Source organism: Hyperolius riggenbachi, chromosome 4 (assembly GCF_040937935.1).
Source record: "Hyperolius riggenbachi isolate aHypRig1 chromosome 4, aHypRig1.pri, whole genome shotgun sequence".
NCBI classification, from domain to species: domain Eukaryota; kingdom Metazoa; phylum Chordata; class Amphibia; order Anura; family Hyperoliidae; genus Hyperolius; species Hyperolius riggenbachi.
Genome location: NC_090649.1, coordinates 475,141,819 through 475,430,176, shown reverse-complemented (window position 1 = coordinate 475,430,176; position 288,358 = coordinate 475,141,819). Strand labels below are relative to the sequence as shown.

At 45.0% G+C, this 288,358-nt stretch overlaps 1 protein-coding gene and 1 long non-coding RNA gene across 2 annotated transcripts; both read right to left on the bottom strand.

Moving 5' to 3' along the window:
• Window positions 1–43,109: 43,109 nt before the first annotated feature.
• Window positions 43,110–44,837, bottom strand: LOC137571000 (uncharacterized). Its single transcript, XR_011031274.1, has 2 exons — window positions 44,759–44,837; window positions 43,110–43,302 (listed from the first exon to the last, which is right to left on the bottom strand). It is a non-coding gene; the product is annotated as an uncharacterized lncRNA (long non-coding RNA).
• A 38,002-nt stretch (window positions 44,838–82,839) lies between these two features.
• On the bottom strand, window positions 82,840–256,898 carry PPP2R5A (protein phosphatase 2 regulatory subunit B'alpha). The gene is made up of 13 exons (XM_068232937.1): window positions 256,530–256,898; window positions 166,181–166,377; window positions 139,066–139,167; window positions 116,490–116,582; window positions 114,721–114,851; window positions 111,767–111,826; window positions 107,980–108,088; window positions 104,491–104,544; window positions 97,089–97,139; window positions 93,976–94,095; window positions 91,658–91,785; window positions 86,718–86,819; window positions 82,840–83,755 (listed from the first exon to the last, which is right to left on the bottom strand). Exons 1-13 carry the CDS (start codon window positions 256,675–256,677, stop codon window positions 83,632–83,634), a joined length of 1,419 nt encoding a protein of 472 aa, XP_068089038.1. The 5' UTR covers window positions 256,678–256,898; the 3' UTR covers window positions 82,840–83,631.
• Between the last annotated feature and the right edge of the window lie 31,460 nt (window positions 256,899–288,358).

The following is a 288,358-nucleotide window of genomic DNA, read 5'->3' as shown; positions in this document are numbered from 1 at the left end:
AGAATTGACTTAATCGGAGGACAACGCAGAGTAAGCCTTTGTACATTAAAAAAACAACATTGCTCTTTGATGTATGTTTGCAAATGAACGACTACACCAGGGGTCCCCAAACTTTTTAGGCCAAGAGCAGGGTCTATACAATTCAGACAGCGGGGTGGCCATAAGATACATACATACATACATACATACATACATACGATGATGTTGCAAAACATTGCAATGAATAGAGCAATTGATTTCCCCCAATCATGCACAGGGGAGAACTCCCACCAGCAGCGATTCAGTTAAACGGTGTACGAAGATAGTCTTTGTGCACCAGACAGTGAAGCATACCTAGGTGACAACCTGGTGTCCAGTTGGACAGCAGTGTCCCATGATGCAGAATTTGATTGGAAGCCAGCAAATGACTGCTCGTTGTCTTCTACAGTATGTGGATGGGTGGTGATAGCGCTGCTAATCTGTATGTGGGCCACCAGTGGGACGCATGTACAAGTTATAGATTTTGTGTTTGTGAGCCAGTGAAAAAGCCTTGGGGGGCTGCATTATTACTGCCTTAGTTTTAGGACACCTGGCCTATACGTTCGACATTTTTTCAGTATATAAAGTACTGTATGTAAAGTGTACCACACCAGTTTTAGATACTGTTACGATAAACAAAAATCTTGTTGTAGATAAACGGCCACATCCACGCAGCAAATCGATTGGTGTATACCCCCCAAATCCCAGGGAACCTTCAACCACTTTTGCGGTCATTGATTTCATTGCCAGGGGAGGTAGATCTTTAAACTGTAGCTTTGCCTCAACTGACGTCACACAATGTGTCGATCTCCTCCTTTCCCTGTCTTCTGTGATGGAAAAAGAGAGGGATGTGGAGAGGATGAGATCCACGCCTACTAACTTCATTAGAATATGAGCAATATCAGAAATCTCTTCCTCTTTCAGGAATCACTGACCGGAATGTCCCCCGGGGATTTGGGTGTTGTAAAGCCCTTGTTTACCCTAGGAGCAATCTATGTGCTAAAAATAGCAATTATCGTTTGCGTCATTATATTTTCAATGGACAATTGTATACATATTGCGGATAAATTCTTAACTAAAAATTATTAGTAATAGGTAGTCATTGTTTGAGCATTTAATGGAAAAGTCCAAATCGAAAATGTCTTTTTTCCAATAATTCTTCCACATCAGGTCATGGAACACTAGCAATGTTCTTTGGCAAGCTTGAGGATCTGGTTGACCAATCTGAAATCTGGCTTCCAACACTCAGCTGTAACGTGTCTTCCAAAATTGGCTGAAGTAAATCAAATTCCCTTTTCTCGTAAATGTTTTTAGAAACCCAAGTATTCTTTCCTTTTGGAGCACAGAATCGGTATCGTTTGCTGCCAAGTTGTCGGCTGTTTTTATTCTCCTTGGTAACGACATTGAAATTATTTGTCAAGGCTGCCAACTTTGTTCGACTTTCCATCCCATCCATGTTGTAGTGCATTCGTTTCGATCGATATTTCAAAACTGTACTATGATACACCTCCAACGGTCTGGTGTGACAAGACCATTTCAGATTTTCAAAGTTTGCTTTCGACTTAGGATTGTTCACAATAGAGCTCAGTCTCTCATAAGCTGGTGTATTGTCATTTAGCCAGATGCCTTCTTCATTTTCTTTCTCTTTTATGGAATCATGACTGCAGCTGTATTTGGTTCCATCTTCAATCCAACTATGCTCATTCAGAACATGATGTAACAGTGTGAGCCAGTTTCTCTCAAGTGCATCCACGTCGTTGTCACAGTTCTTGATTGCCCACCAGAAATGTTTTTTTATTTTATCCACCCATGGTGCCAAAGATTTGAACGATTTGTTTTTGCTGGCATCCCTGATTTTTTTGGATATATTTTTGGGCGTAGTGCCAATTGTCAAATTGAAGTAAGATGTCTGAGTAGGTTGTTTTCCTTATCCCGACATGTCAATCAGAGACAAACACAAAAATGTCCACTCCTCTATCCACAATCCTGGGCATGCAAAGTTCGAATGCGTGTTTCTCCACTGCCACTGAGGATTTGCATTGAGTTGACTGAACAATCTCAAAGTCTAAGATCTTAGTTGACACTAAATCCATCATGGTGTAGACGCAATATTTAGCATTGTGGCCAGGGCTATCGCATTGCAAAAGTAGTACAGAGGCGCCAACAGGGTAAAAACAATATTTCTTTAAAATGGATAAAATGAAGTAGGTAGCGGTGGACTTACCCCTCCAAAACAGACACAAAAACTTACTGTTTTAAGCAAAAACACTCCGAACAAGGTGCAACGCGTTTCGCGAGTATATCCCACTTCCTCAGGCAATAAATAGGAGCATCTTACCAATGCGGTCCGGTACACAGCCTGGCGCCTCATAGGGCTATCGCATTGCCCATCTCCGGCAATACTTATAGTTTCGCGTTGTAAAGTTTGAAAAGTTTGGTCTTGTTCATCCTTCCATGCCTGGCCCACTGCAGGATAAATTCATCTTTTTTGATATTTATGGAATGTCTTTTCACTAAATAGTTGTAATCCAAAAAATGTTGAAAGAATTGGAAATTTGGGTATATCCAAGGCCGGCGCACACTATAGATGAAGCAATTAAGATGTTTCCTGAGAAATGATGCCTCATTTTGGGTTGGGTCTCCACAATTTTGCCTCGATATCCATCCCCACAAACCCCTCTAATAATAAGAGCAGAGCCAACACTTTCCTTGCTTACTTTTTAAGTTCTTTTATTACAGTCAGGGAAAAATTGACAACTAATTTGTAATAAAAGTTGATCTAAACACTGTTCATAAATAATACATTTTCTAATTTTGACTACTTTAGAGCTGTAGTCTGCAGTTTCATCCAATACTTCATGCACCATCGTTTGCTCGTCGACAAAGACTTGACTGCAATCGGAATCGGTAATTGTGACATTGTTAGGATCGAAGTCCTCATCCATTTTGTTTTTGTCTGTTATGGTAGAGGCGGTCAGGTTTGGATCTTCCAAATCTTTCCAATTTCTTGCTCATTACTTGAACAGAATCCTGTACTTTGTACAGCACAACTCCCAATTTCTTCATCTTGCATCGGATCAAATTCAAATGTAACTTCGGGTATTACAGTCACAGGCGATGGAAGTGGTTGACTTGCAAGGGAGACCGGTTCATTATCCTTGACCGGAGTAGAAATTAGCATACTGTAAGGATGCTCAAAGTGAACCTCTGGGTCTGCATCAAAGTGAACCTCTGGGTCTTCTGTCTGCGTTGATGAATTAGACATGGGGCTTGATTCACAAAGCGGTGCTAACCTAGTTAGCACGCCTAAAGACTTTTGGGCGTGATAAGCATTGCACTAAGTAGGTTAGCAATGCTTTGAGGGAAAAACTCGCACGCAAAGTTTTACGCGCAAAACTTTGCAGGCGTAAAGTCCGGTGCGCGCGAAACGTCACATTTAATGGCATTGCGCGCGTAACACTTTATGCGTGTAAAACTTTATTTTATCATGCCTAAACTCATGGGCTTTTCACCAGCCTGCAAACAGTTAGCACGGCTTTGTGAATCAAGCCCATGGAATTTTTTTGTGTCCTATTAGAAGTAGGACATGTATTACATGGCTGTCCCGGTTCTGCTGCCACATCGGATATTTTTCTTTTTTTCTAGAATAATTTATAATAGCCTCCTCATTGATTAGAATGTTATGTTTGTTTATTGGAAATAGTGTGGGTATGGAACTTTTTAGTAAAATTGTCCTCTTCAGCTTTGGGTTGTAGCACTCTGGTTTAAAATGTTCTGAACAAACACGGAACAAGTTATTGTATGGAACTTTTTAGTAAAATTGTCCTCTTCAGCTTTGGGTTGTAGCACTCTGGTTTAAAATGTTCTGAACAAACACGGAACAAGTTATTGTCATTTCCCTCAAATATTTTTCCTGCTAGTAATTCAATATCGGTAAATTCTTGACCAGTACATTCTAGCCATCTTTGTGTTTGTGGTAAAGCGTTAGGGAAACTATGCAGGATGACATTGTGCTGTGTAAAATGTTTCGTTTTTCTGTTTGGACAACCCTCAATAATGCATTTTCTTTTATTCTGGTGCTACGAAATACAAAAATATTAAAATTAAGTGTATTACATTATCACTTTTGATAACATTAAATGCCATTTTTTTTTAGTTGCTGCATTATGGATAGCCATGTACAGGTGGTGCTTCAGTAAAGTTAGCAAGCTGTATATGCATCGGTATAGATATTGGGGTACAGGTAATGCTTCAGTACAGTTAGTGAGCTGTATATGCATCGGTATAGATATTGGGGTACAGGTAATGCTTCAGTACAGTTAGTGAGCTGTATATGCTTCGGTATAGATAGTGGGGTACAGGTAATGCTTCAGTACAGTTAGTGATCTGTATATGCTTCAGTATAGATAGTGGGGTACAGGTAATGCTTAAGTACAGTTAGTGAGCTGTATATGCTTCAGTATAGATAGTGGGGTACAGGTAATGCTTCAGTACAGTTAGTGAGCTGTATAGGCTTCGGTATAGATATTGGGGTACAGGTAATGCTTCAGTACAGTTAGTGAGCTGTATATGCTTCGGTATAGATATTGGGGTACAGGTAATGCTTCAGTACAGTTAGTGAGCTGTATATGCTTCGGTATAGATAGTGGGGTACAGGTAATGCTTCAGTACAGTTAGTGAGCTGTATATGCTTCGGTATAGATAGTGGGGTACAGGTAATGCTTCAGTACAGTTAGTGAGCTGTATAGGCTTCGGTATAGATATTGGGGTACAGGTAATGCTTCAGTACAGTTAGTGAGCTGTATATGCTTCGGTATAGATATTGGGGTACAGGTAATGCTTCAGTACAGTTAGTGAGCTGTATATGCTTCGGTATAGATAGTGGGGTACAGGTAATGCTTCAGTACAGTTAGTGAGCTGTATATGCTTCGGTATAGATAGTGGGGTACAGGTAATGCTTCAGTACAGTTAGTGAGACCAGGAACAGCACTTCTTCTTCCTGGGTTGAAATCTGAGACTTTAAAGTCGGAGATTTCAGAGCAGCATACCGAGGCAACCGGGAGCGCCATCACATGGACTAACTGGCGAAAAGGTACGTCTCAAGACAGCAAACATACCCCAGTAGTCCATATTGATTGAAAAAAAAAGGCTTACAGTATCCCTTTAAGCATAAAATAATACGTACTCACCCTTTCTGCCACATTTCTCTTTTTCTTTCCATATGTTCTTGGTTCTTGTCAGGCTTGATCAAAAATTTTAAATCTTGGCAAAACGTATTTGCATAGCAGGACATTCTCTGCATAACTGAATTTTGGTGCTGGTTTTTTGCCATTGTCACTGGATTGCTCATCTTTCTCCTCATTATATCCTTTTTTATCAAGTGTAGTAGGCATGTCGTCGTTGTAGACCTGTGCATCCTGGTTTGTGTGTGCATCACCCTGGTTTTCACTGTCTTCATTATTTGAGGTTTAAAATTCAGCCAGATCCTCGTCTGAATATTGAATGATGTTTATCATGTCCTTATCGATAAACATGTCCCCCGTGCACCAGACAGTGAAGCATACCTAGGTGACAACCTGGTGTCCAGTTGGACAGCAGTGTCCCATGATGCAGAATTTTACTGGAAGCCAGCAAATGACTGCTCGCTGTCTTCTACAGTATGTGGATGGGTGGTGATAGCGCTGCTAATCTGTATGTGGGCCACCAGTGGGACGCATGTACAAGTTATAGATTTTGTGTTTGTGGGCCAGTGAAAAAGCCTTGGGGGGACGCATTATTACTGCGGGCCTTAGTTTGAGGACACCTGGCCTATACGTTCAACATCTTTTCAGTATATAAAGTACTGTTTGTAAAGTGTACCACACCAGTTTTAGATACTGTTACGATAAACAAAAATCTTGTTGTAGATACGGCCACATCCACGCAGCAAATCGATTGGTGTATACCCCCAAATCCCAGGGAACCTTCAACCACTTTTGCGGTCGTTGATTTCACTGCCAGGGGAGGTAGATTTTTAAACTGTAGCTTTGCCTCAACTGACGTCACTCAATGTGTGGATCTCCTCCTTTCCCTGTCTTCTGTGAAGGAAAAAAGAGAGGGACGGGGAGAGGATGAGATCCACGCCTACTAACTTCATTCGAATATGAGCAATATTAGAAATCTCTTCCTCTTTCAGGAATCGCTGACCGGAATGTCCCCCGGTGATTTGGGTGTTGTAATGCCCTCATTTTGATGCGCGGCTGTGGTGGTTTTCCTCTACTCTGACCCTAGGAGCAAACTATGTGCTAAAAATAGCAATTATCGTTTGCGTCATATTTTCAATGGACAATTGAATACATATTGCAGAGAAATTATTAACTTGAAATTATTAATAATAGGTAGTCATTGTTTGAGCATTTAATGGGAAAGTCCAAATCGAAAATGTATTTTTTCATATAATTCTTCCACATCAGGTCGTAGAACACTAGCAATGTTCTTTGGCAAGCTTTAGGATCTGGTTGACCAATCTGAAATCTGGATTCCAACACTCAGCTGTAAAGTATCCTCCAAAAATGGCTGAAGAAAATTAAATTCCCTTTTCTCGTAAATGTTTTTAGAAACTCAAGTATTCTTTCCTTTAGGAGCACAGAATCGGTATCGTTTGATGCCAAGTTGTCGGCTGTTTTTATTCTCCTTGGTAACGACTGCCTGAGACCTTCCAGCATTGAAATTATTTGTCAAGGCTGCCAACTTTGTTCGGCATTCCATCCCATCCATGCTGTAGTGCATTCGTTTCGATCGATATTTCAAAACTGCACTATGATACACCTCCAACGGTCTGGTGTGACAAGACCATTTCAGATTTTCAAAGTCTGCTTTCAACTTAGGATCGTTCACAATAGAGCTTAGTCTCTCATAAGCTGGTGTATTGTCATTTAGCCAGATGCCTTCTTCATTTTTTTTTTCTTTTATGGGATCATGACTGCAGCTGTATTTGATTCCATCTTCAATCCAACTATGCTCATTCAGAACATGGTGTAACAGTGTGAGCCAGTTTCTCTCAATTTTATCCACGTCGTTGTCACAGTTCTTGATTGCCCACCAGAAATGGTTTCTTATTTTATCCACCCATGGTGCCAAAGTTTTGAACGATTTGTTTTTGCTGGCATCCCTGATTTTTTTGATTATATTTTTGGCGTAGTGCCAAACGTCAAATTGAAGTAAGATGTCTGAGTAGGTTGTATTCATGGTTTTCCTTATCCCGACATGTCAATCAGAGACAAACACAAAAATGTCCACTCCTCTATCCACAATCCTGGGCATGCAAAGTTCGAATGTGTGTTTCTCCACTGCCACTGAGGATTTGCATTGAGTTGACTGAACAATCTCAAAGTCTAAGATCTTAGTTGACACTAAATCAATCATGGTGTAGACGCCATATTTAGCATTGTGGCCAGGGCTATCGCATTGCAAAAGAAGTACAGAGGCGCCAACAGGGTAAAAACAATATTTCTTTAAAATGGATAAAATGAAGTAGGTAGCGGTGGACTTACCCCTCCAAAACAGACACAAAAATTTGCTGTTTTAAGCAAAAACACTCCGAACAAGGTGCAACGCGTTTTGCGGGTATATCCCACTTCCTCGGGCAATAAATAGGAGCATCTCACCAATGCGGTCCGGTACATAGCCTGGCGCCTCATAGGGCTATCGCATTGCCCATCTCAGGCAATACTTATAGTTTTGCCTTGTAAAGTTTGAAAAGTTTGGTCTTGTTCATCCTTCCATGCCCGGTCCACTGCAGGATAAATTAATCTTTTTTGATATTTATGGAATGTCTTTTCACTAAATAGTTGTAATCCAAAAATGTTGAAAGAATTGGAAATTTTGTATATCCAAGGCCGGCGCGCACTATAGAAGAAGCAATTAAGATGTTTCCTGAGAAATGATGCCTCATTTTGGGTTGGGTCTCCACAATTTTGCCTCGATATCCATCCCCACAAACCCCTCTAATAATAAGAGCAGAGCCAACACTTTCCTTGCTTACTTTTTTAGTTCTTTTATTACAGTCAGGGAAAAATTGACAACTAATTTGCAATAAAAGTTGATCTAAACACTGTTCAAAAATAATACATTTTCTCATTTTGACTACTTTAGAGATTTAGTCGTCATTTTCAACCAATACTTCATGCACCATCGTTTGCTCGTCGACAAAGACTTGACTACAATCGGAGTTGGTAATTGTGACATTGTTAGGATCGAAGTCCTCATCCATTTTGTTTTTGTCTGTTATGGTAGAGGCGGTCAGGTTTGGATCTTCCAAATCTTTCCAATTTCTTGCTCATTACTTGAACTGAATCCTGTACTTTGTACAGCACAACTCCCAATTTCTTCATCTTGCATCGGATCAATTTCAAATGTAACTTCGGGTATTACAGTCACAGGCGATGGAAGTGGTTGACTTGCAAGGGAGACCGGTTCATTATCTTTGACCGGAGTAGAAATTAGCATACTGTAAGGATGCTCAAAGTGAACCTCTGGGTCTTTATCAAAGTAAACCTCTGTGTCTTCAGTCTGCGTTGATGAATTAGACATGGGGCTTGATTCACAAAGCGGTGCTAACCTAGTTAGCACGCCTAAAGACTTTTGGGCGTGATAAGCATTGCACTAAGTAGGTTAGCAACGCTTTGAGGGAAAAACTCGCACGCAAAGTTTTACGCGCAAAACTTTGCAGGCGTAAAGTCCGGTGCGCGCGAAACGTCACATTTAATGGCATTGCGCGCGTAACACTTTATGCATGTAAAACTTTATTTTATCATGCCTAAACTCATGGGCTTTTCACCAGCCTGCAAACAGTTAGCACGGCTTTGTGAATCAAGCCCATGGAATTTTTTTGTGTCCTATTAGAAGTAGGACATGTATTACATGGCTGTCCCGGTTCTGCTGCCACATCGGATATTTTTCTTTTTTTCTAGAATAATTTATAATAGCCTCCTCATTGATTAGAATGTTATGTTTGTTTATTGGAAATAATGTGGGTACGGAACTTTTTAGTAAAATTGTCCTCTTCAGCTTTGGGTTGTAGCACTCTGGTTTAAAATGTTCTGAGCAAACACGGAACAAGTTATTGTCATTTCCCTCAAATATTTTTCCTGCTAGTAATTCAATATCGGTAAATTCTTGACCAGTACATTCTAGCCATCTTTGTGTTTGTGGTAAAGCGTTAGGGAAACTATGCAGGATGACATTGTGTTGTGTAAAATGTTTAGTTTTTCCGTTTGGACAACCCTCAATAATGCAGTTAGGCATTTTCTTTTATTCTGGTGCTACGAAATGCAAAAATATTAAAATTAAGTGTACTACATTATTACTTTTGATAATATTAAATGCCATTTTTTTAGTTGCTGCATTATGGATAGCCATGTACAGGTGGTGCTTCAGTGAAGTTAGCAAGCTGTATATGCTTTGGTATAGATAGTGGGGTACAGGTAATGCTTCAGTACAGTTAGTGAGCTGTATATGCTTCGGTATAGATAGTGGGGTACAGGTAATGCTTCAGTACAGTTAGTGAGCTGTATATGCTTCGGTATAGATAGTGGGGTACAGGTAATGCTTCAGTACAGTTAGTGAGCTGTATATGCTTCGGTATAGATAGTGGGGTACAGGTAATGCTTCAGTACAGTTAGTGAGCTGTATATGCTTCGGTATAGATAGTGGGGTACAGGTGGTGCTTCAGTACAGTTAGTGAGCTGTATATGCTTCGGTATAGATAGTGGGGTACAGGTAATGCTTCAGTACAGTTAGTGAGCTGTATATGCTTCGGTATAAATAGTGGGGTACAGGTAATGCTTCAGTACAGTGAGCTGTATATGCTTCGGTATAGATAGTGGGGTACAGGTAATGCTTCAGTACAGTTAGTGAGCTGTATATGCTTCGGTATAGATAGTGGGGTACAGGTAATGCTTCAGTACAGTTAGTGAGCTGTATATGCTTCGGTATAGATAGTGGGGTACAGGTAATGCTTCAGTACAGTTAGTGAGCTGTATATGCTTCGGTATAGATAGTGGGGTACAGGTAATGCTTCAGTACAGTTAGTGAGCTGTATATGCTTCGGTATAGATAGTGGGGTACAGGTAATGCTTCAGTACAGTGAGCTGTATATGCTTCGGTATAGATAGTGGGGTACAGGTAATGCTTCAGTACAGTTAGTGAGACCAGGAACAGCACTTCTTTTTACTGGGTTGAAATCTGAGACTTTAAAGTCGGAGATTTCAGAGCAGCATACCGAGGCAACCGGGACCGCCATCACATGGACCGCCATCACATGGAACATACCCCAGTAGTCCATATTGATTGAAAAAAAAGGCTTACAGTATCCCTTTAAGCATAAAATAATACGTACTCACCCTTTCTGCCACATTTCTCTTTTTCTTACCATATGTTCTTGGTTCTTGTCAGGCTTGATCAAAAACTTGAAATCTTGGCAAACGTATTTGCATAGCAGGACATTCTCTGCATAACTGAATTTTGGTGCTCGTTTTCTGCCATTGTCACTGGATTGCTCATCTTTCTCCTCATTATATCCTTTTTTTATCAAGTGTAGTAGGCATGTCGTCGTTGTAGACCTGTGCATCCTGGTTTGTGTCTGCATCACCCTGGTTTTCACTGTTTTCATTATTTGAGGTTTAAAATTCAGCCAGATCCTCGTCTGAATATTGAATGATGTTTATCATGTCCTTATCGATAAACATGTCCTCCATGCTTTTAGCATCTTCTTCCGTCACACCATCGTGATTCTCATCACTTTCCAGTAGGCCCTGCTTCTCTTCTTCCAATCCTTCTGTCTTGTAATCCATCTGAATGGAGTCCTGGTGCTCTTCTTGTGCATCCGGAATCTTCATTTTTATGTCTTCTGCATTAAGCTGCTCCTCAGCTTCTTTATTTGCCTCTTTTGGTGGATTCTCTTTGGTGACTTTACCTTCAAGCTTCTTGTGGTCATCGTCACATATATAGTGTAGTATGTATAATAAAGAGTATTGGAAAGTAATTAAAACAATACTCACAAACCAGGGTCACCGTGTAGGTAACCACTGTAAATGCAGGTGGGGAGATTAAGACCTGTCCCCACTCAGGATTAAGATGTCGCTCTCTGTAGGTCGGAAAGGTAAGGGTATATCACCCCTCCACCAAGGGTGGACACAGGTATCGCAGAAGAGAACAGAGGCGCCAACAGGATAAAATATGCTAAAAACTTTAAAATTGCTAGGGAAGCAGATATGAAACTGTCGATTTTCAAAACAAATTCAATTTATTCATATACTCCAGAATACAAAGCAACGCGTTTCGCAGGTATATTTCCGCTTCCTCAGGCAATAACAAGGAGGAGTACACAACAGTATAGTCTTTGGACCAGCTAGGCGCCTGTCGGGTTGCTTTGTATCCTGTTGGCACCTCTGTTCTCTTCTGCGATACATTTTCTTGGATGCTTGCCCCTAGTGGTTCTTGCTTTCCTTGTCAGCGCCATTCCCGCTTCTTTCGCATGCAACACTGCACTCCTGGTGGAGACTGGCATGTAAGCGGGCGTTGCCACTCCTATGTAGGCCAGATTCAGGGGCTGTGCAGAAGCTCGGGAATCAGTCCACACCCACGTGACCTCTCAAGAGTGGGAATCAGACTGCCCATCGAAATGTAGCAATTTTGGACTGAGAAAAACAATTTTTTAGTAAAAAGTTAGTTGTATTTGGCTCCGCCCACTATTTTTAACCGTGACATACAGTGACTCAATGACCAAGTTTATGAGCTTTGGGGTCTTTGGCATCAATAAGTTACATTTTCCCATTAAAATTAAACAAATCTGATTGGCTGCTTGTGGCCCGCCCCCTTTTCAGAATTTAATGGTCTCTGCCATTAAGAGTGTGTCACGGACGGTTGCGGGGCCGCAGACGCGTCCTGGAACCGCCCATGAAGAAAAAGAGATCGCACTCGATTCTATGCATCGATTGCGCTTCAGATCAATAGAATCTGGATTGATTGTGTAGGAGCATCTGTCTTTCCTCAGCAGAGAGAAGACATCAGCTTAACTGCAGGATGGCTCTTTTGATATGCTAATGAGCAGGAACAAACCCTTAAGTTCGGGAAGCTAATTTACACAGGGGGCCATAGAAAGCCAGCCGAAGCGGCTCCGACCAGGCCAGATATGAATGCATGTGGGGTATGGTTTCTTGACGATTATATGGCAACCATACCTCGCACAGCTATAAAATTCATATCGTCTTGTTCGGTAAAATCTGGCCATCGTGCTGATATGAAATTCATTGTGATAGTCCGTCCGGTTATTGAGGTATGACCCTTCTCAACAACTGGACCCGCTGCCCTAGCCATGTCTGATGTCATATTAATCTGTATTTTCTGACAAGTATGAATCTGTTATCCACATGAATATGACGTATATCGTTTGTGGGTTACGGCAGTTTGTAAGTTTAAAACCTAAAATCTCTCAGAGTAAATGAACTGCCATTGGTTGGTAATTCAGAGGGGCCGGCATTGCCACACCCCCAAACCAGCTTCATCAAAAGCATATGCGAGGGGCTCTTGCCTCATTCCTCCAATTTTCCACCTTCATGAACACACAGCCACCGTGAGGAACAAGTGGTGGCCATTTTGCTTGAACTTAGCTGAAACAAAGAACTCTGCGGAACTTGAAACCAAGGACTTGATGATTTTCCCACAAAAGGACATTTTCCATGAAACTAAGTATTTTTTCTCCCTTTCTTTTATTTTTCATACTGGCTATTACTGTTTTAATAATTGTTGATTTTAATAATTGTCTGTATATATTATTTATATTGCCGTGAATAAACGACTTTATCCAAGTCATTCACTGTTCCGCTACCCTGTTTCGCAGCCGCACAAACTGAACCAGACTTCTGAAGAGACGCTACTATTGTATTGTTGCTAGCTAGACAGAATACAGCGTGTTTTAACCGTTTTTATTTGTAGATCTAGGTTCAGACAGTCAACAGGCTCCTATGTCCCATGGTAACAGAGGTGGTGGCAGTTATACCCTGAACTAGTGTGTAAAGTGTATTTTCGTAACCCACAGGCTCCCTTCTGGTCGGGCTGCTGCCCAAATTTCTGTCGGTTTCTGCGCAAAGATCGCGACCAAAGCTTGCAGGGTCTGTGTGCTGAAACCGATTGGAAGGCAATGTGCGGACTGACCACTAGGGCTCCTGTGACAGAGTGTAAGAATGACAGAAATGTAAATATTCCCCTTGAAAATTAATAGGTAAATTTTGATTATCTGTTGTAGGCTCCACCCACTTTCCTGAATATTAATCCCAGTCATCCAGGGAACCCTGCCGAAAACAGAATGGCTGAAATCAATCTAGCAAATCTGATTGGCTGTTTGTGACTCCACCCCCTTTAGTGAATGTGGACCCCAGTCACCAAGTGACTGACTGTATCAGGTTTAAGGCCTCTGCCATTAACAGTGTAAGAATAGCAGCAATGTAAATAATCCACTTGAAAATCAATAGGTGAATTTTGATTGGCTGTTATAGGCTCCACCCACATTTCCTGAATATTAATCCCAGTCACCTAGAGGCCAACTGTGTCAAGTTTGGAAACACTGCCACTAACAGTGTAAGAATGGTTGGAGTTTATATTTTCCCATGTAAGAAATTTAGTTTATTTATTAATTTATTTATGAGCTTTGGGGTCCTTAGTATCAATAATTTATATGTTTTCATCGAAATTAAACAAATCTAATTGACTGTGGCTCTGCCCCCTTTCTGAATTTGAATCCCAGTGACCAACTGTACCAGGTTTGAGGCGTCTGCTATTAACAGTGTAAGAATGGCAGCAATCTAAATATTCCCCTTTGAAAATCAACAGGTGAATTTTGATTGGCTGTTGTAGGCTCCACCCATTTTTCTGAACATTAATCCTAGTCACCCAGTGACCACATGTGCAAAGTTTGAGAACCCTGCCATTACAAGTGTAATGGCTGCAGTTTATATTTTCCCAGTGAAATTTGTCTTTGGCTCTGCCCACTTTTTGTAACCTGGACACACAGTCACTCAATGACCAAGTTTGTGAACTTTCAGGTTCCTGGCATCAAAAATGTGTGAATGGGAGCAGTTTATCCACCAAGGAAATCTGCTTGGCTGTTTGTGGCCCCGCCCCTTCAGTGAATTTTCGACCCCAGTCACCCAATGACCGACTGTAGCAAGTTTGAAGCCTCTGCCATAAACAGTGTAAAAATGGCAGCAGTTTAAATATTCCCCTTGAAAATCAATAGGTGAATTTTGATTGGCTGTTGTAGGCTCCACCCACTTTCCTGAATCCTAATCTCATTCACCCAGTGACCAACTGTGGCAAGTTTGAAAACCCTGCGATTAACAGTGTAAGAATGGCTGCAGTTTACATTTTCCCATTTAAAATGAATGGCTTAAATTTGATTGGCTGTTATATGCTCCGCCCACTTTTCCTGGATTTGTAACCTCAGTCACAAAGTGACCAACTGTGCAAAGTGTGGGGACTGTGGCTTGATGACTGTAAGAATAGCAGCCTTTTCCATTTTTTCCATTGACATGAATGGGGGAAATCTGATTGGCTGCTTGTATCTCCGCCCAGGTGTGCAGGGGGGACCCGAGACCCCCAGAACATATCATCCCAGGTAGTAAGGGATCTGTATACCAAGTTTCGTTCAAATCGGTCAAGCTGTTTTCGAGTGATATCGGCACATACACACACACATACACACACACTCACATACATACATACATACATACATACATACCGTATATACGGTACTCGCATATAAGCCGACCCGCATATAAGCCGACCCCCCAACTTTTACCTGAAAAACCAGGGGAAAATAATTGACCCCCATATAAGCCGGGGGTAGGAAATGCTGGCCGCCTTATTCCCCTAGTGTGTCCCAGTATAGCTAGTAAAGTGCCCAGTATAGGTAGGTAGTGCCCCAGTATAGCTAGTATAGTGCCCAGTATAGCTATTATAGTGCTCAGTATAGCTAGTAAAGTGCCCCAGTATAGCTAGTATAGTGCCCCAGTATAGCTAGTATAGTGCCCAGTATAGCTAGTATAGTGCTCAGTCTAGCTAGTATAGTGCCCAGTATAGCTAGTATAGTGCTCAGTCTAGCTAGTAATGTGCCCCAGTTTAGCTAGTATAGTGCTCAGTCTAGCTAGTAATGTGCCCCAGTTTAGCTAGTATAGTGCTCAGTATAGCTAGTAATGTGCCCCAGTTTAGCTAGTATCAGGGCAGTTTCTAGGCTAAATTGCACCCAGGGCAAGGGTGTTAACATTGCTTCCCCTTCCCCCCACCCCGTGGACTCGCAAACCCATTCTCTTTAGGGACAGTCACACAACCACAGGTCACAAGAAGATCTGCCTACTTACTAGTGACCAGCCACTCATCCAGGAGGAAGCAGGGAACAGGAAATCACACAGGCGAAGAGAGCCCAGAAAGCCGACTCCTCCATGGGCGCCGCGCACTGAAAGCCTGCAGTACCGCTACAAGACATCAGGAACCATCACGTGGTGGTGACGTGATGATGACTTGACGTCTGACGCAGGCAGCCCAGGAGGAGTCAAGGAAGGTGATTGCGCTGGTAATCTTCTTTCTTCATCCATTTGGTTGCACCATGCGTCACCAGCTCCCTAGTGGTTATGTCCTTCTTTCTGCGCCCCCCTTCTTCTACTTGCCAGTCTGCGCCCAGGGCGGTTGCCCTGCCTGCACTGCTCAAGAAACTGCCCTGGCTAGTATAGTGCTCAGTATAGCTAGTAATGGGCCCCAGTTTAGCTAGTATAGTGCTCAGTATAGCTAGTAATGTGCCCCAGTTTAGCTAGTATAGTGCTCAGTATAGCTAGTAATGTGCCCCAGTTTAGTTAGTATAGTGCTCAGTATAGCTAGTAATGTGCCCTAGTTTAGCTAGTATAGTGCTCAGTATAGCTAGTAATGTGCCCCAGTTTAGCTAGTATAATGCTCAATATAGCTAGCATAGTGCTCAGTCTAGCTAGTAATGTGCCCCAGTTTAGCTAGTATAGTGCTCAGTATAGCTGGTCCGCCGGTCCCCCCACGGCCGCCTCCGCTGCTATTACCTTTCCGCATCTTCTATTCCCCTCTCCGTGCTTGTAAACATTCAGAGCAGCGCGCCCGGCGCTGCTACTGTGACGAGTGGCGAGCCAGGAAAGAGCGGTTCCCATAGTAACAGGAAGCCGCGCTCTTTCCTGCCTCGTCACAGTAGCAGCGCCGGGCGCACTGCTCTGAATGTTTACAAGCACGGAGAGGGGAATAGAAGATGCGGAAAGGTAATAGCAGCGGCGGCCTTGGGGGGAGCGGGGGACCCGCGGACCAGTGGAGGGGGGGACCCGCGGACCAACATGACTCGCATACAAGCCGACCCCCCAACTTTTTTGGGGGGTCAAAAATTCGGCTTGTATGCAAGTATATACGGTACATACATACACACATACACATACATACATCCGAATATATATATATATATATATATATATATATATATATATATATATATATATATATATATATATCTGACATTTTTTATCGTAACAACCAATGATTTATACAGGAAAATCATGATGATTAACAAGGTTGCCCAAACTTTCGCATTCCCACTGTATATATAAAGCAGGCTGCACGTGAAGCTACTAAAAAACACACAACTGCACATATACCAGTATATTGCTGCACACTGTTGATTTAAAGAAGCAATTATTGAAACTGCAAAATCCTTTCCAAAATTAGCAAAAATTCTTTATTATATAGATAAATATAGTCAATCATTTTGACAAAGCCAGCGATTGCTGTCATCAATCAAAACCCCATTTATATCCCCCAAAATATTACAATCAACAATTAGTTTGTCACATTGCTGTGTATATATCCCTCCAGTCAAAAACGTGAGGTATCCTAGCCTTTTAGCCTGATAGGAAAAAACGGCTGCCAGGTTATGTCAATCAGATGAATTTAGAAAAAAATATTTACACTCACAGAGGTAATAATACAAAAATACGACCAATATAAGCAACTTCTGGGTGAACGCCAATTGCCTTACCAATCATATAAGTAGAGCAGGGCCATTAAAGTTATACTCGTAGATATCACTCCCATAAATACAGGGAGTGCAGAATTATATTAGGCAAGTTGTATTTTTGAGGAATAATTTTATTATTGAACAACAACCATGTTCTCAATGAACCCAAAAAACTCATTAATATCAAAGCTGAATATTTTTGAAAGTAGTTTTTAGTTTTTTAGTTTTAGTTATTTTAGGGGGATATCTGTGTGTGCAGATGACTATCACTGTGCATAATTATTAGGCAACTTAACAAAAAACAAATATATACGCATTTCAATTATTTATTTTTACCAGTGAAACCAATATAACATCTCAACATTCACAAATATACATTTCTGACATTCAAAAACAAAACAAAAACAAATCAGTGACCAATATAGCCATCAATCTTTGCAATGACACTCAAAATCTGAATGTTTGATCTGTTCACTATCAACATTGCGTGCAGCAGCAACCACAGCCTCCCAGACACTGTTCAGAGTGGTGTACTGTTTTCCCTCCTTGTAAATCTCACATTTTATGATGGACCACAGGTTCTCAATGGGGTTCAGATCTGGTGAACAAGGAGGCCATGTCATTAGTTTTTCTTCTTTTATACCCTTTCTTGCCAGCCACGCTGTGGAGTACTTGGACGCGTGTGATGGAGCATTGTCCTGCATGAAAATCATGTTTTTCTTGAAGGATGCAGACTTCTTCCTGTACCACTGCTTGAAGAAGGTGTCTTCCAGAAACCGGCAGTTGGACTGGGAGTTGAGCTTGACTCCATCCTCAACCCAAAAAGGCCCCACAAGCTCATCTTTGATGATACCAGAACAAATCAGTACTCCACCTCCACCTTACTGGCGTCTGAGTCGGACTGGAGCTCTCTGCCCTTTACCAATCCAGCCACGGGCCCATCCATCTGGCCCATCAAGACTCTCATTTCATCAGTCCATAAAACCTTAGAAAAATCAGTCTTGAGATATTTCTTGGCCCAGTCTTGACGTTTCAGCTTGTGTGTCTTGTTCAGTGGTGGTCGTCTTTCAGCCTTTCTTACCTTGGTCATGTCTCTGAGTATTGCACACCTTGTGCTTTTGGGCACTCCAGTGATGTTGCAGCTCTGAAATATGGCCAAACTGGTGGCAAGTGGCATCTTGGCAGCTGCACGCTTGACTTTTCTCAGTTCATGGGAAGTTATTTTGCGCCTTGGTTTTTCCACACGCTTCTTGCAACCCTGTTGACTATTTTGAATGAAACGCTTGATTGTTTGATGATCACGCTTCAGAAGCTTTGCAATTTTAACCTCTTGACGACCAGCTAACGCCGATTGGCGTAAACTGGTCGTCTGCGGGTTACCATGGAAACGGCCGCTCGATCGAGCGGCCTTTCCATGTCAGTTCACGGAGGGTGTCTCCGTGAACAGCCGGAGAGCCGCCGATGGCGGCTCGCCGGCAAAATGTAAACAGGCGGGGAAGAAATCCCTGCTGTTTACATCATACGGCGCTGCTGCGCAGCAGCGCCGTAAGTCAGATCGGCGATCCCCGGCCTCTGATTGGCCGGGGATCGCCGGCATATGATAGGCTGAAGCCTATCCTTCAATGCGCAGGACGGAAATCCGTCCTGCGCAGCACACAGGGGAAGGGAGAGGGAGGGAGCTGGCGAGAGGGCTGAAAGCGCTGCGGAGGGGGGCTTTGAAGAGCCCCCCCCGCTAAGCAACTGCAGCCGGCGGCGATCAGACCCCCCCAGCAGGACATCCCCCTAGTGGGGAAAAAAGGGGGGTAGTCTGATCGCCCTGCTGCACTCCTGATCGGTGCTGCGGGCTGTAGAGCCCACGCAGCACCGATCAGTGTAAAATCCCCTGGTCGGCAAGTGGTTAAGAGTGCTGCATCCCTCTGCAAGATATCTCACTATTTTTGACTTTTCTGAGCCTGTCAAGTCCTTCTTTTGACCCATTTTGCCAAAGGAAAGGAAGTTGCCTAATAATTATGCACACCTGATATAGGGTGTTGATGTCATTAGACCACACCCCTTCTCATTACAGAGATGCACATCACCTAATATGCTTAAAGAAAACCTGTACTGAAAATAAAATTCAAAATAGGCATACACAAGTCATACTTACCTTCCATGTAGTCTACTCCTCAGTGTCTTTCTCCTGTCCTGCGTCCTATTTGTTCACTATGATCAAGGGAATTTTCCGTCCTCCATTTTGAAAATAGCCATTACCCATAACAGCTTTCTGGTCAGCACACAGTTAAACTGTAACATCGCCCACTTGAGCCATAGGGAAACATGGACATTGCCTGGTACATCAGTTTTCCTCTCAGCTATAACTGACAGCAACTGATATTTTACTGACAGCAACTGATATATTTCAGATCTGACAAAATATTGTCAGAACTGGAAGGGATTATTGTCAGAAGAAAATGGTGAGCTTCTGAGAGGAACTGATGACAAGGTAACTCTGTAATTTTCATTTGAAGTTACCTCATGTGTTTATTTTAAATATTTTTACTCAGTACAGGTTCTCTTTAAAGCGGAATATAACCCTGCATTTCAACTTTGCTCTAAAACATGATTTACAGCATAGTATATGCAAAAAGCATTTTATTTTACTAGACCAGCATTGGAAGGGTTAAACACAGAGGTTTAAAGTTCGGTGGAGAGATATGCAGAAGTTCAGATTGTTACATTCTATGTAGTTAAATGTATCTATTGAGAAATGTTACACACTCTTTGACTGTCCTCCAGCTCCTTCTCAGAGAGAGTGAGTCACATTCAACACTTAGATACATTTATGTAAACAAAATGTATCTATGTTAGCTTCGGATGCGTCTGCAGAAATCTCCAGGAACTTTAAAGCACTGTGTAACCCTTCCAATGCTGGTCTAGTAAAAAATAAATGCTGGTTGCATATAATATACTGTAAATAATGTTTTAGAGCAAAGTTGAAATGCAGGGTTATATTCCGCTTTAATTAGTAGTAGGTTTTCGAGCCTATACAGCTTGGAGTAAGACAACATGCATAAAGGATAATGTGGTCAAAATACTTATTTGCCTAATAATTCTGCACTCCCTGTAGTGCTATACTACAACTAATATCAGACCACAGGGAATAGATGACTGTCCTATAGCCAGACTTCCAAAGCTATATAAAGGAAAAAGCAGAGGTTGTAGAAAAAAACGTGCGCACAAAAGAGCGTGGTACCACCTTAAATATCATGCATTTGATCACACAGTATTGTCTTGCACATTTCCACTTGAATAATGTCCACTTTTTATGTCCAAAGTATATACTATAATCTCCTCATTGGAATCACCTATGGATATAATATAGTCACTATTCTACCAGGTAAACAAGCATCCGTCCTCCATTGAGCATATTGCGTATAGTTCAACTCATTAAAATTTCTGTTAGTCCTTCAATATTGCAGGAAGATGAAACTGTCTTTTTGCATAGCTTGCAACTTAAAGAGAATCTGTATTGTTAAAATCGCACAAAAGTAAACATACCAATGCGTTAGGGGACATCTCCTATTACCCTCTGTCACAATTTCGCAGCTCCCCGCCGCATTAAAAGTGGTTAAAAACAGTTTTAAAAAGTTTGTTTGTAAACAAACAAAATGGCCACCAAAACAGGAAGTAGGTTGATGTACACATAGAAAATACATCCATACACAAGCAGGCTGTATACAGCCTTCCTTTTTAATCTCAAGAGATCATTTGTGTGTTTCTTTCCCCCTGCAGCTATCTTCCACTGAAGTGTCAGGCTGTTTCTTCATGCAGAGTGCAGACAGCTCTGCCTATATGTAATTCTTCAGTATGTGAAAGCCCAGCCAGCTCAGGGGAGGATTTATCCAGCTTGTAAAAGATAATAGAGCAGAGAGAAGCTGCACTAATCTAAATAACACACAGGCAGTGTGCAGAGAGGGGCCTGGAGGGGGGAGATGCATCACAGAACCACAACACTGAAGAACTTGGCAGCCTTCCAGACACAGGCTGACAAGTCTGACAAGAGAGAGATAAGTTGATTTATTACAGAGATGGTGATAGTAGAACCTGCTGCAGTAAGCCAGAACACATTAGAATAGATTTTGGAACTTGTAGGATGGAAGAAAACCGGATGAAATTTTTGTTACAGAGTCTCTTTAAGTGACACGAACCAAACAGCCACCAAGATTATTTCACTGTCCAATAGCGCGGCAATAACCAGTAAACAGCTTGTCGTTTTGGTTAGAAGTTCCTCTGACTATGCTGTCAAAACAACACCAATACTGCAATGAAAATGCGCTCTAGGATGGTTATTTTCCGTAAAGAGTCTTCCTTCTAGGTTTCCCAAGTGTAGCTTTCTAGGTGTGCCTGGGCCTAGGATCCTGTGTTTGTCTACGGTACCGTTAACACGATGGCATGGCAGCTCCGGCATTCAGCAAAGCACGTGACCTGCGTTGATGTATTTTGCCCCGCCCCTGGAGCTTTGTCAGAACATTGTCACGTATTTACGTAAAAGCTGCGTATCGTATGATGTTGTTTATATACAGTGGTGTGAAAAACTATTTGCCCCCTTCCTGATTTCGTATTCTTTTGCATGTTTGTCACACTTAAATGTTTCTGCTCATCAAAAACCGTTAACTATTAGTCAAAGATAACATAATTGAACACAAAATGCAGTTTTAAATGATGGTTTTTATTATTTACTAGCTGATTGCCCGACGTTGCCCGGGTATGTATTTGGCTGGTGTTGGCTCCACCTACTTTTTCTAACCCTAACACACAATTACTCACTGACCAAGTTTGTGAGCTTTGCGGTCTTTGGTATCAATCTATCAATCTGCATTGAAATGAAACAAATCTGATTGGCTGTGTGTGGCTCCACCCCCTTTTCTGAATTTGAACCCCAGTCACCCAATAACCAACTGTACCAGGTTTGAGGCCTGTGCCATTAACAGTTCAAGAATGGTAGCAATTAAATATTCCCCTTGAAAAGCAATAGGTGAAGTTTGATTCACTTTTGTAGGCTCCTCCCACTTTTCTGAATATTAATCACAGTCACCCAGTGACCAACTGTGCAAAGTTTAAAAACCCTGCCATTAACAGAATAGATGCAGTTTACACTTTCCCAGTGAAATTTGTATTTGTCTCCACCCACTGTAGACTCGGCGTTGCCCGGGTATGTATTTGACTGGTGTTGGCTCCGCCCACTTTCTAACCCTAACACACAAACACTCAATGACCAAGTTTGTGAGCTTTGGGGTCCTTGGCATCAATAATTTGTATATTCCCATAGAAATTAAACAAATCAGATAGGCTGTTTGTGGCTCCACCCCTCTCCAGCATTTGAACCCCAGTCACCCAATGACCAACTGTAGCAGGTTTGAGGCATCTGCTATTAACAGTGTAAAAATGGCAGCAATTTAAATATTCCACTTGAAAATCAACAGGTGAATTTTGATTGGCTATTATAGGCTCCACCCACTTCCCTGAATATTAATCTCAGTCACTCAGTGACCATCTGGGCAAAGATTGGGAACCCTGAAATAAACAGTGTAAGAAGGGTTGCAGTTTGTTTACACTTTCCCAGTGAAATTTGTTTTTGGCTCCGCCCACTTTTTGTAACCTGGTCACAAAGTCACTACTCAATGCCCAAGTTAGTGAGTTTTGGGGTCCTTGGCATCAATAATTTGTATTTTCCCATGAAATGAGACATTTCTGATTCACTGTTTGAGGCTCTGTCCCCTTTTCTGAATTTGAACCTCAGTGACCCAATGACCAACTGTACCAGGTTTGAGGCTTGTGCCATTAACAGTGCAAGAATGGCAGCAATTTTAATATTCTCCTTGAAAAGTGACATGTGATTTTTGATTGGCATTTTTAGGCTCCACCCACTTTTCTGAATATTAATCCCAGTCACCCAGTAACCAGCTATGCTAAGTTTGAGAACCCTGCCATTAACAGTGAAGAAGGGCTGCGGTTTACAATTTCCCAGAAAAATCTGTTTTTAACTCAACCCACTTTTTGTAACATTGACACACAGTCACTACTCAATGACCAAGTTTGTGAGCTTTTGGGTTCCTGGCATCAAAATTCTGCTAATGGAAGCAGTTTATCCAGCAAAGAAATCTGGCTGTTTTTGGCTCCGCCCCTTTACTGAATTTGAACCCCAAACACTTAACGACCGACTGTAGGAGGTTTGAGGCCTCTGCTATTAACAGTGTGAGAATGGCTGCAGTTTCAATATTCCCCTTGAAAATCAATAGGTGAATTTTGATTGGCTCTTGTAGGCTCCACCTACTTTTCCGAATATTAATCCTAGTCACCCAGTGACCAACTGTGTGAAGTTTGAGAACCCTGCCATTAACAGTGTAAGAAAAGCTGCAGTTTACATTTCCCCATGTAAAAAAAGTTTTTTTTTGCTCCGCCCACTATTTCTAATCTTGACATACAGTCACTTAATGACCAAGTTTATGAGCTTTGGGGTCTTTGGCATCACTAAGTTGCATTTTACCATTGAAATTAAACAAATCTGATTGGCTGTTTTTGGCCAGCTCCCTTCAGAATTTAAACCCCAGTCTCCCAGTGACTGACTGTAGCAGATGTTAGGCCTCTGCCATTAAGGGTGCATGAATGGCAGCAATGTAAATATTCCCCTTGAAAATCAAAAGGTGAATTTTGATTGGCTGCTGTAGGCTCCACCCACTTTTCTGAATATTAGTCCCAATCACCCAGTGGCCAACTGTGTCACGTTTGAGAACCCTGCCTATAACAGAATGGCTGAAATCAATCTAACAAATCTGATTGGCTGTTTGTGGCTCCACCCCTTTAGTGAATTTGGACCCCAGTCACCCAATGACTGACTGTATCAGGTTTGAGACCTCTGCCACTAACAGTGTAAGAATGGTAGCAATGTGAATATTCCTCTTGAAAATCAATAGGTACATTTTGATTGGCTGTTGTAGGCTCCACCCACATTTTTGAATATTCATCCCAGTCACCCAGTGGCCAATTGTGTAAAGTTTGGGAACCCTGCAATGTAAAAAATGAAGTTGTTGGCACCGCCCACTTTTTCTAACCTTGACATACAGTCACTCAATTATCAAGTTTATCAGCTTTGGGGTCCTTGGTATCAATACTTTGTATATTCCCATTGAAAAATAAACAAATCTGGCTGTCGTGGCTCTGCCCCCTTCCTGAATTTGGACCCTAGTCACCCAGTGACCAACTGTACCAGGTTTGAGGCATCTGCTTTTACCAGTATAAGAGAATGGTAGAAGATGAAATATTCCCTTTGAAAATCAAAAGGTGAATTTTTATTGGCTGTTGTATGCTCCACCCACCTTCCAAAATCTTAATCTGTCACCCAATGACCAACTGTGCAAAGTTTGAGAACACTGCCATTAACGGTGTAAGAATGGCTGCAGTTTATATTTTCCCAGTAAAAGTTGTTTTGGCTCCGCCCACTTTTTGTAACCTTGACACACAGTCACTTAATGACCAAGTTTGAGAGCTTTCAGGTTCCTAGCATCAAAAATGTGTGAATGGAAGCAGTTTATCCACCAAGGAAATCTGATTGGCTGTTTATGGCCCCGCCCCTTTAGTGAATTTGAACCCCAGTCACCCAATGACCGACTGTAGCAAGTTTGAAGCCTCTGCCATTAAAAGTGTAAGAATAGCAGCAGTTTAAATATTCCCCTTGAAAATCAATTGGTGAATTTTGATTAGCTGTTGTAGGCTCCACCCATTTTCTTGAATCTTAATCACATTCACCCAGTGACCAAGTGTGGCAAGTTTGAGAACCCTGCGATTAACAGTCTAAGAATGGCTGCAGTTTACATTTTCCCATTTAAAATGAACGGCTGAAATTTGATTGGCTGTTTTATGCTCCGCCCACTTTTCCTGGATTTGTAACCTCGGTCTCCAAGTGACCAACTGTGCCATGTGTGGGGACTCTGGCTTGATTACTGTGAGAATGGCAGCCTTTTACATTTTTGTCCATTGACTTGAATGGGTGAAATCTGATTTGCTGTTTGTAGCTCCGCCCACGTGTGCAGGGGGGCCGCGAGACCCCCAGAACATATCATCCCAGGTAGTAAGGGATCTGTGTACCAAGTTTCGTTCAAATCGGTCAAGCCGTTTTCGCGTGATCGCGGCACATACACACACACACACACACACATACATCCGATTTTATATATATAGATTGAGAAAAATAAACTCAAAACCTACATGGCCCTGTGTGAAAAAGTGATTGCCCCCCTTGTTAAAAAATAACTTAACTGTGGTTTATCACACCTGAGTTCAATTTCTGTAGTCACCCCCAGGCCTGATTACTGCCACGCCTGTTTCAATCAAGAAATCACTTAAATAGGAGCTATCTGACACAGAGAAGTAGACCAAAAGCACCTCAAAAGGTAGACATCATGCCAAGATCCAAAGAAATTCAGGAACAAATGAGAACAAAAGTACTGTAATTGAGATCTATCAGTCTGGTAAAGGTTATAAAGCCATTTCTAAAGCTTTGGGACTCCAGTGAACCACAGTGAGAGCCATTATCCACAAATGGCAAAAACATGGAACAGTGATGAACCTTCCCAGGAGTGGCTGGCCAACCAAAATTACCCCAAGAGCGCAGAGAAAACTCATCCGAGAGGCCACAAAAGACCCCAGGACAACATCTAAAGAACTGCAGGCCTCACTTGCCTCAATTAACAACCCCACCATAAGAAAGAGACTGGGCAAAAACGGTTTGCATGGCAGATATCCAAGGCGCAAACCACTTTTAAGCAAAAAGAACATTAAGGCTCGTCTCAATTTTGCTAAAAAAACATCTCAATGATTGCCAAGACTTGTGGGAAAATACCTTGTGGACCGCCGAGACAAAAGTTGAACTTTTTGGAAAGTGCGTGTCCTGTTAAATCTGTCGTAGAAGTAACACAGCATTTCAGCAAAAGAACATCATACCAGCAGTAAAATATGATGGTGGTAGTGTGATGGTCTGGGGTTGTTTTGCTGCTTCAAGACCTGGAAGGCTTGCTGTGATAGATGGAACCATGAATTCTACTGTCTACCAAAAAATCCAGAAGGAGAATGTCCGGCCATCTGTTCGTCAACTCAAGCTGAAGCGATCTTGGGTGCTGCAGCAGGACAATGACCCAAAAGACACCAGCAAATCCACCTCTGAATGGCTGAAGAAAAACAAAATGAAGACTTTGGAGTGGCCTAGTCAAAGCCCTGACCTGAATCCTATTGAGATGTTGTGGCATGACCTTAAAAAGGCAGTTCATGCTAGAAAACCCTCAAATAAAGCTGAATTACAACAATTCTGCAAAGATGAGTGGGCCAAAATTCCTCCAGAGCGCTGTAAAAGACTTGTTGCAAGTTATCGCAAATGCTTGATTGCAGTTATTGCTGCTAAGGGTGGCCCAACCAGTTAATAGGTTCAGGGGGCAATTTCTTTTTCACACAGGGCCATGTAGGTTTTGAGTTTTTTTTCTCACTAAATAATAAAAAACATCATTTAAAACTGCATTTTGTGTTCAATTATGTTATCTTTAACTAATGGTTAACGGTTTTTGATGAGCAGAAACATTTAAGTGTGACAAACATGCAAAAGAATAAGAAATCAGGAAGGGGACAAATAGTTTTTCACACCACTGTAGCTGATGTGGGCAGTGCGGGGTTTCACTAAGAGTGTTGCCATCTTGTGGCTAAAGTTCAAATTGCTCCTTTAATCCATTGGAAGCACTGACCAGTGGCTTGCAAAAGTATTCGGCCCTCTTGAAGTTTTCCACATTTTGTCATATTACTGCCACAAACATGCATCAGTTTTATTGGAATTCCACATGAAAGACCAATACAAAGTGGTGTACACGTGAGAAGTGGAACGAAAATCATACATGATTCCAAACATTTTTTACAAATAACTGCAAAGTGGAGTGTGCGTAATTATTCGGTGCAGTCAGTTGCCCATAGACACTGCCTGTGTGTAATCTAATGTCAGTACAAATACAGCTGCTCTGTGTCGGCCTCAGAGGTTGTCTAAGAGAATCTTGGGCAATTAGTCGTGCACTGCACAAAGTTGGCCTTTATGGAAGAGTGGCAAGAAGAAAGCCATTGTTAACAGAAAGCATAAGAAGTCCCGTTTGCAGTTTGCCACAAGCCATGTGTGGGACACAGCAAACATGTAGAAGAAGGTGCTCTGATCAGATGAGACCAAAATGGAACTTTTTTGCCAAAATGCAAAACGCTATGTGTGGCGGAAAACTAACACTGCACATAACTCTGAACACACCATCCCCACTGTCAAATATGGTGGTGGCAGCATGATGCTCTGGGGGTGCTTCTCTTCAGCAGGGACAGAGAAGCTGGTCAGAGTTGATGGGAAGATGGATGGAGCCAAATACAGGGCAATCTTGGAAGAAAACCTCTTGGAGTCTGCAAAAGACTTGAGACTGGGGCGGAGGTTCACCTTCCAGCCGGACAACGACCCTAAACATAAATCCAGGGCAACAATGGAATGGTTTAAAGAGACACTGAAGCGAAAAAAAAATTATGATATTATGATTTGTATGTGTAGTACAGCTAAGAAATAAAACATTAAGATCAGATACATCAGTCTAATTGTTTCCAGTACAGGAAGAGTTGAGAAACTCCAGTTGTTATCTCTATGCAAACAAGCCATTAAGCTCTCCGACTAAGTTAGTCGTGGAGAAGGCTGTTATCTGACTTTTATTATCGCAAGTGTTATTGGACTATTTACTTTTCCTCTGGCAGAGGAGAGGTCATTAGTTGACAGACAGCTCTGAAAGAATCATTTTGAATGCTGAGTGTTGTGTAATCTGCACATATTATAGAATGATGCAATGTTAGAAAAAACACTATATACCTGAAAATAAAAATATGAGAATATTTTCTTTGCTGCTAATCTTCGAGTAATTATTCATAGTACACGACCAATAATCCTAATATCATATTTTTTTTTTCGCTTCAGTGTCTCTTTAAAACAAAACGTATCTATGTGTTAGAATGGCCCAGTCAAAGTCCAGATCTAAATCCAATCGAGAATCTGTGGCAAGATCTGAAAACTGCTGTTCACAAACGCTGTCTATCTAATCTGACTGAGCTGGAGCTGTTTTGCAAAGAAGAATAGGCAAGGATTTCAGTCTCTAGATCAGGGGTCTCTAACTCAATTTACCTGGGGGCCGCAGGAGGCAAAGTCAGGATGAGGTTGGGCCGCATAAGGAATTTCACAATCGCGGCGCATCGCCGCCTCTGCCCGCCCCTCTCACTCTTCCTTCACAGAGAGGGGTGGGGAGAGGCAGCGATCTGTGAGGCGACTGACGTCAGGAGGGGCAGAGCTGAAGCTGAAAGCTCTGCCCCTTCCAGGAAATGCCGGCGGATTGCCCCCGGGCGATTTGGGGGCTCTGCAGCCCTCGTTTAGCGGCGGGAATGCAGCGGATTACTTGGGAGCACTGAAGCGAACTATAAGGAAGCTTTTGCCAGCGAGGGCCACAAAATATTGTATCGAGGGCTGCAAATGGCCCGCGGGCCGCGAGTTTGAGACCCCTGCTCTAGATATACAAAGCTGGTAGAGACATACCCTAAAAGACTGGCAGCAGTAATTGCAGCAAAAGGTGGTTCTGCAAAGTATTGACTCAGGGGGCTGAATAATTATGCACACTCCACTTTGCAGTTATTTATTTGTAAAAAATGTTTGCAATCATGTATGATTTTCGTTCCACTTCTCATGTGTACACCACTTGGTGTGTTGGTCTTTCATGTGGAATTGCAATAAAATTGATTCATGTTTGTGGCAGTAATGTGACAAAATGTGGAAAACTTCAAGGGGGTTGAATACTTTTGCAAACCGCTGTATATCAATCCAACTAGCTGTACTACATTGCACGTAAAGCGCTATATATATATATATATATATATATATATATATATATATAATGTGTATTATATTATTATGTTACATTATAACATGTTTATTATAAGTAATTTCCAAAAACATACGGATAAGTTAATTGGCTCTCCCTAAAAAAAAAAAAAAAAAAATTGGCCCTAGTCTACAGTACTTACACTACATAATATAGACATATGGCAATGGTAGGGATTAGATTGTGAGCTCCTTGAGGGACAGTTAGTGACAAGATATATATATATATATATATATATATATATATATATATATATATATATACACTGTACAGCGCTGCGTAATATGTCGGCGCTATATAAATACTAAATAATAATAATAATAAAGTAAATGAGATTACTATCGAATATCTAATATCCTTATTACTCAACTAGCACTTTGAAAAATGTATAGTATTATTCATTTAACTTCTGTCAATTATTGGTCTGTGTCACTATCACTATACAGTATTGCACTGTTATACACTGAAAAGAAGCACCTTCTTGCATTGCAGCACATCATTTTTAATGGATGCCAAGATGAAAAAAGTCCTTTTCCACTATAACAATATGTTAATGTTTAATATTAATGTTAAATCAACGGTTTTAAGGCAGATACCGCAGTGATTTTAATCATCACAAAGATATGTATTCCTTATGAGTTGCTTTCTATATAGGCTAATTTTTTACGTATGTTCCTGGAATTGCATTGACCATGATGCAGCGCTTTGTCCTCAAATAGCCGTTATATAGAGGAGCGAACACTGATGCGCATGCGTAGTGTCATTAACCATGATCACTGCGGAATAGGATCTGCGCAAAATTTGATCAGCGTAGAAATATGATCAGCGCGGACATTTGCTTGCAGCACAGACATGACTGTATGCAAGGAAGTGACTAATGATTTCAGGTTTTTCAAGCAATATTCTTTAATTGTACAACATCTTTTAGAAAAATGTTCCTTGAGGGGTCTCTTCATAAACTAGCCATGTATTTTTATTGACAGCTATAAAGTAACGGAGTTATGACGCCTCTGCAAAAATGTTGACAGCATCCTACTACAGCGCATAGAAGCTGTCCACCTGTATGACTTTGCATCCACATGTGTAATCTATAATTAACTGCTCTTGAATGATTGTCATGACAGCGTTTATTCTCAGTAGCTGCTCTTTGATGTGTACTGCTAGCTTTCCATCACATACCTGCTGTGGCTCGTAAACGCTGCCATAATTTTCCTTCGGAAATAGAAGTATTCTGATGGAACAATGTAGATGCGTGCAGAAGCAGGGACATGCTCCGTCATTTGGAAGATGTTTGCAAAAATAATTGCAGTGCGTAGCAATCCTGAAACTTATTATTTTTTTAGTATATATGTGCAATTAATTGGTTTGCCTGTATTGTAGAGGAAAAGAGTACTAGGCCCTTTGAGAAACAGCACCACACATATATAGTATTGTCATTATGTGCAAAATGTATTTAACAATAATATGACATCACTATAGAACCATTAAAAACAATTAAAACAATCATACCACCTGTAGCATCAAAAAAGTAGTATAGAAATATTACATTGAGCACCCAATAATAAGCAATAGTAAATAGTGAAAATCACCCCGAGGTGCTCAGGAAAGAGCTACCTACAGGGTTCAGTATATGGCTACAAAAAGTGATTATAGTGGTAAACGTACCTAGTGACAGGTGTTATAATAACCAAAGTGAATACAAACAATTAATACCATCAATACGATGCAAAAAAGATAATATGATTAAATATGATCAACCAAAATGTGCAAAGCAAGAACCTGTGAGGCTGAAACATTCAAAGGTAAGACCGTGACTATGATACTGCATACTACACTGGTGAAAAAATAGGGAAGAGGCAATATACTTATCCGGATCAGGGCGCAGGTAGAAGGAGAGAGGGGACCCCAGGCGGATGTCTCCACCGGTTCCGCGGCGATTAAGCTGCTTTAACAAGAGCAGGGGGATCTCCTTGGTCTGCATGGCAAAAAACGCCAAGTCTTATAGTGAAGGGGTCGGTGGTCACATGTCCGCATGACGCGCACGCGTCAACATGTCCGCATGACGCGTACGCGGCACGTGACCCACCCATCCGGTTGCACCGCGGACGGCCAAACGGAGAGAAAGGAAGAGGCCAGGAGAGACCACTCTGGAACGCAAACAGGAAATAAGTATATGTATACATAAAGTACATAGATCGCCAGCTTACTGAGTATAATAATTACGCAAAAACATTAATATTTAACGTTTCAGCCTCACTTGAGTCTATAAGGAGGAAAAAAGACAGTGTTTCGTTATTTTTACATTCAATATACTTCCATACAATAATTCTCTATGCCTAAAAATAGGGACACAGGGGGAACAGAGCAGTCCTGCCACAGGACAGGGGGCCAGGCCAAAGTCCAGGGAGTCCACAATGAGTACAGTTCCTGCTACAAACAGATAATGTCCATTCCGACAAGTTACAAGAAAATCCTCCAGTAAGTCCACAGATATAAAATTCCTGGTTAGTCCTGAGTCCACAAAAGGCGAGGTCCATTAGTCCCAGGATATACCACAGATACGACACAGAGTCCATTGAATGAGTCCCATAGTTCACAACAACCATGTTAATTTTACAAATTACATGTTTCCAAAGTGTAGTTTATCGTGCCCTAAAAGCTGTCATTGCATTTTTATTCAAACTGCTTTTTATTATATATTAACATCTTCCAATTAGCTGTTCTGAGCTGTTTGTGTGCTTGACGCGCAGAGATCATCTCAGAGAGCTCCTTTTCACTTTTTACACTGTGTTTACACACATGTAACAACATTGGATGCAAACAAAGATATTATTATTATAATTATTATTATTTATATAGCGCCGACATATTACGCAGTGCTGTACAGTGTGTGTGTGTATATATATATATATATATATATATATATATATATATATATATATATCTTGTCACTAACTGTCCCTCAAAGGAGCTCACAATCTAATCCCTACCATTGCCATATGTCTATATTATGTAGTGTAAGTACTGTAGTCTAGGGCCAATTTTAGGGGGAGCCAATTATCTTATCTGTATGTTTTTGGAATGTGGGAGGAAAACGGAGTGCCCGGAGGAAACCCACACAGACACAGAGAGAGCATACAAACTCTTTGCAGATAGTGCCCTGGGACCCAGTGCTGCAAGGCGAGAGAGCTAACCACTACGCCACCGAGCTGCCAGTTTGGATGCAGATTTGAAGCTGAATAACAGGACAAAGTGCTTTGTTTAACCATTTCAGTGATGTTCTGCTAAAATGAAATTCTGGGATAGTATCTTTTAAGCTGTTAGGAATCTTTTAGAGCAAAGTAGAAATGCTGACTTTCAGACCACTTTAAAGGAATGTTGAGTCTATAAAATTGTGTCACACTTACTGCTCCGGGGATCCAGCGCCGTCTCTTGAAGCTTCAGTCCACACTGTCCCAGCAGACATCCAATACCGGCATGCTTAGTTACAAACAGTGTGGTCACATCTCACTTGACATGCATGCTCGTAACCTTTTTAAATGTTGGGGGCGCGGCTTCAGCAGTGGCGCAGGGTATTTAAACCCTGACCAATCAAGAGCACAGTGCTTGTGTATCTCATCAGCCGCAGTGTGTGTTCACACCGTTCTTCAGGCCTGTCTAGCCAGCCAGGATCATATCCATTCAGTCAAATCAATACACACATATATATATATATATATATATATATATATATATATATATATATATACACATATATGTACATATAAATACGATGGCAGAAGAGAGGGAGGTCCGCACTTATCCGTAAGGCTTCTTTATTACTGGACGTATCCAAGCTTAAAACTCCACAAGCATCAACACAGCTAACATGTTTCAGACAAGTCTAGTCCTTAGTCATAGCTGGTAACAAAATGACACCAGGAGCACTTATATAGGCCCCAAGTCCTGGACACCACCCATCAGCAGCCCCTGAGAGAGGCGGGAAAAATGTGAATGATCCAGAAAGGGAGTGGGTTCTTTATCATTCACATTTTTTCAACCCCTCTCAGGGGCTGTTGCTGGTGTGGGAGCCCCTTAAAGAGACACTGAAACGGAAAAAAAAATGATATAATGATTTATATGTGTAGTGCAGCTAAGAAATAAAACATTAGGCGCAGAGACATAAGTCTAATATTGTTTCCAGTACAGGAAGAGTTAAACTCCAGTTATTATCTGTGCAAAAGAGCCATTGAGCTCCACGACTTTCAAGACTTTCAAAGTAAGTCTTCTAAAGTTTATTTTTTCAACTGTCAGTCATTGTAATGTTTTTTCTTCAGCAGAAGACAGGTCAATAGTTCGCAAGACTGCTCTGTAAAAACATTTAGAATGCTGAATAGTGTGTAAACTGCAAATAGTAGAGAATGATGCAATGTTATAAAAAACACTATGTAACTGAAAATAGAAATATGAGAATATTTTCATTGCTACTAAGCCACTAGTAATTATCCGTACTACACAACCAATTCATTATATCATAATTTTTTTTTTCCGCTTTAGTGTCTCTTTAACTAACGGTTATAGGTATAAATCTATGTACTTCCCTACCCTTTGACTAACAGAATTTATGCCGCTTACTTATCAGCCATCCTGGTGGCTTTAACCACTTGAGGAATCCCCTAATGACCAGGCCATTTTTTTACAAAATAGGCTACTGCAGCTTTAAGGGCTCGCTGCAGGGCCGCATAACACAGCACACTAGTGATCCCCCCCCTTTTCTGCCCACCAACAGAGCTTTCTGTTGGTGGGGTCTTATCGCTTCCCAGATGTGTGTGTTTTTAATAAATATTTCCTTTTTTTTTTAAATACATTTTACTATTTTTTATTTTGCTTTATTATCCCCCCCCCCCCCCCCCCCCCCGCCAGTCAATGACAGCAACTGGCTGTGATAGGAAGCCTATCACAGCGGATCGCTTTAGTGCCTCCCAGGGCGACAGCCGTGTCACACGGCTGTCCCCAGTACATTGCTGCCTTAGATCGTAGCGCTGTACAGTGTTATTAGATGGCGGTTTTGCCATCTAACAGTCTCCTAGTGATCGCCGCTGGGAGGAAGCGCGTCCACGCCGCCGTCCTCTGATGTCTGCAGCTACGAGAACCGGGTCCCGTCACTGACGTCATTGGAGCCAGCCTACGCAGCAGAAGTGCGCCCTCTACGTATCTCTCCAGCGGCTGCTGGAGATACGCAAACAGCACACTTCTCTTACGCTAGACTGGCTCCGACTGACAGTGGCAGTGTGGGGACCCAGTTCTCGTAGCTGCAGACATCGGAGGACGGTGACATGGGAGCGATCCAGGCGGATGGGGCTGGAGGAAGCCCCAGGTATGTGTAATTTTTTTTTCCTTCTCATCTCTGGTTCACTTTAAAAAGGAGTCTGTAATGTTTCATCAGCAGGTGGACAGACTAACAATACTGCCACCTTGTGGTGCATATAGGTATCTACAGAAAAGAAGAATATGTTTTAGATAGCTTTTACTTACAGATGCAGATTTTCAGGAAGGTATAAATAACTTCCCTTTCTTTGTTTCTCTGGGGCTGGTTTATAAATAAATGTTTAATTTCAGCTGAAAGCTTGTATCTACAGTGGAGGAAATAATTATTTGACCCCTCACTGATTTTGTAAGTTTGTCCAATGACAAGAAATGAAAAGTCTCAGAACAGTATAATTTCAATGGTAGGTTTATTTTAACAGTTAAAAATAACCTTAAATAAAAGATAGCTTTAAAGGAAAGAACACAGAGACCGAGAGCCAAATATGGTGTAGTATGTCAACAATCAGATGGAGAAAGATGAAAATAAATGATGGATCTACTCACAAGTCTGGGTTACCTCAAAGGCAACCACTGTAACTGCAGGTGGGGACGATTAGAACCTGACCCCACTCAGGTGTTTAAAAATGTCGCTCTCTGTAGACGGAAAAATGGGGAAAACCCCCTCCACCTGGGGTGGACTGTTCAGTGATAAAACAAGGGTGACAGAGGCGCCAACAAGTATAAAATGGTTAAAACCCGCTTAAAAGGAGGGGTGCAGGTGGATACACCACTCAGGTAAAAATAGACCAGCCAATAAGCCGTTAATAAATAACAGTAAAATTTATTGGGGATTCTCCAAAAATGCAACGCGTTTCACGGGCAAAACTCCCGCTTCTTCAGGCAATCAGATAGGAGAAACACTGAGGGAAAAAGAACACAAAGGAAAAGGTGTGCTAGAGGACGCCTAATATACAGAAATGACAATATATGCAAATATATGTAAAGCTAAAATTCCTTATTAGTGTTTGTTATGTAATACAAATACTAGGGGTGCATAACATTTTTGTATATACCTAAAACAAAAACAAAAGAGAGAAAGAAACAGAAAAATCGGTACATATTGATAATTATACATCAATATAGGCCTCTGTCGTCTAAGCAATATGTTGAATGGAATTGCACTTGCTGCTCTATAGGCCATAGTGATCTCCATGTGACATGTTATAAGAAAGTCTCCGTGCTAGCATACCACAAATTAAATATGCAATAAACCAGACTAATGCTGCAGACCCAGCTCTTAATGTATGTAACAGCATGCTATAATTCATATATGTGGGAGTATATAAAGGAAGATGGCTTACCAGTAGTTGATCTCTTTCTGGATCAAGCGCCTCAATAGGAGTCCATGTCGATCTCTCCGTGGTATATAACCTCTCCTATTGGCGCCAGACTGAATTCTAATTGTGGGCGGTGGTATCTGTCAGAAGCGTCGCAATGACGACTTCCGTTCTAGCAGTGGGGCGAGTAGCACAATAAGTTATTTGGTCGCATCCTCTGGCTGTTAGGGTAGGCGGATGCGGAAGTGAAGTCGCCTCCGTTCTGACGGAGGCAGTGTGATTGGTGAGCAGGCGCATGCGTAGTAGATGTAGGAGGCAGCGAGCGCCATATTTACTGATGGCAATGGTCCGTGATGTAAATGGGGGTAATACTGTTACCCCTAAGTGCGTATCCAGAAAGCCTACAGTATTCTATCAAATAAACTAACAAGGCACACTGTGACTAATATGTCTAAATGTTATAATAGATTGAGAATATACGCTGGATGGTTAGCAGTGGTTTTTACTGACCACTGCTGCCATCTACTGGCGTTTTCTAAAATGACATGACACTGCATAAAAAGAGATGTGATCAAATCATTCACAATCCAAACATCTCTTTGTGAGTGCTATGATCCTCTCATGTCATTTTAGAAAACGCCAGTAGATGGCAGCAGTGGTCAGTAAAAACCACTGCTAACCATCCAGCGTATATTCTCAATCTATTATAACATTTAGACATATTAGTCACAGTGTGCCTTGTTAGTTTATTTGATAGAATACTGTAGGCTTTCTGGATACGCACTTAGGGGTAACAGTATTACCCCCATTTACATCACGGACCATTGCCATCAGTAAATATGGCGCTCGCTGCCTCCTACATCTACTACGCATGCGCCTGCTCACCAATCACACTGCCTCCGTCAGAACGGAGGCGACTTCACTTCCGCATCCGCCTACCCTAACAGCCAGAGGATGCGACCAAATAACTTATTGTGCTACTCGCCCCACTGCTAGAACGGAAGTCGTCATTGCGACGCTTCTGACAGATACCACCGCCCACAATTAGAATTCAGTCTGGCGCCAATAGGAGAGGTTATATACCACGGAGAGATCGACATGGACTCCTATTGAGGCGCTTGATCCAGAAAGAGATCAACTACTGGTAAGCCATCTTCCTTTATATACTCCCACATATATGAATTATAGCATGCTGTTACATACATTAAGAGCTGGGTCTGCAGCATTAGTCTGGTTTATTGCATATTTAATTTGTGGTATGCTAGCACGGAGACTTTCTTATAACATGTCACATGGAGATCACTATGGCCTATAGAGCAGCAAGTGCAATTCCATTCAACATATTGCTTAGACGACAGAGGCCTATATTGATGTATAATTATCAATATGTACCGATTTTTCTGTTTCTTTCTCTCTTTTGTTTTTGTTTTAGGTATATACAAAAATGTTATGCACCCCTAGTATTTGTATTACATAACAAACACTAATAAGGAATTTTAGCTTTACATATATTTGCATATATTGTCATTTCTGTATATTAAGCGTCCTCTAGCACACCTTTTCCTTTGTGTTCTTTTTCCCTCAGTGTTTCTCCTATCTGATTGCCTGAAGAAGCGGGAGTTTTGCCCGTGAAACGCGTTGCATTTTTGGAGAATCCCCAATAAATTTTACTGTTATTTATTAACGGCTTATTGGCTGGTCTATTTTTACCTGAGTGGTGTATCCACCTGCACCCCTCCTTTTAAGCGGGTTTTAACCATTTTATACTTGTTGGCGCCTCTGTCACCCTTGTTTTATCATTAAATAAAAGATAGCAACTGATTTGCATTTCATTGAGTGAAATAAGTTTTTGAACCCCTACCAACCATTAAGAGTTCTGGCTCCCACAGAGTGGTTAGACACTTCTACTCAATTAGTCACCCTCATTAAGGACACCTGTCTTAACTAGTCGCCTGTATAAAAGACACCTGTCTACAGAATCAATCAATCAAGCAGACTCCAAACTCTCCAACATGGGAAAGACCAAAGAGCTGTCCAAGGATGTCAGAGACAAAATTGTAGACCTGCACAAGGCTGGAATGGGCTACAAAACCATTAGCAAGAAGCTGGGAGAGAAGGTGACAACTGTTGGTGCGATTGTTCGAAAATGGAAGGAGCACAAAATGACCATCAATCGACCTCGCTCTGGGGCTCCATGCAAGATCTCACCTCGTGGGGTGTCAATGGTTCTGAGAAAGGTGAAAAAGCATCCTAGAACTACACGGGAGGAGTTAGTAAATGACCTCAAATTAGCAGGGACCACAGTCACCAAGAAAACCATTGGAAACACATTACACCGCAATGGATTAAAATCCTGCAGGGCTCGCAAGGTCCCCCTGCTCAAGAAGGCACATGTGCAGGCCCGTCTGAAGTTTGCCAATGAATACCTGAATGATTCTGTGAGTGACTGGGAGAAGGTGCTGTGGTCTGATGAGACCAAAATAGAGCTCTTTGGCATTAACTCAACTCGCTGTGTTTGGAGGAAGAAAAATGCTGCCTATGACCCCCAAAACACCGGCCCCACCGTCAAGCATGGGGGTGGAAACATTTTGCTTTGGGGGTGTTTTTCTGCTAAGATCACAGGACAACTTAATAGCATTAACAGGAAAATGGACGGAGCCATGTATCGTGAAATCCTGAACGACAACCTCCTTCCCTCTGCCAGGAAACTGAAAATGGGTCGTGGATGGGTGTTCCAGCACGACAATGACCCAAAACATACAGCAAAGGCAACAAAGGAGTGGCTCAAGAAGAAGCACATTAAGGTCATGGAGTGGCCTAGTCAGTCTCCGGACCTTAATCCAATAGAAAACCTATGGAGGGAGCTCAAGCTCAGAGTTGCACACAGACAGCCTCGAAACCTTAGGGATTTAGAGATGATCTGCAAAGAGGAGTGGACCAACATTCCTCCTAAAATGTGTGCAAACTTGGTCATCAATTACAAGAAACGTTTGACCTCTGTGCTTGCAAACAAGGGTTTTTCCACTAAGTATTAAGTCTTTTATTGTTAGAGGGTTCAAAAACTTATTTCACTCAATGAAATGCAAATCAGTTGCTATCTTTTATTTAAGGTTATTTTTTCGATTTTCCTTTTGATGTGCTATCTGCCACTGTTAAAATAAACCTACCATTGAAATGATACTGTTCTGAGACTTTTCATTTCTTTGTCATTGGACAAACTTACAAAATCAGTGAGGGGTCAAATAATTTTTTCCTCCACTGTATAAATGTATACAGTATAGTCATCCAGTAAAAGGCATCACCTGATAAATTATCCTCCTCACTGCTGTCATCACATGATACCGCATACAGCTCAATGTAAATCTGCAATAACACTTATTAAATCATATTCATCTGGGAAGGCTCTCATACCCAATATACAAGCAGCCTGGAACCTCCCCATCATGCTTTCCATGAAGACCATTTCTGAATCCAGGTGTAAAACTGCAGCACCTTCTATCACTTACATGCAGCAACTGCAAAGGACCTCTAGTGTCGGTACAAAAGCCACTTCCTGCTCTCTGGCGCCACCCTGCAGGATTTACTGAGGGTAACCACATAATCAGATGTTGTTTCACTCTTTAGCAAAACTTTGGTGGAGCCCTCTTATGTTTGTTCACACCCTCTTTCCCTATGGTTACCCCACTTTGTTAGTGGATTGGTATAAGGAGTGCAACAACTTCCATCACTCCAGCCAACAACCCCTTCTGTGGGGAGGGGGGGGCGTCAGAGGAAAGGTCAGTAAGAAGTTGGGGTAACAGTCTTCCTTGCAGCTGCAGGGTGACTTAAAGTGGTCACACAAATGATCCGATTTTACGGCAATTCGATGAAAACGATCGTATCTCCCGAAAAAATCAAAAGCTTTTTTTTTTCATTCGACTGGAAAATCCTATCGGATTTCCTGTTTTCTTCGATTTTTATCGATCCGGAATGCCAGATATTTTTCTTCAATCTTTCTAATGATTGTATGGTGTGTGTTTGGATTGTCAATTTATTAATATACACACTCTAGCAATTTTGTCAGAGTTTCCAATCATTTTTATCATAATTGGGAAAAAATTGAACATATGTGTGTAGTACATTGGTCAGATTTTTGAAATGTTACAATCAGTCAGAAAAATGTATTGCAGTTCTTAAATTGAACAGATATTAAAAAAATTGTATGGTGTGTGGCCACCTTAAAGAGTAACTGTCAGGCTGCAGAAGCTAATTTAAACCTCTATTCTCCTGTGTTAAACAGTTTAGAAGGAAGCTCAAAAGCCATTAGTGAAGATAAACATTTCAGTTACCTTTGATGTGTGCTTATCTTAAAGTCTGTTATAGACCCATAAAGACGCAAGCCGCAGCTAAACTGCAAAGCATTCTGGGGCCCTCCCCTCGGCTGCTAATGAGACGGTACAGGAGCTTCTAATCAGTCCAGTGCGAAGCACTGATAAATCTCGGGGCAGAGTATACTGCAGGAGTCAGCTATTGTTCCTAGCCACATGGCTCATTAATATTCACTGCACACCGTGTTGTTCAAGAACGAGCTTATCTGTGATCAGAAGCAGGCAGGACATGACGACACATTTGGCTTCACAAACATGGAGCCTGCCATGAGCTGTCAGGAGCATCTATCTCTGCATATACTATATACAAATTCTGTGAAATCCAAACGTGGACAGTGAAATGCATATGTAATGTAAGTACAGCCAATCTTTAGCTACTGATATATGTGTTTATTTTCTCTGAGACCCTATACCTAACAGCTCCTCTTTAAGTCATTATGCCTCTGAGGGCTTGTTCACATTTAGGGCGTTTTCGGCCTTTTTTCAAGCGCAGGTGCTTTTCAAAATCGCCCACAAAACGTATGTGCAATGATTCTCTATGAGAAGGTTCACATCAGTGCGTTTCGTCGGTGCCTGTACCATTTTTGGGGCGATTTTGCTCTAATGGAAGGTATAGGAAGAGCGCTAAACGCTCACAAAATCACTTTGTGCAGCGACAGAGTTCACGTTTTTAAGAATAAATACATTGTATTTATTCTTTTCCCGGGTCAAAGAGTTCCCTTCCTGACTGACGCCAGGAAGTGAAAAAACAGAATCACTCTACAAAAGCGCTTTGCACAAAATCGTAGCGCACAGTGGAGCGCCGGGAGGGGAAAAAACGCTCAAAAAACGAAAATCAATGCCGTCGACGATTTCGATTTTAGACGTGAACAGAGCCTGAATGTCTATTAAAAATGAGGGCTCTCTCTATTGATTTTTTTAATCGATGTATTGATTGATCAGTAATGTCCATTTCTTCCTGGCATGCTGGGTGTCAGTTTTGTACTACATCAGGCTAGCAGCAGCAGTATTCTGATCTGATCAATAGTCAGTCAGATTTTAGGTGAAAGCTGATTATCTAGTAGTGCCAGGTGGAATACAGGTGAACAGTCTAAATCCCGGAGATATTCGTTGTCCAGTCTTGCAAAAATGGTATGGTGTATGGTCAGATTTAGATTGTTTGCTCTTCAGATTAATCATGCATTCATCTTCTCAGTGCTCCGCTACATCCTTCCATTCTGCCTTCCAAGATTTTAAAACTGAGCTCTAACCGGTGGTTGGGCTTGTGGAAGCTGCACCTTCGTCCTTCCTTCTAGGGTCACTACCGCAGAACCAGTTAAAGTCTTCCGCCCGCTTTCGTGCATCTCCTGCCCTGTGTGGGCACACAGCAGGCTGTTCATGTCCCGCTGCACTGTGGGGGAGATTTATCACAGCACTACCAACAGTTTTTACTTCTTAAACTGTTCTAACGAGAAGGGGGAACTGTTCTGCATAACAATAAGAAACTTCTAAAATCCTACGTAATAGCTGAAATTTAGCATAGATTTCTAGAGTTGCTCTTCAGTTAAGAAAAGTGCAAATCCATTCCAGGATTCCTGCAGATTAATAAGTGCTTAATAGCAGTTCTACAGATAGTGCAGTAGTGCAGGCTAGACATGTTTTGTGAAGGGCTTCTCCCTCCCCCCCCCCTGCTGCTAGGTGTCCTGTGCAGCTGTTCTGTGCTTAACCCTTCCAGTGCTGGGCATTGATGCAATACAGCAGAAGTATTGGGTACCTCAGCAACAGCAATTTACCTCACACACTGCACTGTCTGAGAAACCTTCCTAACTCCTCCTATTCCTAACAGTTTAAAGGGACTCTGAGCAGTGCAGAAACTATGGAAAGATGCATATCATTTTAAAGCTCTCTTTCTCCTCTTTCCAATGATATATAAATTGCCACCCTACGCCTTTTAGTTTTCGCTATTTTCGCGATTGAAATTTCCGCGGCCGCAAATTCAATCGCGAAAATAGAGAAAACTAAAAGGCGTAGGGTGGTGATTTAGGGGTCGCCAGAAAGAGGAGAAAGAGAGCTTTAAAATGATAGCCATCTTTCCATAGTTACTTGTATTACACAGGACGACACTTTCCCCAGTGTCAGCAGTTCCATTCAGCAGAATGGAACTGCTGATTTTAGGAAAAAGTCGCCCTGTGTAATACAATGTAACTATGGAAAGATGGATATCATTTTAAAGCTCTCTTTCTCCTCTTTCTGGCGACCCCTAAATCACCACCCTACGCCTTTTAGTTTTCTCTATTTTCGCGATTGAATTTGCGGCCGCAATTTCAATCGCGAAAATAGCGAAAACTAAAAGGCGTAGGGTGGCGATTTATATATCATTGGAAAGAGGAGAAAGAGAGCTTTAAAATGATATGCATCTTTCCATAGTTTCTGCACTGCTCGGAGTCCCTTTAAAGGGGAACTGTAAGTGGTATGGTGGCTGCCATATGTATCTCCTTTTAAACAATACCAGTTGCCTAGCAGCCCTGCTGATCTATTTGGCTACAATAGTGTCTAAATCACACCAGAAACAAGCATGCAGCTAATCTTGTCAGATCTGACAATAATGTCAGAAAAACCTGATCTGCTACATGCTTGTTCAGGGTCTATGGCTAAAAGTATGAGAGGCAGAGGATCAGCAGGATAGCCAGGCAACTGGTATTGCCTAAAAGTAAATAAGTATGGCAGCCTCCACATCTCTCTCATCTCAGTTGCCCTTTAAGAAGGAATCTGCACTATTTAGTGATGTCTTAGGATGTCTGTTTCTAAACACCTACCAAAATTTTCTCTCGGACACTCTTGATAAATGTTGCCCTGTGACTCTATACTAGGCATGGGCCAACGTGGCCCTCCAGCTGCTGAGGAACTACAAGTCCCACAATGCATTGCAGGAGTCTGACAGCCACAGTCATGACTCATAAAGGCAAATGCATTGTGGGATTTGTAGTTCCTTAACAGCTGGAGGGCCACGTTTGCCCATGCCTGCTCTATACTCACTTCACAGGCAGCTGGGCTGTAGTAGGTAAAGGTAGCTGGTGGGATGCATGTAGGTAAATAATGGCAAATACCGTGTTACCAATAAGGTTTATTGTGAGATCACTCTTCGTCCGTCTGGCCAATGGTTCCTTCTGTACCTTTGACTGCGCTCTTTTCTTTTTGTCTTTTGCCAGACCCTTCAGATGTGGACCTTCAAACTCGACATCACATTTTAGTCAGCCTTCCATGGTCTCCAGAAGCACAACCCAACAGCAATGTGAAGTTTCCTGTTTCACAGCAAACATTTTAAACAATCCTATACTAAACTACGAGATGTTTTACTGTAAATATTTGAGACGTTTGCATCACTATTTTGGAAAAGAAACCTGTTAAACCATGTAAAGGTCACTTTGATAATGACTGTGTTCCTGTTATGACCAGTAGGTGCCGCCACTAATCCCATTGCTGCATAAAGTGGATTTGCCTGCCCCATTTATTGCTTTTCAAAATCAGGATGGAGATCTTGGTAAATGATGTCACTGCGTGTCTGAACCTTCCTAAATTTAAAGGACAGCAGAGGTAAAAATAAACTGATGAGATAAACAATTGTATCTGTTCTCCTACTCTCAAATTTTACCCCCTTTTTTTAGACATCTTATGATTTTATTTTAAGTTTTAACATTTACAAAGAAGATTTAGTGTTCATTGTCTGCTCAATGGCAGTCTATAAAGTGTCCCAGAACTAAAATACATGAACTATTGACCTTTTTTTTTAATCTATCCCCTGCACTGGAATAGTTTTTTTTGCAGGAAAAGGCTTTAGAGCTGCAATTCCTTATCAGTGAGGATTAGGCTATTGTCAGAGAAGGTTCCACAAGAGGGAAGCTGTCATTTGCATACATGAAGGTTAAAGCGAACCCGTGCGTTACTAGGGAGAGAAATATAAATACTTACCTCGGTAGATGGAAGCCTCTGGGTCCTCTAGAGGCCTCACCATCCCCTCCAGCGGGAGGCCTCCAAGGTTTGCGGCCCTGCTCCCGGCCTGCTTGGGGTAAAAAGTGGACCTTTTCGGCTCTTTGCTACTGCGCAGGCTGTCTGCACCTGCCCAGTGCAGCCACACGTTGGCGACAAGCACTTGTCAGTGGGCTTCAGAAGGTCCCAGCGCTGGAACAGCAAGAAGGAGGGGGGCATCTTCCCACGTAAGTACTCATTTGCAAAGCAGTTTGTTTAGGTGCCGGCTGCGTGGCGCCTAAGTTGAGCATCGCTAATCCAGTAACGCTGTAGTGCCTGCCCCACGCTATGGTAAATCGAGATTCTGGCACTCGCTGGGCCCCAAATTACTTCTCCCTCCAAGTTACTACGACTCAGAGGGGGAATTTTTAGCGGCAGCAGGATGAGCTGCCCTGCGCCCAACTGACTAGCGGCCTAACCATGAGTATGGCCTTCTCACTACAGGTGCACGTTAACTCTTTCAAGCAGAAAAAGGAACACAGCCTGGTTGTTAATACATTTTGCACTGTACATACACACGTTTAACCCATCATGTCGCCTCAGGTACATTTTAAAAGTCTGAGTCCAGGCAAATAAGAGTTACATCTATATCAGTGGCATTTTATAAATGGGAAGGCCGGGCTTCTTCCACTCCTAGGGCTCCATTCTGTGTTTCCTCAATAGCCACCCAGCCCCCCCCCCCTCCCTCCCCTCAGGAGAGTATCGGAAATAGCAGCAGAGCTGGAACCTCACCTGTTCCAGCGCCGGGTCTGATCCATCCTCCGCTGCAGTCACCACCTCTCACTTCCTCCCTGTCCTGGTGTTTGCTTGTTGTATGGCATCACACAACATGCAGAAAACCTGAAAACAAGGAATGGAATTTACCACAGAGGACTTCTATAACCGCAGCAGTGAACTCCATCCCTATTAGCCAGCTGACTTCAGGTCAGAGGTCATACTGAGCATCATGGGATGGAAGGTCACCGTTGGCATACCCGTGCCATGCAAATTACAGATGTAAGAGGAACTGAAAGTAAAATGAGCCTAGCTCTCAAAGTAACCTTGTAGCAGATCCATGAATCCATTGTTGTATCTCAAAACAGAGGCGTTTAATAAAAGCAAAGATGATGTTGATCAAACCTGAGAATGTTTTTACTGTGTTTTCCAGCTACAAGAATATATCCCACAGCTCACTCAAATCTGCTTATACTGACTTCTGTGTGTTCTCATCACCTCCCTTCTGATGACCCATGCTCAGGCCCGGCCCTAGACTTTTTGCCGCCTGAGGCAAAATTCAAAAAAATCGCCGCCCCTCCCCCCCCCCAAGCCGTGTGTGTGTGGGGGGCCGCCCGAGCTGGAGGGGATAGCGGGCAGGAAGGGGGTATTGGGCCTAGCGGCGGGGAGGGGGGTCGGACCCCCCCCTCCCTCGCCTGGGTCCCCCGTCCTCCGCTCCCCTCCAGCTTTAGAAGTGAGGTCGCTGGCTGCAGCTATATTGTAAGAGGCAACGGGCGGGGATCACTCACCTCTTCCTCGTTCCAGCCCGAGCCTGCGCTCCACTGACATCACTTCCTGCGGCGTAGCAGGAAGTGACGTCAGTGGAGCGCAGGCTCGGGCTGGAACGAGGAAGAGGTGAGTCCTCCCCGCCCGTTGCCTCTTACAATATAGCTGCAGCCAGCGACCTCACTTCTAAAGCTGGAGGGGAGCGGAGGACGGGGGACCCAGGCGAGGGAGGGGGGGGTCCGACCCCCCTCCCCGCCGCTAGGCCCAATACCCCCTTCCTGCCCGCTATCCCCTCCAGCTCAGGCGGCCCCCCACACACACAGACGGGCGGCTGCCGCCCCTCCAGAAGTGCCGCCTGAGGCAAAAGTTTCACCCCGCCTCATGGGCGGGCCGGCCCTGCCCATGCTGACTTCTCTCCTGAGTTCAGAAACCTGACAGCATGAGTCATCGGAAAGGAGAGGGGAGGAGCAATCAAATGGGAGTCAGCAAATGAAGATGCAGATTCAACTAAGCAGATTTCTTCTAGCTGAATGAAATGGAAGTAGTGATGCTCAGAAACAGAATCTATACTTCCATTAAACATTTCTGTGTAACGATTGGTGTAGCAACACAGACGTCTGATTATATGTGATCTGCAAAATCACGGATAATACAGACGCTATACCTGATTATGTAGTGATCTGCAGAATCACCAATAATGCAAGTATAGCTAGCAAGGTGTATAGTGCTTGGTGCAACAGTAACTGAATAGTTTAGCTAGACCTCACCAGAGGAGCTGGTGGGCACTATTGGTACACAGTAAGGGCCCTTTTCCACCTGCAATCGCTAGCGTTCACGCTGAACGCTAGCGATTGCTGAATTGCAAAACCGGCGATTCCCCCGACGTTTGCGGCCGCGATTTTGCTATGCTATGCACTGCATAGCAAAATCGCGGCAATTATCGCTCCGCCGCGCGTTCGCGTTCCCGACAAAAGCGAATCGCGGTAGTGGAAATGACCTACCGCGATTCCTATGTTAAAAAGCAAACCGTAGCGATTGTAAAATCGCTAGCGGTTTGCGGTTTTGCGATTCAGCCAGCGCAAACGCGCTGGTGGAAAAAGGCCCTGAATCGCAAAACCGCAAACCGCTAGCGATTTTACAATCGCTACGGTTTGCTTTTTAACATAGGAATCGCGGTAGGTCATTTCCACTACCGCGATTCGCTTTTGTCGGGAACGCGAACGCGCGGCGGAGCGATAATTGCCGCGATTTTGCTATGCAGTGCATAGCATAGCAAAATCGAGGCCGCAAACGTCGGGGGAATCGCCGGTTTTGCGATTCAGCAATCGCTAGCGTTCAGCATGAACGCTAGCGATTGCAGGTGGAAAAGGGCCCTTACTGAATAGTTTTGCTAAACCTCACCAGAGGAGCTGGTGGGTACTATTAAAGTGCACCTCACCAGTGACAGGGCTCACTGGTGAGTAGAATGGTCAGACAGGCTAGGATCAGTAACAGGCGGGCAGGTACAGTACAAAATCGACAGGCAAGAGAGTAGTGAGATATCAGGCAGAGTTCAGCAACAGAGTCAGATGGGCAAAAAGACAGAATCGATTAGCAAGAGCAGGGTCAGAGGGTAGCCAGAGTCATGCACAGAATATCAATATACAATAATACAATAATCCTAGTCTTGTGTTAAATTCCTGGTTTCCTCCCAGATCAAAACACACCGGATACTATCTAAGATCTGAGCGCTAACACATCAGTATTCGCAACAGCAGACAGGTTGCGAGTGAAGACCGAAGGCTTTTGAAGCAGAGGAGACCCCAGGGCCGCGCCCACCACCAATCATCCAATCCGGAGCACTGTGAGTCTCCTCTGACGTCAGCCGCCTGGCTGGTCAGCTGACGCGCCGCCTCCCGCATAAAGGTCCCGTCTCCGCGTGCGCCCGCGCGATACAGCAACCCTATGAGCAATGGACAACCCGTCCTCGGCGTACTAGACACCAGAGGAACGGGCGAAGTCCCAGGGCAGGGAAACGATGCGGCGACACCCTGCGTGCCCGCAGCCGCTGCTTCCATGGATGTTACATTCTGTTTCAAAATATAACATGGACACTTCTAGCTTCCCTGTTAGTCAATGAAGCCATCCATTATATTAACCTCCTCCTGACCACGTAACGCCGATGGGCAGTGGGAGGGTGGCGCCAACAAAACCGCCTAACGCTGATTGGCCTAAAGTCCTGGGGTGGGGATTAGCAGGGAATACGTTCCCTGCCGTGATGCAGACGGGGCCACCGCGATAAGCCTGCCAGCCGCGATCGGAGCTGGCAGGCTGTTAGAGAGAAAAAAAGCAATTATTATTGTGTACAGAGCTGCGATCTAGCACAGCGCTTTAACAGGGACACTTAACTGTCCCTCTGATGGGCTCACAAGCACATACTGTACATAGGCTGATGCCTATGTATGTGTAGTGTATTGTGTAGATCGCAGTGTAGGTGGGGCAGCGAGTGGGAATACAACAACAACAAAAAAAAATTACTTTTTTTCTATTACAAAAAAAAAACCTGACAGTAGCAGCAGCAATCAGAGACCTCCGAAAGACTGCTCTACTAGTGAGAAGAAAAGGAGGTAAGATTCACATGGCTGCTAAGTAGTATGGCCAAGCAATAAAGCTGCAGAATGCTGAATTGTAGAAATTGGCCTGGTCAGTAGGGGGTATAAACCTGTGGTCCTCAAGCGGTTAAATAATCAATAAGGAGGCTCCTAAGGGGAAGAACTTTATCCTAAGGGGAGGAACTTTATCATGAGTAATAATCTTCTTCTTATCCCTGAAAAGTACCAAAATCCATTTTTTATCTACGGTAAATAAGTAAAAGGTATTTGTATGTTCTCAGAAGCATGAGTAGCTGCATACCTTTACTTTGTCTTTGTGAAGCCCTGTTTATTAAATCTCGCCACTTCCTGCCTCCTGGGCTAGAGTGTAGGAAAAAGTGTATCTGAAAAATGGGACTTCAGAGAGACAAAGTAAGGGTATGCAGCTAAACATGCCTCAGAGAAGAACATATAAGAACTTTAACCACTTCCCCACCACCACATCGTGTATCTACACTCCTCTGGATGTCACGTGAAAAACGGGCGTAGATACACGTATCATAGGTTTATAGGCTCCTCCCTAAGCTAGCACAAGCACCCAGACATAATTTAAACATTGCAATAACCGGGACAAATGGGCAAATAAAACGTGTGGGTTTTATCTACCGCAGCAGGGTTTATTTAACCACTTTATCCACCACTGCAGTATATCTACGTCCTCTGTGACTTCATCTAAGCCACAAGTCAGTAGATATACGTCTTGTAGCAGAAGAAGTGCTGTGCAGGATTGGGCTGCTCCTGTGCACATTTCTGGCACTATCTGATGCAGCACTAATTGGTGAACGGGAATAAATGTTTCCTGAGCAAATGAGATTGATTTTTAGCATTAAAAACACTTTTATTTTCTCATTTCATGGTGAAAAATACACTCTGTAGCATTATTTCAGAATCAAATATCTTCACCATAAATTGTGACAGGAAATAAAGTTTTGTGATAAGCGGTAAGAATAGCCAAACAAAATTTGTGTTTTTTATCTACAGTAGCACTTTTTATTTTGAAACTGGAATTGGTAAAACTGAGAAATAATGCTTTTTTTCTATTTTTTTCCTTGTTTTCCCATTAAAATTCATAGAAAACAAAATTGTTGGAGGGAAAACATGGCATACAATGAAAGCCTAGTTTGTCTTGAAAAAATAAATAAATTTCATTTCTGTGTCATATAAGTAGGGATAACGTTATTTCTGATTAAAAAAGGACATAGCTAAACTGTAAAAACTGCTCTGGTCCATAAGTGGGAAACAAGGTATGGATGGGAAGTGGTTAAAAACGATAATACAGTAGCTGAAAAGTAAGACATTATAATTTTTACAATTTTTTTTTCTTATTCTTTCCTTTAAAATGCATGTAACTAAAAATAATTAGCAAAAAGTACCAATCAAAGAAAGCCTAATTTGTGGTGAAATAAAACAATATGTAGATCATTTAGCTGTGATAAGTAGCGATAAAGTTATTGGCAAATGAATGGGAGGAACATGAAATGTGAAAATTACTCTGGTTTTTAAGGGGAAAAAAACCCTTAGTGGGGAAATGGTTAAATCTAACAAGCATCTTGCTGTGGATTAAGGGTACATCCCCCTCCCCCATTTGTCTATGGAATGAGGTGTACAGAATGTATGTTTGCATGGTAATGCAATGTGTTAATATTTTATAGAGTACAATTCCTGTTACACTGTGACAGATCTAAATGAAAATTGCACAATGCTCTGGTGAAAAGAAGATGACTGCACTTTGTATTATTTACATATGGACATTCTTGGCTCAGTCCTGTCATATTAGAATTGTGTGTACAAACCCGCCCACGTGACAATGACAGAGCTGCACCCCGCAGAATACTCTGCAATGACAAAAACAATGGCATACTTGTTCCAGTGTCCCTCTATGTGCTGTCCTGTGCCAAGCCCCTCCTGTGCCTGCTGTACTGGCATCAGTGTAATTCAGATACAGCCAGCCTATAGCATTATTACACAGGCCTGTGCTGGGAGTTGCCTGAAATCGTCAGGAATCAGTTGCTTAGCACCCTGTGTGACTAATGTTTCATTAAAGGTATATTTGGAACTAAGAAACGATAATGGGGGGGGGGGGGGGGAGTTGTTTGCGATCCATTCGCACTGTTTGCATTGTTAAAACCGATTTATAAAATATTGCAGTGATCACAATTTTACCGTGATTTTAATTCAAGGCAATTGGAGTGCGATTTTAAACACAAAAACGCAGCGTGGGCGGAGCCCTTAGAAGTGTGGCTCAGCCCTATTGGAGGCAGAACAGGGACACTGGAATTGTTTATTAGAGCATGAAGATGGCAGCCTGTGTATTTCTCTCACTTCCAAGCTCCCTTTAACTACCTAACAACCGCATCACGCCTAACGCCGATTGGCGTCATGTCCTGGAGCTGCAGTTTGGCAGGGGACACGTGCGCACATGCGCGATCGTTCAATGCCGGTTCATGGAGCGAAGTTCCGTGATCAGCCTGCTACCCGCGATTGCAGCTAGCAGGCCGTTTTCCGCCGAAAGGGGAAGTAATTCCCCTTTGGCCTCAATTCACTAAGCTTATCTCCTGTCTTTAATAACGTTTCTAGAGTTATCACCATGGTGATAAGGCATGTAGTATTCAGGAAACATTTTACCTCAGGCAAACCTAAAGGTGGCCATACACTGGCCCAATTCGCGGCCGTTTCGACAGCAGATTCGATCCTGGGATCGAATCTGCTGCCAATCGTTCGCGCTAAACGCACCCGCCGATCCGATTTCCTCCCAAAATCGGATCGGTCCGTCGATCGCGCCGTGCGGGAAATAACCCTCGATCGCCCGCGGGTAGGGAGCGCGTCGCTAGCGGCGGCCGATCCGATCAGGTATACATTGCCTGACGCTGGCTCCCGGGCGTCTTCTCCGCGCTGCACCCGCTCCATCCCGGCGCTTCCTGTCACTGCAGTGACCAGGAAGTTCAAATAGAGGGCGCTCTATTTGAACTTCCTGGTCACGGAGTGACACAGGAAGCGCCAGGATGGAGCGGGTGCAGCGTGGAGAAGATGCGGAGAAGATGCCCGGCAGCTCCACAGATTGTGATCGGTTTCAGGCTGAAATCGATTCACAATCTGTTTGCAGTAAAGGCAGCCATACGATCCCTCTCTGATCAGATTCGATCAGATAGGGATCTGTCAGCTGGTCGATCTAATGGCAAATCGACCAGTGTATGGCTACCTTAACTCTTCTGTCTTTAAGTTAACTCTTCAATCCTTAAAATAACTCCAGAATTCTAAAGTTAAAGACAGACTGTTAATTAACTGTGTGTGAAAATAACTACAGAGGAGGTAACTTAAGGAATGAAGAGATAAGATAACTCTCTTACTGTGTGGTGGTATGTTCTCTCTTGCCTTATCTCCAGCAGGATCTCAGTGAATTGAGGCCAATGTTTACCTTTGTACAGCGCTGCGATCTCCTGCAGCGCTGTACGGCTGACATTGGAGCCCTCTCATAGGCTGATGTCTATGAGAGGCGGGGATAAGTGCCGATCGCCTCCCTATGGCAATAAGGACAGCACAGAGGGGAGGGAGAGGGAGGAAGGAGAGGGGAAAAAGCCTCCCCTTTCTTATTAAAAAAAAATAAAAAATTTGCAGCAGCGATCAGATACCTCCTGCAGAGTGTCCTTAACACTAAAAGGAGGTAAAAATCATGTGTGTGCTTTGGTGCAGCGCTGTGCAGCACCCTGACTAAGCTGCACAGCCCTGTATTGTGAAAAATAGCCTTGTCTTTAGGAGGGTGTAAGCCTGAGGTCATCAAGTGGTTAAGAGCAGGTTGTCATCTTCAGTGATGTGTTTTCACACAATAAGGGAATATCTGATCACTGCAAATACTGAACTATGAGGCCTCGTTCACACTGGTGTGATGCGGTGTGGCTTAATAGCCACTTTGTAACACGGCTTGCTGTGCAGCAATGCTCACATTGTGACTGGTGCGATGTGGTACAATGGTGTGCGGTGTGGTAACACCTTGCATGCAGTGCCTTACCACAAAACATGCATGTAGTGGCTGCATAGTGTACTGGTTAAAGGGAACCTGAAGCGAGTAAAATTATTGAAAACAAACACATGACGTAGCTGCAAATGAATATTACGTACTAACCTTGCCGTCAGTTCCTCTCAGAAGCTCACTATTTTCTTCTTACAGTGATCCCTTCCAGTTCTGACAATATTTTGTCAGAACTGAAACATACCAGTTGCTGTCAGTTATATTCCAGCAGCTGCCAGTTACAACTGAATGTGCAATGTAATGTCCATGTTTCCCTATGGCTCAAGTGGATGATATTACAGTTTAACTGTGTGATGACCAGGAAGCTGTTATGGGGTAATGGCTATTTTTAAAATGGAGGACAGAGAATTCCATTGATCACAGTGGACAAATGGGACGTTGGAGAGGAAAAAAAGATTGAGGAGTAGACTACACAGGAGGTAAGTATGACGTGTGTGTTTATTTTGACTTTTTATTTTCAGTTCAGGTTCTCTTTAAGGCCTCTGACACAGGAGACCAGGGTTCGAATCTTGGCTTCTTCCTGTTCAGTAAGTCAGAATCTATTCAGTAAGGAGACCTTGGGCAAGACTCCCTAACACTGCTACTGCCTATAGAGGGCGCCCTAGTGGCTGCAGCTCTGGCGCTTTGAGTCCACCAGGAAAAAAGTGCAATATAAATGTTGTCTTGTCTTTTGTCTTCTTATCGGGTACAGCGAAGCATGCTTTTCATCGACTGTATTCTTCTCTGTATGCAATGCAACGCGGCCATATCGTGCAGTACGACTTTTTCCTTCTGTTATGTTGCGTTCCTGCTATACATCCCACTGTGAATGTGGCCTAACGCTGGGAATACACAATGCGTTTTTTTCAGTCAATTTTCCGTCCAATCGATTTTCGATTTGTTTTTCCACTCGATTCTCTCTTCTTATCTAGTTCCATTAATTTCTATGAGAAATCGAGCAGAAAAACGATCGAAAGTAAGGTCAAACATGTTGGAAATTATCTATCGCCTAGGTTCTCAACGTGTGGTACGCGTACCCCAGGGGGTACTTCTGAGGGTTCCAGGGGGTACTCAGGCTTGATATACTTAACCAAGAATAACAAATTTAGAGTTTTAGAAAAGGAAAAATCTAATTTAAACAACACCAAATTAGTATTTTATCCAACTAAAAGCAATAATAAATGCTTGGAAATTGTTTAGAATCAATTATCATTTACTTTGATTACATATATATTTGTCAAGGGGTACTTGTGATAATTTTTACTATGCTCTAGGGTACTTGGTGAGTATAGGGTTTTACAAGGGGTACATACCAATAAAATGTTGAGAAACACTGATCTATCGAACCATCCATCTGCCAAAATGTATGGTGTATTCCCAGCATTAGAAGGTATTTTTAAAACCTTGTCCAGGGTTAGACTTGTGAGGCCTTTAGAAATATTGATACCAAAAGGTAGCGCTCTGCCTGTAATAACAAGGCCAAATTCATAATACATTTCCCCCTCCAGCTTTCTTGTGGCTCTTGCTCTGTGTGTATCTTACCTGTTCCATGTGTTCCACCTCAACTCCAGCCTCCATTTCCATATGTAGTAGCCCCTCTACCTTGGGCAGCAGAAGGGAAAGGGAGCGCTTCCAAACAGACGCTGCACCTGAATTGACTACCTGCACAAGTATGCAGAGCTCGAATAACGGGAAGATTACACACCTTGTATTCAAAACAGGTACAGTAAAAGGAGGGCGTTAGCTTCAGCATAAGTTGTGCACAAATTATCCCTAATAGACTCTCCCAAGACGATGACGGGCCCCCATGGAAGAGACCTAACCACTAGTCTAGCTTCACTGTTAGACTAGTGGTTAGGTCTCTCCTGTGGGGGCCCATCATCATCGTGGGAGAATATTAGGGATAATTTGTGCACAACTTATGCTGAAGCTAACACCCTCCTTTTACTGTACCTGTTTTGAATGCAAGGTGTGTAATCTTCCCTTATTCCAGCTCTGCATACTTGTGCTGGTAGTCAATTCAGGTGCAGCGTCTGTTTGGAAGCGCTGCCTTTCCCTTCTGCTGTACAAAAAATGTAAGTATACTTCAGGCTTGCTGCCTCCATGGGCGTCAGTTTGCATTCAAATTTTAGAATAGTGTTCAGCACATAATTTGCATTTTATTTGTATTCAAGGTGTGTATTTAGCCTCAGGGGGGCTGTGCACATCTCTGGAGATTTCACTTCACTTGCAGCCTGTGAGCGCTGCTCATTGCTTGCTTCAGCCACCATAGACCTGGGCGTGAGTGTAGAGCCGTTTCTATGTACAATGGGGCTTCTGCGCAAAATTACCCCCTCCACCCAAACCCTTCTTCCCTCCTCGATACACTGCCAAAAACTCTGTGGGGGCCCCGGGACCAAAATAAAGCTGGGGGGAGACCTGTGGGGGCCTTTCCAGGAATTCAGCGCTGAGGTTGAGCAGCAGAGTTCCTTGGTGCAGAAACCATTTGATCCACTCCTCTGTGTGTAGTCTACAGTTGTGTTATGAAGAGAAGAAACCCACGATCAGGGTTGGAGGCTGAGGAGCAATGCAGCTCGGCACAGCCGTCACGCCTCATCGTCTGCACTCGAGTTTCTTGTTTTCTGCTTGTCATAGCTCATCGACATGGGGAATCTGATTCTGAGGAACGCTGATCGCTCCACTTAGCAGCTAATCATCCCTCACAGCTCTTCCCGTTTGCCCGCCGACCACAAGCTTGTTTTTTTCGTACAGCTCGCTTGGAACACGATGATTATAATCCATAATTCAGAAGACATTTCAAGGCTCATTGGTAATTGCGTGGTAAAAATATGCGTTCCAGGTACTTTTTTTTTTCTGCTTGCTTGAATAATGAATAATCTGGCTAGACGGGAATGAGGTGAGAGCAGACAGAAAACAGACGATTAGAGGAGACAGAAATACTCCTACAGAAAAAAGCTGTGTCTGCCTCACAGTGTCACCGAGAGCTGCAGCGTATACGTGCGCGGGTCCAACGGAGCGAGCACTTTTATATTACAATATTCACATGTAATGCGTGTTGTTTTTTGCGCATTTCTGGGTTGCACATTTTTGGCTGCCTTCTTTACAGAGAATCTGTACTGTCCAATTTGTACAATAAAAAAAACATACCAATCAAGTCACTGTGATCTCCTGGATCCCTCTTTGCCGTTTCCGCTGCTCTCCGCCGTGATCCTGGCTTTTAATTGCCAGTGTTAGGCAGTGTTTACAAACAAAACATGGCCGCTAACCAGGAAGTGATGTATGTATATGTATTTGTATGTACATATGTATATATATATATATCATGTTACAGTATACTACAAGTTTTTATTACATAGTGAATTTTCTGCACTCCGGTCTGGGATTCTCACAGTTTCTCAGCATGTGACAGGCAGCTCCCTCCCCCTCAGACAACTGAAATTGAGAGCAGAGACCAGTCTGTGAGGGATAAACAAAACACACACACAGAGCCTGGAGGGGGCGTACATTATTTCTCCCTATCAAAGCAGAGGAAGTGCATTCCTCTCTGGGTGGACAAAGCTCGACAAAGAAAAGATTAGATATATTACAGAGACAGTGCAACTAGGAAAGGCTGCAGCATCCCAGAGCACATTAGAACAGGTATAGGAACTTATAGGATAGAAGAAAAAAGGCTGAACATTTCGTTACAGAGTCTCTTTAACACTGAAACGCGTTTTTTGACCCCATGCATTTCTGTACATATCTGTGGCCACAGTCGTCGAGGCCTGGTTCACACTACACGAAACATCATTCAATTTACCACATTGGACAGCAGAGAATCAACAAACATGCTGATAGATCCTATGTTAACCCTCAAGTTAGTCACACACCATACAATTTTTTTTTTAATTTTATTTTGATTCGATTCGAGCATTCCGATCCAATTTTCTGATTGATCGGAAGTTTCGATCAGAATCTTCGAGGTACCACACACGTATTTTCGAGATTGCCGCAATTTCGGGATAAAAGACCGTAAACTCTGAAAAAATTGGTGGGTTATCGAACACACGTAACATACGACCGTAATTTACGCTTTAATGTGATATACCTACGTTTTTGCTTCTATTGTCGTGTGTGTGTGTGTGTGTCTATTCAATTTTTTCTGGTTGAATATAATTTCACAATCCAAGCTTTCGATTTTCCAGGACAAAGGACAACTGATCGTATTTATCAACTTGATGTAAATTTGGATCTTTTAATTGTATGGTGTGTTGCCACCTTTAGGCCTCTTTTACACTATGCTTAAAAAAACGGATGCGTTTTAATCTTCCATAGCAGTGCATTGTGAAAAAGCTTTCAGTTAAATTGCATATAGTGGAAATTGAGCCATAGGGAAACATGGGCATTACTTTGAAAATCATTTGTCCTTTCAGTTATAATTGAGAGCAGCAGGGCAGGTCATATTTATTTGAATCGCATGCATGTTAGAAAACGCATGCAAACAGGCACATAATGATAGTCTATGAGTGTCATTAAAAATGCATGGAAAATGTATACCAATGCGTTTTTTTATAATTCCTTATTTTGTATAGCGCTTTTCTCGGACTCAAAGCGCTTATGAGGCAGCCACTAGAGCGCACTCAGTAGGCAGTAGCAGTGTTAGGGAGTCTCGCCCAAAGAACTCCTTACTGAATAGGTGCAGCTTACTGAACAGGCAGAGCCGAGATTCGAACCCAGGTCTCCTGTGTCAGAGGCAGAGCCCTTAACCATTACACTATCCAGCCACCATTTTTAACAAGTAAACCTCTAAGGGATTTTCCCCCTTATGGACCAGAGCAATTTTCACATTTCAGCACTCCGCCCTTTCATTCGCCAATAACGTTATCACTACTTATCACAACAAAATTATCTACATCTTGTTTATTTTTGCCACCAGCTAGGCTTTCTTTGGGTGGTACGTTTTGTTAAAGAGGAGCTGTTAGGTATAAGGTCTCAGAGAAAATAAACACATATATCAGTAGCTAAAGATTGGCTGTACTTACATTACATATGCATTTCACTGTCCACGTTTGTACTTCACAGAATTTGTATATAGTATATGCAGAGATTGATGCTCCTGACAGCTATGGCAGGTTCCATGTTTGTCTGTCTCCTATGAAGCCAAATGTGTCGTCATGTCCTCCCTGCTTCCTGATCACAGAAAAGCTCGTACTGAATAACACTAGTGTGCAGTGAATATTAATTAGCCATGTGGCTAGGAACAATAGCGGACTCCTGCAGTGTACTATGCCCAAGATTTATTAGTGCTGTGAGCTAGACTGAGTTACAAGCTGCTGAAACTTGATCCTGTAACTTCTCCTTAGCAGCCGAGGGGAGGGCCCCAGAATGCTTTGCAGTATGGTATGCGGCTTGCGTCCTCTTGGGTCTAACAGCTTTGCTGATAAGCACACATCAAATGTAAGAGAGATTTTTATCTTCACTATTGCCTTTTTGGCTTCCGTCTAAACTGTTTAACACAGGAGAATAGAGGTTTAAATTAGCTTCTGCAGCCTGACAGTTACTCTTTAAGAATGATTTTATTCTAAATGCATTTTAACAGGAATAATAAGAAGAAAAAATGGAAAAAAAATCATTTCTCAGTTTTCAGCCATTATAGTTTTAAAATAAAGCGTGCTGTGGATAAAAGCCACACATTTTATTTGCCCATTTGTCCCGTTTATTACGACGTTTAAATTATGTCCCTAGTACAATGTATGTATTATTTGGAAAGGTGTATTTTTTTGTTTTATGTCAGTCACTAAATACATGCCCCTACTTGTAAAAATAACAGTAATATACCCTCTTGACATACTGTACATATTAAAAAGGTTAAGTCCCTAAGGTAACTGTACATTTTTTTTTTAAATGTCTTTTTATATACATATACAAATGTTTTATTTTGGTAATTATAGCAGAGTGGGGAAGGTAAAGGGTTAATTTTAAAGCACCAGATCCATAATATGCCAGGAAAAACAAACAAACACATATATAAGTAGATAACTACTTGTTCTACTTACATAACACATGTATTGCACAGTTCAAGTTTTGCTTTGTGAATTTTATATAGTAAATAAAGTGAATTCTGTTCCTGGCACTTTCCATCATGATTTCCTCTGATTGAAGCCATTACTGATGTCATTTCCTTCCTTACTTTTCTTTCTCCTAGAAACTGCACTGTCATAGCTAGCTTGCTTTGTAAACACATGAGCACACCATAGATCAGATTTCAGCAGCTCACTGAACTGCCTTCAGCCAATCAGTGAGGAGCAGGAACGTGGGATGGGTGAGGATAAGCTTCCTTCACATTGGAAATTGCAAAAAAAGAGCCAGGCTGACTGAGATAAGATTTCTTACAGCAGAAACATTTCTGAATGGTTTGGAGTTTTTGTAATGCTGGTTGTTGGCTGCATATTACACACGGATCAGTGGGTAAATGGAATTTGATTTTGTGGCTGACAATCCTTCTTTAAGGGGATGTATGTATTTTATTGAATTTAATGCGTTTGGGTGTAATTTACTATTTGGCCACTAGATGCCCTCCCCCCAGTTTATTCCTCCTGTGTAGACTGTGTACACAGAGGAAGTGAGGCCAGTATGTTTTACGTTCACTTTTGACAGTGACCACTGGCATCTTATTGATGTTGGTGATCATCGATCACGGGCACTTAGATCGGGGAATAGGAACTCATCACTGATCGGTATACTAACGGGCGACGATGTTTGCGGGAGCGTGCACAGGAGCGATTGCAGCAGGAGACAATTCTCTACATCCCTGGGACTTCAGGGTAGAAATAGACTTGAAATGATGTAATTTGTTTGACAGGCTGTAAAGGGCTGCAGGAAATGTCAGTGCTGTATAAATCCCTAATGATACCTGGCAGTTCAGGAAACCAGTACAGCTGCTCTCAGTGGATATTTTCATGCATAATTCCTTGTAGGAATGGGGCAGGTTTGTGGAAGCACATCCCGCTTACTAAAAAGCAGTAGACATGGCCAATGAGACACGAATAATTCTGCGCTGATGCAAATTACTTGCAAATGTATGCGGTTTGGGAAGGAACCCATTGAATCCTGCTGCGGCATTTGATCAATTAAATTTTAAGCTGCATACATTTGCATAAAATTAGCATAAATATTCACATCAACTCAATTATTTGGCTCTTATGGACCACCCCTAATAAGCTGGAAATGTCTATATGAGTAGGCAAGGCTGTATTTCTGGAAGGCCACAGGGGTCTGGGCCTAGGGCATGGAAAAGGAATCTGTAAATGGGGGCAACACATGAAAGAGGGGAGTTATACATAAACAAGAAGGGCTGTTGTACATGTATGGTACACATGGAAGGAATGGGAGGGAGCTGCTGTGCATGGATGTGACACATGGAATGGGAGGGAGCTGCTGTGCATGGATGTTACACATGGAATGGGAGGGAGCTGCTGTGCATGGATGTTACACATGGAATGGGAGGGAGCTGCTGTGCATGGATGTTACACATGGAATGGGAGGGAGCTGCTGTGCATGGATGTTACACATGGAATGGGATGGAGCTGCTGTGCATGGATGTGACACATGGAATGGGAGGGAGCTGCTGTGCATGGTTGTTACACATGTAATGGGAGGGAGCTGCTGTGCATGGTTGTTACACATGGAATGGGAGGGAGCTGCTGTGCATGGATGTGACACATGGAATGGGAGGGAGCTGCTGTGCATGGATGTGACACATGGAATGGGAGGGAGCTGCTGTGCATGGTTGTTACACATGGAATGGGAGGGAGCTGCTGTGCATGGTTGTTACACATGGAATGGGAGGGAGCTGCTGTGCATGGATGTTACACATGGAATGGGAGGGAGCTGCTGTGCATGGTTGTTACACATGGAATGGGAGGGAGCTGCTGTGCATGGTTGTTACACATGTAATGGGAGGGAGCTGCTGTGCATGGTTGTTACACATGTAATGGGAGGGAGCTGCTGTGCATGGATGTTACACATGGAATGGGAGGGAGCTGCTGTGCATGGATGTTACACATGGAATGGGAGGGAGCTGCTGTGCATGGATGTTACACATGGAATGGGAGGGAGCTGCTGTGCATGGATGTTACACATGGAATGGGAGGGAGCTGCTGTGCATGGTTGTTACACATGGAATGGGAGGGAGCTGCTGTGCATGGATGTTACACATGGAATGGGATGGAGCTGCTGTGCATGGATGTTACACATGGAATGGTAGGGAGCTGCTGTGCATGGATGTTACACATGGAATGGGAGGGAGCTGCTGTGCATGGTTGTTACACATGGAATGGGAGGGAGCTGCTGTGCATGGATGTTACACATGGAATGGGATGGAGCTGCTGTGCATGGATGTTACACATGGAATGGAATGGAGCTGCTGTGCATGGATGTTACACATGGAATGGGAGGGAGCTGCTGTTTATGGTTGTTACACATGGAATGGGAGGGAGCTGCTGTGCATGGTTGTTACACATGGAATGGGAGGGAGCTGCTGTGCATGGTTGTTACACATGGAATGGGAGGGAGCTGCTGTGCATGGATGTTACACATGGAATGGGAGGGAGCTGCTGTGCATGGATGTTACACATGGAATGGGAGGGAACTGCTGCCACGCTCAAATGTGACTCTATGGGGGGACCACCTGTCTAGCGTTGGTACTGAGTGCTAAGAAGCACTCTGCTGGTGCAGGAGAGAAGCTAACAGGCTGTAAAATCACCACCTATCAGCTGCGCATTTGAAAGAGGCCTTAGGCCCACTAGAATAAATCCTGGTTTTTCATAATTTAACTGGGTATCTGGGAATGAATATAATATAAGCAGACGCTTACCTGTGTCTGGGGATTATTGTTTAGCATAAGGGATAATTATTCACTTCAGGGAAGAGGGAAATGGAGAAACAGGTCTGTAAATATTCCAGAGGGAGACTAAACAGCATATTTACATGAGAACAACTCTCTTTCTTCGCAGCACTTCTCAGTCCAAAAATTCATTCTTCAGGTTTGAAACTCAAAATGCCTCTCTGCTTCACAAAAAGCTAGAGTTCAGCATCTAAGGCAGGGAGCACACATGTTCGAATTGGGCGTGTTTTGTCACACACTGTGAAACGTGCAATTCCCCTTTTCTAGCACTACGCATGTGTTTCCGATTGCAATGCACTTTGCCGCAACCCCAAAACTTATGAACAATCATGGAAAATCATGTGCGGAAAATGTAAAGAACCACTTACTGTAAAGAACCACTTTTAGCTGTTTACTGTAAAGAACCACTTCCTGAATAAGTGACAGATACATTTTTCCTCCATACGCAGGCCATGCGTCCTTGTCCTTTGCAGAAGCCTAGGTACAAAAAGCTCACCTGCCAAGCATTTATATTGCCCTCTGATGGATTTATATACAGTATGTTAGTTAGATCTCCTCTAAGGCGTCTTTTCTCCAGGCTAAATAAGCCCAGTTTACCTAACCTTTCCTGGTGAGATCCCTCTAATTATGTGGCTCCTCTCAGCACCTGCTATAAAACTGCAATGTCCCTCCTACTAGCATCCTGAGTTTTTAGTTGTTTTTTGATGCATCCCAAAATGATCTTTTCTTTCACGGCATAGCTCTGAATATGATTATTTAATTTGTTGTCAATGAGTACTCCTAAGTCCCTCTCAAGTTTGATGTCCCCATCTGTATCCCATTTATTTTGTATGGTGCTAGACCACTAGTACGACTTTACATTTTTCAACAATTTCATCTGCCATTTATGAGCCCATGTGACCATCGTTTGAAGATCTTACTGCAATATGTTACCATTTCCCCCCCAAAGCTCTTGTGTGAGTCCACAATCATGCTTCTCTGCAAGCATGAGCACAGCTGCACCTGTACAGTAAGCTAGAGCCACTCATGCATGAGTTTTGTATGGAGAGGAGCATGGTCGCAATGTGCAGGAGGGTCCCGGGCAGCAGTGGACGATGGTGTGGTGTTGGTAATTGATCTGAGATTCACCTAGGTTCTCTCTAAAGGGCATTCAAGGTGATAACCTTGGGCTTCTTCCAGCCCCTAGGAGTCTCTGTGTCCCTTGCTGCAGCTCTGGTCTTCTCCTGGTTCCCGCTGTCAGTACCGGCCAGTGGCTTCTGTGCATGCCTTTCATGATCCCACTACCTGGAGTGTTCTTGGTTAGCACTCCACTACAACGACAGCGGTACCCAGGATAAGGCCAGAGCTGCAGGGAGGGACACAGACTTCTAGGGCTGGAAGAAGCCCCAGGCAAGAAAAGCTGTAAACTCTGTTATTACCTTGAATATCCTTTAGGCCTTAAAAGCATTCCTTTTTATCTCTAACCTTTCTATTCATCCATAGAGGCCTTTTGTAGTCCTAGACATTTTGTTTCCATATTTTTAATACAATACTGATTGAGAATATTAATTTTTTTTTTTTGCCATTTCCCTTAAAGCGGACCCAAACCAAACATTTTTTTTATTCTAAATATTTAGTTGCACTACTCTAACACATACAAAGATAAACACTCCTTCAAGCCTATGAGCATTTCAGTGCATGCTTTTCACCCTTCTCTTTTCATAACTAGGGTTATACTGGGCGCAGCCATTAGCAATTCCTCCTTTGCTGGACACCTCCTACTCCACCAGTCTGCCGGATTCTGTCCCGGCAATATGAAAGGAAGGGAGGGGTTCCTTCAATAAATGTAAAATATTTTATATTTGTCATCATGCAGCTGAAAAAAGGCTGCTATTTATTATTATAATTTAGAAAATAGATTTTATTTCTGAAATCTTGTATTTTTAATTTGGGTCCACTTTAAGTGTCCTTCCCTTGTAGTATATTATTCCAGTCCACCAAACTTAGTGTATCCTGAGTTGATTGAACTTTTGTTTTCTAAAATTCATAGTTTTAATTGTTCTGCTGGTCTATGACCCATCAGTCACCAGATAAAACATTGTGTTGTGATCATTATTCCCCAAATGTTCCTGAACCCGCCCATTTGATACATTATCTGGTCTATTTGAAATGACCAAATCCAGTAGCCCATTGCCTCTAGTTGGTTCCATTAGTCAAGTAACTGTCCTGTAGTGTCGCAAGAAATCTGCCATACAAACAAGTTTCTCTCTAGTCGACAGACTATAGCATAACCCTTACTGAGAACGAATTAATAATTAATTATAAAACTCTAGTCTGGAAAAGAACAGCTTCTGAGTGCAGGGAATAAAAAAGGTCCACTGTGTAAAACTGTATGCAAGAGTGTGTCATTCAGCTGAGACAATAAAAAAATTAAACTTACTTTTTTAGCTTTTAAACAGAAAATAAAACTTTTTTTGAAGTCATTTTTAGAAGGCTAGAGACAATGGTTTATCTCTTGGGTTATAGTTAGTTTAGATTCACTTTAAAATGTACCCGAGATGGGGCTAAAGGAAACATTTATACATACCTGGTGCTTCCTCCAGCCTGATCGCTCCCTCGTCATCCTCCGCTGCCTGGATCCTCCGCAATTGGCCCTGGAAATCCTCCAGTTAGCGCAGGCTGGTCGTGCTCCCGTAGCTGGGGGTGTTTTGCTGCGCAGGCACAGCAAGGGGGGCATGTGTGGCCAGGCCACGCATGTGCTGTACACCCCTGACTGGAGGACTTTCCAGGGCTATTGGGCAGCATACAGGCGGCGCAGGACAGAGAGGGGCCAATCAGCCTGGAGGAAGTATTATTTTTTCTTTTGCCCCATCTCAGGTTTACTTTAAGGCACAGATGTTGAACTCCAGCCCTCAAGGGCCATATCTGTGGCAGTGTTGAGGATGTTCTGAGAAATGGAGACGTGCTGGAGGAACCACACCTTTCCTAAAATAATACCCATTCATTTGTGCCGAGACAAAAATGTGAGGCCCTCGGCCCTTGAGAACTGGAGTTAGATATCAGATTTAAAGGACACCCGAGGCGAAAATAAACGATTGTATCTATCCTTCTCCTAAAAATTACTTAAGATATTCCACAGTTTTATTTTATGTTTATATCTACTTTTTACGTTTTTACAGATTTATTGTTTTTACCAAACAACAAATTCATTGAAGTATGCCAGAGCTAAAATCTATGAACTATTGATCCTTTTTTATCTCTTTCCTGCTCTCGGAAGCCATTTTCTGCTAGGAAAGTGTTTTATAGCTGGAATTTCTCATCAGTACACTGTAGTCACTTCTGATATTTAACTCTTTCAGGCAGAGAAAGAAAAGAAAGAACACAGCATAGCGATTGGTGTGCTCAGCACTGTACATACCCATGTCTATCATCATGTCACCTCGGGTACACTTTAAGGATATGCAGCCCAGCAACAGTAACGGGACATATCCTGCGTTTACATACAAGACAGCAACACACCAGGACCATATACAAACAAAAAGAGTTTATTAAATGCTGTTCCCCCATGACTGCCTTTAATTACAAAAACAGGGTTATCACATTGACCGCAAATGATTGGAATGGTGCATCCAGAGATAGACCCAAAAATACTTCATCAAGTAGATGGCAAAGACTCTCATAACTCGTTTCATATTTAAGAAATACTGCATTTTTTCCATTACATAAAACAAGGCATTTCTCAACTAAAAGCCTACAAGATGGAATAAAAAGACAGTAATAAATTTACAGCAGAATAAATCATGTATTCACATTCCGATTTTCCCGATATTACAATTCATCCTCTTCCGTACGTCGGGCTCTTTGTCTCGAGGCTGGAGCGAAACGCGTCGGCCACCCTTGAAGCAAAGAGGCGGCGACACGTGCGTGATTTTGCTGCCATCATGTAAGAATTCACACTATACAATAATATAGACTCTAGTTTAACTAATATAAACTCTGCTTTTAAGGAACATGAAATTTTAAAAAATATATATATTTCTCATTGAATATAGCACTCTGGTACGAAAATAGTAAATTGAGACACAAACCCTGCAGGTTGGGGGGAGACTGATGGAATCCTTCATTTCGGGGTTTTTTTTAAATTATTTTCCTAAGAGGAAACAGACTGAACACAGATTCCCATTCTCGGTGTTGCAAACCCTCGCTTTGCGGCTTCAGCCTTACAATAGCTGGATGGATCGTAAGTTAAAATTTCCCTGAAAAAAAAAGTCCCTGATTTAAATAAAGATATTATTGCAGGTCCCTGTATAACAGATAGGGTGGGGGGAGGATGGGGGATGTAGGACAGACAGTGGTTTACCTATCAAAGACCTCATCAATGAAAATCTAAAAGGTACAGAGCCTGATTTGCTAAGTAAAGCATAGATTGATTTTTTTATTAGATGGTAAAAGTATGCAACTTGTATTGCTCAGATTAGATGATAGTGAGGATTGCTGAAAGGTGACTTAGCAGTACTGCGATTGCTGCAGTGTACACACAACTTAGAGTTGCAATCCTTTACAATTAAAACCAGACTGTTGGGTGTAGTAACTGTAGTAATGGCCATCAATCAATCATTCGATAAGACTATTACAGCCACCAATTCGCTAAAAACATTTAGAATGCCCACTACGGTCTTCTATGACCCACTTGAGAGCTGCAACTTGTACTGTCTAATAGCACTCCAGATTCAAGTGAACTCCTGCTCCAAAGAAAGTTAAAAAAAATAAGACCAAAGTGTCTAATACAACTGGTTCCTTCCTCCTGATGAGATCTGTGCAATCAAAACATTTAGGGGGAGGGTTGTTTAAAGAGACTCTGAAAAGAGTCTAAATCCACGTTTTTAACTTTTATTAATGTTAAGCACTATAGCTAGTGCTAAACTGCCGATTCCCCGCGGCAAAACAAGGGGTTTATACCCCCAAACCCCCTCTGCTAAGTCTGCTTGAGGCAGAGCTTAGGGCTGTAGCTCTGCCTCTTCGCGCGTCAATCTCCGCCTCTCCCCCGCCCCTCTCAATCTTCCTTCACTGAGAGGGGCGGGGAGAGGTGGAGATCAGTGGGCAGATTGACGCGCATGGAGGCAGAGATATTGCACAGGGGATTTGGGGGTTATAAACACCTCGTTTTGCCGCGGGGATGCGGCGTTTTAGCACTAGCTATAGTGCTTAACAAAAGTAATAACGTTGATTTAGACTCGCTTCAGAGTCTCTTTAAAATAAGCAAGCATTGCTGCTTGCCTGTAGCAAAAAGCTTGTAATTAATTTTATCAGTTGGTAGATTTGTGAAATTCTGATTTGATTGCTTCCTGCTTTAGCATCATGTCCAGCAAATCAGAAGCTTACAAAGCCATCAGTTGATTAAACTAAGTTCTGCTATACTTGGGAAATTATAATAAGCAGATCAGAAGACAGATTCAGTTAAAGGACATTCGATTTAAAAATAAACTGATGGGAAAAACAATTGTATCTACCCTCCTCCTAAAAATGACTTTTTTTTTTTTTTTTTTAGCTATCCCAGTTTTATTTTACATTTAAATCTAGTTTTTACTGTATCACTGTCTCTGCTCAGTGAAACCTTCATTGAAGTATGCCAGAGCTCAAATCTAAGAATTATTAGCCATTTTTATATCTTTTCTACTTTCAGAAGTCAGTTACTGACAGAAAATGTTTTATGGCTGTAATTACTTATCAGTGAGGGTAAAGCTATAGTCTGATCAAGTCCTAACCCGTCCCGACTCGGGCAGAAACTGTCACTTGCATACCTGATATTTAACTCTTTCAGGAAGAGAAAGAAAAAAAGGAACACAGACATGTGTATGTACAGTGCCAAGCACACAAATAACTATGATATCTCATGTCACCTCGGTTGTTCTTTAAAACCAGAGACCTCTTTGGTTGATTTACCGTCTGCATTCTCTGTTTAGAAAAAGATCTAGAGTCATCCAAACATTAGAGGGAGTACAAGGTAAGTACAAGGAAACTCTCCATCCACTATGGCGGAGTAGCAGTTGTTTTCCAGAATAGAGAATATGGACCAAGTAGGTCAGCAAAATTATTCAATTTAATAATTACTGACCCACAAGAATGCAGATTAGCTGATATGATTAATATACTTATCAGGATGTAGGGGTCATTCAGAGGCCTTCCATGCTGTCGTCCTCTCCTCTTCCAATGCCAGGGAGCCTCTGGAAATTCAAGGCCGCACCCCTCCTCTGGCAGGGGCGTGGCCATGTCGCAGCCACGCGAGCAGCTTCAGCTTACTGCACAGAAACAGTATGGCCAAGCTCATGCTTGAAGAGAGCAACCTCAATTTTCTGGAGGGTCCCAATGGAAGCCTTGTTGTAATCTTTAGGAGGTACATGAGAGGTAATGGTGGCCAGAGGACGCTGTAGGAAGCTTCTATAGGATCCAGAGGCTTCCTTCTTAGGCAAGTATGTGCTTTTGTGCCTGAGCTTAGGCTCAAGTACACTTTACGATGTCCCTTTACTGAGAGCGATATTGAGGCTGCCATATTTTAAAGCAATACCAGTTGCCTGGCTGTCCTGCTGATCCTCTGCCTCTAATACTTTCAGCCACTGGCCCAGAACAAGTAGGCAGATCAGGATCAGGTACGCCACACTAACCACATCCTCATTTCAGGTGTGACAGATGCTACTGAAGCTAAAAAAAAAAGATCAATAGGACAACCAGGCAACCGGCATTATTTTAAAGGAAACAGAAAAAGTTATACTTACCTACGGTAACTTTCTTTTTCTTAGTGCCACTCCATGTCGGCATACTTATGGGTTAAGCTCTGTCCCCTAACCCCTATAGGACCCTAAAGTGATAAAGGAAGGAGAAGACACAGCCTGAGACATTCTAGTAAATAGGACTATGCTGATGTGGAATTGCACCAGGAAAGGAAATTATGTTAAGTATAAATGTTCCTGATTCCTTGATGCCTCCATGTCAGCATACTCTATGGCAGGCTGTCTCAACCAGAGTTCCTTGTGTACTCGGCAGGGGTTCCTTGGCATCCTTGGGGATTGTTTTGGGGGATGGAGGAGAATGTCTCAGACTGGGTCTTGTCCTTCCTTTATAACTTAAGGGTCCCATAGGGGTTAGGGGGGCAGGGCTAACCCATTGAGTATGCTGATATGGAGGCAGAAGCCTCTGTATTCCTCCTACATGTCACTGCAATGTGTGAAGCCTGCGAGCTTGCTGTTAGGTTAGTGAAGCACTTCAGCTTCCTCCAACCACTGGAGGTCACTGTTGGACGTCGGCCTCTTTGTTTCTCAGTGGGGGAGGGGCTGCCTTTTTTAAGAACCAAAATATTTTGATTGCACTATTCTCTTTTACTAGCCTAGGTTCTAGAAGCCCTCTGATGGGGTTTTCTAGTTCCTACAAGCAGCTGACACAGTTCTTTACATTTGAGCATATGGTCCATCAGGATATAGATCTGTAAAAACTAACACTGCACTGCATGCACCTATATAAAGAAAGCAGACTAATGCGCCCTGCAAGCTCTCCATGTTTTTGAATTAGGCTGGAGAGCCACAGGCTGCCTAACTTTGGCATAAAAGTTTCAATACCGACGAGATCAGCCACCATAATACAGGCATCAGCACGACTCTTCTACGCTAGATAGGTAGTAATGTTTTGCTGGCCCCGAGTTGACTACAGCAGGATAAAAAGGTTTAACCGAAAACTATAGATAATACATCACAGACAGATGATCACTTGTTTTTGTCATCACATTCTAAGATTATGGAATGTTTTCACTTGCATTTAGCCCATCAGTCTCTTTGGGACAATAAATACAAGTTTCTGGGCAGGACTTGTGCTATATAAAATCATCAATAGCAATTTAATTTCCACTAGCACCCAATCACAGATCAGAAGTCAAGTTGTGCTGCAATCACAGAGGCGCTCGGTTCTTGTACTGACGCTATATCCTATTACTCAGTTGTTATTGCCTGAAGAAGTGGGATTAAACCTGCGAAACGTGTTGCACTTGAAGCATCAAGAAAATAAAAAAAATTCAATACATTCACAGGCTTTACTTTGAACTTATACTGAGTACTTAGTTTATGCATTTTGAGGGCACAAAGTGCGCTGGGTGTCAGTTTAGTTTCTGGGATGCTCTAGGAATTCCTAAGAAGCCAACTCTGAGCGTTTTTTTTCCTCAGAATTTTATTTGCCGCTGACAGAGAAGCAACGTTTGCGGGGATGAACCACTGATCAGCTGATTAATTCACATCAGACAAGAATTTACAAACTAGTCACATTTTAGCTCAATACAAGGTGATGAGTACCAGCACCGAGAAACTTCTTACATGCCAGTTACTGTACTTTTAGCGGTAACAATAACATACACTTCATGTGGCATCACTCTGGTCTTGGAAATAAATTGGGTATCTCTACCCATCAACATAATAGGTTAAATGAATCAGCCCCCAGATGCAATTTAATAATGTAACAGAAATTACCACTGCCTGGACACCATGAAAGACACCAGGACAGGAAGTGATCATTTCCATAACTAATGCCTAGACACCAGGACAGGAAGTGAGCAGCTCCATTTCTAATGCCTACCTGGACACCAGGACAGGAAGTAAGCAGTTCCATTACTAATGCCTGGACATCAGGACAGCAAACAAGCAGTTCCTTTACTAATGCCTGGACACCAGGACAGGAAGTAAGCAGTTCCATTACTAATGCATGGACACCAGAACAGGAAGCAAGCAGTTCCATTACTAATGCCTGGACACCAGGACAGGAAGTGATCGATTCCATTACTACTGCCTAGACACCAGAACAGGAAGGGAGCACGATCCCATTTTTAATTTTTTTTAAAAGGGGGCGGGGGTTAAACAGCAATAACAGCCAGTACATTGAAAACTCTTCCCTACTCTACTAAAAATGGTATTTATTGCTATTTGTATGACAGGAACAATCTCGTTCCAGACAGGAAGAGGGGAAACTGATAAAAAAACCAAGAAAACAGTAACAATGTGATAGATCCCGAGCCCTCAGTCTAGTAAAAAGAAGAAAAACTAAAAATTTGGAGAGGAATCGGCAAACTTCCAATTGGGTACTGCAGAAATGCATTAGGCAGAACACCGAGAAAGCATACATAACGTTCTCCTAGGGAAAAACGAAGGTGAGTAGTCGTGGCTTTGAGAAATAATGGCTTATATTTAAAACACTGAGCAAAACTGCGACAATATTTTACACAAACACAGCAACAACCCATAGATTGGATTTACAGCCAGGGTTTTTATAACAATACAGTAAATCACCTCCCTCGTTCATGCATTACTAGTAAATATAGGCAGTTTATTCAAGTCCTATTCATGGCCACGTAACCATTTCACTTCTTTCTCTCCTCCCCCCCCCCCCCCCCCCATCCACTGCCTGGTGGTGGGCACAGTATTCAAGAGCAATAGCACATCCTGTTATGGCAGTGGGCGTGTCCTGGACCACACAGCTCCCTGATTTTGAACGGAAGTCCAGGGCAACAGGAAGGTGGACTGGTCATGTGACGATGGAGACTAAAGCAAGAGATTTTCAATGAAAACATCCTACATTTACTAGTGACACTCACAAGTGGCTGCTCAACAGGGCTAACAATGTTTGTACAGTCTTGCAAAACACAGCAGTCTCCACATTTACAGAAGCACTACTAACAAGCAGTCCCACACCACGTTCTGCACACATTTTCAGTGATTATGGGATAATAGGTATTTTTTTATTTTGTTTTTTTATAAAACTGATGACATCTACAATATCCAGGTAACACAAAATGCCTGCAAGTAGCTCTGTCATCTTCCATCTTTCCTTGTGCAATCAGGGCACAAACCAAGCCCGAATGCAGACAAATCGCCATCTGACCCGAATTGGTCACGAGATAATTTCTAACAATAAGGACGGTGGGTGAATATAAATCGTGTGAAGACGCAAAATACTGGACAGAATACATTTTTTTCACTGCAAATGAGCTTGAAGCTGAACTACAGCTCACTCTCTCTCCCCTCTGTACTCAGCTGCTGGGCAGGTCAATCGGGTGTGACCATGTGACACTCAGAGTAGGAAGAACAATGCTTACCAGACTACGTTTCCCAGCATTCCTTCATTACACGAGAACTCAAGTGTCTACAGGAGGAGGTGGGACTTTGCAGTTTACAGGAAGTAGGTGGCAAACTAATGTCAGATTTCAACTGCTAACCGGAAGCAATAAATCTACACCGGACCTAAATCTATATCGATATCGATGGGAACATGGTTACAAGGTAAGTAACACTACACATTATAATTTATACCAATAAACATGATTTATTTACGCATATGTGTTATTCAGTTTTGGGCTTTATAGCACAACTGAACTCAGACGGATATAGAGGTTGATATATCCATTTCCTTTTAAATAATGCAGATTGCCTGGCTGAACTGCTGATCCTCTGCCTCTAATGATTTTAGCCATAGTGCCATAGACCCTGAACAAGCAGGCATAACAAATGTCTCTGACTGAATTGTCCCCATGTTTCAGACACTGCTGATACCAAAGAGACAAGCAGGACAGCCAAGCAACTGGTATTGTTTAAAAGGAAATAAATATGGCAGCCTCCATATCCCCCTCGCTTCAGTTGTCCTTCAAGTTGTAACGGTTTTGCTGTATGAAAACCAGTAACCTTTGTACTATCTAGAATTCCATTAAAGATAATGTGACTTGCCAAATGTCTGGTTCTGCTAGGTGACAGGTACTATTCAAAGAAGTTCTTAGCAGGGGGTTATCTACAGTCAGGCAAAAGGAAAAAAAAAATGGCGCTGGAAATTTGGGTGCACTAGGTGCTGCCATAGGCTGTTATTAAAAATTTGGCTATAAAGTGGCGCTCTGGCAGTAACAAATTATGATAAAAACAGGGAATTCAGCTGCCAGCAATAGTCAAATTACATCTTACCCCACAGTCCATGGCGGCCTGTAAGGGGAATAGTAATTAATGCCAACTGAACTTTTTGCAGGAGCAGGGTGAGCCATTTTTTAGCTTCACCCTGTGCCCAAATTTCTCGGTGCCTTAATCACATGTACACGTTATGTACACCCCTCGAGAGCCAGATGACGAAGCTATAGGACTGAGTGTCTGACAATTAGTCGCTGATAAGGAATGCAGCATGCAAGGCTGTTAGCCAGTCAATGATCAGAGCACGGACAGCCTCCCGTTCCCCAGTATCGCCACTTGATATGTCAGAATATTGGCTGGCTATTGAGTTCTGCTGTAAGCAGATCACAGCGCTCCCTGGCCTGCCGATGACGGGAATGAATTGGTTCCCTTCACAACTACTTATCTACATGAAACAGAATTCTCTGCATTGCTGAATCTGAAAGCAAAGCATAGAAATGGAACTGATGTGGCGGGTGACATGCGAGTAACAGCTGGAACTTCAGTGCACGCTTTGGTTGCAAAAAACAGATATTAACTGCAAAGCATTACCTAGCTTATGTATTGCAATTTGCCATTTTATGTAAATATGGTACATTTTCATATCCTTGAGTCAGTGATGGGAAAGAACTTGAGAGCTTCCTCCAGCTCCTAGAAGTCTCAGTGTCAATCCGGACTTCACCGGGGTCCTGCTGTAGTTCCGTAATGGATCATCGACCCGCAGGATCGGCAGCCAATGAGTGCGCTGCACGCAATCCCGTCGTCCGGAGCGTTCTGTGCATGCGCAGTGCTGTGCCTCACAAGACTGGCAGCGGGGACACAGGAGAAGGCTGGAGCTGTGGCAAAGTACACAGAGACTTCTAGGGGCTGGGAAAAGCCCCAAGTAAAGCTGTATATCTATTGTTCAGTTTGAAATAACTTTAACCTCTGGCGGTTTGATTATTTCCGGATTTTTTGCACGCTTTCAGACCCAAAAACCAGGAAAAAATCATGCTGCGATCTGCAGCAGCCCAGCACTTGCCTCCCTTGGATCCAGCGCTGCAATTCTCCCTCCATCCTCCATGTGGCGCTGTAACCCTGCAGCGAGATTGCCGCCTGTCATGACCACAGATGGCGTTCTCACCAGAGGGATGCAGAGCCTCCGAGGACAGGAAGGAGAATGGCTGCCGCCAGGGAGGTTAAGGCTGGTTTCACACCAGGACGTTGCGTTTTAGGGGACGTTATGGTCGCATAACGTGCCCCTAACGCAACGCCTGGTGCTCTCTGCTGTGGATGTCAGAGTAAGCCGCGTTGTGCAGCTCCCTCTGGCGTCCGTGATGCATACTCTTGGACGCTTGCTGCATCATGTGGTCCCGCCCGGCCAATCGCCGCACAGAGCGTCCGCTCCAGGAACTAAGCACTGCACGTCACTGAGTGCAGTGAATATTAATTAGCCATGTGCCCGGCCGCTCTCCGCTCCTCCCCAACATTACAGCGCATGTGCAAGCAGTCTAACGCGGCTCTGCCGCTTATAAAGTACTGCATCCAGTACGTTCTGTTATGGCGCAGCGTTACTGAGTAACGCAACGTGGGCACTGTGAACAGCCCATTGATTTTTCATTGCTGTGCGGTGGGGTGCGTTACAGGCTGCTCTAACGTGCGCCTGTAACGTCCCACTGTGAAAGCAGCCTAAAGGATGTCTCAGCCTAGTCAGTATTCCTACAAGACAAAAATGCAGACAAGTCAGTTTAAAGCTATGACGATACACCCGCAGTGGCCCAGTGACAGGAAACATTGCTATAGGCTGCTCCTCTGCGAGACTAGGGATGGACAGTGAGACGCACAGCACTCTCATAGTTTGCCTGCAAGGCATATTGTATGAAGCTTGGAATCGAGCCAATCAGAATCTACAGGAAGTTCGTTTTATTGGTCCAATTCTAAGCTGCTCACAATCTGCATGCAAGACTGCAAATATTTGCATCCCATTGCCCCATCTAGTGGTAGGAACACCACAAGGTAATACATAACACAAACAGAGACGCTGATATTCCACCCCGGTCCCTCCAAGTTGCTTATATATAGTCAGGGTGGATTGCATAGCATGATGCTACAGTGTAAAAAGAAGGTCATAGCCTCCAAAATCAGCACATTCGTAATTTATTCACCTGCCTAAACCTAGTCTACCTCCCACAACAACAAATAAAAGTCTCATCTCTGTATTACAGTGGAACCTTGGTTTGCCAGCAGATTTCATTCCAGAGACATGCTTGTATTCCAAAGCGAATTTCCCCATAAGGATTAACCACTTAAGGACCATGGGATTTTTGGATGATCTGTGCTGCGTGGGCTCTCCAGCCCGCAGCACAGATCGATTAAAAGGCAGGGCGATCAGACTCATCCCCCCCCCCTTTTTTTCCTGGGGGCTCCTCAAAGCCCCCCTCCGCAGCGATTTTCCTCCCTCCCTCTCGTTCAGGCTATGGGCGGCACAGGACGGCGATCCGTCCTGCGCCGCCTCTAATAGGCTTTAGCCTATCAGATGCTGGCGATCCCCGGGCCAACCAGAGGCCGGGGATCGCCGATCTCCTGTACGGCGCTGCTGCGCAGCAGCGCCGTATTGATGTAAACAGCTGGGACTTCTTCCCCGCTTGTTTACATTTCGCCTGCGAGCCGCGATCGGAGGCTCGCAGGCAGTTCACGGAGACACCCTCCGTGAACTGACATGGAAAAGCTGCGTTTCCATGTAAAACCACTTAACACCTAGGTCCGCTGATCGGCTGACCATGGTCGTTAAGTGGTTAATGGAAACTCCGATGATTCGTTACAGAATCCAAAATTATAGAAAAATATTTCATACAAAGTACTGTACAGTATAAAGTAAAAATGTATGAGACTTTTACTATAGTTAACAATGTCTATCCATTGGCTCACCCCAACCTTTTTTTCCCCCTTTAATAAGGAAAGGGGTTGCTTTTGCCTACTTTTGAGGATTTTCCTTCACAGAAATGTGACATTGTTCAGTATCTACACTCAGAATAAGTAAAATTAAAAGGACCACTATCATGAAAATTGTTAAATTGAATATACATGTAAACACATAAGTATGTTTCTTCCAGAGTAAAATGAGCCATAAATTACTTTTCTCCTATGTTTCTGTCATTTACAGTAGGTAGTAGAAATCTGACAGAAGTGACAGGTTTTAGATTAGCCCATCTCTTCGTGGGGATTCTCCGGGTTTTCTTTATTTTCAAAAGCACTTAGTGTATGGCCGTTGCTCCGTACAACTGCCAAAAAAAGTGTGCGGCGAACACGAAGGCTCGCCGGTATCTTTATATAAAATTATTTTCATAATATAAAGAATAAAGGCCATACTGAGAATCCCCCATGAAAAGATAGACTAGCCCAAAACCTGTCGCTTCTGTCAGATTTCTACTACCTACTGTAAGTGACAGCAACATAGGAGAAAAGTCATTCATGGCTCATTTTACTCTGGAAGAAACATACTTCTTATTTCTATTTGTTTCCATGTACTTAAAATTTTACATTTTTTTCGATAGTGGTCCTTTAAGTACAATCCTGCAGCGTCAAAGGGAGCAGAACCGTCAGCTCAGTTGTGATGATGTGACGCACATGCGATCTGTGCTTGTATAGCAAGACCTTGCTTGCTTATCAAGTCAAAATTTCCTAAAAATGTTTGCTTGCCGTGCAAAGCGCTCTTAAACCAATTACTTGCAATCCAAGGTTTCGCTGTAATTTTTGTGGTATCTGCCTGTGTGTTGCTCCACCTGCTGGGAAGCTTAGCTGCCTCTGCAATTTTACCTTACAGACAACAGACCCGATTTACCAAATTGATCCCAGATAGCATCTCTTGCCAGAGTCAGATCAGGCCAAACAAAGCAGAAAGCAGTACATTTTCAATGAATAAGCGTGTGAAAAATCAGTGGGAGACACCCAGGGTTCTCCCCAGGCTTTTGGGGAGCACCTGGCTCTTATTGGCTCGCCTCCTCATCCTCCTCCCCCTATGCTGTAACCAGATTCATGCCGACCCCTTATTCCCCCCTCGCACCCCACCCACCTACTTTTTCATGCCACCCAGCTGGGAAAAAATTCTGGGGAGAACAATGGACACTGATTAACAATACAGCTCTACAGACAAATCCGAGCTTTGGTACAGACTTTGAGCAATCTGAGAACAGCGGATAACTAATAGAGAGAAGTAGTCTGATTCAGTAGGCGTGACTGAAGCCTTAATGACAGTATGCACCTGCAACTTTGGTTGCCTGAAACAAACTATTAGTGACCATTTCAGGCTACTCATACATACACTGGTCAGCTCTCTTCCTCACAGCCAGTCCTGCCATATGGAGAGGGGAGGATAAGAGGGAACGAGCTGCGGTGAGAAATTATTGTTTTCTAGCCAGCCCAAATGCCAATGACTGTGTATGGAACACACTAAACATCCACCTAAACAGGTCTATGACTTCAGACCTGCAAGCCGATGCTTGACCCCTGCAGTTACACCACTCCTGCTATTCACCAATGCAATCCAAACAATTGGAGACGGCACACAGAAGGCTCTTTCAAGTAAGCTGCATTAGCAACATACAGTTACAAAGGGGGAGATTTATCAACGCATTATCAGCAGTTTTTTCTTCTTAATCTGTTCTAACCAGCAGGGAGAACAGTTCTGCATGATAAGAACCTTCATAAATCCTAGGTAATAGAGGCAATTTAGCATGAATTTCTAGAGCTGCACTACAGTTGCGAAAAGTGCAAATCCATCCCTAAACTGGTGCAGATTAAGAAGTGCTTGATAGCAGTTCTACAGATGTAGAACTGCAGGCTAGACATGATTGCAGAGTGCAGGCTAGGCATGATTTGTGATGTGCTCCTCCCACCTGCTGAATTCCTCCTCAGAGCCTGCTGCTATCAATACAGCAGATGTATTGGTTACCTCAGCAACAGGAATTCCCCTCACACACTGCACTGTCTGAGAGACCTTCCTAGCGCCTCCTATTTTACAACAGTTTTAGAAGGAGACTGCACTATCTAATAATTTCTTAGGATGTCTGAGACAGTTCTGCACGGATTACTAAAAACCTACCAATACTGTCACAGACACTGTTGATAAATCTGGCCCAGAGTATGCAGAACACACGGCATGTTTCAGGCATTGCCCTTCCTCACATGACATGTTTCCGGCGTTGCCCTTCCTCACACGCCCAAAACATCTTGTGTGTTCTGCATACTCTGTAACTGTATGTTGCTAATACAGCTTACTCGAAAGAGCCTTCTTGTGTGCAGTCTCCAATGGTTTGGATTCCAAATGCCAATGAACAAGTACCCGGACTAATTAAAAAGGACTATTTTGGGTGACTAAAGTTGCAGATGTGGACGACCGTTCAGTACGTAAATGTGCTCAAAGGAAATAGAACTGCCGCAAGTTCCTCTGATTTTAGAAGGGAGGGGGCGATACTCGTCACTATAACTGCCGCAGGAACTAAGACTATGTGCTGGAATATCTGCATTTAATAACGGTTATGATACCGGCAGACAGGAAGTACCTTTTGCTTATCTTAAGACAGGAACAGTAGTGCCAAGAGCCATATATATTTTTCAGGGGGGAGGTTTGATGGACACGTAGAAAAGGGGGCTGACTAGGCAATCAACTGCCCAGAAACAGGCTGCATATTAACTGAACAACTGCTGAAACCAGATACGCTTCAACGACAGTAGAAACGGAAAAGAACACACACAGATAAACGCAATGTAGAAGGCCAAAAACGAAAAGAGGGGGGGGGGAAGAGAGAACAAAAACAAAATGTACATAGCAGACTAATACACCTATGTGCAACACAATAAAAAATATATAATATTAAAGAATTCAAGTCATATTCCTCACCACTCCCAGAATGATCTCACTCGTATTACAGGTTATAAAAATGGTATTGGGTGCCCCGACCCCACAGGTATTATTGGGTAGGGCACAGTACAAACACTATGCAGATGCGTGAAGGCGGAGGGGTATTAAAGAGCACCGGTCCTGGAAACACAGAGGTGGTTGAACCCAGCAACTGCTGACTAGTGACGATCAAGGAGATGCAAATACTTCAGAGTTTGTTCAAAATTTGTATGCAAATGTATTCAGCTTAAAAATGGACCAATCAACTTAAACCTTGGTGGGATTTGATTGGTCCATTTTCAAGCTGTATATATTTGCATAAATTTGCATTAACTCAAATATTTGCATCTCATTGATCATCACTACTGCTAACGCCACTGCGGTATAAACTGAATTAAATTCAGTGATAGTCCGTGAGATGCACATATTTACATGTTCCAAGCAGCTTGGATATGGATCAAATGCAGCAGTCCATTTCCAAGGGATACAAATTTAGCATAACGTTTGCACTAACTTGGAATTAATAACATCTCGTTGACCAAATAACACCCCCTCCTGAATGACCAATATTCTTTGATAGGTTTTTGGTGCAGGCAACGGAATTTTCCATTAAGTTTTATCTGCAAAAATGTACTGCAATCAAAGCCACCGCTTTCTACATAGCAATCATTGGGCTTGGACACTCCCGCTCCCCAACAGGGCATATGAATGACTTCGCTATTAGAGAATAAACTACAGGAGAGCAGGAACAGTGAAGTATCTGAACTAAGTTGAGAAGGCTCTGGGTCCTATAGAGCAGAGTTCACCAACCCAGTCCTCAAGGCCCACCAACAGTACATGTTTTGCAGGAAACACATGCACAGGTGAGGTAATTAGTGTCTCAGCAGAGCTGATTAGCTACCTCTGAATCTATACAAAACATGCAGTGTTGGTGGGCCTAGGACAGGGTTGGGGAACACTGCAGAGGTCCTCTCTAAGTCTTCTCATTTCCCCGCTACATTTCCTGCGGGGGGGTAGTACCGAGCCGCTCATCTTCCGAAGTACTCCAAGGCTGTGTTGGGGAATAAATGTCGGACCACAGCAATGGGGGACAGCGGTGGAACGGAGGAACCCAGAGAGGGCAAGAAAGGCTCTCAGAGATCCAAACACTTCCGTCTACGTTTTTTAGAAAGAGACACGACGAGACACGATGTATCCTTCAATGCAAATCTGAAGCGAAAATAAACTTGATAATAAATTGTATGTGTAATATGGATAACAAAGAGCATTAGCAGCAAAGAGAAGAGTTAAAAAATCTTCAGTCACCTGTGCAGGAAAGTTCAAAGGGTCATTATTTCTGCTTTGTTTTATAGCTTAAAGTGGACCCAAATTAAAAATACAAGATTTCAGAAATAAAATCTATTTTCTAAATTATAATAATAAATAGCAGCCTTATTTCAGCTGCATGATGACAAATATAAAATATTTTACATTTATTGGAGAAACCCCTCCCTTCCTTTCAAATTGCCGGGATTTTTCCGGCAAACTGGTGGAGTAGATAGTGTCCAGCAATGGAGGAATTGCTAATGGCTGCCCCCAGTATAACCCTAGCTATGAAAAGAGAAGGGTGAAAAGCATGCACTGAAATGCTCATAGGTTTGAAGGAGTGTTTATTTCTTTGTATGTGTCAGAGTGGTGCAACTAAATATTTTTAATTAAAAAAAATGTTTGGTTTGGGTCCGCTTTAAAATACAGAGTGTGGTTTCTAAACTACAAATATAACAGAATGTATTTTTTTTTTTTTAAAAAGCTGTGTAACTGAAAAATATGAGACTTTTCCTTGCTACTAATGTTCTATTTGTTATCCGTACTACACATACAATTCGTTATATATTAAGTATATTTTTGCTTCCGGTTTGCTGAAAAGAGAACCTGTACTAAAAAAAAACCCTCTGGGGGATACTTACCTTGGGAGGGAGAAGCTTCAGGGTCCCAATGAGGCTTCCCTGTCCCTTGTAGCTGCGGGGAATCCAGCGCTGGCTCCCCCTAACCCAAGACAAGCTTGACAATCAAGGATGTAGTCTTACATCTCCGGGATCCAGCGCAGGCGCTCTTCATTCGGGTGAGGCAGAAATAGCCGAACCCGATCATATCCGTACTACTGCACAGGCTCAAAGGACTCGTGGATCGGCTATTTCCACCTTAACCCGAACAGAGAGCCGCTAGTGCGCCTGCGCAGGATCGCGTTAGGTAAATATTTACCTCGCCGCGGTTCGGGGGCTGCAGCGCTGGATTACCGGGGCACCGGAGGATGGGGAAGCCTCTTCAGGATCCAGAGGCTTCCCCCTCCCGAGGTAAGAATCCCCCAGAGGGTTTTTTAACATTACAGATTTTCTTGAAGTGACCCTGGTAGACACCTGCACATTAGATGCTCAATCGAAAACAGTACAAGGCTTAAAAGTATCACTGAAGTGGCACTAAAGATGTATAACAAAATCAGAAGAAGACGTTAGATCCAAGCTATATGAAAACCAAACAACGATTTTTGACACCCTTTTCCAAAATTATACACCAATGTGCATGTAGGTTCTGACGACCCAATACACCATAATACATTAAATTTATCATAAATTAATTGTGCATCATCTCTTCGGACAAGGTAAAAGATATCCACATAATAAAACATACCAGTCTAGATCTTAAATAGACTCTGTAACCTCAAAAACATCCCTTGGGGGGTACTCACCTCGGGTGGGGGAAGCCTCTGGATCCTAATGAGGCTTCCCACGCCGTCCTCTGTCCCACGGGGGTCTTGCTGCAGCCCTCCGAACAGCCGGCGACAGACCCGACTGTAAAATCAATATTTACCTTTGCTGGCTCCAGCGGGGGCGCTGTGGCTGCTTTCCGCTCCGAACTACACGGAAATACCCAATCTCAGTCGGGTCCGCTCTACTGCGCAGGCGCCGGAAACTTGCGCCTGCGCAGTAGAGCAGACCCGACGGCGATCGGGTATTTCCGTGTAGTTCGGAGCTGACAGCCGTCAGAGCGCCTGCGCAGGAGCCGGGAAGGTAAATAATGACGTCATCTTGTACAGAGGGCTGCAGCGAGACCCCCGTGGGACAGAGGACAGCGTGGGAAGCCTCATTAGGATCCGGAGGCTTCCCCCACCCGAGGTGAGTACCCCCCAGGGGATCTTTTGATGTTACAGATCCTCTTTAACACAATCCATTAAAGTGAACCAGCAGTATAAGGAAGTGAGAATAACATTACACAGACAATAAACACCTTTCTGCAAAGTTGACAGTAAACTTCCTGATTCCTTGGCCTCATTTGAACTGAAGAAGGTGCTGGTTTACTTGTTCTGAAAGACCTTTTACAGACTATACGGGGTTCAGGGGTTACTAGAACTTTATGCAATTAATTCATTAAAGTGAGTGTCAATCAATTCATTATAGATTGCAAACACTGCAAATAATCGTACAAGGGAAATTAAGCAAAAACTGGGGTCCCTTTGGAAAAGCCCTTAATTGTGCAAGGATAAAAGATTATTATTATAGCTAAAAATATGTTGTTGGGTGATCTTCTTTGACTTGGGCTAATATGTTGCTGGGGGACATTGTATTTTGATGTGGTGGGGGGATTGTACAGGTGAAACTCGAAAAATTTGAATATTGTGCAAAAGTCCATTTATTTTAGTAACTCAACTTAAAGTGGACCCAAACTAAAAATACAAGATTTCAGAAATAAAATCTATTTTCTAAATTATAATAATAAATAGCAGCCTTTTTTCAGCTGCATGATGACAAATATAAAATATTTTACATTTATTGGAGAAACTCCTCCCTTCCTTTCATATTGCCGGCAAATAATCCGGCAAACTGGTGGAGTAGATGGTGTCCAGCAAAGGAGGAATTGATAATGGCTGCCACCTGTATAACCCAAGTTATGCAAAGAGGAGGGTGAAAAGCATGCACTGAAATGCTCATAGGCTTGAAGTAGTGTTTATTTATATTTGTATGTGTCAGAGTGGTGCAACTAAATATTTTGAATTAAAAAAATGTTTGCTTTGGGTCCGCTTTAAAAGATGAAACTAATATATGAAATAGACTCATTACATGCAAAGCGAAATAGTTCAAGCCTTTGTTATGATTTTGAGGATTAGGATTTACAGCTTATGAGAACAACAAAATCAAAATCTCAGACCGTTACAATATTGTGAAAATGTTCCATTTTCTAGGCGCAAAGTGTCAGACTCTGATAAGCTAATTAATCCAAAACACCTGGTTTCCTATTTCATATATTAGTTTCACTTTTTAAGTTGAATTACTGAAATAAATGGACTTTTGCACAGTATTAAGATTTTTTGAGTTTCACCTCTAAATACTTTACTGCACTATGATCAAGCGCTCCTGACAACGCCCTTTGGGGTGAAACATGTTGAGTTAGTTTGTTAGTAGCACTGTATTATAGGAACACCCTTATGTTTCAAAAGACGGCTCCCCCTGCTGCAGGCAAACTCCTGTGTGCTACGCTGTCTCCAAGTTGTCACAACTCAGGTGGAAATAAGTAATTTAGGCACCAGCATCTGCCAGCGGCTGAACTACCTTTTTCCCCCTAATTTTGGGGTGCTATCAAATTACTGACTAAGCACCACAACTCTCATTAAGGCCTACGGCGGTGCCCAAAAGGCTGCAACAAAATTAGCCGATTCGCCCTTAGCAGGTCTGGGGAATAGTGACCCCCCCCCCCCCAGTTTCTAACAGGGGTGATGGGGAATCAATAAGGACCCCCTACATCCTGCACAGGTTTTGTGACCCACCTAGCCAACAGGCAGGGAGTGTGCAGCATATTTGCATATATTCACATCACAGAATGACGTATTTTTAGCTATAATAATAAAGTTATATCTTTTATCCTTCTACAATTAACAGCCTGTACAAAAGGACCCATGAATTCAGTAAGTTTTGAGATTTAAAACCTGATTACGTTTTTTTTAAGTCCATGAAAACACAAGGGCATGTTTAAAAAGCATTCAGACACATTTATTATGTACTTCTAACACATACGATGCTTGAGATAACGGAATTAACAATAGGGAGTAGTTGGTAAAAAATAGCCGACATAAAAGAGAGCGTTCTATAATAATGTACAGAAACACCGCTCCGCAACCCCACTCTGAAGACAATCTGACAGGGAGGTTTTACCTGCCTGGATCTGCTCTTTGTCCTGTTATTTTGGTGTACTAATCTGTCACTAAGGACCCCTACACAGCTGTCTATTGTACTGCCTGTTGGTGACTGCCAATTAATTGAAAAAAAAAACCCTAAAGCATTAATTTGTTTAGTTAAAACTTTTACGGTATTCTGTAAAGTAGAATAAAGACTGCAAGTGGTGAAATAGGAGGCGTGTCCTAAAATGGACACCGTAGCCTAAACTCTCAGACCCACCAAACTGTGTCTATGGATAGAGATAGCTTTGAAATCAGACTTTTTTTTTTGCCATAAAAACTAAATAAGAAAATTTCATAAAACCCATCAAACTGATCTGTGATGATTTTTGGGAGACCCTTTAAGTCCATGTAAAATGGCTGCCTCTAATGTGCATAAAGAACAGGTGCACTTTAATATTCGGCTGTGAGGGAGGTCGGCAGTAAGTTGCCCTGCAATTATTGCTGGCCTCTGCCACAGCCCAGCAGGTGGCGTGTTTTCCCCCCCTGGGTAAATCAGCTGTTTATATTTTACAAGGATAAGTCGGTTTCATTTTATTTTACAATGTACAAAAGTTTGTGAAGCAGAGGTGGTTGTCATGTGGGTTATTTGGCACTTGTATTGTTCTGTACATTTAAAGCACATTGCTGCTCAGCCAATGCCTTCTTCAGCTGCAGATCGTCCAGCTTCCTCCACAGCTCCTCACGCTCCAGCTCCTTCTTTTTCTCTCTGCAGGGAGGACAGACGTGTGTGAGGCTCCGGGCATAACATCAAGATGCACAGAACGTACATGGGAAGACCTGAGATTACCACGTGCACCGCTTCCTCCTACTCCGCCTAGTCATACCACGTGCACCAATCCCTCCTACTCCGCCTAGTCATACCACGTGCACAATTCCTTCCTACTCTGTCTAGTCATACCACGTGCACCGCTTCCTCCTACTCCCTCTAGTCATACCACGTGCACCGTTCCTTCCTACTCTGTCTAGTCATACCACGTGCACCGTTCCCTCATACTCCGTCTATTCATAGATTACCATGTGCACCATTCCCTCCCACTCTCTCTAGTCATATTACCATGTGCACCATTCCCTCCCACTCTCCGTAATCACAGAATACCACTTGCACCATTCCCTCCCACTCTCTCTAGTTATAAATTACCACATGCACCATTCCCTCCCACTCTCTCTAGTCATATTACCATGTGCACCATTCCCTCCCACTCTCTCTAGTCATAGATTACCATGTGCACCATTCCCTCCCACTCTCCGTAATCACAGAATACCACTTGCACCATTCCCTCCCACTCTCTCTAGTTATAAATTACCACATGCACCATTCCCTCCCATGCTCTCTAGTCATAGATTACCACGTGCACCATTCCCTCCCACTCTCTCTAGTCACAGATTACCACGTGCACCATTCCCTCCCACTCTCTCTAGTCACAGATTACCACGTGCACCATTCCCTCCCACTCTCTCTAGTCATATTACCATGTGCACCATTCCCTCCCACTCTCTGTAATCACAGAATACCACTTGCACCATTCCCTCCCACTCTCTCTAGTTATAGATTACCACGTGCACCATTCCCTCCTACTCTCTCTGGTTATATATTACCACTTGCACCATTCCCTTCCACTCTCTCTAGTCAGATGACCACGTGCACCATTCCCTCCCACGCTCTCTAGTCATATTACCATGTGCACCATTCCCTCCCACTCTCTGTAATCACAGAATACCACTTGCACCATTCCCTCTCACACTCTCTAGTCATTACCATGTGCACCATTCCCTCCCACTCTCTTTAGTCATATTACCATGTGCACCATTCCCTCCCACTCTCTGTAATCACAGAATACCACTTGCACCATTCCCTCCCACTCTCTCTAGTCATAAGCTACCATGTGCACCATTCCCTCCCACTCTCTCTAGTCATATTACCATGTGCACCATTCCCTCCCACTCTCTGTAAACAGAGACTACCACTTGCACCATTCCCTCCTTCTCTAATCACAGAATTCACTTGCACCATTCCCTCCCACTCTCTCTAGTCATATTACCATGTGCACCATTCCCTCCCACTATAGTCATATTACCATGTGCACCATTCCCTCCCACTCTCTGTAATCACAGAATACCACTTGCACCATTATCTCCCACTCTTTAGTTATAGATTACTATGTGTACCATTCCCTCCCACTCTCTCTAGTCATCGATTACCACGTGCACCATTCCCTCCCACTCTCTCTAGTCAGAGATTACCATGTGCACCATTCCCTCCCACTCTCTCTAGTTATAGATTACCACTTGCACCATTCCCTCCCACTCTCGCTAGTCAGATTACCACGTGCACCATTCCCTCCCACTCTCTGTAATCACAGAATACCACGTGCACCATTCCCTCCCACTCTCTCTAGTCATAGATTACCACGTGCACCATTCCCTCCCACTCCCTCTAGTCATAGATTACCACTTGCACCATTCCCTCCCACTCTCTTCTAGTCATAGATTACCATGTGCACTATTCACTCCCACTCTCTCTAGTTATAGATTACCACGTGCACCATTCCCTCCCATGAAAATAGTGGGGGTAAAGTTGCTGCTCCATCCTATCCTTATTTCTAAGTCCTGACAAATCATGATATCTTTTGGGAGGTGTGGCTGAGCTGCTCTCCACACCAGGAAACAAGGGTTAATTGGCGTGTGTGGGCCACTTTTTCAATTGACACCTTGGCACCAGGTACTGATAAAGTGTCTTAATTCGTTCTTCTGCCCTTGGTAGTTGGGGAGCATTTGTTGTGCAGCAGGGCCATTGAGGGGACAGCCCTCTCAGCCACTCACACCAATTGGCCCCATAAGACCAAACAGATAATCTGGTTTCTCCAGGAATAGCAGCAAAGGATTATGAGATCTAGTTTTGATTACTATATACAGTATGTAACTAATGTGTTTCGCCGAAAATAAGACAGTTTCATATTAATTTTTGCTACTAAAGATATGCTAGGGCTTTTTTTTCTGGGGATGTCTTATATTCTTCTCGCCTTCCCCACTGTGCTGCCTCTTCCTCTACTGGATCCACCTGTCCCGTGTCCTCTATTTTTTGTCCTCCTGTGTCCCGTGTCCCCCCATGTCCTCTGCTGTCCCCCATGTCCTCCAATCTCTGTGTCCTCCTCTGTCTTCCTACCGGTACGTCATCCATTTTGCTGTGCTGTCCCGTGTCCTCCGCTGACCCCAGCTCCGTGCCACCCGTGTCCCAAGTGAAGCATCGGCCTATGGGGAAGATGTTCGGCAACTTGGTCTCACGTGTGGAAACATGGCTCCGTTATTGGGCCAATAACTGAGTAACGGAGCCATGGTCCTACCCACGAGACCATCGGAGGTCACGGGACAGCTGCAGATACAGGAGACACCAGAAGGACATGGATATCGGAAGACAGAACACAAGTTGCCCCCACCGTAATGCCGCTAGGGCTTACTTTCGCGGTAGGGCTTACATTTTGAGCATGCTTGAAATTTAACCTAGGCCTTATTTTCGGGTGAGGGCTTATTTTCAGGGAAACACGTTATGGTTGAAGAGGCTTCTGATATCTGTAATTCAGCATCATCTCTGCAGGACATTCACATTTTTGTTTTAACCCATCCATCTCGGATAAGATGCCACAGAAATCATGAAACCTTTATGCACATACTTTTGCCGCTCGGCTTTGTAGGACCCTGTAAGTTCATCGAAGAGCTTCCCGTTCATTTCCATTAATGTTTTGAGCACGTTGTACACAAGAGCTACAATGGTCCTAGACAGAATAAAAGGACAACATCAGTAGAGTGCAAGCCTTATGGAAACCACAGACATCAGTAGAGTGCAAGCCTTATGGAAACCACAGACATCAGTAGAGTGCATGCCTTATGGAAACCACCTTCTTCAGTAGAGTGCATGCCTTATATAAACCACAGATACATTAGAGCAAGGGTCCCCAAACGTTTTGGGTCGAGGGCCGGGTCAACATACATCAGACTGCTGGGGGGCCGGAGTGTATACATAGAAGTCTTTAGGGGCCAGACAGTGATGCATACTAAGGTGACAACCTTCAGTCCAATTGGACAACAGTGTCACCTGATGTAGAATTTGATTGGAAACCAGCGAATTACTGCTTTCTGGCTTCATTCCATATGCGGACCACCAATATTTAAAGATGTAGCTGACCGCATCTATAATACATTTTGTGTGTGGGGGGGCCGGTAAAAAAGCCTCCGGGGGCCACATTCGGCCTGTAGGCCTTAGTTTGAGGACCACTGCATTAGATATTTCTCTGCATCTGGAAGAGGAACATTGCAGTTTGGGAATCTTTGCATCACAACCTGTTTGTTGTGTCATTCATTTGGTACTCCAGCGTATCACACCAGGCACCGAGACAGGTCACTACAGCCAGGGCTATTGAGTCAGAGTCGAGGAGTCAGAGCAATTTTGGGTAACGAGTCGGAGGTTTCAATAAATTGAGGCGTCTGGGTCTGATGATTTTTGAACCAAATCCATAGCCATTGCAAACATTAGACTAAGGAGTTGGAGTCAAGGAGTTGGAGCAATTTTGGGTACCTGGAGTCAGTGATTTCATAAACTGAAGAGTCGGAGTCGGATGATTTTTGTAACACACTCCACAGCCTTGACTAGAGCTACCCACGACTGGATGGTCCTTAGATTTACCAACTATATTGCTCATTTGAGACACTGGCTCAATACCCGCCCAGTGACCAACTTTGGACCAGGACAAAACTGTCCACCTCTCTGGTCAGATGAAAAGGATACTTTGTACAGATCTAACTTGGATATACAGTACTAGGTTTTTATTAATGTGTTGTCACAACTATTGAAAGTTCCAATGCTCTGCCTCTGAAGAAGCAACTGGTTTTAAGGCCCGCAAAACGCATGTCACACACACTCTTGAATATTAAATATGTTGACACATGGATTTTTATGATATTTGTTATTCACTGACTTATTTTAAGCTTACAATTAAAAGGTAAATCGCACTGTGCTGGATTTAACATTGACCTGTAAAACCCTCATGGTATGGAGGGGTGGTCTATACATTACTCAAACTAATTGTATACCGTTAATTTGGTGAGGATCATTTTCCAGACAGAAGTATGGAGGATGCCCACCCAGTCCAGTGTCCGTCTGTGTGTTAAAGAGAAACTCCGACCAAGAATTTAACTTTATCCCAATCAGTAGCTGATACCCCCTTTTACATGACAAATCTATTGCATTTCACAAACAGACCATCAGGGGGCGCTGTATGACTGATATTGTGGTAAAACCCCTGAGTACCGTGGTACTCTGGGCAAACTGCCACAATGTAACAATGTTCACAGACAGGAAATGGCTGTTTACAGCTGTCTGTAACAGCCAGAACAGCTAGAAACAGCTACATAACCTGCCCACAGTAACAATGTCACCATGTAATAAATGTCAGAATGTGAATCTGGGAGAGGAAAGATTTTACAATGAGCAAACACTGACTAAATCATTTATACATAATTATGGTAAAAATATAGCACTTTTTTATTACATTTTCACTGGAGTTCCTCTTTAAAGAGAACCTAAAGTGCGGATATGGAGGCTGCCATATTTATTTCCTTTTAAACAATACCAGTTGCCTGGCAGTTCTGTTGATCTCCTTGGCTTCAGTACTGTCTGAATCACGCACCTGAAATAAGCCTGCAGCTAATTTTGCCAGATTTTTGTCAAACTTCTGATCTGCATGCTTGTTCAGGGTCTGTAGCTAGAAGTATTAGATACAGAGGATCAACAGGACAGCCAGGCAACTGATATTGCTTAAAGAGACACTGAAGCGAGACTAAATCTCGCTTCAGGTCTTATATATAGCAGGGGCACATGTGCCCCTGCTAAAACGCCGCTATCCCGCGGCTTAACGGGGGTCCCTTCACCCCCAACCCACCCCCCGCAAAAGTTGGTCGTAAAATGGTCGCTGGTAATCTTCCTGGAGGCAGGGCTAACGGCTGCAGCCCTGCCTCCCAGCGCGTCTATCAGACGCGCATCGCCGCCTCTCCCCCGCCCCTCTCAGTGAAGGAAGACTGAGAGGGGCGGGGGAGAGGCGGAGATACGCGTCTGACAGACGCGCATGGGGCAGGGCTGCGGCGGTTAGCCCTGCCCCAACCAGGAAGTGCTCCCCCGCTGCACGGAGGGGGTTTGGGGGGACAGGGACCCCCGTTAAGCCCCGCTATAGCGGCGTTTTAGCAGGGGCACACATGCCCCTGCTAACTCTGAGGTCTGAAGCGAGATCTATTCTCGCTTCAGACTCTCTTTAAAAGGAAATGAATGTGACAGCCTCCATTACCCTCTCCCTTCAGTTGTCCTTTAAAGGACCACTATCACAAAAAAAACTGTACTATGTAAAATACCATACATTTATAAAAAAAAAAAAAAAATTTCTTCCTCGAGTCAAATGCGCTCGTAAATTACCGTACTTTTCTCCTATGTTGCTTTCAAATAAAGCAAGCAGTACAAATCTGACAGGTTTCAGATTAGTCCATCTCCTCATGAGGGATTCTCAGCATAATCTTTAGAAAAGCACTCTCCGAACAGGTTCTATACCAAACCCCAGTCATCCTCCCTACTCTCTTCCATACTAATTTGGCAGGTGCTGTTTAAGAAGTGCTTTAAAAAGTAAAGAAAACCTTGAGAATCCCCTTCAGGAGATGGACTAGTCCAAAACCTGTCAGATTTTACCAAGGCTGTGGAATCTGAGTCATTTTGGGTAGCTGGAGTCGGTTGTGTCAAACTGAGGAATCAGAGTCGGATGATTTTTGTACCGACTCCACAGCCCTGCCTACTGTAAGTGAAAACTGTTGGAGTGAGTATCAACATGATTATCTAAACTGCAGTATAGTGTAAAACAAAAAAAAACACACAAAAAAAGTCACTGTAAAACGTGAAAGTAATCTTTATGGGATTGTCAGTTCCTGTATTCACTCCATATTCTCTCTGTTCTAAGCAAGCTGCATTGCTGGATGCTAGTGTATGATTTATATCTGCACGTTTTCCTTCAGTAAAGAGTTCTAACCTGTTATACTGGGTGCCTACCTGCGTGTAAACAACACTAAACTCCAACAAAAGCAACAGGAGAAACGGAATTTATGGTGCATTTTACTCTTGGGAGAAATGTACTTTTCATAAATGTGTATTTTAAAGAGACTCTGAAGTCTAAAAAACAAATAAAAAAAAGTTTTTACTTCCTATTCCTCTTTGAACGCTCACTTAAAGAGAATCTGTATTGTTAAAATCGCACAAAAGTAAACATACCAGTGCGTTAGGGGACATCTCCTATTACCCTCTGTCACAATTTCGCCGCTCCCCGCCGCATTAGAAGTGGTTAAAAACAGTTTTAAAAAGTTTGTTTATAAACAAACAAAATGGCCACCAAAACAGGAAGTAGGTTTATGTACAGTATGTCCACACATAGAAAATACATCCATACACAAGCAGGCTGTATACAGCATTCCTTTTGAATCTCAAGAGATCATTTGTGTGTTTCTTTCCCCCCTGAGGGGGGAGTTCATAGCAGAACCACAACACTGAAGAACTTGGCAGCCTTCCAGACACAGGCTGACAAGTCTGACAGGGGAAAGATACATTGATTTATTACAGAGACTGTGATAGTATAAAGTGCTGCAGTAAGCCAGAACACATTAGAATAGCTTTTGGAACTTGTAGGATGATAAAAAACAGGATGCAATTTTTGTTACGGAGTCTCTTTAAACCCCCGAAATCCCTGGGCAAAACTCAACGACTTTCAAAGTCGTGGATTTTGCTTCCTGAAGGAGGCAGAGCTTTGGGCTGTAGCTCTGCCTCCATTCGCCTCAATCTGCGCTGATCACCGCCTCTACCCGCCCCTCTCAGTGAAGACAGAGGGGCGGGGAGCAGGGCTGTGGAGTCAGAGTCGAGGAGTCGGAGCAATTTGGGGCACCCGGAGTTGGAGGTTTCATAAACTGAGTCGGATGATTTTTGTACCAAATCCACAGCCCTAGTAAGTATTAGACTAAGGAGTCGGAGCCATTTTGAGTACCTGGAGTCGGAGTTGGGTCGGAGGTTTCATAAACTGAGGAGTTGGATGATATTTGTACTGACTACACAGCCCTGGCGGGGAGAGGAGGCGATCAGCGCAGATTGACAGGAGTAGAGGCAGAGCTACAGCCCAAAGCTCTGCCTCTACACGGAAGTGCTGCCCAAATCTTCCCCGGGGGATTTCGGGGGGATTAAGTGAGCGTTCGGCCTCAGGTACGCAGCGTTTCAGGTGGTACATTAATACTTAAGAGGAATAGGAAGTAAAAACTGGGTTTTTATGAGACTTCAGAGTCTCTGATTTTTTTTTTACAATGGTGGGTCTTTATTCACTCTCTGAGTCACTCTGGTGGGGGGGGGGGGGGGGGAAACCTAATCAGGTCTGAAACTCTGACCCTTCCTGGTCTGCATGCTGGTTCCAGAGGAGTGACTCAAAGGTTTATAGTCATCAGATCAGCAGGACGGCCCTGTCACAATTTTCAGAAAGTGATACAGGCCACACCAACATTTTTCTCGTCGGGTGAAGCGTTCCATTTGAGGCAATGTACTTACGGGTTCCAGTGTTCTTTGGAGATTTTGTACAAGCTACCAAACATGATTGGTAGAACTTTGTCAATGTTCTCCTCGATCAGGCTGAGAATGTACTCGTTGTTCCAGAAGTACAAGGCCCTCTCTGCAACCTGCAACAGATACATCACAAAGCTCAGTCTGATGCATCAACAAACACCAGATTATTGCCTCGCCATATTTCACAGTAGGGTTAAACTGGAAGCCACTTCTCTAATCCCAGACACGGACAATGGCAGCATTGTACCGGCTCAATAAGTGACTGTGGGCGATTTCCGAGTGGAAACTCCCACTGCAGAATTCGAGCCAACCACCAGCAAAGTGGCTATTTTGGGTTATGCAGCGTTACACAAAGGACATCATAATGTGATAGGCAGCCCTGCAGAAATGGGCATTTTATGGTGTGTTTTTATGTTCAGAGGTATGATCTTCATATGAACTGTCTAAATATAAAATGTACCATTTAAAGCCATTGTTCATATTCCATGACAGAGTGCGCCGACAGGAAAACATGCATAGCGCTGCCCCCTCCCCCCCTTAGTAACTTACTCCCCCGCTGGACAGGAAGTATGTCACTGGATCACTATTGCTCTGTGCATGCTCCTCACTTACCACGATGCCAGAGACTTGCATTGCTGCATAATTCATGCGGTAGGCATGGATCATGCGGCAACGCACTGTGGAAATTGCCCCCTCTTGCAACTAATAGGGCACCTCCAGGCACTGAAAATTACCCCTTCATGGCCTCATATCATGGCTTTGCAGAAGAGGGGGGTTTAGTTTAGAAGGGGGATTTAGGGTTGGGAGGGGGGGGGGTCTTTGGGTTAGGCACCACCATGGGTGTCTTAGGGTTAGGCACCATCCAGGGGGGACTTAGGGTTAGGCACCATCCAGGGGGGACTTAGGGTTAGGCACCATCCAGGGGGGGGACTTAGGGTTTGGCACCATCCAGGGGGGGACTTAGGGTTTGGCACCATCCAGGGGGGGACTTAGGGTTTGGCACCATCCAGGGGGGGACTTAGGGTTAGGCACCATCCGGGGAGGACTTAGGGTTAGGCACCACTAGGGAAGGGTTCTGTGTGAGAGTAGAGTAATAAAATCCAGAAGGTCCGCACACTCACAGAATAAACGTCCAAGTTTTTATTCAGACCATGTGACAATGTTCCATTCCAACGACCAACGATTCGTTTTGGGGCCCCGTGGGGTCCCCTTTGTCAAGGCAACTCATTCTATTTGTGTTACCTTGACAAAGGGGACCCCACGGGGCCCCGAAACTAATCGTTGGTCGTTGGAATGGAACATTGTCACATGGTCTGAATAAAAACTTGGACGTTTATTCTGTGAGTGTGCGGACCTTCTGGATTTGATTACTTTACTTATATGGGTCCTAGCACCTCAATCAAGTGGTGTGCAATCTTTCATCGATCTGTGTGAGAGTAGGGTTAGGTTTAGCCATCGTAAAATATAGTTACATATTACCAATATTATACTAACAAAATGCAGTAGTAGAATATCGCTAAGTTTAGCGATATTTTACTAGCGGCAATGCCCTGCTCCCTTTTTTACATGTATGCAGGGTCCTACCCCCAGTGCTTTTTTCCTCCGTGGAAGTATCAAAAGTCTCTCCCTTCCGGATGTTATCCCACCACCCCATGCGTGTACGACACCCCGGGGGTGCTGTAACATGCATGTACCGTGTTTCCTCTCGATTAAGACCTCCCCCGAAAATAAGCCCTAGCTAAGGAGGGGCTTCGGGAGGGGTGGACGCTATGTGTATTGGGAGATGTGCAGTCTCTTACTGCACCTCCCATGTGGCTGCATCCCCCTCCATTCACGTATAATTGCTCCGGTATTTGGCATGTAAGCGCAGATTGATTGTGACATAGGGGAGCGCGGTCACGTTCCTTTGCAGAGGTGTCTGCGCCTACATGCTAAATACCGGAGCAATTATATGTGAACGAAGGGGAACGCAGTCACATGGGAGGTGCGGTAAGAGACTGTACACCTCCCCATACACATAGCGACCCTCCCGGTATCACATTATGTATCTAAGGTCCCCATTACTGTATGTACATATGTACTGTGTACAGCGCCACAGGAGATGGTAGAGCAAAATAAATAAGATGTTTTGGATAGATTTATCAATGGATTGGAAAAAAACATTACATTTAATGAAAAACATATGAAAACTGGGACACATCCATTTACAAGCAATGACTGAATACCGATTGGACGTGCCCGTTTTTCACCCTTGGTGAGCTGTAAAACGCCATCATGGCCGCAGTCTCGTTATCTCCACCCACCTGAAAGTGAGAACTCGACACGCACTTTGATATTTGCTTAAACAGAGGTTCTTGAATCTTTTTAAACTGGGTTGGTTCAATGACGTCCAAAATCTCTTCTATTTCACCTAAAAACATCACCTGCGGCAAAAAGAGAATAGTAAACTTGGTAATGTAAGTTAAAGGACATCCGAGGTGAAAATAAACTGATGAGAAAAGCAATTGTATCTATCCTCCTCCTAAAAATGACGTTTTTCAAGCTATGCCACAGTTTTGTTTTACATTTAAATCTAGTTTTTAAAGGTAACCAGAGACGAAGCACCCTCATGTATTTTACCATATATATCAGTGGGAACATTAGAGAAAACACCTACCCTTCTCTCCGTTTCATTCTTCACTGCTCAGCCTGCTTGTTACCAGCCCTGATAAAATCCCCGACTGAGCATTCAGTCTGGCTTTGCTATAATGACTCAGCTATAATGATTCCTGAGCAGAGGAGAAGGGGGCAGACTTGGGCTTGAAAAGACATCAGAGAAGACAGACTCAGCTATAATGATTCCTGGACAAAGCCAGACTGAATGCTCAGTGGGGGATTTAATCAGGGCTGATAACAAACAGGTTGAGCAGTAAAGAATGAAACAGAGAGCAGGGTAGGTGTTTTCTCTAATGTTCCCATTGATGCATATGATAAAATACATGAGGTAGCTTCGTCTCTGGTTCACTTCAAGTTTTTACTGTTTCATTGTCTCTGCTCAATGACACATTCATTGAAGTACGCCAGAGCTAAAATCTATGAATTATTGACCCCTTTTATCTTTTTTCTGCTTTCAGAACAAAAGCCCAATGCTGTAGTTGTTGCAAGTAGTGAGCTGGGAAACATATACGAATATGCCTTCTACATGGGAATCGCCCTCCCACTGCTTTGCCTTGTCTTGCTGGTAATAGAGAACTGTCGCCCATTTTTTTACTCTAAGGACCAGAGCCCACTACCGCAGTTGTATCTGCATGTTAGTTAAACATCAATGTTACAGATGCTGAAAATCAGACACCTGCATTAGTGGGCTCAGGCCCTTAAAGGACTTCCGAGACCAAAAACAAGAAAATGACACTATACCTTTTTAATATCAGAATCCACGGAGGACGTCCAGCGCGTCCCCCGCACCGTTCCGCCGTCATTGCAGCCCTTTTTGTTCCCCCATGGCTCGGCCCGACCCCACTGAACGGGTCGCATGTATGCCACAAGTAAGATGGCCGCTGCCTTGAGCCGCGGCTGCGCAGTACGCTTTGCCGCGAGTGCGACTGCGCAGCCTTGGGCAGCATTACGGGACTCTGTACGCGCCGGGAGGCGGGCTAAAGGCTGCGCAGTCGCACTCGCGGCAAAGCGTACTGCGCAGCCGCGGCTCAAGGCGGCCATCTTACTTGTGGCATACATGCGACCCGTTCAGTGGGGTCAGGCCGAGCCATGGGGGAACGAAAAGGGCTGCAATGACGGCGGAACGGTGCGGGGGACGCGCTGGACGTCCTCCGTGGATTCTGATATTAAAAAGGTATAGTGTCATTTTCTTGTTTTTGGCCTCGGAAGTCCTTTAAGGTGGCCATACACTGGTCGATTTGCCATCAAATTCGACCAACAGATAGATCCCTCTCTGATTGAATCTGATCAGAGAGGGATCGTATGGCTGCCTTTACTGCAAACAGATTGTGAATCGATTTCAGCATGAAACCGATCACAATCTGTTGAGCTGCCGCCGTCCCCCCCTGCTCCGGCCGGCACGTATCCTCACTGTCACCGATGTCTTCTTCTCCGCTGGGTTCCGCATTCTGGTCCGGCTGGCTTCACTTCTTTCTGTCCGGGGAAGTTTAAACAGTAGAGGGCGGTCTACTGTTTAAACGTTCTGTCAGGACAGGAAGTGAAACCAGCTGGACCGGAACGCGGAACCCAGCGGAGAAGACGACGACATCGGTGACAGTGGTGATACCCGCCGGCCGGAGCAGGTAATGTATTGGCGCTGTATTGCGTCGGTCGTCGGGCATTCGAACGCCGTTATCGACGCACTCCCGACCCGCCAGCGATCGAGAAAAATCTTCAGCGCGGAGGGTTCGACGGGAAAGATTGATTTCGGACTGAAATCAATAGTTTGCGTTTGCGCAACGATTTCACAGCAGATTCGATCACAGTGATCGAATCTCCTGTATATCGGCAGGAAAATCGTTAGGTGTATGGGCCCCCTTAGACTGCTGCGACCATCTTTAGGCGTTGTGTTTTTGCATCCATACGCTACGGACGACTAAAGGCATTTTTATTTCCCCATATTCCTGGGCCAAGCATGTCTAAAAGACGTTTAGTACACAGTTCAGGCTCAGTGCCAACCTTCTACTTCACTAGAAATATGCAAACAATTCTAAGATGATGCAGAATTATGCAAATGTTGCAGCAAATCTATGCCGCTTGAAAATGGACCAATCAAATGCTTTCGCTGCAACATTTGATTAGTCCATTTTACAGCAGATTTTCATAATAATTAGCATAATGCTCAATCATCTCAAATTGATCTGCACCCCAATGACAATCCCAACTGAATAACATGGTAGGCATAGATTTAGGCAAGACATTTAAAGGGCAACTGAAGTAAGAGGTATGTGGAGGCTGCCATATTTATTTCCATTTAAATAATACCAGTTGCCTGGCAGCCCTGCTGATCTATTTGGCTGCAGCAATGTCTGAATAACACCAGAAAAAAAAAAGCATGCAGCTAATCTTGTCAGATAATAATGTCAGAAACACCAGATCTGCTGCATGCTTGTTCAGGGTCCTAAAGGTATTGGAGGCAGAGGATCAGCAGGACAGCCAGAGGTGTGTGTGTGTGTGTGTGTGTGTGTGTGTGTGTGTGTGTGTGTGTGTGTGTGTGTGTGTGTGTGTGTGTGTGTGTGTGTGTGTGTGTGTGTGTGTGTGTGTGTGTGTGTGTGTGGTGCGTGTGGTGCGTGTGGTGCGTGTGGTGCGTGCGTGTGTGTGTGTGTGTGTGTGTGTGTGTGTGTGTGTGTGTGTGTGTGTTATACAGTTGGCAGTCTTAAGGTTAATATTATATTTCTACAAATGCATATAAAGTCGTGGAGATTGTAAGCCAGTTACCTACCTCTTTCTGGCTACACGTTTTGGGCCAGAATTTTAACAATCCTCTAATAACCTACAAGTAAAACAAACAGTGTTTAAAAAAAATTTATTACTATAATTTTAGGTGATAAAGTGTTCCGTTAGTCTAAATTCACTCTCAGAGAAAAACAGCCCTGAAATCATATGGCACAAATACAGGAATGACAATCAGCATAGATATTAAACCTGAGGTCTGGGCATTAATTGGGCACCTGTACCTTCCATTTGCGGTTCATTTGCATCTGAACAGGCACGTCATTTGCATTTGAATAGTGTAGGTGTAATTATATGCTCCAGACATACTCTTCACAGGCAAGTTCAGGCCGGCAGCAGGCCTTGGCTGAGGATAATGTTGAATAGTGTTTGCTCACAGACACCTACAGAATTCAAAACAATCATGAAAGGGCTTCAAATACAAGGGAATAGGACAGGCTGTATTTGGAAAAGCAAAGACTTTAAAGAGGAGCTGTCAGCCATACTATTTCAGAAAAAAAACCACATACATAAGTAGATAAATACTTGCTCTACTTACATAAGATATGTATTGCACTGTCCACGTTTTGATTTTAGTAATTTTTCTACAGTAAAAAAAGAGAAAATCCTTCTTCGCATTTCCCATTTTCAGTGTAGCTATTTTGAAGCCAATCCTAATGTCATTTCCTCCCTTACCTCCTCTACCTGATTGTGTATGCATTGTCCGCCCTCCACTATAGAAAGTGCATTGTCTCAACATGAGAAATATTGGCCAATCAGAGAGGAACAGAGGTGTGGGAGCGGAAACCAGGAGGGGAAGAGGCTTCAACCAATCAGGCTGCAGTAGTTAAGTCTGAGGGGAAATAGAGAAGCAAAAAGGACAACCCAGCATGCCCTGCAACTTCCTTTGGCATACCAAATTTTGTATGTACCAAATAAGAGAGTCAGGAAAACTTGGGAATAATTATTTATCAACAAGAAAAGTAATAGTGATTTTAACTTTGGGATTGCCTGGTTAGCATCCTTATTACTTATTACCAGATAAAAATAAAGAATTTCTTTTTGATTTTATGCCCAACAGTTGCACTTAAATTCCAGCACAGGTTTGAACGAATTCAAAATTCAACTCTGCATTTAAGATCTGTCCAGAATGTTTCAGAATAACTTATGAAATACAGAAAATAAACATCTATGTATACAAGCTCTTAGGACCAGTTTCCAGTATGCAAATTATGTTGAATTTTGACGTAACGCTTAACCTCCCTGGCGGTTTATTTCCAGATTTTAGGGTCTAAAAGAGGTGCAATTTTTCTGTATGCTTTTAGACCCTAAAACCACAAAACAATCATGCTGCCAGAAAGCCTGCAGCAGCCACTGCCCGTTACTCCCCTCCCTGGAATTCAGCGCTTTAGTTCTCCCTCCGTCCTCCGGGTGGCACTGTAACCCTGTAGTGAGATCGCCGGATATCAGCATGACGACACGTGATCTCACCAGAGGGATCCAGAGCCTCCGAGGACAGGAAGGAGAACGGCTGCCAGTGTCTGGATCCTGGTGGAGGTGAAATGAAACGCCCGCTGCGCGCTATGGTGCGCTAAGCTTTGTAATAGACCTGCATGAGTCATATGCTCCTCCTATAGCCTGATGAAGCGGGATATACCTGCAAAACGCGTTGCACCTTTTTGGAGTATGTAAATAAACGATTTTTGTTGAATAATACCAACAGCATCTTGTGTCTACTTTGAGGAGGGAAGCCCACCACTGCCTCCTCCATTTTAATGAGGTTAGAGACTTTTATCCTTCTGGCGGCTCTGTCTGTGAACGTTATTTAAGTCCACCCCTGATGGAGGAGAGTTGGTCCCCTTCTTTCCGATCTACAGAGAGCGACGACTTAATCCTGAGTGAGGAGAGTTCTAATTCTCCCCACCTGCCTACATAGTGGTTGTGCCTGGATGGTAACCCTGGTTTATAAGTATTAACTTATACTTACCTAATCACACCCACAATTCCAGTACATACTACACTATACTGGACTCTCAGTGTCTCCCTCTTTATACGCAGAAAACTGAAAGACGAGTGTACCCCCTGCCTGAGAAAACTGATAAAATAAGCAGAATTTTCCTGCAGGATGTCAGGTTTTTTTCTGCATTCGAAAAACACATGAATCTCCCTGGCGATATGATTATTTCCAGATTTTATGGTCTAAAAGAAGTGTAACGTTTTTTCATGGTATTAGACCCTAAAACCGGAAAACAAAATCATGCTACTAGAGAGATCTGCAGCAGCCCAGTACTGCAGTTTTCCCTCAGTCCTCCAGGTGGCACTATAAACCTGTCATGACAGTCTGCGATCTCGCCAGGGGGATGCAGAGCCTCAGAGGAAAGGAAGGAGAATGGTTGCCGGCATCTGGATCCCAGGGGAGGAGAGTTAAAATGCCCACTACGTGCTATACTCTAACAAGCTTACCGGTGGCTACCCAGAGTCCGGCTCGGGTGTATCAGCTCCTCTTCTTTTTTTCTACCCAGAGTCTGATTAAGGGTTGCCGCTAGGGAAGCTAAGTGTGTACTAGCCCATTGGGTGAACCCAGTTTTTAGGCTCGTTTCCACTTATGCAATGCAGAGCTGTGCACATGACTCCCGGGGGGGGGGATATAATAGCGGGCGCAATCGCCAGGGAGATGCAGAGCCTCAGAGGACGGGAAGGAGAATGGCTGCCGGCATCTGGATCCTACGTGCTATAATCTAACAAGCCTCCCGGCGGCTACCCAGAGTCAGGCTCGGGAGATACAGCTCCTGTCTCTCCACCCAGAGTCTGATTAAGGGTTACCGCTAGGGAAGCTAAGTGTGTACTAGCCCATTGGGTGAACCCAGTTTCAAGGCTCGTTTCCACTTGTGCAATTCAGAGCTGTGCGCTCAGCGCAGCACTGTGTTGCACGTGACTCCCCCGGGGGGGGGGGGGGGGGGGGGTTGCAGCGCTTGCGATCCCATTCATTATAATGTATGGGATAGCGGACACAATCGCCCCGAAATGCAGGCAACCATCCACTGCAATTCACTGGTGAATCGCAGCTCATTTATGGAAACAGCAGAGAGTGTAGTCTATGCACATGTCTGATGTCCCTGCAGTCAAGTTTCCATAAGCGCGACTAAAAGCGTGCATATGGAAACGAGCCCTCAATCAGTTTTTCTGTGCAGTAAACTAAAACAGTCAAGTGTGTCCCCTTCCTAAAGCCGCAGTTTATCACAGCTTTATAAATAAGCTCATCGGTCTACGAACAATAACACAGCATACAACACGTGACTGTGCCAAGAATTGCCCTGCAGTGTAATTGTGGCTTGGTTGCAGAGTGCGCTGCTCTCTGTGTTCCTACAGATAACGATCACCCGGGTCATTGTGTTCCATAAAGCATACGGCCCCCGTCCTGCCTCTCACGTTTCTGGTATTTGGCAGCAGAGAATAGCGTGTGCAGATGCATGCTGCACTCCCACATACATGTCCCGGGCTATTATTAGCACAGCTACTTTCCAATCTCAGCCCGTCGTGCATCTCCGCTGCCGCCCACTCAATAGGAAGACGTTCGTTTACTACATGAGCCGGCAGTTCTGCGTGACATTTATCTGTTGCACAAGGTGAACTTTTGCTGCTTCGTGGGAATAAGATATCTAAGCATTTATCTCGGTGTGGACCGATTTATCACAACTGCTACTGTGAGGTTAGAAACCTGTCTGTGCAGAGTCAACAAATTCCACAACTCTGAACTGCAAAAATAAATAAAAAGGTAAACAGGCTGCAAGTGCCTTCCTAGATCTATGCGGGTACTCCATGGCCCAGCGTGGGACGGAGCAGCATACGGCAGGAGAGGAACAACAGGCTCAGCCACTGATGTCGCTTAATAAAGGACAACTGTAACAAGAGGAGTATAGATATGGAGGCTGCCATATTTATTTCCTTTTAAACAATACAAGTTGCCTGGCTGTCCTGCTGATCCTTTGCCTCAAATACCTTTAGCCATAGACCCTGAACAAGCATACAGATCAGGTGCTCTGACTGAATCAGTCAGAGATCAGGACTGCCAGGCAACTGGTATAGTTTAAAAGGAAATAAATATGGCAGCCTCCGTATCCCTCGTTACAATTTTCCTCTAAAGTGTAACTGTCGGACATTAAATAAAAAATCAATTATTTTTATTTGGTAAACAAGTAATAAGGATGCTAAGCAAGTAATCCAAAAGTTAAAATCACTATTACTTTTCTTGTTGATAAATGGTCATTACCCAGTTTACCCGACTCTTATTTGGTACACACAGAATTTGGTACGCACAAAGGAAGTTGCAGGGCATGTTGGGTTGTCCTTTTTTGCTTCTCTACTTCCCCTCAGACTTAACTACTGCAGCCTGATTGGCTGAAGCCTCTTTCCCTCCTGTTTTCCCCTCCCACACCTCTGTTTCTCTCTGATTGGCCAATATTTCTCATGCTGAGACAATGCACTTTCTATAGTGGACGGCGGGCAATGCATACACAATCAGGCAGAGGAGAATAAGGGAGGAAATGACATCAGGATTGGCTTCAAAATAGCCACAGTTAAAATGGGAAATGCTAAGAAAGATTTTCTCTTTTTTTACTGTAGAAAAATTACTAAAATAAAAACGTGAACAGTACAATACATATGTTATGTAAGTAGAGCAAGTATTTATGTACTTATGTTTTGTTTTTTTCTGAGATAGTATGACTGACAGCTTCTCTTTAAAGACTCCGCATGCCACATGATTAGAAGGCCTCATCTGATCCCTGCACACATGCTAGATTCTAGGCCCAGACAGCCCCGGCACATTCTACAGTGCTTAACAGAGCGTGTGGTTATGTCCCTCCCTTAGAGAAACTCATATTCTCATCCGTACCGTAGTCATAGTTTCAAGAGTCACTCACATATAGTAGAACGCAGTACGTTATTAAAGAGAATAAAAGACGAAGTGTAGTTGAAAAATGAAAAAAAGAGTTTATACATACCTGGGGCTTCCTCCAGCCCCATAAACCTGGATCGCTCCCACGCCGCCGTCCTCCGCTGCCTGTGGCCGGTACAGGGTCCCGTCACTTCTGCCGGATGCAACCAGTTGTACGCATGCGCAGAGGCTCCCTCCGGGTCTGTACGCATGCGCCTGCGCAGCATGGAGGGAGCGCACTGCGCTTGCGTTGATTGTCTCGACTGGCCGAAATTACGAGACCCGGTACCGGCGGAAAGAGACAGCATGGGAGCGATCCAAGCTAATGGGGCTGGAGGAAGCACCAGGAATGTATAAATGTTGTATCATCTTTATCTCTGGGTGTCTTTAAGGATACCCAATTTTACATTGTTTTTTGTCCATGGTTTCGGCATCAGAAACACCTCCTATATCTATATGTTGCTGTATGTAATGAGGCCCGGCCCTACCAGAGATGCTCAGCCTAGAACAGGGATGTCTAACTCCAGATGTCAAGGCCTGAGGTCCTGACACATTTTTGATACAGCTGAAATTAATTGAGGGGACTGAATCAGGAAAGGTGTGGCCCATCAGGTAGAACACATTCCACTATTTCTCAGTCCATCCTAAACAGTGGCATGGATATGGTCCTTGAGGACTGCAGTTCAACGCCTGCAGCCTAGGCTGTTTGGCTATGCAAAATTCTACTCCCACAACTCTCTTTTCAGTAAAATGAAATCATTCTCAATAGATTCCAGCAAATGATCTATTGAAAATTGATGAAGCGGCAGTGCTGCACTGTTCGATGCCGTGCTATGGGCCGTTCCATCTACTGCCGCTCCTGTCCCCAATCAACTTAGATCTTCCGTCTTTTTCCAATCGATCCACACAATATATTTTTAGACAAAATAGACTGAAAGTCGATCAGTTGGACATTTGCTTGGGGGAGAATGATGTGAATTTTGTGGGTTGCAGGTTATCACTGCACTTTATCCTATGTACTCCTGATGAAGCCCTTCAGGACAAAACATGTGGGCGAGTTGTGGTGACACTGTACATATGAGCACACTTGTTTTATTTTGAAACCAGCATTTGGGTGCTGCCGCCATTATTGGTGTGTGGACTGATGAAAGGTGGTGTTGCTTTCCTTATCAGTCAGCAGCCACAGATTTGCACGAACTCCCCACAATATCACACACCAGAGCTGTCATTCACTGGGGATTCGGGGACTAGCAACACCACCACCCCGGTAAAGTATTTACGGGGTGGTGGGGGATCGACCATGAACTCCCTGCAACATTCCCCATCTATTGTTTAGTGCTACAGTCTCAGTACTTACATGGCGTGCACCCCTTGTCGATACTCTCGGAACGAACAGCTCCTTTTAATTATATTCTAATAAACGTATAACTTTTAAACCTGTACAATAGGTCTTGTCCGTTAGGACCCAGCAGACCGATTGAATCCAGGAAACGAATGGGAAAATCGTAAAATCAGTCGCGAAAATCTTAACATTTAAAATACATGTAAACATATACAAATAAGCAGTACATTTCTTCCAGAGTAAAATGAGCCATAAATTACTTTACTCCTATGTTGCTGTCACTTACAGTAAGTAGTATAAATCTGACACTACCAACAGATTTTAGACTAGCCCATCTCCTCATGGGGGGTTCTCAGGGTTTTCATTAGTTTTAAAACCACTTTGTGAATGGCAGTTGCTCCGTCCAACTGCCCAAAAAGTGTGCAGGGAGGCTGGCCAGCATCTTTGTATAAATCTTTTGTATTTATAAAAAAACAAAGGCCATGCTGAGAATCCCCCATGAAGAGGTGGACTAACCCAAAACCTGTTATGACAGATTTCTACTACCTGTTGTGACAGCAACATAGGAAAAAGTAATGCTCATTTTACTCTGGAAGAAATGTACTTTTGTATTTTAAATTTTAAGATTTTCGCAACAGTTCCTCTTTAAGAGGTGCCAAACAATAGTAACAGTTTGTGCTGGTCGCTAAAACGATAATGTGCGATGCCTGTACTGACACTAAGCTTTTGCCCAAGATGATCGTTCATGATTCCCCCGGGCATGTCTCTAGCATCCATACAGGTGACAAAACCCAGCGAATGTACCCGTCCTGACTGTAGCACCACCGGGAGTCGGCAGATTATGATTGGTGCCCGGTGGTGTCCCCTGATTTTTATGGGGCAGATCATGTTGCGTTCCCAGGTAATCGATGCCCTGGTATCACTGGAAGGACAATGAACTGCGAATGGAAAATCCCCATGCAGTGCAATGTCAGTTTGCCCAGGGTTGCAGCTGTAGCATCGGGTGGCACGGGCCCAGTTCCTGTCTGGCTTCGTACACATTAAGGCTACATTCTTTCGTTTTTACAAGCCGGTGTTTCTCGGATAGAGGGGAGCCGGCCAAAGTACACAAGGAAGGAACAGCAGAAGACTTACAGGTTCTGTCAGTGTGGCGTCCTTCTCCAGAAACTGCACCACGCAGTACGCTAGCTGCAAACACAGGAAAGAAAAAGATCCGTCATGAGGAGAGTGGCTGGGTCACAACACACAGGTAGCTGGACAGTCTGTATTACTTCACATTATACGGCAAGGTTATCTCTTAGTGAGTCTGAAGCTAAAATAATAATAAAAAAAATAAAAAAATACTTACCTAAGGAGGGGAAAGGCTCTGGGTCCAATACAGCCATGCCGTTCCTCCTACAGTCCCTTCGTTCTAGTGCCGTGAGCCTTCCCTCTCCTTAGGCGAGTATGTTTTTTGTTTTTTCTAGCTTTAGACTCACTTTAATAATGTGAACAAGACAGAAAGCATCAACTTTTGTAACTGCTCAACAAAGTCTTCTACTAGATAGATAGATATTTTTCTGTAAAACTACTAAATGCCTCAAAAGTCTCTGAGGACGCAACCAGCATCATCAATTTTGCCCTGTGCCAGGCATGGCCGGATTTCAGGCATGGCCTCGTAGGCCATTGCCTAGGGCGCCAGGAAAGCAAGGGAAGGCTGTGGGAAGCAGGGCGGCAGTAGCAGTTAGCCTGCCGAATATTTATCCTGCTATACAGAGTTTGCACATAGTGGTGAGTGGCTACTAACAGCTGATTTTTGCACTGGAGGGGGTGAAGGGGCAGCAATCAGGCACTTAACGTGATTGTCACTCACCAAATGTGATGCTCGCCAAGAAGCTTACAATATCATTCCTGCCATCATGTCACTAACATGTCACTAACTGTCCTCAGAGAAGCCTACAATCTAATCCCTGCCGTGTTGGAGGGGGGGGGGGGATTAAGATGCTATCAGTCGGGGGGGCAGCTGATGATAGTGGGCCTTGGGCAGTGAAAAGTACAAATCCGGGTAAGATAAGGTGGCCAAACATCATTTCATCCACCATTAGATGGATCCTTTTTGATTGAATCAGAGAGGGATCTATTGCCTGACTACACAACAACTTCCAATACATTTCGGTGGAGACTCCGGCCCGGGGTCCATGGGTCGTTGGGAAATTTAACAGTTACTGCTACGCACCTGATGGAGCCCATGCGACCCAAGATTTTCCAGCCAGCTCCACTTATTGGGAGTTGAAGCACGGTGTCTCCTCCGATCCAATATAATTATCGGAATGGAAGGTTGATCGCCCGAAAAATCGAGGAATGTATGGGCAACCCATTCCTCAGGGGTTACAGGCAGCACTGTAGTGCTGGGCCCAGAGGGTGGAAGGTCTAGCATTACACCTTGCAGGGGAGGCCCTTAAATCAGTGCATTTGTTTGCTGCACCATTTCAGCTGGGAGCCAACAGAGACCAACAGACTGCTGGTAAAGCGTGGATACCGATATTTTACCATCAACTTTCTCCATCTCGATTGGCTATGCCTAAACAACACCCATCTCCTTCCGAACGCCTAGTCCTGACCTACCCTCCTAATGTAAACCCCTTCCTGATGTTTAACCCCAACCTTCCCCTTTAACCACTTAAGGACCACGGGGATTTTTAATGATCGGTGCTGCGCGGGCTCTCCAGCCCACAGCACCGATCAGGATTGTGGCCGGGCGATCAGACTTCCCCCCCCCCCCCCCCTTTTTTTTCCCCCACTAGGGGGATGTCCTGCAGGGGGGGTCTGATTGCCGCTGGCTGCCTGTGATTTGCGGGGGGGCTCCTCAAAGCCCCCTTCCGCAGCGATATTGTGCGCTCCCTCCCCTTACCTCTCTCTGTCTTCCCCTATGTGAGGCGCAGGACGGATATCCGTCCTGCGCCGGATAGGATAGGCTTCAGCCTATCAAATGACGGCGATCCCCGGCTCGAACGAGCGGCCGTTTCCATGCAAAACCACAAACGACCAGGCGCCGCCTATCGGCGTTAGCTGGTCGTTAAGTGGTTAAAGGATCCCTAAACTGAGGGGGATATGGAGGCTAACATATTTGCTTTTAAACAATGCAGATTGCCGAGTTGTCCTGCTGATTCTCTGCCTTTAAAGGGAACCTAAACTGAGGATATGTATTTTTCCTTTTAAAATAATACCAGTTGCCTGACTCTCCTGCTGATCCTGTGTCTCTAATACTTTTATCCACAGCCCCTCAACAAGCATGCAGATCAGATGCTCTGGCTGAAGTCATACTGGATTAGCTGCATGCTTGTTTCAGGTGTGTGATTCAGCCACTACTGCAGCAAATAGATCAGCAGGACTGCCAGGCAACTGGTATTGTTTAAAAGGAAAACATCCACATTCCTCTAAGTTTAGGTTCCCTTTAAGCCACAGTCCCTGAACAAGCGTGCAGACCAGATGCCCTGACTGAAGTCTGAGTGGATTAGCTGCATAGTTGTTTCAGGTGTGCGATTCCAACCCTACTGCAGCCAGAGAGATCGGCAGAACAGCCAGGCAACTGGTATTGTTTAAGAGAAAATAAATAAGGCAGCCACCATATCCTACTCAGTTCAGGCATGCTTTAATATACCGTAAACGTCTTTCATGCCTAGACCAGCAAGAATGACATCACTACGGTATCGTATTTCCCAAAATATGGCAAGTTTACCCTTTTGTAGGGGTGATAATGAGATGCAAATATTTCAGAGTTCATGCAGGATTATGTAAATGTGTGTGCTAATTTATGCAGCTTAAAAATAGACCAATCAAGTTCCAGACAGGTTTAAATTGGTTGGTCCATTTTCAAGCTGCAAAAATGTATATGTTACGGCCAGAACCCGAAGTTTGGCCACTTCGGGTTCTGGCCGGCCAGTGTGAGAAATGGAATAATTCCTGTAACATTAATGTATCTTCTGGCCGCAGCGCAGCGGCCAAATTTATCACAACTTAGTTAATTTCACGAAATGAAGCCGGCTGGCTTTTTCTCTGCCTCTCTCTCTCTCCTATGAGCAGCCGGCGGGGACATGCGTATCCCCCCAGAGTAGTTCGTCGTGGCAAAGAATCCTGCCATTCTTGCAGAGCGGGTGCTGGCAGAAGCAATGTCTACAGCCTCCCTGCTCTGCTTTCCTGGCGCGACGAACGACTCTCGGGGACATGTGTCTGCCAGTAGGAGAGAGAGAGAGGCGGGGGGAGGAGAGAGAGGCAGAGCGGAAGCCGGCGGCTTTATCTGTTACATTGCCGCCGGCTTAATTTCATTAAATTAACTAAATTGTGATAAATTTGGCCGCAGCGCTACGGGCAGAAGATACATTAATGTCACTGAAATCATTCCATTTCTCACATTGGCCGCAGCGCAGTGGCCACTTCGCACATTGGCCGGCCAGAACTAGAAGTGGCCAAACTTCGGGTTCTGGCCGTAACATATATACAAATGTCCATAATCTTGCATGAACTCGGAAATATTTGTAACTCATTGATCATCCCTATTCCCTAAAACACAACTATAAATACAGAATACATATGAAACCCCCCCTTGGCATTCCCTTAAATAAAGAGAAACATCACCAGACTGACCTGTGCGTGAAATAAAGCCAGGCCCTTGGCTGTGTGCATAGGAATCAAGACTTTCATTAGGAACTGCTTGTGTTCAGATTTCAATGGTAATGCAAATCCATTGATGATGCTGTAGAGAAAATATAAGCAGGTAAAAGAAAGCAAGGAGACAATATTGTGCTGAAGTTAATAGGAGTAACAGCACAGCGGACAAATCACCAATGATGTGTGTATGAAACAGAGGGAAGCTGTGCACTGCAGATAGGACAGTGGATCTATCATTTTACATTGCTGACCTGTGAGCAAGGTTGCTAGATTGAAAACATGCATGTTACAAGAAATACTACGGGCTTGATTCACTAAAGGCGCGTACACACGCTGTACTTTAGCAAACGAAGGGTCCGTCAGACCCTCCCGCCGAGTGGACGTTCTGCCGACAGTTGCACGTGTGCACAAGCTGTCGGCAGACTGAAAGTATGGCATGTGTACGCGCCTTAAGACAAATAGCATGCCTTATCAGAGTTTAGGTGCCTTATCAGTTAACACGCCTTATTAGAGTAGTATAGCGAGCGCTATGAACTTATGCCTGCTAATTGGCAATGATGAGAGCTCCACTCGTCCTGCCCTGAGCCCCTGCGGGCCCAATCACTTTGAAGGACATTATCCCCGCACTTTAATTGGCCCAATAGGCTGCCTGTCAAGCTTCCTGTCAAGTGACAGGCAGCCTATTGGGCCAATCAAAGAGCGGGGATAATGTCCTTTAACCTCCTCAGCGGTATGGACGAATATAGCCGTCCATCACCGCCGGATGTCGCCGCTCAGGCCCTGCTGGGCCGATTTTTACAAACTAAAAAGCAGCACACGCAGCCGGCACTTTGCCAGCCGCGTGTGCTGCCTGATCACCGCCGCTCTGCGGCGATCCGCTGCGAGAAGCGGCGAAAGAGGGTCCCCCCAGCCGCCCGAGCCCTGCGCAGCCGGAACAAAAGTTCCGGCCAGCGCTAAGGGCTGGATCGGAGGCAGCTGACGTCCATGACGTCACTCCGCTCGTCGCTATGGCGACGATGTAAGCAAAACAAGGAAGGCCGCTCATTGCGGCCTTGCTTGTTTATTCTGGGCGCCGGAGGCGATCGGAAGAACGCCTCCGGAGCGCCCTCTAGTGGGCTTTCATGCAGCCAACTTTCAGTTGGCTGCATGAAACAGTTTTTTTTTTAATTAAAAAAAAACCCTCCCGCAGCCTCCCTGGCGATCTTAATAGAACGCCAGGGAGGTTAAAGTGATTGGACCCGCAGGGGCTCAGGGCAGGACGAGTGGAGCTCTCGTCATTGCCAATTAGTAGGCATAAGTTCATAGCGCTCGTTGTGCTAATCTAATAAGGCATGCTAACTCTGATAAGGCATGCTATTTGTCTTAGTGTATCAAGCGCTATGTATTTCTGCAGCACTTTACAGAGTACATAGCCATGTCACTGACTGCCCCTCAGAGGAACTTACAATCTAATCCTACCATAGTCTAAAGCCCCATCTACACAATACGATTTTTAGTGCAATTCGATTACAATTCTATTTACGATCCGATTAAATCCAACATGTCTGATGGGGATTCGATTCTATTCAATTCGATTTGCCATTGTTTCGCAATGGCAAATCAAATTGAATCGAATCCTGATCTGACATTTCGGATTTAATCGGATCACAAATAGAATCGTAATTGAATCGCACAAAGAATCCTATAGTGTAGATTGGGTTTAATGTCCTACCATAGATTGTAAGCTTTCGGGCAGGGTCCTCCTCCTTATGTCTCCTACCTGTTCATGCACCTCCATTACTGTGCACCCATACTATGTATCTAGGAGAACGCGACTTGCCTAATCTCCATGCTCCTTCCAGTGACTAAGCATTACCTTGTACTCATACTGTGCTGTGTGATCTGGTCTTTCTTGTATTCCTATATTGTCTTATTGCTGTATGTCACCCCTAAATATTGTCTGTAACCTTAACTAATGTCCAGCGCTGCATAACATGTTGGCGCTTTATAAATACAATAAATAAATGTATTTATATAGCAATGACATATTCTGCAGCGCTTTACAGAATACATAGTCATGTCAATGACTGTCCTCAGAGGAGCTCACAATCTAATCCCTACCATAATCAGTCTAATGTCCTACCATATTAATATTATGTATTTATATAGCACTGACATCTTCTGCAGCATATTACAGAGTACATAGTCATGTCACTGACTGTTCTCAGAGGTGCTCACAATCCAATCCTCATCATAGCAATAGTTTAATACACACAAAGTCAAATTGAATTTTTAACCCATTTTCAACCCATTTCCTACTCGCTGTGTTTTGGCAGAAACAGCAGAGGGCTGGAGCATCTGGACAAAAGTCATGGAAACATGCAAACTCCTGGCGGGAACTGAACCTGGGACTCCCAGTGCCATCCATAGTCACCATCACCACACTTAACCATTAACTCGGCACAAACGTGCTGATTGGATAAACTGCCTTGAGGTAGCTTTGCTTCCTGATCAAATCTGCAGAACAAGGATTCATTTGTCCGCTGCTAAATGATGACTTCACAGGAGACAACATGAGCAAAACCGCTTACAATGATGGATTTCCATTTCAAATCTCACTCCTATATTACAGAACTTCTGAACATTCTCCACCGTTACTTCCAACAGAGCTTCAACAGCTATGGCTGCCTACTTGGATGCAGCCCATCCTTTTAAAGAGACACTGAAGCGAAAAAAAAATATATGATATAATGAATTGGTTGTGTACTATGAATAATTTCTAGAAGATTAGCAGCAAAGAAAATATTCTCATACTTTTATTTTCAGGTATATAGTGTGTTTTCTAACATTGCATCATTCTATAATATGTGCAGATTACACAACACTCAGCATTCAAAATGAGTCTTTAAGAGCAGTCTGTGAACTAATGACCTCTCCTCTGGCAGAGGAAAAGTAAACAGTTCACTTACAGTTGAGAGAATAAAAGTCAGAAGTCAGCCCTCTCCACGACTTTGAAAGTCGTAGAGCTTAATGGCTTTTTTGCATAGAGATAACAACTGGAGTTTCTTAACTCTTCCTGTACTGGAAACAACTAGACTGATGTATCTGATCTTAATGTTTTATTTCTTAGCTGTACTACACATACAAATCATAATATTTTTTTTTTCGCTTCAGTGTCTCTTTAAAGTGGACCTGAACTCAGAACTTCCTCTCTGCTCTAAAAGATAAGCAACATCATAACAACCTTTAAAGGATAAAATGTCTTTGTTACAGCCGATACAAATCCTGCAATAAATCTGCACTGTATCTACTTCCTGTTTTCATGGAAGCGGACATTGGGTTAACATCCTGTGTTTACAAATTATCTGCTCTGCCGAGACAGCCAGCTGACAAAGCAGATAAATCAAATTACAACTTGTGATTAGTCACAGATGTGGGGGAATTAGACAGGTTAAACTCTCTAAATACATACACGGTGCATTTCTCTGTGTTTTCCTTCTACTATCAAAACTTTATGCCATAATCAATGGTATGCTCAGGATTGCAGATTGCATGCATATCTAATGCACATCGTATGTACCGAGCTGCACACAATTTTCACTAAATATGTATGCAAGCCGGAATAATTTGCAAGTCATTGACCATCTCTAGTTATAAAATGAAAATAAAATAAAGAACCGATCACATGGTTTGAAATGAAATGTATTATCTTCTTGTATTTCCGTAGTGCCATCATTGCTTCATGATGACGTCTAGCCAGAAGACATGGTGTACACAAAATTACCTGCCCAATATCTCCAGCAATTCCGCCACACCGTTAAAATGCTCCGTTTCGTAGATAAACCTGTTGAGAAAACAAAAGACATGTTAGGATAGGCCCATAAATCTCAGAAAAATTCCTTCCCATAATGCACTGCCATAAACTTACTACAAGCGTCTGCTCTGTTCAAAAGCTGCCCAAGTATGTCTACAAGAACTGATGCTGTTTTACAGCGGAGACCCGGAGCAGTGCTTTTCAGCGCTGCTAGATTTGGGCGCAGCCGGCGCCTCCATAGACTTCAATAGGAATCACTCCTATTGAAGTGCTCAGTGAGTAACGTCGGCTCCGTCAGAAGACAGAGCCGAAGTTGCTTAAAAACATAATAATTCGGCCTCCAGCAATCGCTGGAAGCCGAATTATTTCATTCCCCTACTATCCATGTCGGCCTGGAGGGGGAATAGTAATTAAATCGGCCCGGACTTGTGCAGAAGCAAGATCAGCTATATAACACTGTATCCTGCGCCCAAGTCTACCGGCGCCGATTTCAAATGTACGCGCTGAGACCCACTAGGAGTGCTTTGGCAGCACTTGCCGATCTTCTATGCCCGTGGATCCCTATGGGGGTGGTCTCACTAGCAGCGTTGCAATTGCAGAGCAATTTTTTGCAGCATTTTGGGAGCGATTGCATCAGCGGCTACAGTCGCCAAATCCTAATCGCTCTGGGAAATTGCGGCACTTCAGTTTTTCAGCAAATCACGTAGTGGGTCCCAGGGCTAAAAGGACAACTGAAGTACGAGAGATATGGAGGCTGCCATATTTATTTCCTTTTAAACAATGCCACTTTGCCTGTTGAGCATACATGCTTTAACCACCCTGGCGTTCTATTAAGATCGCCAGGGCAGCTGCGGGAGGGTTTTTTTTAAATTAAAAAAAAAAAAACTATTTCATGCAGCCAACTGAAAGTTGGTTGCATGAAAGCCCACTAGAGGGCGCTCCGGAGGCGTTCTTCCGATCGCCTCCGGCGCCCAGAATAAACAAGGAAGGCCGCAATGAGCGACCTTCCTTGTTTTGCTCAGATCGTCGCCATAGCGACGAGCGGAGTGACGTCATGGACGTCAGCCGACGTCCTGACGTCAGCCACCTCCGATCCAGCCCTTAGCGCTGGCCGGAACTTTTTGTTCCAGCTACGCTGGGCTCAGGCGGCTGGGGGGACCCTCTTTCGCCGCTGCTCGCGGCGGATCGCCGCGGAGCGGCGGCGATCAGGCAGCACACGCGGCTGGCAAAGTGCCGGCTGCGTGTGCTGCTCTTTATTTGATGAAAATCGGCCCAGCAGGGCCTGAGCGGCAGCCTCCGGCGGTGATGGACGAGCTGAGCTCGTCCATACCGCCAGGCTGGTTAATAGTGACTGAATCACAGACCTGAAACAAGCACGTGGCAATTGCAGTCAAACATCTGATCTGCATACTTGTTCCAGGTCTGTGGCTTAAAGTATTGGAGGCAGAGGATCAGCAGGGCTGCCAGGCAACCAGTATTGCTTAAAAGGAAAAAAATATGGCAGCCTCCATATCCTCGCACTGGTTTTTCAACCACTTCAGGACCACAGGCTTACACCCCTCTAGTGACCAGGCCATTTTTCACAATAGAGGGCTGTGCAGCACATTGACAAACAACGAAGCACACAAATAAATCGTACCTCCTTTTCTTGTCCTTAATAGGACACTCTGTAGGAGGTCTCTGATCGCTGCTGCAATTTATCTTTTTTTTTTAATTATAATTAAAAAAGGGAGGCTTTTCCCTCCCTCCCTCCCTCTCCCTCCCCCCTGTGCCGTCCTAAATCGCCATAGGACGGCAATCGGCACTCATCCCCGCCTCTCTTAGGCATCAGCCTATGAGGGACACACATTACAAACCGCTCTGAGGGACAGCCGAGTGAGAAATAATAAATAGAACATAAGTAGCAAATAAAAGTCATGTTTTACAGTACAGGAAGAGTTAAAAAAACAAACAAACAAAAAAAAACCACTCGGATCCTCCTGTCCCCCGCTGCCAGCTACTTTAACTTTGCCAACAGGCGTGGGCACGTGTAACCTTCTGCGCGTTCCCGTCCGCAATAACCAGGGCTGTGGAGTCTGAGTTGGAGTCGGAGTCGAGGGAATTTTGGGCACCCGGAGTTGGAGTCGGAGTCATGGTTTCGTAAACTGAGGAGTCGGAGTCGGTTGATTTTTGTACAAAATCCACAGCCCTGTTATGATTTAGACTAAGGAGTCGGAGTCATTTTGGGTACCCGGAGTCGGAGTCGTGGTTTCATAAACCAAGGAGTCGGAAGATTTTTGTACCGACTCCACAGCCCTGGCAATAACGTCCTGCTCAGGGCGCTATTGCTGATGGGAACCTGCAGAAGGTTACGTGTGGCCAGGCATGTCTGCAAATTTAAAGTAGCTGGTGGCGGCGGACAGGAGGATCCGACAGTGACTGCGAGGGCACGGGACGGCTGCAGGGGGCTGGTAGAAGCCCCAGGAGAGTAAAACTTTTTTTTTTTTATTATCATCATCTTAGGCTTATGGATTCCTTTAAGTCGTCTGAGGCGGACAATGATGACCGCCTCAGTCCACAATCAGGTGTGTGTAGGCAGAAGGCGACCCCTAATCTGCAGTCGATCTGCTGGGCGGATGTACTCAACCCCAGAGACGCCGATCCCCCACCCGTCACATGCATGCACCAGTCATCCCTCTGCCCCCCTTCCCATAGCAACACATACATCATCAGCTACAAAGCTGACAGACACGTGTGTGCAGCCCGGCCCATCAATGTCCCCCCCCCCCCCCCAAGGGGATTCATTCCTGAACCCCGATGGGCGACATCAGTTGGGAAGGTGTATGAGCCCTAAGATAGGTTTCTCCTCCACAGTGTCCTGCATACAAATAACATTAGAGGAATGTCAGTGCAAATACATTAACAAATTTCAATGAATCCGATACCTGAGAAAAATATTGTTAATCTGCTTTCTGATGAACGCTCTTAGGCCGAGAAACTTGCCGTAAATTCGATGTAATACGGTCTTCAGAAATTCCCGCTCTCGGGGGTCTTCACTGTCAAACAGCTCCAGCAGCTAGAAGAGGAACGCACCAATCAGAAGTCAGGTACAATAGCAGAGATTCAGCATCATGACACTGCTGGGTCTCCCTCCAATAAGCAGGCAGATGGACTCTGCTATTGCTCTGTATGGCCGTTTTTGCACATATTTATTAACTGTGATACAAGCTATGTTGAAGCTGAAGGGTTTCACCCTGGAGAGGATATAAGGAAGATATGATGTGTTTTTTGCCTATGGAAAAACTTGCAATCTTGGTGCTTATGATAGCATATTAAGGACACAACTCTTTTCAGGCACAAAGTTCAATTTTTGGTGATAGTCAGCAGTGCAATATTGTGAATGAGGATCATGTTGGGTGATTATGTTGTGGCCTTATGGTTTTAAAGGGGTGGTGCAATACTGAGGGATTATGATGTTATAGAGTGTAAATGTGAGGTTTGTCATAATACACTTTTTTTTTGTTACATCATAATAGATCCCTGAGTGGTTTGTTATATAAGATAACTCAAGGTGCCCAAACACCTGTCTGTCTGCCAAGAGATCAACCAATAGATAGATCCCTCTCTGATCGAATCTGATCACTGAAGGATCTATTGCCATCCCGCCCACTGCTCAGTGATTTGCTATAGATTTCAGCATAAAATCTATTGGAAATCATCCTGCTGCCGCCCCTCAGGTGCATTTTGTATATATTTTGTATATTGGTGTATACAAATTGTCTGTATTATTTTATACCCAGTGTTTATTTATTACTTTGAACAGCGCTACGGAATATGTTTGCCCTTTATAAATCAATAATAATCGTACTTTTCTTTAGCCAAGTGTTCTTATAATATTGACTCTTAAGCAACCAGAAACTACACTTGTCTGGCATCAGCCAATCCTCGTCAGTGCCGGATAATGGGGGTTTCACTGTATCAGAATTTAACAATCTCACTGCAGTGAAACTTTACAGGACAACTGAAGTGAGAAGTATATGGAAGCTGACATATTTATTTCCATTTAAATAATACCAGTTGCCTGGCAGCCCTGCTGATCTATTTGGCTGCAGAAGTGCGTGAATAAACGCCAGTAACAAGCATGCAGGTAATCTTGTCAGATCTGACAATGTCAGAAACACCCGATCTGCTGCATGCTTGTTCAGGGGCTATGGCTAAAAGTATTTGAGGCAGAGGATCAGCAGGGCTGCCAGGCAACTGGTAAAGGGAAATAAATATGGCAGCCTCCATACACCTCTCGTTACAGTTGACCTTTAAAGCAGCTCCTGGGAGGATTGCAGTATGTGGAGGTAAGACTGAATACTATGCTACACCTATGCCTGCCTATGCCCCACCCCACAGAATGGTCATGGCACCGCCCACTGCTGCTAAGTCTATGCCCCACCCCACGGTCATGACATCCCTCCCCCTTCCCGCTGCTAAGTGCTTTAGTAAAAAATGCCTATGATCATCTTTTTACGGTGAACTTGGCACAGAACAACCAGGACCTTTTCTACCATGGCTCTCAAAGAGAGTCTGTGGCAGTTCTATTACTGGACATTAGGGCCTGTGTATTTGAATCATGGTACAAACGGCTGTAGTACATTTGCAGATATATATCACAGCTCAATTCAACAAGCATTAAACACTGGGAAAAATAAAAAAAAAATCATACCTGCTGCACAAATTTCTGGTCCACAAACCTCTTCGCAATACTCGGTTGAAAGTCTGGACTCTCCAAAAACCTCAGGAAAAATTCATACACCAGCTGCGAAACACAAAAAGGCGGGGTTATTTATGTGTTGCACCGAAGTCTGCAGAAGCTAATATAACAAGTCAGACAAAGGAAGTACAAGCCGTCTGCAGCATATTCCAAAATTCATCTAAAACATCTGAAAAATTAACTGGAAGAGACCGAGAACATAATATACCGTAGTACAATATTCCAACATATAAAAACATTTGTATTTTCAGTTATATAGTATTTTTTTATAACATTGCATAATTTTCTAATATTTGCAGTTTACACACTACTCAGCATGCCAAATGATTTTACAGAGCAGGCCAGGGAACTTTTGTCACTGGATTTTCTTTTTATCTGCAGAGGACACCTCTACAGATAAAAAGAAAATCCAGTGACTGACAGTTGAGATGATGAGCTTCAGAAGACAGAGCTCTCTGTGACTTTAAACGTCCTGGAGCTCAATGGCTCATTTTGCATAGATAACAACTGGAGTTTCTTAACTCTTCCTGTACTGGAAACAATATTAGACTTATGTCTCTGCTCCTAATGCTTCAGTGTCTCTTTAAGGTGGCCATTCTTCAGTCCTCAGGTGTAGTGCAAGTATTAGATAACCTGAGCCCTTGTGTGATGCCAGTTACTGTGTGTGATGTTATTAGTTACAACAATACGATGTTAACAATGCAGTACTGTAAATAAATGAATGTAATAAAATACTGTATTTTTATTGTGGGTTCTGTAAAGCTCTAGTGTGGGCTTGTGTTTAAAGTGGACCTGAACTCAGAACTTCCTCTCTGCTCTAAGAGACAAGCAACAGCAGAATAACCTTTAAAGAAAAATATTTCTTTGTTACATCTGATACAAATACTGCAATAAATCTGCAGTGTGTCTACTTTCTGCTTTCATGGAAGCAGACATAGTGTTAACATCCTGTGTTTATAAGCTGCTATTTGGTGACAGCCAGCTGACACAGCTGAGAGATCAAATTACAGCTGTGACTAGTCATAAATGAGGGGGGATTAGACAGGCTAAACTCTCTAAATACATACAGGGCACATTTCTCTCCGTTTTCCTTCTATCCTGTGCAGCGGTCCACTTTAAAAGGCTGCTCAGACCACTGTAACCACATGACCGCCGCGGTGGATTGCTCAGCCCCTGGTGGGTCTTTTTTTATTTATTTATTTTTTATTTTATTTTTTTAAACACGCAGCTAGCACTTTGCTAGCTGTGTGTTTCGTCCGATTGCCACTGCTCGCCACCGATCCCCCGCTGCGAAAGAGGAAACCCCTATCCCCTCCCCAGACCGTCAGTGCAGCCTGGCCAATCACCGCCAGGCTACGCTATGGGGTGGATCGGGACTCCCCCTGAAGTCGATGACGTCAATCCGATCATCGCCGTGGCGATGAGGGAAGCCCCAACAGGAAATCCCGTTCAGAGCAGGATTTCCTGTTGGGTATGATCACCGGCGGCGATCAGAGGGGTGGGCGGGAAGCCGCAGGGAGGGGGGAATCATGTAGCTAGCGCTAGGCTAGCTACATGATTAAAAAGAAGAAAAAAAAAAAAACACCCGCGGCCGAGCGCCGCAAATCAAAACGCCAGGGTGGTTAAGGTGGACATTTTTCAGTCCTCAGGTGCAGATGTAGAAGATAACCTGAGCTAGACTCTCTCAACCAGTGGTCCCTCCAGCCCCAGGTTCCTTGAGTAGTCTGCAGGGTCTCCTCGGCATTTTCCCCCATCCTGGTGGCAGGGGAAGTATGAAAGAGCACATTATATATTATAACAGGGGGAAAAAGGCACTAAATTGGGGGTTAGAATATTAATGAGCACATTCATAAAAAGACACTGTAAAAGGGAGTAGTGAAATAAACAGCCACGCTTACTTTTAAAGACCACGCCTCCTGCAAAATAAACGCAAGGGTTCCTTGAGATCTAAAGCCTCATCTACACGGTACAATTTTCCATCAGATCAGATCTATAATAGTCTATTGCAAAATGTAATGCAATCCGATTGGACTGGTTGGAGATTATCTGCTAGGTACACACCATACAATTTTCTGTTAGATTTTCTCTTAGATTTACCTGCCAGATAGATTTACCTACAGCATGGAAAAAAGCTAACAGAAGAATCTAACAGAAAATTGTATGGTGTGTACCTAGCAGATAATTTCCAACCGGTCCAATCGGATTGCATTAGATTTTGCAATAGATTTTGGGTACTTATCAAAGCAAAATCTACCACAAAATTGATCTGAAACAATTTGGACATCTACACACCAGGGCTGTGGAGTCGGTACAAAAATCTTCCGACTCCAACTCCGACTCAGACTCCTCAGTTTCTGAAACCACGACTCAGACTCCAACTCCGGGGACTCAAAATGGCTCAGACTCCGACTCCTCGACTCAGACTCCTTAGTCTAATACTAAACAGGGCTGTGGAATTTGTACAAAAATCATCCGACTCCCGACTCAGACTCCTCATTTTATGAAATCAACGACTCCGACTCCAAGTGCCCAAAATTGCCCTGACTCCGACTCCAACTCGGACTCCACAGCCCTGCTACACACAATGCAATTTCTTATTAGATCTATCTAATGCTGGGAATACACGGGTCGATTCTGGCGCTCGATCGTTTTGCCTGCTCGATTCACTGATCTCCCGCTCGTTTTTCTTATTTTTTCAATTCCCTTCAATGAGAAATCGAGCGGCAAAAAATGATCGGGCGGGAGATCGGACATGTTGGAAATTATCTATCGAGCCATCTTATCAGCTCAGAATGGTGCCGTGTATTCCCAGCATAATAGATCCGTTTATCGAAAATTGTACAGTGTAGATGAGGCTTAAAAATTATTTGCAGGGGGTCCTTAAAGAGAATCTGTACTCTAAAATTCTTACAATAAAAAGCATACCATTCTATTCATTATGTTCTCCTGGGCACCTCTGTGCTGTTTCTGCCACTCCCTGCTGCAATCCTGGCTTGTAATTGCCAGTTGTAGGCAGTGTTTACAAACAAAAAACATGGCTACTAACAGCATGTGATAGGCTGAGAGAGGCTCAGTCTGACTCATACAGAGCCTGGAGGGGGTGTGGAGAGGGTGCGTATAGCATTTGCCTATCAGAAGCAGAGCAGCACATTCCTGCCTCAGCCGACAAAGCCGACAAAGGAAAGAAGATTATATAACAGAGATATTACAGTGACTGTGCAACTAGGAAAGGCTGCAGTAAGACAGACCACATTAGAACAGGTATAGGAACTTATAGGATAGAAGAAATAAGGCTGAAAAAATATTTGCGGAGTCTCTTTAAGATCTAAAAATGATTTGCAGGAGTTCCTCCAGGGTAAAAAGGTTGAGAACTACTGGCCTGAGCCTTTGTGTGTTGCCAGTTACTGAGTGTGATGTTATGAGTTACAATAGGTTATTAACAATGCAGCATGTAAATAAATTAATGTAATAAAATACTGTTATTTCTATTGCAGTATTTGCAAAGCTCTAGTGTGGGCTTGTGTTTAACCTCCTTAGCGGTAACCCCGTGCTGGACACGGGGTAAGCCGGCGGAGGGTGCCGCTCAGGCCCTGCTGGGCCGATTTACATAATTTTTTTTTGCTACACGCAGCTAGCACTTTGCTAGCTGCGTGTGCATAACGATCGCCGCCGATTCGCCTCTGCCGCGCCCCCCTCCCCACGAGACCCCTGCGCTGCCTGGCCAATCAGCGCCAGGCAGTGCTGAGGGGTGGATTGGGACACCCGCTGACGTCAGGACGTCGATGACGTCATTGCGATCGTCGCCATGGCGACGGGGAAGCCCATACAGGGAATCCCGTTCAGAACGGGATTCCCTGCAGGGTAAAAGCGCCGGCGGCGATCGGAGGGGTGGGAGGGATAGCGAAATGAGGGGGGAAGCATGTAGCTAGCGCTAGGCTAGCTACATGCTTTAAAAAAAAAAAAATTTAAAAAGTGCTGCGCTGCCCTTTGGCGGATTTATTGTACCGCCAAGGGGGTTAATACCCCCTTGGCGGTACAATAAATCCGCCAAAGGGCAGCGCAGCACTTTTTAAAAAAAAATTTTTTAAAGCATGTAGCTAGCCTAGCGCTAATGCCTGTTGTGTGGAATACATCCTGATTCACAAGGCAAACATTTATAAGCATTGCACACAAACCATTTTGCACTATTTTCTAAGCCTATAATAATAAAATTGCTTTTATTTGTTTTACAATATAAAAGTATAGATTATTTAGTCACTGTTTGCCCATTGTAAAATCTTTGCCTGATTTACATTTACATTCTGACATTTATCACTGGTGGTGACATCTTAAATTCTGCCAGGTGATCTGTACAGAATGTTCGTAATGGAGCTATCTGGGCACAGAGTGAGATGCTGCATGCTTGGCATTTGGAAAAAGCGGTAATTTCCCACAATGCAATGAGGTTCACAGACAGCAAACTATCAGAACCATGGTCATGACATTACAATGTGGGAGGGGTTTCACCACAATATCAGCCACACAGACCCCCTGATGATCTACTGGAGAAAAGGTAAAGATTTCCCATGGGAAAAGGGGTAACTATCAGCTATTGATTGGGAGTAAGTTCAATCCTGGATTAAAGTTCCCGTTTAAAGGGACATTTAAGCCAGAAATAAAAAAAAACGTTTTACTTGCCTGGGGCTTCTACCAGCTCCCTGCAGCCATCCCGTGACCTCACGGATCCTCCAGTCCCCTGCCGCCAGCTAGTTTCATTTTCCCTCACTGAGCCAGCAAGCTTTTTGCGCATGTGCAGGCCTGGCCATGCGTATCCTTTATGTTCCCGTCCTCAATAGCGTCCTGCACAGGCACAGAACACTATTGCGGATGGGAACGCAAAGAAAAATACGTGTGGCAAGGCCTGTCAGCGAAAATGAAACTAGCTGGTGGCAGGGAACCAGAACCGCGAGTGACTGCGAGGGCACCGGACAGATGCAGGGGGCTGGTAGAAGCTCCAGGAAAGTAAAACTGTTTTGTATTCCTGGTTTAAAGAGGAACTCCAGTGAAAATAATGTAATAAAAAAGTGCTTCATTTTTACAATAATTATGTATAAATGATTTAGTCAGTGTTTGCTCATTATAAAATCTCTTAAATCCCTGATTCACATTCTGACATTTATCACATGGTGACATTTTTACTGTTGGCAGGTGATGCAGCTGCTGCATGCTTTTTGGCAGTTGGAAACAGCTGTAAACAGCTATTTCCACAATGCAACAAGGTTCACAGACAGGAAACTGCCAGGAGTACCACGGTCCTCAGAGTTTCCTGTGGGAGGGGTTTCACCACAATATCAGCCATGCAGCGCCCCCTGATGGTCTGTTTGTGAAAAAGGAATAGATTTCTCATGTAAAAGGGGGTATCAGCTACTGATTGGGATAAAGTTCGATTCTTGGTCGGAGTTTCTCTTTAAGTGTCCCTTTAATACACACTTGGTGAGAGTCTAGAGTCTCTCTTTAGACGGAGACTCCGGAAGTTAAAAAAAAAAAAAAAAAAAAGGGAAGCGTCTAGAAAATCTTAGTTGATTCAAATGCCGCAAAGAAAAAAAACAGAGGAGTTTCAAAGGGTTCCTAGAAGCAATTATTGCCCCAAGCACACATCCAATAACAGCAAAGTATAGGTGACCTATAATCACCTCTTCAGCTAGGAGTAAAACCAAATCATTTGTATCTGTGTAATGCCCCTTACCCAGGCTTGCATTGCTTGCTGCAATGTGATGCAGTCTGTGGGGACATCAGAAGTACACAGACTGCCCTGTCTGATGTCCACATCCATGTGCTGCTATTCACTGCGAAATTGTAACGCATTGTTGCCATCGAAAATACAGAAACGCATTGCAATTTCCATTCATTGTACAGGATGGAATCACAATCGCAATGCCGAAAAATCGCATCATAACAGAAACGCCGTTCGTTCGGTTGGAATTTCCGTTTTTTGGATGCGCTCAAGTGATGAAAGGGACCTTAGGCTGCGTTCACACTAGCACTAAAAACATTCCATTTAGCGGAACAAAATGGATGCAAATGGATCCTATGCGGCAGGTAACTAAGGGTGGCCACTAACGATACAATTTGAGGAACGATCCTTTACGACAAACGATTCTACGTATGAATGATCAGAAATGATCATTTGGGACCACTAACTCTCCTAACCAACCTAATCAGATTGACGGGATACATCTGAAAATTGGACTGATTCCATTAATCTGATTGGATACTAGATTTTTTTTCCATTCGTGGTCCACAAACTATCATTTCCAATCTTTCATACGAAGAATTGTTTGTAAATGATCGTTCAGCAAATTGTATTCTTAGTGGCCAAAACCAATGGAAAAACGGATTGGACAAAACCAATGTTTTAACCAAAAATTAAAACATTGTAAGAAACCGATCTGTTTAAATTCAATATAGATACGTTTTTACAAGTTGAGTATTACATTTCAGTGTGAATCTAATAAGGTCTGTTTATCCACAATAAAACCAGAAATCCTGACTACAAACAGTCCAAGCAGCCGGTCCATGTGGGGCCAAGCTTTGAGACACACCAAAATGTATTCTACAACTTGTCACTGTTAAAATGATGTCCACATGTCCCTCATTTAGTAACAAACTGGTGGTGCACACTCAACCACATACAGTCTTTCCCCTAAAATAAGACATCCCCCGAAAATAAGACCTAGCTGCACACACACCCCCCCCCCCCCGCCATGATGCCGCACCCCCACTGCTGCAGATTTACCTCCTTGCTGCTGGCCGCCCTCCTCCAGCAAATCGGACCCCCCTCTGTTTTACGCAGTGCATAATTCAGATCTCAGATCAGCGGGGAAAGGCAGCTAAAGTTGTACAGTAACAGTGCCGCTGTATACAGGAAGTAAACAGATCACTTCCTGTATATGGTGGCGTTGATACTGTACAAGTTTAGCTGCCTTTCCATACTGATCTGAGATTTGAATTATGCACTGCGTAAACCGGAGGGGATCAGACTTTCTAGAGAAGGGGGCCAGTAGCAAAGAAGATACATTTTTGGGGGGCGGAATATGCCTATTTACACTGGCTACATACTAGGGGGTTCTGGCTACATACTGAGGGTGGGAGGGTGTCTGGGTATACACTTCGGGTTTCTGGCTATATACAAGGGGAGATCTGGCTAAATACTAAAGGGGATCTGGCTAACCCCACAAAATAAGACCTCCCCAAAAATAAGCCCTAGCACATATTTTTAAAAGGAAAAATTAATATAAGACAGTGTCTCATTTTCAGGGAAACAAAGTATACGTCCAGTTGTCATTAAGTGGTTAAACTAGACTATACGTGCAGGGGAAAAAAAAAATCTGTTCATTCAGCAGACTGAAAATTTTAAATTTCACACCTACTCTGATCCTTAAATAAGTCTAGGCTTGTGCTGCACTCAAGAGGAAACCAGTCACACAGCATTTTCTGAAAAACTCGAAATAATCTGTGAAAGTTGTTCCAGCTATAAATAGACCAAAGATTTCTGCATTAAAAGGACCAGGAAGCTTAGAATGCTGTAGATTCTGTCCGCTGGCTTCACAAAAACCTGCAGAATTCCCACACCAAAACTGGGCTCTGGCAATACAGCTCAAGTAGTCCTAACAGTGTGAAATGTAAATCCCATGAAATCTCATCTAGGTCAACTACAAAGACACACAAGCAAACCTACATCCCACCAATTTACAATCAGGGGGATCGATTGCGAGCCAGAATGTGCCACTATCAACCTGTGATTGGCTAGTTTCAGGGGTAGATTAGGGTTAGGCCACTTTTATGGGTTACTGTACGGACAATTGGAGATAGGCACCAGTCAGAGAAGTCAGGAGCAAGTTAGAAGAACTTATGGACATGCAGCGGCAGGATAGGGGTAATAATCAGGTATAGAAGAGGGGGGGGGGGGGAGGTTAGACATAAGCCTAGAAGAAGATTTATTTATTGTATTTATAAAGCGCCAACATATTACGCAGCGCTGGACATTAATTTAGGTTACAGACAATATTTTGGGGTGACAAACAGCAATAAGACAATACAGGAATACATGCAGACCAGATCACACAGCACAGTATGAGCATAAGGTAATGCTTATCTGCTCGTTTAATTGGTACGATTGTTGCTTCCTCTTGCAAAGTCTGCTTTACAATCTCTGACTGCAATCATTATCTGCACGTTTAATTGGTACGATTGCTGCATACATTGCTACTAAAATTGTTTAATATACATTTAAGTAGTTCAGCAGTGTTTGTAAATTCCCATATTACATTTGCGAATCCTTGTGTTCCAGGCAAGTGACCACCATTTACTGCAGCAGGCCTGGTTTTTGGTAGCCACTCCCATCCTCAGCTGAACGGTTTTTCCCAATTTCTAATTGAGAATCACTTCCATTTCAACCATGGCAGCTATCATACCTATTTAAACGCTGCAAGAAGGTAAAAGGGTACTAAGCAACATTATTTTCCTGCAGTTCCTGCATCGGACACTAGGGACTTCACCTACCATGCCCCCAGGTCAATATGTGGCAAAGATGGCTGCACAAAGTTCCAAACGATTTTACGCTAAATCCTTTTGAAAATCTGTGTGCAGGTGTGTGGCAGCAATAGATTCCCCTCTGATCAGATGAGAAAGGGATCTGTCTGATGTTTGAATCTGCTGCCTCATCTGCAAATGTATGGGCACTTTGATCTGCAATCTGAAGTGTGTCTGCCCGCCTCTGGGATAAGAGATAATGTATGTCGGGGAGTCCCGTTAGGCCTAGAGGTCCATCACTCCTCCTTGTGAATCCAATACATACAAATCCCAATAGGACTCAACCCTTCTTGAATGCTTGGCGATCTGTTTATTGCATATAAAAAGCAGTGGTACAAGAGCACTCCAAGAGCATGACGTTTCGGGCAAAGGCCCTTTATCAAATGCTGAAGTTCACATCTTTCCTTCACACATATATAGCAACATAATATCACACCCCCCACTTAGGGGGCGGGCACAATACTTAAAGTTACTTAACCCTTACATAGGGGAAAGAGCAGAGTCATAGATCAAAGGAAACATCTAAGGCTATAATCTTCATTTAATCCCCCTGGGGATTGTGTACCCAGCATGTCCATCCACAAAATAAGACCTCCCCAAAAATAAGCCCTAGCACATATTTTTAAAAGGAAAAATTAATATAAGACAGTGTCTCATTTTCAGGGAAACAAAGTATACGTCCAGTTGTCATTAAGTGGTTAAACTAGACTATACGTGCAGGGGAAAAAAAAAAATCTGTTCATTCAGCAGACTGAAAATTTTAAATTTCACACCTACTCTGATCCTTAAATAAGTCTAGGCTTGTGCTGCACTCAAGAGGAAACCAGTCACACAGCATTTTCTGAAAAACTCGAAATAATCTGTGAAAGTTGTTCCAGCTATAAATAGACCAAAGATTTCTGCATTAAAAGGACCAGGAAGCTTAGAATGCTGTAGATTCTGTCCGCTGGCTTCACAAAAACCTGCAGAATTCCCACACCAAAACTGGGCTCTGGCAATACAGCTCAAGTAGTCCTAACAGTGTGAAATGTAAATCCCATGAAATCTCATCTAGGTCAACTACAAAGACACACAAGCAAACCTACATCCCACCAATTTACAATCAGGGGGATCGATTGCGAGCCAGAATGTGCCACTATCAACCTGTGATTGGCTAGTTTCAGGGGTAGATTAGGGTTAGGCCACTTTTATGGGTTACTGTACGGACAATTGGAGATAGGCACCAGTCAGAGAAGTCAGGAGCAAGTTAGAAGAACTTATGGACATGCAGCGGCAGGATAGGGGTAATAATCAGGTATAGAAGAGGGGGGGGGGGGGGGGGGGGGGGAGGTTAGGCATAAGCCTAGAAGAAGATTTATTTATTGTATTTATAAAGCGCCAACATATTACGCAGCGCTGGACATTAATTTAGGTTACAGACAATATTTCGGGGTGACAAACAGCAATAAGACAATACAGGAATACATGCAGACCAGATCACACAGCACAGTATGAGCATAAGGTAATGCTTATCTGCTCGTTTAATTGGTACGATTGTTGCTTCCTCTTGCAAAGTCTGCTTTACAATCTCTGACTGCAATCATTATCTGCACGTTTAATTGGTACGATTGCTGCATACATTGCTACTAAAATTGTTTAATATACATTTAAGTAGTTCAGCAGTGTTTGTAAATTCCCATATTACATTTGCGAATCCTTGTGTTCCAGGCAAGTGACCACCAATTATTTACTGCAGCAGGCCTGGTTTTTGGTAGCCACTCCCATCCTCAGCTGAACGGTTTTTCCCAATTTCTAATTGAGAATCACTTCCATTTCAACCATGGCAGCTATCATACCTATTTAAACGCTGCAAGAAGGTAAAAGGGAACTAAGCAACATTATTTTCCTGCAGTTCCTGCATTGGACACTAGGGACTTCACCTACCATGCCCCCAGGTCAATATGTGGCAAAGATGGCTGCACAAACTTCCAAACGATTTTACGCTAAATCCTTTTGAAAATCTGTGTGCAGGTGTGTGGCAGCAATAGATTCCCCTCTGATTAGATCAGAAAGGGATCTGTCTGATGTTTGAATCTGCTGCCTCATCTGCAAATGTATGGGCACTTTGATCTGCACCCCTCCCCCACCTCCTCCTCCCCATTTCTAATCTTCCTGTGATGGGTAACATAATCCAGAACTAAGGAATCATTTGGTGCACTTTCACGCTTTAACACAGACTAAAATAAGAAGAGGAAAAAAAAAAAAAAAAAGACGGCACATTTCAGAACCTGGCACCATTTTCAGATACCAGCCGTGTATTGGCGGCCGTCCAAGGATAAAATAATCAGGCAGATTGGGTTGCCGTTGTTCTCTGAGACGTCTAATGAACTGTGATATCCATTATGGAGCAAATTAAACCAGTCAGTGATTTGCAGATGTGGTACGATTACAAAGTTCTCCTGCCTTACCAAAACGTGAGTCAAATGCAAGCCGAAACCCAGAAGGAATGGCAATAACACAATTCCACAAATATTATTTAGCATTTATAGCACAGACCTCTTCTGCAGCACTTTACAGAGTACATAGTCATATCACTGACTGTCCTCAGAGGAGCGCACACTCTAATCCTACTAGCAGTCATAGTCTAATGCCCTACCATATTATTATGTATTTATATAGCATTGACATCTTCTGCAGCACTTTACAGAGTACATAGTCATGTCACTGACTGTCCTCAGAGGAGCTCACAATCTAATCCTACTAATAGTCAATGGCCTCAATTCACTAAGCTTATCTCCTGTCTTTAATAACTCTTCTAGAGTTGTTACCATGGCGACAAGGCATGTAGTATTCAGGAAACATTTTACCTCAGGCAAACCTAAAGTTAACTCTTCTGTCTTTAAGTTAACTCTTTAATCCTTAAAATAACTCCAGAGTTAAAGACAGGCTGTTCATTAACTGCGTGTGAAAATAACTACAGAGGAGGTAAATTAACTACAGAGGAGGTAAATTAACTACAGCGGAGGTAAATTAACTACAGAAGAGGTAAATTAACTACAGAAGAGGTAAATTAACTACAGAAGAGGTAAATTAACTACAGAAAAGGGAACGTAAGGAATGAAGAGATAAGATAACTCTCTTACTGTGTGGAGGTAAGTTTTCTCTTGCCTTATCTCCAGCATGATCTTAGTGAATTGAGGCCATAGTCTAATGCCCTACCATATTATTATGTATTTATATAGCACTGACATCTTCTGCAGCACTTTATAGTATAGTCATGTCACTGACTGTCCTCAGAGAAGCTCACAATCTAATTCTACCATAGTCCTAGCCTGATGTCTTATACTAGGTACATACCATACAGTTTTCTGGCAGATTTACCTGCCAGATTGATTAATTTCCAACATGACCGATCTGAATTTCGATCGATTTTTCAATATTTTTAATTGCATTTTCTATCGATTTTTGATCGGTTTTCATAGAATTGAACTAAAATCAATCGAAAAAACAATTAAAAAGAAGATCGATTAACCACTTTAACCCAAAGCGGTTTTTACCCTAACGAACAAGAGCGATTTTCACCTTTCAGCGCTCATCCCTTTCTTTTGCCAATAGCTTCACCTTTTCGGGACCACGTGCATTAGATTCTACGCCGCACTTGTGGCAGTTCTAGCCTAATGCGGCATAGGATCTACGCCGGCCCGCAATTTCCGCTCCCGACGCAATCGTGCGCACCCGGAGGGGAAGATTAAGCTGTCATATGACAGCGGACATCTCCCCCGAGTGATCAGCAGCCATCGCGTATGGCTGCAGATCACATGATCACTACGATCGCCGTCGGATCATAGTGATCAGTTTGACAGCTGCGGCGGCAGGGGGGGAAAGAAGAGGATCCACTTACCACCCTGCCGTTCCCGTGATGATCGGCACCCCCCTCCGCTCCGGCCGGCATCTGTCTGACGTCAGCGCCGGGTCCTGGCTTGATGACGTCATCAAGCCGCGACCCGGAACTGATCGACAGACAGTAAGGGGGGGAGATACAGAGAGCCCGATATGGTGCAGTATGTACTGGTAATTAGGAAATGTGTGAACAATAAGGTTGGAGTAATACTCACAAGTCTGGGTTACCTGCCAGGTAACCACTGTGTAGGCAGGTGGGGAGATTAGACTTGTCCCCCCTCAGGAGTAAGAAGTCGCTCTCTGTAGATAAGAAAAAAGGGGGCCAATTCCCCACCACCAGGGGTGGACACGATATAGTAATCAATGTTAGAGGCGCCAGGAGGATAAAATTAGATAAAATGTTTAAAAACCAGGGAGGCAATAGGTGGACTTACCTCCCCGATGCAGACACAAGGAAATGTCGAGTTTATGACAAATAAAAAGGTTTATTTATATACTTCAATATTTTATAGCAAAATATTGGAGTATATAAATAAACCTTTTTATTTGTCATAAACTCGACATTTCCTTGTGTCTGCATCAGGGAGGTAAGTCCACCTATTGCCTTCCTGTTTTTTAAACATTTTATCTAATTTTATCGTCCTGGCGCCTCTGTAACATTGATTACTATGATCGACAGACAGAACGGAGATGCCGGCCAGAGAAGAGGGTCCCGTGCAGCTCATCGCTGGAGCCTGGAAGGTGAGTGAAGGCTGCTGGCAGAAAGGGGAGGCACAGGCCACCATGGGGGGACACCAACCTAGCCAGCCACACACGGGATCCGGCCGCCTGACCCCCCCCCCCCCCCAAACGTGCGCACCCCCCTCCCGCGCAAAATGCCTGGTCCTTAAGGGGGGTAGGCGGCCGGTCCCGAAAAGGTTAATCACTACTAATCACAATGAAATGATCTATATCTTGGTTTTTTCAACACCAATTAGGCTTTTTGGAGTTGATATTTGTTTTCAGTAATTATTTTCTTTGCATTTTAAAGGGAAAAACAAGGAAAAAATGAACAAACACTTTCTTCAATTTCATCTCCTATAGTTTTAATATAAACACTGCTACTGTACATAAAACCCACACATTTTATCTGCCTATTTGTCCTGGTTATCACAAGGTTTTAATTATGTCCCTAGTAGAAAGTATGGTGACAGTACAGTATTTGGAAATAAAGGAGTATTTTTTCTACGGATTTTTTATTTTTCCCTAATTTCCCGTGCACGGCGGTAGCAGCACTATTTCACTTATAAAAACGTCCTGGAGCCGTTAAGAGGCTCTAGCAGGATGCATAAGTCTGCTTGTCATTAATTGGTTAAAATAATAGATCGAAATTCAGATCGGACATGTTGGAAATAATAGAACTGGCAGGTAAATCTGCCTGAAAATGGTATGGTATGTACCTAGCAATACTATTATTATTACTGTATATTCTGGCGTATAAGACTACTTTTTGAACCTTGAAAATCTTCTGAAGAGTCAGGGGTCATCTTATACGCCGGGTGTCATTGATGCCGGGTGATACGCGGCATGCTGATGTTTAATCACCGGGTGCTGGAGATTCGGCGTTTGCCGCTTTTGCTGGGGGAGCTAGGTCTGGGGCGTGCAGGGTATAGAAGAAAGATCGTGCTGTGCCCATAAAACACGGCTCTTACACCCGTCTGGCCCGCCCTATCCTGTTACCGCCTCTCAGATCTCACTGCTGAGGACTGTAGTGAAGCGGCGCAGGCGCACATGTGCGAGATCTGAGAGGCGGAGAAGGAGGTAAATAGGATACAAGGGCGGAGCCAGAAGGGTGAAAGAGGCGTGTTTTATGGGCACCGCTCTGATAAACAGGTAGACAAGAAGAGCTGACCAATCCACTTAGAGAGAGGGAGAGTTGACCAATCCAACCAGTCAGTCAATCACCTGTATACAGGTATATTCTGGGTACCACATACAGTACAGCACCTTTATCTGTTCATACATAGCACCAGTATATGATGTTTTTAAATGTTTATTTGGTGCGTGTTGGAAGAGGGGTAGTCTTATATGGCGAGTATATCCTAAACTCTATTTTAAGTTGAAAACTTGGGGGGGGGGGGGGGGTCATCTTATACGCCCAGTCTTAAGGTGGCCACTAATGGTCCAATTTCTACCGAAAAATCTTTCGAGCGATCAGAAATTCTGATTGGAAGAAAAATCATTCAATACACCATCAACGAACAAATCTTTGCTTCCTATCTGTCACAACTAATCAAGAAAATCTAAATTTTGGTTTGACAAAAATCCAATCGGACGACTATTTTTATAATCGTTCATAATCGATTCTGCCCATCAACTGAGAATATTTTCAACCAATCCGATCAGAATGTCTGATCGCTTGAACGATTTTTCGCTAGAAATTGGACTGTTAGCGGCCACCTTTATACGCCGGAAAATACAGTATGTATTTATATATCACTGACATCTGCAGCGCTTTACAGAGTCCATAATCCTGTCACTAACTGACCCTCAGAAAGTAGGTGGCCAGACATCAGGACATTGGCAGCCGATCGACCATCCAATTCAATTATAATAATCGAATCAGGTGGAAATCAGTGACATCAAGTGCTTGTCCGATCGGCACTGCAACCAATTTTGGGCCGAAATTGGTTGCATGCATCGGTCGGACATACGAGCAATGAACGCGGCAAAACCCCCAGCGCTGTTTCCCCAGCGTATTAGTGTGCATTTATACATTACTTGTCCTACATAACGGTGAATGTCCATCTTCCGAATCCAGCACTCTTCTATTCGCTCCATACACGCCGCTGGTGTGGCACGTGCGTGCTGGCGGCGTGTATGGGTCTAATGGAAGAGCGGAGAATTCGGAAGATGGACAGGCACTGCAACACACACACACGCGCAAAGTAATTTGGTTGGAGCAGGCCTTTAGCTATCCACTTTGATTGCATTGTACTCCTGCCATGTGACTGACACAGAGGCTTCCAAGTCACAAGATACATAAAAGATGTTCAGCCCGGCCTATGACAGGACAATGGAGGGATTGTGCTCTCCTGTGGAAGATCTCATTAGTCTTTGTAGAAGGGGGCGGCAGGCCTGTCTCCTGCCCTCTGCTCTCCATGATCAGCTGCTCTTCTTTACACACTTCCCTGGTGCAGAGAATCTATCTGCAGTGCTCTGGGGAAGGATTTCAGGACTTGAGAAGCAATAAGATGACAGGCGGCTGCACAGAAAGCTGCCCTATCTTATCGCTTATCACACATGACTCCAACTTACACAACTTACACACATTCCTGCTCTTCAGCAGCAACATTCCAAGAGCTCTGGAATCTCGTTAATTCTCTGTCCCGGTAATTTGCAACCCTGAGACTTCAGAAAGCCTTCGAAAACAAGTCTGACTGCTGAACTGCGGGTCATTTAGGGTTGTTTCGCATGGATTAGATTGCATTATGAGGTCAGGGCTGAAATACAGGCGAGAATATAAAAATGATGCAATCTGTTTATGCCTTCACTAAAGACCAGCATAAAAGGGAACCAAGCACCACTTTTTTTTTTCTGCAGTTTGTCCTGGTTTCTAATAGCTATAGGAGCTGCCATTATTTATCCAGGGGAAGGTGTGAAGACAGCATCTGTGACTTCTCTATGCTCTATGAAGCATAGTGTCCTATCTCTTCAAGAACCCCCCTCCCCCTTATGTCCTGTGGTAACCTACAGTATTTTGAAAATTAAATTACTTAAATTAAATATACTTATCTTCGTAGATTCTCCTGATGTCCACTGCTCCAGTGATGGGACCTCCTGAACATATTAAGACCCCCCTCCACTGCTGCTCGAGACCCTCTTCTACCTCATGGCTGCACTCCGATCTGTGAACAAGTACAACCGTACTGGGCGAGCACGAGTATTGTCTGCACATGCCCAGCAGCATGGATCAATCATGCATGGCTTTTGTCTCTGTGCACAAGTGGCTTTGTGTTACTGGGCATGTGCAGACCATACTCATGCATGCCAAGTACAGTTTAAATTGTACACAGATGAGAGTGCAGCTAAGAGGAAAAAGGGGGTCCCAGGCAGCAGTGGTGGGGTCTAAATATGTTCATAAGCACCCCCAGCATATGTAGCCAGATGAACCCCTCCCCCCCTTGTCAGCAAGTGCAGTGGCAAAGTTTACAATTTTTTGCATTTTAAGTACTAACAACATGCACTACTTTATCGTACACCACATAAGATTCTCACTCAATGTATTTCAATGGGTAGGCACATGTACTGCTTTTTAAAGCATTTGTCACATATGTTTTTATGTAAATTACTAGTGCCCTTAGCTCGTTTAAAAACAGGCTAGGTCTGTCTATGCTCGCCTGCGCGCACCCGGCCGCCCGCTCACACGCCCGCCTGGCTCCGTCCCTGTCGTCCTGCCTGTGTGAGGCTGGGTCCGTGCTGCGCACATGCGCAGTAGCAAAAAGCACGGACCCAGCTACACAGTGACAACTATTATTATATAGGATGCCTCATGATGTGTTTTCTGTTCCTGTACCCTATTTACTGAATGGGAGAGTGGACCTGAACTCTTGCACGGGACGTAAGGAAAACAGAGAAATTCACCCTGTATGTATTTAGAGAGTTTAGCCTGTCTAATTTCCCCTCATCTGTGACTAATCACAAGTTGTAATTTGATCTGTCAACTGTGTCAGCTGGCTGCCTTAACAGAGCAGCTAATTTGTAAACACAGGATGTTAACCCTATGTCTGCTTCCATGAAAGCAGAAAGTAGACAAACTGCGGAATTATTGCAGGATTTGCATCAGCTGTAACAATTTTTTTTTTCATTAAAGTTTATTATGCTGTAGCTTATCTTTTAAAACAGAAAGGAGTTCAAGTCTGCTTTAACCACTTAAGGACTGCAGCCTTAAAACCCCTTAAGGACCAGACACTTTTTTTTCCCATTCAGACCACTGCAGCTTTAACAGTTTATTGCTCGGTCATACAACATACTATCTAAATGAATTTTACCTCCTTTTCTTGTCACTAATAAAGCTTTCTTTTGGTGCTATTTGATTGCTGCTGTGATTTTTAGTTTTTATTATATTCATCAAAAAAGACATGAATTTTGTCAAAAAAATTGTTTTTTTTACCTTCTGTGCTAACATTTTTCAAATAAAGTAAAATTTCTATATACATTTTTGTCTAAATTTATTGTGCTACAGGTCTTTGATCAATACATAGACACTTATTGGATTTTTTTTTTTTGATTGGGTAAAAGTTATAGCGTTTACAAACTATGGAGCAAAAAGTGAATTTTCCCATTTTGAAGCATCTCTGACTTTTCTGAGCACCTGTCATGTTTCATGAGGTGTTAGAATTCCAGGATAGTATAAATACCCCCCAAATGTCCCCATTTTGGAAAGAAGACATCCCAAAGTATTCACTAAAAGGCATGGTGAGTTCATAGAAAATTTTATTTTTTTGTCACAAGTTAGCGGAAAATGACACTGTGACAAAAAATAAACTAAAAAAAAGTTTCCATTTCTACTAACTAGTGCCAAAAAAAAAAAATGAAATCTTCCACGGACTCACCATGCCCCTCTCTGAATACTTTCGGGTGTCTACTTTCCAAAATGGGGTCATTTGTGGGGCGTTTACTGTCCTAGCATTTTGGGGGGTGCTAAATTGTCAGCACCCCTGTAAAGCCTAAAGGTGCTCATAGGACTTTGGGCCCCTTAGCGCACCTAGGCTGCAAAAAAGTGTCACACATGTGGTATCGCCATACTCAGGAGAAGTAGTAGAATGTGTTTTGGGGTGTATTTTTACACATGCTCATGCTGGGTTGGAGAAATCTCTCTGTAAAGGAGAATTTTTTGATTTTTTTTCTTACACACAATTGTCCATTTACAGAGATATGTCTCCCACCCAGCATGGGTATGTGTAAAAATACACCCCAAAACACATTATACTACTTCTCCTGAGTACGGCGATACCACATGTGACACTTTTTTGCAGCCTAGGTGCACTAAGGGGCCCAAAGTCCTATGAGTACCTTTAGGATTTCACAGGACGTTTTGAAGGCATTTGATTTCCAGACTACTCCTCACAATTTAGGACCCATATAATGCCAGGGCCGTATAGGAACCCTACAAATGACCCCATTTTAGAAAGAAGACACCCCAAGGTATTCCTTTAGTAGTATGGTGAGTTAATAGAAGATTTTATTTTTTTGTCACAAGTTAGCAGAAATTGACTTTAGTTTTTTTTCACAAAGTGTCATTTTCCAATAACTTGTGACAAAAAATAAAATCTTCTATGAACTCGCCATACACCTAACGGAATACCTTGGGAGGGCTTCTTTCTAAAATAGGGGGCACTTGTGGGGTTCCTATACTGCCCTGGCATTTTAGGGGCCCTAAACCGCGAGGAGTAGTCTGGAAAACAAGTGCCTCAAAATGACTGTTCAGGGGTATAAGCATCTGCAAATTTTGATGACAGGTGGTCTATGAGGGGCCGAATTTTGTGGAACCGGTCATAAGCAGGGTGGCCTCTTAGATGACAGGTTGTATTGGCACTGAAGTGCAAGAAGCGCAAGATGTTCTCAAATCGTGACCTGGACATGGCAGCAGAGAACATGGGCATGTGATGTATTGTGTGCGTAGACCAATAAGACCGCAATACATTCTTTTTGACTAGACCCATGTTAAAGAAAACAAGAGATGAAGCACCCTCTTGTATTTTACCTTATACATCAGTGGGAACATGACAGTAAACACCTAATCTGCTCTTTGTTTCATTGTTCTCTGTTTAATCCGACTTTTATCACCTCTGAAAAGAATCCCCGACTGAGCACTCAGTCTAGCTTTGCTACGGAAAGATTATAGCTGAGTCTGTCTTCTCTGGTGTCTTTTCAAGCCCAAGCCTGCCCCCTTGTGGCTCTGCTATAATGACTCAGCTATAATTATTCCCTACAAAGCCAGACTGAATGCTCAGTACGGGATTCTTATCACAGCTGATAACAGACACTTTTAGCAGTGAGGATGAAACAGAGAGCATGGTAAGTGTTTTCTCTAATGTTCTTACTGATATATATGGTAAACTACACAAGGGTGCTTTGTCTCTGGTTCCCTTTAAGGAGAAGGCCCCCAAAAATGTGCAGTTTGGAAACTTGAAGTGGTTTCCACAGAAAAGGCTGGGCATGGTAGCTTCTCTGGTTGGCAGTTGCATATTGTGTGGCATAACGGTTGGTCTCAGCCACAATTAAGTCGTAGAGATTCACGATGCAAAACAAATGAAAAAAGTCTAGGGCCAATCCTAGATTATCTGTCTCCACCTGGACTCCAGACTGGGTGGTGAAAGGGGGCAGTACTGGTGCGGCGGAACCAGGGGATTGCCAATTGGGATTTGCCAGCACCTCTGGGAGACTATGGGTAGTACGGGGCCGTTTTGCTGGTGGCTGCGACTCGGGTCTTAATGCACGTGCCACCGAACCAGTTTCTACTACCATGCTGGTGCTCGTCACTTCACCATGGTCTATGGTAGTACTGGTGCTAGGTCCAGGAGATGCTACGCTGCTGGTGCACACCTCACCAAGAAAACTTGGATCAGCGCTAGCACCACTCTGCTGCCCTTGAGTCTGATCCTGCGGTCCAGTGACATGGGGTGTGGTACGCCTGGCTCTAGCCAGGATCTCAACCTCGTCATTGCTATCGGTCAGAGAGCCACTGCTGTTCACCGGTTTGTATTCTGACCCAGTTGATTCGTCGGATGAGGCTTCCCAATCGCACTCACCCCACTGGGCCAGAATCTCGGCGGCCTATTCAGCGGAATACCCCTTTTTTTCCATGGTGGACTGCTAAATTTAGGCGGTATTCCTCTGAGACTACCCAGGAAAAAGAGCATCTACCTAGCAAAAGGGAGTACTTGTGAAGTAGAAAGCTGTGGTCACTGAGTTTTGATAGAAAAAAAAAAATCAAAACTGATCTTTACAGCGCCACAGTTATTGTACAGTGTTTTTTGCAGTGATCAGAAAAAAATTTGTCACTACGGTGGTGCGGTTGAGGGTTTGGCCAGGTGATCAGAAGCCCACAGGTGGCAGATTAGGGCCTGATCTGATGGGTAGGAGTGCTAGGGGGTGACAGGAGGTAATGGATGGGTGTATCAGGGGGTGATTAGAGGGGAGAATAGATGCAATCAATGCACTGGGGAGGTGATTAGGGGGGGGGTCTGAGGGCGATCTGAAAGTGTGGGCGGGTGACTGGGTGCCCGCAAAGGGCAGATTAGGGTCTGATCTGATGGGTAGCAGTGACAGGTAGTGACGGGGTGATTGATGGGTGATCAGTGGGTGATTAGAGGGGAGAACAGATGTAAACAATGCACTTGGGAGTTGATCTGAGGGCTGGTCTGCGGGCGATCTGGGAGTGTGGGCTGGTGGTCAGGTGCTCGGAAGGGGCAGGTTAGGGTCTGATGTGATGGGTGGCAGTGACAGGTGGTGACGGGGTGATTGACATGTGATCAGGGGGTGATTACAAGGAAGAATAGATGTATACAGTACACAGGGGGAAGGCGGGGGGGTGATCAGGAGCCCCCAGGGGGCAGTTTAGGACCTAATCTAAAATATAGCGTTGACAGGGGGTGATTGATGGGTGATTAGGGGGGTGACTGGGTGCAAACAGTGGTCTGAGGGGGTGATCAGGGGGGGTCTGAGGGGTGCTATGGGCGATCAGGGGGGACAGGATCAGTGTGTTTACAACCCGCCGGTGCTGCTAATTGGCCAGCGGGTTGACGTCGTGGGTGGGCTGCTAATCAGTCCGTAGTAGCAATCCACATAGGACTCAACCCTTCAAGGAATGATTTCCATCAAAATATTTATTTGTGCATAGCGGTCCTACAGCATATAGATACGAACAACGTTTCGGGCAAAGGCCCTTTCTCAAGTGCTCAGAGCACTTGAGAAAGGGCCTTTGCCCGAAACGTTGTGCGTATCTATATGCTGTAGGACCGCTATGCACAAATATTTTGATGGAAATCATTCCTTGAAGGGTTGAGTCCTATGTGGATTGCTACTACAGATTGGACTTTGTTTGTGAGGTGTGATGGGCCTCTCACCGCACTGGACTCCCCGTATGACATAAAGCACCCTCTGTGGCCGGCAGGTACGTCTTACATTGCACGGCTAATCAGTCCTCCAGGTGCCGCCGCCGATCGGCGTTACGCTGTCCTGGGGAAGCCACCTTGCCGACGCCCATAGGTAGTGGGCTGTCAGCAAGTGGTTAAAGAGAAACCGTAATCAAGAATTGAACTTCATCCGAATCAGAAGCAGATACCCCCCATATTTCCCCATGAGAAATCTTTTCCTTTTCTCAAACGGATCATCAGGGGGCTGTATGGCATTGTGGTGAAACCCCTCCCACAGTGTGATGTCAGGACCATGGTTCAGACATCACACTGTGGGAGCTTTGTTGCATTGTGGGAAGTAACAGCTGTTTCCAACTGCCAAAAAAGCAAGCAGCATCTCCTTCCACTGACATCCCATGCCAGCAGTAAAAATGTCGGCATGTGATAAATGTCAAAATATAAATCAGGGAGAGAAAAGATTTTACAATGGGCAAACACTGACTAAATCATTTATACATAATTGTAAAAATGAAGCACTTTTTTTTATTACATTAGAGTTCCTCATTTTAAAAAAACACATACTTGAAAGATGTATTAAAACACACATTCAAAACACGATGCAAGATTTATAATAAATGTGTGCTTGCTTCTCCGGTGGAGTGTAATGGAATGTGTATATGGAGATTAGTGGTTTAACCATCTTCATAACTGGTAAAAAAAAATTAAGCAAACAGCTCAGTCTTGTATACTCAGAGTAACCACGGCAGTTTCCAGCAACATGTCCCGGAGATAAATTGCTGGTTCCTCTGTCAGTTCATGTCTAATAACCAATGCCAGGGCTGTCTTCAGTAAAGAAAACATCAGCTGACCTGCCTAGTGTCATGTGACAGCAGCAATGAAGACAGCTTTTGTTTCTGCAGGGCAGATGGAGCAGAGCGGAAGCGGAAGGTAACACTCACCTGTATGTGAGGCCAGGAGGCTTCCAGTGTCGGCTCATCCTCCTCGGGGTCAAAGTCTGGATTGTCGCTCGGCGGGAGGGTTCTAAATATATTGGAGCTAATCTGTAACAGAGCAATAGAGAGCGCTGGTTAAACAAACCTAAAACAAACAAGAACAAAATAAAGTAACATGACGTATTGTGTGGGTAGAATTATTATCTCAAGGCGGACATTCAATTGGATTGTAAAATTGTGTCCAAGGTTACCGCTGTGTAGCAGAATTTAAAGAATCTACTCAAACTATAGCGTCAACTATACAATCTGGATAATACAATTATGTCCAGCTTAAGGGGGGGGGAGGTACTTCCCTCGGGACGGGGAAGCCTCTGGATCCAATCGAGGCTTCACCCGTCCTACGGTTGTCTCTCTGGACTGTTTGATTCTGATCTGCGCCGCCTTTGCCGTTAAAAAGTCCCCCTGCCAATATCTGCGCCTCTAAAAATTATAAAAACTAAGATTATTGGGGCATTGCTAGCGCGCACATTATCTCCTGGATGCCGCTATACACACACACACAATTAACATTATGTTCTAGGCGGCACCCATTTTACCAAATGCGCGGGAGAGATGTATAGTGGCGGGCGGGGTAAGTGAGAACAATGCTCTCAAGCTGTCGGGGGCGGTTGTACACACGCTGGTTTCTCGACCTAGGCTTTCATCATTTCAAGTAGCAAGTGTTCAAGGCTTTAAGATGGCCATACCTCAGACGATTTGGCGGCCGATCGATCACCTGATTAGATTACTATAATAAGATAAATTATAATAATTTATAATCGTCAAAGAGCATGACCGATCGACGATGCTAGCAATTTGGGTCCGAAATTGGTCGCATGTATCGATCAGACATGCTGCAAGATGTAGGGCCGACATGCTCAACCGTGTGTGATACCGGGACAAGAGAATAACGTGATGGAACTCCCAGCACTGACCCCTTTCCTAGTGTAAAATGTGCCCCCCGGTGCCCAGTGTCATATACGTTACCTGTCTGTGTCCGCCGCTGGCTCCGCACTCCGTCCACATACACATCTCCACCATGTGGTTGTCGGCATCTACGTGGGGCGCGTGTATGTGGACGGAGGATGGAGCCAACAGCAGACACCGACAGTTCAAGTATTTTGCATGGGGCACATTTTACATTAGAAGGGGACATTGCTGGGGGTGGCGGATGCGGCGTCACAAGGACAGTTCCCGAGATATTTTATAATCGTGCACCTTTTGCCGCGATATAAAAACCACACACAAGACGATGGGCTGCTCAAGAATTGGGAATTTCTTGCAATCATTTGTGTTCCATTTTTGCGTTTTCCTTCCCCTCCCCCCACATACCATTTTATTGTGCTTTGCCTCAAAACAAAGAAAAAATGAATTACAAATTTTGGACGAAAATAGGATTGCAGCACAACGAAAGAAAAGGCCACGATATCACAGCGACAAGCGTGTTCCCTGCACAAGTATTTGAGCAAACCCCAGCTGCCATGCATGTTGGCAGAGGTATGAATAAAGTACCAGCACTAAAATTAATTAACTAATTTTATTTGTAACAACATCCTGTTGATTAAGATCGTTATATTTAACGTGGCCATACGTTGGGCGACTTGCCAGCTGGTTGACCAGCCATTTTGATTGTAATCTAACTGGACGATAATCAGTGCCGCCAAGTGCATGCCTGATCACCGATGCGACCACCCATGAGTCAGCTGGACATACTGCAAGATGTAGAGCCGACTTGCTAGATCGGGAGTGCAACGGTGACCGATATCAGGACTAGCGAAGAAACGTCCGACCTTGTCCCCCCTCCCCTAATATTCAATGTACTGCCCCCCCGGGCCCAGTGCACTATACTTCACCTGTCCTTGTCTGCCACTGCTGGCTCTGGGCGCTGTCTTGGTCTATACAAGCTCCCCACGTGGTTGTCAGAGTAACATGGGCGCACATGCATCCAGGTGTACATTGACAACCACGTGGGGAGTGTATGGACACAGGACAGTGTCCGGAGCCAGCGGTGGCAGACAAGGACAGGTAATGTATAGTACACTGGGGGGGGGGCATGTTGCACATTATGGGGACAGCGTTGGGGCCAGCGAGGCGGTGGTTTGCTGCATCACAAGGCTGCTTCCAGATCGGTTTCAGCATGAAATTATTGGGAATCGGCCTGTGGTGTATGGGCAGCCGCCAGATCTCTCTCTAATCAGATTTGATTAGAGAGATATTTGTCTCTTGGTCAAGTCTGCCCATCATCGCTAGATGGAACTTTTAACTACCTAACGACCGCGTCACGGCAATGGGCGTGAACGCGGCGGCAGCCCCAGGACTGCCTAACGCCAATTGGTGTCAAGTCCTGGAGCTGCAGTTTCCCAGGGAACGGCCGTGTGCATGCGCAATCATTCCCTGCCCGTTCCCGTAGCGTCGCTCAGTGATTAGGCTGCTAGCCGCCGATCGCAGCTAGCAGGCTGTTTGTAGACGAAAGGGGAAATAAATCCCCTTTGTTTACATCTGTACAGCGCTGCGGTCTCCAGCAGCGCTGTATGAGATCGGCGATCCCCAGCCTCTGATTGGCCGGAGATCGCCGTCCTCTCATAGGCTGATGCCTATGAAAGGCGGAGAATAGGACGGATCTCTGTCCTGTTCATTGCTGCAGGCAGAGGGGAGGGAGGGGGATGGCAATGAACAGAGCTTCTTTGAGGCAAAAAAAAAAAAATAATGCAGCAGCGATCGGACACCTACGGCGGGATGACCCCTTAGGGACAAAAATAGGAGAGTACGATTGCTGGGCTCCTTAGCTGGGCTGTGCAGAAGGCTGAAAAGTCTACACAGCCCAGCGCAACAAAAAAACGGAAGGTCGTTAAGGGGTTTTTGCACTGTGGTCCTCAAGTGTTTAAAGAGTCGCGAAAAGCTTATAATTTAAAACGCATACAAATAAGTACATTTCTTTCAGAGTAAAATGAGCCATAAATGACTTTTCTCCCATATTGCTGTCACTTATGGCCCATACTCACGGGCTACAATTGTCGCCGCAACACACGGCACGCGCGTTGCGGCGACAGGTCGCCCGTGAGTATGCGCCGTCGCACGGGCGCGCACCCCGAACTGTCGCCCGTCGCTGATGTCGCCAGGCGATTGGCGCGGTCAATCGCCTGGCGACAGTCGCCGCCGCAACTCCGCCGCAACTGTCGCTAGTCCGCGTGAGTACGCGGACTAGCGACAGCAACCTCCATTGAGGTATACGGAGCTTCCGGTGGGGGGGGGGGGGGGGAGGAGGAACGTCGGCGACAGCTTCCGTCGCGCCGCTCACGTGTGCTGGCGACAGGCACAAAAAGTTGCCCGCGAGTATGGGCCATTACAGTAGGTAGTAGAGATGGATAAACAGTGAGCTTTCGACTTATAAAAAGCCTTCGTTGGACTGGTTCCTGACCAAAACTGAAAAGCACAGCTTATATACACTGACATACAGAGGAGAAACATTCTTTAGCAAACATAAGTGTAATTAGATGCCTCAACTGTTAAGCCCCATCTACACGATACGATTCTTTGTACGATTCAATTACGATTCTATTTACGATCCGATTAAATACGACATGTCCGATCAGGATTCGATTCGATTTGCTATTGCAAAACAATGGCAAATCGAATTGAATCGAATCCCAATCGGACATGTCGGATTTAATTGGATCGTAAATAGAATCGTAATCGAATCGTACAAAGAATCGTATCGTGTAGATGGGGCTTTACTGAGGAGGCTTTCCCAGGCATCCTGGCTAAATTGATAAGATCAATAGAATCCTCAACATGACATAAAGCAGACTCTAGTGATGAAGAGACATCGTAAATTCCGAGTTCAAATTGTAACTGGGATGGTTATATGCACCATTAATTCTAAGCTTAAGAGAATTGTGGCATTTAAAGCCATCACATGAAAGCAAATAAAATGAATAGTGACAGTGCATACCAGCTTAAACAGCATATGGCACAAAAATGAATGAAAAGATAGAAAAATTAAAATTAAAAGAATTGTGGCATTTAAAACCCATCGTACCAGCACAGGAAGTTAGAGTCCTTGTTTAAACCATCTTCTACAGTTTTGAAAATAAGCATAAACTTTGTTTGTGTTAGTCTCATGTTTCCCGATTTGAAGCCACCCATTAATACAGTGACACGAAAATCGCTTAAACTCTGTCCAGGTAAACCAAAGTGTGTTGGTATTGGGAGATCAGTATATTTTGTAATATCCTTTTTCCTGCTGTTAATAGTGGATCTGTGGAAAAGGGATATTACAAAATATACTGATCTCCCAATACCAACACACTTTTGTTTACCTGGACACAGTTTAAGCGATTTTCGTGTCACTGTATTAATGGGTGGCTTCAAATCGGGAAACATGAGACTAACACAAGAAACAAAGTTTATACATTGGTTCAAAACTGTAGAAGATGGTTTAAACAAGGACTCTAACTTCTTGTGCTGTTACGATGGGTTTTAAATGCCACAATTCTTTAAATTTTTCTATCTTTTCATTCATGTTTGTGCCATATGCTGTGTAAGCTGGTATTCACTGTCACTATTCATTTTATCTGCTTTCATGTGCTGGCTTTAAATGCCACAATTCTCTTATGGCCCATACTCACGGGCTACAATTGTCGCTGCGGCACGCGCGTGTTGCCCATGAGTATGAGGTGCAACACGGGCGCGCACCCTGAACCGTCGCGCTCGTGTCGCCAGGCGATTGCCGCGGTCAGCAACTCCGCCGCAACTGTCGCTAGTCCGCGTGGGTATGCGGACTAGCGACAGCAACAAGCAGGGAATACCTTGAGCTTCCGGCGGGGGGGAGGAACAACAGCGACAGCTTCCGCCGCATCAGTTGCCAGGTCCCTCCGCCGTGTGTATGCGGAGGGACCTGGCGATGAGCTGTCGCCTGCCTGTCGCGCACACGCTCCCGTGTGCTAGCGACAGGCCACAAATGTAGCCCGTGAGTATGGGCCATAAAGCTTAGAATTAATGGTGCATGTAACCAGCCCAGTTACAATTTGAACTCGGAATTTACGATGTCTCCCAATCACCAGAGTCTGCTTCATGTCATGTTGAGGAGTCTATTGATCTTATCAATTTAGCCAGGATGCCTGGGAAAGCCTCCTCAGTAACAGTTGAGGCATCTAATTACATTTATGTTTGCTAAAGAATGTTTCTCCTCTGTATGTCAGTGTATATAAGCTGTGTTTTTCAGTGTTTGTCAGGAACCAGTCCGATGAAGGCTTTTTATAAAAGTCAAAGCTCACTGTTTATCCATCTCTAAGTTAACCAATAAATGGTATCATCCTGATTCAAAACTTCTTGCTTCTACTCATGGCTAACACGGTACAATACCCTACTGCTTCTAGTGGGTAGTAGAAATCTGACACTACCAATTTAGGGTTTATCTCTCTCTTCGTGGGGGATTATCAGAATGTCCTTTATTCTTTATAAAGACATTCTCTGAAAAAGATTCATACAAAGATGCTGGCCAGCCTCCCTGCTCACTGCACACTATTTTGGCAGATGGACGGAGCAACTGCCATTCACTAAGTGCTTTTAAAAATAAAGAAAGCCCTGAGAACCCCCCATGAAAATATGGGCTAGTCCAAAAGCTGTTGGTAATGTCAGATTTCTGCTACTTACTGAAAGTGACAGCAACATAGGAGAAAAGTAATGTATGGCTCATTTTACTCTGGAAGAAATATACTTCTTATTTGTACAGGTTTACATGTATTTTAAAATTTTCGCGACAGAGGTCCTTTAAGGACAACTTTTTTTTTCCCCCCCTGGACAACTTCACCCGCCCATGGCTTACCCCTCCCCCATGTATACTGGTGCTGCTAAAAGATGCCAATCAGTCAGCGGGAAAGACAGGAAGATGACCAAGCAAGATAAACATATTATACCAGCACCGACGTACCACATTTACCGGAGGCTTGATGATGTCATAGAATAATTAAAGTGTATGGAAAACTACAGCCTCGCTCTGATCTACATAGCCAAGAGCTGAAATCAAAGCAGGAACAGGTCCTGCGAACAGACAGGGCGAAAGTGGAAAAAGTGTTCTCAATTGGCCGGGATGTCGTTCAGGAAGTGTCACTTCCTGCTGGAATGCTGCACAGAAACGCTCCAGACGCTTTCCCCGGGCACGTCACAGCTGTGGGGCTCGGTTTATAGAACCAGGGAGAAACCTCCACGCAAGTATTATAACACTGGAGTGAGCAGACATGTCCACATACACAATCTTACTTTGAGTCCTACGGGAGAAAAGCGCTTTACAAATGTTATTGTATTATTGTATTGTACCGACTGAAGTGAGAGAGATATGGAGTAGGCCTGAACGATTTTAGGAAAAGATTGTAGTGCACGATTTATCAGAAATTGCAATTTCGATTCGATTACAATTTTCAATACACAACGATGGATCAGCACACCGATGGCGATTACGAGTTTCCCCCAGTATAGGTAGCCACGTACAGGTGCCCTCAGTATGTAGTTTAGCCAGTGTAAAGGGGCCACAGGACAGGTTAGCCAGTGTATAGGGGCCACAGGACAGGTTAGCCAGTGTAAAGGGGCCACAGGACAGGTTAGCCAGTGTAAAGGGGCCACAGGACAGGTTAGCCAGTGTAAAGGGGCCACAGGACAGGTTAGCCAGTGTAAAGGGGCCACAGGACAGGTTAGCCAGTGTAAAGGGGCCACAGGACAGGTTAGCCAGTGTAAAGGGGCCACAGGACAGGTTAGCCAGTGTATAGGTGCCGCAGCCTCCAGATCCCCCTCGCCGCTGCATTTACCTGCTGCCCTCCCGGCCCCCTCCGCAAAGGACCTCTGTCACGAAAATCTTAACATTTTTAATACATGTAAACACATACAAATAAGAAGTACATTTCTCCCAGAGTAAAATGAGCCATAAATTACTTTCCTCCTATGTTGCTGTCACTTACAGTAAGTAGTAGAAATCTGACATACCGACAGATTTTGGACTAACCCATCTTCTCATGGGGGGTTCTCATGGTTTTCTTTATTTTTAAAAGCACTTAGTGAATGTCAGTTGCACTGTCCCAACTGCCCAAAAAGTGTGCAGCAAGCAGGGAGGCTGTCCAGCATCTTCGTATGAATCTTTTTAATGGAGAGTATTTATAAAAAAAAAGAGGGCTATGCTGAGAATCCCCTATCGAGAGATGGACTAGCCCAAAATCTGTCGGTAATGTCCGAATTCTACTACTTACTGTAAGTGACAGCAACATAGGAGAGAAGTAATTTATAGCTCATTTTACTCTGGAAGAAATGAACTTTTTTGTATGTGTTTTAAATGTTAAGATTTTCGCGACAGTTCCTCTTTAAGTAACTTCTGATTACATTCGGCCTTACCACATTTTATTGCCGCGCGACAAGCCGCAGGAAACTGGCAACGAGCCTAGTAACAGAGGGTAGGCCTGAAAGATAAATCGAATTTAAACCGAAATCGTAATCACCAAGATCACAATTTCAGAATCGTCAAAGTGGCAATTTTCGCGATCACGTCATTTCTACATGGGGGAAGTTTAAAAAAGAAGTGGCTTCAAACCTCCGCAAAGTCCCAGGGCGTGCGGCCCGCAGTGTTGGACTTACCTTCTGCACGAGTCTAACGCTGTCCGTACTCTATCGTTGTCTGCCGGCTCTTGTGCTTGGCGAAACTCTGAGTTCTGTATGTCACATGACATACAGGAAGTATGCTGTGCATTAGAGCCTGCAGGAGACGAAGTGGATAGACGGGCATCGCTGGACTCGTGCTTGAAGCTATGTCCAGAACTGATGCAGCTTGGGGGACAGAGGAGGCACAGGGCCAGATTTATCAAGAGTGTCCGAGACAAAATAGAAGTAGGTTTTTAGGAATCCGTGCAGAACTGTCTCAGACATCCTAAGAAATCATTAGATAGTGCAGATTCCTTCTAAAACTGTTGTATAATGGGAAGAGTTAGGAAGGTCTCTCAGACAGTGCAGTGTGTGAGGGGAATTGCTGTTGCTGAGGTAATCAACACACCTGCTGTATTGATAGCAGCAGGCTCTGAGGAGGCATTCAGCAGGTGGGAGGAGCACATCACAAATCATGTCTAGCCTGCAGTTCTACATCTGTAGAACTGCTACCAAGCACTTCTTAATCTTCCCCAGTTTAGGGATGGATCTGCACTTTTCTTAACTGTAGTGCAGCTCTAGAAATTCATGCTAAATTGCCACTGTTACTAGGATTTAAGAAGGTTCTTATCATGCAGAACTGTTCTCCCTGCTGGTTAGAACAGATTAAGAAGAAAAAAAACTGTCGGTAATGCTTTGATAAATCTCCCCCACAGAGTGGGCACAAAGAGAGCCACAGAAAAAAACAGAGCAGGCACAAAGACACAAAAGGGGCAAGAGAGATACCCAGAGGAGGCAGAGGGGGAACAAACGGGCACAGAGGGGGAACAAAGCTTGATTTGAAAGTAATCGTGAATCGTTCTTTCAGACAGAAATCGCACAATTCAATTTTTTCCTAAAATCGTTTAGGCCTACTACCTGGTACATGCCCCGAACACTCGCCGCCTCTTCCCTGTGGCTCACCACGTGGCAGTGCAATGCGGTGAGCCCGAATGTAATTGGAACTTAACTGGAGGAGAGGGCCGTGAGCGGAGAAAGGGGAAGGGAGCAGAGCAGACCAGGTACCAGCGGCAGCAGCGAAAGCCGCAGCAATACCGGCACTTTGGCGATCCCAAGATCATCATATCATTATATAACTACAGTATAGAACTTTCACATTCAGTCTGCAGCTGCTGTCATTCTTTCAGGAAACCACCGCTGTGGCCACTACGTGATTTCGGGTACTTTCACACTCAAAGTGCACCCGAGGCGCCTGTAGAAGCAATCTCTCTGTTTTGTATTTTATAGTTGTAGAGTTTACTCTTATGATTGTATTATCTTACTATTATTACTTGGATGCTGCTCTTCTTTCTAGATTTTTACTGCTTCAATGTTCAGTAAAAAAAAATTAAAAAAAGATAAAATGTATCTGTTATGCTGTTATTGTCCGCCCGCGGGGATCGAGCGGGGAATCTATCCGGCGGGTCAACGGACCTGTCGGATATTATCAATCGAGCCACTGATGGCTCGATTGATAATATCCGACAGGTCCGTTGACCTGCCGGATAGATTCCCGCTCGATCCCCGCGGTGGACAATAGCGGGGACTAGCAGGAATCGATCCGGCCACCCGCAGGGACGAGCGGGAATCGATCCGGCCACCCGCAGGGACGAGCGGGGACGCAGCGGGAGTCGATCCGGCGGCTAATCGAGCCGCCGGGTCGACTCGTCTATGCCCAGCATAAGGCCTCGATCAAATGACGCTCAGATGGCCTTGTGTTCGGAACGCAACGCGCACAAACGCAAACAATCTGCATTTCCATGCGTTGCGTGGCTGAGTGGGTCAGCCATGCTTTTGACAAATGCATTTGCGCATCAGACCGCTACGCAACTCATGCAATGTGAACATCAGACAGTGCAGTCTATGCACTTCTGATGTTCGTGTTTGTCTGCCTCCTGCACGCGTCGCCAAAATAAGGACGGCAACGCGTGCAGGAGGAAGAACGAGGCCTTAAAAAAAAGTGTTGGGCCCTGTTCACATTAGTGTTTTTTTGTGGAACGTAACAGGAACGTATACTGTACAAACGGAACGGATGTAAAAGGATCCAATGTTAACCTATGGATCCATTCACATGCGTCCGTTGGTACGGATACGTTCCGGTCCCCGAATCTAAAACTTGCTGCAGGCCCTAATTTTCTGGCCAAAAAATGCTGCAGCATTGGGGCAATAGAAAACGGAACGTTTCTTCACACTAGTGAAGAAACGGACCGTTCCACGTGGATGGGGGGAATGAGGCGATGCGATCTGTGCGACGGAGGGGTGAGGGAGGGTGCAGCAGCCGGGCTGGTGGGTGAGGGAGGGTAAAATACATACCTTATGTTCTGTAGCAGCCGGCGGTAGAGGCTTCCGTCTTCTTCCAGGTCATGTGACTAGTCACATGACGCGCTGTGTAGTCACAGCGGAAGAGGAGGAAGCCTCTACCGCCGGCTGCTACAGAACATTAGGTATGTATGTGAAAACTGATCCGATCAATCATTGTTCAGATCGGTTTTCACTTCCATTCTGCAGTGTGCACAGAGTCATCCGGATCGGGTGAAGCGGAGACCACATCTACTGCAAGTGCCCCTGCGTCCCATGTCCGTGTGTCAGTGCTTTTTACACTGCGCATTTGCACCGAGGGACGCAGAGACACTGTCGAGCGCTGGGTGGGAATGACGCGCGGCAGAGGGCGGCGGGGGCACGTGCATGAGTGGATGTGGATAATTTTATAAGAGACAGACCAGTGCGGTAGAGGGGGGGGGGGGGGGGGTGAACGGCGGGCGCCGCCACAGCCTAGCGCCCATTTTTAAACGGGCCGTAAGCCCCATCTACACGATACGATTCTTTGTGCGATTCGATTACGATTTTATTTACTATCCGATTAAATACGACATGTCCGATTGGGATTCGATTCAATTCGATTTGCCATTGTATTGCAATGGCAAATCGAATTGAATCAAATCGAAACCCGATTGGACATGTCGGATTTAGGCTCCCTGCACACTGCAAATCCGTTTGGCGATTCCGATTTGCAATTCAGATTTTCCCTGAATGCAAAAAACTGAGTAAAAAACGCAGCATGCAGTAACAGTTAAAAATTGGAATTGGATGTAAAAAACAATAAAAAAATCGGAATCGCATGCAGTGTGCAGGGAGCCTTAATCGGATCGTAAATAGAATTGTAATCGAATGGCACAAAGAACCGTATCATGTAGTTTGGGCTTTAGGCCTAGTTTGAACTATAAAGATCTAATGGGCTGTTTTCTCCACAGGCACAGCAGGATACGCATTATGTACACCTATCAGATCAGTAAACATTGTAAAGATACTGAGGGTCCTCTATTAAGCCCCATCTACACCATACAATTTTTGTCTGATTCGAATTCAAGCAGACATGTCAGATCAGGATTAGATTCAATACAATTTGCCATTGTTTTGCCTAGGCAAATTGTATTGAATCGAATCCCGACCGGACATATCGGATTGAATCGATTCAATGAATCGAATTGAATCGGACAAAAAAAATTGTATGGTGTAGATGGGGCTTAAAGGGAACCTAAACAGAGGGATATGGATGTTTCCTTTTAAACAATACCAGTTGCCTGGCAGTCCTGCTGATCTCTTTGGTTGTAGTGGTTGAATCACACCTGAAACAAGCATGCAGCTAATCCAATCTGACTTTCTGACCATCAGTATGCGATGAAAACGGCGCACCAAGAGACACAACGCAGTGCAAAATAACGTCCAATGCGCTGCGTTAGGGGCACAGTGTGCGACTTTAACGTTGCATTAAACGCAGCGTCCCACAGTGAAAGAGGTCTTTAAGTGAACCTCCAGACTAAAAATCTACTCAGCAGAACTGAAAAGCCTCGGTGTTTCTTTAACAGTTTCACAGCATCAGAACTTTGTTTTTCTTACCAAAGCATAATTTTTAGCTGCATTTTCAGCTAAGCTCCACCCATCAAAGAAACCTGCCCGGGCTTTTTTCCCCCTGATGCTGTTCAAAGCATGATGGGATTTCCTATGTTGTTGTTAATGTTGCCTAGCAACTGGGAGGGGTGATCAGGACACAGGACAGTTGGAATTGTGTCTCATGCTCCCTGTCACCTCCTTTCAACCAAAAAGATGGCTGCCCTCATGAAATCACAAACATTTGCCTTTTTCTTTTGGGTAAGAGATTATATTACCTATCTATTTTAATTAACACAAATTAATTGACTCAAATGGTAACTGAACCAACTAGGGGGAATGCGTTACTGGATCTGATCATTTCTAATAGACCAGATAATGTATCAAATGTGCAGGTTCAAGAACATTTGGGAAATAGCGATCACAACATGATAACGTTTGAGCTGGTGACTTATAGGCCACGGGGCAGCGGGACCACTAAAACTATGAACTTTAGAAAAGCAAAGTTCACTCAAATTAGGCAGGCACTAAGTTTGGTGAACTGGGATAATGTACTACAAGGGGAAGACACTGAAGGGAAATGGCAAGCTTTTAAACTTATACTCAATCAATACTGTAGTATGTATATCCCATATGGAAACAAAATGTCTAGGAATAAAAAAAGGCCTCTATGGATGAATAGAAAGGTTAAAGATAAAATGAAGAGGAAAAAGAATGCCTATAAGGTCTTAAAACAGGAGGGGACAGAGGCTGCACTAAGCAATTATAAGGAGTGCAATAAAAATTGTAAAAAAGAAATTAGGCAGGCAAAGATTGAAGCTGAAAAACAAATCGCTAAGGATATCAAATCTAACCCAAAAAAGTTTTACAAGTACATTAACTCTAAAAAAAGAAAGGTTGACTGTATAGGACTCCTAAAGGATGAGGATGGGAACTCAATGGTGGATGACCAAGGTAAGGCAGAGTTATTAAAGGGACTCCGAGCACAAAAAAAAAAAGAAAGTTGTACTCACCATGGGCTTTCTCCAGCCCAGTGCTGGTCGGGAGGTCCCACGCCGGCGTCCTGGCTCCTCTCCTTCTCCCCGCTCCGGAATGGCTGGCAGGCCGCAGCCCGGGCGACACTCTCCCGAGTGTCGGGCTTCTTCTTCCGCATATGACGCGGATTACGTCACACGCCGGCCGCCTCGCGTCATCATGGCGGCCGGCGTGAAAGTACTGCGCATGCGCGCTTTGTTTGCGCATGCGCAGTACTTTCACGCCGGCCGCCATGATGACGCGAGGCGGCCGGCGTGTGACGTAATCCGCGTCATATGCGGAAGAAGAAGCCCGACACTCGGGAGAGTGTCGCCCGGGCTGCGGCCTGCCAGCCATTCCGGAGCGGGGAGAAGGAGAGGAGCCAGGACGCCGGCGTGGGACCTCCCGACCAGCACTGGGCTGGAGAAAGCCCATGGTGAGTACAACTTTCTTTTTTTTTTTGAGCTCGGAGTCCCTTTAAATGCTTTCTTTGCTTCTGTCTTCACAAAAGAAACAGCACTGTTGCAAACTACAGAGGCGGAAGAGTCTCAATCTTCTAACTGTAATATTAAATACTTAACGCAGGAAGAAGTGAAGGCAAGACTAAAATTAAAAATAGACAAGGCACCTGGCCCGGATGGCATGCATCCTCGGGTCCTAAGGGAATTAAGTTCAGTTATAGATAAACCCCTTTATCTTATCTTTTGTGACTCTCTTGCAACTGGCAGAGTCCCAGTGGATTGGCGTACAGCCCACGTTTTCCCATTATTTAAGAAGGGCAAAAAATCTGATCCAGGAAATTATAGACCTGTAAGTTTAACATCAGTTGTATGCAAACTATTTGAGGGGTTACTAAGAGATACTATACATGACTTCATAGTAGAAAATAATCTTATTTCTCAGCATCAACATGGGTTTACTAAAGACAGGTCCTGTTTGACTAACATGCTCAGCTTTTATGAGGTAGTGAATGCTAATATGGATATTGGGAATGCTGTAGATGTGATATACTTGGACTTTGCAAAGGCCTTTGACACTGTTCCCCACAAAAGTCTGGTGGAAAAGTTGAGGATGCAAGGACTGGGGAAGAGTCTGTGTTCATGGATAGGGAACTGGCTAATGGACAGAAAACAAAGAGTTGTGGTCAATGGATCATACTCAAAATGGGAGACTGTTAGCAGTGGGGTCCCACAGGGGTCTGTTCTGGGTCCAGTGCTCTTCAATTTATTTATTAATGACCTAGTAGATGCAGTAGTGAGCAATGTTGCTATTTTTGCAGATGATACAAAATTGTGCAGAATCATTAACTCTCAGGAAGATAGTGTCATATTGCAACAGGATCTGGATAGGATGGCTATATGGGCACATACATGGCAGATGAAATTCAATGTTGACAAATGTAAGGTCATGCATTTTGGACGTACTAATGGTCTAGCACCATACAAAATAAATGGGATACAGTTGGGGACATCAAACTTGGAGAAGGACTTAAGGCTAGTACACACTAGCAATTTTGATTGACCAATGATTGCTCAATTTTACCACCTCCATGTAGTATGACCATTTACCTATATAAGCTGCATAGAATTAAAAATCTGTTTGGCCCTCATACTACATGGAGGTGGTAAAATAGAGCAATCATTGGTCAATCAAAATTGCTAGTGTGTACTAGCCTTTAGGAGTACTCATTGACAACAAGTTAAATAATCGTACTCAATGCCAAGCAGCTGCAGCTAAAGCTAACAAAATTTTGGGATGCATTAAAAGGGAAATAAAAACTCGAGATGCTAGCATAATATTGCCCCTGTTTAACACTCTAGTAAGGCCACATCTGGAATATGGAATTCAGTTCTGGGCACCACATTACAAAAAAGATATTGCAGTTTTAGAGCAGGTGCAGAGACGAGCAACAAAATTGATACGTGGGATGGAAGGTCTCACTTATCGAGAAAGGTTAGATAAACTGGGTTTATTTAGTCTAGAGAAAAGACGCCTTAGAGGGGATCTAATTAACATGTATAAATACATCAGAGGGCAATATAATACCTTGGCGGATGAGCTTTTTGTCCCTAGGCCTTCTCAAAGGACTAGAGGACATGATCTGCGCATGGAGGAAAAACGTTTTAGCCATTTAGGAAAGGGTTCTTTACAGTAAGAGTGATTAAGATGTGGAATGCATTGCCACAGGAAGTCGTTATGGCAAACTCTATACCTGCATTTAAAGGGGGCTTAGATGCTTTCCTTGCGTTGAAAGACATCCATGGCTACAATTACTAGGTAATGCCTAATGATGTTGATCCAGGGATTTTATCTGATTGCCATCTGGAGTCGGGAAGGAATTTTTCCCTTTAGGGGCTAATTGGACCATGCCTTGTAAGGGTTTTTTCGCCTTCCTCTTGATCAACAGGGATATGTGAGGGAGCAGGCTGGTGTTGTACTTTATACTGGTTGAACTCGATGGACGTATGTCTTTTTTCAACCAAAATAACTATGTAACTATGTAACAATTAATGTACCTTAATGACAGTATGTTTGTTTAGGCTGGAGTTCCTCTTCAAGATTGCATTGCTTCTCTGCAGCAATCTTTACTCATCCATCCTCCCAACGCAGACAACTCCATGACCATAAAGCCAGGTGAGCAAGCAGTGATACCAGCCAGAGCACAAACACATGGCAGCAATGACCCCATAGGAGACCTGCATAACCTAACCTGCTCTCTCATTTGTGAAATGATGGCGTTCTAGGCTCCTGCCTTAAAGGGGTTCTGTGGGGTATAACAAACCCCAAAGAGTCACTTACCTGGGGCCTCTACCAGCCCCTTGCAGCTATTAAGTTCCACGCCGTCACTGAAGCCCCCTCTGTCGCCACCGGTGACCTGCTAATTATTCGTCTAAGTAGACGAATGGCACTGCGGCTGCGCGGCCTAGCTCCCGCTGACGTCATCGGGTGCTTACTGCGCAGAACAGAGTTTTCTTGTACTGCGCCTGCGCAGTAAGCTCCCGATGACGCGCACAGTGCTGTTCATCTAGTTAGATGAATAATTAGCTGGTCACTGGCGGTGACAAACGAAGGGGCTTCAGTGACAGTGTGGGACTTAATAGATGCAGGGAACCGGTAGAAGCCTCAGGTAAATTACGCTTTTTTGGGGAGGGGGGGGGGGTTTATACCTAAAAAAAACAATTTAACTAGTTACTGCGCCCCACGCGTGAAGTCCCAGGGTCTTAGATATTAATCTACCGCCGCTGGGCGCTCCTGCTCACGTTCTTGTTGCCACCTGTTAGTGCACAGATCAGTGAATGGGAGCGCAGTGCCTATGATCAATGACCACCAGCATCAATGAGATGCCGTGGTAATTGACAAAATTAAACTAACACATACACGATTACTTCCTGTTAGTGTACTGACAGTGCGCACAGGAAGATAAAGTGAGGGGACAGCTATTAACCAAAATAAAACATTTGCATATATTAAAAAAACAAACAAAAAAAACAAAAAACGACATGTTAAAAAAATATATATACATTAGGGACTTGGGTCCTTAGGGACTCAACTTTTTTTTTTTTTTTTTTTTTTTAACCACTTCACTCTAAAGCGGTTTTTACCCTAACGGACAAGAGTGATTTTCACCTTTCAGTGCTCATCCCTTTCATTTGCCAAAAGCTTAATCACTACTAATCACAATGAAATGATCTATATCTTGTTTTTAATTAGGCTTTTAGGGGTTGATATTTGTTTTCAGTAATTACTTTATTTTCTATGCATTTTAAAGGGAAAAAGAAGGAAAAAATAAGAAAACACAGTATTTCTCTAATTTCATCCCCTATGGTTTTAATATAAACACTGCTACTGTGCATAAAACCCACACATTGTATCTGCCTATTTGTCCTAGTTATCACAAGATTTTAACCACCCTGGCGTTCTGATTAAATCGCCAGGGTGGCTGCGGGAGGGTTTTTTTTAAATTAAAAAAAAAACTTTCATGCAGCCAACTGAAAGTTGGCTGCATGAAAGCCCACTAGAGGGCGCTCCGGAGGCGTTCTTCCGATCGCCTCCGGCGCCCAGAATAAACAAGGAAGGCCGCAATGAGCGGCCTTCCTTGTTTTGCTTACATCGTCGCCATAGCGACGAGCGGAGTGACGTCATGGACGTCAGCCGACGTCCTGACGTCTGCCGCCTCCGATCCAGCCCTTAGCGCTGGCCGGAACTTTTTGTTCCGGCTACGCTGGGCTCAGGCGGCTGGGGGGAAACTCTTTCGCCGCTGCTCGCGGCGGATCGCCGCAGAGCGGCGGCGATCGGGCAGCACACGCGGCTGGCAAAGTGCCGGCTGCGTGTGCTGCTCTTTATTTCATGAAAATCGGCCCAGCAGGGCCTGAGCGGCAGCCTCCAGGGGTGATGGACGAGCTGAGCTCGTCCATACCGCCCAGCTGGTTAATGATGTTCCTAGTATAAAGTATGGTGACAATATAGTATTTGGAAATAAAGGTGTATTTTTTCTATGTTTTTTTTTCCCTCCCTTATCTCACGTGCACGCGCACAGCGGCAGCAGCACTGTTTGACTTATAAAAACGTCCTGGAGCCATTAAAGAGACTCTGTAACAAAATTTTCAGCCGTATTTCTTCTGTCCTACAGGTTCCTAAACCTAATCTAATATGATCTGGCTTACTGCAGCCCTTTGTAGTTGCAGAAGTCAGTGTAATAAATCAACTTATCTATGTTATGTCGTACTTGTCGTGCTGTCTCAGGAAGGGGCTGACTCTTTAGTGTTGTCCCTCTGTTTTAGGCAGTCCTCCCCTCCACGCACCCTCTATGCTCGATCCCGTGAGTTACGTCATGAGGCATGTATCAGAGTCTCAGTAAGTCCGGCTGCAATACTTGCGCTGTGCAGAGAATGAATGCTCTGCCTCTGTGCATTGCAGCCAGCTCTGGCTCTGAGGCGCTGATTGGCTGATCGGGTGACAAGATTCAGCCAGCCACCCTGAGCGCTCCTTTCGTGCACGGCTCTCATGCACAGTAACTGGAAGCGGGCACACGCTCTGCCTGACGTACTTCCGGTTTCGGGGCCATATTGATTGTTTACAAAACACTTTATAAAAGTGTTTTTTATGGCCAAAATAGCAGCGGGGAGCGGCGAAAATGACACAGAGGGGGAGAGAAGGGCGCTACAAACAGGGTGATGTGTTTACTTTATTAAGTTTTCTTAGTTACAGATTTTCTTTAAGAGGATCCAACAGGACGTTTTTATAAGTCTGGTTGTCATTAAGTGGTTAATACGTAAGTCACAAGGATATGTTACTGTTATTTTTGCAAATAAGTGCTTGTAATTAGTGGCAGATGCAAAACTGAAAAAACACACTTATTTCCAAAATATTGCCGTCATACATTGTGATAGGGACATCATTTTTTTTTTTTCAAATAAGTTTTATTTAGAGATAGCATAGGTAAAAATTAGACATTTCAGGGAGATATCTCAAAGAAATTACAACAAACCAAAATTAATTCCATCTTACATATCTCTACTAAAGTTATTCTCAATACATTTATTTTCCTTATTTTCTTTTTTACAAAGGGACATAATTTTACCGGTGTAATAACCAGGAAAAATGGGCAAATAAAATTTGTGGGTTTTAATTACAGTAGCATATATTATTTTAAAACGTGGCAAATGAAAGGAAGGAGCCCTGAAAGGTGAAAATTGCTCCAGTCCTTAAGGGTAAAAAAAACCCTCAAAGTGAACCAGACACGAAGCACTCATGTATTTTACCATATATATCAGTGGGAACATTAGAGAAAACACCTACCCTGCTCTCCGTTTCATTCTTCTCAGCTTAGTCTGCCTGTTATCAGCCCTGATAAAATCCCCGACTGAGCATTCAGTCTGGCTTTGCTCAGGAATCATTATTGCGGAGTCATAGCAGAGCCAGCAGGGGGCAGGCTTGAAAAGACATCAGAGAAGACAGATTCAGTTATAATGATTACTGAGCAAAGCCAGACTGAATACTCAGTCGGGGATTTCATCAGGGCTGATAACAAGCAGGCTGAGCAGTGAAGCATGAAACAGAGAGCAGGGTAGGTGTTTTCTCTAATATTCCCACTGATATGTATGGTAAAATACACGAGGGTGCTTCGTCTCTGGTTCACTTTAAGGTGGCTGTAGTTCAGGCGACTTGGTGGGCGATCCAATTATTATAATCGGATGAAAAATCGGGCCGAAATCGCTCGCATTAATCGGTCATACATACTGCAAAATGTCGGGCCGACTTGCTTGATCGGGTGCATGGCGGTAAGGGCGAGCGATATTGGGACAAGTGACGAAACCCCCGGCGCTGTTCCCACGATGTGTGTGTATGTGTGTATGTAATGTATATGTACTGGAAAGTGCATATATATACATTACCTGTCCTGTGTCACGGTGCCCACACTGCCGGCGAGTGACATCATACACGCGCCACACCGGCAGCGTGTATATGGCTAGTTAAAGTTAGGTGGAAGGCGGACGGACGTCGCGACACAGGACAGGTAATGTATAAATGCACATTACAGCACATATACATTACATACACACACAGCAGCGGTCGCGGCGGGCTCGGCCGATTCGAGAGATTTCATGCTGAATTTGATCAGGAATTGGCCTGCGGTGTATGGGCAGACGACAGATCTCTCTCTAATCAGATCCGATCAGAGAGAGATTTGTCTCTTGGTCCAATCTGCCCGTACATCGCTACATGTATTGTCACCTTTAGTAAACTAGTTAAATGACATATTCCTAACCACTGCAACCAGGTTAGGTAAGGTAAGGTAAGGTAAGGTAAGGTCACCCCCCCCCCCCCCCACCACCAATTATATTGCCCAAAGCATGTTCTAAATTCAAGCTAGGGCTTATTTTCAGAGTAGGGCTTATCTTAGGGGCAACAGTAACACTACTCATACACCTATCCAGCCATAACATTAAAGTGGACCTGAACTCTTGCACAGGACAAAAGGAAAACACAGAAATGCACCCTGTATGTATTTAGAGAGTTTAGCCTGTCCAATTCCCCCTCCTTTGTGTGTAATCACAAGTTGTAATCTGATCTCTCCCCTGCCATGGCAAAGATGGCAGATAAGCTCATTTGAAAGTACAAGATGTTAACACTATGTCTGCTTCCATGAATCAAGAAGTAGAAAGTGCAGATTAATTGCAGGATTTGTATGAGCTGTAACAAAGAAATATTTTTGTCTAAAGGTTATTATGCTGTTGCGTATATTTTAGAGCAAAGAGGAATGTCTGAGCTCAGGTCCGCGTTAAGACCCTAACAGCTGGTAATTGCCGCCTCACTGTTTTCGGAGCAGTTACACGACCCACAGAACACACGCACAGCAGAGCGCTGGACACAGCTGTAATAAAGAGAATCTCATTTCCCAGAGCCATCCTGCCACAGTTTGGACTGATCTGGGCAGACTAATCAAAACCAGAATATTCCTGCCAGAACCAAAGTATGAACTGAGCGGGCAGAGGGAGAGAGACGCAGCTTGCTTACACCAGGCCACGCTGTGGCAGCCATGTTGATCCAAGTTTACAGGGCTGCCATGGAGACACAGACAAGCTGTCAGCGAGCTGGGCAGCGGCAAGCTATTAGTGATGAGGCCATGAGTTTTCTAGCATGCAGGATGGTACACACTGCAGAAAGTCTATGAAGTCCTGCAGGCTTCGTCTACCTCGCAAACCAATAAAACCACAGGCCTCGTTCCCAGCAAACTAGCGCGGAAAACGATAGAAAAATGCATAACACTTCCCCCACATCTTCTGTATGGTTCCCTGTACATTTCTAGCGCCGCTATGCCATTATTATGCATGGAAGCGAAGGAAGTTTTCCTTAAAGAGAAACCGTAACCAACAATTGAACCTCATCCCAATCCGTAGCCGATACCCTCTTTCCCATGAGAAATCTTTTCCTTTTCTCAAACTGATCATCAGGGGGCTCTGTATGGCTGATGTTGTGGAGAAACCCCTCCCACAGTGTGATGTCAGGACCATGGTTCTGACAAAACACTGTGGGAGCCTTGAGCTGCATTGTGGGAAATAACAGCTGTTTATAGATGTTTACAGATGCCAAAAAAGCAAGCAGCATCTCCTTCCAGTGACATCACCTTTCAGCAATAAAAATGTCACCATGTGATAAATGTCAGAATGTAAATCAGGGAGAGGAAAGATTTTACAATGGGCAAACACTGACTAAATCATTTATACATAAATATTGTAAAAATGAAGCACTTTTTTTTATTACATTATTTTCACAGGAAACCAGAGATTACGCAATAAGCAGCATTTATACTTACCTGGGGGTTCCTCCAGCCCCATGACAGCCCTAGGCTCCTTCACCGTTTTTCTGGGCACCTCCGCTCCTTCGCTGTGTCTCCCGGTATATAGCTCCGTTGCAGGCAGTCGTGGTTCAATGCGCATGCACGGCCGCCACGGTGTTCCAGTCGCCATGAGCGTTCTGCGCAGCTAGTACTACGCTGGCACAGAACGTGACAGGGTTCCCGCATGGCCAGGACTCACACACATGGCGAACCACGGCTGGCCGTGAATGAGCTATATAATGGGGTACACAGCAGTGGACCGGAGGGGCCCAGGAGAACGACGATGAAGCCAAGACCAGCATGGAGCTGAAGGAAGCCACAGGTAGACCTGAACGATTTTAGGAAAAGATTGAATTGCACGATTTCTGTCAGAAATTGTGATTTTTATTCGATTTACAATTTTCAATGCACAATGATGGATCAGCACACCAATGGTGAGTTCCCCCGTATAGTTTAGCCAACTATAGGTGCACCAGTATAGGTAAGCCAGCTATAGCTGCACCAGTACATGTTAGCCAATATGGGTGTCGCAGTCTAGGTTAGCCAGTGTATAGGTACCACAATACAGGTTTAGCCAGTGTATAGGTGCTACAATACAGGTTAGCGAGTGTATAGGTGCCACAGTACAGGTTAGCCAGTGTATAGGTGCTACAATACAGGTTAGCCAGTGTATAGGTACCACAATACAGGTTTAGCCAGTGTATAGGTGCCACAATACAGGTTTAGCCAGTGTATAGGTGCCACAATACAGGTTAGCCAGTGTATAGGTACCACAATACAGGTTAGCCAGTGTATAGGTGCCACAATACAGGTTTAGCCAGTGTATAGGTGCCACAATACAGGTTAGCCAGTGTATAGGTGCCACAATACAGGTTTAGCCAGTGTATAGGTGCCACAATACAGGTTAGCCAGTGTATAGGTGCCGCAGTACAAGTTAGCCAGTGTATAGGTACCACAATACAGGTTAGCCAGTGTATAGGTACCACAATACAGGTTTAGCCAGTGTATAGGTGCCACAATACAGGTTTAGCCAGTGTATAGGTGCTACAATACAGGTTAGCCAGTGTATAGGTGCTACAATACAGGTTAGCCAGTGTATAGGTACCACAATACAGGTTAGCCAGTGTATAGGTACCACAATACAGGTTTAGCCAGTGTATAGGTGCCACAATACAGGTTTAGCCAGTGTATAGGTGCCACAATACAGGTTTAGCCAGTGTATAGGTGCCACAGTACAGGTTAGCCAGTGTATAGGTACCACAATACAGGTTAGCCAGTGTATAGGTGCCACAATACAGGTTAGCCAGTGTATAGGTGCCACAATACAGGTTTAGCCAGTGGATAGGTGCCACAATACAGGTTAGCCAGTGTATAGGTGCCGCAGTACAGGTTAGCCAGTGTATAGGTACCACAATACAGGTTAGCCAGTGTATAGGTGCCACAATACAGGTTTAGCCAGTGTATAGGTGCCACAATACAGGTTAGCCAGTGTATAGGTGCCACAATACAGGTTTAGCCAGTGTATAGGTGCCACAGTACAGGTTAGCCAGTGTATAGGTACCACAATACAGGTTAGCCAGTGTATAGGTGCCACAATACAGGTTTAGCCAGTGTATAGGTGCCACAATACAGGTTAGCCAGTGTATAGGTGCCGCAGTACAGGTTAGCCAGTGTATAGGTACCACAATACAGGTTAGCCAGTGTATAGGTACCACAATACAGGTTTAGCCAGTGTATAGGTGCCACAATACAGGTTAGCCAGTGTATAGGTGCCACAATACAGGTTAGCCAGTGTATAGGTACCACAATACAGGTTAGCCAGTATATAGGTACCACAATACAGGTTTAGCCAGTGTATAGGTGCCACAATACAGGTTTAGCCAGTGTATAGGTGCCACAGTACAGGTTAGCCAGTGTATAGGTACCACAATACAGGTTAGCCAGTACATAGGTGCCACAGTACAGGTTAGCCAGTGTATAGGTGCCACAATACAGGTTTAGCCAGTGTATAGGTACCACAATACAGGTTTAGCCAGTGTATAGGTGCCACAATACAGGTTAGCCAGTGTATAGGTGCCACAATACAGGTTTAGCCAGTGTATAGGTGCACCAGTACAGTTTAGCCAGTGTATATGTGCCACAATACAGGTTAGCCAGTGTAAAGGTGCCACAATACAGGTTAGCCAGTGTAAAGGTGCCACAATACAGGTTTAGCCAGTGTATAGGTACCACAATACAGGTTAGCCAGTGCATAGGTGCCGCAGTACAGGTTAGCCAGTGTATAGGTGCCACAATACAGGTTTAGCCAGTGTATAGGTGCCACAATACAGGTTAGCCAGTGTATAGGTGCCACAATACAGGTTAGCCAGTGTATAGGTACCACAATACAGGTTAGCCAGTATATAGGTACCACAATACAGGTTTAGCCAGTGTATAGGTGCCACAATACAGGTTTAGCCAATGTATAGGTGCCACAGTACAGGTTAGCCAGTGTATAGGTACCACAATACAGGTTAGCCAGTGTATAGGTGCCACAGTACAGGTTAGCCAGTGTATAGGTGCCACAATACAGATTAGCCAGTGTAAAGGTGCCACAATACAGGTTTAGCCAGTGTATAGGTGCCACAGTACAGGTTTAGCCAGTGTATAGGTGCCACAGTACAGGTTAGCCAGTGTATAGGTGCCACAATACAGGTTAGCCAGTGTGTAGTTACCCAGTGTGTAGGTGCCACAATACAGGTTTAGCCAGTGTATAGGTGCTACATTAGAGGTTTATCCAGTGTATAGGTACCACAATACAGGTTTAGCCAGTGTATAGGTGCCACAATACAGGTTAGCCAGTGTATAGGTGCCACAATACAGGTTAGCCAGTGTACTTAGAGATCTGGTTACGCCCCGATGTCACTTCTCCCACACATCTCATGTCCCCTCCCACCAATACCACACCCACTCCTACAACATCTCTCCCAACCAATGTGGGGACAGGCAGCTGTCACACAGCGAGAGGGGAGGAGCTTGGTAACAGAGCCTACACACTTGGGATTCACATGTGATTTCAGTGCCTTGTTGGGGCTCAGAAGATTCCAGTAAGGCTGGCCATACACAGGAGAATAAGTTCTCAATATGCCAGGTGATCAATCCCTTCTTTTCCACCTTGTTCACTCTTTTGCAATTATATTTTAGTAGGAATATATTGACTGAACCAATATACTTCTATTCGCAGTAAATCTATGTGTCGATCGATCCCTCACCACTCCTCTCGCCCGGTTACTCCACTGAGAATTGCCTAATCACCCTTATGCTAGGTGCACACCATACAATTTTCTGGTAGATATATCTACCAGATCGATTATTTCCAACTTGTTCGATCTGAATTTCAATTGCTTTTTCGATTTTCTGATTCTTTTAATAGTTCTCTTCTACCTCTTTTTAAATCGATTTTCATAGAACTGAATGGAAATTGATCGGAAAAAAAAAACTATCGAACACAAATTAAAAAAAACTATCGAAATATCGATTGAAATTCAGATCGGACATGTTGGAAATAATTGATCTGGCAGGTAAATCTGCCAGAAAATTGTATGGTGTGTACCTAGCATTACAATCAACAAACTGTCCTAAATTGATCCAAAGGGCACATCGGGGGGCAACAGATATTAGATATGTGTGTAGCCAGCTGTAGTAAGTACAGACATTACCGTGATGGGGAAGGTGGGGCTACATGGTATGCAGGCTTACCAGGTAAGCTGTAATGTACTAACAGGGTCATTATAATGTTTCCACTGTATTTTGATGGGTCGAGCATTAGGGCTAGCTCACATGGTCTTCAGCCGAGCTTCTGCTCAGCGTCTCATTCAAACGCCGCCATCTTTTTTTCTCAAGAATGCCAGCATTTAAAGAGAACCAGAGATGAAGATCCCTCTTGTATTTCACCTTATACATCAGTGGGAACATGACAGTAAACACCGAATCTGCTCTTTGTTTCATTGTTCTCTGTTTAATCTGACTGTTATCACCTCTGAGAAGAATCCCCGACTGAGCGCTCAGTCTAGCTTTGCTATGGAAAGATTATAGCTGAAACTATCTTCCCTTGTGTCTCTGCTATAATGACTCAGCTATAATTATTCCCTGCAAAGCCAGACTGAATTCTCAGTCTGGGATTCTTATCACAGCTGATAACAGACACTTTTAGCAGTGAGGATGAAACAGAGAGCATGGTAAGTGTTTTCTCTAATGTTCTTACTGATATATATGGTAATATACACAAGGGTGCTTCGTCTCTGGTTCCCTTTAACAGCTAAGTTTTTAATGACTTTTGAAGACTTTTAAAGTGCAACTGTCGGGCATAAAATCAACTCTTTATTTTTATCTGGAAAACAAGTAATAAGGATGCTAACCAGGCAACCAAAATTTAAAGTCACCATTACTTTTCTAGTTGATAAATGATCATTCCCCAGTTTATCGGACTATTATTTGGTACGCACAAAAGAAGTTGCAGGGATGCTGGGTTGTCTTTAATTTTGCTTCTATACTTCCCCCTAAGGGCCCGTTTCCACTATCGCGAATCCGCATGCGTTGCCCGCATGCGGATTCGCACAGCCAATACAAGTGGATGGGCCTGTTTCCACTTGTCAGTTTTGCTGTGCGTTTTTCTGTGCAGGATTTTTCTGCATGGCACAGCCCTCAGAATTCGCCTGCGTGTCGAATGCAGGCGAATCGCACGCAATGTATTTAATAGGGAAATCGGATGCGTTTTCCCCATGCGTTTTTTGCCGCGAATTCGCATGCGATTTCGCATAGGTACCCATGTTAATTCACACAGGCAGTGACATGGTTAAAATCGCATCACCCTAACCTATGCAAAAATCGCATGCGAAATCGCAGCAAAAAATGCATGCGGAATCGCACCCGCATGCGATTTGCCTGCGGTGATTTGCCAGCGATTCCGCAACGCTATAGTGGAAACGGGCCCTCAGACTTAACTAATGCAGCCTGATTGGCTGAAGCCTCTTTCCCTCCTGTTCTCCCCTCCCACACCTCTGTTCCTCTCTGGTTGGACAATAAATCTTAAGCTGAGACAATGAACTTTCTTTAGTGAAAGGCGGGCAATGCATACGCAATCAGGCAGAGGAGAGTAAGGGAGGAAATGACACCAGGATTGGCTTCAAAATAGCCACAGTCAAAATAGGAAATGCTAAGAAAGATTTTCTCTTTTTCTACTGTAGAAAAATCACTAAAATCTAAACGTGGACAGTGCAATACATAGGTTATGCAAGTAGAGCAAGTATTTATCTACTTACATGCGTTTTTTTTTTATCTGAGATAGTATGGCTGACAGCTCCCACTTTAATGGCTTTCAGTGCGTAGCATTTGAGTGTGTTGCGTTTTGCAAGAAGTCAAGGAAAGGGGTTGGGATGTTACAGGCTTTTGTTGGCTTTCAGTAGGTTTTGATGGCATTCAAATGCAACGCCAGCAACAGCAAAGACTTCTAGAAGCTGCATGTTGCTTTTGATCTACTGACAGGCTTATATGAAAGCCTGCAAAAAGCTCATTCTAAACACCCCCATTCTTCACTCACATTAGACATTGTTCGATCCCTGAGAACGTAATTTTTAAAATGCCGCATTTAAAGAGACTCTGAAGTCTCATAATATTCACTTTTTTATTTTAAAAATCTCTTTTACATCACTGCCCTAACTAAAACACTACATCCCTGCGGCTGCACACTAACTAAATCCCACCCCCCCCCCCAACACCCCGGGGCACACTGCGGGGAGCGCTTCCATGAGGGGCAGAGCTTTTGGCTGTAGCTCTGCCTCTCAGCGCGTATCTCCGCCTCTCCCCGCCCCTCAGTCTTCCTTCACTGAGAGGGGCGGGGGGAGAGGCGGAGATACGCGCGGATTGACGCGCTTGGAGGCAGAGCTGCAGCTGAAATCTCTGCCTCCCCGAGCAGCAAAATGCACGCCCAAGAAAGTCGTGGATTGTGCCGGGGAGAGTTGGGGGGATTTACTTAGTGTTCAGCCGCGGAGATGCAGCGTTTTAGTTAGGGCAGTGATGTAAAACAGATTTTTTTAAATAAAAAGGTGAATTTTATGAGACTTCAGAGTCTTTAACGCCTGCAAACCTTCCGTGTGAACCAGCCCTTAGACTCTATAACTTCGTACGAAGTAAACTCACCATCCTTATGATATCCGGGTAGGCAGATTCCACGATCACCCCTCGGTGTGTGGAGACATATTCCACCAGCTCGTTCAGCGTGGCCCTTTTAATTTCCTTGCTTTTCAGGTCAGATATTGAGTCCATAAAATCAAAGAGCACGCAGCACTGCTGCAGCTTCTGGCAGAAGAGGTCCTGCTGGTCATTGGAAGGGGCATCTGGAAGAGAAGACACACAGACACACATCAGCAAACTTGGGTGTCTACCTGTCAGCAGCGTGCCTGCCCGGTCACACCTATATACACCTATAAAACAAGCCACCCTCCTCTCCCTGAAGCCAGACAGGGGGAGCCCATTGGCTGTCTGCAGAGACTTTATGATGGAGATCACACACAGAACATAATTGAGGACTATTTAATAAAGACCTGTTGGGCAACCCTGGAACACCTAAAATGATTAGAGCCTGGAGCATGCTGGGAAAGCCACAGCAATTACAGGAACTGTAACCTTGCCTTCATTCACGCTGAGCCAGGATGGCAATAGAAGACTTAGCGAGTTTAGGTTTTTAATCACCATCTAGGTTCCTTAAGGACAGATCCCAGCAGTATTTAATTTTAAGGTCAATAACAGGTTTTTGTTTATTCATCTCTTAGAAAAATAATGCACAAAAAGTTTGGTAACAAAAAAAAATGCTTTGTTTGTCATGGCTGCGGAATGGGAAGAAATTCCTGTGCTAGGGGGGTTTGCACACATAAATTAATTCACACACGGCTTGCATATTTGGGAATTCAGAAGCACCACAAATTGACAAGATCAATATCTTCGTAATTTACCTGCATTTCTTTTTAAATCAAATCTTTACGTGGCTTTCATGCAGGGCTGTGGAGTCGGAGTTGGAGTCGAGGAGCCGGAGCAATTTTGGGTACCCTGAGTCTGAGTTGGTGATTTCATAAACTGAGGAGTCAGAGTCAGGAGTCGGATGATTTTGTACAAAATCCACCGCCCTGGTAAGTATTAGACTAAGGAGTAGGAGTCGAGGAGTAGGAGTCTGAGCCATTTTGGGTACCTGGAGTCAGAGTTGGAGTCGGTGGTTACATAAACTGAGGAGTCGGAAGATTTTTGTACCGACTCCACAGCCCTGCTTTCATGCATACAAATAGAATCACAAACCTCACCCCCCCCCCCCCAAATAAAAACAACAACATGTAAACAGCCTCAAAACGCAGGATTGGAAACATGCTAAGTGTGAAAGCGGCCTTAGACCTCTTCCCTACTTGCGCTCTATGTTCAACGCAGGTGGGCGTCAACACACAGCACTATGCAATTCTCCGCAAAGTGGTTACGATACACGAGGACAGAGGCACTGAGCTTTGCACCAGACCTGTATGAGTACATGCTCCATTTTTTTTCTATTGCCTGATGAAGCAGGAGATGCCTGCAAAACGTGTTGCACTTGCACTTTTGGGAGTATACAAATAAACCCTTGTTGTTTTCAACATATACAACAGTCTCTTTGTGCGTCTGCTTGGAGGAGGCAAGTCCACCTCTGCCTCCTCATTTTAACATTTTTAGTACATTTTATTCTTTTGGCGCCTTTGCCTACATATACCGTACATGGTTACGATACCATTCATTTATAATGAATGGAACCGCATTGCATTGCCCTGAATTTTGCTGCAACCGCGTGTCGCGATTCCATGCTAAATCATCACAACAAATCTATAGAAACATAGGATACGGCGGTCTATGCACTTCTGATAACCCCGCAGATCGCATAACTGCACTGATAAATTCATTCAGCAACGCACAAGTGGGGAAGGGGCCTTAGTGAAGTCAGAAAATAGTAGTATAAATATACAGTGTATAATGTGGTAATATTTATTTTATTTACAAAGTAAATCTAATCAATGACAAAAAAAATTACAATGGCAAAGTGTCGATAAAGCTGGCTTTTTCTGAATATTTCGTGGATAGAATGCAGGTGAGCTCTGCCAGGGCAGCTTTCCATAAAGCAAACACAGGCTTAACCCTTTCAGTACCTTCTGCAAAAGAGAAACCAAGTGTGGCTGGGTTCACATGACATAGCGTGATAAAGTAGCATTTTAGGATGGTGCGTTTGTGATTTTCTATTGCGTTTTTGGTGCGTTTTGCTTTTTTTTATGCAGATGCGTTTTAATGCGTTTGTAGTTCGCCAATGTAAACCGCATATGGGTTTTGTATGCTTTTTTTCAACTCATGCAAATCATTAGGAAGACAACAGGAAGCAGAAACACACCAAAGATTTTTAATTAACCACTTCATGACATGCTGACTTAAAGACACTCCGTAACAAAAATTGCATCCTGTTTTTTATCATCCTACAAGTTCCAAAAGCTATTCTAATGTGTTCTGGCTTACTGCAGCACGTTCTATCACCATCTCTGTAATAAATCAACTTATCTCTCTCTTGTCAGACTTGTCAGCCTGTGTCTGGAAGGCTGCCAAGTTCTTCAGTGTTGTGGTTCTGTGATGCATCTCCCCCCTCCAGGCCCCTCTCTGCACACTGCCTGTGTATTATTTAGATTAGGGCAGCTTCTCTCTTCTCTCTTATCTTTTACAAGCTGGATAAATCCTCCTCTGAGCTGGCTGGGCTTTCACATACTGATGAATTACATATGGGCAGAGCTGTCTGCACTCTGCAGTAAGAAACAGCCTGACACTTCAGTGGAAGATAGCTGCAGGGGGAAAGAAACACACAAATGATCTCTTGAGATTCAAAAGGAAGGGTGTATACAGCCTGCTTGTGTATGAATGTATTTTCTATGTGTGGACATACTGTACATCAACCTACTTCCAGTTTTGGTGGCCATTTTGTTTGTTTATAAACAAACTTTTTAAAACTGTTTTTAACCACTTTTAATGCGGCGAGGAGCGGCGAAATTGTGACAGAGGGTAATAGGAGATGTCCCCTAACGCACTGGTATGTTTACGTTTGTGCGATTTTAACAATACAGATTCTCTTTAATGGCTCCAGGACGTTTTTATAAGTCAGACAGTGCTGCTGCCGTTGTGCACGTGCGTGCGCTCCCACAGGTGCACGTGCGCGCTCCCGCGTGTGCATTCCCGTGCACGTGAAAATAGTGGGGGAAAAAAAAAACAAAAAACAAAAAAAAAATACCCCTTTATTTCAAAATGATATATTGTCACCATACTTTGTACTAGGGACATAATTAAAACCTTGTGATAACCAGAACAAATAGGCAGATAAAATGTGTGGGTTTTATGCACAGTAGCAGTGTTTATATTAAAACCATAGGGAGATGAAATTGGAAAAAGTGTATTTTTTCTTTTTTCCTTGTATTTCCCTTTAAAATGCATAGAAAATAAAGTAATTACTGAAAACAAATATCAACCCCAAAAAGCCTAATTGGTGGTGAAAAAAAACAAGATATAGATCATTTCATTGTTAGTAGGTATTAAGCTATTGGCAAATGAAAGGAATGAGCACTGAAAGGTGAAAATCGCTCTTGTCCGTTAGGGTAAAAACCGCCTTGGGGTGAAGTGGTTAAAAAAACGCATGAAAAACGCAATGCATATGCGTTACCATAGACTTTCATTATGTGCGTTTTGGCAGCCAGCCTGCATATTATGCAATACTTCCAGCATTTGTGAAACGCATACTGTACAAACGCAGTGAATGAAACGCAGCTTCTTCTGCGTCCCATAGACTAACATTGCTGCATAAAACACAGCGTTTCCCGCTACGCTAGCGTTTTTGCTATGTGCGCACCCGGCCTAAAACTTCAGGGTTATTTTTAGAATTTCCATAAATTGGAATGAAGATGATTTTTTCCCCCTAAAGGTTATCATGCTGTGGCTAATCTTTTAGAGCAGTTTGGAGTTTAGTTCCACTCTAAGGAATAATCCAAAAACATTTTTCTCAGTGCTGCTAGAAGTTCCCTGCCTAGGCACTGGAGAGCTTCCAGATAGAAGTGCGCATGGCAATGAGGATGAGAGAAAACTGCGCCTAAGGACCACAAGGAATGGTCTATAGAGATAAGCATCATATCACAAAAATATATAACCTTACAGCTCAAATACAGCAAAAACTATTAATTTGACAAAATCGGAAGAGTGTGGCCATACATCATTAAAGAGGAACTCCAGTGAACATAATTTAAAAAAAAAGTGCTTAACCACTTAAGGACCAGCCGAATTCTGGCTGATCCCATTGGGGGATGTCCTGCTGGGGGGGTCTGATCGCCGCCGGCTATATTTGTGTTGCGGGGGGGCTCCTCAAAGCCCCCCTCTGCAGCGTTTTCCACCCTCCCTGGCTTTCTCTCTCCCCTCCTTTTACCTGGGCTGCGCAGGACGGAAATCCGTCCTGCGCCGGAACTGACGGGCTTCAGCCTATCATATGCCGGCGATCCCCGATCTCCTTTACGGTGCTGCAGCGCCGTATGACAAACTGCGGGGATTTCTTCCCCGCGTGTTTACATTTCGCCTGAGAGCCGCGATCGGCGGCTCGCAGAGACTGTTCACGGAGACTCCCTCAGTGAACTGGCACGGAAAGGCCGCTCGAACGAGCTGCCGTTTCCATGCTATACCACTAACGACCTGCCGACGCCTATCGGCGGCAGTCGTAAAGTGGTTTTAATGTTTACAATAATTCTGTATAAATGATTTAGTCAGTGTTTGCCCATTGTAAAATCTTTCCTCTCCCTGATTTACATTCTGACCTTTATCACATGGTGACATTTTTACTGATGGAAGGTGATGTCAGTGACAGGAGATGCTGCTTGCTTTTTTGGCAGTTGGAAACAGCTGCACACAGTAAAACAGCTGTAATTTCCCACAATGCAATGAGGTTCACAAACAGGAAACTACCAAGACCATGGTCCCCACAGTTTCTTGTGGGAGGGGTTTCACCACAATATCAGCCATACAGCGCCCCCTGATGATCCATTTGAGAAAAGGAAAAAAGATTTCTCATGTAAAAGGGGGTATTGGCTACTGATTGGGATGAAGTTCAATTCTTGGTCACGGTTTTTCCTTGTTTTTGTTGATTGGTCAGATAAAATTGGATCAAATTTTCTACTTTTTCAAGTAATTGATTTTCTTAACATTTAAAGTGTTCCGAGCTGAAGTTCAGGTGCAAATTGAGATACATACCTAAAGAGCAAGAAGCCTCAGGATCCTATTGAGGCTTTCCTCTGTTCTGTTGACCCCCGTCGCTGAGCGCGCCCCCCCCCCCCCCCAGATTAGCAACAAGGCATTGTCGCTTCTCATATCAGGGCTGAGCAGCTCCTCCTCTTTCAGTGTGGCCCGTACATGCTCAGTAAGCCGGAGCTGCGGTCTCTGTGCTACTGCACATGCGCAGCCATGCTCATGTGCCTACTGCGCGGCCGCGCTGCAAGACGGGAAGGAGCACAGCCCCGGTCTGGGGCCTAGGGCCGGGGACATCGGACCACCAAGGGAAGCCTCAATAGGATCCTGAGGCTTCTCTTATTTTAATGCCAAGCTTTGGCTCGGGATCGCTTTAAAGAGTAACTGTCGGGCATAAAAGCAAAAATCAATTCTTTATTTTTATCGGATAAACAAGTAATAAGGATGCTAACCAGGCAATCCAAAAGATAAAAACACTTTCTTTTCTTGTTAAAATTATCATTCCCCAGTTTACCTGACTCTTATTTGGTACACACAAAATTTGGTACACAAAAAGGAAGTTGCAGGGCATGCTGGGTTGTCATTTTTTGCTTCTCTACTTTTCCCTTAACTAATGCAGCCCGATTGGCTGAAGCCTCTTTCCCTTCTGTTTTCCCCTCCCACACCTCTGTTCCTCTCTGATTGGCCTATATTGCTCATGCTGAGACAATGCACTTTCCATAGTGAAAGGCAGACAAATCAGGCAGAGGAGAGTAAGGGAGGAAATGACATCAGGATTGGCTTCAAATTAGCCACAGCTGAAATGGGAAATGCTAAGAAAGATTTTCTCTTTTACTGTAGAAAAATCACTAAACCGTGGACAGTGCAATACATATGTTAAGTAGAGCAAGTATTTATCTACTTATACATGATGTGTTTTCTTTCAATCTGATTTATTCAATCTGATTTTTTCCAATACCTCTGATCAGATTTTTTTTTTTTTTTTTTTTTTTTAAGAAAGACGACAATTCAATGGTTTTCCTCTTCTTAAACAATTGGTTTTAATCAGAAAAATAGTAAATTGATTTTATTGCAATGTGTACGGCCACAAAAAGGGCAAAAGAGGAGGCAAAGACTGTTGTCCCTTTTTGTTACGTCTCCTGCAGATTTTAATTTCCCCCGTTTTCCTGCCGCTATAACATCTCTACTTCCTGCTGCCGATCTTCAGCATGTCATCCCAAAAAAAAGAAAGAAGGGAAATTCTATTTATACAGAATAAAATCTCTCGGCTGGATACAACCGGAGACAGAGCGTTCATTAAACAGAAGAACTGGAGCAGCTTATCTTAAATGAAAATGTGTGAATCAGAGGCCATGTTTAGCAACACTGACAGTTAATTCTACAAGTTCTGACGCCGACTTGCTCTGTCTAAACTGCATGGCATCACTTCTGTGCCCGTCAGATAAACTGCGCAGCTACTGGTTTTAGGGCTCGTACACATGCCCAACTGATGCCGCCCATCAGGGACCAGGAGCCGAGCCCCGATGGGCGACATTGCTGGGCCGGGCTGCACACACGCGTGTCAGCTGTGCATTGTGCGCATGGATACATTACATTAGCTCCCTTGTGCGATTGGTATGATGGGCTATCTGTCCCAGGAGAGGAAGTTAGGATGTGTGCTCCTAATCCCTTGATAGGTTTGATGCAATGAATGTGTGCATGTTTGCACTATGCATGTTACAGGGCCAGAGTTATGACACCTACGTTTACCTGGGTACTTCTGCGCAGTATAGGTGACTAAGCATAAGAATGCATTCTTCTGTGAACTAAGACCCCGACTTTTAACTTAGCTGCAGGGATAACAGTGGTGCCTGGATGAGTAAATCTGTGAATGCATTTGTTTGAACACTTGCATGAGAGTGCACGAAGGGTTACTGATTTTAGCTGTGTAGCAGACGTCACGCTTTGTTGCTGTGCGGTGTGGGGGGGGGGGGGGGACAACAAGCGGTGCATGCGCTCCCTGACACAGTGGGCAGGGGAGCAGTGGGAACAATTGAATCGCCGGTTGGGGGATCAGCGTCGCTGGGGTTGGGTAGATCCGTCTGACGGATCCTTCATGGGTTGGGCAATGGGGGTCATGCAGATGCCTGATTGTCGGCTGAGGTGGTCGTCATCAGCCACCTAAGCCAACTTAAATCAGGCGTGTGTAAGAGGCTTTATATCAATACTGCAATGTGATTTGCAGCTTTGGGGCACAGATTTATGACAGTCTGGCTTATTGACAAAGTTTGATAAAGGAATATCCAGATAACTCGTGGTGACTCAGAACAACCAGAAATGAATAAAGGGCTAAAAGTGGCTCCTCCGCAGCCATTCTAAGCCTCCTGGATCCTCGGGTAGAAGCTCCGTTATTTCCGATAGTCGGGGCGTACTGCACATGCGCAGACCGGCATTGCGAGTGTGTGTGTGCCCCGTCACCGCGGCTGGGAGAGTTCTGCGCCTGGGCAGTGCTACTGCGCCAACAGGCCGAAGATAACAGCTGCTACCGGAGGATCCAGGAAGCTTTGGACAGCAGCGAACAAGCGATCTGTGGAGAGTGCTGGAGGAAGACCCAGATATGTATAAAACTTTTAGGTCTTGGTCTTTAGGTCATCTCAGATACACTTTAAAGAAAACCTGAAAATAAGAAAAAGTCCCCTGGCGGGTACTCACATCGTGAGGGGGAAGCCTCTGGTTCGTAACGAGGCTTCCCCTGTTCTTCTCTGTCCCTCCGTTGTCCAGCCGCAGCCCCCCCCCCCCCCGAAGTGTGGCAATGTAAATTACCGTGCCGGGATCCAGCGCAGGCGTACTAGCGGATCTCCCTTCGGGATAAGGCGGAAATAGCCAAACCCAATTGATCCGCTCTACTGCGCAAGCGCTAGTCCTTTCGCGCCTGCGCCGTAGAGAGAATACGATCTGGTTCGGCTATTTACGCCTTACACGAAAGAAGAGCCGCTACTGCGCCTGCGCTGGACCCCGGCAAGGTAAATAAATCAGCGCTTGTCAGGCTTGTCGGGAGAGGATTCCAGGACGCTTCGGGGGAGTCAGCGCTGGATTGTCTGCAGCTACAGGGGAGGGGTAAGCCTCATTGGGACCATGAGGCTTCCCCCTCCCAAGGTGAGTACCCCCCCCCCCCCCCACCCCACCCCCAAAGGATGTTTCTTTTAGTACAGGTTTTCTTTAAGTCTGACTGTGAACACTAAAAACAACAGGATAGGCAGGCTAAATAGATTATTTCTCTCTGATTTATATTCAGTTAATATGGGGTTTCATCCCACTTTATGCTTTGAAGATACAAAGATGTAATGTTGGCAGCAGTGGGTGATTTTAGAATAAAATAAATAAACCTGGAAGCCTAACAGCAGATTGTAAACACCGTTCAGTAAGGTCTTGACTACAACATACTTGAGTGTTTTCACACGTGTGAATAAAAACTAGGCAGGTCTTCATTAAAATGTTCCTTTATGAAGAGCATAATCTCGCTGAACTTTGTACGTCAAACAGGAGGTTCTGCTGCCAAACTTCAGCTTCGTCAGGAAGCACCTGCAGAGGCCTAGAATCTGCTTCCCCTCCGACAATCAATAAGGCCAGGATCACACATAACTCGTGCCGAGGACGGTAACAGCGCATACATCGTCACCCTACACAGAAAGAGACAACCGGACAGACATCAGTCTTCTGTCCGACGTCCGTGAAAGTTGGGACTTTGCCATTCGTTTTTCTGAACGTAGCCAATGGATACATTTCAAAGGGACATGTGTAAATGGATCCCATTTATGACATTGGAGCCATTTAAATGTCCATCTGCCCGCTGGACTCCTGCTTGGAAGATATGAGTGGCAGGGGAAGGATACCAGCTCTGCTGTAACTGTCAGACCTCCGCCTGTTGGCAGTGAAGGAAGAGGGCGATTAATGTCAGGGACATTTCCGCTCCCAGGAGTGACAGCAGGAGGGTGACACAGCAGCGCTCCTCCAGAGGCTAAGAAAAGACCCACCATGACATAAGAGCTATAAGGGTTTTGACAATCACTGAGGGATTTATAGATTCCTAGGAGCAGTTCACACTTGTCACACTGCAACGCTGGCAGCAGGTGGGAAAAGCCTTAAAGAGAACCTGAACTGAAAATAAAAAGTAAAAATAACCATACACAGGTCATACTTACCTCCTGTATAGTCTATTCCTCAATCTCCTTCTCCTCTCCTGCATCCCATTTGTTCACTGTGATCAATGGAATTCTCTGTCCTCCATTTTAAAAACGGCCATCACCCCATAACAACTACGTGGTCAGCACACTGTTAAACTGTAATATCACACCACTTGAGCCATGGGGAAACATGGACATTACCTTGCACATTCAGTTGTAACTGACAGCTGCTGATATATAACTGACAGCAACTGGTATATTTCAGTTCTGACAAAATATTGTCAGAACTGGAAGGGATCACTGTAAGAAGAAAATGGTGAGCTTCTGAGAGGAATGGATGGTGAGGTTAGTATGTAATATTCATTTGCAGCTACGTCATGTGTTTATTTTATTTTTTAAATAATTTTACTCACTTCAGGTTCCCTTTAAAGTGTATAAGAGTCTCTTTAAGGTGGACACACCCACCATACAATAAAATTATCCAATGTTATGGCAATTCAGTAAAACCGGTTGTCCGCCAAAAAAATCGAAGGCTTTTTTTCCATTTGTTTGAGAAATCTGATTGAATTTCCTATTTCTATTCAAAAAAGAAGATTGGAAGTGATGGATTTTTCTGATCAATTTATATGAAAATTGAATGGTGTAGCAGTTTTCTCCCCAGGCTCTTTTAGCCGGGTGCTTCACCCGGCTAGTTTTGGTGAGCACCCGGCTGTTATCACCTCCTCCTCTGCTGTGGGCAGAGTTGCACACAGAAAAACCGGCCCTGCATCCTCTCATCTCGCCCCACCCGGCTACTTTTTCATGCCACCCGGCTGGAAAAAAGTTCTGGGGAGAACACTGTGTAAGATAGATTGTCAATTACTTGATGTACAGACCCAAGACATTTCTTCTATGTTTTCAATCATTTTTTTCATAATTGAGGAAAAATTGAACATGTGTGTGTGGATACATTGGTCAAATTTTTTAAATGTGACACTGAGTACACACGATACAATTTTCTGTTAGATTTACCTGCCAGATCGTTTTTTTTCCAACATGTCTGATCTTATTCTTGATCGATTTTCAATCGACTTCAGTTCGCTCCTATGGAAATCGATCGGAAAGTCGATCGAAATTAACCACTTGAGGACCCACCCTTTACCCCCCCCCTTAAGGACCAGCGCTGTTTGTTGGGATCTGTGCTGGGTGGGCTCTGCAGCCCCCAGCACAGATCAGGGTGCACACAGAGCGATCAGATCGCCCCCCTTTTTTTCCCCCTATGGGGATGATGTGCAGGGGGGGGTCTGATCGCTCCTGCTGGTGGCATGTTGGGGGGGGCACCTCAAAGCCCCCCTCCGCGGCGACATTCACCCCCCTCCCTCTCCTACCTGTCCCCCGGTGATCGGGGCTGCACAGGACGCTATCCGTCCTGTGCAGCCAGTGACAGGCTGTCCCCTGTCACATGGCGGCGATCCCCGGCCGCTGATTGGCCGGGGATCGCCGATCTGCCTTACGGCGCTGCTGCGCAGCAGCGCCGTACAATGTAAACAAAGCGGATTATTTCCGCTTGTGTTTACATTTAGCCTGCGAGCCGCCATCGGCGGCCCGCAGGCTATTCACGGAGCCCCCCGCCGTGAATTGACAGGAAGCAGCCGCTCGCGCGAGCGGCTGCTTCCTGATTAATTAGCCTGCAGCCGGCGACACAGATCTGCGTCGCTGGTCCTGCAGCTGCCACTTTGCCGATGCACGGTATAAGCGTGCGGTCGGCAAGTGGTTAAGATCAGACAGGTTGGGGGGAAAAAACAAAAATCTGGCAGGTTAATCGAACAGAAAATTGTATCGTGTGTACCCGGCATAACAATCTGCCAGAAAAATGTATTGCAATTCTTGAAAAGACACTTCAAAAAAAAAAATTGTATGGTGTGTGGCCTTCTTTAGATCGAGTCCTGGGCAAACAAAGCCAAGAACCAGTGGCACACGGAATAGTAAAGAATTATCGCTGTAAGGGCCCGTTTCCACTTGTGCGGTGGGAATCGCCGCGGGAAAAATTTCATGCGGATGCGAATTTCGCATGCGAATTTTCATGCGAATTCGCATACGATTTCGGAATGGATGACTATGTAAGCGAATTTAACCATGGCAGTGCCTGTGTACTTTTCCATTGTTTTATGCGAAATCGTATGCGAATTCGCATGAAAATTTGCATACCAAAACGCATGCAAATTTCCTATTAAAGGCCTCTTGCACACTGCAAGTGATTCAGATTCAGATTCCGCTTTTTAATCAGTTTTTACATCCGATTCCGATTAGCAGTTTACTCCCTGCACACTGCAAAGCGGAATCTGAATCGGATGTAAAAACTGTTTAAAAAGCGGAATCTGAATCGGAATCACTTGCAGTGTGCAAGAGGCCAAATACATTGTATGCGAATCGCATAGCGGTATACAGTATGCGAATTCCGATGGTTCTGCCGTGCAGATTTTTTCTGCACAGAAAAACGCTCAGAAATCCTGACAAGTGGAAACCGTACCATCCACGTGTATTGTCTATGGGAACCTGCATGCAGGAAACACATGCAGATTTGCTCTAGTGGAAACGGGCCCTAAGGGCCTGTTCATACTTGCTGCGTTTGTAGAACGCGTATAAATTCAAAGAAACGCAAGTTGAAAAACGCATGCGTTTTTCTTGCGTTTGAATGCGTTTTCTATTGCGTTTTGCACAAACACGTGACCCAGGGGAAAAAAAGAATTATGGGAACCGCAGAGGAAAACGGACGCTAAAAACGCAATAGTACGCGTTTTTGATACGCGTCCATAGACTTTCATTGCGTCCGTTTCTATGCGTATCGCACAGAACTGCGTGCAGCAATGCGGATGAGAAACGTATGCGTCTCATACGCATACATGTGAACTAGCCCATTCAAAAGCATTAGGAGCCGTTTCTATGCGTTTTTGGTACCCGGACATGTTCCCTGAAAACGGCTAGGAACGCATATAGTCTGAACAGGCCCTAAAGGTTAAGGCAAAAAGTACACAACTGCATTCTTTTTTTAATGAAACTACATCGCTATAGCCATAAAAACGTATCTGTGTGCAAATCATTAACCTCCAGGCTTTATTTAAACAAAAGCGCAGATAAAAATGCAGAAGTGGGAGACTCTAATCTCCCAGGCTTTCTGGCAAATAATGACTGCAATTCATCTATCTGCTGACAGCCACTGATATACCCCATATACTTGCTTCAGCCAATCCATACTACCTTGTACAAGTTCATGCTGCTCACACACCGCTGATGGCTGAATGTAGCAAAGGGGAACACTGGGGGGTGTTGCCTAATAAGGGTCATAACAGCATTCCGGTAGTTTTTGCCCTGGGGTGCCTTGAAAGAATTTCAAAGCCATCAAGGTGCCCTCCCCCAAAAAAGTTTAAGAACCACTGGATTAATCAGTGAGGCTTAACTCTTTCTGTGCTCCCTGCAAAGTAAACCCAAGTTAAAACTTGAGGCTTTTTTGTTTGTTTGTTTTTTTAGGATATCCATAAATTGTAATAAATACATTTTTCCATAGAGATTATCATGCTGTGGCTAATCTTATAGAGCAAAGAGGAAGCTCTGAGTTTTGTTCCACTGTACAAAAAAAAAAAAAAAAAAAAAAACGTTCCAAATAAGCAATAAGCAGCCATGGCTTTACTAAAACTTACTAGGGAGAGAAATGTGGCCAACTCCAAATACCACTCACTAGATCACTGTAAGCTTCAATGGGAGGGTGGGGCTACATACAATATATAGATATAGGAAGGGTTTCTGATCCTGAAGCCAGGAAAATGACTGTTAAAAGTGGGTATCCTGAATAATGTACTGCATTCTACTCTATGTCACTACAGTGCCTCTTTAAAGTAAACCTATACCAATGGCAGGAAAAAGAGTATCACTTACCTGGGTCTTCTATCAGACCCCTGCAGCCGCCCTGTGCCCACGCCGGTCCTCAGCGATCCTCCAGTCCCCCGCCGCGGCTTAGTTTTGTTTCTGATGACTGTTCTGTTGGTGGGCCACTGCGCCTGCACGGCCACACATGTTCTCGTTTGCACTCCCATAGGCGAGCGAGTCCTGCGCAGGCGCAGTAAGATAAAACCTTGCTCTGTGCAGGACGCTCTCGCCAAAGGGAGCGGGAACTAGGACACACGTGGCCGTGCAGGCGCAGTGGCCCACTAAACTAAGCCGCGGCGGGGGACCGGAGGATCGTTGAGGACCGCCGTGCGCACAGGACGGCTGCAGGGGACTGGTAGAAGCCCCAGGTGAGTGAAACTTTTTCTTGTAGAACGAAAACGGCGCATGCGTCCAAAGACTGTGGAGACCACGTGATCGGAAAACTCCGCATCACGTGGTCCCGCCAGCCAATCGCCGCACAAAGAGGCCGCTCCAGGAAGTAAACACTGCACGTCACACAGTGCAGTGAATAATAATTAGCCATGTGGCTAGGGACAATAGCGGACTCTCCCCTCCTCCTCTCCTGCACTGAGCATGTGCAAACAGTCTAACGCGGCTAAAACTGTGTATAACGCACAGCATGCTGCACTTTCTTTGAACGTCCATCGTTACAATGTAACGCAACGTGGGCACTGTGAACAGCCCATTGATTTTTCATTACTGTGAGTTGGGCTGCGTTACAGGCTGCTCTAACGTGCGCCTGTAACGTCTTACTGTGAAAGCAGCCTAAAAGGAAAGATCCATATCCCTCTCAGTTTAGGTTCCCTTAAATAGCCCGGATTTGTGTTATACAGCTGAGTGCGCACCGAGATTTGTCACGAGACTCACCGGCGGTAACCATTACCCTGCTCCCCAGCGGGGGAAATCGCCCCCGTGCCCCACATATCATGTGACAGCTTCCCAAGTTAGAATCAATGAATCGCTTTTTCAGCATGTCACGGAGAGGTGATGTCCTCCCTGTTGCTAGGAGACAGCCCACCCTCCTTCCAAACACCAAAAATAACACCAGGCCTCCAGAGGTAAGAGATAATAATATCACATTACAAATGTAACCGGAGAGGCAGCGAAACACTAGAATACATCCTGCCATTTATTTTTAAACAGCAAGTCGGTGACGTGAACTGAATAATTGGATGGCATGGGGAGAGAGCGAGCGGATAGACACACACGCTCGCTCATGAGAAGGCATGCAGCTATTATTGAACCTGGCACAGATTGAGAGAAGTACAGGCAGCCTTTCTAATAGAGAGAGTGGTGGGAGTTGGATCCTGGCAGCCTCAGATGGTCTATGGAGTAGATTGTGTACACATTCTCCTCTGATTATCTCCCAGTATAAATTTGGAGAGCGTCCTGACATTCCTGCGCAGTGTGCGGAGCAATATATACCGGCCTCCCTCCTCCTAACGGCCGTGAATTTACAACGAAGGATAAAAAGTAGGTTATAAATCACAGACATACAGAACACTGAATATAATGTTGTCTTCTTGAAACAGAAGGTATTAAGCCATCATAAAGTTCTGAAAAGTACAGTACTTCCAGTGTAAAATAGACAAGACAGAACATTTAGCACGTTTCTCCTGGAGGACTCAAAGCGCCAAAGTGGCAGGCACTAGGGCTCGCTCTGTAAGGGCCCTTTTCCACTAGCGGCGTTTGCGATGCTGAATCGCAAAATCACAAACCGCTAGTGATTTTTTAAATCGCTACGGTTTGCTAAATAACATAGGAATCGCGGTAGGTAATTTCCACTACCGCGATTCGTTTTTGGCTCAAACGCGATCGCGCTGCGGAGCGATATTTGCCGCGATTTTGCTATGCACACTACAGCATAGCAAAATCGTGAACGCAATCGCCAGAACTTTCCTGCATTTTACGATTCAGCAATCGCTAACGTTCAGCGTGAACGCTAGCGATTGCTAGTTGAAAAGGGCCCTAAAGGCACGCTCTGTATCCCACGAGGCAGTAGCAGAGTTAGGGAGTCTTGCCCAAGGTCTCCTACTGAACAAGTGCTGGTTTACTGAACAGGAAAAGCCAAGATTCAAACCCATGTCTCCTGTGTCAGAGGCAGAGCCCTTAACCATTACACCATGATCCGGCCACCAAAATAGAGAGCTTTATATCATTTAGTATTTATATAGGGCCCAGATCTTACGCAGCGCTGTACAGAGTATATAGTCTTGTCACTTAACTGTCCCTCAGAAGAGCTCACAATCTAATCCCTACCATAGTCGTATGTCCATATGTATGTATCGTAGCCTAGGGCCAATTTAGGGGGAAGCCAATTAACTTATATGTATGTTTTAGGGATGTGGGAGAAAACTGGACTGCCCGGAGGAAACCCATGCAGAAACGGGGAGAACATACAAACTCCGTGCAGAAAGTGCCCTGGCTGGGATTCAAACCAAAGACGCAGCGCTGCAAGGTGAGAGCGCTAACCACTACGCTCTCCTACTATTGCTGCACGGATCGGTGGGTGGTAATATTAATTACTCAACTGCTGGCCCATAATTCAGAAACTCCACCCCCCCTCCTCGGCAAAGTCACTGTGGCATATTTTCTAACATCTTCTGAAGCTCTCTGTGGGAGTGGCCACAATGCTTACAAAGACAGACTAGAGAAACATGGCCATGGCTGTCATACAGATGGAGGGGGTGGAGTTTGTCATTAAAGTGAACCTCTGGACTAAAAATCTACTCAGCAGAACTGAAAAGGCTTGGTGTTTCTGTTTCACAGCATCAGAACTTTGTTTTTCTTACCAAAGCATCATTTTTAGCTGCATTTTTAGCTAAGCTCCACCCATCAAAAAACTGCTGGGCGGTTTTTCCCTGATGCTGTGCAAAGCATGATGGGATTTCCTATGTCGTTATTTATGTTGCCTAGCAACTGGGAGGGGTGATCAACACACGACAGTTGGAACAGTGTCTTATGTTCCCTGTCACCCTCTTTCAACCAAAAAGATGGCTACCCTCATGAAATCAAACATTTGCCTGTTCTTTTAAATCAGGGTGGGTAAGAGATTATATATTACCTATCCATTTTAATTAACATAACTAATGTAACTTAATGACAGTATGTTTAGGCTGGAGTTCCTCTTTAATTACGGGCAAGTAGGCGAGTCAATAAAGGGACCCTGAGCAGACACTTAAAAAGCAAATATGAACTTATCTGGGGCTTCCTCCAGGCCCCCATAGCCCGCAAGGTACCTTGGCGTCCTCTGGGGTCCTGCTGGCAGCGCCGTTAGCCCAGTGACTCCGGCTCTGTTAGTCTCTGCTCGGTGTCCCTTTAACCCCAGCTGATCCGTGCAGCAATAGCAGCATCATAATCAATGCAGACTCTATTTTCAGGGCTGTGGAGTCGGAGCAATTTTGGGTACCTGGAGTCGGAGGTTTCATAAACTGAGGATTTGGAGGATTTTTGTAACAACTCCACAGCCCTGTCAATCTCACATTGGAAGAACGCTTTAAAGGACAACTGAAGTGAGAGGGATATGGAGGCTGCCATATTTATTTCCTTTTACACAATACCAATTGCATGGTTTACAAATAAGGGGTCTCCCTAGTTATGTGTGTGTATACACAAACATAATATATATATCATATATACACACATACACATATACCTATACATACACACACACACACAGTTACATGTACTGTTAGCCTCTCTCCCTCTCCCAGGTGGAAATCACACTCGCTTCCCAGAGCTACAGGCGACCTGTGATTTGAATCCTGGTCTTGACCTACCAGGGAGAACTTCTGTCTGATTTCTGTGCGTTTCCTCCGGGTATTTCTATTTATTCCCACAAACCAAAAGCACATTAGTGGCTTAATTGGCTTCCCCTGAAGGCAGCCCCAGAATACTACAGGGACATTAGATTGAGAGCTCCACAGGGAGACAGTAGTGTGACTTAGCTAATGCAATTTACAAGGCGCTCACATACATACATAGAGGTGAAACTCAAAAAATCAGAGTATCGTACAAAAGTTAATTTATGTTGGTAACACAATATTCTAATGGTCTGAGATTTTGTCTATTTCGTATATTAGTTTCACCTTTTAAGTTGAATTTACTGAAATAAATGGACGTACATGCGTGTGTTCATGTACAGGCGCATACACACACTATCATACAGAGATGATTCGCATTTGTTCAATTACCATACACCAATATCTACATGGGCCATACAATCTGCATGACGTTTGTATGCTCTCCCCGTGTTTGCCCCCGTTTTCACCAGGCACTCCCATATAAAAAATAAAGGTCTTATACTAATAGGGACACTAGGCTAGCCAGGGCTGTGGAGTCAGAGTTGGAGTCACGGAGTCGGAGCAATTTTGGGTACCTGTAGCCAGAGTCGCGTGATTTGTGTACCAAGTCCACAGCCCTGGTAAGTATTAGACTAAGGAGTTGGAGCCATTTTGGGTACCTGGAGTCGGAGTCATGGTTTCATAAAATGAGGAGTTGGATGATTTTTGTACCAACCTCAAAGCCCTGAGGCTAACTATGGCTGGATTTAAACGGTGAGCCTCCTCTGAGGTGTAGAAAGCTCGGTTCCCACGATTGTCCATTCATCGCAGAGCGGACCAGTTCGGTATCCGCTCAGTTTTCTCGTTGTGTTTGGGGCGCATGCGTTTCCAACACAAGTCTCCGTGGGAAACGCATCTGTTGGTCTGGAAAAGGCAGGAAGTCGTTACGTTTGCTGCAACCTAGACAACGGACCTGTTATTAAAGGGCAGCTGAAGCGAAAGGTGTATGGAGTCGGCCAGATTTCCTTTTTAGCAATACCAGTTGCCTGACTCTCCTGCTGATCCTCTGCCTCCAATACTTTTAGCCATAGCCCCTCAGCAAGCATACAGTAGATCTGGCGTTTGACAGAATTGTCAGATCTGCATGCTTTTTTTTCTGGTGCGATTCAGACATTACTGCAGCCAAATAGATCAGCAGGGCTGCCAGGCAACTGGTATTGTTTAAAAGGAAATAAATATGGCAGCCTCCATATTCTTCTCACTTCAGTTGTCCTTCATATGCAAATGGAAGCAGGCCCATAGGTCAGCGTTAGATCTGTTTCAACCAGTTTTGCTGCGCCGCGGAAAATGGCACCTTTTCCTTGCAAGTGGGAACCGAGCCTAAGCGACATAACCACAGTGACGCACTGCAGAAGACTATGACAATGACCGTGGGACAGTGACAAAGAGTGCCCTGCAATATGGAAACGCATACATCTGTTACCCCTGGGACCGCGCTGTGACTGCCAACCCCACTATGGTTTCCTCCGTCATTAGGCAACTAAGGAATGATGGGGATGCCACAGGGCTCCCAGCCGTGTCACTTGGCAAAGAGCTGGGTAGCCCCCAAAAACTGTTGGCAGAGCAAGAGAAAACATCCTTAGAAGCTACAGGAACAGGCTTGTAGCAGCAGAGCCCCTCTTTAATGTTTTGTACTAATAGCTTAGTTGCTCCAAGCTCTGTTTAAATATTCTTAACATGCGGCCAAACATAAGGCAATTAAAAAGGAAACCCATTAATAATTCAAAACTGAGCCACTGATGCAGAAACGTAGCCACAGATGTGTTCTGAGGGCCGCCCGATAAGGGTTACGGAGCACCGCTGCAGGGCAAAGCAACTTTCATTTTTATTTTTGTTTTCCCCTCATTTAAAGCGGACTTCCTCTCTGCTCTAAAAGATAAGCACCAGCATAAAAACTTTTAAACAAAAAACATTTCTTTGTTACAGCTAAAATAAATCTGCAGTGTGTCAACAATATTTCTGCTTCCATGAAAGCAGGAAGTAAACATCCTGCGTTTAAAAATTAGCTTATCTGCCTAATCTGCCATGACAGTCATGTGACACAGGGGAGAGAGGAAATTACAACTTGTGATGAGGGGGAAGGAGAATTAGACTAAATGAGGTGGAATTAAACAGGCTAAACTCTCTAAATACATACAGGATGCATTTTTCTCCATTTTCCTTCTGTCCTTTCAAGAGTTCAGGTCCACTTTAAAGGGAAAGTGAAGTAAGAGGTATACGGAGGCTGCCATATTTATTTCCTTTTAATCAATACCAGTTGCCTGGCAGCCCTATTTCTCTGCAGTAGTATCTGAATAACACCAGAAACAAGCATGCAGCTAGTCTTGTCAGATCTGACTTTAAAGTCTGAAACACCGGATCTGCTGCATGCTTGTTCAGGGGCTATGGCTAATAGTATTAGAGGCAGAGGATCAGCAGGGCTGCCAGGCAACTGGTATTGGAACATGGCAGCCTCCATATAACTCTCTCTTCAGTTCCCCTTTAAGCGTAATTTCATGCAGCTCACAACTAGTAACAGATTAAGCTTAAGTCCAGTCGAGTTAAAAAAAAAAACCAAACCTGCTTCTAAATAAGGAGTTTATGAGACCGCGCACCGATGAAATATCAGGTTCAACTTTTTCCGACCCGAAACAGACCTCTTCCTATTTGCGTACGTCTGTGATTTTTATTTTAGTCCTCTCGCTATGCAAAATTCAGATTCACTATTTTGGAAAGACACAAAAATCGGCGCTATTAGCAATTTGTGTCAACAAGCTCTTGCTTATTCTGATTCACAACAAGCCACAAAAAGTTCTCAGATTAGACCGCCAGGTCAAAAAAAAAAAAAAAAAAAAGACATGCTGACAGCAGCTGTTTCCAGCGCGTACAGCTTGTGGTCCGTACTGGAAAGTTGCAGAACACTGGAGGAGTTTGCCGTGCTGGTGAGGCAGGTGCAGCGCCACAATCATGGAGGAAAAAAAGGAAGCTAGTTGCTAACACTCAGGGCCCTTTTCCACTAGCGCTGAATCGGAAAGTCGCAAACTTTTACAATCGCTACGGTTTGCTTTTTAACATAGGAATCGTGGTAGGTCATTTCCACTACCGCGATTCGTTTTTTACGGGAACGCGAACGCGCGGCGGAACGATTATTGCCGCGATTTTGCTATGCAGTGCATAGCATAGCAAAATCGCGGCCGCAAACGTCGGGAAATCGCTGGTAAATTTTTAGCTTTGCGATTCAGCAATCGCTAGCGTTCAGCGTGAACGCTAGCGACTGCTAGTGGAAAAGGGCCCTCAGGCAAAGAGACTGCCTGGTTTACAACGTGAGCATTTGAGGAGCATTCAGGCCAAGCTTGTTTCAGATTGCATCACACAGCCTATCGCAGTGATGGCTAATCTTGGCACTCCAGCTGTGGTGAAACTACAATTCCCATGAGGCATTGCAATACTTTGACAGCTCTAAGCATAACTCGGGGAGGCAGAGGCATGATGGGATTTGTAGTTTTGTCACAGCTGGAGTGCCAAGGTTAGCCATCACTGGCCTATCGGAAAGATATTCCACCCATAAGCGGCCAGTAAGGAATAAATGGAGCCAGTGGCGTAACTAAAGAGCTTGGGGCCACAGTGCAAGTTTTTACATTGGGCCCCAAGCACTCTATTGATATGAGCCCCCCAAAACTTACCAAGGACACCTGCAGTGTCAGAGTCATATAATAAGAGTAAGAAAATGGTTTGTTAAGGATTACCAATATGCAATGCACATATAGAGGGGTTCATTACCTGCATAGGGCCAAGAAAAAGCTAATAAGATGGAAGAAGGAGGGACCCTAGTGTGCCCTTCTGGTCCACGGGCCCTGGTGTGGTCGCAACCTCTGCATCCCTTGCTACGACGCTGTATGGAGCAGCTGAATAGCCACAGAAAATACAAGGTTTCCTTTCTACCATATCGGGAAAAACGGAAGATTGAATAGTGGACCCACTGGTAATAAGGTGCAAAATATGCCGATGATTTCCCAAGTTTCTTCCACTTTGCATATGATAAACAGGGACACCCACCACTGTGGAGAGTTTGTGGCCTTGTGCATTGCAGACGCTTCACTAGACTACAGCCATGCAACATGTCCTGTTGCTATGGAGGGGGAGGAGGGATGACAGCATGGCGTGCTGTGGGTGAAGTAAGGAGGGGGACGGTTCAACTGTGATACAGAGGTATGAAATCTTTACCCTTAAAGGGGAACTGAAGTAAGAGGCATACGGAGGCTGCCATATTTATTTCCTTTTAATCAATACCAGTTGCCTGGCAGCCCTGCTGGTCCATTTCTCTGCAGTAGTATCTGAATAACACCAGAAACAAGCATACAGCTTTAAAGTCAGAAACACCTGATCTGCTGCATGCTTGTTCAGGGTCTATGGCTAATCGTATTAGAGGCAGAGGATTAGCTGAATAGCCAGGCAACTGGTATTGCTTAAAGGGAAATAAATATGGCAGCCTCCGTATACCTCTTACTTCAGTTCCCCTTTAAAGCGGAACTGTAAACTGGTATTGCACAATAATTTGTTAATTTCACTATGTCCCTTTAATCCTCACATACCTCACAGCTGTGTAGTTTTGTAATTACAGGCTCTCCCAGTCCCAAAATCCGCTCATTAAAATCGACTTACAAGTAGATGATGCGCTGACAGGAAGAGCCTGTGCTCTTCTGTCTGTGTGCCCTATGCAAATAGCGTCTTTCCGCATTCTCCTCCCTTTTTCCGCCCCTCCACCTCCCCTCTGTGCTCGTTCCTTCAGCTAATCGTGAGCGCTGCTTTTGCTCACCAGAACGAGTCTGGACACAAGCAGAAGGGCTCTTTGATCATTGCTGCGCAGGTGTGACAGCGTGAGTCGGGAAACACGCAGGGAATGACAGTGAGGCAGCCACAAGGCTGCGAGGCAGGCAAAAGCAACAACTGAACGCGTACCATTGACACGCAATGCCCCGGAAGTATTTAGGTATCGCGTTCATCTTTAGTGGAACACAGAAGCAGACAAAAAATGAAAAATATGTTTGCTGAGAAGAAAAGCAGGTCCGGCACCAGTCTCAATGCTTCAGTGAAATTTTATTCCAACAGGTACAGTGAAAAAAGGCACATGGAGGTACAAAAGGACGGCCTGACAGCCGTTTCGCAGGTCCCCCTGCTTCGTCAGAGGCACTTTTGGCCTCTGACGAAGCAGGGGGACCTGCGAAACGGCTGTCAGGCCGTCCTTTTGTACCTCCATGTGCCTTTTTTCACTGTACCTGTTGGAATAAAATTTCACTGAAGCATTGAGACTGGTGCCGGACCTGCTTTTCTTCTCAGCAAACATATTGTGATATCTTCACCAGGTAAAGAGCACAGTCTGCTCGGTAACCAATTCCGACTACCTATTCCAGCCCCCTTCGAGTGCCAGTCACTTGTTATCCTTTATCTACTATAAAAAATGAAAAATCCGGTGATTGCGGCGGCGGGTAGCGGCGAAAATTAAATGACTGATCAGCGAGAAACGGAGAAGCTAATGGTATGTTTTTTATTGAATTTGAAAACAATATTTCAGTTCCGCTTTAAAGGGAAGGTCTAAGGTGTTTACAAATCAAAAAATCTACTTACTCGGGCTTCCTCCAGCCCCTGGCAGCCATCCTGTGCCCTGGTCACAGCTCGGGTGCCTCCCAGTCCTCTCCGGTGCAGATGCCGACCTCGCTAGGTTTGCATCTGCTTGCGCTTCAGCATGCGGCTCAGTGAGTCGCACTGCCGCAATTCAGGCTGTACAGCGCAGGCGCATGAACTACTACGCCTGCGCACTACAGTCTGGATGAGGTTAGTGCTCGTGCAGGCGCCGGAGGGGACCCTGGGCCACCGGCGGGGAGTGGAGCTGCGGCAAGGGCACAGGACGGTTGCAAGGGGGTGGAGGAAGCCCCAGGTAAGTAGATTTTTTTTTCTAACAGCTTGGATGTGTCCTTTAACCACTTAATGACATGCTGACTTATAAAAGCGTCCTGCTAGAGCCCCTTAACGGCTCCAGGAAATTTTTATAAGTCAGACAGTGCTGCTGCCGCTGTGCGCGCTCCCGCAGGTGCACATGCATACCCGTGCACGTACAAATTAAAAAAAAAAAAAACACCAAAAATAAAAAAAATACTCCTTTATTTCCAAACAATATACTGTCACCATACTTTGTACTAGGGACGTAATTAAAATCTTGTGATAACCAGGACAAACAGGCAGATAAAATGTGTGGGTTTTATGCACAGTAGCAGTGTGTGCATAGAAAATAAAGTAATTACTGAAATCAAATATCAAAAAGCCCAATTTGTGGTGAAAAAAAAACAAAATATAGATCATTTCATTGTGATTAGTAGTGATTAAGCTATTGGCAAATGAAAGGGATGAGCACTGAAAGGTGAAAAATCACTTGTCCGGTAGGGTAAAAACCGCCTTGGGGTGAAGTGGTTAAAGTGGACCTGAACTCTTGCATAGGACAGAAGGAAAAAAGACAAAATGCACCCTGTGTCTAATTCACCCTCATCTTTGTCTAATAAGTTGTAATTTGATCTCTCCCCGTGTCACCTGACTGCCACAGCAGATAAGCTCATTTGAAAGCACTGGATGTTAACAATATCTCTGCTTCCATGAAAGCAGGAAGTAGAAAGACTGGAGATTTATTTTAGGATTTGTATCAGCTGTAACAAACAAATGTTTATCTTTAAAAGTTAGTATGCTGTTGCTTATCTTTTAGAGCAGAGAGGAAGTTCTGCGTTCAGGTCCGCTTTAAGGGCCGGCTCACGCAAGACCTCAAACTGGACTGTTTCCTTTAATGGAGATCAACTGACATGTCTACAGATCCCATGCTATAATCTATAAGATCTGTTCAAACACTACTGCCAGTTGCTCTCAATTATAACTGAAAAGACAACTGATTTGCAAGGTAATGTACATGTTTCACTAGGACTCAAGCAATATCACAGTTTAACAGTGTGCTGACCCAGAAGCTGTTACGAGGTCATCGCCATTTTTAAAATGGAGGAAGGAGAATTCCATCCAACACAGTGGACAAACAGGACACGGGAGAGGAGAAAGATTGCTGAGCAGTTTATGCAGGTGGTAAGTATGAGGCGTGTGTGTTTAATTATTATTTATTACTTTTATTCTTCAGTTCAGGTTCACTTTAAGTTACAGATATCGGAAAGCACCCATAAACCCCCTTTGACACAAAAGGAAAACCCTGTCTCTCCCTGATACAGTTCAGCCTTTCACAACACTATGCAGACATGCAAACAATAAGTCATTTTAAAATCTCTATTAATAGGTTTGTGCAATACGCCTCGAGAGGCTGCCAAATGTCATATAAAATGCTGTACAAAGTTTCAGCCGCCTTTAAACCCGACTCCCCTGCTCCAGTGCTGCAAGAATCACCAGATTCCTTCTCATTGCTCTTTCATCCCAAATAAAAGGCAGGAATGGTGAACAAATTAGCACGCTGTAAGGTTATTTCACGCACATCCATGACCAGCTCTGGGCCGACTTTGGGGAGAGGAATAATCTCTGCACAGCGGGGATTTTATGAGCATGTCAAAGCTGCTGTAATGTGTTTCCCCTGAAAATAAGAAGTTTTGCCCCTATTATTGCAGCGGGCCGAGTTTCTCTGTATGGCTGCCAGGTCTGTAGCTGGACGTAAAAGACTTAATTCGCCAGCACAACTGGAGTAAAAGAACCTCTACCTTCCATCCCTGCGGCAGCATCGTCAGGCCTCTTTTACGCAGGGAGGATAAGCTGTGTGCTAGTCGGGCAAGTGCAGCCTCCCAGCCACAATTTCATGCAACCGAATAGCAGGATTAGTAACCCCAGACGAGTCATCTGAGTCCAGCCATGCTCAAATGTGTCTCAACAGTTGGGGGGGGGGGGGGGGGGGGGGGCTTGGGCAATGACTGACCAATTTTACCACCTCCATGTAGTATAAGCGCCAACAGAATAGATTGTGTAGGTAAGCTCTCTTGAAGGAGTTATCAGGCAAAAAAAAAAAAAAGAGTTTCACTTACCTGGGGCTTCTACCAGCCCCCTGCAGCCATCTTGTGCCCTTGTAGTCACTCACGCGTTGATGGTTCAATGCATAAAAATGTACGCATTGAACCACTAACATGTAAAAATATATGTGTTACTGTTCCTGCATCAGCGGGAATGCGTAAAAATGTACGCAATGCGTCCCACCAACTCAGAGGTCAGCAAAAACAAAACTAGTTGGCGGAGGGGGACCAGAGTAGCAGTGAGTGACTACTAAGGCACAGGATGGCTGCATGGGGCTGGTAGAAGCCCCAGGTAAGTGAAACTTTTTTTTTGCCTGATAATCCCTTTTTTCAGCACGGTTCCCATTGACTTTAAAGGAGTTATCAGGGGGAAAAAAAGAAAAATGAGCTTTACTCACCTGGGGCTTTCTCCAGCCCCTTGCAGCCGACTGTCCCACGCTGTCACCTCTGCTCCCCAATGCTGTCCCAGTCTCGTAAATCGGTATTCAGGCTGACCGCAGGGTGCGCGAAGCACGCTGTCAATCACAGGCACGTGGGCCGCGGCAAACTGCGCAGGCCTATTGCACCTGCGCAGTTTGCCGCGGCCCACGTGTCCGTGATTGCCAGCAGCGTTTTGCGCATCCGCAGTAAGGCCGACCCCGCAGTCAGCCTGAATACCAATCTAAAAGACCGGGACAGCGGCGGGGAGTGGAGGTGACAGCGTGTGACAGTCGGCTGCAAGGGGCTGGAGAAAGCCCCCAGGTGAGTAAACTCATTTTTTCCCCCTGATAACACCTTTAAAGTCAATGGGAACCGTGCTGAAAAAAAGCTGGATACTTACCTAAGGAAAGGGAAGGCTCTGTTCTGGGCCCTAATGAGCCTTCCCTCGTCTCTCCTGGTCCCGTTCCAGCGCAGGATCCCCTGTAGTAGCCTTCAACCAATTCGGTCAAATGCTGCTGTCTCTGCCGCCAAAGGAAGGCTTCAGACGTCTTCAGGAGCGTGAGTGCTCTCGAAGACGGACAGCTCCGTACTACGCCTGTACTAGTGCGATCTCTCACACACTCACGCATGCTCTCGGGCTTCTGAAGGCTTCCAAAGCCTCCCTCTGCGGGGCATTCAAACGGGGAGCCAGCGCTTAAATGAGGGGACTGTGAGAGGAGCGAGAAGGCTCTAGGACCCAAAGCCTTCCCTCTCCTTAAAGGGAACCTTAACTGAGAGGGATATGGATGTTTTCTTTTAAACAATACCACGAGCCGCTCCACACTGCGCCCGTGTGAGCGCCCTCTCTCACGCTTGTGCAGTACGGAGCCACCTGTCCTCAGTAGGATTCAACTTCCGAAGCTCCCCGCGGCAGGGGATTCAAACGGGGGAGTCAGTGGTGCACCGAGGGCACTGGCAGAGGAGAGGGAAGGCTCATTAAGCCCCAGAGCCCCGAACACTTTCATTACAGCGCAGGAGACTTGGGCGCAGTAGTGAGTAACGTCGGTGCCGTCAGAAGACAGAGCTGAAGTTACTTATAAAACACTATAATTCGACCTCCAGCAATCGCTGGAAGCCGGATGATTTCATTCCCCACCACCCACGGTGGCCTGGAGGGGGAATAGTATTTAGTACGGCCGGGACTTGTGCAGCAGCAGGATCAGCCATATACCGGCTGTATCCTGCGCCCAAGTCTCCCGCGCCGATTCCTCTTCCCTGGCTTTTTTTTTCAGCACAACTCCCAATGACTTTAAGGTGCCCATACACACACTGCAGGGCGATTGAAACCTTTTGAGCCCCCCCCCTAAGTAAAAAGTGCTGTGTCTCGTCACTCCCCCTGGTGCAGTATACTTTATCTGTCCATGCCCTCCGCTAGCTCCCGGCCTCATCCGCAATCTGCCCCAGGTGGTTTCCGGCGCATACGTAGACGCACGTTTATGACATCACACACGCACATAGATTATACCAGCAGCCACATGTGGCAGGTGTAAGTGCGGATTGCAGATGGAGCCAGCGGCGGGCATGGACAGATATGCTGCATGGGGTACATTATACATTAGAGGGGACAGCGCCGGGGGATCTGACGCGTTTATCGCTTGTCCAGATATCGCTCGCTGTTACCACCCATGCACCCAGTCGACCGCGAAGGCCCAACATCTTGCAGCAAGTCCGATCGATACATGCTACCGATTTTGCCCGAAATTGGTTGCATTGTCTATCAGACATTCTCATTGTGGCACAGATTTTCATCTGACTCGATATTTATCAAATCGGATGGACGATCAGCCGCAAAGTTGACAGATGTATGCCCACCTTAACTACATGAAAGTGATGACATTGGCCAATCAACACTGGACGTGTGTGTCGGGCTTTAGGGTTATATCCCATCCTTCCCCTCCTTTATAAATGTCCAGTAGCTGCTCTCCCCGTCATGTGACTCTTCCGATCACGTGACAGCAGTCAGCTGCTGATCCTCCACCGCATCGGGTGCTGTCAGGTTTCCCATAAAACGCACCAAATCATTTCTTGCTTGAATATGTATGTGGTCTAAACAGCGCTTTAATCGTTTTGCCTCAGGTATTGCTGCAAGCACAATCTGCCACAGCAGTGCACGCTGCTCTCGCTGCGTCCAACTCAGACAGATAAAGCTACAGTTCATTGGACGATGAGATAGCTAGACCTGTCATTCCCTTTAATGGTCATGGCTAAGCCCCTGGTCTGCGTGACATAATTAATGGATCTCAGGTCTCCTGCAAGTTTCTGAATGAATTAGTGCAGCCATTACAGTGCAGATGGAAGAGGAGCTCTGTGATCACTGAGCTCTTAAAAGCCCTCGAGTGTAATTCACATGACATAACTGGCCTATTTTCCAGATTATGACATCTTCTCTTCATGTGTTCAGTCATGTACGACTTTTAGAGAGATAAATACTACAAGAACAAGCAATAAGACTGCCATATAAATATCAGGTCATATTTCCCGGTGTAATTCATGTCTATCCATTCTGCTTGTGCGCTACCTACAATTACTTCCCTTCCTGTTACAGATCACTTCTGTCAGCACTGTGGGTGGGAAGTGATCGTCACATTATAGCAGCCTTATAGAGTGCAGATGGCTGCTGTATGGTGTCTTGGGCGCACACCAAAACGGACATGCTCACCTTTTAACTTCTTGCCGACCGCTCCACGTCAATTGGCTTGAACGCGGCGGCAGCCCCAGGACCACGCCACGCCGATTGGCATCAATGGCCTTCTATGGGGCTAGCAGGAGAGCGCGCACGCCGCTGCCACCGTCTAATATAACTGTACAGCGCTGCGATCTAAGGCTGTACTGGGGACAGCCGTGTGACACAGCTGTCCCCCTGGGGGACACAGAAGCGATCAGCAGTGATAGGCCGAGAGGGGGGGGGGGGGGAAGGAAAATATTTGTAAAAAAAAAAATAAACATTGTGGGAGCGATCAGACCCCACCAACAGAGAGCTCTGTTGGTGGGGAGAAAAGGGGGGGGGGGGGGGAATTACTTGTGTGCTGAGTTGTGCGGCCTTGCAGCGAGGCCTTAAAGCTGCAGTGGCCCAATTTATGAAACATGGCCTGGTCTTTAGAGGGGTTTTAACACCGCGGTCCTCAAGTGGTTAAAAGGCTAACACAAGTATCAGTCTTTAAAGCAACCCTGTGCTTCGTCATGCCCCCGAAAGACCACCAAAAAGTCCTGTCCCATTGGTAATGTTGGTCGATTTCTGCAAGAAATCCATCAAAATTTTGATTAGACAGCATGCCGTGGCAACAATGTTCCGCAAATTCAATCACAGTAGTAAGTCTGCCAAGAAAAGTCTCAGAGTATGGGTACCTTTAGGCTAGGATAGGAACACACAGTCCGTGACATGACTATGTACTCTGTAAAGGGCTGCAGATGATGCCTGTGCTATATAATTACATAATATGGTAGGGCTATGCCTATGACTATAGTAGAGATTAGATTGTGATCTCCTCTGAGGGACAGTCAGAGAACATGTACTCTGTAAATTTCTACACAAGATGTCAGCGCTATATAAATATATAATATGGTAGAACAATGATTACGGCAGGGATTAGACTGAGGTCCCTGACATGACTATGTACTCTGTAAAGTGCTGCAGAAGATGTTAGTGCTACATAAATACATAATAATAATATGGTAGGGCATTAGACTAGGACTATGTGGTAGGATTAACTTGTGAGCTCCTCTGAAGGCAGTCAGTGGAAATGGCGATGCACTCTAAAGTGCAGCAGAAGATGTCAGTCCTACATAAATACATTTTTTTTTATTATGGTAGGACATTAGACTATGACTATAGTAGGATTAGATTGTAAGACCCTCTGAGGACAGTAAGTGACATGACTGTACTCTGTAAAGTGCTGCAGAAGATGTCATTCTTGTATAAATACAAAATTATATGGTAGGGCATTAGACTAGGACTACAGTAGGATTATATTGTGAGCCCCTCTGACAACAGTCAGTGACACGGCGATGTACTCTGTAAAGTGCTGCAGAAGATGTCAGTGCTATATAAATACATAATAATATGGTAGGGCATTAGACTAGGACTATGTGGTAGGATTACATTGTGAGCTCCTCTGAGGCCAGTCAGTGAAAATGGCGATGCACTCTGTAAAGTGCAGCAGAAGATGTCAGTCCTACATAAATACATTTTTTTTATTATGGTAGGACATTAGACTATGACTATAGTAGGATTGTAAGACCCTCTGAGGACAGTCAGTGACATGACTGTACTCTGTAAAGTGCTACAAAATTATATGGTAGGGCATTAGACTAGAACTACAGTAGGATTATATTGTGAGCCCCTCTGACAACAGTCAGTGACATGACTATGTACTCTGTAAAGTGCTGCAGAAGCTGTCAGTGCTATATAAATACATAATATTATGGTAAGACATTAGACTATGACAGGATTGGATTTGAGTTCCTCTGAGGACAGTCAGTGACATGACTATTTAAGTCTTAACTTTAAACTTTTGAAGTTAGCCAATAAATGGCATCATCCGGATTCTTGTTTTTACTTATGGCTAACACGGTACAATACGCTACTGCTACTGACATGACTATGTACTCCGTAAAGTGCTGCAGAATATGTTAGCACTATATAAACTCATCATAATTTAGCATACCCTAGGAGCTTTACATTTAACAAAGTAAAAATAATGTGCTGTGCGTTTCCTTAGCATGGTGAAAGTTACAGAGAAAGCGTCCTTTGCTGAGACGCTGAAACAGAGCCGACCTTTAATAAAACATTCTGCCTGTGACACAATGTAATTATAGCAGTGTTTACAGATCGCATTGTACAAACAAAGTGTCCCTGACATGAGTGGAGATGCCAGAAGTGACACAAAGCCACAACTATCCCTACCTGTGCAGACACCAAACACAGCAGAATCCTCCCAGTACGGAACTGCAGACAGACAACTCATTCACAGCAACAATAAGGGAAGACTCACACAATGCCAGCGATACAACAATACAGAAGAAAAAGGTTAAACTCCTCGAATTGGCTGGCTTAAACCATTAACGTTTTCCAAAAAGAAACCTGGCATAGGTTACAGAAAAAATAAAATAACACTAAATATAGGTACTAAGAGTACCTGAGACTGGAGCATTGGGGGGGGGGGGGGGGGGGGGGGGGGAATTACTTTAAAAGGTGTCCATTAACCTCCTGAGCGGTATGCCTAACATTGTGTCGGGCACGACTCTCAAGAAGTTTTGCTAGCCTCAGGAGTCTCCCAGGAGAAATCTATTAGATTTAATGTTTGGCGAACATGTTAGCTAGCACCAGGCTAGCTAGTATAGGTGGCCACCACCCCCCGATTACCCCCCCACCCCCACCCGATGCAGCCGCTTATACATTACCCAGCCTGGTTCCAGCGATCGCTGCAGCCTCCCCGCACAGCTACAGTCTTCTCTATGGGGAGGATCGTACATGACGTCATGCGCAGTCCAGATCCTCCCCATAGAGAAGACCGTAGCTGTGCCGGGAGGCTGCGGCGATCGCTGGAACCAGGCTGGGTAATGTATAAGCGGCTGCATCGGGGGGGGGGGGGGGGAGGGGGGTAATCGGGGTGTGGTTGTCACCTATACTAGCTAGCCTGATGCTAGCCAACATGTTCACCAGACATTAAATCCAATAGATTTCTCCTGGGGGACTCCTGAGGCTAGCAAAACTTCTTCAGCTACTTAACGCTCAAGATGTTAACAGTACAATTTTTTCACCAAATGCGAACTTTCGATGGGATTTTTACAATCAAATTGTATAGAAAATTTGCCGTTTATGAATGCAATTGATAAGGAACGATTCTTTGGTCGATTGCTAAATAGGATAAATTCGATCAGAAAGTTGGATTTTCTAATCGAATTTGGAGAAAGAATCGTTCAGTAAATGTGAACTAATCGATAATAGTCTTCCGATTAGTGATTCGCATCGGAAGATCGCGTTTAGTGAAAAAAAATTGTATTGTTAATGGGCACCTTTACCTACCTAGGGCTTCTTCCAACCCCCCCTCCCCAGTCTGTCATTGTCCTCCCAGGTCCCTCCATTGTGATGTTGCAGCAATATACAGTTCACAATCCAGCTCGCTACTGAGCATGCGTCTCCCCGATCGCTCTCTCCTGGCCAGGAGCATTCTGCGCATGCACAGTGCATATAACCTTGTAACTGCAAATAAGCAGGACGCTCTCGGCTATGAGAGCGCAATAGAGGACGCCCACGCCCAATTTCAGACTTTAACCCTTTCGGGACCGGCCGCCTAACCCCCCTTAAAGACCAGGCGATTGGGGGGGGGGGGCGGGTCAGGCAGCCAGATCCCTGGTTGGGCTAGCTGGACATGGTGTCCTTGTAGCCAGGTGTCCCCCGTATTGCCAGCAGCCTTTACTCACCTCCCAGGCTCCAGAGATGAGCAGCTCTAGCCCCCTCCGCTCTGGCCGGCATCCTCGCTCGCACTGCCATTAAGTTCAGGGTTGCGGCTTGATGACGTCATCAAGCCGGGACCCGATACTTTCGTCAGAGCTAGCGGGGATGCCGGCCAGAGCAGGGGGGGGGGGGGGAACGCCGATCGCCGGGGAAACGTCAGGAAGGTGAGTGGATCCTCTTTTTTCCCCCCCTCTACCGCCACAGCTCTAATGGTGTTCACTACGATCCGCCGGTGATAGTAGTGATCATGTGATCAGGAGCCAATCGCGATGTCGCCTGATCACTGAGGGGAGATGTCAGCTGTCACGACAGCTTCATCTTCCCTCTTGGGTGCGCACAATTGTGTCGGGAGCGGAAATGGCAGGCGGCATAAATCCTACGCCACATAAAGCTTAGACAGCCACAAGTGCGGCGCAGGATTTACCTACGGCGGTCCCCAAAAGGTTAATTTTATTGACAACAGCACAATTGAAGGGACTGGGAGGACACAGAGGGACCTGACATACTACGGGGACTGGAAGAAGCCCCAGGTAAGTAAAAGTCATCTTGTTCCCTCCTTATCCGATTTACTTTAAAGCGGACCTGAACTCAGAACTTCCTTTCTGCTCTAAAAGATAAGAAACAGCATAATGACCTTTACTGGAAAAACATTCTTTGTTACGGGCTTATAGAACTCCTGCAATAAATCTGCAGTGTGTCTACTTCCGGCTTTCACGGAAGCAGACAAAGGGTTAACATTCTATATTTGCCTACCAGCTGTGTTTGCTGAGACTGCTGAATTTCTGGGTTGACACGGCTGAGAGCCCAAATTACACTTGTGATTAGTCAAAGATGAGGTGGAATTAAGGTACCCATACACTTATAGGTTAGCAGCAGATTCGACCATTAGATAGATTCCTGTGAGGTCGAATCTGACAGGAATCTGATGTGTCAACACACAGGGAAAAGATTTCCAATAGATTTCAGAATGAAATCTGTTGGGAATAAAAAAAAAAAAAAAAAAAAAAAAACCATGGAAATGCATTGTTGCACCATTCGATCCAATGCAACTCTATGGGCCATCGATCTGCTGCCAGCAGTCAATCGACCTAGATTTTCCGCCCAGACCTATCAAGAAAAATTGATCAAAATCGGTCGGAAATTGCCTGTTGCATCGATTTCTACCAGATTCGTTCAGAGTGGTCGAATCGGCCGTCGAGCCGACGTGCATTTTCCTCTGTTTTCCTTGTGTCCCGTGCAAGTTCAGGTCTAAAGTGAAACCTGTCGTCACTGTGAGAAAGACGATCCCTTGACATCAAACTCTACACATGTCAGGGATTGATGATGAATCTTAGTTTAACTTGCTTAAAGGGAGCCTTAACTGAACAGGGGGTATAGAGTTTTACTTACCTGGGGCTATTACCAGCCCCCTGCAGCAGTCCTGTGCCCTCGGCGCCGCTCTGGAATCCTCTGGTCCCCCGCTGTCACTTAGTTTCTTTTTTGACGACTCACCAGTCGCCGGCCGCCATGCGTATTATTGGACGCATTCACCAATGCAATTAGCGCTATTGCGGACCGCAACGCGTACAAAAATACGCGTTGCCGCATTCCGCACGCGTAAATATGCGGCAACGCGTATTTTTGTACGTGTTGCGGTCCGCAATAGCGCTAATTGCATTGGTGAATGCGTCCAATAATACGCATGGCGGCCGGCGACTGGTGAGTCGTCAAAAACGAAACTAAGTGACAGTGGGGGACCAGAGGATTCCAGAGCAGCGCCGAGGGCACAGGACTGCTGCAGGGGGCTGGTAATAGCCCCAGGTAAGTAAAACTCTATACCCCCCGTTCAGTTAAGGTTCCCTTTAAGTTATTCCACAGATTTCCCAATAAGACCAGAGCAAGGAAACCTTATGCAAAAGTGGAGCATGTGCTCAGATCAGCGACTGAGGCTGCTGTCAGCAAAAGCTCTACTTTTGCACTACTTTTAGTAAAAATTCTCTTACTCTGTTTATGATAAATCTCCCCCAGAGACTGGAAAAAGAAAGTATCAAAGTTGGCTGCCAGTCAATGAACTAGCGCAAGGGTGGAAAATGAGTAATAAGCTAATGCAGCTAATTACAGTCACTGCCAGGTGTGAGTTTACAGGCTGCCTGTAGTCCAAACACAGTACTGTTGGCATGGTTACAAAAGTATACAAACAAGCATGTCCATACTCCATTCCCAAGGTAATTAAACAGGCTGTCCGCAGTGCCAGTATGGGCAATACCAGCAGCATGCTGCTTAAAGTGGATCCGAGATGAAAAACTAACTATAACAAGTAACTTGTCTATGTATCTTAACTAAAGTTAAGATAGTTTACACAGCAAACCTAGCTGCAAACAGCTTCAACAGTATATGATTATTTCTTCCTGTGATACAATGAGAGTGGCCATGTTCTACTTGTCACATTACACACAGGCAAGCTGCTCTGCATCTCCAGCCCTCAGCCTGTGAAAACTTCACTCCCCTCCTTCCCTCTGCGTCTGAAATCTCTGGTTAGTAACCTCCTCCTCCTGCCCAGACTGGGCTCCCATAAGCCCTTGCTACATCTGTCTCAAAATGCCAAGGCACTGGAGAAGCTGTGGGCGAGGCTTGTTTAGTTTATAGGGAATTAGAGTATTAAAACAAAACAAAAAAAGTATATGGCTTGAGGAATATAAACTATATGAAAGGAACACAATTATGCAATGAGTAAACGTTTATCTCGAATCCACTTTAATCAGTCTTCCCACTCTTCGCCCCGAATGTGATATCTGCCGATGCCACACTGCACATCTGGCTATCAATGTATAGGCATCAGCCCTTGTAAAGTCACACACAATTTTCAGGAGTCAGGTTCTTAACTACTTGCCGACTGCACCACGCCGATTGGAGTGAACGCGGCGGCAGCCCATGGACCGCTCCGCGCCGCTCACGATTGGCGTGAACGGCTTCCTATGGGGCTAGCAGGACATTTCTGCTTGGAAGACGGAGCTCTGATCGCCGCTAGCAGAATGTTGACTGTGAAACCGCCGTCTAATTTAGGCTGTACAGCGCTGAGATCTAATGGCCCATACTCAAGGGCAACTTTTTGTTCCTGTCGCCAGCACATGTGAGCGTGTGGACGACAGGCCGGCGACAGCTCCTCGCCAGGTCCCTCCGCGTACACACGTGGAAGAGGGACCAGCGGCGCAACGGAAGCTGTCGCCGACGTTCCTCCTTCCCCCGCCGGAAGCTCCGTATACCTCAATGGAGGTTGCTGTCGCTAGTCCGCGTACTCACGCGGACTAGCGACAGTTGCGGCGGAGTTGCGGCGGCGACTGTCGCCAGGCGATTGACCGCGCCAATCGCCCGGCGACATCAGCGACGGACGACAGTTCGGGGTGCGCGCCCGTGCAACGGCGCATACTCACGGGCGACCTGTCGCCGCAACACGCGCGCCCCGCCTGTTGCGGCGACAATTGTAGCCCGTGAGTATGGGCCATAAGGCAGCGCTGTACTGGGGACAGCCGTGTGACACAGCTGTCCCCATGGGACACAGGAGAGCAATCGGCTCTCATAGGCTGAAGCCCATGACAGCCGATCGCTGTCATTGGCTGGCTGAAGATAAGGAGGGAGTTGGAGAAAAAATGCTATACAATAAATAATACAATAAGACCTTACTGTCCCTGGGCCATCCTCATTCCCTGTCTGTGTGTCCGTGGTTTTTTGTACAGCGCATGTGCACAGTACAGTCAACCATTGGGACAGGAGGACGGGCCAGGGAGCAGGGCGGACGGGAAGGGGGGTCGTGCGCGGCAGGTGTGCACGCGGCGGGTGGGCGCACGGACTGGCGGCTGTGGAGCGTTAAGAGCCCTAGAGCCCTTTTTAAACGGTTTAGGTCCACTAGTAAATAAATAAATAGGTAAATTTAGTTTAAAAAAAAAATTTATAAAAAAAAAATAAACACTGGGGGAGTGATCAGACCCCACCAACAGAAAGCTCTGTTGATGGGGAGAAAAGGGGGCGGGGGGAATCACTTGTATGCCAACATGTGCGGCCCTGCAGCGAGGCTTTAAAGCTGCATTGGCCTATTTCCAGGAAAATGGCCTGGTCTTTGGGGGGAGGGGGGGGGTTCAACACTGTGGTCCTCAAGTGGTTAAACCACTTTAAAGTGATTTAAAGTGAACCTGAAATGAGAAAAAAAATTGATAACATAATTATATCTATCCTCCTGCTCCTAAAAATAACTTTAGACATCTAGTTTTATCTTATGTTTAAAAAAACGTAAAAAGTTCATTTAGTTTCCACTTGTTCTGATGCACAGCTATAGGAATTCACATGCGTGACACAGACAAATGCTGCTAACCTACTGTTTTTTCCCCATCACACAAATTTGAATTTCGAGAATCCCCATTCGAATTTACGTGAGGAGAATAACTCCGAATCCCACCTAGTTCAAACAAACTATTGACTTTTGTCATCTATTCCCTGTAATCACAAGCTCTTCTCTTCCTGGAAGAGTTTTATAGCTCTAATTCCTTATCATTGACAGTTATGACTAGTTCCAGATTGGAGAGAAACTAAAAGTTCACTCTTACAGGCAGAAAAAAGATGAAAAAAAAAAAAAAAAAGAAAGAAACACAGCCCAGTTGTTTGGATGCTTGGCCCTGGTACATACATGTTTATCACGCGGTCACACAACATCTCTTGTGCCCTTTAAAGAGGAGCTGTCAGCCATACTATCTCAGAAAAAAAACACACACACATAAGTAGATAAATACTTGCTCTACTTACATAACATATGTATTGCACTCCACGTTTTGATTTTAGTGATTTTGCTACAGTAAAATAAAAAATCCTTTTTAGCATTTCTCATTTTAACTGTGGCTATTTTGAAGCCAATCCTGATGTAATTTCCTCTCTAAAGGTGGCCATACACTGGCCCGATTCGCGGCCGTTTCGACAGCATTCGATCCTGGGATCGAATCTGCTGCCAATCGTTTGCGCTAAACGCACCCGATCGCGCCGTGCGGGAAATTACCCTCGATCGCCCAAGGGTAGGGAGCGCGTCGCTAGCAGCGGCCGATCCGATCAGGTATACATTACCTGATGCTGGCTCCCGGGCGTCTTCTCCGCATATTCTCCGCGCAGCACCAGCTCCATCCCGGCGCTTCCTGTCACTGCAGTGACCAGGAAGTTCAAATAGAGAGCGCTCTATTTGAACTTCCTGGTCACGGAGTGACACAGGAAGCGCCGGGATGGAGCGGGTGCAGCGTGGAGAAGATGCGGAGAAGATGGCCGGGAGCCAGCATCAGGTAATGTATGCGCGGGGGGGGGGGGGGGGGGGGACAGGCGGCAGCGGCGGCTCCACAGATTGTGATCGGTTTCAGGCTGAAATCGATTCACAATCTGTTTGCAGTAAAGGCAGCCATACGATCCCTCTCTGATCAGATTCGATCAGATAGGGATCTGTCAGCTGGTCAATCTAATGGCAAATCGACCAGTGTATGGCTACCTTTACTCTCCTCTGCCTGATTGTGTATGCATTGCCTGCCCTTCACTATAGAAAGTGCATTGTCTCAGCACGAGAAATACTAACCAATTAGAGAGGAACGGAGGTGTGGGAGGGGAAAACAGGCTTCAGCCAATCAGGCTGCATTAGTTAAGTCTGAGGGGAAAGTAGAGAAGCAAAAAAAAAAAAAAAGACAACCCAGCATGCCCTGCAACTTCCTTTGTGTACCAAATTTTGTGTGTGCCAAATAAGAGTCAAGTAAACCGAGGTATGATCATTTGTCAACAAGAAAAATTGTGATGTTTAACTTTTGGATTGCCTGGTTAGCATCCTTATTACTTGTTTACCAGATAAAAATGAAGAATTGCTTTTTTATTTTATGCCTGACAGTTAAACTTTAAGACGCTAAAAACCAGTCCCCGTGACTGCTGACAACTTGCAGATTTTAAAATGCAAAAAAAAAAAAATTATTTTCCAAAATAATTTTACACTGCACTTTATGAAAGGCAATGGTTAAAAATATGCATTGACTAAACTCTTTCGGAAAGTGCAACTACTTAGGTCAGATGTTCTGACTCCACTGACGGCAGATGAAATCAGACGAGGTGGGATTATTTCACATCAGTACTGTATTTCTACTGTCTATTTAGCAGTCTGCCTAGGGTTGCTGCCAGAATTTAAAAATAAATCCGTTTTGCAGAGAGTCGTAGGCAGCGTTTAGCAGGGCAGCTTGCAGCTCTGCCTATGTGCTGCAGAACCGCCTGTATGAAGGGCTGAGCGTTCCGTTTATGGCTGCCTGGCATGCAGTATTTTTATAAACAGAGAAAAGGGAGGATACCTGCTAAAGTGAGTCATGCCCCACAACAAGTGTTGCTATAATTACTTTGAAGTTATTTCTTGTCTACTTTCCGCAACAGTAATTCACAGGCCAGATCTCCGGGTCAGGAGTTCCCAGCTATGCACATCACCCAACCCCCCTAATATACCAGGGCAGCTTTCTCCTGCAGCACTAGTTTCCTGTACACACAGTACTTGCAGATTTCTTCTGTATTAGGAAGTCTACACTGTGCTTGGCTAATCCAGCAGTGGAGTCTCTTGATTAATTTTGTCCCTCTACAAAAAATAATCCAAGGGGTCCTGGTTCAGCATTGCAACAGCTCTCCCTACAGAGTACGGTACTATTATTATTTAGTATTTATATAGCGCCAACATCTTCCGCAGCACTGTACAGAGTATATAGACATGTCATGTAACCATCCCCTCAGAGGGGATCACAATATAATCCCCACCATAGTCATATGTCTATGTATGTATGTATGTATGTATGTATGTATGTATGTATGTATGTATGTATGTATGTATGTATGTATCATGTAGTGCAGGGGTCTCAAACTCAATTTACCTGGGGGGGCGCAGGAGGCAAAGTCAGGATGAGGCTGGGCCGCATAAGGAATTTCACTCTGCCCGCCCCTCTCATTCATCCTTCACAGAGAGGGGCGGAGAGAGGCGGCGATCCGTGCGGCGATTGACGTCAGGAGGGGCAGAGCTGAAGCTGAAAGCTCTGCCCCTTCCAGGAAATGCCGGCGGATTGCCCCCCGGGCGATTGGGGGCTCTGCAGCCCTCATTTAGCGGCGGGGATGCGGCGGATTACTTGGGAGCACTAAAGCGAACTATAAGGAAGCTTTTGCCGGCAAGGGCCACAAAATGGCCCGCGGGCCGCGAGTTTGAGACCCCTGATGTAGTGTATGTATCAGTCTAGGGCCAATTTAGGCAGAGGCCAATCAACTTAACCTTCCTGGCGGTAACCCCGAACGTAGTTCAGGGTAAGCCGCACAGGAGGCTTTCTCAGGCCCTGCTGGGCCGATTTGCATAATTTTTTTTTGCAACACGCAGCTAGCACTTTGATAGCCGCGTGTGCTCTCTGATCACCGCCGCTCTGCGCCGATTACCCGCCGCGCCCCCCCCCCCAGACCCTGTACGCTGCCTGGCCAATCAGTGGCAGGCAGCTCTGAGGAGTGGATTGGGACTCCCGATGACGTCACAACGTCAGTGACGTCATCCCGCCCGTTCTTTGAACGGGATCTCCTGATCGAAGCGGGCGGGGGGTGCGACTATCATGTAGCGAGGCGTTCGTTACAGGATTTAAAAAAAAAAAAAAAACTGCTGCACTGCCCCCTGGCGGTTTTTAATAGACCGCCAGGAGGGTTAAGTGCCTGGAGGAAACCCACACAGAACATACAAACTATGTGAAGATAGTGCTCTGACTGGGATCCAAACCGGTGACCCAGCGCTGCAAGGCGAGAGTGCTATCCACTATCCCACCGTGCTGTCCTACCTTCAGGTCAGGAGTTCTCAGCTATGCACGTTTGGGTGTCAGGTCAGTCCTACCATAGAGCCCAGGGTGAATAAAAAATAAGTAACCCAAACGGCTACTCGCCTCCAAAAGGGGAGGCATCTGGGTCCTCCAAGTTTCCCTTGCCCTCCTCCACCAGGGCGTTCCTGTACAGCCCCCCCCCCCCCCCCCCCCAAAAGGCCATCGGCAAGGGATTGACGATAGAACACAGAGTAGGGACACCCAAGAGCCAAAAATAGTGCAGTATGTACTGGTAGTTGAAATGAAGTATGATAGAGTAATAAGCAAAGACACAAGCTACTCACAAAGCAGGGTAACCTCTAAGGCAACCACTGTATAGGCAGGTGGGGAGATTTGGCCTGACCCCACTCAGGATTAAGATCACTCAACGTAGATGAGGGAAAAAGGGGGTAACACTCCTCCACCAGGGGTGGCCTTGATATAGCGTAGTATGGATACAGAGGCGCCAAACGGATAAAAGTATCTAAAAAGTTTAAAATATGAGGAGGCAATGAGGAGGCAGTGGTGGGCTTACTAATGCAACAGGGGTGCCTGGCTCTTCCACTGACCACATATGCTATTACTCCATTGTTATTGCCTGAAGAAGCAGGATCAAACCTGCCTGATACATATACACACACACAAAGTATACATACTTATATGTATAAGTCGACTTCAATATTCAAAGCACAAAATGGAGACGGCACACGAATGGCTTCAGTAGAAAAATTGTATTAAAGCATGCAGGGGCACACACACACACCATGTTTCGGGCGGAGCCCTTCCTCAGGTGTCGCCACCTGAGGAAGGGCTCTGCCCGAAACATGTTGTGTGTGCCCCTGCATGCTTTAATACAGTTTTTCTACTGAAGCCATTTGTGTGCAGTCTCCATTTTGTACTTTGACTACAGTTTTGCAGGAGTGGTGTACCTGCATGAGATGGGCACCGGCACGGAGGTCTTTATCAGACCTGGAAGGGTGTGTGACGGGAGAATATTTGAAGACTTCAATATTCAACCCTCTTAAAGTGAGCCTCCGGACTAAAAACCTACTCAGCAGAACTGAAAAAGCTTGGTGTTTCTTTAACAGTTTCACAGCATCAGAACTTTATTTCTCTTACCAAAGCATCATTTTTAGCTGCATTTTTAGCTAAGCTCCACCCATCAAAGAAAACTGCCTGGGCTTTTTTTCCCTGATGCTCTGCAAAGCATGATGGGATTTCCTATGTTATTCACGTTGCCTAGCAACTGGGAGGTGCGCTCAGGACACAGGACAGTTGGAACTGTGTCTCATGCTCCCTGTCACCTCCTTTCAACCAAAAAGATGGCTGCCATCATGAAATCAAACATTTGCCTGCTCTTTTAAAACAGTGTGGGTAAGAGATTATATTACTAATCTATTTTAAGTAACATAACTAATGTAACGTAATGACAGTATGTTTGTTTAGGCTGTAGTTCCTCTTTAAGCTGGAATTTTTTATTGACTCAAGTATAAGTCTACCCAGCAAAGTTAATGGCTGCACGTGGGGCTCAGGAGGGGTTAATGACTGCACTGCATACAGTATTGCAGCCAATAACAACTCCTGTCCCTTAAGTGAAGCCAATACCTCCTCCAAGTGCAGCAATTATTCACTCCAGCCCGGTGATTCCACCCCCCCCCCCCCCCCTTCCTTGTTAATTTTTGTGGCCAGGACTTCCAGACCTAGGTTTTCTTGGCATTTCCATTCCTCAAAATACCACTTACCACAAGGTGGTACATTGCTGCAAATGGGAATGTCGCTATTAGTACACACATTACTCAGTGTTGCCCGTGACTCATGTATAAGTCGCCCCCTATACTTTTATGAAGTAAATTACACCTAAATTTCTAGACTTATACTCCAGTATATAGGATAGGGGGGGGGGGGCACGCAAGTCCAGGTGATATTGAATCCATTTTCAGTAGATTGAGATGAAATGTTTGAATGGCCTTACTTTGCACACACAAACACTAGTATCAAACCAAGTGTTCTAAAATAACTATGTATCAATAATGTCTAAGTAGCTGTGTAAACATGTTCCTACTTTTCATGTTTCAGAGGCAAAGGATTTGATTCATTGTGTGTAGATTTCAGCTACGTTTGGAATGTCTCTTTTGTAGTGCTATGAATCTCTGCAGTCTTACATGCTAAGAACAGTGTAATATTGAAGCAGAGTTATATGAAAAGCCTGTCAGGTTTCACACACACACACACACACACACACACACACGTTTATGTTGCACAGAAGATACCAGTGTTCTCCCCAGAATTTTTTTCCAGCCGGGTGGCATGAAAAAGTAGCTGGGTGGCATGAAAAAAAGTAGCCGAGTGGGGCAAGATGAGAGAGTACAGGACCGGCGCATTACTGCACAACTGATTACAGAAGAGGAGGAAGTGAGCCGATGACAGTCGGGTGCTCGCCAAAACTAGACGGGGGTTGAGCATCCGGCTAAAAGAGCCTGGGGAGAACACAGATACATTTCCTCTGCTTTCTGCAGAGCTCAGTCAGAGAAGGCAGAGCTTTCTCTCACACACACACACACGCGGTTAACATGTGCACTGTGAGGGAATTCTCCTTCCCCAAATGGCTCACTCTGCTTTCAGATTACAGCAGACTGCCATCAGAAAAGTGTGAAAGGAATTAGATAACCGAAAACAAAGAGATAAAGAATTAGCAGCACTTCCCAAACATGTCAAGGAAATGAACAGCGCTACTTAAAAACAGATGAGTGCCTACCTGCAAAAGAGTGCAAGCCCCACTTATGGGATAAAATACACACCGAGCATACACATGACCTGTCTACCACTGGAGGATGTTGGTTTCCTGTAACAGCTTGCATGCAACTTGTTAAGTACTCGTCCCTCCCACTGCGAAGAAGTCAATCCTCCATGGGAGGGGACCTAACACTAACTAAATCCTACCTATATGCATAGCCTGGGCGCGCTACCAAGTAAAATTGAAAATTTCCCAAACATGTACTATCTCAATTGAAAAAAACACGTTAATCGATATTGTTCCTTTAATGTCAAGTACTGTATAAAGGGTGGCAGCGGAGGAGCAGAGGGGCATAGGAAGGCCGGAGAGTTAGGGCCCGTTCAGACTACAAAGTGCGGACCGCAACGCATGCGGACCGCAACGCGTACGAACGCACGCCATCCGCGTTCGTATGCGTTGCGTGGCTGATCCCATCACTGAAAAGTGAATGGGACAGCCGCGCGTTTTTGTAAAATCTGCGTGCAGCATGCGTTCCCGGACCGCACAGGTCCGGAACGCATGCTGTGTGAACATCAGACACTGCACTCTATGCAATGTCTGATGTCCTGCGTGTCGGCCCCCCCCGCACGCGTTTCCAAAACGCATATGGAAACGCGTGCAGTGTGAACGGGCCCTAAAGCATCTAACTTTTTACCCTGACTATAGGTACCCTTTAGGCTGCTTTTACACCACGCTAGTGCGTTTGCGGTGCGATGCTTTGTCCCCATCGCATAAATAGTCACTCGTATAACCCTGCACCACAGTGTGCCGACAGGGTCATATATATAGCGCTGCCTCTCGCCCAGTGACATAAGCTGGGCAGGAAGTATGTCACTGACCCTTCCAGTCGTATTTGCGTCATTCCGCCGACATATTTAAAATGTCTGCCTCTCCACAAAGACATTCATGCATTTTGTCGCGGCAGAAGTCCAGAGGTAAAGCGCTGTTGACTTTTTGGCATGTCAGCAGCGATTCGGAAACATCCGGTGCAATGTGACACGACGGGAGAAGAGTGTACTGCCCCCCCCCCCCCCCTTCAGTAGAGAACACAGTTATAAACTAACAACAAGCTATTCTTGGGTTCCAGGAAAGTAATACAATGGAACAGCTGCAACCTTTAAGGTGTGTTGAGCTCATCATCATATATCACAGCGCTAAACAGCCAAAGCCAATCAGCAACGCATCACACCTGCCGCTACGTTTTTGCTTTTGCGATGGGTGCAGGTTTAGACCCGACAAAGCAAGTGTAAAAACCATAACAGGAGTTGAGGCTGAAATCCACTCTCCTGCTAATGAAATGATAATCATAGCAGATGGCCGAGCCACATCACAGACGCAAACCGAGAATATAAACAACTTGACATTCCGCCGCTGTCCAAGCTCCCATGCCAGGCAGGACATGGTACAAGCGGGGCTGGTCTCCGCTGTCAGCTCCTTTCCCAGCAGCCTTTCTGGAGGAAGGACCGATGTGGACATGGAAGCAAAAACAAAACCTCGGGGCAAGATGAGAGCGTTAGATAAAAGGTATGTGAATAAATATGACTAAGTTCAGATCTCACCTTGGCTCGTACGTTGACATAACGCAGGCTATTGGCAGCTTCCAGGTTCTCGACAAGCACAACGTTAAATCACAAGCGCCGTAGCTCACCCGGTTTGTAAATTAGCAGCGTTGGGTAAAGTGGACCTGTTCCCAGGAGCTGTAAGCTGCGTATATCAGTGGGGCAGCAGCTGGCGTCGTCATCCCAGCTATTATCCCATCATCTTTCTCACCTCTTAGGGCCTGTTCACACTAAGGGCATTTTTTGCCCTCTTTTCAATTGCAGGCTATTTTCAAGATCGCCTTAAAAGCGCTTGTGCAATGATTCCCCATCATTCCCTATTGATCCCGGGGTTACGCTGTACACACGATAGATTGGCTTACAATACTCGGCCAAGGCGGATTTCAATCCAGCATGTGTACCTATATTAGCTTAGGCCATACATGTGTCAATTTCTTGTATGTAGTTGTCTGTTCTAACATCTCATCAGCATACAGGATTAAAGTCTGAAGAAGGTTAACCTCCCTGGCGGTACGCAGTTTCAGTGGCTGCGTCCGCAAGTTTTTTTTTTGTTTTTTTTTATAAAAAAATGTTTGTGTGTTAGCTAGTACTAAGCAAGCTAACTTTGTGCCCTAAGTCCCCTGGCACCTCTCTGATCCCCCCCGATCAGCGCCGGCAATATTTACCCCTCCGCAATCCCGCGAGAGCCGCAGCTTCACCAATCAGCTTCACTCGTCGCTATGGCGACAATCGGACATGACGTCATCCACATCATGCGCAGTCCCGATCCTCCCCATAGCGAAGCCTGGAGCTGATTGGGAGGATGCGCCATCGTGGGATCCCTGTGGGGTACGTATTACAGCGGTGATCAGTGGGATAGCGGAGGGACTTGGGGCACATAGTTAGCTAGCCAAGTGCTAGCTTAAGGACATACAACAGATCCCCCAAATACACTCTGCTTACCTTATGGAAGCAAATTGAGTGATTTATGGCTTAGAAATAGACCTGCAAAGTCGCAGATTTTGCTGCCTGGGAGAGGCAGAGCTTTGCGAAGTAGCTCTACCTCCTATCCAGTCAATCTCAGTCTCTCCCCGTCACTCTCAGGGTAAGAAGTCAGAGTGGCGGGGAGAGGTGGAGATTGACTGTAGAGGAGGCAGAGCTACTGCACACAGCTCTGCCTCTACCAGGAAGGAGAATGATGCGAGCCCTGGAACTTGCAGGGCTACTTCTAAGCCATAAATCACTCATTTTGCCGCAGGGAATCTGCTTAGGATTTAATGCTGAATCGGAGTGGATAAGAATTTAAAGTAAAAAAAAAAAAAAAAAAAAAAAAAAAAAAAAAGACTCCAGTATCTCTTTAAGAGAAATACAGCAAAGAATTACAAAGCAGGCCCCATTTTAAGTATACACTTGTAAGGTCCATGATAAATATAAATTTAAACATAAGGTGCAAGCACAGGTCTCTGTGCGGTAGGGCTTGGAATGAGTAGCAAATGCTACTTGTGGCTGGATAGTGTAATGGTTAAGGGCTTTGCCTCTGACACAGGAGACCTGGGTTCAAATCTCGGCTCTGCCTGTTCAGTAAGCCAGCACCTATTCAGTAAGGAGTTTCTTGGGCAAGTCTCCTTAAAACTGCTACTGCCTACTGAGTGCGCTCTAGTGGCTGCCTCGCAAGTGCTTTGAGTCTGACAGGAGACAGGTGCTATACAAATACTGCAATTATTACTTCCAAAATTACGGCCACAGGAATTGGGACCCGATCCCTAAGGCAACAGTCCTGTGCATGAGCGCAGCTACTGCTGAGCAACGCGTTCTGTTGCTATGGGGAGGAGAGATGACAGTGCAGCACATGATGGAGCTGTTTCTGGCAGGCAGTGTTTGGCACTTGGCTGTTACTTGGTAGAGACACCTGTGCACACCCTCAATTTTCAATCTAGCTTCTGTACGACGTTTTATATAATTCTTCACCGCCCTGCAATCTGTTGATCTATTTACTGCTTTTTCCTCTGGAACAGGTGTCACAGACACGCTGGCTGCGCTTGCACAATGCACAAACATCAGGAGCTGATAAAATAATCATGTTCTGGAAACCTCCCCCACCATAAAAACACAGAGGAGACACTCAGCCCGTGCAGCCAGGCCACATTCATGCCCCATTACCAGCTGCTGTTGCTTATCAATGAGATATTCCGCCGCTGAAATAGGACAGCTGTAAGAGCAGCACCTGTCGCTGCGTGCTGTAGGTGAGGACAGCGGGCGTCCCGAACACGGAGTCTACCATGTCTGCAACCAGAAGGCAAATAAGCTGGAAAACTCATAAAAAAAGCAAACACATACGAATAATAGAAAAGAAACCAAAGCTGGACTTGACGGAGGGACATCTTTTTGCATGTGACTATATTATGTAACAGATCTGTCGCAATGTATTATACAGCAGACTGGTAAACAACAAATCACCCCAAACATACAATACTTCAGAAAAATCTATAGAGGTAGCTATACGACAGGTAATCCCTAGCAGCTCAAAGCGGGATTGTCACCATAAATATCACATTTCAACAGCAACTGGTTTGAGTGTATTAAGTGATAAAGATGTTAGTCCTACATTCAAAACTTTGTCTGCTGTTATGGTTTTGAAGAATTATCACATACATTATGAGCACTGGCCCTTTAATTGCCATTGCCAAACCGTTGCATGCTGGGGGGTCTTCATCTAGAATATATTCCTCTTTCCTTTATAAATAAACCTTAAGAGCAAGGTCTTGTTCCTATTTGCATACTTTGAAAGTTTTAAGGAGAGCACAGCCGATGGGTAATGGTAATCAGTTATAACATCAGTCAAGCATTTAGTGTCAACCATTCTGCCTCTACTACCGAGCCATAGTATTACATTAGCAAGATCTTTTTAAATCATAAGTGCTAAGATATGGCGTAGTAACGTTCTGCTAGTGGGTTCCAGGCCTTAGGCCTCTTTCACAGGGGAGGCTGACCTGTGAGCTTGTTGGGCCATGAACACAATTTGGCTGCAATTCCATGGGGGGGGGGGGGGGGGGGAAGGTGGAGGAGGAGAAGTACTACGCACTACTCCACTGTCTTTCCCAGGCTGTGAATTCTCTGCCTTTTCTCCTGTGTGAAAGTCTAAGGGCCTGTTCAGACTATGCGCGTTCCTAGACGTTTTCAGGGAACGTGTCTGGGTACCAAAAACGCATAGGAACGGCTCCTAATGCTTTTGAATGGGCTAGTTCACATGTATGCGTCTGAGACGCATACGTTTCTCATCCGCATTGCTGCACGCAGTTCTGTGCGATACGCATAGAAACGGACGCAATGAAAGTCTATGGACGCGTATCAAAAACGCGTACTATTGCGTTTTTAGCGTCAGTTTTCCTCTGCGGTTCCCATAATTATTTTTTTTCCCATGGGTCACGTGTGTGTGCAAAACGCAATAGAATACGCATTAGAACGCAAGAAAACGCATGCGTTTTTTAACTTGCGTTTCTTTGATTTTAAACGCATTCTTCATACGCAGATAGTCTGAACAGGCCCTTACTGCCACTGGTGGAGTATCAATAACATTACACTGTAGAGAGCAGCATCTCCTTGCATCTGCCTTGCAATCAAATGCACTTTGTATGGATTTTAATTGGTTAATCTCTAAGCGGCATGCAATCTGTACACAAGCTGAAATTATTCACTTCTCACTGGAAACCCTTACGGTTGATCCCTCAAGGAGGGGAATAAACACATTGGTAGCTAAAATCAATTTAAGGCAGTCATTGGCGACATGCTGAGAAAACACATTTGTTACTTCAGGATGCAGATAGTGTCACATTGTTTGAAGAATGCGTTGAAGAGGCGTTTGCATACAGGTGCACTTTAATACACATTTCTAGCGGTGTGGTATGTGATATACATAGAATATATCAGTCCTGGCATCTCAGTGACAGCAGAATTCCGCACAGAGACACATCAGTGACCTATATTCAGACCAGTGAAACATTTGTTTCCCTTACTGCTGTCACATACAGGCAAGGCGAGTAAGATGAGGAGGCAAAGCAGACGTGTCTTCATGCGTTAGGCCAGCTGTATCTGTACAAGAGGGGGAGATGGACAGTGTCCCTACGCTGCGGAATTCCAAATCAAATGAGAACTGTGGCAGGTTGCTATGGTGAAACAAGAACTGTGGCAGGTTGCTATGGTGAGACGAGAACTGTGGCAGGTTGCTATGGTGAAACCAAAACCGTGGCAGGTTGCTATGATGAAACCAGAACTGTAGCAGGTTGCTATGGTGAAACAGGAACTGTAGCAGATTGCTACAGCAACTGTGGCAAGTTGCTCTGGTGAAACGAGAACTGTGGCATGTTGCTATGGTGAAACCAGAACTGTAGCAGGTTGCTATGGTGAAACGAACTGTGGCAGGTTACTACAGTAAAACAGCAACTGTGGCAAGTTGCTATGGTGAAATAAGAACTGTGGCAGGTTGCTAAGTTGAATTCAGGACTGTGGCAGGTTGCTACGGTGAAACATGAATTGTGGCAGGTTGCTATGGTGAAACGGCAACTGTTGAAGTTTGCAATGTGCATAAATATTTTCCACACGAGTCGTAAGAGGTGACAATTTTATGTGTTTCTAAAGTAGAGCTATATTAGTTACAGTCCTGGCCAAAAGTTTTGAGACTGTCAAAAATATTAGTTTTCACAAAGTTTGCTGTTTAACTGCTTTTAGATCTTGGTTTCAGTTGTTTATGTGATGTACTGAAATATAATTATAATCACTTCATACGTTTCAAAAGCTTTTATTGACAATTACATGCAATGTATGCTAAGAGTCAGTATTTGCAGTGTTGGCCCTTTTACAGGACCTCTGCAATTCTGGGCATGCTCTCAATGAACTTCTGGGCCAAATCCCGACTGATAGCAACCCATTCTTTCATAAATCACTTCTTTGGGTTTGTCAGAATTAGTTGGTTTTTGTTGAGGAATAAGCACAAGTTCTCAATGGGATTAAGATCTGGGGAGTTTCCAGGCCATGGACCCAACAATTTCAACGTTTTGGTCCCCGAGCCACTTAGTTAACACTTTTGCCTTATGACATGGTGCACCACTGTGCTGGAAAACGCATTGTTCTTCACCAAACTGTTGTTGGAAGAGGTTGCTGTTGGAGGGTGTTTTGGTACCATTCTTTATTCATGGCTGTGTTTTTTGGCAAAATTGTGAGTGAGCCCACTCCCTTGGATGAGAAGCAACCCCACACATGAATGGTCTCAAGATGCTTTACTATTGGCATGACACAGGACTGATGGTAGCACTCATCTTTTCTTCTCCTGACAAGCCTTTTTCCAGATGCCCCAAACAATCGAAAGGAGCTTCATCAGTGAATGTGACTTTGCCCCAGTCCTCAGCAGTCCATTCACTGTACTTTATGCAGAAGAACAATCTGTTCCTGATGTTTTTTTGGGATAGAAGTGGCTTCTTTGCTGCCCTTCTTGACACCAGGCCATCTTCAAAAGTCTTCGCCTCACTGTGCGTGCAGATGAGCTCACACCTGCCTACTGTCATCCTTGAGCAACCTCTGCACTGGTTGCACACCGATCGAGAAGCTGAATCCTCTTTAAGGCTACGATCGTGGCGCTTGCTGGACTTTCTTGGACGCCCTGAAGCCTTCTAACAAGAATTGAACCTCTCTCCTTGAAGTTCTTGATGACCCTATAAATTGTTGATGTAGGTGCAATCTTAGTAGCCACAATATCCTTGCCTGTGAAGCCATTTTTATGCAACGCAATGATGGCTGCACGCGTTTCTTTGCTGGTCACCATGGTTAACAATGGAAGATCAATTTCAAGCATCACCCTCCTTTTAACATGTCAAGTCTGCCATTCTAACCCAATCAGCCTGACATAATGATCTCCAGCCTTGTGCTTGTCAACATTCTCACCTGAGTTAACAAGACGATTACTGATATGATCTCTGCAGGTCATTTAAATGACAGCATTGAAATGCAGTGGAAAGGATTTTTTGGGATTCAGTTAATTTTCATGGCAAAGAAGGACTATGCAATTCATCTGAACTCTCTTCAGAACATTCTGGAGTATATGCAAATTGCTATTATAAAAACTTTAGCACCAACTTTTCTATTTTCCAATATTTTTGACAGTCTCAAAACTTTTGTCCAGGACTGTATATTACTTCCCACTACTCCAGTCACCAACATCCTATCACTAGAGGTGGCGATAACTGGCTAACGGGAGCAGCTTAAAGTGGACCCAAATTAAAAATACAAGATTTCAGAAATAAAATCTATTTTCTAACTTATAGTAATAAATAGCAGCCTTTTTTCAGCTGCATGATGACAAATATAAAATATTTTACATTTAGTGGAGAAACCCCTCCCTTCCTTTCATATTGCTGGGACGGAATCCGGCAAAATGCTGGAGTAGATAGTGTCCAGCATAGGAGGAATTGCTAATGGCTGCCACCTGTATAATCCTAGTTATGCAAAGAGAAGGGGGAAAAGCATGCACTGAAATGCTCATAGGCTTGAAGGAGTGTTTATTTATCTTTGTATGTGTCAGAATAGTGCAACTAAGTATTTTGAATTAAAAAAATGTTTGGTTTGGGTCCGCTTTAATGGGAGAAAAAAGGGTAGGCTGAGAGTGTGACTCAGGCTAAAAGCCACAGTTTAAGATGTCAGCATGTTACAGGGACCATTACTTCACAGGATATGGATTAAGGTTCAATTTAAAGAAAAAAAATGAATACAGAAATTCAGCAACCAGTCTGCCCAATCCGTAAAGGTGGCCACTAACCATCCAATCTGCTGGGTGATCAATTATTTCCAAACACCGGTACAAGTAATCAGAAACGATCGATTGTGCAATCTAATGAATAAAAACGTGCTGACCAATTTGATCAGTGGATTGGATCATTAGTGGCCACCTGTAGACAGCAGGACATTTACAGTAATCAACTCTACTTGACTATTCGAGAAAATAGTAGTTAGGCCCGAGTTGTAAGTTAGCAAGTTTCCGGGATTGTCCACCAGTATTTCTTTAAAGGAGAACTGTAGTGAAGGATATATGGAGGGTGCCAGATTGCTTTCCTTTTAAGCAATACCAGTTGCCTGGCTATCCTGCTGATCCTCTGCCTCTAATACTTTAAGCCCTATACACCTTTAACATGCATGGAGAATATCAGGTGTTTGAAAGTTTTGTCAGATCTGACAAGATTAGCTGCATGCTTGTTTCTGGTGTGATTCACTCTACTGCAGGCAGATAGCTTAGCAGGGCTGCCAGGCAACAAGTATTGCTTAAAAGGAAATCAATATGGCAGCCTCCATATACCTCTCACTACAGTTCTCCTTTAATGCAACTATAAAATGCATCCTTACAACCTCCACGGTTGCCAACACGGGTCTGTCCAATCAGCAGCCAGTCCTGAATTTGGCAAGGTCTGCTCAGTCAGGTTTTCATTCGGTTTCAGGGACCTGCAGAGCAGCTGGTGATGGCTAAAGATGGCATTTCATCCCATAAACACCCAGCATGCCCTCTGACCTGAATACCAACCCTAGTGACCGCAGCCCGTGCTGGTGCAGTGGTAACATAGGACATATATTCGATGTCTTGCACCGGTTAGTGGAGCTTAGTCACAAAAGGTCGGTAAACTTAGTGCATGTTCAAAAGTTGAAGAGAAATCGAGAGCCCAATATGGTGTAGTATGTCAAAATTGATTGGATAAATTTAACAGTGAGATGGTAATACTCACAAACACGGGTTACCACCTAGGTAACCACTCATTAGGCGGGTGAGGAGATTAGACCTGTCCTCACTCAGGATTAAGAAGTCGCTCTCTGTAGATAGGAAGAAAGGGGGTAGATCACCCCTCCACCTGGGGTGGACTCAAATATATTGGTAGGTGAACAGAGGCGCCAGAAGGATAAAAGTACATAACATTTTTAAAAAATTGCTGGGAGGAAGTGGTGGACTCGCCTCCGTTAAAGCAGACACCAAGGACTGTAAATATATAGATATACACATTTATTGAAAATACCCCAAAGATGCAACGCGTTTCGCGGGCACAGCCCACTTCTTCAGGCAATAAGCAGGGGATAAACAACAGCAATTCAGTTATAGCAAGCAGAGCACCTCAGTTCAGTTGACTCCGTTTTCACAATCTATCTAGCAATTAAAGAGAATCTGAGGTGAAAATAAACTAGGGATATAATGAATTGTATGTGTAGTACAGCTAAGAAATAGAACATTAGTAGCACTGATATGAGTCATTATTTCCGGTGCAGGAAGAGTTAAGAAAATTCACTGGTTATCTCTGTTAAAGAGCTTCTCTGAGCTCTCTAATGTATTCAGAGAGTAGTGCTTTTTTCTTAAAGAGAACCTGTACTGAGTAAAATTATTTAAAATAAACATATGAGGTAACTTCAATTGAACATTACATAGTTACCTTGCCATCAGTTCCCCTCAGAAGCTCACCATTTTCTTCTTACAGTGATCCCTTCCAGTTCTGACAACATTTTGTCAGAACTGAAATTTATCGGTTGCTGTCAGTTACAGCTGAGAGGAGAACTGATGTGTGCATGTTTCCCTGTGACTCAAGTGGGCGATGTTACAGTTTAACAGTGTGCTGACTAGGAAGCTGTTATAGGGTAATAGCCATTTTCAAAATGGAGGATGGAGAATTCCCTTGATCACAGTGGACAAACAGGACGCAGGAAAGGAAAAATAGATTGAGGAGTAGACTACACAGGAGGTAAGTATGACTTGTGTATGTTTATTTTGACTTTTATTTTCAGTTCAGGTTTTCTTTAAGCACTTATCTCAACCTGTCTCTTACAGTTTGTTTAAAGGGTCTCTCTGGTACCTGTCAAGAAGCTAAAACTGACACTTACCCTGACGTTCCTATCGACCCCCTGCAGCTGTTATGTCCCGCGTCAACCTCCTCCGATGCTCCGTTCCCAACCGCTGATAATCTGAGAATTATTTGTGAAACTAAAAGAATAAAACTGCGGCTGTGGCCGCGTACGTCATTGGGAGCTTACTGTGCAGGCGCAGTACAAGTGAGTTTCTTCTGCGCCTGCGCAGTAAGCTCCCGATAACGCGTGCGGGAGCGCGCACACCACAGTTCTATTTGTCTAGTTAGATGAATAATTAGCAGGTTTCCAGCGACGGGGAACAGAGCATCGGAGGAGGGCGGTGCAGGACATGACAGCTGCAGGGGGCCGATAGAAGCGTTAAGTGTCAGCTTTCGCTTTTTGACAGGTACCAGAGAACCCCTTTAAGGTTTTTCTGCCAGTTAGAGCAAAGGGTCATTAGCTCTGATCTGTTTCACCATTTAAAATACAGAGTGTAATTTGTAAACTGCAAATATTACAGAATGAAGCAATGTTATAGAAAAAAACACTATAACTGAAAATAAAAAATATGAGACTCTTTTCTTTGCAACTAATGTTCTATTCATTATCCATACTACACATACAATTCATTATATCATACGTTTTTGGGGGGGGCGGAATTGGGGGGTTTCGCTTCAGTGTCACTTTAACAGGCAATGCAAGTATCACATGTATAATGGTGCATTTTACACCCAGGGGGGGGGGGGGCAGCATCACTAAGCCACTTCCAGGAACATTTCATGCTGAAATTGATCAGGGAATAGGCCTGCGGTTTATGGCGCCCAACAGATCTCTCACCGATCCGAGACAGATTTGTCTCTTGGTCGATCTTCCCATACATCGTCTGATATCTGGGCACCTTAACCACTTAACGACCGCCCCCAGCCGATGGGCGGCGGCAAAGACCGGTCCCAAACGACCGCAATACGCCCATCGGCGGGGGCGGCTGCGGGAGTGGCTATGCGGCGATCGCGTCATTCGTGACGCGATCAGCCGCCGGGGACTGGCTCCGCCCCCCGTTCGCCGTAACCCGCCGGCCGTTCGGAAGCGCCGGCGGGTTACTGGCATCCGGATCGCCGCTGCAACAGTGTATAATAGGCTTTGTAATGTATACAAAGCCTATTATACTGGCTGCCTCCTGCCCTAGTGGTCCCAGTGTCCGAGGGACCACCAGGGCAGGCTGCAGCCACCCTAGTCTGCACCCAAGCACACTGATTTCCTCCCCCCTGCCCCCTGATCGCCCACAGCACCCCTCAGACCCCCCCCTGCCCACCCCCCAGACCACTGTTTGCACCCAGTCACCCCCCTAATCACCCATCAATCACTCCCTGTCACTATCTGTCAACGCTATTTTTTTTTTAAGTCCCTAATCTGCCCCCTACTCCCTCCTGATCACCCCCCCACCCCTCAGATTCTCCCCAGACCCCCCCCCAGACCCCCCCCCCCCGTGTACTGTATGCATCTATCCCCCCTGATCACCTGTCAATCACCTGTCAATCACCTGTCAATCACCCGTCAATCACCCCCTGTCACTGCCACCCATCAATCAGCCCCTGATCTGCCCCTTGCGGGCAATCTGATCACCCCCCCACACCAATAGATCGCCCGCAGATCCGACATCAGATCACCTCCCAAATCCATTGTTTACATCTATTCTCTCCTCTAAACACCCACTAATTACCCATCAATCACCCCCTATCACCACCTGTCACTGTTACCCATCAGATTAGACCCTAATCTGCCCCTTGCGGGCACCCAATCACCTGCCCACACGCTCAGATTGCCCTCAGACCCCCCCCCCTTATCAATTCGCCCGTGCAATATTTACATCTGTTCTCCCCTGTAATAACCCACTGATTACCTGTCAATCACCCATCAATCACCCCCTGTCACTGCCACCCATCAATCACCCCCTGTCACTGCCACCCATCAATCAGCCCCTAACCTGCCCCTTGCGGGCAATCTGATCACCCACCCACACCAATAGATCGCCCGCAGATCCGACATCAGATCACCTCCCAAATCCATTGTTTACATCTATTCTCTCCTCTAAACACCCACTAATTACCCATCAATCACCCCCTATCACCACCTGTCACTGTTACCCATCAGATTAGACCCTAATCTGCCCCTTGCGGGCACCCAATCACCCGCCCACACCTCAGAACGCCCTCAGACCCCAGCCCTGATCACCTCGCCAGTGCATTGCTTGCATCTATTTCCCCCCTCTAATCACACCTTGAGACACCCATCAATCACCTCCTGTCACCCCCTAGCACACCTACCCATCAGATCAGGCCCTAATTTGCCCCGTGTGGGCTCCTGATCACTCGGCCAAACCCTCAGATCCCCCTCAGACCCCCTTCCGATCACCTCCCCAGTGCATTGATTGCATCTATTTTCCCCTCTAACCGCCCCCTGAGACACCCATCAATCACCTCCTGTCACCCCCCTAGCACTCCTATCCATCAGATCAGGCCCAATACATCCTGTCATCTAAGAGGCCACCCTGCTTATGACCGATTCCACAAAATTTGCCCCCTCATAGACCACCTGTCATCAAAATTTGCAGATGCTTATACCCCTGAACAGTCATTTTGAGAAATTTGGTTTCCAGACTACTCACAGTTTTGGGCCCGTAAAATGCCAGGGCAGTATAGGAACCCCACAAGTGACCCCATTTTAGAAAGAAGACACCCCAAGGTATTCTTTTAGGTGTATGATGAGTTCATAGAAGATTTTATTTTTTGTCACAAGTTAGCGGAAATTGATATGTATTGTTTTTTTTTTCACAAAGTGTCATTTTCCGCTAACTTGTGACAAAAAAAAAATCTTCTATGAACTCACCATACTCCTAACAGAATACCTTGGGGTGTCTTCTTTCTAAAATGGGGTCACTTGTGGGGTTCCTATACTGCCCTGGCATTTTAGGGGCCCTAAACCGTGAGGAGTAGTCTAGAATCCAAATGCCTCAAAATGACCTGTGAATAGGACGTTAGGCCCCTTAGCGCACCTAGGTTGCAAAAAAGTGTCACACATGTGGTATCGCCGTACTCAGAAGAAGTAGTATAATGTGTTTTGGGGTGTATTTTTATACATACCCATGCTGGGTGGGAGAAATCTCTCTGTAAATGGACAATTGTGTGTAAAAAAAATCAAATAATTGTCATTTACAGAGATATTTCTCCCACCCAGCATGGGTATGTGTAAAAATACACCCCAAAACACATTATACTACTTCTCCTGAGTACGGCGGTACCACATGTGTGGCACTTTTTTGCACCCTAAGTGCGCTAAGGGGCCCAAAGTCCAATGAGTACCTTTAGGATTTCACAGGTCATTTTGCCACATTTGGTTTCAAGACTACTCCTCACGGTTTAGGGCCCCTAAAATGCCAGGGCAGTATAGGAACCCCACAAATGACTCCATTTTAGAAAGAAGACACCCCAAGGTATTCCGTTAGGAGAATGGCGAGTTCATAGAAGATTTTATTTTTTGTCACAAGTTAGCGGAAAATGACACTTTGTGAAAAAAAACAATTAAAATCAATTTCCGCTAACTTGTGACAAAAAAAAAAAATCTTCTATGAACTCACCATACATCTAACGGAATACCTTGGGGTGTCTTCTTTCTAAAATGGGGTAATTTGTGGGGTTCCTATACTGTCCTGGCATTTTAGGGGCCCTAAACCGTGAGGAGTAGTCTTGAAACGAAATTTCTCAAAATGACCTGTGAAATCCTAAAGGTACTCATTGGACTTTGGGCCCCTTAGCGCAGTTAGGGTGCAAAAAAGTGCCACACATGTGGTATCGCCGTACTCAGGAGAAGTAGTATAATGTGTTTTGGGGTGTATTTTTCCACATACCCATGCTGAGTGGGAGAAATATCTCTATAAATAGACAATTGTGTGTAAAAAAAATAAAAAAATTGTCATTTACGGAGATATTTCTCCCACCCAGCATGTGTATGTGTAAAAATACACCCCAAAACACATTATACTACTTTTCCTGAGTACGGCAATACCACATGTGTGGCACTTTTTTGCGGCCTAACTGCGCTAAGGGGCCCAAAGTCCAATGAGCATCTTTAGGCTTTACAGGGGTGCTTACAATTAGGCACCCCCCAAATGCCAGGACAGTAAACACACCCCACAAATGACCCCATTCTGGAAAGTAGACACTTCAAGGTATTCAGAGAGGAGCATAGTGAGTCCGTGGCAGATTTCATTTTTTTTTGTCGCAAGTTAGAAGAAATGGAAACTTTTTTTTTTTTTTTTTTTTTGTCACAAACTGTCATTTTCCGCTAACTTGTGACAAAAAATAAAATCTTCTATGAACTCACCATGCCTCTCACTGAATACTTTGGGATGTCTTCTTTCCAAAATGGGGTCATTTGGGGGGTATTTGTACTATCCTGGAATTTTAGCCCCTCATGAAACATGACAGGTGCGCAGAAAAGTCAGAGATGCTTGAAAATGGGAAAATTCACTTTTGGCACCATAGTTTGTAAACGCTATAACTTTTACCCAATCCAATAAATATACACTGAATGTTTTTTTTTTTATCAAAGACATGTAGCAGAATAACTTTCGCGCTCAAATGTATAGGAAATTTTACTTTATTTGAAAAATGTCAGCACAGAAAGTTAAAAAAGTCATTTTTTTGACAAAATTCATGTCTTTTTTGATGAATATAATAAAAAGTAAAACTCGCAGCAGCAATCAAATAGCATCAAAAGAAAGCTGTATTAGTGACAAGAAAAGGAGGTAAAATTCATTTAGGTGGTAGGTTGTATGACCGAGCAATAAACCGTGAAAGCTGCAGTGGTCTGAATGGAGAAAAAGGCTCTGGTCCTTAAGGGGCGAAAAGACTGTGGTCCCGAAGTGGTTAAAGCGGACCTGAACTCAGAACTTCCTCTCTGCTCTATAAGATACACAACAGCATAATAACCTTTTCAGAAAAACATTTGTTACAGCCGATACAGACCCTGCAATAAATCTGCAGTATGTCTACTTACAGCTTTCATGGAAGCAGACATATTGTTAACATCCTGTGTTTACTAATTAGCTCTTTGCCGCTGCAGTCATCTGACACCGCTGAGGGATCAAATTACAACTTGTGACAAGTCACAGATGAGGAGGCTATACTCTCTAAATACATACAGGGGCGATTTCTCTGTGTTTTCCTTCTGACCTGTTCAAGAGTTCAGGTCCACTTTAAAGAGACACTGAAGCGGAAAAAAAAAATAAGATATGATTTGTATGTGTAGTACAGCTAAGAAATAAAACATTAGGAGCAGAGACATAAGTCTAATACTGTTTTCCAGTACAGGATGAGCTAAGAACTCCAGTTTTTATCTATGCAAAAAAAGCCATTGAGCTCCATGATTTTCAAAGTCGCAGAGAGCTCTGTCTTCTGAAGCTTGTTCTCTCAACTGTCAGTCACTGTATTTTCTTTTTCTCCCCAGAGGACAGGTCAATAGTTCTCTAGCCTGCTCTGTAAAATCATTTAGAATGCTGAGTTGTGTGTCAACTGCAAATATTAGAGAATGATGCAATGTTATAAAAAACACTATATAAACTGAAAATAAAAATATGAGACTATTTTCTTTGCTACTAATCTTCTAGCAATTATCCGTACTACAAAACCAATTCATTATATATTTTGTTTTTCGCTTCAGTGTCTCTTTAACTAAACAAGATAGAAGAACACAACACAGTCCCTTTTCCGATTACCAACAATGCTATAACATAGGAGGAATTATGCCTTATTGAGCAGATGACATTACTTCAGGACGAAAGCAAGTAGGAGAACTATATGGGCAATAATAAGTTTGGAGTCAGGTTTTCACTGTAAGTTACGCAAGACTGTAATATTCTGCTTTACATGGAGTTAATCTGCAGAGCACAAAAGCTTATTTTAATCAAGATTGAGAAGTGTGACAGAACTCGTCAGGACAGTAAAGCTGTTGCTCAAGTCTTGCATGCAATTCAACTTAAGAGCAGTTCATTTAATGCTGAATTTAAAAAAAAAAAAAAAAAAAAAAACAGAAAAAAAAAAAAACAGCAATTTGTGCTCAAACACCATCTGGGGACGCAGGCATCTCCACCCCTCATTTGCACTCTCACACTAAACAGCGGAAGAGCATCAAAGGCCTAGAATGACTGCTGAAAACATTTCCCATAAACCTGCCTGTGTTCAGAAAAGCCATTACTAGCAGGGCCCTTTTCTAGGCCAATAAGACAAATGACATCATACAAAAGTAAAAGGCAAACGCCGCATGCTGACACGGATACCATGTTGGACAAATGCTAAAGCTGAACTTCAGGCATATATTTAAGCAGCAGGTACAGCCATACTATCCCAGGTGGGAAAAAAAAACACACATAAGTAGATAAATACTTGTTCTAGTTACATATGTATGGTACTGTCCACATTTTGAGTTCAGTGAATTTTATATACTAATAAAAAGAAACCGGTTTCAGGCATTTTCCATCTTTACTGCCTCTGATTGAAGCCAATCCTGATGTCATTTCCTCCCTTACTCGTTGAACATGGAGGATTAGTTAGGGCTCTTTCACACTACAGGCAGCGGTAAAAAGCTAAAACGCTGCGTTTTGGCTGCAGGCGTTTTGAAGGCGTTTTAACGCCAACACATTACTATCAATTGTAATAAACGCCGCGGTCAGCCCTAAAAAAAAAAAAAAAAAAGCTCCTGGGAGCTTCAAAACGCAACGCTCCAAACACAGCATTAAGGGCTCGTTTCCACTATCGCGAATCTGCATGCGTCCAACGCATGCAGATCCGCACATGTAATACAAGTGGATGGGCCTGTTTCCACTGTAGCGTTGTTGAGGTGCGTTTTTTTCAGCGTGAAAAAAACGCACAAAAGAGCCAACGATTTCGCCTGCGTCGGGAATCCGTGCGAATCGCCGCTAATGTATTTAATAGTAAAAACGCATGTGTTTGTTACATGCGTTTTTACCCGCGATTTCGCGTGCGATTTCGCACCTTTTTCAATTTTATTTAGCCCTGGCAGTGTCATGGTTAATTTCGCATGGCACCCTGCCATGCGAAATCGCAGGCGAAATCGCGGGTAAAAACGCATGTGGAAACGCATCCGCATGCGTTTTTACAAGCGTCGGAATGCGGCCAAAATCGCGTCGCAACAGTGGAAACAAGCCCTTAGTGTGAAAGGTAAAATGAAAGTCTATGGACTTTCATTTTACCTTGGAAAACGGCAACTATGGCCATGGCGTTAAAACGCCGAAAAAGCCTTATTAGTGTGAAAGGGCCCTTAGGATTATTTAGGAAGAGTGTTTTTGTATAAGGGAACTATCAAGTAGGATGATTGAAAACAGATTCATGATGTGTTCGTGTTGCTACTAAGTTAAAGAGACACTGTAGCGTAAAAAAAAATTATGATATGATTTGTACGTGTAATACAGCTAAGAAATAAAACATTAGGAGCAGAGACAGAAGTCTAATATTGTTTCCATTACAGGAAGAGTTAAGAAACTCCAGTTATTATCTATGCAAAAGAGCCATTGAGCTCCACGACTTTCAAAGTCGCAGAGAGCTCCGTCTTCTGAAGCTTGTTATCTCAACTGTCAGTCACTGTATCTTCTTTTTCTCTGCACAGAAGGGTTCAACAGTTCACTGGCCTGCTCTGTAAAATCATTTAGAATGCTGAGTAGTGTGTAAACTGCAAATATTAGAGAATGATGAGGCAGCACGGTGGCGTAGTGGTTAGCTCTTCGCCTTGCAGCGCTGGGTCCCTGGTTCGAATCCCAGCCAGGGCACTATCTGCAAAGAGTTTGTATGTTCTCTCCGTGTCTGCGTGGGTTTCCTCCGGGCACTCCGGTTTCCTCCCACATTCCAAAAACATACGGATAAGTTAATTGGCTCCCCCTAAAATTGGCCCTAGACTACAGTACTTACACTACATAATATAGACATATGGCAATGGTAGGGATTAGATTGTGAGCTCCTTTGAGGGACAGTTAGTGACAAGATATATATATATATATATATATATATATATATATATATATATACATACACTGTACAGCGCTGCGTAATATGTCGGCGCTATATAAATACTAAATAATAATAATAATAATAATAATAATAATAATAATAATGTTATAAAAAACACTATACAACTGAAGAAAAAAATATGAGAATATTTTATTTGCCACTAATGTTCTAGTAATTATCTGTACTACACAACCAATTCATTATATCATATTTTTTTTTTGCTTCAGTGTCTCTTTAAATTGCTCCTTTGGGATGTTGGTCATAAAAAAAAAAAAAAAAAAATCTGCAATAAAGCTATTAGAAAAATAGTTTTAACATTTGAAAGGAGAGAAGAAAAAACAGCATCCAAATACCCAAAGAAGCAAAGCGTCGGCAAGCATTTTTCAGACGCTGGCGCCCACGCCGATTACACCAGGGAGTAACTCAACAGGTAACATGTTTTGGACAATCTGGTCTTTAGAAGTTGTGGGGTGAGCATAGGAAGACATGACAAGAGAATAAACATTCCAGTAATTACTAATCCAGCAGACATGGCAAACAGTAACCCGTCAGTGCAGCCCAGAGGTATTGTCAGATGTAGTAGCAGTTTCTATGTTTGGTTTGTGTGTTTGACGCAGGCTTTGGCTCCAGGGAACACCAAAACAGTTTATTTTCGTTGTGGTACTTGGAACCCGAGGCGTGCGACCTATGGAAGCCGCCATATTTATTTCCTTTTAAAAATACCAGTTGCCTCGCAGTCCTGCTGATCTTTCTGGTCAGTAGGCCCTAAATCACAAACCTGAAAAAAGCATGCGGCTAATCTTGTCAGATTTGTCATCGACATCTGATTTGCATGCTTGTTCAGGGTCTATGGATTAAAGAATTAGAGGCAGAGGATCAGCAGGACAGCCAGGCAATGTGCATTATTTAAAGAGGAGCTTTAACTCAGAATTGAACTTCACCCCGGAAATAGCCGATCCCGGTCAGGTCCGCTCTACTGTGTAGGCGCAAGTCTCCTGTGCCTGCGCAGTAGAGCGGACCCGACTGAGATCGGCTATTTCCGAGCGGAGAGCCGCAACAGCGCCCCCGCTGGAACAAACTGTCGGCTGTGCATTCCATGGGTCAGAGCGAGACCGCTGTGGGATGGAGGAGGACAGGGAAGCCTCGATAGGATCCAGAGGCTTACCCCTCCTGAGGAGAGTACCCCCTAGGGAAGTTTTTATTTTGTAGAGTCTCTTTAAAGCAGGGGTGTAAAACTCAAATACAAAGTGGGGGCGAAATTATACACTGGGACCTAGTCACAGGCCAACCTCTACTGGCCACCTTCCATCCTTATAAAGTTCCCCGGTGTCTAATGGCCCCCCTCCAACCCCTATACAGTTCCCTGGTGTCTAGTTAACCTCCCCCCCCCTCCCTCTCCTATACAGTTCCTTGGTGTCTAGAGACTCCCACCCTCCCCTTTACAGTTCCTTGGAGTTTAGAGCTTTCCTCATCCCTCCACCATATGACTTCCCTGGTGTTCTAGGGCTTCACCTCCAATATAGCTTCCCTGGTGGTCTAGAGTGGGCCAAACAATGCAAAGTGGGAAACCACTTGAGAACCAAATTTTATGGCTCCCAGGGCCAGATTGGACCCGTGGGCCAGGAGTAGGACATGTATGCTTTAAAACATACAATGGAGTCAGCACAGTGGTATTGAAGGGTTACTTCACTCTAATACAAAAACCTGCATAATGTCTTATCACTATAAGGCTAAGGACCCACTACAAATCATAAAAATCGCTGTCACAATCACTAGCGTTTTGTGAGCAATTTGATGCGCGTTTCCCAACAATTTAGCTAAGCACGTCCTGCGATTAGCCATATTCGCAATTGTTCCAATAGGCTCAACACCATAGACTTACATTAGCAAAGCGTTTTTGTAAGCACCGGCGATTGTCGCAGCTCCAAAAACATAAAAAAATGCGCTCTAGTGTGTCCCAGGTCTAAAAGGCATTATGTAACTGGATGCCATTAACGTATACATTCATGTATTAGCTGATCCACAAATAAGCTCACCTCCACACTCTACCACTAAAAAAAAAAAAAAAAAAAAAAGTCAGAAAAATAGACATCTAGATAAGTATACACCCAAACTTTTAGATCAGAAGTTAATACTAATTGCCTGTTCCCACTTTTTATATTTCATTGTTAATAGGGCGGTGTTATTATCTGCATACAAATGAAGCAGTCTGGCAAATTTTGTTTTATCTAGGTGAGCAAACCCTCGTTAAGACAAGAGAGCTGAAAAGTTTAAATGTTCAATATGTGTGATTGTTAGCAGCTGAATGAACCAGATCATAGGTCACACTAAAATGGCTGCTGTGCAAATTTCAGAGATCAAATGTAACCTCTTTAATTGAAAATAGGAATATAAGACTGTATAGGGCATCTATATGCTGTTGCCTATTTTCAATTCAGGTTTGCTTTAAAGGGGCCCTATATCATTTTTTTTTTTTTTACCTAACCTGCTGGTCATGCCTTTTAAACAAAGACAAGACTCAAGGCGGACTCAAAGTGCCAGAGCTACAGCCACTAGGGTGCCTTCTACAGGCTGTAGGTGGCCCAAGGTCCTACTGAATAGGTTTTGGCTTACTGAACAGGAAGCGCAGATATTCGAAACCCTGGTCTTCTGAGGCAGAGCCTTCAACCAGTACACTATTCAGCCACTCCAAAGGATGAACGCATCGAAAATGGGACACATACCTGAATGTACAATCCAAAAAAAAATGTTCAGCAAGACGCCAACTGGCAGTGACAGATGCCAACTGGCACTTGACAGCGATTTCACTGGTTTTGGCAGGAATTTTCCAAACAACTTGGAATAATAAATGGATTTCAGACCACATTTGCCAGCGGCATTGCCCTAAGTTTGCGACTGGAGTTATACTTTAACGGTAGATAAATATATTTTGCAAACTGCAGGTTATCCCAGGTGACTTTAGAGGGGGGGCGGGGGTGAATACTGAGGCATTCAAAGAACATCCTAACTTTTCAGTGCCCTGTATTGTATCTCAGTCCCAGTTCCCCCAAATCCCCTTCCAATTTCCCCATAGTGCCTCTCAGCTTTGTTGGGTTCCCTGCAGTGTATCCCTACCTTTGTACTGCTTAAAAGGAACCCGAGATAAAAGACATATGGAGGCTGGCATAGTTATTTCCTTTTCAACAATGCACATTGCCTGGCTGCACCCCTGATCCTTGGTCTCTAATACTTTTAGCCATAGACCCTGAACAAGGATGCAGATCAGGTGCTTTGACTGAGGACGAGATTAGCGACATGCATGTTTCAGGGTTTGTACAACAGGGAACATGGCAGCGCTTTCATACAGAGGCTATACCCGAATGATCTATCTGCATGGATGTGCAGAGCTCCAGAAACTGGACAACATTACACAACTAGCACTCAAACTGGTATAACAAGGGAGGGTGTTCGCTTCAGTAAATAATTTGTGCACAGATTATTCCCTATTGGACTTCCCCACGGCGATGACAGACCCTCATGGGGAAGACCTAACACTGGTCTAACATTAAAAACAATTTTTCCTTGTGCTGCTGATCATAACGGCATACACGTTTCATCAAGCAGGCAGTGCTCAAGGCTGCACCTGAAATGAAAACCAACAGAGGCATGCAGAGCCCCTCTGGGACTAAGTACATGCCTTGAATGTTTCAGGGAGATCAAACAGGACTGTCGGGTAGCTGGTATGATTTAAAAGGAAAGAAATATGGCAGCCTCCTTATTACTCCCACCTCGGGTTACCTTTAACCACCACAAGCGGAGTAACCTCCAGTGCTTGCTCACAGATTGGTGGCTGTATTCTGACATGGGTGGTCAGGAAAATTAGCCAGGCGGAACAGGCTGAGAGGGTCTAGGGCAGTGCTGGGCAAAGTACAGGCCGAGTGCCAGGCCCGCCTGTGCTGTAAATACTGCCCCGCAAATAGGTTCCCGTTTTGTCTGCCTGCCTGCCTGCGCGGGGGAGATAAGAGTGGGTTAAACCGTGCTTGATTGACGTCACACGCAGTCAGGACGTGCCAGCGTATTATACGGCTGTAGTCTGCTCAGCCACTGCCCCAGCTCATCAAGTGACTAAAAAAAAAAAAAAAAAGCCTGCAGCATCACTCATAGCATGCAAAAGCCAACTTAAAAGCTAACCCTGCTTAATCAGTGAGTGGCATAAGCACTGCATGTCTGCCCCACTCACTGGTCACCTGCGGGCTCAGTGGGGAAGTTGGTTCTTGCTTTTCGGTAAATCCTTCCTGTCATTAGACAGGCTGTACTAATGACCCTAAGAGCCATTTCACACAAGCAGTGAAAACACTGTCAAACTCTCAACTGCTTGCTGCTGTCTGGCAACTGTACGCTGAGTGCGCAGTTCAGCTGCCCATGTGAAAGTACCCTGATATAGGCTAGATCAGCATGCTGGACGCAGACTGTGCAGCCAAACACCTGAACAGATGAGATGCACTCAGCCAGTGATGCGCACCACCTGAATATTACTGTTGTGTAAACATTGAGCTGCCTCTATATTTAGGCGTATTGTTCAGTACTGGTGTTTAGGATACAGACTGCTAGTGTGGTTGTTCAGCACCATTCACTGAAACAGGATTCTGAATGCTTTCTGCAGAGCCCAGAATAACATTAAAGTGTACCAGAGCCCCATTACGGTATAATGAACACATGTACTAATACTTCTTCCTGTATGGTTTTCTGCCCTGCCAAACTAAACTAAACTAACTTAGTTAAAGAGACACTGAAGCGAAAAAAAAAAAATGATATTATGATTTGTATGTGTAGTACAGCTAAGAAATAACACATTAAGATCAGATACACCAGTCTAATTGTTTCCAGTACAGGAAGAGTTGAGAAACTCCAGTTGTTATCTCTATGCAAAAAAGCTATTAAGCTCTCTGACCAAGTTAATCGTGGAGAGGGCTGTTATCTGACTTTTATTATCTCAACTGTAAGTGAACAGTTTACTTTTCCTCTGCCAGAGGAGAGGTCATTAGTTCACAGACTGCTCTGAAAGACTCATTTTGAATGCTGAGTGTTGTGTAATCTGCACATATTATAGAATAATGCAATGTTAGGAAAAACACTATATACCTGAAAATAAAAGTATGAGAATATTTTCTTTGCTGCTAATCTAGTAATTATTCATAGTACACAACCAATTCATTATATCATTTTTTTTTCGCTTCAGTGTCTCTTTAATTTAATCTAACTGGCTGCCTACTGGTTAGGCTAGCATGGTGCCCAAGGTGCGGGCTGTTCTAGTTATTGTTAATGTTATAACATTATCCTGTTTATGTGCAGAGGATGTCTCCCCTTCTGAATTTATCCTCACTTCAGTGCTTACTGCCACGCTCCTGGACATTCTTCTCAGTGTATCATTTTGAAACAAGCTCTCAAGTCCATGGACTATATTCTGGACACTACTCTTATGGATAACTCCCTCCGACCAATATATTCCAGAACAGTATTTTATAACCTACTGACGAACCTTAAGTGATTCCATGCTCTTGTAATATGCTTTTTCATAACCCTGTGATTATTGCACTGTATGTACGTGTTTATCCGTGATTGCATTCTTCAAAAAAAAGTAAAAAAAAAAAAAAAAAATGTACCAGAGCCAAGCTGTAATAAAAGAATTATACATACATGGGGCTTCCTCCAGCCGCACAGATCGCTCCCACGCCACCATCCTCAGTCTTCTCCAGCTCCGGGTCCCGTAACTTCTGCCAGTCACGGCCCGTCTGTCGAAAGAAGTGCGCCCTCTACCAGGGCTGTGGAGTCGGAGTCGGAGTCGTGGAGTCGGAGTCGTGGAGTCGGGGCAATTTTGGGTGCCTGGAGTCGGAGTCGGAAAAAAATGCACCGACTCCGACTCCTAATGAATTTGTAACTGTAATTAAAATAAAAAATATGATATAATGTTCTATTTCTCAGATAATAGTCATTAAAAATAATGTATATATACAGTATATATACAGTAATAGCTGTGCTTAGTCCACAAAAATGAAATAAACCAATCAAAATTAGTTACTTGTGCTGCTTCAATAAAGCAGTCCCCGTATTTTTAAGGTCAGATATACATATCTGATTGTGACTGTATATATGATGTGTACACAGGAATCTCTTATATATACTAAATAACATCTATGCTGTAAGAATAAAGCCTGATGTGTAGCTATGTCACTAATAGAGATGGTCAATGAGATGGAAATAATTCTGCACTGATGCTGATTTATGCAAATGTATGCACTCCCTTTGCTGATGAAATCAAATAATTTGATATGTTGTTAAAATTTGGTTTGGTGACTACAAATTAAAGGGTAACTGAGACGGATGAAAAGTAAAGTTTTATACATACCTGGGGCTTCCTCCAGCCCCCTTCAGGCTAATCAGTCCCTCGCTGTCCTCCACCACCCGGATCTTCTGCTATGAGTCCTGGTAATTCAGCCAGTCAGCGCTGTCCGGCCGCATGCCGCTCCCACAGCCAGGAACATTCTGCACTTGCGCAATAGTGCTGCACAGGTGTAGTATGCTCCTGGCGGCGGAGTGTGTGCATGCGCACTACGCCTGACTGGCTCAAGTACCTGGACTCATAGCAGAAGATCCAGGTGGCGGAGGAGGACAACGAGGGACTGATTATCCTGAAGGCGGCTGGAGGAAGCCCCAGGTATGTATAAAACTTTAATTTCATCTGTCTCAGGTTTACTTTGTTACACAGTAGTACTATACTCTACATATGCACTCCCCACAGAGCTGCAGGGAATCCACTGAGAATGCTGTGCACATTGAACACAGAGGTGTTGTCTGTTTACAATCTCCTCATTCCCCTGCAGAGTACCTGCACATCATTCTTACATGTACCCACACTTACACTGCCTAGGGCCTGATAGATGTTCTTTGTACCGGTTTGTACCTTTTACAAGTACTCTTACCAAGGACTAGTTTTAGTCTAAAGGGAATAAATATAGTAGTCTACATATCCTTCTCACTTCAGTTGTCTTGTAAAATTCCTAAGCGTTGGCAGTTAAGAGACGAATTTCACGTTACATACTTTTAATCAACAAAATTGTAATATGCAAATTAGAGGAGTCGGAGTCGTGGAGTCGGAGTCGGTGGAATCCTAAACTGAGGAGTCGGAGTCGGTGGATTTTTGGACCGACTCCACAGCCCTGCCCTCTACGTATCTCTCCGGCAGGCGAAGGCTGAGGATGGCGGCGTGGGAGCAATCCGAGCGCATGGGGCTGGAGGAAGCCACAGGGATGTATAAAACTTATTACAGCTCAGCTCTGGTTACTTTAAAGAGCAACGGTAGTAAAAATAACGTAGTGAATAAAATCAAGAGACGTGCAGTAAGAGATGCCAGGCACTAGGGCGAGCGGAGAGGATGGTCGCACAGCTATGGACTTGGGTGGTGAGGTAAATGAAGCGCTGCGCTTTTCTTTGCATTACACACTGGTGCTAGAGAAGGCACCACCTCAGGACACTGGGAGGGGGAAGTGAACTAATTGCTCCTCCCCCCGACATGACGTGACGCAATGGGCCTTTGATTAATTTTCAAAGTCTGATCAATCGAAAAACAAAATAGAAATTTTCCATCCAGCCCTATCAAATGTTCTCCATGCCAAATGTTCCACAGGGGAGGTGGAGTCTGAGTTTTTTTTTTGTTCTTTAGAGTCTCTTTAAAAGAAAATAAAGAGATCAGCCTCATATTTGTCTCAGTTCACGTGTGCTTTAAGCCACTGTGCAGCCCAGATGAGAAACATGTGATGCATGTGCAGTGTGGCGACTTGACCTTAAAGGACTTCCGAGGACACAAAATAAATGTAGTTTTACTTACCTAGTGCTTCTCCCAGAGCCAAGAAATCATCTGTGTCCCTCACTGCAGCTCTGGTTCTCTCCGGGGTCCCGCTGGCAGCCTCTCAGGAGAGCCAATACCAGATTTGTCGGCATCTTCTACACATGCGCAGGCCTGCGCTGTACCCTCCTGATGACGTGGGCGCGCACATGCACGTCTGTGCATGTGCGCGCCCACGTCATCAGGAGGGTACAGGGCTGTGGAGTTGGAGTCAAGGAGTTTGAGCAATTGTGGGTACCTGGAGTCAAAGTTGGAGCCGGCACTTTCATAAACTGAGTCGGATGATATGTGTACCAAATCCACAGCCCTGGTAAGTATTAGACGAAGGAGTCAGAGTAGGAGCCATTTTGGCTACCTGGAGTCGGTGGTTTCATTAACTGAGGAGTTGGATGATTTTTGTACCGAATCCACAGCCCTGCAGACCATGCTGACACATCGGGGTCAGCGATCCTTAAGCTCAGTACTCACCAACCGACGGGTCCTGAGACATTCCCTTGACGACAGTCGACAAGCGACGCTTCTTCCTGCCGGCGGGTATGCACGACATCACGCGACGCTACACATCGGGAGCGAACGAGACTTCAAGCGATTGCAGTAGTTTGCTCAGGAGTAGTCAGGAATTGTAGCGATCCAATCTGCCATGACGGTCGTAACTGCCGTGCAACGCTGTACTGACTGTACCCACATCACATTATCGTGTAAATGACAGTTCGGCGTCGGTTGTTGGGAAAATCGCAACTAGAAGAGAATGAAGCCCATGTTGAGCTAGATTACCTCTAAGTGACCTGCCACTGCTCACTGTCCTAGCGGAATCTTCCAGTCGTACAATAAAACCTGGAAGGTCCTCCTAACTTCAGAACTGAGCAGGCGCAAGTCCCAAAAAGCACCAGTTCAAAACTCACGCCAGTGCAGTTCAGAATTGTCTGCGCCTCTCGCAGGACCTTCAGGAAGGTGTCACAGCTTAGAGTACCAGGCACTGGGGCCGGGGGGGGGGGCGAACACCAAAGACATTGATCAGCGCCAGCCAGGTCACTAAGTAATAGGTAACCTAGCCAACCATGGGGTTCAATCAATAGGTTTCGCCCCGATTCTGGGGTACTTTACTAAGGGTGTAAAGTAACAGACAGAGATATAATAAGGTTTTTTGCAACAAAACCCTGCTACGCATCTTCTGAATCCTGTAATCCTGTAGTTAGAATCTGGCTGAAATCGCAGCACTTTTTCCTGGTGTAGAGTAAGATAACAATGATACACTTCCAGAAAGTTCATGTTCAATTTCAGATCCAAAAATAAAATTCCTGTAATGCGGCTCTCGGCGTTTCTCGAATTTGGACGTGCATTTTCCAGTCCAGCAGCACAAATAACCCACAAGATTGTATCTTTTGAAAGCAAGGATTTGTTCACGGTTTTCTAATCGTACAAATCTCAGGCAAACCGCCTGGAGATAATCTGACGCGATTAACTTGATCAAATAATCTGTATCACATTTGCAAAAGATTTACAGGATTTTAAAAAAAGAGAAAGATTTACGATTTATGAATTTAAAAGATAAGATGCAAGTTCTAGCTGTCCCAAAAAGTATTTGAAAGGGAAATGAACTAGAACAGTGGTTCCCACTCCGTAGCAATACAGTATTCAGCAGAATCTGCTGTGTATTAATTTATTGGTGTACTCCAGGGGTGAACAGACTTTTTAGGCCAAGGGCCATTGTGCCGTTCTTGAGAGTGGTAGGGGGCTGACCTAGCAAAATTAAACAATTTTTACTGATTGCCATTAAGTAAACCATGCCGCTTTGCCAAAACATAACCACTGGAAATAACCCATATACTGTGTGCAGTTAGTAAGTGGCAGCTGTTAATCATTGGCTGTTACTGCTGCTGGCATAGTGGCGGCTGCTAATCAGTGGCTGTTACTGCTGCTGGCATAGTGGCAGCTGCTAATCATTGGCTGTTACTGCTGCTGGCATAGTGGCTGTGACGCCGTCGATATGACCTATCGAATGCGTCATGGAGTTACGAACGCCAGTTCTTCGCAAACCAACCAAACTGACAGTTTTTGGTTTAAATACACTTTTTTTTCCCTTTCGCCAAAGGGCTGGAGAAATCTTTTCATGGTCAGTTAATTAGCCTCCTGTGAAAAGATTCTCTGCCAGCACAGGGGACCCCCTGAGGTGTTTATGACCTCATCCATCAGGTGAAGGGTAGATATCAGTTGACAGAAGCTCATAAAGTGTAGCTTTCTCCAGCCTGATCGGCCCCAGTCTTAGCATGAGATCTGACACCTCGGCTGCTCCCTGAGCTTCAAAAGACTTCTGACCTTAGGAAAACCTGCTGTGACCTCAGGAATCCCAATATTCATATGTTCTCCATATTTCCTTCATAATTCCTGGCATAGCAGATCTCCCTGGCCATGAAATCTGCACAGGTTATGGGATTCCACAGGGCGCTGGTTCTGACAGGTTTATGGACCAATCAGACTGCCAGATCTAGCGTAAGATTGTTTTAAAATAACCCTCTAATACCCCAGGGGTCTGATCCCCCAAGTTTGGTATCAACGTTCTTGATAAATTCTGACAAACCTAAAAATGTTATTAGATTTAACCTAACTTGTACGGTTTGCAGATGAGCACACTTATCATGATTCAGGTAAATTTGTGTCTCTATGAGAGGGGCAGAGATCTCCTATTCCAAAGAGGTGTGTGATCCACGCCCCCTAACCCCTCCTTGCTGGAGTGGGGGCTATAACCAGACAGAGCCCAGAAATCTCTGGGTCCTTTACCTTCAATCTGATGCCTAGTAACATCCTGGCAGCCCGCAAGGACACGGGCCAAAACCTCCATCTTGGAACTTTCTAACAAAGGCCAGTTGGCCGCATGGCAACCGCCATTTTGGACATTACGCCAAAGACTTGCGATTGCCGCATGGACTACCAATAACGGTATTTGAACTGTGTATATTCAGACATTCTGTTCCTTTTCCTCTTTTCTCTCTGTCAATCAATCTGTTCTAAAATAAGCTGTGTGTATGTAGTTTAGAAATAAACTAACGATTTTTATCGTTCAGTCTTGTGCCTGTTCTGGTCATCTGATTGCTGCTATAACGAATCTGCCCTCTGAAGAGTCAGTCATACTACCGCATTGTTTTATGGTTTGCTTATAAATTGTTGATTTGCTAGCTAGGTTGTAAATAACTGTTTCTTCCTTCTAGGATTAGCTAGTACCAGATTTCCTGTGCGAAATCGATAACTTTCGTTTCTCGATTGTAAACACAATTCGAGATTGCATCATATAGGGACCCAGTAACCTTTCTTTAACGTCACATTGCTCACAGTCTTTAAGCCGTCGGAAGTGACTATTCCCCAAACGGTGACTGGAGCGTGTTGAACGTGATTGGGCTGGCTACCTTATTATGATAGCGTTGGGGTCTCTTCGCCCCAGTTGGAGACTGTCTGCTCCATTCATCCAATCAGACAGTGGTGGCAGTTTACCCGATTTCCAGCGCGAAATCGATATTTTTAATTTACCGATTGTATATACAATCAGAATTGTACATGTATGGGCACCTCCAACCAATCTTAACCGTTTACTACGCACACAGTGAATTTGCCTTCAGCAGTCTCTAGTGCATGAGACCTGCATGGCAACAGTGGCCTAGTAATACGGGATTGGTGGATGTTTGTCCCATTACATATTGTCGGCAGCTGCGCGACCAATCTTTATTGTCAGTCTGTTCACCGTACTTCCTGCGTATGCTAACGGGGGCAGATTAGACGGGATTGGCACGCTCTGTCGCCTTTTTTCTTTCTTTCTTCAACCTCTGACGATCCAGCAACCGGTCTCGTTGTCCGTCTGCGCCCGTACTTCCTGCGTACGCTAACGGGAGCAGATCTCGACGGGATCGCGGGGCTGGATTGTCACAGTGGCGGCCGCTAATCAGTGGCTGTTACTGCTAGACGCATAGTGGTGGCTGCTAATCAGTGGCTGTTACTGCTGCTGGCACAGTGGTGGCTGCTAATCAGTGGCTGTTACTGCTACTGGCACAGTGGTGGCTGCTAATCAGTGGCTGTTACTGCTGCTGGCATAGTGGCAGCTGCTAATCATTGGCTGTTACTGCTGTTGGCACAGTGGCAGCTGCTAATCAGTGGCTGTTACTGCTGCTGGCACAGTGGTGGCTGCTAATCAGTGGCTGTTACTGCTGCTGGCACAGTGGCGGCCGCTAATCAGTGGCTGTTACTGCTGCTGGCACAGTGGCGGCCGCTAATCAGTGGCTGTTACTGCTGGCATAGTGGCAGCTGCTGATCAGTGGCTGTTACTGCTGCTCGCATAGTGGCGGCTGCTAATCAGTGGCTGTTACTGCTGCTGGCACAGTGGCAGCTGCTAATCAGTGGCTGTTACTGCTGCTGGCACAGTGGCGGCTGCTAATCAGTGGCTGTTACGGCTGCTGGCATAGTGTCGGCTGCTAATCAGTGGCTGTTACTGCTGGCACAGTGGCAGCTGCTAATCAGTGGCTGTTACTGCTGCTGGCATAGTGTCGGCTGCTAATCAGTGGCTGTTGCTGCTGCTGGCATAGTGTCGGCTGCTAATCAGTAGCCGTTACTGTTGCTGTGTATTAATTTATTGGTGTACTCCAGGGGTGAACAGACTTTTTAGCAGGGCTGTGGAGTCGGAGTCGGAGTCGTGGAGTCGGAGTCGTGGAGTCGGGCAATTTTGGGTGCCTGGAGTCAGTGGCTGTTATTGCTGGCACAGTGGCAGCTCCTAATCAGTGGCTGTTACTGCTGCTGGCATAGTGGCAGCTGCTAATCAGTGGCTGTTGCTGCTGCTGCTGGCATAGGGGCGGCTGCTAATCAGTGGCCGTTACTGCTGCTGGCATAGTGGCAGCTGCTAATCAGAGGCTGTTACTGCTGCTGGCACAGTGGCAGCTACTAATCAGAGCCTGTTACTGCTGATGGCACATTGGAGGCTGCTAATCAGTGGCTGTTACTGCTACTGGCCCCTACATGCGACACCGCAGTCATGGCCACAAAGTATTATCACTGTAGAGAGCTTCGGGGGCCACCAGAAATGGCTTGACAGGCCTCATCCCCCCCCCCCCCTCCTTCCCGCCGAAGTTTAGACATGACCGGCGTATTTAATCTGCCTATTCCCTCCTCTCTAGGGCATGTGTAATACAGCTTCATTTCAGTAAACAGACCTGAGCCCTCACATCAGTGCAGCAGACAATTATGACATTTGGCACAGCTCACTGTACAGTGGGAGTGTCACTGACCATTTCTGTGCAAAGCTTACAATGAGCAGAACTGTGGTCAGAGAGCACGGACTGTCTGGCCATTCAGCCATTTACAAAATTACATGAGGAAGACAATCAGGAAATTAAAGAAAACAACAACAGTCAACTGAGCAGTATCAAATGTTTTGGTTCACCGTAACAGGAAGTCGACAACGTAGGGGGAACACTTATACAAAGTTTACTGAGGTTAGACTGATAAACAAACCTGTTCGGCAATGAAAATCTAGCATGTTCTGTATACATAACTTTCTATGAATTTGTGTCCAGCTATTTATGGAGAGAGACCCAGGCCAAGCTGTACATTTAACTCGTCCCTTCCTACCTAATTTAAAGTGCGATTGTCACCATAAAAATCAAATTTCAACAGCAACTGTATTAAAGGGACACTGTAGGGGGGTCGGGGGAAAATGAGCTGAACTTACCCTGGGCTTCTAATGGTCCCCCGCAGACATCCTGTGTTGGCGCAGCCACTCACCGATGCTCAGGCCCCGCCTCCGGTTCACTTCTGGAATGTCTGACTTTAAACTCTGAAAACCACTGCGACTGCGTTGTCGTGTCCTCGCTCCCGCTGATGTCACCAGGAGTGTACTGCGCAGACACAGACCATACTGGGCCTGCGCTGTGCGCTCTTGATGACATCAGCGGGATCGAGGACACGGCAACGCAGGCACAGTGGTTTTCTGACTTTAAAGTCAGAAATTCCAGAAGTGAACCGGAGGCGGGGCCGGAGCATCGGTGAGTGGCTGCGCCAACACAGGATGCAGCACGGTGGCGTAGTGGTTAGCTCTCTCGCCTTGCAGCGCTGGGTCCCTGGTTTGAATCCCAGCCAGGGCACTATCTGCAAAGAGTTTGTATGTTCTCTCCGTGTCTGCGTGGGTTTCCTCCGGGCACTCCGGTTTCCTCCCACATTCCAAAAAAACCATACGGATAAGTTAATTGGCTAGCCCTAAAATTGGCCCTAGACTACAGTACTTACACTACATAATATAGACATATGGCAATGGTAGGGATTAGATTGTGAGCTCCTTTGAGGGACAGTTAGTGACAAGATATATATATATATATATATATATATATATATACACTGTACAGCGCTGCGTAATATGTCGGCGCTATATAAATACTATATAAATACTAAATAATAATAATAATAATAATAATAATGTCTGCGGGGGACCGTTAGAAGCCCCGGGTAAGTTCAGCTCATTTTCCCCCGACCCTCCTACAGTATCCCTTTAAGTGACTAAGATGCTAATCCTGCATTCAAAACTTCCAAAACTTTTTCTGCGGTTATGATTTGGAGTTATCACATACCTTAGGAGCACTGGCCCTTTAGTAGTCAGTGCCAAACAGTTGCATACTGGGGGTTCTTTTTATCTATAATATATTCCTCCTCTTCCATTTATTTCCCTACCTAGCTGCTTATCTGAAACATGATCCTCTGCTCACTTGTGTTTACAAGCAAGGCTGAGGTGACTCAGCGATTGGGGGAGAAAAGAAAAAAAGAAAAAGGGCAGAAATGACATCAGGATTTAGCCTAAACTGTGGGCAAAAGACACGGTTCCCACCAGGAACAGAATTCTCTTCATTTACTATAGAACATTCACTGAAATCAAAATGTGGACAGTACAATACATGTGTTCTGTAAGTAGATCAAGTATTTATCTACTTCTATATGTGTTTTTTTCCCTGGCATAGTATGGCTAATCCTACTGCTTTAAAGAGAAACCTTAACTAAGAATTGAGCTTCATCCCAATCAGTAGCCGATACCCCTTTCCCATGAGAAATATTTTCCTTTTCTCAAACGGATCATCAGGGAGCTCTGTATGGCTGATATTGGCTATCATTCATAAAGCATTCCCGCATGCGAAAATGCTGAAAACAGCCGACTTTACCGAACACATAGCAAGATCTCCATTCATAAAGGCTCTTTCCGCATGAAAAGCTGACATTACCGAGCAGAGTGATAAATCACCGCCTTGTGCGGTGACTATCGTAACAAATGTAAAAAAATGTTAGTTCATAAAGATTTACGCAAGTGGTGTGAGGACGGGAAATACAGCTCCCTTGGATGTGGAGGCAGTGCAGAGAATATAAAAGGATACTGCAGTGCCCGGAACCAGTATTTAGATTCAGGGACTCTGTGCGCGCCGCCTTTATCCTTCCCCGATGTTCAGTGCGGGGAAGAGAGAGAGAATCTGGAGGCGGTGGGCAGCAGAAGGGCTGAGGGGGGACGCAGACATGCTACTGGAGGAGGGGGGCAGAGGACAGTGACAGTATATAGCCTCTGGCCCCCCCTCCCTGCGCTCTTACAGCGGCAGGACCACCGCAGAGAAGGGGAGACGAAGGCGGCCAATAAAAGAGCAGAGATGTGAGTGACAGAGGCATCAGCCAATCAGGCTAATTCAGCATGCCTGTCACTTCACTTCTGCGGCCATGCGTAAGCTCTTAGAGCCTGGGGGCATGAGGAGAGAACTGCACATGGCAAAAAAAAAAAGTAAGGATAATTTTAAACTTGTCAATTGCCTGATTAGCATCCTTTCTACTAATATATCAGCCTGTAATGTAGAACTAATAGTGTATTTTATGCCTAACAGTCATTCTTTAAAGGACTACTTTAGGGGGGGGGGGGGGGGGTCGGGTGAAAATGAGTTGAACTTACTCGGGGCTTCTAATGGTCCCCCGCAGACACCCTGTGCCCACACAGCCACTGGCCGATGCTCTTGCCCATACCTCTAGTTCACTTCTGGAATTTCAGACTTTAAAGTCTGAAAACCACTGCACCTCCGTTGCCGTGTCCTCGCTCCTGCTGATGTCACCAGGAGCGTACTGCGCAGGTACAGACCATACTGGGCCTGCGCAGTATGCTCCTGGTGACATCAGCGGGAGAGAGGACACGGCAACGGAGGCGCAGTGGTTTTCAGACTTTAAAGTCTGAAATTCCAGAAGTAAACCAGAGGCGGGGCCGGAGCATTGGGGAGTTGCTGCGTGGGCACAGGATGTCTGCGGGGGACCATTAGAAGCCCCGAGTAAGTTCAACTCATTTTCCCCCGACCCCCCTACAGTGTCCCTTTAAAGGGATACAGTGTTCTCCCCAGAAATATTTTCCAGCCGGGTGGCATGGAAAAGTAGCCGGGTGGTGAAGTAAGGTCACAATGCTTGCTACTGGGTTGTCTGGCGATCAGCAAAGAGCTGGAAAATCCCCTGAAAAGCAGTCCAGTGTGAATGGGGCCTTAGTGCCATAGCCCCATCATCACATGTATGACTGTGACAATGACCAGACATCATTCACCACGCATGCTATGTACATGACTGTACACACACTAGGAGCAGGAGAACAGTGCCGACTAAAGCTGATCACACAGGCAGACACCAGGGGTGGTGAGAACCCCAGAGGGGAATTTAGCACAAATAAGGCTAACTTAATTTGTGAGCATACAAGTTAGATTTTCTTTATAATGCTTAGTGCATACAATGCAATTTTCATTCAGATTGGTGTTAAAATTGATTATTTCCGACAGGTCTGATCTGATTTTTGATTGTTTTTCTGATCGATTTTGTATAGAAGTGATCAGAACAACGAGTGGAAATCAGATTGGACCTGTCGGAAATAATCAAATTGACCGTTAATCTGACAGAAAATTGCATCGTTGTGTACTAAGCATAACAGCTGAGACAAGACAGCTAAACTAAACATTTAGCCATTCATGTGCAGATTGTGAAAGCTGGATGTTGCAACGATTTAACTGAACAATCAGAGAAAGACTTGGTAGTTTGTGATAGAGTGCAGGGACAGCAGTGTTAGATTACAAAGGAAGTATGTATGTAGTGAGACAGGAGCCAGAGTGAATGCCAAGTACCAGGCTCCTCTTGCAGCTGGCTGTAAACTGCTTATTTATCTATCATGACATCTTTTGCAGTGTTTAATGGGGTATATTTCGAAAGTGTTGTGAAATTCTTAATGCTTGAACTAATTTAGAGTAAATAAACTTTTTGATGTGTTAAGGAGTCCATGCTTTAAAGCTTATTTGATGAATGAAAGGGGGTAGGGGGCCTTGTGCTTCTGCACTGATAAGGAGAGGAGGAGGGGAGCTATTGCCCACTGCAGTGGCCGGGGAGATAAATGATTTACCAGAAGGAATAGAGCCATGCAATTCAAGACCTCTCTGCTCCTTCTGTGTAGTACGGCCGCTCACCAGCTCCTTCATAGTTCCCGCAGTTCCGGCTCATCCGCGCTGTGCTCAGTTCTTGTGCTTTCCCCGCCCCTCCACCACGCTGATAGGAAGGAGGGGAGGAGGAGAGGGGGAAGGCTGCAAACTGCTCTGACAGACTCCAGTGCTGCTGTGTTAACGTGAACATCCAAAAGTTTCAGCCTTGCAAAAGGCTATGTAAATAATCCGGGTGGTCAAATGAATCACCTGGGCGGCCAATTAATTCACCCGGGCGGCGCGCCCACTTGAAAGGCTCTGGGGAGATCACTGGGATACTTAAGTCAAAAATAAAAAATGATTTTTACTCACCTGGGGCATCCCTCAGCCCCCTGAAGCTGTATGGTGCCCTCGCAGCCTCGCTCCGTTCCTCCTGTCCCCACCGGCGGCTACTTCCGGGTTCGGCGACAGCCGCCGACAGGCTGGGAACGCGAGTGATTCTCCGCGTTCCCAGCCGCTATATCACCCTCTATGCAGCAAAAGCGTATATGTTATACGCTATTGCAACATCAGTGTTCTCCCCAGAAATATTTTCCAGCCGGGTGGCATGGAAAAGTAGCCGGGTGGTGAAGTAAGGTCACAATGCTTGCTACTGGGTTGTCTGGCGATCAGCAAAGAGCTGGAAAATCCCCTGAAAAGCAGTCCAGTGTGAATGGGGCCTTAGTGCCATAGCCCCATCATCACATGTATGACTGTGACAATGACCAGACATCATTCACCACGCATGCTATGTACATGACTGTACACACACTAGGAGCAGGAGAACAGTGCCGACTAAAGCTGATCACACAGGCAGACACCAGGGGTGGTGAGAACCCCAGAGGGGAATTTAGCACAAATAAGGCTAACTTAATTTGTGAGCATACAAGTTAGATTTTCTTTATAATGCTTAGTGCATACAATGCAATTTTCATTCAGATTGGTGTTAAAATTGATTATTTCCGACAGGTCTGATCTGATTTTTGATTGTTTTTCTGATCGATTTTGTATAGAAGTGATCAGAACAACGAGTGGAAATCAGATTGGACCTGTCGGAAATAATCAAATTGACCGTTAATCTGACAGAAAATTGCATCGTTGTGTACTAAGCATAACAGCTGAGACAAGACAGCTAAACTAAACATTTAGCCATTCATGTGCAGATTGTGAAAGCTGGATGTTGCAACGATTTAACTGAACAATCAGAGAAAGACTTGGTAGTTTGTGATAGAGTGCAGGGACAGCAGTGTTAGATTACAAAGGAAGTATGTATGTAGTGAGACAGGAGCCAGAGTGAATGCCAAGTACCAGGCTCCTCTTGCAGCTGGCTGTAAACTGCTTATTTATCTATCATGACATCTTTTGCAGTGTTTAATGGGGTATATTTCGAAAGTGTTGTGAAATTCTTAATGCTTGAACTAATTTAGAGTAAATAAACTTTTTGATGTGTTAAGGAGTCCATGCTTTAAAGCTTATTTGATGAATGAAAGGGGGTAGGGGGCCTTGTGCTTCTGCACTGATAAGGAGAGGAGGAGGGGAGCTATTGCCCACTGCAGTGGCCGGGGAGATAAATGATTTACCAGAAGGAATAGAGCCATGCAATTCAAGACCTCTCTGCTCCTTCTGTGTAGTACGGCCGCTCACCAGCTCCTTCATAGTTCCCGCAGTTCCGGCTCATCCGCGCTGTGCTCAGTTCTTGTGCTTTCCCCGCCCCTCCACCACGCTGATAGGAAGGAGGGGAGGAGGAGAGGGGGAAGGCTGCAAACTGCTCTGACAGACTCCAGTGCTGCTGTGTTAACGTGAACATCCAAAAGTTTCAGCCTTGCAAAAGGCTATGTAAATAATCCGGGTGGTCAAATGAATCACCTGGGCGGCCAATTAATTCACCCGGGCGGCGCGCCCACTTGAAAGGCTCTGGGGAGATCACTGCAACATAGAGGGTGATATAGCGGCTGGGAACGCGGAGAATCACTCACGTCCCCAGCCTGTCAGCGGCTGTCGCCGAACCCGGAAGTAGCCGCCGGCGGGGACAGGTGGATCGGAGCGAGGCTGCGAGGGCACCATACAGTTTCAGGGGGCTGAGGGATGCCCCAGGTGAGTAAAAATCATTTTTTATTTTTGACTTAAGTATCCCTTTAAGTAATACTAATTGCCTGGCATCCTGCTGATCTTCCAGTTATCAGTAGTGTCTGAATTACACACCTAAAACAAGCACAAGGCAAACCCAGTAAGACTTCAGTCAAAAATATTTGATCTGCACGCTTGTTCAGCATCTGAACCCAGATTTCCAATTTGCATTGTGTAAAAGGAAATAAATATGCCTTTTTTTTTTTTTTTTTTTTTTTTTTATAAAGTGCCAACATATTACGAAAGTCTTCATACCCCTCTTACTTCTGGTGCCCTTTAAAGTGGACCTGAACTTTTGCACAGGACAGAAGGAAAACAGAGAGAAATGCACCCTGTATGTATTTAGAGAAGAGCCTGTATAATTCATGTGCATCTTCAATTAATCACAAGTGTAATTTGATCTCTCAACTGTGTCAGAACAGAAATTCTGCAGTCCTCTGCAGAGACAGCCAATATGTAAACACAGGATGTTAACCCTGTATGCCTCCGTGAAAGCAGAAAGTAGACACTACATATTCATTGCAGGAGTTCTGTAAGCTGTAACAAATGTCTTATTTTAAAGGTCAATATGCTGTTGCTTATCCAAAGCCCCATCTACACGATACGATTCTTTGTGCGATTCAATTACGATTCTATTTACGATCCGATTAAATCCGACATGTCCGATCCGGATTCGTTTCGATGCAATTCGATTTGACATTTTTTGCAATGGCAAATATAATTGCATCGAATCGAATCCCGATCGGACATGTCGGATTTAATCGGATCGTAAATAGAATCGTAATCGAATCGCACAAAGAATCGCATCGTGTAGATGGGGCTTTATAGAGCAGAGAGGAAGTTCTGAATTCGGGTGCCCTTTAAAAGCCAGCTTGGCCAAGTGTCCTGTAGCATGTATTCCTAGGTTTAGGCACATGCTACAATCTCTTTGCGCACTGGCTGCTGGAGTGTGCCCTGCTGGGAACGACAGGAATCCTGCATGATCAACGTCACTTCAGCGATGATTCAGATACTTTATTTATTATTTTTTTTCAGTTCTCAGAGAGCACAAACTGCTTGCTTCAAAGCTGCTGCTAGAAGAAAGTATTGACACTGCATGATGCAATCAGCAGAGCATGACAGGCCTGTACAATAAGGATATGTGTACACTGGATACCTCGTCTCCAGACGCAGCGCAACAAGTGCAGGCCTGGAAACTCCAGGGGAACGCAGCGTATATACGAGACACACAGCAAAAGGGAGGGTGAAAGGGGCAGGATGGCCCATAAAACATACTTTTATTTTAACACACACTTTTACTAAATGTTTAACTAGTGTCCTGCACAGACTTTTAGGTTTGGAGAAGTGGGAGCTCACCTAGCCCCCGAGGCTGAAAACCCTGTAGGTGAGCAGGGTTGGGGGGGGGGGGGGGAAAGGTCATATTAACTGAAGAGTTAACTGAATGGGTAAATGATGAATTGCCTCGAATTGGGTTTATAAAAAAAAAAAAAGAAAAAAAAAGGGTTTTAGCACAACAGACAACAGGTCCTTCACAAATGTTCCCCAATGACTGTAAATGGTATGTACACACATAGCCCCGCCCCTTAACAACAACAGGTGGAATCGCTAGCCTGAAGGTTAGCGTTACGTCTGTACAGCACCCTGCCCAGATTTGTCTCCCGAGGGATCGTTTCTGGATCCCCACTGGGCAACAATATTGTGTGTGTACTTCGCTTTACGCTACAATTACAGTAATGCGTTGTGTCTGTCCATAGAATCACATTGCTAACACAATGGAATTATATACAGTGAGTCCAGGGTTATCCCGAACTCAAATAACTAGACGTTTTAACCAACCACTACAAATTGCCGACAGTGCTCACAATGATGAAGGCCAACTTCTTAGGCTGTTTGTTGGCTCAGCTGTGCTTAATGACTGGGCTCCACGGCTTCCCCAAGGTTATAATACTTTCAGTTACTGTATTTAAACATTTAACAGAGTTTATGGTATGTACAGAGTGGGGTATAGTGTGCTGCATAAGCGTATTACACGTTCTGACGTCACATCATGTGATGTCATGTTGCCACGGAGATGCGATGCGGGACATCGGTGAGCAAGGTGAGTTTCAAACCCCCCGATGCCCGTTCACAACTCTGCAGGGAGGGAGAAGGGAAGGAGGGGAATCCGGCCACCTGTCAGCAGGCCGGAGAAAAAGCACACGTGGGCCGGATGCGGACTGTGGTTTGCCCAGTGCAGTCCAAAAGCCTTTCAGATGGGCAGCTGACAGGAGGCAAATTCACTGCCTGTCAGCTGCTCTCTTGCATCGGTTAGGCACTAGTTAGTACTTGGGACAGTGCTGGACAGATGCCCCCTACATATGCAGCCATGCTCAGACGTGACATGATGCGGTTGTCTATCTCCGAGTAATGCGGTCGCCTGCCTCCGGGTAACGCCACCGCGCATCAAGCACCGACACATGTGGCATTACAACCGCTGCCATTCAAGTTAAACCCGAATGGTGCTGGTGGGCAGCAGGCTGGGTGCTCAACTGCCTGGCAAGCAGTCCAGCCGTCCATCTGAAAGAGGCCTTAGGAGGCGTTATGGAGAGTGATACTAGATACAGATTTATATTTTAATTTTTTTTTTTTGGAAGGGGAGGGGGCACAGTGGTGGACTAAGGAGAGGGTATAATTAAAATGAAATTATTAAAAAAAAAAAAAAAAAACTCAAAATACTTTAATGGCCATTCTGGAAATACAGGGGTTAATTATAAGCAACACCATAGGCCACAATACATTCTCCTAGCTCAATAAACATACATGTGAATGTAAGCCCGAGCCAGCCAATGTGCGAGAAGCCCCCTGTGTGCTCGTTCACGCTGAGGGCGTTTTTGCCCTTAAAAAAAATAAAAATATCGCCCTAAGAACGCTTGTGCAATGATTCCCTATGACAGAGTTCACATCTGAGCGGTTTGTTTCCGATCTGATCAGCAAAGTCCTGCCTGTACCTGGAAGGTATAGGAAAAACACAAAAACACTTTGTGCAGCGAATGCGTTCGCGTTAAGAATAAATACATTGTATTTATTGTTTTCCGGGTCAAAGAGTTCACTTCCTGACTTGCGTCAGGGAGTGAATTACAAACCGCTCTGGAACAACGCTTAGAAAACCGCTAAGCACAACAAAAAAAAAAAAAATGAATCGCTCACCCAAATGCCAGGAATTGAAAAAACAAAGCGTCAAAAACCGCCCACCGCTAACGGCCACGCGAACGGAACGCAACGTGAACAAGCCCTGAAAGAGTATCCAGAATCCCCCTGAGCGCTCACAGGTTGTACGCATGACAAAGCCTCAAATGACTCGAAAAAGGATCTGCTCTCTAGAGCGGCTGCCCCTCATTGGAGAGACGCGGAGACAGTGCATGGCTCGCTCGCCCTAGCAGACCTGCGCTGCCTGCTACGCACCTTGTTTGCACTCTCTCCACAGAACTCGCAAACATCCTGTTCTGACAATTACTACGCATTACCACAGTCCAAACAAGGCATGCAACGCCAAGGAACAAGAGAGAAATAACCTCGCAATGCAACAGTGCCAGGCATGCAGACAAGATTATACTAAAAAAGAAGTCAACCAACCCTAGCTGACATTTCAGTGTACAAAAACTGGAAGCGGCTCTTTCTGCAGTGTAAGCGCAGCGAGGATCCACTGCCAAGAGTCAAATTTCTGCACATTTTAATCCTAGTGGTGTCCTATTCACCTCACCTACAGGCACCACTCCTACATGAACTTACTTGTCATCCTCACATTCCCCACAACAGCCAGGGCTGCCAGGAAAGTCTCACCTCACAGGAGCTGTTCTGCCCTAGATCTAGGTTAGAAAGTCGAGAAATATCACTCATACAAAGGCTAGGGTGCCTAACTTTTTGGTTGCCTGTTTGAAAGATCAGATAGCCCCTTTAAAGGGCTGTCGAACATTTTTATTCCATTTGTGATCGAAAATGATTATGTCTGATCATTCATACGAAGAATACAATACAATATACAATACAATAACATTTCTATAGCGCTTTTCTCCCTAGGACTCAAAGCGCTTAGGCTCTCTCAGATTCAGTAATTAGTAGGATGAAGTATTCACACAACAAAAGTTATATTTCTGCAAATGCCAAACTGAACAGGTGGGTTTTCAGTCTGGATTTAAACACGTCCAGGGATGGAGCTGTCCTGATCTGTTGAGGTAAGGAGTTCCAAAACATAGGGGCAGCATGACAGAAGGCTCTAGGACCAAAAGTTTCCAAGTGGACTCTGGGTATGACTAGATTATTAGAACCTGTGGATCTGAGAATGTGCTACGCAGCTGCAACATATCTTTCATGTATCCAGGGCCCAGATTATTCAGGGATTTAAATGTCAGTAGGCCGATCTTGAATAGGACCCTCCATTCTATAGGTAGCCAGTGAAGGGAGTGCAGAAGTGGTGTTTTGTAAGCAATCGTTCAGCAAATAGTATCATTAGTGGTCACCTTCAACTGTAACAAGAGGGATATGGAGGCTGCCATATTTATTTCATTTTAAAACATAACAGTTGCCTGGCAGCCCTACTGGTCTATTTAGCTGCAGTAGTTTCTGAATAACACCAGAAACAAGCATGCAGCTAATCTTGTCAGATCAGACAATAATGTCAGAAACACCTGATCTGCATATGCTTGTTCAAGGTCTGAGACTAAGTATTAAAGGCAGAGGATCAGCAGGACAGCCAGGTAACTGGTATTGCTTAAAAGGAAATAAATATGGCAGCCTCCAGTCTATATACCTCTCACTACAGTTGTCCTGTAAGCAAGACCAGTTGCCTGGCAGTCCTGCTGATGCCCCGTCTCTAATATGTTAAGCCATAGCCCCTGAACAAGCATGCAGCATATCAGGCGGTTCTGAAATTATCATCAGATCAGACAATATTAGCTGCATTATTCAGACACTACTGCAGCCAAATAGACCAGCAGGGCTGCCAGGTAACTGGTATTGTTTAAAAGGGAATAAATATGGCAGACTCCATATCTCTCTCACTTCAGTTGTCCTTTAAGGCTACTTTCACAGTAGGACGTTGCATTTGATGCGACGTTAAGGTCGCACAACGCAGCTGTAACGCTAAGCATATACACTTTCACAGTGTGACGTTAAAGTTGCACGTTAGAAAATGTAATTACTATGGAACAAAAACGGCGCATGCAGAACTTTAAAAAAAAAAAAATAAATAAATAAAATATTAATGAGCATGTGCAACACAAGTAACCCAGCATATTCATTGCTAAACGCACAGTAGGCCTGAACGATTTTAGGAAAAAATTGAATGATTTCCGTCCAAAATTACGATTTCGATTTGATTCACGATTTCCATCAAATCAAGCTTTGTTCCCCCCCCCTTTGTGCCTGTCCCCCCTCTGTCCCCGTCTCTCATTGTGCCCCCTTTGCCTCTTCATGCCTCCTTTGTGTCTCTATGCCCACTCTGTTTCTCTCTGTGCCCACTCTGTGTCTCTCTTTGTGCCCCCTCTGTGTTTCCTGTGTCTCTCTCTGTGCCCACGCTTTCTCTCTCTGTGCCTCCTCTGTCCCTCAAGTTGCATCAGTTCTGGACATAGCTTCAAGCACGAGTCCAGCGATGCCAGTCTATCCACTTTGCCTCCTGTAGGCTCTAATGCACGGCATACTTCCTGTATATCATGTGACATACAGGAACCCGAAGTTTTGCCAAGCACAAGAAGCGGCAGAGGGCGATAGAGGATGGAAGGTATGTCCAACCCTGCAGGCACTGGGACTTTGGGAAAGTTTGAGGGTGCTTCTTCAAACTTCCTCTTGTGGAAATGACGTGATCGCGATATTCGCCGCTTTGACGATTCTGAAATTGTGATCTTGGTGATCGCGATTTCGATTTAAATTCGATTTATCTTTCAGGCCTAACGCACAGCATGCAGCACCTTCTAATAACGCTACACGTTACACACTAACGCAACGTGTGCACTGTGAATGTCGCACAGACTTTGCACTGCTGTGCGTTACTCTGTGTTAAAATATTTTATAACGTGCGACTTTAACGTCACACTGTGAAAGATGCCTAAATCTATCGAGAGAGAAAAAAAAAATTTGATGGACCGGCAGCATTACACTGCTATATGCAGTGCCATGAAATGCCATGCTATGTGCCATACATCTACCATTGCTCCAGCCCTGCAGTTGACAGAGCTTCAAACCAGTAAGATCCATCATCTCGATCAATCCTCAGTAGACATTGTGCTCGATCTGTAATGTTGTGCAATCCCTGTTGTAAAATTATAAATACAACACATGCCACACACACACAAAAAAGAAAAAAACTGGCAACATTTGGACATGTTAAGACTTTTATAAATGAAACAATTTACAGTGTTCTCTCTGCTCTTGGGTGCTCCATCCGGCTAATTTGGGTGACCACCCGGCGGCTCACCTCCTCCTATGCGGTTAGCAGAGTTGCATAGAGAAGCGCTGGCCCTGCATTCTCCCGTTGCACCCCACCCGGCCGCTTTTTCATGCCACCCGGCTGGAAAAAAAATTCTGGGGAGAACAATGACAGGATCTCCAGAAAATTGCACAAATTCCTAGTGAATCGATGCAATTTAGGGGTGAAAACATAATATGAAAACCAGGAGCCGGTCCGGCCAAAGATTTACAAGCCAATTAGAGAAAGCCTAAGGCCTGGTACACACCACGCAATTTCTCGTCTGACTTCCGGTCGAATCGATCATTTCGAACAGGTCCGATCTGATGCCCGATCATTTTTCTCATCGCTTTTCTAATCACGTCTATACAAAAATCGCTCAGAAATCAGATCGGACATGTTAGAAATAATAGATTCGACCTGCAATCAGACAAGAAATTGCATGGTGTGTATCAGGCAGGGGGTCATTTTAAAGGAGCCCAGGCCTAGGAGATATCCTGTCACAGATGTATCGAGCAATGACCTTGTTTAGCAGACACACACACACAGGGATGGTTCTCATCTGATACTGAATGCAGGTCACCTGACTAGAATAAGCTCATTTATGCCCGTTTGCACTGCGTGGCCTGTGTTCCTGCGCAAGTGGAGGCCTGTCATCTCACAAGACAATTCCCAGCAGAATGTGACACTACCCTCAGACCAAATCACCGTCCTGCTGGAATACCAATCACTTCCCAGGTCATTATTATCCTACACGGCTGGCCTGTCATTTCCAGGCACTACAGAACAGCTGAGAGTACTGTATAGATACACCAGCTGGCCAGTGAGGGTGCCTCAGATGTGGCTGAAGACTTCACAATGACTGGCTTCTGATCCCTAGTCCTGACCTATAAGTAAAGCACTCATTTCACAGAGGATCATGGACAGTGAATGGCCACTTTGCACAGACCAGGGGACTCTGTCTAAAGGTGCGCATTAACGACACAATCCCAGGAAAGATCGATCGCTTCAGATCATCGGTATAATCGATTGACAAGGAGTGGCCGTGCCCACTAACAGCCAAAAACCCACTAACCAATTTGATCAGATTAATGGAATCCAGGGGTGTGGAGTCGATACAAAAATCATCCGACTTCAATTTCCACGTTTATGAAACCTCCGACTCCATCTCCAGAAACCCAAAATGGCTTCAACTCCCGACTCCGCAGCCCCTGCATGGCTATAGAGTGGGTACAAAAATTATCCGACTCCTCAGTTTGTGAAACCACCGACTCCTACACTCCAACTCCACAGCCCTGATGTAATCAACGTGCTTTTTTGGTTCGATTCCCATCAATATGATCTGATTGGTTAGTGGGTTTTCAGCCTTTGGTGGGCAGGACTGCTTGTTTCCAATTGATCACAACGATGATCGAAATGATTGATTGTCCCTGGGATTGTATCATGAATTAATGAACGATAGTTTTAACAATTCCAGCATCTCGCCAACAGCTCCCCACAAAATACCGGTACACGTGTCCCTCATATAACGCTCCAGGGGGCAACCATGCAGTCAGTCCCCATCAGTTACCATCCAGGCTGTCATAGGTAATCAGCCTTCCTCAGTTACCCTCCAGGTGGCAACTGGTAATCATTGTGGTGACAGGCAGTCCGTCCCCTTAGTGGCGATTGGCTATAACTTTGTATACATTTACATCTCTAGATGGTGAATGGCAGTTACTTGTGCAGTGGGTGACAGGCAGTCACTTTCTCCAGATAATACTCCACAAGGGGTGACTGGAAGTCAGTTCCTCAGCAGTCATCCCCCTCGGTGGCGATTGGCAGCCTTTGCTCCCTCCGATACCTCTCAAAGGTGGTGACTGTAACTCAGCTCCTGTACAGTACCTCCACCCCCATTTCCCCCTCCAGGTGGTAAATGGCATTCTGCTCCTATGCCTATACCCCTGTTATCTGTCAGTCAGAGCCTCCTAAGTACTCCTCTGGGTGGGAAGTGACAGTCGCACCCCCCTAAGTTAACCTTGCAAGTTCTGAGTGGAAGTCAGAGCCCGTCACTAACCCCCTCCCCAGGTGTGCGCTTTGAGTCTGCAAGGAGAAAAGCGCAATATAAATGTTATTTGTCTTGTCTTGTGTGACTGTCCAACAGACTCCTGAGGGTAATAGCCAAGGAATGAAGAGTTTCAGATTGCCCAGCAAACTCATGGTGAACCAGAACTCCTAGGAGTGTGTGTGCCAGGGAATGCCTGCTCTGTGACCCTACAAGCAGGGATCAGCAGCCCATGCCCCCTCCGATACCCCTCCAGAGGGTGACTGCCAGGAAATGCCCATTCAGATTTAGATGCACCCAAGGGTGGTGCCTACCAGGAAATGCCTCAGAGGGGAATGCTGCTTCAGATAACCCTCCAGAGTGAGTGCCAAGGAATGTCCCCTCAGATACCCTTCCAGAGGGTGCCTGCTAGCGAATGCCCCCTCAGATACCCCTCCAGAGAGTGCCTGCTAGGGAATGCCCCCTCAGATACCCCTCCAGAGAGTGCCTGCTAGGGAATGCCCCCTCAGATACCCCTTCAGAGGGTGCCTGGTAGGGAATGCCCCCTCAGATACCCCTCCAGAGGGTGCCTGCTAGGGAATGCACCCTCAGAGGGGAATGCAGCTTCAGATAACCCTCCAGAGGGTGACTACCAGGGAAGTTCCCCTCAGATACCTTTCCAGAGGGTGCCTGCTAGGGAATGCCCCCCAGAGGGTAACTGCCAGTAAACATCCACTCAGATATCTCTCCAGAGGGTAACTGCCAGGAAATGCCCCCTCAGATACCCCTCCAGAGGGTGACTGCCAGTAAACACCCCCTCAGATATCCCTCCAAAGGGTAACTGCCAGGAAATGCCCCCACAGGTGGTACCTGTCAGGGAATGCCCCCTCAGAGGGTGACTGCCCCTCAGATACCCCTCATAGGGTGACTGCCAGGGAATGCCCCCTCGGAGAGTGACTGCCAGGGAATGCCCCCTCAGATGGTACCTGCCCGCAAACACCCCCTCAGATACCCCTCCAGAGGGTAACTGCCAGGGAATGCCCCCTCCAGAGGGTAAGTGCCAGGGAATGCCCCCTCCAGAGGGTAACTGCCAGGGAATGCCCCCTCCAGAGGGTAACTGCCAACTCAGATACCCCTCATAGGGTGACTGCCAGGGAATGTCCCCTCAGATACCCCTCCAGAGGGTAACTGCCAACTCAGATACCCCTCATAGGGTGACTGCCAGGGAATGTCCCCTCAGATACCCCTCCAGAGGGTGACTGCCAGGGAATGCCCCCTTAGATGCCCCCACAGGTGGTGCCCGGCTCCGGAGTGCCCCGGGGTTACCTTTGAGGGGTGGCAGGGGGGAGAGCTCCACCAGCGCCCCCTGTCCGCGGAACTGAGACGAGCCCTGCGAGCGCTTCTGCCTCTGCGCCTTCCGCACAGACTTCCTCGTGAAGCCGTCCACTTTCTCGGCGGCGGAGATGGCCGACATGGCGGGAGAGGGCTGTCTGCTCCCCGGGCCCTCCTAGCTTCTCTCCGCTGCGCTCCGCCCCGCCATCTTCCTTCCTTCCGTCCCCTCCGGGGGCCGCTCGCTGTGCAAAGCCGGGAAACCGACGTGTGGTGGCGGCTGCTGCTGCCGGTGCCGCCGCTTCTCTCCGACGCTGACTGACAAGCCGGCCAGCCAATCACAGCGCAGGGATCAGCGGGGAGGATTCCAGCTCCCACGAGCGCTCCGCAGCTGGAAAGGCATTGGCAATGGCAGCTCGTCGGCGGCAGAGGGCAGCAGCGCGGCATGAAAAGGCGGAGCCAGTGGCGTGACGTGTGTAAGAGAAAAAAACGTGTGCAGGAATGATGGGCGTGACTGTGTTGCTATGGAAACGCGCGGCGCTTGAAGTTGCGTATACCAATTGCAGCGCTCCGCTCGCAGTTCCGCTCAGCGGAGGAGCCAATAGTGCGTAACGTGCCACGTGACCCAATCTGCCCTATGAGCAGGGAGGAACTGCAGCTGGAGCTCTCTGTCAAACTACAAATGTTTTGTTCTTTTGCATAGTTGCAGGGTTAGAACTGGCAGGCTGATTGTTCTTTCAGCTGTCCTGGACTCCTGGGCCTCTGTGAGAATTCCAGGAAGTCAAGAAATCAGTGCAACTTAGGCCACATACAGACATCAGACCATAGTCTTTGGAAAATGAAAGATCACAGACCAATCTTACCACCCTTCCTGTAGTATAAGAGCCATACTCTACACAGTCTTTTCTATGGAGCTGAACTCCACATCAGACAGAAATCTTTGCAAGATGCTGCACACACAGATGCTGTACAGACACAAAAGATCAGTATCTGCAAAAGATCTGTTCCTGCCAAAAATCCATTCCTACAAATTGCAATGATAGCGGAAAATTGTATACTTACCTGCCGGTAATTTTCCTTTCCCCGAGCATACATGGCAGCACTACGGGTATTGGCCCCGCCCACATACCCCATTGGACAGAATAACTATAAAGGTTTAACCAGCCCCCCGACAGGTGTCTTGTAACTAGCACCTCACCGAATGGGTGGGTACCCGGTGCTGCCATGTATGCTCGGGGAAAGAAAATTACCGGCAGGTAAGTATACAATTTTCCGCTTTCCCCAAGCTTCCATGGCAGCACTACGGGAACTAACTAGCATTAGAATAGACGGGCGGGAGACTGATGCAGGTGCAAAAAGAATAATCAAACTCTTTATTTTAACACAAAAATGAAGCAGATCCAGAAATCAAAACTGCCTTTCCAAATTCTAAAGAAGTACTACTGTTAGTATCTACTCTATAATGAGAAATAAACGTGTTAATGTTAGTCCAGTTCGCCGCTTGGCATATTTTGTCTGGTGCCACCCTGGCATGTGCCGCCCACGAGGCAGCTACGCCCCGGGTGGAGTGGGCGCTAATCTCTTTTGGTGGTGTGAGTCCCACTGATTTATAAGCGTCCTGAATAACTCGCACCAGCCAAGTAGAAATTGTCCTTGTAGACACAGGTTGTCCTTTCCTGTAACCTGAGAAGATTACAAATAGTCTGTCTGACTTGCGTATATCTTTAGTAGCTTGAACATAGGCTTTGAGGATTCTAGACACATCCAATGCACGGAGACCCTCAGATTCCTCCTGTGAGAGGTTAGGCAATGACCACTCCTGGTTAAGATGATAGGAGGTAGAGACCTTCGGCAGAAACCCTTGCACTGGCCGAACTTGAACTCTATCTGGCAGGAAGACTAAATAGGGTTCTGTATGGCTCATTGCCTGAAGCTCCGAAACCCTTCGGGCTGAAGATATCGCTACTAAGAATAGAGTTTTCAAAGTTAAGTTAGGTAGAGAGCACTCTTCAATCGGTTCAAACGGTCGTTTGGTGAGATATTCCAGGACTATTGGTAACTCCCACTTTGCAAAAATTGGCTTTATCGGCGGCCGGATCTTCATTACCCCAGTAATAAATTGTTTTATCAGGGGGTGTAACGCCCACCTATAGCTCGACAATGCCGAGATTGCCGAAACTTGAACCTTTAGAGAGTGGAAACTAAGACCCTTTTCCAGGCCTGATTGTAAGAAAGATAAGACTTCGTGAACCGGCGGCTGTACCGGATTGAAGTTCCTTTGTGCCGCATGCTGTATAAATAACTTCCATATTCTCTGGTAAGTGCTATTCGTTGAGTTCTTTCTAGCTTTCATAAGTGTTTCTATTACTGGGTCGGAACAACCTACTTCCTTTAATTTCCTCCTCTCAACCTCCAAGCCATCAATTGCAGTCTCGACGGGTCGGGATGTAATACTGGTCCCTGAGAGAGAAGATCCTTGGTGCAGGGAATACTCAAAGGTGGATCCGTCGTCATCAGTTGAAGAATAGGGAACCAAGGCCTGCTTGGCCAAAACGGAATCACTGCAAGCAGTGTTACTGGCTCTCTCCTGAGTCTCAACAGTAGCTTGAGGATTAGCGGTACTGGAGGGAATACATATGCCACTCGAAACGACCAAGGGGCCGTTAATGCATCCACTTGCTCTGCTTGCTGTTCTCTGTATCTGCTGTAATATCTGTGGCATTTTCTGTTGCAAGCCGTCGCCATCAAGTCGACTTCTGGTGTCTCCCAGTGATTGCAAATCAATTTGAACACTCTGTCGTCCAACGTCCACTCGTTGTTCGACACTTGAACTCGGCTTAGAAAATCCGGAACAATATTCGACACTCCCGGAATGTGGACTGCTGATAGAGAGATCAGATGAAACATCGCAAAGTTGAAGATCTGCGCCGTTTCCTGCAAAAGTGTCTGGCTGCGAGTCCCTCCTTGATTTCTTACGTATGCCACCGCCGTGACATTGTCCATGCGTAGCAGTACTCGTCTGCCCTCTATCTGCTGAGAGAAATGTTTCAGGGCGCAGAAGGCCGCCCTCAGCTCCAGTCTGTTTGCCGACCAGTTCCTCATAATCCGTGTCCATTGACCCTGGGCTGAGAGAGTTCCACAGGTCGCTCCCCAGCCTGTCGTACTCGCATCTGTGGCGATGACCACTGGATCCTCTGGAATCAGTTGAATACGTTGTTGGAGATTGTAGTCTGTGAGCCACCATTTCAAGTCCAGCTTCATTCTGTTGGTCACAAGGATGATCTGCTGGAGATTCTGACCATCCCACTGCCTCAAAAATCCTTGTTGAAGGCATCTCATTTTCCATTGTGACCACGGCACCATGGGTATTACTGCGGACATTGTCCCCAGAACCTGAAGACAGTGCTTTGCCTGAATCTGCGTGGCGAGAAGAATCCTCAGCACTCTTTCCTTTATTACTGGAATCTTCTCCTTCGGCAGGCATACTGCGTTTTGACTTGTCAGAAATCTGGCTCCTAGATATATTATATCTTTGGTCGGGCCCAACTGACTCTTTCGGTAGTTTATCAACCAACCGAATCTGGTTAATGTGCTTAATAGTATGTCTCTGTGCATGAGTATTTCCTCTTCTTTTCTTCCCAACAATAGGATATCGTCCAGATAATGATGGACTCGCAACCCCTGAAGCCTCAGAATTGCTATTACTGCTAATAGTATTTTCGAAAATGTCCTTGGGGCCGTGCATATGCCGAATGGCAGACATACAAACTGGAAGTGTCGATCCTGAATACAAAAGCGGAGGAATCTTTGGAAGGATGCTTGAATGGGGACGTGTAAATATGCGTCCTCCAGATCGATAGAGAGTAAGTAATCTTCCCTTCCCACTATGGAGATGATTGTGCTGAGAGACTCCATCTTGAATCTGTCGAGATGAATGAATGAGTTCAGGTGCTTTAGATCTAAAACTGGTCTCCAGTCTCCTGACTTCTTCTGAACAAAGAAGAGAGTCGAATAGAAACCTCTTTTCTTCTCTCGTGCAGGAACTGGAACTATTGCCTGCTTTGTTAGCAATTCCTGCACATAGGTCTCTAGTATATGCTTCTTCTGTGGACATGATGGGACTCTGGTTCTTATGAAGTGGTTCGAAGGAGGAGGATCTGCAAAAGTCCAAAAGTGACCGGTTGTCACCGTTCTTGTGACCCAAGGCGATTTGATGTTCTGTCTCCAAATGTGAGAGTACTCTTTTAGCCTTGCGCCCACCGGGCACTGTTGGACAATGTAACTGTCAAAAGGACTTCTTATTGGGCTGAAAGGAAGTATTGCCTCTTTGTTTAGGTACTCTGGAAGTCGTGGCCTGTTGCTGTTGCTGCCAAGGTCTTTTGAAATTTTTTCCGGGTTTGTAGGACCTAGCATTTCTATATCTTGCAGATTGCGTTTGATTGGATGAGAACTGTCTGGCCGGACGTCTGTCCTGCGGTATAAGGCCTGATTTGCCTCCAGTTACCCTACTTATTGCCGCATCCATTTTTTCTCCGAATAAGGAGGCCCCATCAAATGGGATCTTGCACCATGTTAGTCTTGAAGCTGGGTCAGCAGACCATGACTTAAGCCATAAGGCCCTTTTCCCTGTCACCGAAAAGAGCATAGATCTTGCTGAAGCCCATAAGATATCGATAGCGGCTTCGCCCACAAACTCTCCTGAAATCTTTAGATCTTCCAGGCAGGTCAATAAATCCTCCTTGCTTGCGTTCTCTTTGATTCCTCGCTCTATATTTTCCGTCCATACTTTAATTGCTTTTGCCACCGAAGTCAGGGCTATTGCCGGTTTACAGGCGCCTCCTGATGTAGTGTATATTTTCTTTAGATCGAAGTCTAGTTTCCTTTCAAGGGAATCTTTGAATGAAATTGTGTCTTCCAGCGGGAGTGTGACGTGCTTCGCTAAGCGGATCACTGATGCATCCACGATCGGTGAATTCTCCAGAGGTTTCGCATTCTTATCTGGAATGGGATATAGTTTAGAAAACTTGTTAGTTAAAGGAGGCCTCTTTTCCATCTTCTTCCATTCACTCTCTATCACTGCCTGAATCTCATCCATAACCGGGAAGGTGAGTCTGGCCTTACTTAAGTGCTTGTAATACTGCTTCTTTGTCTTCTTCTTACTTTCCTTTGATTCATTATCTGAATCTTCCCACTCAATCGCTTCTCTAACAGCTGCTACGAAAGGTTCAACCAACGTAAAATCAAACCCCACTTGATAGTCTTCTTGCATGCTCACAGCGGCTGATGTAGATGGTAAGTCCTGAGCCGTTTGACCTGAAGCCGGGTGAGATGGAAGAGACGTCAGATAATTCTGCATCGAGTCCTGAACTGCTTTCTGGATTATATCAGAGACGTCCACTGGCTCCGTGGGTTGCTCACTTCCTAATTGCTGAAAGCAAGTGGCACAGACTAATTTGCCCGGCATTACTGGCTTATTACAAGCCCAGCAGAGTTTGTCTTGCGGTCTACGACTCGGGGATCTTGACCTTGATCTTGACCCTCTGTGTGATTTACTGCGCTTAGATTTTGTTTTCTTTGCTCTATCATCTGAAGGCGCCGTGTGTCTCCTTGGCGACCTGGATGATCTTCTCTTGTCGCGAGACCTTGTTTCGCTGAAAGTGACAGAAAGAATAATTAGACCTCCTGTCGTCCAATCCATGAGACTTACCTTAAGTCTCCCTTACCTATAGTGATATTGCTGGTCTGTGTAGGGCCTGTAGGCATCCATATTGGTGGCTACCGAACAGCAGCAGCAAGCTAGAAGATAGAAAAGACGTAAAAGCCAAGCAGATTCGCAAGAAAGCCCTTGCTGAGACAACAACTATAGCCTATTGTTTAAGTCCGCTTACCTGTGTTGCTGACTCGCTGTACTCCTCTGCCTCCGCAAACTGCCTCCAAGTAACAGCGTTACCAGCGCTCAGCTGTCTGAGTCGCTGGTTTAAATAGGCACCAGCGCGTCATCCCCGCGCCCCTGCTCCCAGCATGCCGCTCCCCCAATCAGAGCAGCCTCTAGCCGAACTTCCGGATACAGTGCGCTCCACAGTCGGACAACGCCTCCTCCATGTGCTCCACCCCTCCTTCCGGGTACGGCTTCTGCCGTCCAATCAGCCCGCAAAAGCCGAACTTCCTGTCAGCCAGGGGAGGCGGAGGATACTGGGGCCAGAGTGAAACGCACGCCAGCAGCCATAGCAGCGCCATTACAACCTGTAACATTCTGCCATACAAACGGAACCCGAAAGGAAAACTTACTAAGCGCCCATTCACGCTTAGAAGCCACAGGAAGGAAGGATGCCTGCCCAAAACCACGCTATTAGCCTGGTAAGCAAAAAAAGGAATGTCCAACTCTGTATGTAACACATTTAGTGCCACTTGTCTGTCAGAGTGGATAAAGTGGGACCCCCAAGACGCAGCAGAACGGGGTCACTGTCAATATACTCTATTAGAGCGAACATGACAGTCTTGCTACAGGGGAGGACCTGTGCGATAGCCACATGATGCGGCTGGTAAGGGAGAAAAAAAAAATAAAAAGTTTATGCAGGAGAAAAACACCTGCCAGTCCAATGAGGTGAGGGACAAGAAAAAAGACACCTGTCGGGGGGCTGGTTAAACCTTTATAGTTATTCTGTCCAATGGGGTATGTGGGCGGGGCCAATACCCGTAGTGCTGCCATGGAAGCTTGGGGAAAGTCTATGAGATCTGCAGATCATCATACACACATGATTTAACTGACATTCATCTGCAGATCTGCAGATCTGAAAATCCATCCTGGTGGATCTGATCTGCAGATGAATGTCAGTTAAATCATGTGTGTATGATGATCTGCAGATCTCATAGACTATCATTGCAATTTGCAGGAATGGATTTTTGGCAGGAACAGATCTTTTGCAGATACTGATCTTTTGTGTCTGTACAGCATCTGTGTGTGCAGCATCTTGCAATGATTTTTTTCTGATGTGGAGTTCAGCTCCATAGAAAAGACTGTGTAGAGTATGGCTCTTATACTACAGGAAGGGTGGTAAGATTGGTCTGTGATCTTTCATTTTCCAAAGACTATGGTCTGATGTCTGTATGTGGCCTTAGACAGCAGTAAATACAATGGGCTCTATTCTCAAAGAGCCAAAAGTTCCGCAAAATTTTACCGCTATATTTCTGCCAGCGGTAAACCCCACATTTTTTCCACATTCACTAATATTTTCCGCATGCGGGAAAAATCATGCGGTAAAAAGGTTGCATGAAAAAGTGTTTTAAAAAAAAAAATTAAAGTCCACCAATTGGTAAATAACGACAAAATGATGCGCCTGAACATTCTTAACAATTGATTTTTTATTGCGGAAAATACCGAATTTTGCGGAAATTTTTCCGCATGAATCCCGCACTTTTACCGCACTTTTTCCGCATGCGGAAAAAACATGCGGAACATTTTGAGAATTCCAACTTGACGGTATTTTGGTCGCAAACTTCCCGCATGTGCTTTACCGCATGCGGGAAGTCTGGGAATAGAGCCCAATATGTTGAACATATGACAGAGTAAACAATTTCAATCCAAGGCTAGTTGTACTTGCAGTCTCTCCTGACATATTCTCTGTACTTACAGTTGTATTAGGATTTGTAGTGAAAATAATAGAATTATTAAAATTGCTTATTTTTTGGCACTTACCGTACGTATTATACCGTCACAGCGAGAAGTTTTAAATCAGGATGATACCATTTATTGGCTAACTAAAAAAGAATAATAAGCAAGCTTTCGGCCTTGCAGCCTTCGTCGGGCTTACATCCTGTTAGTTTGCATGCTGGTGGTACAGACAGCTTTATACATGCAACATCAAAAGGGAAAACAGATATTTTTTCAAACATACATACATGTCATTAAGATGCCTTATACCGTCTGAATAGTTTGGCAGTTCCTGGTTTAACCTCCCTGGCGGTTAATTTATTTTGCCAAATGGGCAAAAATCCTTTTTTTTTTAAAAAAAAATTTTGTTTCATGTAAAGCTACCAGAGTGGTAGCTACATGAAACACCACTAGAGGGCGCATGTGGCCCTCTAGTGCGATCGTCGCCGGCATCAATAGCAAACAGGGGAGCGTGTATATAACGCGTTCCCCTGTTTGGCTTCTCCTGTCGCCATGGCGACGATCGGCATGACGTCATGGACGTCAGCCGACGTCCTGACGTCAGGCGCACTCGATCCAGCCCATAGCGCTGCCGGGAACTCATTGGTCCGGGCAGCGCAGTGCTCTGGCGGGGGGGGGGGCCCTCTTCAGCCGCTGCGTGCGGGCGATCGCCGCAGAGCGGCGGCGATCGAGCTGTGCGCGTGGCTAGCAAAGTGCTGGCTGCGCGCACAGCACTTTGAATGGGGCGAATCGCCCAAACAGAGCCTGAGAAATCCTCCTGCGCGGCATAGCCCGAGCTCAGCTCGGACTTACCGCCAGGGAGGTTAAGTTCTGTTTGCTCCACTACCAAGATTTAACCCTTTTTGAAAAGCTGAAAGTCCTGGCTTTCCATTACACCAGGTCCCGTGTCAGTGTAATGCTCCGTTGCCAAGTTAAAGGGTTTTGAAGGAGGGGTGTCCCCTGCATCTTTAGAGGTGAAGAGGGTGTATAGCTCGGCTGCTCCTTCGTCTTAATAGAGTCTCCAGCCCTGGCCAGTAACACACAGAGAGCGGTCAGGAGGGTGTATAACTTGTCTACTCCTTCGTCTTCTGTAACCTCCTGGGGGTGCTGCTGATCATCAATGTCGGGTTTGTCCGGTACTTCTGCAATCACCCCGGCCATCCCTGAACCTCCCAGATGTGCATGTCAGCCACACTACCATTCGCTCTACCTCTCAAGCCTGCTGTCTGGGAGTCACCCTGGACTCCGCACTCTCCTTCACTCCCCACATCCAAAACCTCACAAAGTCCTGCAACTTCCACCTTTGTAACATCTGTAAGATTCGCCCTTTCCTGACCTCTGCCACCACCAAACTCCTCATCCATGCCCTCATAATTTCCCGCCTTGACTGCTGCAATGCCCTGCTGTCTGGTCTCCCTATGACCCGAATAGCCCCACTGCAGTCCATCATGAATGTGGCAGCCAGAATTATCCACTCCTCCCATCGCTCCACCATGGCGGCTCCCCTCTGTGAATCCCTCCACTGGCTTCCTATCCAGTCCGGAATCAGATTCAAGATATTGTGTCTGACCTACAAATCCGTCCACAAAACCTGTCCAACCTACATTTCCGATCTTACTCAGAGGTACACACCTAACCGCACACTCCACTCCTCCAATGAACTTCGTCTGACCGCCCCCCCCCCCCCCCCCCCCGCATCGCCCAGTCCCATGCACGCCTCCAGGACTTCTCAAGAGCTGCTCCAACACTATGAAACTCCCTACCTCCACCCATTAGGGCAGACCCCTCCTTCAACATCTTCAAGAAGGCCCTCAAAACTCACCTTTTTACTCTGGCCTACCCCTCCTCACAAGTGCTCTAAAACTGCAGCTAAACTCTGGTCCCCTACCTTTCGTGTCCCTACCTCTCCCTCCCTGTAAGCCTTTGGGCAGGGTTCTCCTCCTTTTGTGTCCTACCTGATCATGCACCTCCATTACTGTGCACCCATGCTATGCATTTGAGTGAACCTAACTTGCCTAATCTCCATGCTCCCATCCAGTGACTGACTAAGCATTACCTTGTACTCAAACTGTGAGGCGTGATCTGGTTTGCATGTATTCCTGTATTGTCATATTGCTGTATGTCACCCCTAGATAGTGTCTCTAACCTAAACTAATGTCCAGCGCTGCGTAATATGTTGGCGCTTTATAAATACAATAAATAAATAAATCATGCTTTGTGCAGCCAAGATGCAGGGGACACCCCTACTTCAAAACCCTTTAACTTGGCAATGGAGAATTACACTGACACGGGATCTGGTGTAAAGGAAAGCCAGGACTTTCAGCTTTTCAAAAAGGGTTAAGTCTTGGTAGTGGTGGAGTGAACAAAACTTAAACAAGGAACCGGCAAACTCTTCAGACGGTATAATACGTAAGTACCAATTTTTTTTAACAATATTTATAGATCATTTAGTCATTGTTTTCCCATTGTAAAATCTTTCCTCTCCCTGATTTACATTCAGAAATGTATCACTGGTGGTGACATCCTGTGCAGTTTCTAGGCTAAATTACACCCAGGACGAGGGTGAAAAAATTGAGGCCCGTCATAGCGTTCAGCTTTGCCTTAGTTGACTGCTGGGTTCCTTGTGTGAAGATTGTATTGCATTAACTTGCCTTGCCTGGTTGGACGTTCACTGCACCCGGGGGAGGGGGGTACAGTGAAGTCTTCTCTTTCCTGATAGCTTGGAAACTGCCTTCACCACGTTGGTGACTGGTAGTATTCCTGCTAGTTCTGTTCCTGTGAATGTAACTATAGCTGTGGCTGCTATTAGTTACGTTCCTTCCTGTTTGTCTTGTCTGAACCTGTGTGAATGTTTGCTATTGCTGGGGCAGCAATTGGATTGGCAAACAATCCTTCTTTCTGTCTGTTTCTGCTGGTCCTGTTCCTGTGTACGTGACTATAGCAGCGGTTGCTATTAGTTACGCTCCAACTTGTTTATCTTATCCGTGCCAGTGTGGATGTTTGCTATTGCTGGGGCAGCGATTATATTGGCAAGCATTCCGTCTGTCTGTCTGTTGTCTGTCCTTGTTACTCAGTGTGGTGGACATCAGATGCTCAGTGCTACGGTCGCACTGAGCAACCATTGTGTCTTGTTTATTGTAGCGGTTATCAGAAGCTCAGAGCTGCGGTCGCTCTGAGCAATCTTGCTCCCTTGTTCATAGCTCCTGGTGTGATCCACAAGAGCATTCTGCTCTATTACCTAATATCACCCAGTTGCATAGTCTTGCCTGCTCTGGTGGTACTCTGGTTTTCCCGGCCTCAGCCGCTATACCTTGCACGTTAAGACCTGGGGGTAACCAAAGTCAGGATACATATTCAGTGTCCTGTTCAAGTGGGGGCTTGTCTATAGGTGAAGACCCTGGGCCGAGCTCAGAGCTACGGCACAAGATTGGAGTATAATGGCTGAAGGAAAACAGATGTGCCCCTCCATCCCTCCCACCCCAGCCATCATACACTGATTGCTATTAGACTAAGAGGCGCCCCAGGGCCCCCCAAATTCCTCAACACCTTAATCTCTAGTTATCTGGCTTGCAGTCACTGCCATGTATCCCCTTTTCTTATTTCTCTCTGCTTCAGATACAATAGGGGAATGATAGCTAAGTGAGTTGTGCGCCCCCTCCTACACTGCGCCCTGAGGCTGGAGCCTCTCTCGCCTCTGCCTCGGCCTGGCAAAATAGGAGAGAATATTAGATACTTACCTCAGTAGAGGAATAATCCATGGGCTCCCCCATCCCCCTGGAGCTTGCAGTTCCAGGACTGGGACCCTCTGAACCTACTCGACGGGCTTGTTGAATAGGTTAAAATAACCACTCGCCCATCCGTGATAGATCAGGGCCGCACTACGCAGATGCAAGACTGCCGACGCCTGCGCAGTAGCATGGAGCCACTCATGTACAGCTTTTCCGCCTGTGCACAAGCAGGTCACCTGTGCACTGCGGTCGTGCGCTTACACAGACGGGAGTACAGCCACGAAGAAGAAGAAAAGGTGTCCAGCAACCATCGGTGGCCTGCAGCAGGATCGATGGGCTGGAGAAGGGGCGTAGCAATAGTCATAGCAACTGCTATGGGGCCCTGGAGCATAGGGGGCCCAGGTTGTACTTGATGTGTTCACTATTAACTTTCTTTTGTCAATCCACCCTCTGACCTTAAGCTTGTCTTTTAGCCCAAGGACTATACACAGTGTACATTGCCCAGTCACCTCATATCGATAGGGTAGGGGCAAGTGGCATTGCTCAAGAGGGCCTAGTTCTGAGGGCCCCATGAACATTTTTCTTTAAGGGCCCCCATGATGTTTAGCTCTAGGGATGGTCGGAAATCTCATTTTCCGGTTTTGCAGAAATTCAGTTTTCCGCCGATTACCGATTTCACGGAATTCCAAGTAGTTTTTTTTTTTTGGGGGGGGGGGTGTCATTTTTTGCATTCTCTGATTGGCCAAATACTTCCATGTTGACTCTGCATTTTCTGATTGGCAGGGCCGGTTCAAGTAACAATGGGGCCCTAGGGCAAGATTAGCCTGGGGGCCCCCCAACAGACACCACCCTGACCAAAAAGCGTCATCAGAGGCCCTTTGTTGCAGCCAAATTTCCCTCCTGGGCCCCTGAGCTGGCTGCTGACCCTCCCCCAATCATCCCCCAACTTAACAGACTCTGCAGTGTCCCTGGGGAGCAACAGTTCAGATGGGGGAGGGACAACTTGGGGGCCCCTACAGGCTCTGGGGCCCTGGGGCAACTGCCTATTTTTTCCTATGGTAGCTCCGGCCCTGCTGATTGGTCCAATGCTTCCAAGTTCTGTAATTGGGCTAAAATGACCGCATTGTGGTAATGCAGTATTTCTACAGAAATCCGATTTCCCAGTTCCATTTTCCGATCGGATTTTCGGATTTCCGATCGGAAATTTACATTCCGGAAAATCCGAATGAGCATCCCTATTAGCTGTGCCACTGGGCTGGAGGATACGGAGGCTTCACTCTTCACTGAGGAAAGCATCTAACTTTTTTAGTTTGGCAAAGTCACAAGTTTCCTTTAAAGTGGACCTGAACTCTTGCCCAGGACAGATGGAAAACAGAGAAATGCACCCTGTATGTATTTAGAGAGTTTAGCCTGTCCAATTCCCCCTTATCTGTGACTAATCACAAGTTGTAATTTGATGTCTCGGCTGTGTCAGCTGGCTGCCTCGGCAGAGCAGCTAATTTGTAAACACATGATGTTAACAATATGTCTGCTTCCATGAAAGCAGGAAGTAGACTCACTGCAGATTTGTTGCAGGATTTGTATCAGCTGTAACAAAGAAATGTTTTTCTATAAAGGTTATTATGCTGTTGCTTACCTTCTAGAGCAGAGAGGAAGTTCTGAGCTCAGGTCTGCTTTAACTTCAAATTCCATTTCACTTAAACCCAAACCAAACATTTTTTTAAATTCAAAATCTTTAGTTGCATCACTCTGACAGATACAAAGATAAATAAACACTCCTTCAAGTCTATGAGCATTTCAGTGCATGCTTTTCACCCTTCTCTTTCCATAACTAGGGTTATACAGGTGGCAGTCATTAGCAATTCCTCCATTGCCGGACACCTCCTACTCCACCAGTCTGCCAGATTCTGTCCCGGCAATTTGAAAGGAAGGGGAGGGGTTTCTCCAATAAATGTAAAAAATTGTATAGTTGTCATCATGCAGCTGAAAAAAGGCTGCTGTTTATTATTATAATTTAGAAAATAGATTTCATTTCTGAAATCTTGTATTTTTAATTTGGGTCCACTTTAAGCGGAAAAAAAATTATGATATAATGAATTGTATGTGTAGTAAGGATAATTACTAGAACATAAGTAGCAAAAAAAAATATTTTCATTTTTACAGTATTTTCAGTTATATAGTTTTTTTTATAACATTGCATAATTCTCTAATATTTACAGTTTACACACTACTCAGGATTATAAATGATTTTACAGAGCAGCCCAGTGAGCTACAGAAGATACAATGACTGACAGTTGAGATAACAAGCTTCAGAAGACAGAGCTTTCTGCGACTTTGAAAGTTGTTGAGCTCTTTGGCTCTTTTGCATAGATAACAACTGGAGTTTCTTAACTCTTCCTGTACTGGAAACAATATTAGACTTATGTCTTTGCTCCTGTTTTATTTCTTAGCTGTACTACACATACAACTCATTGGGCCTGATTCACAAAGCGGTGCTAACAGTTAGCACGCTAGTGAAAAGCCCTTTATCACGCCTAAACTCTGTTTAGGCATGATAAGTTTAGGTGTGATAAGTTTAGGTGTGATAAGTTTAGGCATGATTAGTTTAGGTGTGATAAGTTTTTAGGCGTGATAAGTTTAAGCATCAACTGGGTTAGCACCTCAGTGCACAGCTGATCAAAAGTTTTGCGCTAGCAAAGTCTGGTGCACTTTGCATAGAGTTTAATGGCGCTGCTTTGCGTGCGGGACTTTGCGGGCGATATAAACTTATCTAAAGTTATCATGCCTAAACTTATCACGCCTAAACTTATCATGCCTAAACTGAGTTTAGGCATGATAAAAATGGTTATCACGCCTAAAGTCTTTAACTGGGTTATCAACGCTTTGTGAATCGAGCCCATTGTATCATCATTTTTTTTTTTCGATTCAGTGTCTCTGATAGTTTGGCGATTAATGTTTTGAAGACACCAGTGCAAAAGTGTTTACATTACAAACCTGAATTTTATGCACATTACCAACCCACCCCCTCGCCGTGGGAACTGGCATAGTTTATAGAGATTAGAGACGTAGCACTTTCAGTTTTTGCTGAATTATTCACACATCTGTACGCTTCCCTCAGGAATACTAACACAACAAGACGGAAAACAGAGGAGAAGAAAAACAAATTTACTGACGCCAGCGGATGAAGTCAGCAAAAGTTCTGTGATGTTCCTAAAGTCACTTGTAAAATAATCGTAAATGGGACCTGTCAGACTCCTGAGGTAAACACAGAAGGAGGTTGCCATTGTTTGACTTACCACACAGCAGCTAAGGCGGCATTCAGGATTATTTTCATTCAGTATGAAAGGGGAGAAGTGATTGCAGAACTAAATGGTCAGCTTGACTGGATGTTCCTGGACAGCCGGCAGTATCGGCCTGATGCACTAAACCCATGAGGCAGGGAGCGCATGGCAATTTTGACGTTACTAGTGCAGACAGTGCACCGGTCGTTAAAACCATTAGCGCTATATGCGCCAACGGGTCAACAGATCGTATAGATAACATAGAATCCATTGATATGTCCATTTATTCTCTTGTCTCCACTCCGGTTTTCATGTCCAGGACCGGCCCTACCATGAAGCAGAATTAATCACGTGATTCAGTGCAAAAGACTGTAGGGGGCAGCATCAGCTTTACGCTCACCTGATCCTTTTCAGCCTGTTCCTCTGCGCTGCTGCTTCTGCCTGACTCACAGAGCACAGAGATTGCCTGCTGCTAGTCTGTGTGTGCTGGCACACCCTTTACTTAAATATGCACTGCTTTCTGCTGGCCCCGCCTCCTCTACAGGGCCGCTTCGCCCATGAGGGGGGGTGAGGCGGGTTCCTCAGGGGGAAAAGTCCGGGGGGGCGGCACCCGCCTGGCCGTGGGGGGCACCGAGCTGTAGGGGGTAGTGGGCAGGAAGGAGGTATTGGGCACAGCGGAGGGGAGGTGGGGTCGGACCCCCCCTCCGTCACCTGGGTCCCCCGATCTGCGCTCCCCCTCTAGCTTTTAAGTCCAGCAGCAGCATATTAATAAGAGACAGCGGGCAGGGATGACTCACCTCTTCCGCATTCCAGCGAGAGTTCCACTCTTGTCACTTCCTGCAATGCCACCCACTAAGGAAGTGACGACAGTTGAACGCATGCTGGAAAGCGTAAGAGGTGAGTCATCCCTGCCCACTGCCTTTTATTAATACGCTGCTGCTGCTGGACTTAAAAGCTAGAGGGGGAGCGCAGATCGGCGACCCAGGTGAGGGAGAGGAGGGGGGGGTCCGACATCCCTCCTCGCCGCTGTGCACAATACTTCCTTCCTGCCCGCTACCCCCTCCAGCTCGGCAGCCCCCCACACTCACGGCAGGGGCGGGGGCAGCGGTTTTTCACAAGTTTGCCTCAGGTGGCAAAAAGAACCAGCCCTGCTCCTCTCCATGTGTCATTCTGCCCTCTGGTATGACTGGGCTGGGCACTGGGTAGGTGGCATTCCCTAGGATGGATCATATGCTTTGCTGAATAGGTACGATTTGAGGTTATGCTTGAAGATCTTGCAGGCTGGAGAGTGTCGAGCAGCTATGTCCAAAAGGTAGGAAGAGCCAACGCCCACATATGGTCATCTTCACATTACTTTGCATAGATGAAATAAGGGTACAGCTGGTTAGCCTTCATTAGAGGCACGGTGTACCACATACATCAAATAAGGGCTCCAAGAAAAATGGGCGCGGGGTATAGCTGAAGTTTTAAGAATTTGTCTATAACAATTTGTTTATCATTTCTTCATCTTTATCTAAGATAGGATAATAAATATGTTAAAATAACGGCATTAAAAAGGGCAAAATATCGACTACAACAAAAAAAATTTCCCGGGTGGTGCCTAACCATAAAGTGTATGGCTGACGTAAACTAAAAGTTTTATACATACCTGGGGCATCCTCAAGCCCCACCTGCACAGATCGCTCCCACGCCGCCGTCCCCAGTCTTTTCCTGCTCCGGTACCAGGTCCCGTAACTTCCTCCTGACGAGGCCAGTCTGCGCAAGAGAAGTGCGGTTGCTTTAGAGATACGTAAATAGCGCACTTCACGGCAGGAGAAGACTGAGGATGGCAGCGTGGGAGCGATCCCTGCGCAGGGGGCTGGAGGAAGCCCCAGGTATGTATACAACTTTTAGTTTACGTCAGCTCTGGTTTCCTTTAAAACCCTCTTGGTGATGCATAACCCTAAAACCCCCTTTCTCCGCTACAATTAACGTTAATACAACAAGCGATACATTTCTAAGATAATACATTTCAAAGGGATAATTTACGAAATTATAATTGTAAAAAAAAATGTTTAAAACAATATTTTTCAAAACACTAATTCTCAAAATGAAAAATGTTGGGTGGATGGGCCCGGCACATGTCTTCTTTGGTGCCCAATGGCCAGTGGCATAGCAATAGGGGTTGCAGAGGTAGCAACCGCATCGGGGCCCTTCAGCCAAAGGGGCCCCGAAGGGCCCTCCCTCAAGCACAATATTAGCTCTCTATTGGCCCTTTGTTGGTAATAATCACTTCTATAGGTGCTTTTATTATTAGTAATCATTAACAAACTGCTCCCCATCCCCTTCTTGCACCTCTGACACTGTGGTTGCCATTAGCAGGTTTTGGTGCGCTGTATCAATTGTTATGTATAGAGTGCTTGAGGGGCCCCATGTAAAACTTGCACCGGGGCCCACAGCTCCTTAGCTACACCACTGCCAATAGCCAATATTTTGCATTAGCGCCAATGTGCGGTGGCCAGAGAGATAATTAAGCCCCAGGCACCCAAATTTCCTGGTGCAGCCCCCACGGGCTCCAGTTGAACAGCCTTGATCCTTCGGACCAGTGAATGACTGCTGGAGCGCTCACCTAAACTAAGACATATCCATGTGTTTGTGCGTTGGGCGGTCGGCAGAAGGTGCTGAAAGTGATTGAATCACACCTGGCGTGTCGGACAACCCTGTAACATCCTCTGTGTATTCTACTTTACTAGAAAATGCTGCTTCCAGGCCTAATTAGTCGGTGTAATTAGTGATTGGTTCAAGGAATTAGCAAGAGACAAGAATGAATTTCCCCGCTGTGAGGATAAATCAGCAGCTAACTCACTGGGGTTTTATTTCAACTTCTTCTAAGCAAACAATCTAACAGCATACTAGTAAAAATTAAACTGAGCTGAACTGAGCCTTCTTATTCTCAAATGTACTAACTACAGAATAGTACACTATTTGATTTCAGACTCATTTATAAATTCATTCTGACATCTTATATCTTTTGTCTTGTGAAACAGTGATTATAGTGACCTTAAGGAGACACTGAAGCGAAAAAGAAAATTATGATATAATGAATTGGTTGTGTAGTACAGCTGATTACTAGAACATTAGTAGCAAAGAAAATATTCTCATATTTTTATTTATTATTATTTCTTAGCTGTACTACACATGCAAATCATTAAATCATAATTTATTTATTTTTTGCTTCAGTGTCTCTTTAAAAAGGAACTGTAACCAAGGACTGAACTTCACCCCAATCAGTAGCTGATTCCCCCATTCCCATGGGAAATCTTTACCTTCTCTTGACTAGATCATCAGGGGGCTCTGTGTGGCTGATATTGTGGTGAAACCCCTCCCACAGTGTGATGTCAGCACCTAGGTCCTGAAATCACACTGTGGGAGCCTTGTTGCATTGTGGGAAATAACGGCTGTTTCCAACTGCCAAGCAACCAGTATCTCCTTCTGTGCATATGTATATCTATAAAAAAAAACAACCTATTAGCCCATCACATTGTTAGGGGCTGTCTTTATAGATAATGGCAGTTGGCGCTGTCTGTTTTTTTTCTTGTCTGCCTGTAGTAAAGATGATGACCTGGAGGCTCATTGTTAATCAAACAACATGAACAAATTACATGGCGAATATCAATCATTTCTTGATCTCTCTTTTATTATTTAACTTCTCACTTTGCAATATATGGATTTATTTTTTCCCCCTTTTCACCACAGTTCCTCTAACCAATGGTGGGGGGGGGGGGGGGGGGGGAAGGAAAAAGTTAAACGGGAAAAGAGGGGAGGCTCTGGACGATCTAGAGGCTTCTTCGCTCCTTTTTGAGCCCACCAATCCTTCTTGAGCCCCTCTTTGCGCCCATGCTCCTGACTGTATATGAGTGTGGCTTGTGCAGTTAGTTACATTGCGGGGTGAAGGCTGTACAGACATGTCACTAGCCTATGTTCTGTTGCTATATGAGAGGGGGGAGGGCAGAGCTGAGGCCGATTAAGGTGAAATGGGGCACTAGGCAAGTAACAATTTTGAGACCATTATTCATGGCCATCTGGCTTTTATGGTGAGATTTGGTGGGAGCTAGCATCAACCAGGCCCCTTTCTCTCCAGGCCTTAGGCAGCTACCTAAAGGTGGCCATGAATCAGGTGACTTGGTGGCCAATCGAACATCTGATTAGATTATTATATACTAGTTGACCTAAGCCCGCTTAAAACAGGCACTAGGTCTCTTCACGCTGCCACCGCCGCCAGTCAGTGTGTGTGCGCACCCGCCCACCAAGCGCGCACCCGTCCGCCGCACTTATAGCACACACGTCCGCCCGGTTGGCCAGCCGGCCCGCCATGCGTCCTGTCCCAACGGCTGTCAGTGCTTGACATGCGCAGTAGCGCAAAGCACTGTCACAGGGACAGGCGCAGGGACACTTGCATTTTATTGTATAGGATGGAATCCCATGAAAATCGGTGCCTCCAAAGAAATGTCCGATCGACAATGCGACCAATTTCGGCCAAAATTGGTCGCATTAATCGGTTGGACATTCTATAAGATGTAGGGCCGACTTGCTCGAACAGGTGTGCAGTGGTAACGGAGGTTGCCGGAGTAACGGAGGATGCGTGTGTGATGTGACACGCGTCCGCCGGCAACTACGTGGGGCGCGTGTATGGAGCAAGGAGTGCGCTCGGAGACAGCGGTGGACAAGCAGCGGCCACTCATAGGACTGCCACGGTGCACTGGGCACCAGCGGGGCACATTACATATTAGGGGGGATAGGGTCGGCGAGGCGGGCGAATGCGGCGTCACAAGGCTGATTCTGGATCAATTTCAGCATGAAAGTGCATCAGCATGCATACTGCAGTGTATGGGCAACTGACATATATCCATCTAATCAGATTGGATCAGAGAGAGATTTGGCTCTTGGTCTGATGTATGGCTACCTTAACCTTCCTGGCGGTAACTTTGCTAGCTGCGTCAGCACACCGATCGCCGACGCCCCGCGCCGATTCGCCGCTATCCGCGCTGCCGCAGAGACCCCCCCCCCCCAGACCCCTGCGCTGCCTGGCCTATCAGCGCCAGGCAGCGCTAAGGGGTGGATCGGGTCTCCCTTAGACGTCACGACGTCTATGACGTCGGTGAAGTCATCCCGCCACGTCGCCATGGCGACGGGGGAAGCCCTCCAGGAAATCCCGTTCTTTGAACGGGATTTCCTGATCACCTATCGCCGGAGGCGATCGGAGGGGCTGGGGGGATGCCGCTGAGCAGCGGCTATCATGTAGCGAGCTCTAGGCTCGCTACATGATTTAAAAAATAAAAAAAAAAGCAAAAAACGGCAGCGCTGCCCCCTGGCGGTTTTTAATATACCGCCAGGGAGGTTAAAAGACAACTATCCAAGTTAACTACAATTCTAAATGCCACATATATTGCCAGTAATTAGTAGCAAATAGCAATCTAAAGGCTTTTTCCATTTTTTCATGATTTATGTGAAGAAAATATGACATTTACATAGAACAGGATTCACTGTGGGCATTATTATGGAGGACTGTGCCCGGCATATCCAGCATACAGAAACAATCTTCACTGGCTCTAATGCTGTGAGTAAAATGAGTTCAGAATGATAGAAATCAGAAATATAGATTCAAATGTGTGTAAATAATCATCAGCTGCAGCAGTTCTATGTGCCTGATCCTGTGTGCGTGTCTCTCTCTCTCTCTCTCTGCCTCACAGTGTAAAGAAAATAGTTTACAGCCACCGATGCAGACACAAAATTGTTATAAACAGCTGGGTAAACACAGCATTTTTTTCATACAGGCTGTGCTGAGAGACCTCAGAAAAGCATTTTAGTGTTGTTGGCTAAAAGCTCTATACCAGGGGTCCCCAAACTTTTTCCGTCAAGGGCCAGGTCAACATACTTCAGGCTGCTGGGGGGCCAGAACGTACATAGAATGGTGTTGAATAACATTACATTGAATCTAGATATTGATTCCCTTCCAGTCATGCCCAGAGGAGAATTCCCAGCAGCAGCCATTCAGTCATGCGCACCTGAAGAACGTCTTTGTGCACCAGACAGTGAAGCATACCCAGGTGACAATCTGCCATCCAGTTGGACAGCAGTGTCACCTGATGCAGAATTGGATTGGAAGCCAGAAAATGACTGCTCACTGGCTTCTACAGTATGTGGATGGGTGGTGCCAGCACTGCTATTCTATATGAGGAGCGCCAATATTTAAAAGTGCAGTGGGCCACATCTACAGTATAAGTTATACTTTTTGTGTTTGGAGGGGGCCAGTGAAAAAGCCTCAGGGGGCCGTATTCGGCCCCGGGCCTTAGTTCGAGGACCACTGCTCTATAGGTATGTGAGGTTTACAGAAAAACAGTTTCTTTGATAGTTGCTGTGTGGATGATCCGACTCTGAGGCAGAGGGGCGAGTGGACCATTCAATTACATGGGCTTTCATTTGTTGAATGTAGAAAGGCATAGAAATGTGGATAGTGTGAATAGGGCCTTTCTGCCGACCCTTGCGTGCGTATGTAATAATGACAGGGAGTAATGGTATAACAGACTATGGACTGCTGAGTCTTCTAATGCTCAGTGCAGCTTGATAACAGGTCTGTATAGGTGGCTGGAATGTTTCAGAATGTTTAAAGAAAATCCTGAAGTTTACACTGGAGCGCTGTGTTTGGAGTGAATTCTGTGCAAAGAAAGACAAATATTTCAAGTACAAATATCTGGATTTTTTGCTCTGAAATCTCAAGACTGGAAATGCAACTCCCAGCAAAGCCTAAAGCCGGCGGGTGGCATAAATATTTGTTTCAGGGCACCTCCTTCCGTCATCCCAGGGTTACACGGGCGATCTGGCAATATTTAATCTTGGAAGATAACAAAAAAAAGGGAAAACCGCAGAGTGATAAAATGGCTAGTCCCTTGACTGAGGTACCTATTTTACTTTTTTACTCGCATTTCAGGTATGTTTTAAAATCAGAAGTGAATTCTTCTACAGACTGATGAGTAAGGCCCTGTTCACATTAGCGTTTTTTACCAGAACGTATGCTGTACAAACGGAACGGATCCATTCACATGCGTCCGTTGGTACGGATACGTTCCATACGTTCCGTTCCCGGACCTAAAAATTGCTGTAGGCACTAATTTTCCAGACCAAAAATGCTGCAGGCCCTAATTTTCCGGACCGTTCTGCTTAGCGGAATGGATCCGGACGAAAATGCAGCAGCATTGGGGCAATGGGAAATGGAACGTTTCTTCACACTAGTGAAGAAACAGACTGTTCCACGGGGGATGGGGGCATGTGCCGACGCGAATCTAGCGACAGGAGGGTGAGGGGAGGGTGCAGCAGCCGGGCGGGTGGGTTAGGGAGGGTTTATACATACCTAATCTTCTGTAGCAGCCGGCGGTAGAGGCTTCAGTCTTCTTCCGCGTCATGTGACTACATGACACGTCATGTGACTAGTCACAGCGGAAGAAGAGGAAGCCTCTACCGCCGGCTGCTACGGAAGATTAGATATGTATTTGCTGAGTGAAAACAGATCCGATCAATCATTGATCAGATCCGTTTTCATATGTGAACCGGGCCATGAAGCAGAGACCGGATCCGCTCACCGGATCCTTTTGGTTCATTTAGCAGATGTGAACCGGGTCTAAGGGTCCTTTCACACTAGTGCGGTGAGACATTTTACCACAGCCTAACACTAGGGCAATGAAAGTCTATGGGGAGATCACATGGCCTGCAGTGTGGTGTGCTGTGCCGGAAGTACCCTAACGCGAGCGCATACCCAGGGGCGAGCCTGGGGTGCCTGGCACCTGGGTGCAAGATTTTCTCTGGCGCCTATGGGAGTGGTTAAATTTACCGCGCCCAACCACATAACCACACCAGTGTCCTGCCTAATCACACCCACACCTTCCACCTCTTTCCGCATGCATGTGATACCCCATTCCTACCCCTCTTCCATGGGCTTGCTCCTGGCTGGCTTTGGCTTCCTGCGAGTCTGCTAGTCTCTGGACTGACTCAGGCTGAGAGGCTCTGCGAGTGCGACGCAGTCACACACTGCGTATTTATGGCTGCCTGCGGCCACCCTACTCTCGCTGTCGTAGGCTCCTCCCCCCGCCAAGCCCAAGCGTGAGGTGGGCTGCCTGTATCTTTCCCGTTGCGCCGCGCAACCTGCCAGTGTTGCCAACCTTTCACGTTATTTTTTTTACTGACAAATACCTAAAAATTTACTGACAAAAGATTTTTACTGACAAAATTTCCCCACTAAATGCACATAAGAGACAGCTTTTCCCCATGTAAATGCACATAACAAGAGACAGCTTTTCCCCATGTAAATGCACATAAGAGACCGCTTTTCACCAGCAAATGCACATAACAAGAGACCGCTTTTCACCAGCAAATGCACATAACAAGAGACCGCTTTTCACCAGCAAATGCACATAACAAGAGACAGCTTTTCACCAGCAAATGCACATAACAAGAGACCGCTTTTCACCAGCAAATGCACATAACAAGAGACCGCTTTTCACCAGCAAATGCACATAACAAGAGACCGCTTTTCACCAGCAAATGCACATAACAAGAGACCGCTTTTCACCAGCAAATGCACATAATAAGACAGCTTTTCACCAGCAAATGCACATAAGAAGACAGCTTTTCACCAGCAAATGCACATAAGAAGACAGCTTTTCACCAGCAAATGCACATAAGAGAGATTTTCACCAGTAAATGCACATAATGACAAACAGACAGTGTCCCCAGAATATATAGCCAGGGATATATATCCCCAGGATAGGTAGCCAGGGGGTATATGCGCCCAGGATAGGTAGCCAGGGGGTATACGCGCCCAGGATAGGTAGCCAGGGGGTATACGCGCCCAGGATAGGTAGCCAGGGGGTATACGCGCCCAGGATAGGTAGCCAGGGGGTATATGCGCCCAGGATAGGTAGCCAGGTGGTATCTGTGCCCAGGATAGGTAGCCAGGTGGTATCTGTGCCCAGGATAGGTAGCCAGGTGGTATCTGTGCCCAGGATAGGTAGCCAGGTGGTATCTGTGCCCAGGATAGGTAGCCAGGGGGTATGTGCGCCCAGGATAGGTAGCCAGGTGGTATCTGTGCCCAGGATAGGTAGCCAGGTGGTATCTGTGCCCAGGATAGGTAGCCAGGTGGTATCTGTGCCCAGGATAGGTAGCCAGGTGGTATCTGTGCCCAGGATAGGTAGCCAGGGGGTATGTGCGCCCAGGATAGGTAGCCAGGTGGTATCTGTGCCCAGGATAGGTAGCCAGGTGGTATCTGTGCCCAGGATAGGTAGCCAGGTGGTATCTGTGCCCAGGATAGGTAGCCAGGTGGTATCTGTGCCCAGGATAGGTAGCCAGGTGGTATCTGTGCCCAGGATAGGTAGCCAGGGGGTATGTGCGCCCAGGATAGGTAGCCAGGTGGTATCTGTGCCCAGGATAGCTAGTGAGTGACAGGAGCGCGCCCCGCCGCCGCCGCCGCTCCCTCCTCCGCTCCCCCCCTCACCTTTCAGCAGCCCTTAGTCAGACCTCAATCAGCGGGCGACCCGACCAGGAAAAGGGCGCCGGACGCACCCGCTCTATATGCGGAAGTGATGTCACTTCCGCATATCAGTGCGGCGTGCTAGGTCCTAGCGCCCGCCCGCCTGATCGAGGTCTGACGCGGTGGCTAGAGGGAGGGAGCTTGAAGCGGCGGCGGCGGCCACAGGGGGAGAGCGGGGCCGGGCGGCGCCTCTCAGAGGCAGGCGCCTGGGTGCCTTGCACCCGCAGCACCCGCCCAGGCTCGGCCCTGCGCATACCTATGTTACCGTGCGGCGAACCAGAAGTCATGTAAGTCTATAGCAACACACGTGGTTTTTAAATGAACCACTGCGCTGAAACACATTTTAGCAATACGCTTCCGCGCACCTCATCGATTCGCCAACAGGATACTCATCTATGAAGAGGGAAGGCTCTAGATAAGGGGTCAGAAACCTTTTTGGCTGAGAGAGCCATAAGCGCCACATATTTTAAAATGTATTTCCCTGAAAGCCATACAATATGTTTCAAACTGAGACAGTAGGGCTCACGTCCCTGTTGCCATGGTGATGTGTACACAGTTGATCCGCCGGTCAGTGGAAATGTCACACACATCTTCAGCTTCTCTTGGGTTTCAGCAACATCAGCAATTTCCCCGAGAGCCAGAGAGGAGAAATACAGATTAACAGCTTGTACAATTAGTTAGCTGACTTGGAGTTGATTCACTTTGTAGCTCAAGATCCCCGCACTTTGGCCCAATAGGCTGCCTGTCAAGTGACAGACAGCCTATTGGGCCAATCAAAGTGTGGGGATCTCGTCCTACAAAGTCACTGGACCTGACAGGGTCCAGAGGGGGACAATTGAAGCAGCTGTTAGTTTTGGGGGGAGCGTGAGTAAATTAGTAGTGCATGCTACAGCAGTAGTGTTGTGCCTACTTTGAAAATTTTACCAGCACTGCCACACTAAGTTGTGCTGCTTGAGCAGTGTAGCTTAGTGAATCAACCCCTACTGATTTGTATGTGAGCCAGATGCAGCTATCAAAAAAAGCCACATCTGGCTCCCGAGCCATAGGTTCCCTACCCCTGCTCTAGATCCCATAGAGTCTTTCCAGTCCTCTCTCGTGCCCTTGGTCAACCGCTGTCCATCCTCCCTGTGAAAGTCCACAGCTAAGAGTCCTTGAAAGGCTTTAGAAGCACTCATGTGGGTACTAGAGATGGCCCGAACCTCCGATTTTCGGTTCACAAACTTTCGCAAAAGTTCGGTTTGAGCAAACTTTCGTGAACCGCAATAGACTTCAATGAGGAGGCGAACTTTGAAAACTAGAAACACTTATGCTGGCCAGAAAAGTGATGGAAAAGATGTTTCAAGGGGTCTAACATCTGGAGAGGGGCATGGCGGAGTGGGATAGACGCCAAAAGTCCCGGGGAAAGCAAAGCAGCGTTTTAAGGGCAGAAATCACATTGCATGCTAAATTGCAGGCCTAAAGTGTTTTAAAACATCTTGCATGTGTATACATCAATCAGAGAGTGTAATTAGAGTACTGCTTCACACTGACACACCATACTCACTGTGTCATCTCAAACAGCTGTTTGTGTAGTGACGGCCGTGCTGGACTGGTGCGCAACATGGCCAGAGTGCAGGCCGTGGCGGTTTTCAAGCTCAGTGCTTTAAAACATCTTGCATGTGTGTACATCAATCAGGGAGTGTAATTAGAGTACTGCTTCACACTGGCACACCAAACTCACTGTGTAACGCACCGCAAACAACTGTTTGTGTAGTGACAGCCGTGCTGGACTGGTGCGCACCATAGCCAGAGTGCAGGCCATGGCGGTTTTCAAGCCCATATGGTCGCCGGGCTGTGGTAGGGTAGCTCAATGATAGAACAACAGTGACTGTCAGGTAGGTATATGCAGTGATGGGTATTACAATGTGCACCTGTCACACACAGACAGGTACTGGACAAGCTCAGTGACACTGTGTGCGCTCATGTAGGTAGGTGGGTGCACTGAAGTGAACAACAGGTAGCAGGCATATGCAGTGATGGGTATTACAATGTGCACCTGTCACACACACAGGTAGTCACTGAATGTGCTGGGCCTGGCAGTGGCACACACAGTAGGAATTACCAAGGCTGTCTATGCAACACAAGTGTCAGTGGGACACACACAAAAAAATATAGATCACAAGAACAAGATTAGCTCTCAAAAGAGATGTTGAGGGGTGCTTTTTTAGCAATAAGAATCAGCAAGGAGCAAGCTAACAAGCCTACAAGAGCCTAACTAAGCTTTTCCTATGAGAGTCTGCAGCAGCTAACCCTTCTCTAATTACTGCAGGCACACGAGTGAGTCCATTGCCTGACGATGCCTGCCTGTTATAAGGGGGGGGGGGGGGGGGCTCCAGGAGGGAGTGTAGCCTATTTGGCTACTATGTGCCTGCTGACTGTGATGTAGAGGGTCAAAGTTGACCCTCATGATGCACTATGGGGGTGAACCGAACTTCCGGAAAAGTTCGCAGTTCTCCGCAATCGCGAACCACGGGCCGTTCGGGCCATCTCTAGTGGGTACATTGCGTGTCAGCTGATCTGCTGACACGCTGCTGCGTTATTGGTTAATTTGGATTCCTTTACTTTCTGATTGGTTAGTCCTTGTATATAGCTAAGGTGAACGCCCTCAGACATCACCCGTGATAGCATTTGCTGTGTTTTGTTGCTGGGTATGCGCTCACTCTCTGATTGATCTCTGTTGCCGACTTTGCCTTGTATCCTGACCAAGCTTTACTCTAGGTTGATTCCCGTAGCCGACCACTGCTTTTTCCTGACTTCGCCTTCGATTGGATTACCTGTTGCCAACTTTGCTTTGTACCTGGACTTGTCTGATTGCCGCCTGGATAGACCCCTGCTTAATTAAAGCCTCCCTTGAACTCTGCCTGGACCGACATTGGCTTAAACTGACTACCTGTACTGTGTTTGAACTGCCTAAACCAATCCTCACCAGCCTCACCAGCCAGTCACCTGACTATCATCTGGACTATCATCTGGACTGCCTCAGCCTTCAGGCCTCAGGTGACTATACTACTTGTGAATACTGTGCCTTGTATAATAACTACTGGTTTGTTTGGTGAATGCTATCTGTCAGTCTGTATGCTACATCTACCTGCAGGGTTAATGTAGTTCTGTTAGGTAGAAGTTTTGTGCAGGTGGGCTGGGCTACAGGTCAGTCATATGGGCATACAGCCTGACCTATTGTCATTGACCAGACTAGCCTGACAATGGCAATGTTTCCACACAGCATCCGCTCTGCCTCACATAATGGTTACTATCAGAAAATAGCGACCGCCTTTCATACTACACACACCCCGCCTCCACGGCCTGAGGAGGGTTCCGAGTCCATTCAGGTTCAGACTCACCAAGCAGAGACATATGACAAGATGGCATTAGTGTAATATAAATATGGAAAAGCAGCTTGAAGATAGCATCATCTCCAGCTAATCTGGTAATACATAACAGATTTGTGAACAGAAGAAACACTGGGAAGGGGGCATCAAAGGACAAGGAAAATAAATAATAGTCATGTAATAAAAAAAGGCATTTTTTAATATAAGTGGTATCAAGCTTGATCAAAATAAGCAAAAAAACTGGGTCAAGAAAGAGCATTGACTGTCCTGATCCAACCTTTTTCTGCCAGACTAAGTTCCAGTTATTTATAAGTGTCAGAGCAGCAGATGGTGGGGGCATCTCACTGATGGAGGAAAAGTCCTATTTTGTAGCATGTTGCTTTTGTTACTGAAGGTTTTACACATGGGTGTCCACAAGTAGGGCCAAGGTCAAGATAGCTGCCTACAGCCGTACAGAGGCACATCAAGACCAAACAAGGCCCCCTGGGCAAGACAACTACTGTATATTCCGGCATATAAGACTATTTTTTAACCTTTGAAAATCATCTGAAAAGTCAGGGGGACGCTGGGCGTCATTGATGCCGGGTGATACGCCCTATAATGTTACCGCCTCTCAGATCTCGCTGCTGAGGAGTGTAGTGAAGCGGCGCAGGTGCACATGTGCGAGATCTGAGTGGCAGAGAAGGAGGTAAATAGGATACAAGGGTGGGGCCAGAAGAGTGAAAGAGGCGTGTTTTATGGGTACAGCGCGATCTATTCTTCTATACTGCTCTGATAAACAGGTAGACAAGGAGAGCTGACCAAATTCACTTAGAGAGAAGGAGAGTTGACCAATCCAACCAGTCTATCGCCTATATGCTGTTGTATACTGGGTACCACATACAGTACAGCACCAGCATCTGTTCATACATAGCACTAGTACATGATTTTTTTTTTATTTGGTGTGCATTGGAAGAGGGGTAGTACGGCAAGTATATCCCAAACTCTATATTTTAACTGGAAAATTTGAGGGTTGTCTTATACGCCCAGTCGTCTTATGCGCAGAAATATACAGTACTTCACACTTGCTGAGGGAGGAAGATGATTGATGAAGGCAAGTTGGTACTGGTCACACTTTCTGAAGGGGGAGGTGGTTACTGAGGGAGGGATGGTGTACTAGCCAGATTTATGGTGCCCATGCACGGAACAATAAAAACGTTTGATTTTCCCGTTTATTCGACCAAACCGATGGAATCGAATGAAAGCTAAAAAGAATCTCTTTTTGTCGATCAAGAAAAACGAACGATTATCCTGTTTTTTTTCAATAAAAATCTGCTTGGACATCTTGGAAAAATCTATATATTTGATCTAACGGAATAATCGAATGAAATTATCTAATCGGAAAAAAAAAAGGAAAAAATTGTACCATGTATGGGGCACCATTACTGGGTGGGAAGGGGGATAGCTGTTGAGGCAGGGATGGTGTACTGGCCAAACTTACTGGGGTTGGGGGAGCTGTTGAGGGAGGAGTGGTGTGCTAGCTACACTTACCAAAGGGGGAGGGGAAACTGTTGAGGAAAGGGTGGCATACTGGCCACACTTATGGAAGGGGGGAGATGTTGAGGGAGGGGTTGTGTACTGACCATACTTACTGCGAGGAAGGGTGGGAATTGTTGAGGGAGAGGTGGTGTACTGGCCACACTTACTTGGTGGGGGAATTGTTGAGGAGGGGTTGTGTACGGGCCACACTTACTGGGGGGGGGGGACTGTTGAGGGAGGAGTGGTGTACTAGCCACACTTACCAAGGGGGAGGGGAAGCTGTTGAGGAAAGGGTGGCATACTGGCCACACTTACTGGGGGGGGGGCTGTTGAGGGAGGAGTGGTGTTCTGACCATACTTACTGTGAGGAAAGGGGGGGAATTGTTGAGGGAGAGGTGGTGCACTGGCCACACTTACTTGGTGGGGGAATTGTTGAGGAGGCGTTGTGTACGGGCCACACTTACTGGGGGGGGGGGACTGTTGAGGGAGGAGTGGTGTACTAGCCACACTTACCAAGGGGGAGGGGAAGCTGTTGAGGGCAGGGTGGCATACTGGCCACACTTATGGAAAGGGGGAGATGTTGAGGGAGGAGTGGTGTACTGACCATACTTACTGTGAGGAAGGGGGGGAATTGTTGAGGGAGAGGTGGTGTACTGGTCACACTTACTGGGTGGAGGAGTTGTTGAGGAGGGGTTGTGTACGGGCCACACTTACTGGCGGGGGCTGTTGAGGGAGGAGTGGTGTACTAGCCACACTTACCGAGGGGGAGGGGAAGCTGTTGAGGAAAGGGTGGCATACTGGCCACACTTATGGAAGGGGGGAAATGTTAAGGGAAGGGTGTTGTACTGACCATACTTACTGTGAGGAAAGGGGGGAATTGTTGAGGGAGAGGTGGTGTACTGGTCACACTTACTTGGGGGGAACCCGTTGAAGGAGCGGTGGTGCACTTGCCAGTTGCCACACCAACTGGGAAGGGGTGAAACATTGGATCCCCGAGATGTTGTCTCGTGATATTTTTGCTGAGAGAACCCTCGATTTTTAGCTACACCCCTGCTTGTATTAGATGATAGAAAAACAATCACGTCTATAAGAAACTGAAACAGGAACTGAGAAATGAGTGACAATAACTTTTTCAGAGAATCAGATCATCAAATGGGAAAATTTAAATACTGGTAGTTTTTGATGTATCTAAATGAATTAATTATTAAACTGAATATTAAAACAAAATATTATTATTAATCTGATTTTACAGCAATTCAATAAATATGAACGGATGTCCCGAAAAAATTGTAAAGCTTTTTTTTAATTCGACTGAATTAGATTTTATCGATCCAGAATGCTGCAAATTTTTCTTCAGTTTTTCTATAGATTGTATGGTGTGTGTTAGATTTTTGAATATACACACCCTAGCAATTTTCTCAGAGTTTCCAATAATTGTTATCATAATTGGGGAACGATTGAATATAGGTGTGTGGTACATTGGTCATATTTTTGAAATGTTAAAATCAGTCAGAAAAATTGATCGTGATTCTTAACCTGCCTGGCGTTCTATTAAGATCGCCAGGGAGGCTGCGGGAGGGTTTTTTTTTAATAAAAAAAAAACTATTTCATGCAGCAAACTGAAAGTTGGCTGCATGAAAGCCCACTAGAGGGCGCCCCGGAGGCGTTCTTCCGATCGCCTCCGGCGGCCAGAAGTAACACGGAAGGCCGCAATGAGCGGCCTTCCGTGTTTCGCTTACCTCGTCGCCATGGCGACGAGCAGAGTGACGTCAGCCGACGTCCTGACGTCAGCCGCCTCCGATCCAGCCCTTAGCGCTGGCCGGAATTTTTTGTTCCGGCTACGCTAGGCTCAGGCGGCTGGGGGGACCCTCTTTCGCCGCTGCATGCGGCGGATCGCCGCACTGCAGCGGCGATCAGGCAGCACACGCGGCTGGCAAAGTGCCGGCTGCGTGTGCTGCTTTTTATTTGAGCCAAATCGGCCCAGCAGGGCCTAAGTGGCAGGCTCCGGCGGTACTGGACGAGCTGAGCTCGTCCAGACCGCTCAGCAGGTTAAATTGAACAGATATTTAAAAAATTGTATGGTGTTTGGCCACCTTAGCATAGTCCTATGTCTATGTAGGAATCGTAGCCTAGGGCCAATTTGGGGGAAGCTGATTAACTTATCTGTATGTTTTTGAGGTGGAAAACGGAGTGCCCAGAGGAAACCCACACACGGGGTCGGGGAGACACGGGGGGGGGGGGGGGAACATACAAACTCTGTGCAGATAGTGCCCTTGCTGGGATTCAAACCGGGGACCCAGCGCTGCAAGGCACTAACCACTACGTCACTGTACTGCCCATCACATTAATATCTGTATAACTCATCAGCATATATGCACTCCTCCATCCATGCAGGATCTATAGATAGATGGACAGGCAGACACATGCATAGTCAGATGATAGAATCACAGGCTGCACGACATGACTTTCTCTCTCTGTTCTGAATGAAAATGACATTACAACGCTGGATTCTCCGGAGCTCTGAGAGTCGCTGTTCCCTGCATTGTTTTCTATGGCAGCCTGTGTGGTTGAATCTCTGCCGATGTTACATTCATTCCATGTGACTGTGCTATTTATGGAGGAGAAAAAATTGCCGGGAGTCTTTTTTTTTTTTTTACCGACCAATGACCTGAATTTTTTTCCTCATTTCATTTAACTCGGCTTCAGTTCCACATATTATAA

Coding starts and splice junctions, on each gene's coding strand:
- PPP2R5A (XM_068232937.1), bottom strand. CDS start 256,677: ATGTCGGCCATCTCCGCCGCCGAGAAAGTGGACGGCTTCACGAGGAAG. Junction 108,089..111,766: donor TTGCTGGAGATATTGGGCAG/GTAATTTTGTGT, acceptor TTTTCTCTACAG/CATCATCAATGGATTTGCAT. Junction 104,545..107,979: donor TGGCTTTATTTCACGCACAG/GTCAGTCTGGTG, acceptor CTGTGTTTGCAG/CTAGCGTACTGCGTGGTGCA.